Below are 288,358 nucleotides of genomic sequence, written 5' to 3'. Positions count from 1 at the left end.
CCATTTAATTCACTAATTCATTTGAAAATATATGAAAGTTATCATGCTTAGTATCATGGGTCTACAAAGATGAATCAGGTAAGAAGATTTGCCTTTAAGGATATTTCTATGAGCAGAGGTACTAAACTAGGAAGATTAGAGTCAATGAATATTCTTCAAAGTAGAAAAAAACGTTAAGTAGTCTATGAAAGACACAGTGCCAGGGTTTCCTGAGGGAAGGTGTTGCTTCCAGCAAGAGCTGAGGAAGAACAAACAGGACTAAAGTTGCTGAAGGCATCACCCGCCCAGGGCAGAAAAGGAAGGAGGGGAAATTGTCCTATGGAGAGTTCCATGGGTTGTGTTTGACCACTTGCATAAGAAAGTTTGCATAGCCTCGGGGCCAAAAGTTTGCATAGCCTCGGGGCCAAGCTGAGGTTTGGGATATGATTTTGAAGGTGTTAAAGGACAGCTGTGACCAAGAGCACGAGGGAATTTAAGAACTGAGAGTGGCTGCACGCCTTTAATCCCAGCACTTGGGAGGCAGAGGCAGGCAGATTTCTGAGTTCGAGACCAGCCTGGTCTACAGTGAGTTCCAGGACAGCCAGGGCTACACAGAGAAACCCTGTCTCAAAAAACAAAACAAAAAAACAAACAAACAAACAAACAAAGAACTAAGAGTGGGGTTTTGTCAGAGATCTTCATGCAAGTTCTTAGTGCTTCACACAAGCAAAAGAAGAGCCGAGCAGTAGTGTCACACACCTTTAATCCCAGTAGTTGGAAGGCAGAGGCAGGTGGATCTCTGAGTTCAAGGCCAGCCTGCTCTACCAAGTGAGTTCCAGGACAGCCAGGGCTACACAAAGAAACCCTGTCTTGAAAAACCCGAAACCAAACCAAAACCAAATCAAACAAAAGGAAGCATGCGTTTTGAAAATGGTACATCATTAACTCAGCTTTGTCTACCATGATGTTAAAATATTCCACCAACCCATGCCTGAGGGTCACCAAGGAAGTCCTGGCTGTACGTGCACAGTGCTTCATAGAGTGAGAGTAAAAGGTAACCACTGAGTTCATGCTGGTTTTCTTTTTTAAAAAGTTCAGGAAGGAAATGAATGAGGCTTAAAGCTGCATTACTTCAGTATAAGGACATTGAGGTATGTCTTAGCAATATCACTTCACCCTCATGACTACAGTGACTGACTCCAAAGAGGAGCTATGTGGAAGTAATACATGAACAAGTAAAAAAAGGAAAACAACACAGTACACAGGCTATGGATAAGTGTTATTGTCGTTGTCGTCTTTCTCTATGTTGACAGGCTTTCTCTATATAGCCCTGGCTGTCCTGGAACTCACTCTGTAGACCAGGCTAGCCTCAAAATTAGAGATGTGTCTACCTCTGTCTCTTAAACATTGGGATTAAAGTTGTGGAGCACCATGGCCATCTGTGCTTTGAATAAATCATAGCATATATTACCATTATGATTAAATACATATGATGTATCATTTAATTTTTCACATTAACACTATGCATTATAGTACTTCTATTTGTTGATAAACTTGGGCTCAGAATAATCAATAAGGCTTAAAAGAGGCATAATTGCAAATTGAAGTAGGACTTCGATTACAGTCTAGACCCTTTTGACCTTTTCCTTTCCCTTTAAACTGTGATATTTGCTGGGCAAGAGAGGCAAACGCTAGGCTGGCTCATTTCATGGGCTCTGATTGAAAGTCAAAGGCAAAGGTACATATGTGTGTTGGTTAAGAGTATTTAACCAGCATGCTGGGCATTTTCCAATGAACAAGAGGTGCTCAAAGGGTGTGGTGATGGAAGAATGAAGGGTGGGTGCCCCGGGCTCTTGGTTTTGCCTAACAATCCTGAGTCTGGTCCTAACTAGGACCAGAACAGTTCCCCTTCTGTGGGTGTCCCTGGCATACAACTTCATAAGTGAAGGCCAGGCCTGCAGAACTACATAGTGGTCAAGTACTGGTGCTAAAAGCCCAGAGGCAAAGCCACCACCAGCAACTCTGCCAAGAGCTTTGGTTGGTATCCATAAAGCTAGTTCTGCCATTTCTTGTGTATTAAAGACAGAGCAAGGGAGCCGCCTTTTCTTTGTTACCAACGCCTCAAAGTCTGCATGATAAATCGGTTCAAAGACACAAACTTAGAGGACATAAGGGCCCCCATTATCACAGACCAAACACCATCAGTGTTACAGGATTTATTTTCTTGTTCACAATCCCTGGTTGTCTCCTGTAGCAAGCACCATACGTCAAGCCCAAGGAACCTAGGCCAAGGGTCTTGGGCAGCAGAGAAGTGGGACTTACTTAAAATAACAACAAACATTTGATTTGGATTTGTGGTAAAAATAAATGAAGGTAAGAGAAATGACAATTATCTAGAAAACAAGTGTGTGCATTCTGCTTGTCTTTGGAGCTAGAGAGTAGCTGGGGTTTGGCGCCACTGTCTCTGAGAGCATCAACCAGATATTCTTTTAAGTCTCCAGATAGGGAGCAGGCCTTCTTGGCCAAGTATCAGTGGGTATGTGGCCTTCCTGAAACCGTGTGCATCATTGTGTGGGTTCCCCATACCACTGAGCATCGTTTTCCTACTAGAGATTCTAGGGATAACTGTGGATTCTGTGTGTAGCCTGTATGGAACCCACAGTCACCTTGAGAGAACCAAGAACTAAAAGTGCCTGTGGACTTGTGCCCCAGGGAAGACAGTCCTCAGTTCTTGATTCCTGAGAAGCAGCGCCCTTTGCTCCCACACTACCATGATCTGCTGTCACCTGCCTCAAACACGGCTTGAGGGCTCCGAGGCACAACTCTGGAATTGATATACAGCATTTCAGAAATTGGCAGCAGTTTCTCTGTGACTCTTCTGTGGCCACTTTGCCCCACCCTCCTTGGCTCTACTTTCATACATTCTGAGGTAGACATGAATACTCCTTTTCATTTAGTTTAGGTTCCATTGAGATTTCAGCAAGACCTTCTCAGACACAGAGCACAGGGAAATTCAGAGGCCTCTTAACTTTCAGAGTCCTTTTGAACTGAGGGAGCTTCTCTGCCCCCAGGAAAAGAATGCAGCAGTTCTGCAAGGAGCTCAGAGAGCTACATAATCCTGTTTTAACCAAAAGCATAGCCCTAGAGGTAAACAGCGGCTAGCTATCAGAGAGACCTCAGAGCTGCAGTGGCCTCCCAGCCCTGGGAGGTGTGACAGCAGCAGAATCCTAAGAAGTTAGCTGGCAACAGCACAAGTTTGCACACACACACACACACACACACACACACACACACACACACACACACACACACACGAAAAGCCAGGGAGAGAAGCCAAATTCAGAAGCCGGGAAAAGGAGGTTCAAAGGAGCCCTCAGAGAGCCTCTCTTGCTTCTCTGGAATAGATGCCCTAGGGTCCTTGGATGTAGACAGGGCTCAGTGGAGAGGTGGCGAGGGTTGAAGGCTTCGATCTACTGAAAGCCCAGATGCCCTGCCAAGCATCCTGCCTGTGCAGCTGCTTCACTTGAGATGAGAAGCGGAAACTATGGCCAATCAGAAAGCCTTAGGTCCGCACCATTTCTGTGACACCCACGTGTAAAGAAGAGCTCCAGGCACAGGGTCTTCTCTTCTCAGAAGGCAGACACCTGTGCTGCTGATCTCACTTCCTGAGCAAGGGAAGGACTCGGGAAAGCACCTTGCCCTGCCTCACCTCATCTTGCTTTTAAAACACATGGTTTTTGTTTGTTTTTGGTTTTTTTTGGGGGGGGGGTTGAGATATTGTACATGAGTATTTTATTTACATCATTAGTAACCCTCCATATCCCTCCAACTACTCCTAAAGTCCATGACCTCTTCTTTAACTATTGTAACACACACACACACACACACACACACACACTTACATAAATACAACCTACTGAGTCCACTTAGCGCTTTTCATATGTAGATGTATTTAGAGCTGACCACTTGAGACTGGAAGACCTAACAGGAGTATCATCCCTAAAAGAGGCTTCTTCCTCTCTCAGCAGCTGTCTCCCCCACCCCACACACACACACACACACACATCCCCCCCCCACACACACACACATCCCCCCACACACACACATCCCCCCACACACACACATCCCCTCCACACACACACACACATCCCACACACACACACACATCCCCCCCCCACACACACATCCCCCCACACACACACATCCCCCCCCCACACACACATCCCCCCCCACACACACACATCCCCCCCCCACACACACACATCTCCCCCTACACACACACACATCCCCACACACACACACCCACCATTGGGACTTCTGAGCTTTTCCCACAATCATTAGCATGTCAAGTGATGTTCTCATCACGCTGGTCTTGTTTGGGTCTCCACATTGTTGAGGTTCCACGGGTATAGTTTCCCTGGCATATATAGAAGACACTGCCTTACAACAAATTTCCTGGTCCTCTGACTTTTACAATCGTTCTGAACCCTCTTCCACAATGTTCCAGACAGAGCCTTAAGTATACTTGTGCATCAGAGATGTATTAACCAGTCTTGACCACCCCACATTTAGTTGTTTGCTGCATTCTTACCAGTTGTAGATTTCTATAGCAGTCTTCATCTACTGCCAAAGAACTTTTTTTCTTTAACAGTGCCCTGTGTTCTCAGGTTTTGTTTTTTTTTTTTTTTTTTTTTTTTTGAGGGGTACCAGTGGGAACCTTGGCACTAACTTCTATCATCCCTTCCATTGGCAAGTCCCCACAGGCATCAGAGGCCTGAAGCAAGCCAGTGAGACAAAAGCCAGAGCAGCCCAACCTCCTCAACCCCTCGAGAAGGCATAGCCAATACCACGAGGCTGCTTTTTCAAAAAAGCAGGAAATCTGTGTTTATAGGTGAAATGTTCTGTTTATAAAAGAGGAGCTATGTAGGACAAGCTTGGCCTGGGGCTACTGTCTGCTCCCCTTCCTCTGAGAAGGAAGCTCTCCCGGAGAGGGCTGTACTACACAACCCCAGCCCCTGCCTCAAAGCACACTGCTAACGCACCAGAGTCATACAGGGCACAGCCGGTGCTGCCATGCAGAACAGCTGGTGCTAGGGAGTGCTGAGGCTGGGTAAGTTATTTCCTTAAATCCACAAAGCCACAGACACCCTGATCTAAGCAGTAACTTGAGTCTTTCCATTTCGGGTTTGGACCAAGTTATCGTTTCCTTACCAGCTGTTGGAGAAATGGCCTGTCTTTGCCTCCTATGGCCATGTTGGGATAGTTGTAGTAGTCCTGAAGCACTTAGTGCTCCTCTGAACACAGATGACCATAGCAGCTCAGGTATGGCATGACTAAACAAGGTACCGGGGTCGCTATGAATCCTTGGGACTCCTATGACAGAGCCCTCTTGCCATATGTCTTGTGAAGTCCTAGAAGCACTCACTATTTTTATTCCCTCTAGTTCATTGCCTCTGCTGAGATGAAGCTGGGGAATGAAAATACTGAGAGGGCTCAGAGCCTCACCTGATGGCACAAGCCTGTTATCCCAGCACTTAGGAAAACTGAGGCCGGGTGAGTTCAAAGCCAGTCTGAACTAAATAGGGAGGCCCTATCTCTAAAAAGAAGAAAAGGAAGAGGAGGAGAAGGAAGAGAGAGGATCTCTCAAGACAACCCACTCTTAGGATTTACATATAGAGGCCTCATCTCTCTATCTCTTCATGGGGCCTCCCTTGGTCCCACAAATTCTGTGCTTTTTAAAATCTATGGCAAGATAGAATTTCTTTCCCACCCCCTTCTCTACCTCCATTTATCCCTTTTCAGGAAATTAGAGGAAAATATAACAGCTATCAAAGCTTTTCCCTGACAATACATAAATATCAGAAAGGTTGCTTTGCTCCCAAGATGATTGGTTGTGAACAGACTGAGCCCAAATCCCCCTTCACCAATACACTCTGGGCATCACTGATTAAAGCCCTGGGCACTTGTCTCCCACATAGCCTTCAGGCTCATGGTGTCTGCAATTGGTGAAGAAGTTGTCGGTATCCACATGCATCCAAGTACATCACCAAAGCGGCCGCCTGTCTCTACATGATCCTTGGGAGGCATATGCAATTTGGACTGAGCTGGATGTACCTTTGATCCCAGGACCCAGGAAGCAGAGGCAGGAGGATCAGGATTTCAAGGCCGTCCTTAGTTATATAGTGAGTTTGAGGGCAGCCTATGATATATGAGGCCCTGAAATAAGAGAATAAATAAGTAAATGTATAAAGAAATTTCTCTTTCAAAAAGAATATTTTTGAAAATACAAGAATAAAAATATGAGGGAGGATGATAGTGGTATTATTAATAAAATATTAACTGTGAGAAGAACCATAATTAATAATTAACCATTGATATCACTGCATATTCCAGCTTTGCTTTTGAGCACAGAAATACCATTCATGACTTTACTTTCTCAACTATTTGATTAGCTAGCCAATTAACAATCGTTCACCTCTGCCACAGTCTCTAAAAGTCATTTTGTAAGGATTACTAGAAATACCAGGTCTTGGCAGAGTATGTAGCTCATTCGTGTAATCACAGGACTTGAAAGCAGAAAAGAATTACCACTAGCTGGAGGCTGACCTGGTCTATGCCAATCTAGCCAAGGCTATATAAGAAGACACTATATCAAGTAAATAAATACAAAAAAATTAACAACAATGTATTGTGTATTTAAAAACCAGTAAGAAAGCAGGCTTTAAGTATTCCTGAAAAAACACTGTGGTCAGCATGGGAATTAATGAATGTTAGCTCGATTTTGCCATTCCACAATGATATGTTTAACCCATATTTCTTTCCTTTTTTTGGGGGGGGGGAGATATTTTCTTTATTTACATTTCAAATGTTATTCCCTTTCCTGGTTTTCCCTCCGAAAAACACCCTCCCATATCCCTTTCCCCCTCTCCCTGCTCCCCAACCCACCCACTTTCACTTCCTGGCCCTGGCATTTCGCCCACCCTGGGGCATAGAGCCTTCACAGGACCAAGGGCCTCTCCTCCCATTATTGTCCTACTAGGCCATCCTCTGCTGCATATGCAGCTGGAGCCATGAGTCCCACCATGTTTGCTCTTTGGTTGGTGTTAACTCATATTTTAAAGCATCCTGTTGTATACAACAAATATGTACAATTGAGCCCCTTCTTAGAATTGGGAACAAAACACCCATGGAAGGAGTTAAAGAGACAAAGTTTGGAGCTGAGACGAAAGGATGGACCATCTAGAGACTGCCATATCCAGGGATCCATCCCATAATCAGCTTCCAAACGCTGACACCATTACATACACTAGCAAGATTTTGCTGAAAGGACCCAGATATAGCTGTCTCTTGTGAGATCATGCCGGGGCCTAACAAACACAGACGTGGATGCTCACAGTCAGCTATTGGATGGATCACAGGACTCCCAATGGAGGAGCTAGAGAAAGCACCCAAGGAGCTAAAGGGATCTGCAACCCTATAGGTGGAACAACATTATGAACTAACCAGTACCCCAGAGCTCTTGACTCTAGCTGCATATGTATCAAAAGATGGCCTAGTCGGCCATCACTGGAAAGAGAGGCCCATTGGACTTGCAAACTTTATACGCCCCAGTACAGGGGAATGCCAGGGCCAAAAAAAAAAAAAAATGGGAATGGGTGGGTAGGGAAGTGGGGGGGGAGGGTATGGGGGACTTTTGGGATAGCATTGGAAATGTAATTGAGGAAAATATGTAATAAAAAATATATATATATAAAAATGTCAAAAAAAAGAAGTCACATGATGATATGCACTCACTGATAAGTGGATATTAGCCCAGAAACTTAGAATACCCGAGATATAATTTGCAAGAAGAGGGAAGACCAATGGGTGGATACTTCATTCCTCCTTAGAATAGGGAACAAAATACCCATGAAAGGAGTTACAGAGACAAAGTTTGGAGCTAAGATGAAAGGATGGACCATCCAGAGAGTACCCCATCTGGAGATCCATCCCATAATCAGCCACCAAACCCAGGCACTATTGCATATGCCAGAAAGATTTTGCTGAAGGGACCCTGCTAAAGCTGTCTCATATGAGGCTATGCCAGTGCCTGGCAAATACAGAAGTAGATGCTCACAGTCATCTATAGGATGCATCACAGGGTCCCCAATGGAGAAGCTAGAGAAAGCACCCATGGAGCTGAAGGGGTCTGCAACCCTATAGGTGGAACAACAATATGAACTACCAGTAGCCCCATAGCTCATGTCTCTAGCTGCTTATGTAGCAGCAGAAGATGGCCTAGTTCGGCCATCATTGGGATGAGAGACCCCTTGGTGTTGCCAACTTTATATGCCTCAGTACAGGGGAATGCCAGGGCCAAGAAGTGGGAATGGGTGGGTAGGGGAGCAGGGCAGAGGGAGGGTATAGGGAACTTTTGGGATAGCATTTGAAATGTATATAAAGAAAATATCTCCAACACCCGCAAGGGTCCACACGGGACTCCCCACGGGACCCTAAGACCTCTGGTGAGTGGATCACAGTGCCTGCCCCAATCCAATCGCGCGGAACTTGAGACTGCGGTACATAGGGAAGCAGGCTACCCGGGCCTGATCTGGGGCACAAGTCCCTTCCGCTCGACTCGAGACTCGAGCCCTGGGCTACCTTGCCAGCAGAGTCTTGCCCAACACCCGCAAGGGTCCACACGGGACTCCCCACGGGACCCTAAGACCTCTGGTGAGTGGAACACAGCGCCTGCCCCAATCCAATCGCGCGGAACTTGAGACTGCGGTACATAGGGAAGCAGGCTACCCGGGCCTGATCTGGGGCACAAACCCCTTCCACTCCACTCGAGCCCCGGCTACCTTGCCAGCTGAGTCTTGCCCAACACCCGCAAGGGTCCACACAGGACTCCCCACGGGACCCTAAGACCTCTGGTGAGTGGATCACAGTGCCTGCCCCAATCCAATCGCGCGGAACTCGAGACTGCGGTACATAGGGAAGCAGGCTACCCGGGCCTGATCTGGGGCACAAGTCCCTTCCGCTCGACTCGAGACTCGAGCCCCGGGCTACCTTGCCAGCAGAGTCTTGCCCAACACCCGCAAGGGTCCACACGGGACTCCCCACGGGACCCTAAGACCTCTGGTGAGTGGATCACAGTGCCTGCCCCAATCCAATCGCGCGGAACTCGAGACTGCGGTACATAGGGAAGCAGGCTACCCGGGCCTGATCTGGGGCACAAGTCCCTTCCGCTCGACTCGAGACTCGAGCCCTGGGCTACCTTGCCAGCAGAGTCTTGCCCAACACCCGCAAGGGCCCACACGGGACTCCCCACGGGACCCTAAGACCTCTGGTGAGTGGAACACAGCGCCTGCCCCAATCCAATCGCGCGGAACCTGAGACTGCGGTACATAGGGAAGCAGGCTACCTGGGCTTGATCTGGGGCACAAACCCCTTCCACTCCACTCGAGCCCCGGCTACCTTGCCAGCTGAGTCGCCTGACACCCGCAAGGGCCCACACAGGATTCCACACGTGATCCTAAGACCTCTAGTGAGTGGAACACAACTTCTGCCAGGAGTCTGGTTCGAACACCAGATATCTGGGTACCTGCCTTGCAAGAAGAGAGCTTGCCTGCAGAGAATACTCTGCCCACTGAAACTAAGGAGAGTGCTACCCTCCAGGTCTGCTCATAGAGGCTAACAGAGTCACCTGAAGAACAAGCTCTTAACAGTGACAACTAAAACAGCTAGCTTCAGAGATTACCAGATGGCGAAAGGCAAACGTAAGAATCCTACTAACAGAAATCAAGACCACTCACCATCATCAGAACGCAGCACTCCCACCCCACCTAGTCCTGGGCACCCCAACACAACCGAAAATCTAGACCCAGATTTAAAAACATTTCTCATGATGATGATAGAGGACATCAAGAAGGACTTTCATAAGTCACTTAAAGATTTACAGGAGAGCACTGCTAAAGAGTTACAGGCTCTTAAAGAAAAGCAGGAAAACACAGCCAAACAGGTGATGGAAATGAACAAAACCATACTAGAACTAAAAGGGGAAGTAGACACAATAAAGAAAACCCAAAGCGAGGCAACGCTGGAGATAGAAACCCTAGGAAAGAGATCTGGAACCATAGATGCGAGCATCAGCAACAGAATACAAGAAATGGAAGAGAGAATCTCAGGTGCAGAAGATTCCATAGAGAACATCGACACAACAGTCAAAGAAAATACAAAATGCAAAAGGATCCTAACTCAAAACATCCAGGTAATCCAGGACACAATGAGAAGACCAAACCTACGGATAATAGGAATTGATGAGAATGAAGATTTTCAACTTAAAGGGCCAGCTAATATCTTCAACAAAATAATAGAAGAAAACTTCCCAAACATAAAAAAAGAGATGCCCATGATCATACAAGAAGCATACAGAACTCCAAATAGACTGGACCAGAAAAGAAATTCCTCCCGACACATAATAATCAGAACAACAAATGCACTAAATAAAGATAGAATATTAAAAGCAGTAAGGGAGAAAGGTCAAGTAACATATAAAGGAAGGCCTATCAGAATTACACCAGACTTTTCACCAGAGACTATGAAAGCCAGAAGAGCCTGGACAGATGTTATACAGACACTAAGAGAACACAAATACCAGCCCAGGCTACTATACCCGGCCAAACTCTCAATTACCATAGATGGAGAAACCAAAGTATTCCACGACAAAACCAAGTTCACACAATATCTTTCCACGAATCCAGCCCTTCAAAGGATAATAACAGAAAAGAAGCAATACAAGGACGGAAATCACGCCCTAGAACAACCAAGAAAGTAATCATTCAACAAACCAAAAAGAAGACAGCCACAAGAACAGAATGCCAACTCTAACAACAAAAATAAAAGGGAGCAACAATTACTTTTCCTTAATATCTCTTAATATCAATGGACTCAATTCCCCAATAAAAAGACATAGACTAACAGACTGGCTACACAAACAGGACCCAACATTCTGCTGCTTACAGGAAACCCATCTCAGGGAAAAAGACAGACACTACCTCAGAGTGAAAGGCTGGAAAACAATTTTCCAAGCAAATGGACTGAAGAAACAAGCTGGAGTAGCCATTTTAATATCGGATAAAATCGACTTCCAACCCAAAGTTATCAAAAAAGACAAGGAGGGACACTTCATACTCATCAAAGGTAAAATCCTCCAAGAGGAACTCTCAATTCTGAATATCTACGCACCAAATGCCAGGGCAGCCACATTCATTAGAGACACTTTAGTAAAGCTCAAAGCATACATTGCACCTCACACAATAATAGTGGGAGACTTCAACACACCACTTTCTTCAAAGGACAGATCGTGGAAACAGAAACTAAACAGGGACACAGTGAAACTAACAGAAGTTATGAAACAAATGGACCTGACAGATATCTACAGAACATTTTATCCTAAAACAAAAGGATATACCTTCTTCTCAGCACCTCACGGGACCTTCTCCAAAATTGACCATATAATTGGTCACAAAACAGGCCTCAATAGATACAAAAATATTGAAATTGTCCCATGTATCCTATCAGACCACCATGGCCTAAGACTGATCTTCAATAACAACATAAATAATGGAAAGCCAACATTCACGTGGAAACTGAATAACACTCTTCTCAATGATACCTTGGTCAAGGAAGGAATAAAGAAAGAAATTAAAGACTTTTTAGAGTTTAATGAAAATGAAGCCACAACATACCCAAACCTATGGGACACAATGAAAGCATTTCTAAGAGGGAAACTCATAGCGCTGAGTGCCTCCAAGAAGAAACGGGAGACAGCACATACTAGCAGCTTGACAACACATCTAAAAGCCCTAGAAAAAAAGGAAGCAAATTCACCCAAGAGGAGTAGACGGCAGGAAATAATCAAACTCAGGGGTGAAATCAACCAAGTGGAAACAAGAAGAACTATTCAAAGAATTAACCAAACGAGGAGTTGGTTCTTTGAGAAAATCAACAAGATAGATAAACCCTTAGCTAGACTCACTAAAGGGCACAGGGACAAAATCCTAATTAACAAAATCAGAAATGAAAAGGGAGACATAACAACAGATCCTGAAGAAATCCAAAACACCATCAGATCCTTCTACAAAAGGCTATACTCAACAAAACTGGAAAACCTGGACGAAATGGACAAATTTCTGGACAGATACCAGGTACCAAAGTTGAATCAGGATCAAGTTGACCATCTAAACAGTCCCATATCACCTAAAGAAATAGAAGCAGTTATTAATAGTCTCCCAACCAAAAAAAGCCCAGGACCAGATGGGTTTAGTGCAGAGTTCTATCAGACCTTCAAAGAAGATCTAATTCCAATTCTGCACAAACTATTTCACAAAATAGAAGTAGAAGGTACTCTACCCAACTCATTTTATGAAGCCACTATTACTCTGATACCTAAACCACAGAAAGATCCAACAAAGATAGAGAACTTCAGACCAATTTCTCTTATGAATATCGATGCAAAAATCCTCAATAAAATTCTCGCTAACCGAATCCAAGAACACATTAAAGCAATCATCCATCCTGACCAAGTAGGTTTTATTCCAGGGATGCAGGGATGGTTTAATATACGAAAATCCATCAATGTAATCCATTATATAAACAAACTCAAAGACAAAAACCACATGATCATCTCGTTAGATGCAGAAAAAGCATTTGACAAGATCCAACACCCATTCATGATAAAAGTTTTGGAAAGATCAGGAATTCAAGGCCCATACCTAAACATGATAAAAGCAATCTACAGCAAACCAGTAGCCAACATCAAAGTAAATGGAGAGAAGCTGGAAGCAATCCCACTAAAATCAGGGACTAGACAAGGCTGCCCACTTTCTCCCTACCTTTTCAACATAGTACTTGAAGTATTAGCCAGAGCAATTCGACAACAAAAGGAGATCAAGGGGATACAAATTGGAAAAGAGGAAGTCAAAATATCACTTTTTGCAGATGATATGATAGTATATATAAGTGACCCTAAAAATTCTACCAGAGAACTCCTAAACCTGATAAACAGCTTCGGTGAAGTAGCTGGATATAAAATAAACTCAAACAAGTCAATGGCCTTTCTCTATACAAAGAATAAACAGGCTGAGAAAGAAATTAGGGAAACAACACCCTTCTCAACAGTCACAAATAATATAAAATATCTTGGCGTGACTCTAACTAAGGAGGTGAAAGATCTGTATGATAAAAACTTCAAATCTCTGAAGAAAGAAATTAAAGAAGATCTCAGAAGATGGAAAGATCTCCCATGCTCATGGATTGGCAGGATCAACATTGTAAAAATGGCTATCTTGCCAAAAGCAATCTACAGATTCAATGCAATCCCCATCAAAATTCCAACTCAATTCTTCAACGAATTGGAAGGAGCAATTTGCAAATTTGTCTGGAATAACAAAAAACCTAGGATAGCAAAAAGTCTTCTCAAGGATAAAAGAACTTCTGGCGGAATCACCATGCCAGACCTAAAGCTTTACTACAGAGCAATTGTGATAAAAACTGCATGGTACTGGTATAGAGACAGACAAGTAGACCAATGGAATAGAATTGAAGATCCAGAAATGAACCCACACACCTATGGTCACTTGATCTTCGACAAGGGAGCTAAAACCATCCAGTGGAAGAAAGACAGCATTTTCAACAATTGGTGCTGGCACAACTGGTTGTTATCGTGTAGAAGAATGCGAATCGATCCATACTTATCTCCTTGTACTAAGGTCAAATCTAAGTGGATCAAGGAACTTCACATAAAACCAGAGACACTGAAACTTATAGAGGAGAAAGTGGGGAAAAGCCTTGAAGATATGGGCACAGGGGAAAAATTCCTGAACAGAACAGCAATGGCTTGTGCTGTAAGATCGAGAATCGACAAATGGGACCTAATGAAACTCCAAAGTTTCTGCAAGGCAAAAGACACCGTCAATAAGACAAAAAGACCACCAACAGATTGGGAAAGGATCTTTACCTATCCTAAATCAGATAGGGGACTAATATCCAACATATATAAAGAACTCAAGAAGGTGGACTTCAGAAAATCAAATAACCCCATTAAAAAATGGGGCTCAGAACTGAACAAAGAATTCTCACCTGAGGAATACCGAATGGCAGAGAAGCACTTGAAAAAAATGTTCAACATCCTTAATCATCAGGGAAATGCAAATCAAAACAACCCTGAGATTCCACCTCACACCAGTCAGAATGGCTAAGATCAAAAATTCAGGTGACAGCAGATGCTGGTGAGGATGTGGAGAAAGAGGAACACTCCTCCATTGTTGGTGGGAGTGCAGGCTTGTACAACCACTCTGGAAATCAGTCTGGCGGTTCCTCAGAAAACTGGACATAGTACTACCGGAGGATCCAGCAATACCTCTCCTGGGCATATATCCAGAAGATGCCCCAACAGGTAAGAAGGACACATGCTCCACTATGTTCATAGCAGCCTTATTTATAATAGCCAGAAGCTGGAAAGAACCTAGATGCCCCTCAACAGAGGAATGGATACAGAAAATGTGGTACATCTACACAATGGAGTACTACTCAGCTATTAAAAAGAATGAATTTATGAAATTCCTAGCCAAATGGATGGACCTGGAGGGCATCATCCTGAGTGAGGTAACACATTCACAAAGAAACTCACACAATATGTATTCACTGATAAGTGGATATTAGCCCCAAACCTAGGATACCCAAGATATAAGATATAATTTGCTAAACACATGAAACTCAAGGAGAATGAAGACTGAAGTGTGGACACTATGCCCCTCCTTAGATTTGGGAACAAAACACCCATGGAAGGAGTTACAGAGACGGAGTTTGGAGCTGAGATGAAAGGATGGACCATGTAGAGACTGCCATAGCCAGGGATCCACCCCATAATCAGCATCCAAACGCTGACACCATTGCATACACTAGCAAGATTTTATTGAAAGGACGCAGATGTAGCTGTCTCTTGTGAGACTATGCCGGGGCCCAGCAAACACAGAAGTGGATGCTCACAGTCAGCTAATGGATGGATCATAGGGCTCCCAATGGAGGAGCTAGAGAAAGTAGCCAAGGAGCTAAAGGGATCTGCAACCTTATAGGTGGAACAACATTATGAGCTAACCAGTACCCCGGAGCTCTTGACTCTAGCTGCATATATATCAAAAGATGGCCTAGTCGGCCATCACTGGAAAGAGAGGCCCATTGGACTTGCAAACTTTATATGCCCCAGTACAGGGGAATACCAGGGCCAAAAAGGGGGAGTGGGTGGGCAGGGGAGTGGGGGTGGGTGGATATGGGGGACTTTTGGTATAGCATTGGAAATGTAAATGAGTTAAATACCTAATAAAAAATGGAAAAAAAAAAAGAAAATATCTAATAAATAAAAGAAGAAAAAGAAAACATACAAAAAATGAAATGCAAACAAAATCTTAACAAAAATGCAAAAAAAGCTCAGCAAAAAAGTTTGTTTGTACATGTATGTATATATGTGTATATATATGTGTGTGTGTGTGTAAAAAGTATAGATGTAGATATTTAAACTATGTGATGGAGATAGCAAATTCTCTTGAGCTTCAAGAAAATGGCAAGAGGAAAGTGATTGAGGGCAGGAAAAAATCAGGGAAGCTTCTTGGAGGTGATATTTGATCTAGAACCTGGGGAATGAGGACAACCTATTGAATCTTCAGCAGTAGAAACAATTCTGCCCCTAAACTAAGATGGAAAGCAAAGGGAACCAATCAAACAACAGGGAAAAAAGTAGATAATTCAATCAAGAGATTAGGAGAGGTTTAAATTCAACATCTATTAAAAATGATTTTATTATTATCTTAAAATTATGTGTAAATTTACATATTTATGTAGGCATATGCACGTGAGTGCAGGCACCTGTAAATTCAGAAGAGGGTGCCACATCTTCCAAAGCTAACATTACAGATAGTTGTAAACTGCCCAGTGTGGGTGCTGGGAGCCAAACATGGTTCTTCTGCAAGAGCGGTAAATGGTCTTAACCACTAACCCATCTCTCTAGCTCCTAAATTTAATACTTTTTGGAACTTAGCTCAAGCAAAATTGTTCTGCTGGTGGTGGTACTTGGCCTGGTGGCAAAGCACAAAGGAACCAGAAGGATAAGCAATAAACGACAACAGACTAAGATATAAAGTGAACGTTTATGTTCTTACTAGTTTTATACAAACATATGCACACATAGGAAAAGGTATAATAGTCCGTTTTAGCAGTATGAACCCGCTAAGATACTGTTATCTTGCTCCAGTTTCATGTGAAAGTCTCCTATCAAGCCCTTTGCTTGAAAATTTGGTCGGCAGTTGGTGGACCTACTTTGGTAGACTGTGAAACCTTTGGAATACGGGACCTGCTTGGGTCATGGGACGAGAGCCTTGAAGGTTAAGTCTACTTCTAACTGCCATCTGTTTCCTGATCTAGCGCAATGTAACAAGCTACATTGCCATTTTTCACTGCCCTGGACAGTTCCAGATCAGACTTACTAGGCTTCCTTGTATTTGAGCTTGTGGCAACACAGCACAGCACAACTACAGAAAATGCTGTTCACTTCGTGGTAACCAGGAAGACACAGAGACAGGAGGAGACCAGACTAGAATATCCCCAGCAAAGGCACACTTAATGACATAACTTTCTTCTTCCAAGCCCTATCTCCTGAAAATCTGTAGTAGCATGGACTAGGGTCAAGCCATCTGAACACATGGATCACTGGAGAAAATCCAAGAGTCAAACTGCAACTCACCTAACACAGTGGCTATCTAAGCCAACCACATAGTTATTTGGGGCAGTACCAAGCAATAACCAACTGCCCCTGGAACTCTTATGCATATTTATCCTCACTTCTGAAAATGCAAAGAAGGAAAACCCACCTTACTGAAGAGATTCTAGACTCTTCCTCATGAAGACAGTTGGATTCAACTCAAAAGTGTCATTGGACGCATTTGTTGGCCGCTGTCTATTGATTTCTAAGCAGCAAATTTCCCACCATGTCCTACAAATAATGCCATCAGCAATGAGACTATTGGATGCTTATGTCAATCAATCAGCTCACTGTTACAACAATGTCATTGTGTAGTTCGGTTGGTTAACATTATATCCACTGAACTGATAGGGAGCCCAAGGTTTAGGGGCATAAGCTGAACTTGACTGACTCAAGAACCACTGACTCTTCTCAAAAAAAAAAAAAAACTCTTTGCACTATTCCTAAAAGAAAACTCGTTTCAAAGGCAACCATTAGTTCCAAATATGCATTATAATGTTTGATATTTAAGCAAAAGGAAGAGGGCAACCACGCATGGCTTACTTCTTATCTTGCCTCATTACACAAGCAAATTAAAGTTCCCCACACACAGAATAGTGAGCCCCATTTTTTGGTTTTGTTTTTCTTAATCCCACAATGGAGTTTCTGGTCTACTAATCAACCTCATGTCTGGCTTTTCCTCTCCTGGAGTGTTCAGTCAGGAAGGTGAAACCTCTCTCAGAGGAATCTGTCTTGGGGCTCTAGGTTGTAGAGTCTGAGTGGGCCCAGCATCTCCGCCTGCCCCTTAACCTCTTAAGGCTGGGCTCTGTTCCATCCTGGTTCCTCTTCAGGAGGGCCTGCAGCTTGAGGAGGAAGAGAAGGCATGAGCAATTTCCTGCCTTATTTAATTCACTCGAAAAGGTACAGGCAGACTTCCCCCAGGCTCCTCCACAGCCTCTTCCTCCTGCTTTGAAACACCCTAATGATTTTTAAATAGAGGCTTTGCTCTTCAAAACTAACCCTTACCGAAACAGGCCTTTTCTTGTCTCCCTTTGTGCTGAAGAACAAGGCCAGAAGACAAAAGATCATCCAGGAGCAGAGGTCCCCTGTGTAGTGTGGTCAGAGCTACCTCCCTCCAAGCAGTGCAGGCTCCGAGCCAGGGAATGGCCATGCCTGGCTGCTAAGAAGGGCTTTGATGGGCTAGGGTTTTGCGTGCTCCTCTGTTTCATTCAGCAAGTCCTTAGATCTACATTATTTGTTTTGGTTCTCGTTTTAAGTTTTGAAAAAGTCTGCTTATATACTTAGACTTTTAAGACCAAATTATTATTCTAGGAATGGGTCCTGAGGCCTTGCGTGTGCTAGGTAGGTGCTATACCACTGAAATATATCCCTGGCCTGATTTCATAGTTCTAGTTCAAAATGTAACAGGGCAGGGATGGGCAGATGGCTGAGTAGGGTGAGGATCACTTGCTGCTCTTACAGAGGACTGAAGTTCACCTCTGTCGGACATCTCACAATGCCTGTAGCTTAGCTCTGTGGAATCCAACACTTTCTCTGGCTGCCATGACACCTACACTCACATGCACATATGAGCACACACAGACATGCATATAGACTCATAATAAAAAATAATGTTTAAAAACATAATTAAAATATGTTTAAAAGCAAAAATGTTTTGCTGAAAGGACCCAGATAGAGCTGTCTCTTGTGAGACTATGCCGGGGCCTAGCAAACACAGAAGTGGATGCTCACAGTCAGCTATTGGATGGATCACAGGGCCCCCAATGGAGGAGCTAGAGAAAGTAACCAAGGAGCTAAAGGGGTCTGCAACCTTATAGGTGGAACAACAATATGAACTAACCAGTAACCCCCCTGGAGCTCGTGTCTCCAGCTGCATATGAATCAGAAAATGGCCTAGTCGGCCATCAGTGGAAAGAGAGGCCCATTAGTCGTGCAAACTTTATATGCCCCAGTACAGGGAACGACCTGGCCAAGAAGTGGGAGTGGGTGGGTGGGGAAGCGTGTGGGGGACTTTTGGGATAGCATTGGAAATGTAAATGAAATAAATACCCAATAAAAAAAGCAAAAACAGCATAAATAAATATGTAAAGACATCTCACATTTGTGCCCTCACCTCCCCACTCCTTCCCTCCCATACATATGATGGCTTTTATTAATTTCTTATGTATCTTTCCACTTTGTTATGGAAAAAGCTTCCTTCTTTTCTTCTGGAACAAGCATTCTCATTGGGTTTGCTAATACTCTCAAGACAGGTGAATATCCGTTTTTGAAAGTGAAAGATTCTTAGTCTTTTGGATATAAATCACAAATATACATTATGCATACAGGACATAAACAGATGTTCATGGCATTAAAATTTCATGGCAAGGTAGGGATTAGGGGAAAAAATGTCTTAAGAGTCTTAGGAGAATGGTAAGGCAGGAAGGTGAACATCACTGGTACAGAAAGCAGCAGGCGGTACACCCTCTTCAGCACTTTTGTTCCCACTTTATGATATAGCCTAGGGACTTTCCATATCAATTCATATAGATTTACATCATCATTTTTATAGTGCCTAAGAATTCCACAGTCCAGGTGAACCATTATTTATTTAGCCATCCCTTTCGATGAATACTAGGGTTTATTCTAATCTTTGGCTGTTGCAGCAACATGGGAATCAGCCTTTTACATAACACTGAATGCATGCACAAGCAATGGGATTCTATGTCTAGGAGTAAATTATTTCCAAATATGATCACACATGACCACACCCCCTTTACTTGGACTCAAACCTCACCCATAGACCATGTAATAGGAAACAAAACTCCTTCAAATGCATATCCCTGATACTTCTGGAGGTCTGTGCATACTGGTTGTTGAGCCAGAGATATGGTGGACACTCATTTCTGGGATCTTCTTTGGGATATGCTGGGTCTGTAGTTTATGTGGTGTTGAAGAAGGGTAGTGAGGCCATTGGCTTAGTGGAGAGAGGACTATCTGACTGTTACAGGGAGGGGACTTGGCATTTTGGCATCCTATGGAACTTGACATGCTCTCCCCACAGTCTAGAAGCTCCCAGGAAAGCTGATTACAAACTAGCCATGACTTTCTAATGCACGGGAACAAAGGGCCCTGTGTAGGAGGCCACTCTACATGGCCCAGGCTGCCACATAATCAGCGTCTCTCCCCATCACCTCATGCTGCAGTCACACAGGAAAGGAAGTCGCTTTTCCCTGAACACTGGGGGACAGCAATGCCTCTCCCTTCCCGCGGCACAGGGAGGTAGGACCACAGCAGGTACACTGCTCTCCATGTGGCCCAGCTCCCTCCCATGATCTGGTTTGCAGTTAATTGCTAGCTCCTGACACGGTTAGGCCTAACTCCACAGCCAACTTGATGAAGATTTTATTTGATCCTTAAATTATTTAAGCCAACGTAATCATATTTGCTCTCAACAGAAATCTGCTGTATTCATGAGTTTGAAAGCAGCCTAATAAAGCCTCTAGGTGGCTCACTGCCACTTGGGACTCTGCTTGTACGCCCTGGTGGGGGCCTCCACCACAGTAGGAGGGGCAGTCCTCCTGCCTCTCCCTGGAGCTTGTTAACCAAGGTCAAATAAATCACGAAGCATAGAAATTTTATGCAGCAGTACAGTCATATCTGAGCTATTGCTGGGCAGGATTTTGACTTTGTAATTTATTCAAGACTTCCTCTCCTTCATTTCCCAGACAGCTCCCAGAGTGAACAGTCTCCCCGGCTTCATTCTGTAAGCAGCCCCGGACTCCCACCCAGCCCAGCTCACAGAGCACTTTTTGGTTGAATGAAGGAATTTAAATAAATAAACAAACATCTGCCATAAACATGACTCGAGAGATGGAGTGAGCCTGGCTCCTTCTCCCTCCTTTGCAGCTTCTGGAAGCGCAATCAAGCTGCCTGCCCTCAAGAAAGGTGATAGAAGTGTCAAACTACAGCGTGCAGCACTGTTCCATTTGCCCTGCCAACAGCATTAAAAATGGCAAGCTTCTCAGACAGAAATAAAGGGAGAATTGTTAGGGCTTTGGTATGTTAACTGACACAACACTTTTACTACCCACGCAGACCTGGCTGGCTGTACCTTCTCTGCCCCCACAGACCTCTGTTACTTCATTTGTGGTACCAACAATGGGAACAGATGTCAAGATCCAAGTGTTTCCTTCCTCTCACTGGAGTCCCTCACCCACCACCCACCCATGGTTGTTCTTCAACCTCCAACAAACAGATCTCTCTCATGCTCTCACCCACTCTCTATTTCGCTCTCATCTTTCCTTTTGTTCTCTGGCTCTTGCCCTCTGGCCCATTCTTCCCCATCCCTGACTGTTTCCAGTCAACACAGTTTCTCCCGTTTGTTCTTGAATGTCCATGATAGGTGTGATGGAGCTCAATAGGCCCTAAGTATTAGAAGAAATGACCAGGTCTGTGCACGCCTTTAATCCCAGCACCCGGAAGGCAGAGGCAGGTGGATTTCTGAGTTCGAGGCCAGCCTGGTCTACAAAGTGAGTTCCAGGACAGCCAGGGCTACACAGAGAAACCCTGTCTCAAAAAAAACAAACAAACAAAAACCCCAACTGTATGGTGTCTAGGTGTGGTCTAGGTGTACTATATCAATAGTACACTGAACACGAAAGGCTGAGGCAGAAGGATTGCCAGTTAGAGGCCACCCTGCAACATAGGAGAACTATGAGATTGTGTTTCTCAAAAATAAATGCCAGAAGCAACACCCACAAAGTCTCACCAACATGGCTGCCTCAACATGAGCCGAACAAGGATGAGAATAGATGTGTTAAAGTGAATGGGGGGAAGCTCAGGAGGCCTCAACCCTAGAAAAAGAACTACAGGCAATTGAGGAACGCCGAGATGGGGAGAAAGTCTTTCCCAGGGAAAGGTATGCCAGTTGGTTATCCAATACCAAACAGTCAGCAATGAAAACATATACACACAAGTGACATTATACAGACTGCCTAAATACATAAATGGCTAGATAAATATATAGGGAGATAGATAGATAGGTAGGTAGGTAGGTAGATAGATAGATAGATAGATAGATAGATAGATAGATAGATAGATAGATAGGATATAGAGATAGAGATAGAAATAGAGATGATAGAGATAGAGATAGAGATAGATTATAGACAGAGACAGAGTGAGATTGATCCATGAGTTTAATAGAGAATGGAGGAGCATATAGAAGGGTTTGGAGGGAGGAAAGGGAAGAGGGAAATGATGTAATTATAATCTCAATTTAAAAAAACAAAACAAAACAAGAACTGGTGTATGATTTGGTGAGGGAGTACTCTCTTAGCACACACAAGGCCCTGGGTTCCATCCCCAGTAACATATACACACACAAAGGAATTTGTGGGGACTGTGTAAAGATTTCCTCCCAAATGTTAAGGGTTAGACTGTGTCTTTGATGAGAGCTATATTCCCCCCTTTAGTCTTTTCTAAGTCGAGGGAATTCTGAATCTCAAGCTTCAACCTCCATATCCTCACCCCTGGTCTAGCTGGCAAGGCCCTATCTAATAAGCTGAATGAGATTGCCAGATGTGCAAAAGTCCTGAAAGAGAGGCCTATGACTAGCAGTGGATTTTATTTTTATGACTTATTGTTAATGTTACGAACTAAAGGATTTTCTTTGGGTTACAGAGCGAGGCTGGCTTTAGACACCTCTAGGCAATGTCACACAAACAGTCTCAGTATTGTCCCTGGTCAATGACAGCATAGGCTGACACTCTGAGAAGGAAAGGGCATGGTAGTTCTTGTGACCCTGGACCAGTTCTTTCTTCTTTCTCACTCATAATTCCAAAGAATAACTGTCTAAAGTACTATGAGGGAGGCATCCCGGAGATGAGTATGTTCTGGCCGGAATACTAACATATTATCCTAGCATGTCATGTCGCCTCGGGGTATTAAAGCCAAGGCAGAGTGCTCTCCTGAGTCCCTCCAATGCAATAGAAGTGGTTTATGGAAAGTCAAGATTGCATACAGTGCAGGCAGCCCCTGAGCCTTAGGGGCATGACTCATAGTGAGTCCTAGGATTTTGTTGTTACTTGTGGCCTATCTCTCAGAAATAAACTTGTTCATAAAAGTGTGTGTATACGTGCGTGTGTGTGTGTGTGCGTGTACGTGTGCGTGTGCGTGTGCGTGTGCGTGTGCGTGCGTGTGCGTGTGCGTGTGTGTGTGTGTGTGTGTGTGTGTGTGTGCTATCTTAGTAGACTCAGTTAGGAGGCAGTGCACAATGACCCTGCTTCATCACTTTATATATTATATTTAGAAAAACACATTAAAAGTATACAGGAACTCTAAATCAGCCTTATGAACACATACTGCAAACAAAAACTAATGGGAGGTAATAAGGTCAATTTGCAAAGAAAAGAAGTCTTATTTATTCCACAAACATATGCAATATGCAAGGTTCTATGAGCTGGAGTGGAAATGTGTATAAGATGGGAAGGCACAACCATAGTTATAATAATTAATAAACAACCTATTGACCACTGCCAGTCAATTCTACATAGAGAGTATGATTGGCAGACTTGCTTTGTATGACTGTCCTCTGTGGTAGTTTCTGTTCTCATCTGACAGTTGAAACAACTGGTATATAAAGAGGCTAAGTAATTTACCTAAAGACAAACACTTAAGCCAGAGTTTGTACCCACACAACCTGACTTCAGCACTGACATACTTAACCACTGCACTGGGGAGCTAAACAATCACTCTGTGCTGCAGAAATGATGAATGGGGTCCTTAAAATAATCTACAATAAGTAACTATGGGGAGAGAGAGGAGGTGGAGATTAGCCAGGAGGCAGAGGGATTGGAATCTCAGCCACGGCTCATGAAAGAGGTGGCATTTGTGCTCATCCTTAGTAACTGGCGGCTTTAAAATGCTGGGGCTGTCAGATGAGCTTTCCAGGTGGCAACAAGCAGTGCGGTGGGGATGGGGGGGAGGGTTGTAGAGGAAGAGTAAATTGTCCAGCAAGACAGTTAAGGGGAAATCCTGTGCAGGAGAAGAGGGGATTGTATGCTTTATATTCCAAGCATTCTAAGGTATGATTCTCTCACACAGGAGTATAGAATTGGCAGAATGTCAGAGCATATGCTGGGGTGCTAGCAGAAGTGACAAGGCTGGGAACACTTAGCAATGGGTGTTAAAGGAGGGAGTCACTCCTCTGACATGGCTTTCTCCTAGAAAGGCATAACTTTTAATAAGCTGATGCCGGACGCTGGCTAAATTCCTCTTTTGTTTGCTTTTGGTTCTTGATATGACGTCTTGCTATGTAATCTAGGCAGTTCTTAAACTCATGGCAATTCTCATGCTTCAGCCTCCAGAGTGCTGGGGTTCCAGTTCAATTTTCAAGGTGAGGTGTCACCAAGTTCCAAACAGAAACAACATGGCTTAGACAGTTCCTCAAGCTGACCAGGGACAAGTCCCTATGTCCTCTTTCTCTAGTCCCTGTGAACGTGTGCCCTGATGGAGAAGGCTAGAAGCTTTCTCCTTTAAGTGTAATGGCATGTCATATTGCTGAAAAGACCATATGTAAAGTAATGTAGCCTCTAATGGACTCTTTAGGGTAGTCCAAACCCCAGAGTTTCAGGAAGAATGATTTACACAAAGAAGAGCTACTATTTTGCAAGTCTCAAGAATTTTTAATAGAAGTGGAATTCGACAACTGGTCTACCTGGGCCTTGCCTGCAGCTCTGGCCTTGCCTCTGGGAAGATGCACATAGTGCTGAAGGTCTTAGTGATCATAAAACTCTAAAGTACAATGAGAGAAGAAGGACAACCTATGAGGTGATTGTCAGTGGGGAGCAGAGGAAGCCTAGAGTCAACATGTCAGGAGGAGATGAAGTCCTGAGTGAATGTGTATGTTTGCCATGGCACAGCCATAGTAAGGACCCAATGCCTCAGAAATACGTCAGCATGGCAAAGCCTTCCCCATACAGATCAGGCTCAGAATTGGCAAAGCCTTCCTTTGGTCTAAGGGAGAACATTGACAGTGTGTGCAAGTACAAATGTGTGCAAAAATACAGCAGCTGCAGCTTCCTCCTCTCTGATGCTTACAGCCTGAAGTTGCTGATGCGCAGAGACTGTCTACCCAGACCAGCAAACCCCTCCCACTGTGCTGTACATCATAAACTTGCTCAGGTTCTGGGTTTCTGGTAGTTGCTCCATTAGAGCACTGACAGCCCACCTGATCCTGGCTTTTCTGAACTTTCTGGACTGCGTCTGTCCTTTCTTCAGTCACTCACTCCCTCAGGCAGTTTTCCGTGACCACGCCACGAAGGCCAGGGCAGTGGCTCACACCAAGTTTGGGTTCTTCATTAGATTGAATGTCTAACGGGGGAGCAGATGGTACTCAGATCACATCAAGTGCTTCCACTTCCTCTGACTTCCTTTCCCTTGTCCTCATGGGAGTTCAGAGGGCTTTGTTTTGTTTTTGTGTTCTAACAAAGGAAACCAGACAAAGCAAAACATAGAAATCCCTGGCACAGGGTGTGTAAGCTGTGTGTAAGCAAGAGGGGAGGATGCTGTCCTTGCAGAAGGGCAGCTGGCAGGCTTCTCTGTTCTGCTTGGATCGGTGGCTAAGCAAAGGAATCAAACCAGCAAAGAGCAACAAGACTTCAGTTCTTGGGCACGAGACCGTATCAGGCAAATTAATTGGGCTTCTGCTCTCAGCCAAAACCTATCTCAGCGCAGAGCATGACGACATGAAAAAAGGCAGCATGCGCCAAGTTGCACATTCCATATTAAATTCTCCATCCTTGCTGGGGAAAATAAAGCTTTTTTTTTTTTTTTTTTTTAAAAAAAAACGCTCATTTGTCAGACATCTTGGGCATACTGAGGTGAGAGCGTTAAGAAATAGCAGAACTCAGAATAGCTTAGTATTGCGTGGGAAGGGTGATAAAAATCATGGCACTTTGAATTGTGACAGACATTGAAGTTGCGTTTTATCACTCTGTGAAAGCACGCCTTGGGAGATTCACTGTTTCTAACGTTCTTTCTCCATACCCCCATGTTTTCCTCACATGAATATGTACATTGTCACATATTTTACTTAAAATCTGATGTTTTTCCTCACCTTAGCCTGCCACAGATTCACACGAGCCTTGTTGCTCAGCGATGGCTGAGTCCTTGTCTCCAATCACTGTGCTAACTGTGATCGCTTGTTAAGGGACCAATACTACACCAATACTAAACCTCTCGATTTCAACTTATACCTGGGCCTTCTCCTTCAAACACCAGGGGCACTGGGAACATTTCAGAGTAAACCCTTCCCCCCAGTCTGGGACACAGAATTCCCTGGTATCATTTCTTGCCCCCACACACTTCTCAGAAGCCAAGCAATATAATCTACTAAGCTGCGAGGAAACTACCTCACATCTTACTCTCCCCCAGCAATGGCAACTTGAAGCAGCTTTTGTATCTTTGGCCTATGAAACAGCAGTTTTATATCAAACAGGTTGTTCCTCCAGCTGCAGCCATGTGCACAAACCCTACCAATTTTGGGCATTCCAGAGAAGAGGAGACTCCCCCGAGGGAGCCTCACTAGAGGCTCCCTGAGGTGGAGACTGCAGTTACCGCATGGAGAGAGATGTCGAGGATGGTGGGAAGATGACAAACACACACGAGCAGACATCAGAGCTCAAGAGGCCTCGGGTACCAACTGGAATCTGACTGGCTGTGAGGCAGTGCAGAAGATGATGGCAAGTTATCAGGGCTCATATCTTTGATGATACTGCCAACTCCCCGTGTTATTATTCCTAATCTCAGAGCGATCATTGGCTGCATTTCCCATGATGAATAAAGACTCCAAAGGGTGAATGACGAGTTTCCTTTGTTCCTTGTTGTTTGACATTTCTACCGGCCTGAATCTGCATCTCTACCTGTAGCTCCATACATGCTTCTGCCGCTTCTTCTTCAAATGCATCAATCCCCAGTCCTCCTAATTGCTTAAAACTGCCTAGTCAGGCCTGGACCACCGAATCCTTCTTAGGAAGACATCACAGTACAACCCACCCAGCTAGTCAAATGCTAAACTCATGAGTGATTCTTGTTATTTGACTTCTGACTAGTGAAGGAAACCCCTTAGACTTTAAACCAGCTAAATTGTATAGAGGCTCCTGCTAGCTAAGAACATGGCTTTCCCCACCCAGAAGTATGGACAGCAAAGAGAGCATGCAGTATTGATGTCAAAACTGTCTGCTTGATACTATCTTGCTCCTTAATTTTTTTTACTTTTTATTTTATGTTTTGTAAGCAGGGGTTGGGAACCTCCTGGGTTATGGGGTTTTTTTTTATGGGAAATATTTCAACCATATGGCTCAAATGCTCTCATAAATGTTGGAAATGAAAATGTGCATGCAGGCAGAAATTGTCACCTAAGTACCTTTGCAGGCCAACAGAGAAATCAGAGGTTTATCCTGCCTGGGATAGGGAGCCCGCTCCACCCCATCCGATGAGAATTGTTCCATGGAGGAGAGGCCTGGCTGAGGCACTGAAGCGGGAACAAGAGAGGGGAGCTCAAGGTAGTAAATGTGTCAATTTACTTGGCCTCCCTGCAATTTAGAAGCTGATTTCAAAGAAAAATTGCTTCAGGCTTTAGGCTCCTTCTGTTGCTACCAACTGTGGCCCATTTTTACAGCTGACTGGCCACCGTCTAAAACTGAGGATCTCTGGTAGTCCTGGTGGGCCTTGATGGATCTTCAGATGCCCGGAGCAGGAGTCATAAGCATAATTACATTTAATGGAGGCAGGTTGAGGCAGGCTACCCTCCGCGGTCACCACCACCTGCTTCCCCTAAGTCCCTGCAGTGGTTTGTTGATGCAGCTGTTTGTTGTGAATCCCAAGTCAACAGCTGACATGATTCAGTACAACTTCACACCCCTCCTGCCATCTCTCACACCCCGCACAGCCCGAGGCTGCTGAATGCTGCTGGCTTCCTGCTTCTGCCACTCACTCACATGACCTCTAAGGCTACTCCCCAAGGACTCCACACAGAAGGAAAAGAAACAGTCTTGAATTTGCTGGGAGTGACCAGAGGGGGCAAGAAATCTACCCCTTACACATCAATCAGAGCAGTTGCTTTTTTCTTCGCAGCCTAAATCTGGGTACTGCTGCTCATTTAGAACTTGCTTCGTGGATTGCCAGGGCGAGATTGGGGGATGAACGACCATCAGGCTGCTCTGTGGTGATAAAGAATACATTTATTCTGACCTAGTTTCCACAGTACTTCCTTAAAAAGATAACAGGGGTTGTTTGAAAGGTTAAGTCACTGATGCTCTGAGCCCTTAGTTTATGCTTTCTATCTCTATTAACATAACCTCAGTTGTTCAAAGGAATGCGTCTCCATCATGGCTTGGCTTGGGGCACTTGGAAGATGTCCTGCTTCTGCTCAAAGGGGTCCTGTTGTGAGGAAGTGGGTAATGGAGGAAGGGCCAGAGCGGCACTTCAGTCATCAGGGTCTTGCTGGGCCACCATAACATGTGAGAGATCAAAGGAAATGGAAGAGGCCACCAGTGGCTAGGGACCCTGAGACAAGGTGTGGCCTTAATGACCTTGCTCCCAGTTGTGCTTCACTCCTGGGCTCCTGGCCTGCTTCTTCTCCTTTTATGGAGAGGACAGTGTAGGCAAAGGGAGCTAACCTTCCCAGAGCAACCTCCGGGACTGTCTGCAGGCATGTGTGCACGAAGTTCTAGAAAGGTTACCCAGAAGTCTCAGCATCAAAAAGCATCCTTCCCAAAGAAACCAACTGTGACAGTTAAAAACAAAGCATCCTTCTCTTCTCATTGGTGCTGCAGGAACAGCTGTGGTTTCGGCTGGCTGGGGCCTGTGGCATGTGTTACCTGAGGGGAACAATAGACACTCTGTGGGCATTTCTGTTGGGGAAACATGAGCTGCGTGCCTGGTCTCGTTTTTTAAAATTTTTTCCAATAATTTATGTATTCACTTTACATCCTGGTCGCAGCCTTCCCTCCTCTCCTCCCAGTCCCCCTTGGGTACCACACCATCCTGGAACATCCAGTTCCAACAGGACTAAGCATATCCTCACGAAATGAGACCCAACCAGGGAGTCCAGTTAAGGGAAGGGGATCCAGTGATAGGCAGCAGAGTCAGAGACAGCCTCAGCTCTAATTGTTAGGAGACTCGCATGAAGACAAAGCTGAAAGTATGCTACAAATGTGTAGGAGGTCGAGGTATGAATGCTCTTTGTTGGTGGTTTAGTCTCTTTGAGCCCCCATGGGCCCAGGTTAGTTGACTCTGTAGGTCTTCTTGTGGTGTCCTTGACCCCTCTGGCTCCCTCACTTTTATCCATCACTCATCCACAAGACTCCCAGAGCTGTGCCTGATGTTTGGCTGTAGGTCTCTGCTTCTATTTCCATTGCTGCTGGATGAAGTCTCTCAGGAGACAGTTATGCTAGGTTCCTGTCTGCAAGCATACAAGAGTATCATTAATAGTGTCGGGGGTTGACTCTCTCACATGGGATGGGTCTCAAGTTGGGGCAGCCATTGGTTGACCACTCCCTCAGGATTCCTGATTTAAGCTTACAAAAAAGAAACATCAAAAAGTGCCTGCCCATTTTGCAGGTTAGTTTTACATCTTCCAAACACCCCGGGCTCCTGGTGTATGACACATATGGACCCAGCACATGATGAGGTAGATACATTGCTTTGCTCCCTAGAGTACGACTTGATGCAGAGCAGGCCAGACGAAGTAAGGTTTTCGCTTTCATTTAATTTTGAAATAGCCATATCACCCATGGTTTTGTTTTTAAAGTGAAAACTAAATACTGGCGTGTGTTGTGGTTTGAATGTAAATTGTATCCCATAGGTTTACATACTTGACCACTTGGTCCTCACCTAGTGGTTCTGTTTTGAGAGCTTGTAGGACCTTTGGAAGGTCAAGTCTAGTTAGAGAAAGTGCATTGCTAGAGCCTTGTTAGGTCTAAAACCTGACCTGCTTCCTGCTCTGTCCCTGTCTTCTGATCAGCTGAGATGCAGCTCACATCTCCTGTTGTTACAGAACCATCCACTATATCTAGCCCGTAAAACCAAGAGCCAGATTAAACCCTTTGTCCCTTAAAGTTATTTCTTTTAAGGAACTTGGTCACAGCAACAAGGGAAGGGATGGATACACTGTTGAGTCAAGGGTTCATTTCTTATTGTCTACCATCATCTTTCAGTCTCTTACAGAGATATATCTTCTGTGGACGTGGCAATTTAAGGTCCCTCTAAAAAGACCCACAAGTGTTACTACTTGGATGCTGCACAATCAAGTCTAATACTTCCTTCAAAAGGGAATTCCCTATAGACTAGGGAAGCCTTTGTGGTTAGATGGTCTGACTTGAATCATTCTACATTCCATCCACACAGATCACTGGACCAAGGATTACAAGTCCAACCTAACTGATAAATTTCCAATGGCCTTTGATAGTCTCTCTCTCTCCCTCTACCTCTCCCTCTCTCTGTGTCTGTTTCTCTGTCTGTCCTCCCTTTTTCCTTCTCTCTTTCACACACATACACAGAGATTGCATTTGTTTATATTGTGTGTGTGTGTACATGCAATCACATGGAGATCAGAGAACAACTTAGGATAATTGGCTCTCTCCTTCTACCTCGTAGGATGGAAGTGGAGGAACCAATTTAGGCTGTCATCGGTTTGGTCAGTTTGGTACCATACTCCTTTACCCACTGAGAAATCTTGCCAGTGGGGGGAAAAGATACATGAATTTGGTTTTTCAAGACAGGGTTTCTCTGTGTAGCCCTGGCTGTCTTGGAACTCATTCTATAGACTAGGCTGGCCTCAAACTCAGAGATCTGCTTGTCTCTGCCTCCACAGTGCTGCGATTAAAGGTGTGTGCCACCACACCAGGCAAGAACAGAGAATATTTAATTGACTTCATTCTCTCCCTAGTCGTGAATAAAAACAATTCCTATTGGCAGGTGAAATTACTTATGAATGGTCATGAACTAAACTTTGGACTTAAGAGCTTACTGGGGCAGTGGGCCAGCACAAGAAATCGCTGACTTTGGTAGTGAAGGAGACAGTGGCAGACAATAAAGGTATTTCATCTCAGTGGTGGTGCATGTGCCCCAGGCCCTCCTATATCTCTGGCAAATGCTTGCTAAGAGCTCCTACCCAACTCCGACTGATTGAGTCCTTCTGTTACAGCTGCTAATGGCCTGGATGTACAGTGCTGTCTGTCCTGGGACTCCCAGGAGCCTCTTGGCCCTCCTCATTCCTCCATCATAAACCTCATCATTCCCCTTTTATGTAACTGAGCTGGAAGCAGTCTTGGTTTCTTCCCTAACAACAAGCCTGGATAAAGTGACCCTGTGAGGATACTTGTTTCCCAGGGTCCCACAAGAAGGGCGATTACATTAGGAACGCACACAACTGTGGCCGTTCTACTTGATTAAAGGAAAGAAGACAAAAGCCCTGACCTATGAAGCAATCAGTAGACTCAGAAAAAGACATCCAGGCAGCCAAGCCAGTGCCATTTTTAATGATTGAGTAACCCAATTGCATCAGAGGGAAAGACAGGTGGCCAAATCCTCCCACCACAATGGCTGTCCATTTAGGAACCTGAGAACCTGGAAGAGTGCCAAGCACCAACCAGCTTACCCTGTGGGTACTGCAATAGACCTAGGATGGAGGTCGAAACCCTGGTTTGCCTCTCAGAACCGGAGGAAGCTGAAAGGGTAAATTCATATTCTACGTCAAGTGCCAGTCACTTACAGGTCTGTTTATCTTTTTCCTATTTGATTTACAGTGAGCATGTTCTAAGCCCAGAGAGAACACAGTGTTTTTATGAATATTAAGAAGTTTCTATGACATTAAATATTGTTCACAACTTATTTCATGTGGCTGGTAGGACAAAGATAGAACAGCCTATAGAATGTGAAAAGAGCTCTTTAATTATCCAGAATTCAACAGTCCAAATTCTTCAATTATTCCATTGTTCCACTTACTTTCGTAAGCATAAAAGATGATGTAAGAATTTGTCTTAATGTCAAAGTAGGTTATGTCTCATAAGCTGCCCATAGAGATCTCCTGAACAACGGCTCAGAGGATTGGTAGCATCTTGTATTATGTGAAAATCTTTGTTACACTCACTAAATGCTACTCTCTAAAGCATGGCTGTGGCTATGGTATTTCCAAAAGATTTGTGACAAGAGAGTTTGGTTAGTTCTCTTGGGAGCCAGTTCAACCATGAGACCTTTCGGACCATGTAGGAGTCTACAAAGTGTGTCCTTTTCTAAGAAGGAAGACCGAAAGGTCAGATGGGTTCAACTGCCCATGAACCAGACAAGAACCTCAAGCACTCAAAGGCGTTTGTGAGCAATATAGAGTAGACAACAAGGGATTGGGACAAGGAAGTGAAAACACATGATGTCACAGCCCACCTTGTCTTTCAAGGACTGGCTTTGGGCAAGTCCCAAGTCTCATTGACCTCAGCTGTGAAATGAGTACAATGAAAAATACATTGTATTAAAATATTTGTCTCAAACAACAACAACAACAAAACCCAACTCTTTTACTGCATTCTCTGCTACCATTTTGTAAGAGACCACTTGCCTGAGTCCAGGCAAGTTGCAGAGTCAAGTACTTTTGACTGAATCCCACGCTCTGTGCCAGTTTTTCCCCATGAGGATAATTCCATCTGGCCTAATATTCCTGCTTGTCTAGTTCCAGTGTACAAACACCTTTCCCAATACAGAAAGATCCTGAGGGTTCCACCCAATCCCCTTGATCTTAGCATTTAAAAATATACTCCATTCCAGTGGGAACCTACTGTCCAGATTTCAATTTAGATTGCCCCCAAAGTCTCCTCTATAGCTCAGATACCAGGATCCTTAGTCCCAGTCCAAGCCCAGGAGTTCTTCCAACTTCATCTGGAGATGAAGAAGTGGGAGGCACAACTTGGGGAAATGACAAGGTACTTCCTTCCTCCTGAGGTTACATGAGCCACCTTGTCACCACCACTCCCATGGCCCCAGAGGACAAGGTTCAAAGGTCAGAGAAATGGGGCAGACCACAGACAGCAGGTCTGATTCCAGCTCAACCCTTTGTTATGGATGTATGTAAAGCAACTGTAGTCAAGGTTTTAAAAAAAAGGAAAAGAAAAAAAAAAGAGTATTTCTAAGTGATCACCTTGTATGCTGGGTGACTGAAGTCATCCAAAAACATTAGCCTTCTTGTCTTAGAGTGGATATAGACAAAGGCCCCATTTCATAAGGTTGGCATACTAGTTTAATGGATAGTTCATGCTAAGTACCAGGCATGTAGAAAGTATTTCATAGCATGAAGCTTTAATAGCTTTTGTTGTGTCTCAAAGATCCAAATGTTCTTTATCCTCCAGCTTGAGCTCACAGTGTCAGTGAAACTAAGTTTACTAGGACCCTGGACCCTGTATCTCCCTTGGGAGTGTGGGTGTGCCATGGACTTTCTGGTTCAGGGTTGGCATGATGAGGTTCATTGACTGTGAGCCAGCAACTCTGTTTTTTTTTTTTTTTCACCCATGACTTCACCCAAAAGTCCCAAAGTATCACTTCTACCATTGTACAACGAAGTGAGAAATGAGTCACTTTTTGCCACTCTCCTAAAAATTCTGATAACTCTCATCACGCCCAGGTTCATTAGAGAAACCTAAAATAACTTTAAGGTGAAGTGTGGACATTGAAATGCTCACAAGCATAATCACAAAAGATGTTATAAAACCTGATCCAAAGCAGAGCAGCCAGGGACTCCGTGTGGCACCTGTGGATGGGCCAGCGGGACTGAAGGCACAGCCATGTGTCCTTCATACTGGCTGTCATTTGCAAGCTGGATTGTTTGATGAGACTCTCCAAGCCTAGATTCCTAGTTGAGGAGGAAGGGGCAAAAATTGTAGTAGCAATTTGTACAAGTCAATGCAGGTTATAACCTGTATTCTTTTCCAGTTTCTAAGACCAGATACCAGCCAGACCCAAAGCAACTTAGGAAGCAAAGACTGACTTTCTTGGGCTTGCAGTTGAAAAAGAGTAAAGTCCACCATGGGACAGAAGAATGTCATGTCAGTGGGATGAATGACAGTGATCAGCATTCTTGTATCCTTTTCCTTCAGTTCAGAACCACAGCCCATAGTGTCATTTTACTGTCATATCCATAATATCATAATATCACTACATTCAGAACAGGTTTTTCTCTTTTTTGAAAATGTATTTATTTATTCACTTTAAATCCCAATATTGGCCTCCCTTCTTCCCCCAGTACCCCCTCATGCAAGTTCTCCCCACAATCCATCTTCCCCTTCTCTTTTGAGAATGGGAAGCCCCCCTCTGGGTGTTACCCCCTACTAGTCTCCCTTCCCTGCACGTCAAGTCACTGTGAGACTAGCTGCTTCCTCCCCCACAGGCAGGCAGGCAGCAGGCTCAGGGATAGCCCCTACTCAGTTAGTTGTGGAGGACTTGCATGAAGACCAAGGTGATCATCTTCTGTATATGTGCAGGGGGCCTAGGTCCAGTCTGTGCTCACTCTTTGGTTGGTGGTTCAGTCTCTGGGAGCTCCTAAGGGTACAGATTGTTGACTCTATCGGTTTTCCTGTGGAGTCCCTGTCCTCTTTGGGTCTCCCAATCTTTCTTCCAACTCTTCTGTAAGATTCCCTGAGCTCGATCTAAAGTTTGGGTGTGAGTCTCTGCATCTCTGTCAGTTAGCTTCTGAGTGTAGTCTCTCAGAAGACAGTTATGCTAGGTTCCTGTCTGCAAGCACAAAAGGAGTATTAATTCTCATTAATAGTGTCAGGGATTGGTTCTTGCCCATGGGATGGATCTCTATTTGGGGCAGTCATTGGTTGGCCATTCCCTTAGTTTCTGCTCTATCGTTGTCCCTGTATATCTTGTAGGCAGGACACATTTGGAAGGTTTTGTGAGTGGGTTGCAGAAGAGGTATTTCATTCTCAATCAAGCCCTTCCAGAAATGTCCTTCCTGATAAGACAAGAGGTTTTTGATTTTTGGGTTTTTTTTTTTTTTCCCTAGGAGATTCAAAATTCAGTCAAGGCGACCACCAGTGTTAACAATTAGATAACCACCTTTGGTGGTCATGATGGAGACTATGCTTTGGACTTCTGCTATTCTTGCTGCAATGTCACTATGAGTTTCTCTCCCAGATCTGAGATCAGAGAGGAGAGCCTTTCCACCATCTGGTACCCCTCAATGTCAGCCATCCGTTCACCCTCTTTTAGGTCTGTCTCTGGCCCTTGGGAAAGTCCCATCCAACAGCAGAGCACACGTTTCCCAGTCACTCAATGGAGATGACTCAGCAGAGTCAATCTAGCAGGAGCTACTTTTACTAAAATTCTCCTGCCCATCCCATGCCCTTAGAGGATCTAAACTCTCGAGGAGTCTGGTGGAGATCATGGCTCACTGGTAGTTCTGGCCCTAATATCATATAAGCAGAGTTCTCTTCCATCATCCCCTTGGCTCCTCCAGCAACTCTCATATGGGGCTCCTCTCCTATCCTGTACCCTGTCATTCAAATCATTTTAATTTCCACTTGGTGTTCTCTTCCCTTTTCCCTACTGTTAACTGGTCAGGGGTTGACCAGTTAGCCTTAGGCTGTTTCAGCATCAATGCTGCCCCACCACTGACTGCCCGTGGGACTCATTACCCCTCTGATTAGGAGTCTCCATGTCTATAAAACGGGAATAGAGATTGCTCTGCCTTTATAGGGTCATTGTGAAGATGAAATGAACTTATGTACACAAAGCATTCAGAACAGTGTCCGTCCAGAATGCAGTCATGGCCCAGGTGTCACTGCTGCTGCTGCCATAGCCTCGGTGACATCTCATAACTTGTAGGGTTGTTGTTGTTGTTTTTTTCAAATGTTTCATCTCAGGAGAAAACAGAAAGTCTGTTCTCCCTTCAGGCGCAGGACACTCAGTTAACCCTTTGTCTCTGTCTCTATTGTCTCTATCTCTGCTTCTGTCTCCCTCTGTCTGTCTCAGTCTCTGTGTTCTTTTTTTCCCTCCCCCTACCTCTGCTGGTTTATTGTGATCCTAGAGTACTTAATCTCGTTCTCTCTCTCTCTCTCTCTCTCTCTCTCCCTACCTACCTCCCCCTATTCCTCTCTCATGCCCTAGCCTGTTTATTATGATCACACAGTAACTCTGTCCTTCTCTGGAACTGTTTACCTACATTTTAGTATATCCATCCACTGCATAAACCCACAGCACTAAAGAATATCTGTTCACCTTTACCACCACACTTAACTCCAAACAATGAGACCAAAGGAGGTGGGGAAAGCGGGAAGTTCTGTTCCTAACTCTCCCCAAATATGGGAGGCCCATAGGAGGCTTTGCTGTTAAACTCTTATTTAGCATCTGGGTAGAAGTTATGGGAACAATATTTCAAAGAACCACCCGGAGCCCTCTCCCGTCCTGACCCTCTTAACTCCCCATGTCCCACAAAGTCTGCCGAGAGCCAAGTCCAGCCTCATGTAATGTGCTAGTGAAAGACATGGGGCACAGTGTCTGAGCTGTGACCATATGTGTGTCCCCAGGGACAACTATGAGCCTTTGTCAGCCTTTCCCCACAGGCAAGACTCAGGATACTCCAGACATTTCCAAGCAGCTACACACCAGCCTCTGGGGAAAACCAAGTTCCTAAGATGACCCTTCCCTTTTTCTCTTCACCCAAGCTGTTCAGGGATGAAGAGGAGATTTTTATGTCTAGGAGTTGGAAACCAGGTACCCACATCAAAGGAAGACTCTTTAATTCTAGATCTAGCACTAGATCAAAAATGAGAATAATTAAAGCATAAGATGTAACTGTTAAGAAAGACGTTGTTAAAAAAAACAAAAAAACAACTTCTTTGCCAAGTGCTTAAACAGGTAGACTACATATTTAAAAAAAAAAAAATCTGATAATCTCAGTGTGAACTAACTTTTTTTTTTTTTAATGTTTAAGACTTAATGAAGTCAGGATTCAGGGACCACAGAGCAGGGGTTTACTGAGCTCTCTCAACTGTCAGTTGGATAATTATCTAGCAAAGAGCACGTGTAGGTGACTCCCTGCGATTCAACCTCTTTCCTGTTATGAAACAGAAGGTTATTAACCACACTTTGGCAGCGTCAGGAATGTCATTTTAATGCGAACAGTCCTTGCTTTTGTGACCTTCGTTTTCATCCCCCACAATAATTTAATTTTTTAAAAGTCTTATAAATGTACTCCACTCCACACAAATCTTTTCTAAGTGCTCCAGAGAACATGCCAAACTTATTTAAAAACAAAACAAAACAAAATAAAACAAATTTCTCTTTTGAAAGGTGGCTAGAGTCAAATGAACTTGGTCAAAACCCACAGAGAGTCTGACAGTTATATTCCAACAAGGTGAGTTGGGAATGTGAAGGGTCTTACACAAAATAATAGTTCTGGGGTTGGAGTGGGGAATCCCATTCCTACCAAACTTCCTGGTATATATATATATATATATATATATATATATATATATATATATATATAATCATGGCTTTAAGATGTCTAAGTAATGAAATGTTATCATTTCAGAGGAGAGAACTGTGGTTTTTCACCTGTACCTGGAAGAAATCAGAACAGCTGAATGCCGGGTTCAACCTTCCCTTATTCAGGCTGTTCCTTGTATTTGGAAACTATCACATTCAGTCCTTTTTCCTGACAGGATGCAACTTACCTTCCAGCAAAGACAATGCACATCATTATCCTAACTTGCCTGAAAGAGAGCTAAGCAGCAAAGTTGGGATCAGCCACAAAACCTGAAGTGGAGCACGGAGAGCACCTGGCTTGGTCCTGTCCCAAAGAAACCTTGTCTGAGTGTCAGATAGAGTTGGCCATGCTACCTGGCCAGGCAGGAGATACAGGATTTGCAACAGGATTTTCGGGGGGGGTGGGGGGGGAGACTCATTCACCCAGAAAGTTAACAGTCCACCTTGTCGAGAGCTCTCTAGCCTGCCTGAAGTGTAGTCAAATAGGGTACTCATTGTTTTGCTTTGACAACAGAAAACTACCTAGTATTGTTACTGCTACAGCCTGGGTTATGTGCCCCCAGTTGAAACAAGGCTGAGGTAGGCAGGTGCTCTCATGCTCACTTTGAAGGTAGGGGTGGAGGTGAGAGGAAGCCACTTAAGCAGGCCTGTTATCCCATACTCCTGTTCCCAGCTGGATGGCACTGTAGTTACAGAAGCCCCACTCTCCATGTAGAGAATGATGGTTAGCAAAATTGGGTGACCACTAAAGCAGCTGAGATGACACTCTTCTCACCTGGCCAATCACCTAGAACAGTGGTTCTCAACCTGTGGGTCCTGATGACCCCTTTGGGAGCATCAAATGACCTTTTCACAGGGGTCCCATATCAGACATCCTGCGTATCAGAGATTTACATTATGATTCATAACAGTAGCAATGCTTCAGTTGTGAAGTAGCAATGAAAATAATTGTATGGTTGGAGTTATCACAACATGAAGAGCTGTGTTAAAGGGACACAGCATCAGGAAGGTTGAGAACTGCTACTCTAGACTCTGCCTTAGGAACCTGGGCCCTGGTGTCTATGCCATCAATGTGGCAGGAGAAAGCAACAGAGAAGCAAGCATGAGCGAACAAACTGGTGACGCCATGTCTGGAGACGTCTACCTGTGAATCGGCATTAACTTGTTCAAGTGACTTCCTTACCCTAAGATTTTCAAGTCACTCACTTCCTGGAAAGTTACATATCTCTGCTACTTCCTCCTACCTCAAGACAAGCTAAGCTACCAAGTTCTCAGGACCCTTCTTTGGTCTAACACCTATACTTCAAAGTAGGAACTGCGTGTCATTTCCTCATGTTTTGCAGTGTTCCCACCCCATGACTGTCGAGTCTCTGACTATTACTCCTCCAAGACTGCAATGCCCTCATGAAAACTGACCCCCAAATTCTTCTGTCCTGAGGTCTTGGAATTCTTAGTTCAGACTTGAACATTTGACCCAGGTCAAGTCTGTAAGTTGCATTTCAAACGAATGGCATACAGGTTGAAGAGCCTTGGCATCCGTGCTTCTCAAGAGGAGCCTGAGTTTGTAATTAAGTGTGTATTCAGTCCGCTAGAGATGGAGACAATGTCTCAGCATGGTCAGAACAGAGCATCCTCTGAGCTGCCTGTATTCTTTGTGAGTGTTAAACCCACAGCTCTGGACAACACTGGCACCACCAAATCATATGGCTCCAACCCAGTCTTTTCCTGCTTCCTAGAGACCAGCCATGGACTACCATAAGACCCTCAACCCACTGGGTGACATGCTTGAACTGAGCACTGGATGCATGGCCAGAGGTCACTTGCAAGGATAATTACAGTTCTTCAAGCTATCTAATCAAATCAAAGTCAACCAACCAAGTACAACAAGCAGGTGCCAATCAGGGTAAGAGAACAGAACAGCAAAATTTTAATCTTGACAGGTGGTTACAGCTGTTATTTTACAATCTGACAGGCATATAACTTTGGCTCATGATCTCGATGGAAAGTTATTGGGTAAATGTTGTAACTGGGGTACATCTAACCTAGTTAGGCTCTCTGCCTTAATAACAGAATCAATTGTTCATGAGGATTTTAAATTTAGTCCTGCATAGTTTAGAGTTTGCTAAGTGTTATCTGTTTTCTCCTCAAAGGGTTTTCACAATTTGCTTATTAATGAAGAATAGTATTTGTCCAATTTGCTGTGTTCTCATTAATCCAAATAATTTTGCGGTTGATTGGCACGGATTTCCTAAAAAGAAAGCTGTATTTTCTACAAGTAAAAACAGTTATTACCTCTTCCTTTCAAGAACTGTATTTTCTTTCTTTTTATTGTTTCATCTGTTATTGAAAGGTTGAGTTGTTTTTTTTTGTTTTGTTTTGTTTTGTTTTTTGTTTTTTTCTGATCTTAAGCCAGTGAGAATGGACTTTGTGTAGGGTTTCTTTCCTTCATTCACAAGAAACCGGGTTTGTTTTGATTTCTGTGTTGTTAAGTGTCTTTTTTTTTTTAATCATAAGTGGGGTCTTTGTTGAATGTGTCTTTTTTTTAATCCTAGTTCTTGATCAAATGAATTATGTTGATGAGTTTCCTAATGTTGAAATGTGCTGTCATTTCAAAGATAAACCCTACTTGGTTTATTTATTTAATTAAGATGAATTAATTTTTAAATATATAAATGGATCTACTTTGCTAATGTTTCAATCAGGGTTTTCTAACTGTATTAATTGTTAACTGTGACAGATCAGTGGTTTGTGGTCCTCATGGTATGTTTTGTTTACTGTGGGATGTGCTCATAGGAGCCTCGCAGATGAGTGGAGAAACCGCAAGTTTTATACTGCGCTGTAAATGAAGCGATACAACTCCCAAATTATCCGTTTCCTAGTCATCCAAGCTTGTGACTAACACTAATGATCGTTCAAGTGTTTCTATAATTACCTCTTTTTAGTCAATGTTAGAATTCATGTTTACCTACAAAAATCATCCATTTTAAAATCTCAATCAGCAAATATATGGTAACGAAATTGAACATGGTATGTTTTTATATTTTGAGCTTTCTGACAGGATGTATCTCCATATATAAGTATATATATATATATATATATATATATATATATATATATATATCCTGACAGGATGTATCTCCATATATATAGTATATATATTACACATCCTGACAGGATATATCTCCATATATATATATATGGTAATATATATATATATATATATATATATATAATCTTCATTTTTATGCTGTTTTGTTAATTTCTTCCTTTTTTGTAAGTGTTGCCTTGGTAAAATTTATTAAAATGTCTTAAAATATGCTAATTATTTATTCTACTTTCTTTGGGGGAATGGTTACTTTAGTATTTGTGCTATAGCTTCTTGATACATAAGTGTAATCTACTTTAAAACACCTTCCTCATTAGGATATTTTAAGGCATGCAATATCCTCTCAGTATCATTTTACACACATCCCATTTTTCTAGTGCTCTGAGGATATTTTCATTCGTTCCAAAAGTTGCTTGTAATCTCAGTAGGATGTCCTTTGTCCCCAAATTATTTAGGCATCTATATTAAATGTCTACAAACCAAAAGTGAAAATAAAGACAACCTATTATCAAACGAACCTTAATGTAAATCAGCATTTTGCAAGATATTTGAATGGTCAATAAACTTCAAAGGAGGGCTGGAGAGATGGCTCAGCAGTACTGACTGCTCTTCCAGAGGAACTGAGTTCAAGTCCCAGGACCTACATGGTGGCTCACAAACCATCCATAATGGCATCCGATGCCCTCTTCTGGTGTGTCTGAAGACAGCTACAGTAAATATACATATATACGTAAAATAAATAATTCTTTGGAAAAAAAAACTTGGGAGAGGGATTGAATATGAAATACAAATTAAAAACTTAGTGGAATATCCCCTTCTTCACTCCTCCTTCCCCTGTCTTTCTGTTTCTTTCTATTACATATTATGTAAATAGTTTAAAATACAAATATTTATAAATAATGATTATATAAGACATTATATGAGACCCCATAGAATTCTTACTCTATTGAAAGAAACTGTTAGCCGAATAAACAGACAAATTTAACATATACACGCACATTTTGAATAGTTTGTGATTACTAATATGGTTGGAAGTTTTTCTACAATCACAATTTTGTTTTTCCCATGCATCCTATATTTCCCTTATTCCCCATTTATCAAATATTTATAGCTGTCTTAGTTATGGTTACTATTGCTGGGATGAAAAGAAATAGCACACCATGGCCAAAAGCAAGTTGTGGAGAAAAGGGTTTATTTTGCTTACACTTTCAGGTAACAGTCTATCACTGAGGGAAGTCAGGACAGGAACTCAAGCAGGGAAAGAACCTAGAGGCAGGAACTGACACAGAAGCCACGGGGGAGCGCTGCTTACTGGCTTGCTACCAGGACCACCAGGCCAGGGGTGGAGCCACTCACAATGGACTGGCCCTCGTCTGTAGATCATGAATTAAGAAAATGACTTACAGGCTTGCCCACAGCCCAGTCTCATACAGGCATTTTCTCAGTTGAGGTTCCAGCATCTCAGATGATGACTCTAGTCTGTGTCAAACTGACATTAAAAAAAAAAAAAGCCAGTACACCTGTCTATACTCAAATTTAAACGCATAGCTAAGCACATGCTATTCAATGAGTGTCTAGAATAGATTTATATTGCTATACACACACACACACACACCGAACAAATTATCTATTTGATACAACTTCAAATTAGCCCACTTGTTTCTTGCTCACCTTCTATTCTCTCCTAACCCAGAGCCATTATGTTGAGACCATCTGGGATTCTGTTTGTTCTCTTTTTCCGGGCCACAGAATTTGCAGAAGCAGGGGTAGTGAAAGTTGCTTACCCACTCTCTTGTTGTCCATATTTTAGGATCATTTTCTTTCTTGCTAGAGTGTTCTGCTGGGAGAGGGTGTGTGGGTGGCAATCTTCCCCATCTTTGTGTGACGGTAGTTTTATTTTGCCCTTCCACTTTTATGTGAGCTTGGGATAACATCACATGCTGGCTCCTTTGCAGCTGGGTTTTTTTTCCCCCTGCAGATGAAAAGCAGTGATTCCCCTAAGTCACTGGGGTGGGCAGGGTTGCCTTTTGTTTGTTTGGTGGTATACTTCTGCTTTTCATTAGATTTCTGTTCTGCAAATATTTGTTGAGTCCCCACCAGTGCCAGGTACAGTTCTGAGCACTGCAGACACAAGGTTATCTGAGACACAGGTGTTAACTGTGCCCCTGTCCCCCGCTTTCCTCCATTACTGGTCAGTGGCTACCTTCCTCAAGGATAGCCAGTGCCTAGGCTGGATAATAACAAATATTGTGATCCCACACTGAACTGAGGACAAAAACAAAACAACAACATCATCCAAATGAAAAAAAAAAGTTAGCTAGCTAAAAACTTAGTTCTGACTCTTATGCAACAGTGTGGGAAAAATGCCCAAAGACCGAAGCTGTAAAAATAAAGCTGCCTGCTATCTGGCCATTGGCCCACTGAGGGCACAGCTCCCTGTGTCTGGTCTCCTCTGATAACTGCTGTGACCCAGCCTTCACTGACAAGCACATCTGGCTCGCTATCACTTTCTGAATGATGCCATTTGGAAAGAGCAGAGGTGGTTCTCGGCAAAGCAATCCACGGAAGAAAGAAAACAGGACCAGGGATAGGAGGGAGCGCTTATTAAATTGTCTGTGGAAATATTTCAAAATGTACCTCCTCGATCCTTACTCCCACAGACTGAGATTTGACTCTTTGGGGGAACCTCAGAGACACATTTTGAAAACGTGCTTAAGGAAATTATCATATATGCATAATACATACACACACAACCAACTACTGATTTCATCTGACCTTTTTGTTTCATCAATGGAAAAACCATGGCCTGAAGGAAAAAATGATACACAGCTTGTGGTAGACGATGATGTTTGGAGTCCTAGACCACTTCTTGTGACACTGCCTCTGCTTGCCCTTAACTTTCATCCATATGGTAATCTCTATTACTGCTGCTGCCGCCGCCTCCGCCGCCGCCGCCGCCTCCGCCGCCGCCGCCGCCGCCGCCGCCACCACCACTCTGTCACTACCTTACTAGAGTTATCTTTCTACTTTTCATTAATCCTGTAAATCTGTCTGTCTTGTCTATCTTGTCTGTCTCTCAGTCTCTCTGCTCACTTTCCGTTCATGTTCCCAGCCTTCACAAACTAAGTCCCCGAATCCTAGGATCTGTCTCCATCCCCGGCTGCGCAGTGAGTCACTGGACACGTGACCTCCGTGCCTCCAACAACCCCTGATCCCCGCCTGATTCAGCCGTAGACTCACACGCTCTTTTTTTGTTGTTGTTGTTGTTGTTGTTTATTGTTGTTGTTTTTTGAGACAGGGTTTCTCTGTGTAGCCCTGGCTGTCCTGGAACTCACTTTGTAGACCAGGCTGGCCTTGAACTCAGAAATCTGCCTGTCTCTGCCTCCCAAGTGCTGGGATTAAAGGCGTGCTCCACCACGCCAGGCTGACTCACACGCTCTTAACTCCGTGTACCTGTTCCTCCTGTGGTCACTGATTAGCGCACCACTCCTCGAATCCCTATTTCAACAGTCCCCCCTCTTCGTCACTGATCTTTTCGCCCTATAACCTTTATGCACGTATAAAGCTACCCAGAACCACACTGTAGACACAGGCCACGTGTGTGGTCTTCTCTTTCTCAATGTGGTTGATTTCATGGTTCACCATTATGATGACTGTTTGGGAGGCTTCTCTTACTTTCCATGCCTTTCTCTTTTCATTAGGTTCACCTGGCACCAGCTGTCTCAAGGATAAACAAATACCTACCTACTCATTTTGTGACTTCCATCAGGATGCTTGAAGCTATGATAGAAACCCCAATGGTTTAACCAGGGCTCGGTTCAGCACATCAATTCATGTGGCCAGAACACCTGACAGAGTTTTGGTTTTACTTTGTTTTGTCTCTTCATTTTGAGACAAGGTCTCATTAGGTTTTCCAGGCTGACCTGAAACTCATTGTGTAGACCAGGCTAGCTTCAGACTCACTGAAATCCACGTGTGTATGTCTCATTGAGTGCTGGAATTAAAGGAGTCTACTGTTGTGGCCAGCCCTACCTGGCAGATGTATACGTCTTAAGGTGCCTACCTTTCTGCTCCATAGGAATATTTCCCCCTTTTTCTTAGACTCTATTCGCCGCTGGTTTAGTCTGGGTTCCCCTAAAAGCTATGCCTGAGACACGGGCTTACCAAAAGATAACATCTTTGTGAAATAATACCAGGGAGAACTGACGACCGAACCAGGCAGGGGCAGGAAGGGCTGCTCTTCCTGATGTCGGTGTCCAATCTGCTAGGACCACCTACAGCTCACATTTCTCACTTCGCTTCATTAGCAACACATGGTTCTTCAACACCAACTCACCTCCACCTCCGGGGAAATCCCGTGGGCCTTCTGGTCAGCAGCTGTGGAACGGCCACTGTCACCTTGCTAGGGAGCAAAGCGGTTATGTATCTATTGTAATCTATTTATTTTGAGAGAGAGTTGTATGATGTATACGAGGCTGGCCTTAGATTCATAACCCTCCTGCCTCCTGTTCTTAAACATTGGAATTACAGATATGCACTGCTACAGTCACCTAGCAGAACTGCTTCGAACCCTTGTAGAAGGGTTCAGTGCAACAACCCATTAAGGAGAGAGTGGCACAGAGAGAGGGTTTGAAATGGAGCAAAGAGATGGCCCTTACACCTAGCTAATCTTTTATGAACCCACTAACCCCAAATTTGAGTCTTTCAAGAATGCAATTTCAAGATGCCGGGAATTTTGTCACAAGCCTACAGACCTAGCACTTGGGAGGCAGAAGCGGGAGAACTGCAAGTTCAAGGCCAACCTGGACCTGTATGATGATAACCTGCCCCCAAAATCGAAACAAGTACAAGAGATTTCAGTCTCAGCCAGGATTTACATCCAGAGCAGGAGTGATCCAAGCTCTGATCCCCCTGCCCACCCTATTGATGATATATTAGAAGACATTGATAGTCACTGTCTCTATCACCATTCCCAATCTGGACTTAGCTAACCTAAGTTGCCTTCTTTATGCAGCCACACAGACACCTAGCCTTTACATGCCTTTCTCAGGCCAGGACTATTGAGTAGAGATTGGGCAAGACGGTACTGAACATCACTCCCACAGGTCCCCTAGGACAGACAGACCGCCCAGCCTGCAATGGCTGGCTAGCAACATCCCACATCCTTGCAATAACAGGAAAGTAGGCATGAGGAATTTCTGGACCAGGGATCCGAGATTTACACAGGAATGGAGGGAGAGGGCCAGAGGCCCTTTTATTAACTTTCAGGGTAGTGAGTGGCGATTTCTCCAGGACCTACTATGTGTACTAAGAGCAATATTGTTCTCCTTGTTTTTAAAGGGGCCACTTCGGAGCAGGGAGGTGCTTATGCAGGAGTTCAGTCAAACCAAGACCTGAAGCCTTCCTCTTCGCCCTTACCAGCTGGGTGCAGCTGCCTGCACCCAGCGTGGCTGTGACATGTGAAGAGAAGTCTCCTGACAGGGCTCCCTTCACTGTGATTAGGAATGGGAATACATTAGAAATCACCCGCATGGAGCAGCTGTCAGAGTTAGTGGCCATCCTACAACTTGCTACTAACTACTCCCTACCTTCTTCCTTCCTCATGCCCTCCAAGTCTTTCCACCCTGTTACGGGGTTGTCTTGGGTAAACTAATACCATGAGATTCCTTCAAGTCACTAGTAAACACACTCTTGCCTTCTCCAGCTTGTCCTGTCTTCCCGGGAGCTTCCCTGTCCACGGATGTCCCGAGTCAGCAACACAACACCCAAGTAGGTCACCTTTCCGCAGGGGCTGGACCAAGTCCATGAGGTGGCCGACTTGCAGCGGTGGCCTGAGCTGGGCTCAGGGCCAGCGAGAGAGGCTGTTGCCTCCCCAGCAGCCACAACCACAGTAATGACAGCGGGCAGGGTGCGGGCAGGACCCAAATTAGAGATGCGGGCTCTCTCATCAAGGGGAGGCAGGGAAAGCAGCCAAGTGCTGGAGCGCGCTGGACCTACTTGAAAGCATCGGACTGAGAAAAGGGATCCAGAGGGGGAAGCCCTAAATCTGGACTTGTTTAGAGAAGACAGCAGCCACAGCAAGGGCAAGCCGCTGCGAATTAGATTGGATCTCCAGAGCGTCCCCGCAAGGACGCTGTGCCAGCGAAGGCGTTGTGGGTATCCAGGCTCCTGCTGCTCTGCTGTTATTACTCCCGAGAGCGCCCACACCCAGGGTCTTAGCCTCCTCATTAAAGTATTCGTATATTTGATGGATCTCGGTGCCTTTGTCCTTCCTTCCCGCACTGCAGCCAGAAGAGTGCCCTAGTCAGTCTGGCAAGCCTAAGTCACTATAAGGGCTTGGTTTACCATTGGCTGTTTCTGGATACTGATAACATCAGCAGGGCCTACTTTACTAAAAGAAAAGCATGGGCAGGTGGCACAGGCTCCGCCATGTGCCTGGAATCTTGTCACTTCTACCATAGTTGGCTGTGAGACCATCATAGATCACTAAACTCTAAATGTCTCCATGCCTCCCCAAGGAAAGGCTGGGGATGGAGATGTTGCTCCAAACGGCCTTCCTCCTAGGCTGCCATGAGTATCTACGAAGGCCCAGGGCTGACTTGTGTTTTCATTTCTTTCTTTCTTTTTTTTTTTTTTTTTTTTTCGAGACAGGTTCTCTGTATAGTCCTGGCTGTCCTGGAACTCACTTTGTAGACCAGACTGGCCTCGAACTCAGAAATCTGCCTGTCTCTGCCTTGTGTTTTCAATCATTTCATTTTTTACTTGGAACTGTCTGAATCATCCCACTTTACAGATGGGGAAACTGAGGTTCCAAAAGCAACAACAGGCCCTTAGAAGATGACACAACAGCTTTCAGGAGCTGAGATCTGAAATCCAAACCATTTCTGTCTTGGGGAGGAGGAAGCATGCTCTGGTGACCTTTCAATGCCAGAGGCACAGAAAGCCAGAAAGACAAGTAGGCAGAGAGAGTTCCTTAGGCTGAGCTAGCCTGAGCCCCAGCCAGAAATGGATTCCAAGTAGGTTCTACTTCACTTTTACTTCTGTTTGGTATCTTGGAACTAAACCAGTGTCTGGAGCCAGAGTTCTTGTTGCAGGATTAAAGGCTGCGTCCAAATTAGGTGGGCAACAGAGCAGCTGCAGGTGGTCTTTTCTGTCCTTGGCTTCTCTGCTGTCCACACCCTGGCCACCTGCAAATAGCCATAGGAGAAAGTGGGGCACTTTGGGACTCAGAGCAAAGCAGAAATGGCAATGAGTTGCAGACACATCAAAGTCCTGCCCTTGGGCCCCTTTCAAGGCTCTGTTTCTGGACAGGAACCAACCAGAGCAGCAAAACTCGTGGAGCTCGGGTGCTGTGCGAGGCTGCGACCAACCCTGTTCTCTAAGCACTCGCAGCCTGCTTCTTCTCTCTCTTTACTTCTTGCTGCCCTGTGCCAAGCATTCAATTAACCACCCTGCTCCTGCCCTTCCCCAGGCAAATAGGTACCAGATGCACCACGTGGAATTCTGACAAAATGGGGAACAACAACTCCACTCAAATCAGCAGAGAAAACACAATTAGGCAAAGCAAACAGAGCTGAAGGAGTGGTAGGCAAGCCAAGTGTCCAGGAGCCCACCTGCAATGCGTTTCCAGGAGCCCCTCAGAAACCATACCCTTATAATGGGGGACAGATGGAAGCTCCCACCCAGAAAAGGGGGTCTCCCAGAGCATAGCTAATCAAGACAGACACTATGCCAGGGGCCGGAGGAGTAGGAAGAGAGGGATGTATTTGTGTTCCACCCTACGGTCTCCAGGAAGGATGTAGGGCCTGTGTGACTGCTGTAAAAACACAAGAACTCAGTGCCAAGAAGCAACCAGAAAATTGGCCCAGATCCTTCCTTATCTTGCAATCTAGGCCTCCAGCCTTAGTGTGTTGGGAGTTGCAGTCACTGAAGGGGGATATTCAGGGAGGGCCAGGTTTACAATACTTTTCTTTTAGAGGCTTGCTCAGATCCTGGGCTGAAAATAGCAACTATAGCCCTGGGCAGGGGCTCTCTCCATGGCTTCATGGAGCACCAAATAGGTCCTCGAGCAAACATCCAAAGCCCTAGGTGGTACGGTCCTGACACAGGGACTCCAGCAGCAGCTGTGCTGGAGGCCTCAGTCAGCCTCCACCAACACTTGCAGACACATGAGATTGGCACAGATGTCTCTTGCTCCGGAGAACAGCACAGTGCAGGGCCAGGAAGTAAGGCTTTGGGAATCAGAGAGTTTTAATCTCAAACTCCAGTTTGGCCAGTTAGATGGAAGTCATTGCATTTTTCTGAGATCTTTCTCCTGTAAAGCGTACATAATACACCTAAGCTACTGAGCATGGGTGATGCGGAGCACATGTGCACATAGTTAGGGCTTAATAAATGAGCTCATTGGAAGGACCTAACATCTTACAGAAATGGGGAAGTGGGGGGACGGGGGTAGGCAGGGGCCGGGGTGAATATAAAGAACAAATCTGTAGCAGAAAGGTGTAAGAAGATAAAAGAGCCACAGTTGGGGGAAAAAAACCAAAACAACAGCAGAGTGTCAACAAACTGACGTCATCCTCACCCTCTTATAAAAAGAGAAACAGGCTCTGCTAGTTTATTCGCAGGGGAAATGTTCTATTTTAAAAACAAACCAGCACCAAGTAACATCAAGTGTTCCACATCTACGCAGCTAACCCATCACCCTCGTTGCTTTTCTTCCCAAGACCAAAGTGGTGCGCCATACCTGGGCTGGGCTCCCCACATTCTTCACAAAATATGGGTCTGCCTTTCCTCTTTCCTACCCAACTACCCACCTTTTGCCACAGAAGGATTCCCAACTGGAAACCAGTGAGTGGATTCCAGCTGGAAAGGGATGTGAGGGTTCTCTCAGAAACTGTTTAATGGTGCAATCCAGGAGCTAGTCTTGAGAGCCCAAAAGCACCGTGAGGGGGCCACACCAGCTTACCAACATGTCTGGCGCCTCTGTGCCCCATGAATGCAGCACAGCACCGGCTGTTTGCCTTTCCCCAGAGCTGCGAGCCACGTGGCTGAAACCTAGGTAGACGGGACAGATGCTACATGGGCTTGTATTTGGAGATTTAACTTCACACTTAACAATGAATGGACACTTCCGATGTATGACCTTTAGGCTTGAAACCCAATTGTGAGCTGTCAGTCCAAGGCAAAGGATGCAGTCCAGTTACTGTCAGAGCTCTTTCTTCCCATACTGGGTCTAATCTGGGTGGCCTGTCTTGCTCAGAAGGTGTTGTGGAGGGAGCCTCTCCACAACTCCATGAATGATTCTGTCTTGTCCACGATTGTCCCCAGCGCCTGCCACAATGTCTGGCATCTCACAGGTCCTCAGTAAAAGTGTCCAACCTGACCTCTGTTCCATTCTGGGTTTTACTGGTGATTCCCACAGTCCTGAGACCAGACACATCACGAGAGAGATGAAATGGGCACTTCCCTTCATGGTACCAGGTACACAGCCAGTTGCTCAGCCTGCACCCTCCCTGCCCCACACTTTGTCTTCTGATCTAGGCTTGGACTCCCTGCTGAGCTCAAAGTGGCTTGGGCACCTACCTCTTCATAGAGCTATCTGCACTAAGGCAAAGAGTGCTTGCATCAGAAGTCTCTCCAGCTGAAACTGCCAAAGGAGGAATGTCTTTGTCCTTGAAAGTCACTAAATAACAGCCCCTTGTGTCTTAGTCGGGGTTTCTATTCCTGCACAAAACATCATGACTAAGAAACAAGTTGGGTAGGAAAGGGTTTATTCAGTTTACCCTTCCACATTGCTGTTCATCACCAAAAGAAGTCAGGACAGGAACTCATGCCAGGCAGGAACTTGGAGGCAGGAGCTGATAGAGAGGCTATGAAGGGGTGTTGCTTACTGGATTGCTTCCCCTGGCTTGCTCAGCCTGCTTTCTTATAGAACCCAGGACCACATCCCAGGGCTGGCACCACCCACAATGGGCCCTCCCACCCTTGATCACTTTTGAGAAAATGCCTTACAGCTGGATCTCATGGAGGCATTTCCTCAAGGGAGGCTCCTTCCTCTGTGATAACTCCATCTTATGTCAAGTTGACACACAAATCCACCCAAAACAACTGACCCCTTGTCAACTTGACACACAAAGGCATCACTATTAAGCCTCAATACTTACCTTTCTTTTTATTTGGGGGGGGGGTGGGTTTCGAGACAGGGTTTCTCTGTATAACCCTGGCTGTCCTGGAACTCAATTTGTAACCAGGCTGGCCTTGAACTCAGAAATTCGCCTGCCTCTGCCTCCCGAGTGCTGGGATTAAAGGTGTGCGCCACCATCATCCCCAAGATCTAAGTAACTTTAAAAGTCCCACAATCTTTACAAATTCTTACATATTAAATTTTCAATCGCTTTAGTATACCCAATCTCTTTTGAAATTTAAAGTCTTTTCACAATTTAAAGTCTTTTCACAATTCATAGTCTCTTAACTGTGGACTCTACTCAAACACTTTCTTACTTGAAGAGGGAAAAATATCAGGGCACAGTCACAATCAAAAGCAAAATCAAACCGACCAATGTCTGGGACTCACTCATAATCCTCTGGGCTCCTCCGAGGGCTTGGGCCACTTCTTCAGCTCTGCCCTTTGTAGCACACACCTGTCTTCTAGACTCCAGCTGCCTGTACTCCACTGCTGCTGCTGTTCTTGGTGGTCATCTCATGGTACTGGCATCTCCAAAACACTGCTGTCTTCTGCTCCAACTGGACTGCACTTCCACAAATAGCCTCCCATAGGTTCTTTTCATGGTGCCAAGCCTCAGCTTCTCTGCATGACCCCTTCAGTCCTGGGCCTTCAACTGCCACTGAGGCTGCACCTTCACCAATGGCCTCTCCTGGCCTCTCACAGTGGCAAGTATCAGCTGCTACCCTACATGTTTCACAACCAGTACCACCTACATTAGCAACTCTGGCTGACAACTCCAGGTACAATCGTGGCTGCCTCAGTAACACAGCTTCTCTGTGCTCTCAGGAAACACTTCCCAGAAGATTTCACCTTAGTGATGCTGGTCTCTTCTTAATCACTGCTAATTTCTTAGCTCCAGCTAACCAGCATCAATAGTCCCAGTAATGCAAAGGTTTTACTTTAGTAGTTCTGGTATCTTGTTACTCACCCTGATTCTTCAGCCACGGCTAAACAGAACTACAGAATCTTCATGATCAAAACAGCAATGGCCCTGATAAGAGTCTTTAATCCTCCCTCTGAAATTTCACAAGCCAGGCCTCCATCGCTTGCACTGTTCTCAACATTATCTTCCAAGCTCCCATAGAACATCCCTCAAAGCACTCAACATTCCAATGGCTCTTCTAGCTCAAAATTCCAAAGTCTTTCCACAGTTCTCCCAAAATATGGTTAGGCTGTCACAGGAATACCTAACTCCTTGTATCAGCCTGTCTTAGTCGGGGTTTGTATTCCTGCACAAAACATCATGACCAAGAAGCAAGTTGGGAAGGAAAGAGTTTATTCAGCTTACACCTCCACTTTACTGTTCATCACCAAAAGAAGTCAGGACTGGAACTCACACCAGGCAGGAACTTGGAAGCAGGAGCTGATGCAGAGGCATGGAGAGGGGCTGCTTACTGAATTGCTTCCCCTGACTTGATCAGCTTTCTTTCTTATAGAACCCAGGACTACCAGCCCATGGATGGCACCACTCACAATGAGCCCTCCCATCACTAATTGAGAAAATGCCTTACAGATGGATCTCATGGAGGCATTTCCTCAAGAGAGGCTCTTTCCTTTGTGATAACTCCGGCTTGTGTCAAGTTGACACACAAAACCAGCCAGTATACCTTGATTTGGTAGGGGAGGCAGAGGTCATGTGATGACAAAACAGATCAGAAAGCCAAATTAGCAATTCTGTGGGTTCACAGAATTGAGCCATTGTTTTCCAGCTGGTAACACTTTTTGGGGAAGGTTGTAGAACCTTTGTTGGGTTAGGGTGGAAGTACAACATTTTTATAGGATGGGAACACAAAGCAAGGAGGATAGGGGTGAGCTGTTGCATTGACTAATAGTATTTTGACATGAGGGGTTAAGCAAGAAAGTTAAGGTTGGTGACTGGGACTTCTCTGGGTCACCTGGTTTCAGAGTCTTTGAGTCAGCTTTGACAGCCAGGTCCCCTCCTGGACTCTGACCTGGAATTCAGAGTGATAAAGAACAAAGGGGTGGGCAAGCTGCACGTAGACAATTAAGTCAAGACAGGCAGGCACATTTATGACTTGTGTGCCTTGGTTTAGATAACAGGATAACGACATCTTCCCTCTTTACATCCTTCACTGGTTCACAGACGAACATGAAACATCTGAAGAAGCAGGACAGGAGTTGGGTTCCAGGGCCTGGGAACACGAACCCAGCTTTGATCCTGCCAGCAAAGTGGAACTTGTCCCTGAGATGGCTGGACTTAGGAAACTATTTCCTAATACCCTCAGGAGACAGAGTCTTGCTGAAGTGGGTCACTGGAGGCAGACCTTGAGTTTTTATAATCTTGGATCACTTACTTCTTAGTTCCCCTTTATTTCTGGAGAGCAGACACAATGTGACCAGCCAGCCATCTGCGTCTGCCACCATGCCTCCCCTCCCTGCTGCCATGTCTTCCCTGCCTTGATGGGCTGTGTCTCTGTAGAAATGTAAGCCAGAAGTAACTAAGACACTTAAACTCAGTTAGTAAAGTTCCCATCAAATGACCAGTGTAAGCACAGTGCCTGTAGAGTAAGTGGCAGCCCAGCAGAGGTACAGCGGGACTTCAGTGAGATTTGGTCCACCCTAACTTCTGCTTACTACTGCTTACACAGTCTGTAAGCATACCTACCCCTTTCTGACTACCATAGCTCCAAGCAATGCTGACTTTTAATGCCAGAAGTGAGTAAGCATCTAATAAGACCATCAAAGGTTAATCACTCTGCAACACAAAAGACTCCAACTATAACGGTCCTTAACTTGTTTATGTTATCCCACAAATGATCTCAGAAAGTCTTAAGTTTTCAACTTCAGGGCTGTCAGTTCTTCTACACAGCTAACCACACATATCCTGTGCCTTACACATCAAGAGTTCTGGGCAGCAGCCAAAGACTCCTTTAGTGAGTTTCCTCTGCTCCCGTGAAATGCAGGTGGTGAATGAAAAAAACCCAGAAACGGGCCTTTAGCCAATTCTCACCAGTTACTCAATTACACTGACCCACCCTGGACTCAGGCAAATCATCTGCTCCAGTTTCCCTGGATTCTTTTAGTTTTAATAGTCTAGATGTATTGAAACGTGGATCCAAACTCTCAGCTTTTTCTCTTAAACTTGATGTATATTAAAATTGTATTACAATTAGGTGGACCTGTTTTTGTCTTTGCCACTTGATAAGCTACTTGAATTTTGTAGGTAGACTCTCATCTGGAAGAGTATCAACACCTTCTCTTTAAATTTGCATGAACTGCAGTCCTGTTCTTCAAGACTCACTTAAAATTATTTTATCATTTGTGTTTCTCCTCCTCTTTACTTTCATGTCTTTAGTATTTGGTCTTTCTTGCACTGTGTTTATGCAATTTCTTTGGTCTATTTTCCGGTTTACTAATTCTCTCTTCCATTGGGTTTAATGTGCTAGTTAGCGAAGTTTTAACTTTGCACACGCTAGCTGGTTTTCAAAAGAAAGTCTGCACTACCCCCTTTTACAGGTTTCTATTTTCTACAGACCAAGCTGACTTGTGTATATTAAGCTTTAAGACGTTTAGCGTCTGTGACTGACCATTCCAGTCTTTTAAACCCGTTTATGTTTTTATAGCATTGGTTAGTGCTCACTCAAAATGACTAGCTTTCCTGTGGGCTTGATTCTCTGTTGCATACTGGTCATTATGCCTGAAACTGAAACATTGAAGAATAATTTGAAGCTAACGAAGGTGGCGTTACCTGTCTCAAGGGCTGGCTTTTGTTTGATCTTCCTAGGCACAGAGACTCAGGACCGGTCTGCCATATCTAAGTCCAAGTTTGCTACTTGAAAAGTTTTTAAACAGCCAGGTGAATCTAAGAGGCAACAGTTCAAGGAGGGCAGAAGAGCTGGCTGGTGGAGTTACTCATAGCCTAAATGATGCTTTCAGGATACAGAGGAGTGAGTGTCAGATTCCCACTGGAGCCACAATCCCTGCCTTGGATTTCTCTGCCTCTTCCCATGAGTTCACCAAAACTATAGTTCAGTCTTCACCAAACGCCCAAGGATAAGGGTTGATATAAGAGAATAATTTAGCTCTTTCTAGATATTGGTTACAGAATTATGTCTTATACAAAAGAGGGACAGAGAGAGAAATAAAAAATATGAACAGGAGAGAAAGTGTGTATGAGAGAATATACATTGGCCAGGCAGATCACTCAACTTTCCTGTATTCAGGCCTTCAGTGGGTGCTCACCTACACTGGGTGAGGCCATCTGCTTTGGTCAATCTACTAAGTCAAATATTAATCTTTTCTAGTAATATAACAGCCTTATAGATACATGTTGAAAGAATGCTTCAACGGCTCCCATATACCCACAGAAATCTAATTAACTATCATGAGTCCAATCCTTGTCAATTTGACATCCATAAATATATCCTCAAAGAACATACTGATTTCCAAATAAAGCCAGTTAGCAAGGCTACATAATTCCATTTAATACAACCATGCTTCATGTAATTTACAAAGTATTAACTCCGCCCACCAGGAAAGCCTTCAGATGATGTCTATTCTGTTAGTCTATAAATATTCTGGAATGAAAGTAACAATATTTATGCACCATATGTATTCATTACTCATCTCATTGCTGTGACAAAACACAGAACAACCTAAGGAAGACAGGAAGGGGTTAATTTTGACTCACAGAACAGTGCACATTGGGACAGGGGTGGAGGACACTGGGGACACTGGACACACAGTTGATAAATGATGATGCTCAGTCCAAAGTGAGAGTCAGCCTTCCATCAACCCAATCTAGATATCCCTCTTGGATGGGCTCAGAGGTTAGTCCCCGGGTTAATTCTAAATCCCGTCAGTATACCATTGCAAATATACTCCTGGTCAACTTGATACCCAAGTGCCACTTTTCAGACTTTTCAAAGTAGATGTATTTTATGTACATTGGTGTTTTGTCTGCATGTATGTCTGTGTGAGGGTGTCAGATCAACTGCAAGTGGAGTTACAGACAGGTGTGAGCTGCCATGTAGGTGCTGGGAACTGAACCTGGTCCTCTGGAAGAGCAGCTAGTAATAGCAGCAACTGGGCCATCTCTCTAACCCCCCACTGTTCAGTCTTTTATCTTTCATCACCACAGGCTTGTAGCCACCTTATAATACAAAATGCATTCAGTCTATCTTCAAGAAGACCCCCTAGTTTCTAACACTCCTAACATTAAAAGTCAAGACTCAAAGCAACCTCCCAATGATAATCTCCTTTAAAATAAAGACAAGGTATGTATTTCCAGTATACAATGACACAGAATAGATATTCCAATTCTATAAAGGGAGCCTGGGAGCATAGCAAGGCTATTGGACCAAAGCAAGGCTGAAACCCAGCTAGGAAAGCACCAACTGCTTCCACTCAATGTCTGGCATCTAGGGCTTGTCGGGTAGGCCTGCTTGTCCCCAGCTCTCCCACACATAATGCGCACAGCCCCTCTCCTAGGCTGGCTCTGTCCTGTGCCTCGGCTTTGTTCAGTGCATGACTGTTGTTTCTGTCATCCTGAGGTCTCCACTGCATTTTAAGCTTTACCTGCACAGCATTGTATACTGGCTTCTCAGGGCCTCCTTGCCAGGGATTCCAACTCTGCCATATTTTTTTCCTGCCTTAGCAAGTCTCTGGAACCAACAGGCAAGCTTCCATAATTCCCACAAGCTTACATCCTTCATGCCTGCACAACCATTGCCATGGGGATGATGCAGCCAAGTTCTGCAGCCAGCTCAGGATGGAGCTTGGCACTTTTAATGACAGTTGCATCAGCTTCTACGTGCTGACCCTGGGGAAAAGAATTTCCCTTGGTAGTTGATCTTTAGAAGCAAGGAATCCCTACAGTGGCATCCTTGGTGTAGGCTAGTGGTTGTCAACCTTCCTAATGCTGTGGCCCTTTAATACAGTCCCTCCTGTTAGGATGACCCCCAACCATAAAATTATCACATTGCCACTTCATAACTTTAATCTTGCTACTATTATGAATAGAAATGAAAATATATGACTCATAGGACATCTGATATGCGACTCCCAAGGGGGTCACAACCCACAGGTTGAGAACCACAGGTGTAGGCTCTATCCAATCATATGCCTTTGTGTTTTCCCAAGATAGAACCTTTCATGTTTCTTGCCTTAGATTCTTGCCCTTAGATCCTGTTGTCCCAGTCAGTGTAAAGTACCAAGGTGCCCTGTACTGATGTCTTTAAGAATTACAGCTGCTTTCAAACCTGCCTCATCTGCAAGCTTAAACTCCTTTATGTGCTTTTCCTCACAAAACTGCACATTTTATATAGGTTTCTCCTTTGCTATTTTCTTTCTGATACCAGGACTTGAACCTAGCACCTCATTCATGCTGGTCACAGGCTCTGCTCCCGAGCTCCATCCCTCAGCAGAGTGCTTCTCCTTTTGTACTCTCTCTCATTGTACACCTGGATGAAAACAGTGCCCAGTTGCCATGTCAGAGCCTGCAAGCTATCCTGTCTGAAGATTCCCTCCACCAAACAAAGTAGTCTGTCACCTTTAAATCCTGCCTCACTCAGGTTCTCGGGGCTTGGGAAGAATTCAGCTAGATTCTTTGCAAGAACATAATGACTGTCTCCTAGGTTTCCTGGCAGAGTCCTTGTTGTCCTATGAAACCACATGAGCAAGGCTTGTCTGTGTTTCTCCTGCTATTCTTATCTTCACAGTTCTGATCAGAAGGGCCCAGGAAGCTCTTCTTGCAGAACTTGTAAAAGCACAAGGGCTTTTGTAGCTCAAAACTGCAAACACTTTCACATTTTTACTGCAAAATAGTTCCAAAGGCCCAGGACGCATTTGTTCAACTTTTATCACAGCAACACCCCACTTCTCACTACGGATTCTCTGTATCCATTCCTTTTCTTGATGTTATAACAAAATGACTAAGAAAAGCAATTCTTTTTTGTTTGTTTGTTTGTTTTTCGAGACAGGGTTTCTCTGTATAGCCCTGGCTGTCCTGGAACTCACTTTGTAGACCAGGCTGGTCTCAAACTCAGAAATCTGCCTGCCTCTGCCTCAATTCTTAAGCCATAGTTATTTTGTCTCATAGTCCATCCTATAAAGGGTATAGTCTTAAGGTGGGAGTGACTATAGCAATGGGAGGTTGCTGGTCACATTGTGTCCATAGTCAGAAAACAGAAAGTAATTAATGTTGCTGTTCAATACACTCTCTTTTCCATTCAGTCTAGGATCCAAATGCATATCCTGGGTGCTACCCACAGTCAGGGAGGGTCTCACTCCAGTTAACATAACCTAGAGAGTCCTTCAGAGACAGACCCTGAGGCTTTCCTTCTTGAAGAGCCCACATCTTTTTTTTTTCCATTTTTTATTAGGTATTTAGCTCATTTACATTTCCAATGCTATACCAAAAGTCCCCCATACCCACCCACCCCCACTCCCCTGCCCACCCACTCCCCCTTTTTGGCCCTGGCGTTCCCCTGTACTGGGGCATATAAAGTTTGCAAGTCCAATGGGCCTCTCTTTCCAGTGATGGCCGACTAGGCCATCTTTTGATATATATGCAGCTAGAGTCAAGAGCTCCGGGGTACTGGTTAGCTCATAATGTTGTTCCACCTATAGGGTTGCAGATCCCTTTAGCTCCTTGGCTACTTTCTCTAGCTCCTCCATTGGGAGCCCTGTGATCCATCCATTAGCTGACTGTGAGCATCCACTTCTGTGTTTGCTAGGCCCCAGCATAGTCTCACAAGAGACAGCTACATCTGGGTCCTTTCAATAAAATCTTGCTAGTGTATGCAATGGTGTCAGCGTTTGGATGCTGATTATGGGGTGGATCCCTGGATATGGCAGTCTCTACATGGTCCATCCTTTCATCTCAGCTCCAAACTTTGTCTCTGTAACTCCTTCCATGGGTGTTTTGTTCCCAATTCTAAGGAGGGGCATAGTGTCCACACTTCAGTATTCATTCTTCTTGAGTTTCATGTGTTTAGAAAATTGTATCTTATATCTTGGGTATCCTAGGTTTGGGGCTAATATCCACTTATCAGTGAGTACATATTGTGTGAGTTTCTTTGTGAATGTGTTACCTCACTCAGGATGATGCCCTCCAGGTCCATCCATTTGGCTAGGAATTTCATAAATTCATTCTTTTTAATAGCTGAGTAGTACTCCATTGTGTAGATGTACCACATTTTCTGTATCCATTCCTCTGTTGAGGGGCATCTGGGTTCTTTCCAGCTTCTGGCTATTATAAATAAGGCTGCTATGAACATAGTGGAGCATGTGTCCTTCTTACCCGTTGGGGCATCTTCTGGATATATGCCCAGGAGAGGTATTGCTGGATCCTCCGGTAGTACTATGTCCAATTTTCTGAGGAACCGCCAGACTGATTTCCAGAGTGGTTGTACAAGCCTGCAATCCCACATCTTATCAAGATTACAATCAGCACCATAATTTGGAATATAAAATCAGCATATCTTATTTCGTATGACAAGTGAATAAAAACAAACACACATATATGAGTTAAAAAGAAGTACTCATAATAGCTATCTTAGGGTTTACTGCTGTGAAGAGTCACCATGACCAAGACAATTCTTATAAAGGAAAATATTTAATTGGGTTCAGCTTACAGTTCAGGGGTTTAGTCCATTATTGTCATGGAGGGAAGCATGGCAGCTGGCAGGTAGACACAGTTCTGGAGAAGGAACTGAGAGTTCTACATCTGAATCTGCAGGCAGCAGGAAGTGAGCTAGCTTGAGCTTCTGAGACCTTAATGCCCACTCCTTAGTGACATACTTCCTCTAACAAAGACACACCTACTCCAACAAGGCCACAACTCTTAGAAGTGACACTCCTTTTGGACCAAGATTTAAACACATGAGTTTATGGTGGCCATTCCTAGTCAAACCACCAATTGTCATACCAATTGTCATAATTTCTGTAACTGGCCACATGTTTATAACTGGTATTTGCAATTGTCTTCTGCTAGAAACTCTGTATTACCTTCAGCAAACACCTTAGCTGGTCCTTTGAACCAGACATTTAGTCCTGGAGAGTTGGGGAAATTAGCAATCCTGCTTAGATTGAGTTGTAGTTTATAATTGTGACATTAATCACGGGGCATCCAAATGCTAAGATGTCCTAAAGAATTCCCCGCTTTGCAGACAATTCTTTCCTTGCTTCTGTTATAGAGCAGAGCAGTGGCCCAGTTTTTCTTAGTGCATAGGATTGGTTGCTCCAGCCAGCACTGTAGCTCCTTTCTTTGTCTGGTGATTGAGGGGCACGAAGAGCCCTCAATAGCTGGGCAGAACACTAAGCTCCCAGTTCGATGGGCTCATTGGTGTGTCCTGTTAGAAGCACCCTTCTCTTTAGAACTAAGGCCTCTAGACCAAAAGAACATATTGTCATGAGAACAGAAAGGAAAAAAAAAAAGTTAGAACACTGGGTATAAAATGATGAGTCATGCCATTTCTACTCCCCCCTCCATTGAGTATAAAATGATGAGTCATGCCATTTCTATCCTCCTTTCCCTCCCAATTCCTGAACCCATCTCCTGACTGCAGGAGAAACAGCACCATATATTGGATATTGATTCAGAATGCCTGGAGCTTTCTAAAGAATCTTGCCCCCACCCCCACTCCCCCCCCCCCCCCCCCACTGCTGCAAAGCACTGTTACTCAGCTGCTACTGTGATGGAGTCTCCAAAGGGCTATTGCACCACTGTCCAGCCAGCTGCCTCTGGAGAACAAGAACACTGACTCTGGTTGGCTCCTTATGCTTTGTAGTCATGATTTTCTAGTTGATGTGGATTTTCAGTTTCTGCCGTAGAAAAGCTGGTCTAAAATGTCTAACTTGTCATTTTAGAATTTATTATATGGGGGCTGGAGAGATGACTCAGCAGGTAAGACTGCCTGCTGGTCTTCCAGAGGTCATGAGTTCAATTCCCAACCACCACATGGTACATTACAACCATCTATAATGAGCTCTGATGCCCTCTTCTGCTTTGCAGGTATGCATGCAGATAAAGCACTTATATACATAAAATAAACAAATAAATAAATCTTTTTAACAAAATAATTTATTATATGTTAATAAAATACCAATCTAGAAGAAAAGAAAGAAAAAACAATGTCCAAAACATTACCAGTAGAGATATCTAGTACTGAGACTCTAGTAAACATACTTACAGAAGTCTCTGTATATACCCACACATAAGTCAATCTCTTTCAGTAGAAACTTACTACTGGCTGACCTGTGATTTTACTAAACAATCATCTTTTGTGTGTTAATGTAGAAAGTAATTTCTAATGATCATAGAATAACACTAAGCGGACACCACCGAGTCCTTACTATGTTCATAGGCTTTCCTGCCCTTTAATATCTGTGACAACCTTGCAGAATGTATTTTATAGATCATGAAGCTTCCTAATAGATGTTATGAGTTGTGAATGTCTTAGAGATTCAGAAGTGAAGACGGAAAGACATTTTAAAATGTACCAGAATCACGACAGTTGTAAGTGGCAGATCCAGAGTGAAACGGGGGGAACCTGACTGCCAAGCCTGTGCTTACAAAACCATCCAAAGCATGGGATGCCGTTACACAGATGCACTTAGCTTATTAAACCAAGACCTCCTACTGCTGCGTAATTAAATTATTCACAGGGTATTTTTGCTATTATATAAAAATAACCTTAAAAACTCTTAGCTGCACATCAATATGTACTTGCTTATTTATCTCCTCAGAGAATATCCCAATGGCGAAAACTGTCATGTCAAGGGCATATGTGTGTACATATGCGTGTGTATACATGTATACATTTAAATTGAAACATTTGACACCTATTGTCAAAGTCCCCTGTAGACTGTCTCCTAATTCAGAATAATGCCACCTTGGCTTAGAAAATGCCCTTAGCATCCTTTCTAACTTTGAGTCTTGTCAGTATATTTTTTTCCCCTTTGATAACTCTGCACACTGGAAAATATTCTCACTGTTTGTATTTCTTTTCAAACTGTGCCAATGGAGCTGTTACTGTCTAGTGAGCTATCTGGATCTGTTGGCTGTGTTTCCTGTGTATAGTCCTAGAGCCTACTCCTTTTTTTTCTTTCTCCCTTGTCAGTTTGCTTCCAAGAAAGTCAGTATGGAGCTGCTATGTATCCATTCACAAAGGAGAGAAGTCTGCCCAGCTCCGTGTCATCTCTCTCCCAAGCCAGGTTTTCAGGTTCCCATGTGCTTGTCTAAATCTGCTCATTTCCTCTCATCTTTCTGATCAGCAAGTCTCCTGTCAAAGAGGCTGCATGGCTGCCAGTGTAATGGGATCCCACCCCCCATTTCAAGCATAAAGGGTCCACTCTGAGTGTGTGGGCTTTTAAACCTGTTACCCTGCTTCAGGTGAGTCACATAGTCCATAGAAAAGCTGGAAAATGGCAAAGGAATACCTCTTTTCCTATTGCTTGGTTCCCTTCTTTTATTTCTTGGCATTCTATTTAAAAATTTTTAATGTATTTATTTTATTTTATGTGTATGAGTGTTGTGGTGGTTTGAATATGCTTGGCCCAAGGAGTAGCACTCTTTAGAGGTGTGGCCTTGTTGGAACAAATGTGGCTTTGTTGGAAGTGTGCCATTGTGGGTGTTGGCTTTAAGACCCTCCTCTTAGCTGCCTGGAAGCCAGTCTTCTCCTGTTTGCCTTCAGAACAAGATGTAGAACTCTCTGCTCCTCCTGCACCATGCCTGCCTAGATGCTGCCATGCTCCTGCCTTGATAATGGACTGAATTTCTGAACCTGTAAGCCAGCCCCAAATGAATCTTGTCCTACTAAGAGTTGACTTGGCCATGGTGTCTGTTCACAGCAGTATAACCCTAACTACAATAGGTGTTTTGCCTACATTGTGAGCCACCATGTAGGTGCTGGAAACTGAGTCCAGGTCCTCTGCAAGATTTATGCTCTTAACCACTGAGCCAACTCTCCAGCCCTCATCATTTCTTAAATACTGTGAGAACAGTAACTCTTCAAAGCCCATCATCTCTCCTTCTCTCATACCTTTACCCCTTGTTATTTCTCTATTAACCCCCCCCCCACACACACACACACACTTACACCTTGCCTGTCACAAACTCTTCCTTTTAAACCTTCACTGTTTAAAGAGAAAAGGTGTTTTTGCCAAACTGATGGGCATGTATATCTTCCAAAGAGGTTAAGAGGATTAGAGGTGGTGGATTAATCAAGAGATTTCTTACCTTAGGAATGAAGTGAGATCAGCCAGCTAGCTCTTGGGCTAAGACTGCCACTGAAGCGATCCAAGCAGTATAATAGGACCAGAAAGTGTGAGAGATAAGACAACAGGTTTATAGTATCCTGAGCCCATCACCTAGTGTCCCATGTTCTTGACACGCTGGGAGATATTTAGTGAGGATGGCAGAGGAAGAGAGGGAAACTCCAGATCACTCTGAAACATTAATATGACAATATTAATTACTTAAGTCTAGGGAGAAGTGACTACAAAATATAGCTTAAACTTTATATTTCTTGACAATGAAATACTTCATTTTTAGATCTTCTACATTATATAATTTGGATAGTAGAAATATATCTGCGGTTTTTGCCTTTATTTATAGTTGAGCTGCTTTGCAGCTGTGGGTATTTTATTTGGTGATGATGCTCAGCGTGAGTGCGAAGGGCCTACAGAGAATATTATGAAATGTTTATGTTTCAAAAGTCTGAGCACTGAAAGTTCAACGTCTTTTAAATGTCCTTTAAAATGATTCAATAATAATGTTTGTTCAAATCATTTGATGTACCAGGTAGTATTGAGACTCCTATTGAGATAGTACTGGACTTTAATGATATTAAATGGGCATGCACAAAGGATCTTCTCATTATTCTGTGTCTTTTTACCATGTGTTTACATGTTCATGCTAATGTAAGACAGGCGAGACTTCTGTCCTCATTCACTGCTGGGCTGTGTTTGTAGCTGGGCTCCTTGTAATAAAAGACAGATTAGCAAGGGGGAAAAAAGCATACAAATATATTTAAATTTTACATGACACAGGAACCTTCAGAAATAAAGACCCAAAGAAAGAGGGAAAACTGTAAAACTGTATGAGTGTGCTTAGGCTTGATGAACAGAGGGCTACAATGCAGAGGTCCGCTTGGCTTCCTGGTGACAACGTGTGGGGTGGGGGATGGGAGTAGGGCGTGAAGGGTGGGGTTGCCACTTCAGAACCTTCTTGGTGTTACTGTGACTTAGGGAATGTACATTCCCTTAAAGTGACAGGAACACGGCTTTGGAATAAAGGCTTTATCATGATTTTATAAGTAAGGGAATTATTTAACGTCCTGTCTTGTGAGAGAATGAGAAAGTGAGAGTAAGTCTCCTGCTTCTGCTGTCCTCAGATTCCAAGGGACCATATTTAGGGACAGGATGTTCAGAATCTTATCAGAGCAGATGCTTGTATAAACAGACCTTTTTAAAAACAAAACTGGGTCACATGAAACTGCCACCTTACTTTTGCATCCAAAGCATTTTGAACATGGAGTTAAATTTTTTTTCAAAACTCTATAAAGAAAAAAAAAAGAATTTACTTAAATATTTCTATTTTTTAAACATCTAGGCTATCTTAATTTTTTTCTCTGTTACAGCACCATGATGAACATATTTTATATCTATATTTTTCTGAATAAATCCAAATGTGCAATAAGTTAATTGAGGAGTGAGCGCTACATTAAGATTCCCCTCACTTGTTGCCAAATTGCATTTGAGAAAAATTATTTCCATTCAAAGAACCATCAGTAGTGCTTCAGACGGCGCTCCTAGTGTTGCCACGTGGAGACATCACGACCAAGGCAACATACGAGAAAAGGCATTTAATTGGGGGCTTGCTTAGAGCTTCAGAGGGGACGGTTAGTCCTTGATCAGCATGGTGGGAAGCATGAGGGCAGACAGGCATGCTGCTGGAGCAGTAGCTAAGAGCTTGTATCTAATCAGCAAGCTGCAGACAGAGAGAGAGGGAGAGGGACAGGGACAGGGACAGGGACAGGGACAGGGAGAGGGACAGGGAGAGGGACAGGGAATGAATTGTGTAGGTATTTGAAACCTCCTCCAACAAGGCTGTACTTCCTAATCTTTCCCAGACAGTTCCACCAACTGAGGACCAAGCAGTCAAATATATGAGCTTATAAGAGCTGCTCTCATTCAGACCTCTATAGACATGAGATACAATATAAAGACCCTACAGAGGATCTTTCTAACCCTTAAATGTGTCTGCTAAGCAAGTGATACTTAACTCTGTGTATAGTTCAAGCTTGAAAAAAATCAACTTCAGTCCAACTTCCTTCGTATTACTGCAGTCTAAAAGCATCACCTGGCCTAGAGGTAACTGACACTTGAGAGTTGAGAATTTTTTAATATTACTTGTACATGTGTTAGCAGATCTATGTAAATACATCCCCATCTCCTCTGCAAAATCTTGCATATTTCCATTAATAATATTTACTGGCTGGTATCCAACATTAGAGCATAAAGGGCATGCTTATATCTTTAACAGCTGTTTGCCATTCTGTTGTGTAAACCGCCCCAGTGTTCGGAGAGAGCTTACCACTCTTTTGTTGAGTGTTCTTGGCATGAGCAAGGCCATGTCAAGAATGCTAAATTCTTGAAAGACCACACCCTTCTAAGACCCCTTACTGTGATTAGCTAACCCACCTCCTAGTGTATGTTATAAATACTCTGAGTACCCCAGCTGCTGGTGTGTCTCTATTCAAGTGCACAGCCCACCCAACCCTAGCTTCTCATTACTTGTGTCTGTCTTTCTTTATCACCTCGTACTTCCAAGTCAGGTTTCTAGGACCCAGTTAGGCAGCCACAGCAGTCCCACAGTTTACAAACCAATCACCCATCCACAGGCATCCACACAGGAAGATGCCTGTGAGTTCATGTTTGCTTACATGAAGGATATCAGTGCCGATCCCTGAAGTAGAGCTGTTGCTGCAAAAGATGTATGTCATCAATAACCTTGCTAGATATTGACAACAGTGCCGTGTAAACACTTCACTCCTTTATATACCAAACAGTCTCAAGGGGGCTTAGTTCCCACACACTCTCAGCCGATGGTAACTGGTTTTCCGGGGAGGTGAAGGAGACTGAATTTGTAGTGGTACTTTCTGACTTCCAGGGTGTGACTTTTACCATGCTAAGTCTCAGCTAGCAGTCTGAAGGTGCTCTGCCTGGTGTTGGGAAAGATTGTCACAGCCAGTGCTGTCACCCACAGACTGTCAGCAAATGCTGTAATCTTCAAGGGCCTGAGAGGGAGACACGAATACTGGGCAAGAGACTAAGCAGCCTTTCTCACACACAAGAATATCTCCTTCTCCAGAAGCTGCTTTTATTTTTAAAATATTTCCCCTTTTGTTGAAGGTTTGCTTATTTGTTATACAATCTTATTCTACTCAGATCACGACATTCTTCTATGATTAAGGTAGTGAATATATTCTTTGGCTTATTTGCATTTTGATTTAACTAATGATGGGCTTTGCCCCCAAGTGTTTACTCTGCTCCTTATGCCCTTCCGGTTGTGCGTGATGTTGTTAGGTCTTCTCTATGGAAGGTGACTTCTGCTCACAGGATTTCCTCTCGTGCTCCTATAGTTTTACTTCTTACCCCCAAAAATCCTTGCAACTTGTTCCCTCTGTGCTGGATATGGGGCAAAGCCAACTGTCGAATAGATCAAGGGGGATGTGTAGCCCGTGGTTCCCCAGGCTGCTAGATGCTCATGGAGCCTTTTGGGCCCTGGTTCCATAAAGAGAATTCTGAAGGTTCCTGTCTATTGGCTGCAACTAGAGTTTGCTTTTGTTTTTTGAGAATCTTTAATTGAGTACATATCCAGATGAACCGTTATCTTTAGGTAGTCAATGAAATATTCCTTATTTTCAATCCTGGGTGTCTTACATTAACACAGCCACTCCAGTGGTCAGTGTTCACATGGTATCCCTTTTATTGGTGTTAGTGTATAAATGGTATGCATTTTCCTTTTACTTTTAACCCTTGTCTTGTTTTATATTGAAAGTGTATTTCTTTTAACTGTTACACGGTCTCTTACTTTGTTTTATAACCAATTAAGTATGGAAAACAAACACTGTGTGGTTGGATTTATATTTATAGTGCTTCTACTTGTCAGATTTCTTCTTCCCTTCTCCATCATCTTTAGTGTCTTTTGGAGTAATTTGATTATTTTTATTATTCCATTTTATTTCTATTACTGATTTATTGGTAAGATGTCTTAAGATTTGTCTCTAAAGTTGCCTTAAGGTTTAACATATTGCTAAAATTTATCACAGTCTACTCAGGCAATTTGTTACACTGGCCAAACTGACCAGGATAGTTTAGAGGAGTAACATTTCCAGACAGCAAAAGTCTCACAATTATTGTGAAGTGTATACTTTCTTTTCCCTTAAAATCTTTAGTATTTCAGAAACTCTACTCTGTTCTTGCTTACATGGATCCTGGGAAGTCGGATGTAATTTTTACTTTTGCTTCTTTGTAGGTAAGATATTTTTATCCTCTGGTTTCTTTCTAGAGATTTGTCTTTTGTTGCCTGAAGTTCGAATATGGCATACCTAAGCGCCGTTTATTTATTTTTCTCCTCTTTTAAAAATGTATGTGCGTTCATTCTGCGTGTCACCGTCTGAGCGTCTGGTATCTGGTTTGGTATCTGACGTGAGCACGAGACGACTCAGCCTCAGCGGTCTCAATGATTTCCTCACTATTTCTTTGCTCAGGCTTCTCTTCCATGATGCACATGTTTCCCCTCTTGGCGGGGCACCACCGTTCTTGGATCTTCTGACCCACGCTTTTAGGATTCGTATGTTCTGGAAATTTCTAATACTGTTTCCTAAACCCCAGACATCCCTTAATCAGCAATCTCCAGTGTGCTGATGAGCCCACCAAAAGCATTCTTCGTTTCTGCTGTAGCTCTTTCTATCGTTAGCGTCCATTCTTTATTTTCTTAGGGTTTCCGTTTCTCTGATGTACACCGACCATATGGTCTTCCATGTTGCTGATTCTTTGCGTCAGAACTCACGCTTGTTTTCAATTCCCAGTCTGATAACCCAGCATCCTTGCGGATCTAACTTTTGGTTCTCACTCTGATTCTTCAAACTGCCCTTTTGGTTTTACTTCTTGTCTGCTTTGTGTGCAGTTATTGCAAACCAGATATGCTGTGCCCCGCCAAAGACACTCAGGCAATCGCGCCTGGGTCACACTGACAAGCTGTGAGGAGACAGGAGGAGCCCTGCATGTCATGGCTTCTCGGTGCTTTGGGGTTTGCATCTCACACGGCTTTTCGGGTGTTTTTTGCTCAGGTTGGAGAGTGTGGCTAATATAAACTGCCCTGGGTGACTTAGTCTCTGATAAAACCCCAGTAGGTTGAGCTCCTCCACCCAAACTGTTTCTCCCAAAGGCATTTTTAGTAAGACAGAAAGCTTTGGCTGCCTCATCTGCTTTCCCAGAAGCACGTGGGGATTATTTATTTATTTATTTATTTATTTATATTCACTATGAAAACCAGGTATGTTTCCCAAAGATAAAACTTAACAAAAGTATGCCTGTGGCTCACTCTTTGGGAGTGACTGGCTTTAAGACTGACTGATGGTCTTTGAAGTCAGTTCTCAGGCTCAGCCAACATTGAACTATCTGGCTATTGGTCATATGCAGCTCAGGTTTTCCCCTGGGGCTGAGTCCTGTAGAGATTTCTGCTGGTTGATGTCTGCTCGAGGATTTGCAACTCTCTGCATCTACCTGTCTCTGCTTTGTTTAGCCCTTGACCTTACACAGCCTGTAGATCTAGAGACACTAGAGGTTTTGTTTTGTTTTTGGATTTTCCGTCTTTTTCTTTTAAAAGTTTTTTTTTGAGAACTTCATATATGAATACTATATTTACGTTATTTCCCACTTCATCTCCTCCCTTTAACCACAACCACTTCATCTCAAATTCATTCTTTGTGTGTGTGTGTGTGTGTGTGTGTATGTGTGTGTGTGTGTGTGTGTGTGTGTGTGTGTGTACCCTGCTGAGTACATTTGGTGTTTACTCAAGTGTGCATGCATTTAGGAGTGAGCCCTGGGGATTAGATAACCCATCAGCGGGCTTATCCTTAAAAAGAACTGATTCTTGCTTCTTTTTAGCAGCCATTAATTGCCTATAGCTCTTCATCTAAGTGTAGGACTCTGAGATTTCTTGAGTCCATGTTGGCTTGTCGGCTGGGGTTGCCACATTTCAGGTCTTGTTTAGGTGGCTACACTGTTGAGATTTCGTGAGTGCAGCTTCCCTGTTATATACGGAAGGCACGACCTCATATAAGACGCCCTGGTCCCCTGGCTCTTTTACTCTTTCCTTCCTGCTTACTGTTAGAATGGAGTGACAGCTACCAAACTGTCTGCACACTGAACCAGACAACGTGGATGACATCAGAGATTTTTCTTTGCTTTTTCTTTTTCTTTCTTTCTTTTCTTTTCTTTTTTTTTTAATATTTCCTATCTTTAAAATTCACTGAGTCTTTCAGATCTGTAGATTTAAGTTTTTTTGTTTTTGTTTTTTTGTTTTTATTTCTTTGTCAAATTCAACAAATTTCTGGCTAATGTTTCCCATAATAACGTTTTTGCTCCAGCTTGCTGTCCTGGGATCACAGGTCCGCACATGCTTGCTGATTTAATGCTATTCCACAGCTTGTGGGTGCAGGCTCAGTTTTCATGTGTGCTTTCTCTTTCGAGCTAGGTTATCTGTGGCCCTGTGGCCTCAGGATTGCTCCTCCTTCTGTTTCCAGTGTGTAATCTCCTTTCAAGCCTGCTCTGCAACTTTCATTTCAGCTATTGGATTTTCATTACTTAAAAGCCGTTCCGTCTATCCTTCATTTCCTTCTTCATTATGTTTATGGTTTTATTTATTTCAATAAGCACAAAAGATTTAAAAGAACTGCTTAGCATCCCTTCTGATAATTCCTTCATCTTTTTCATTTCTTGATGATCTTTTAAAACTGAGCTTTAGCAAGAATAAAAAGACATGATCATCCAAAGAATCAAATTAATTCGAGAAAAACATTAAGTACCTGCCAGGAAATACTTAATTCTACTTAAAGGACTACAACAAACCAACTGCTCAACAACGTTAAATTTGCAACATCTGAGCTCCAATAAGATTATTATATATCCAAAAAAGTCAGGGAAACACACCTGTTAATAATAAGAATCAAATATCAAATTTGCCCCAATTCCAAGGCTTTGCCTTTCTCACATCTTAATGGTTTCGACAACCATTCTCTTCACTATGGGTATGGACAGTAGGTAAATAATATCTCAAGGATATAAGACAGAGAGTGACAGAGTAAGCATCCTCTTCTGGCCCACCTGTATGCTCACAGATGCACACCCTCATGTAGGTGCACATCCATCAGATACCCCCACAAACACACATACATATGCATAACCAGCCAGGCACATACACACACACACACACACACACACCAGAGGGACTCTTGCCAAAGGCCTTGCTTTTGAACTTTGCCATCTCTAGAACTTTGAGTCAATAAATGTATGTCTATTGTAAATTACCTAGTCTCAGAAATTCTGTTGCAGCATTTAGAAACATAATGTATTCTTAGAAACATCTACTCAGTATCATATCTAAATTATTTTATACCCAACAAAATGTGCATCCTATAGCCCTCCCATAACATCAAGCAAGGAATTTGAGGTGAAGGAAGATGGAACCTAAACACAGTAAATGGCTCAGCTTTGCTAAGGTCTTGTAGACACTATTATGCAGTATTTCCTTTTGTGAATAGAACTTAGGCTCTAACCATACACTCTAACTGAGCTGAGTTCCATCACCTGATGCCACTGAAACAACTTAGGGAGAACAGAATGTCACTGCCCATTTCTTTCCTTGACTATTGCCAAGAACAGAGGTTTTCAGAGAAGTCATGTTAATATAAACATCCCTGACTGTATCTCCAAATATCCCTAGTTATCCCAAATTTCTTAGAATCACCTAACCCCTGCCCTTCCCTGTCTTGTAACCAACTCTGGTAAGGGTATAGGATTTTGGAAGAAAAAAAAAAAAGACCTCAGCAGCAATTCTGAAAGCTATCCCCCACCCCCACCCCCAGCAAATGGCTCAGAGCCAACTGCCAATAGCTCACCCAGTTTTGATCTCTTTTCTACTGAAGAGAGAGAAATTGGGAAAACAGTATTTTCTAAGATGAAATAGTGGAATGAAAATAGATTATACATAATCACTTTAAGTGTTGGTATCAGCAGAACTGGAAAATATCCTCTGGCTAAATCCCATGGTGGAAATCCACTAATTTTGAAAGGATTAAGGCAACTGTGTAATTTGGGATGGGCAGATAAAGGAAGGAACCATTCTGATAGTTAAACTACTCCAGGGAAAGAAACTGAATTTTCAAGTCCTAGGCAATAATTGCAAGTAGAACTCAGTGTTTTAAAAGCTATACTATTGGGACTGTTTCTAAAGATAAAATTTACATTGCTATAATCTCTGCTTGCCAGCAATGTTAACATTTTATATTCAGATACATGGCTTATTACTGGTCGAAAGCTGTTGCACAGTCATCTCTCCATTTTGCCTTATCAAAAAAGAACCCAGGCCCGATTGGACCCAGTTGATACAATAATCCCCATGAAATATTTTTCCAAGTTTCATCACAGTGGCAAAACCCTGAGAATGATATTAATGTATTTAGCAGAGGACAGTGGCCTGGGAGGTCAGCTTTCCAGCTATGAGAAGCACCAAACTTTCTCATTCTATTGCTTGTGACTTTTCACCAGGTCAGCATTAACCGAAGAGATATGGAGTTGGCAAAAGGTACCGGTAAGAAAAAAATGTTAAAAGAGCATCGCTGAGCATTTTGTAACTGGTAGACCCTCAAAAAATGCAGGAAAGACTGTGTTGTGGGGCATATTTATGAATTCCAACACTCAGGAGGCTGGCTTGAGAGGACTGTGGGTTCAAGGTCAGCCTTATATAGCAAGACCTTATCTTCTCCGCAACACCACTCCCAAGAAGTTTGGGAAGAGGAGCTGGGACAAAAATTTACTTCATTTTATTCTAGTATCTTTAGTGCCTGGACCACAACAGGACACAGAGCAGAGTCCAGTATGTAATCCATGCATCCATCACCAATAGTCACAGCCTGAGGAGATGGGAAGCATGTGCTTTTACCCTGCACTGCAGAGGCAAAGCTGGGGAAGAATGGCCCATTGGAGGCTCAGTCCCCTTCTCTCCAGAGACACTATCTATCCCAAAAGTCTACACTCCACCTTTCTAACGAAACATGAGGCTTTATTGCTGCATCTGATCAGGCATGTTTGTGTGCCTCTCCCTCTATTTTGCCCTCTCTCTCCTCCCCTTTCTCCCTCTCCACTTCATCTTTATTTGTCTCTTTCTGCTTTTCTCTTCCCTGGTTTAACTGTCCAGAGTAAATATAGATGTGAGAGTGAACCATACTTACTCATTTCATGGTAGAGTTTCTGTATGGTCTATTGAGGTTTTTTTTGTTGTTGTTGTTGTTAAATTATTGTTTTATTTATGTATCTTACCTTTTCTCATGGACAGACTCTGACTTGTGGCAAATAAGACTGTCACTGACCATGTAAGACTGTCACTGATCATGTTGATAAGAGATGACTCTGTAACAAAAGCCACATGTTTTTCTTTATTTGTTTATCATATGTAAGTGTTTGTGTATGTGTGGGGACGTCATGCCACAGCTCATATGTAGAAGTCAGAGGACAGCTCATGAGTGTAGGTTCTTCCCTTCCACCAGGCGGGTCTGAAGGATTGAATGTAAGTCAGAATCCTTGCTGTCTAAGACATATCCCTGGCCAGTTTGCTGGACTTGGTCCTCTCTTGCCACCATGCATGTGACTCTCTGTGCCCTCTGGGATTGTCAGCCAATATCGGTCCACGAGGGCGATGGGTGGAGAGATGGTGAATGGGAGAGCAGGGGAGTGGGGTTGGAAGCCCCTGTGAGTACATACAGTGAATGACACTGGGACCAGCTGCAGGGAGGCAGATCAATGAGTTGATGTGTGGCTAAGAGCATTTGCTGCTTTTCTAGGGTAACTTGGTTCACTTCCTGGCACCCATATTCGTCGGCTCACAATGGCCTAGAACTCTAGCTCCATGGAATCTGACACCTTTTCTGGCATCTGTGGGTACCCGAATGTGCATGGTAGATATATACATAAGTAAAAATAATAGTGCATGAAATTTGCAGATAAATAAAGCTCTCTCCTCTCATCAAGGAAACTCCTCTGTGCAATGGATGGAGACCATTGCAGAAAACTACAAACCCATCAAAATACAAAGATTGGAGCCCTGAGATGAAATCTGAGATGAAATATCTACAATACAACTCCTGCACCTAAGCCTCGGGGATTGTATTGGAAGAGGAGGCAGAGGGAGTGTAAGAGCCAGAGGAACAGGAAGCTTGCCAGGAGACTGTGTCTCCTAGAAATATCGGAGAAACTATATCAAGTCTCATTAACATGGCTGCCAAAACATGACCTGAACAGGACCCCAACAGACACGCTAACGTGTATAGGGAAAAGCTCATGAGGCCACAATTCTACACAAAGAATTACAGACAGCTAAGGAATATTGAAAGCAGGAGAAATAGGCTTCCCCAGAGAAAAGCATATCCGTTGATTATTCAATACCAAGACCAAATTGTCAGCCCTTAAAATATATATACATATGTTTATGTATGTGTGTATACATTTCTATATAACAACAATTAATGAAAAAGAAGACATGAATTTGAAAAAGAGCAATTGGTGGAGAGTACAAGGGAGGGTTTGGAGAGCAGAAAGGGAAAATTATGCTTTTTAAAAGAAGTTGGCTTTAATGCAGCTGATCCTTTTAAAAATTCTAACTATAAATCCAGCAAAAAAAAATGGAAAGGAAAAGAAAAAATCCTACTTGTTCTGGTGATGGAAAAATGCATGCCGATTATAGAGAGAAGCTGACAGTTGAAAAGTGAATGGGAGAGTGAGTATCCCATTTATGTCCCTGTATCTTGAGATCAGCATGAGGCACACTTGGCAACACTTTCATGCCACCAAAATGTCCCTCCCAAAAGGCCATCAACTTACTGGCTGGAAGGAATGGGGTTCAGGGTTTCATGCAATAGTGGAACCCTGAAAGCACAGGCCCAGCGAAATCCTAGTTCTATGTACATAAGAATGTCGTGCAAGGCCTTATTTATAATAGGCAGAAGCTGGAAAGAACCCAGACGTCCCTCAACAGAGAAATGGATACAGAAAATGTGGTACATTTACACAATGGAGTACTACTCAGCTATTAAAAACAATGAATTTATGAAATTCCTAGGCAAACGGATGGACCTGGAGGGCATTATCCTGAGTGAGGTAACCCAATCACAAAAGAACTCACATGATATGTACTCACTGATAAGTGGATATTAGCCCAGAAACTTAGGATACCCAAGATATAAGATACAATTTGCAAAACACATGAAACTCAAGAAGAGCGAAGACCAAAGTGTGGACACTTTGCTCCTTCTTAGAATTGGGAACAAAACACCCATGTAAGGAGTTACAGAGACAAAGTTTGGAGCTGAGACAAAAGGATGGACCATCTAGAGATATCCAGGGATCCATCCCATAATCAGCCTCCAAACGCTGACACCATTGCATACACTAGCAAGATTTTGCTGAAAGGACCCAGATATAGCTGTCTCTTGTGAGACTATGCCGGGGCCTAGCAAACACAGAAGTGGATGCTCACATTCAGCTATTGGATGGGTCACAGGGCCCCCAATGGAGTAGCTAGAGAAAGTACCCAAGGAGCTAAAGGGATCTGCAACCCTATAGGTGGAACAACAATATGAACTAACCAGTACCCCCCAGAGCTCGTGTCTCTAGCTGCATATGTAGCAGAAGATGGCCTAGTCGGCTATCATTGGAAAGAGAGGACCATTGGTCCTGCAAACTTTATATGCCTCAGTACAGGGGAGCGCCAGGGCCAAGAATTGGGAGTGGGTGGGTAGGGGAGTTGTGGGCGGGGGAGGGTATGGGGGACTTTTGGGATAGTATTGGAAATGTAAATGAAGAAAATACCTAATTTTAAAAAAAGATCAAAAAAAAAGAATGTCATGCAAGTCTATGGCTGATAAATGAACTACGCATACTTGGAAGAAACTGGAAGCAGGTACCAGCTAAAAGTTAAAGAATTAAGTTAAAATTAGAAATACACAATTTGATCTAATTTTTATTGAGTACGCTCCTTAATTATCTAGCTCTTGATGTTAAAAGGAGATTGAAATCCTGCCCAAATTTGATGCCGAGATGATCATAGAGGCTGGCCATTAACCTGAGTCTGCTGCAACCTATTCTTGGCTTTTACTATGCCAGTTAGGAATCTTTTTTAGACATGTGTTAACTCACCTATTATTTATAGAGCTTGTTTTAATTGGGGTTTTATTTCCATGAAGAGACTCCATGACCAATTCAACTTTTATAAAGGAAATATTTAATTGGGGCTGGTTTAGAATTTCAGAGGTTTACTCCATCATCATTATGGCAGAAAGTATGGCAGCTTGCAGACAGACATGGTTCTAGAGGAGCTGAGAGTTCAAAGATAGATACACCCAGTTCTCAAGAGAGTTTGGCCTATGGGCACATCTAGAGGTGGGGGTCATCTTGATTGCCTTGATTAATGTGAAAAGACCCAGTGTAAAAGTGGAAGCCTCCATTCCTTGGATTAGGGACCTTGAACTATATAAGAATAGGAAAAGCTAGCTGAACATTAAGCACGCATACATTCCCTTGATTGGCAATATGCTATGACTAGCTGCTTCCAGCTTCAGCTGCTGTGATTTCTCTGTAATGATGGACTGTGTCCTAGAAGTGTAAGCTAAAATAACCTTTCTTTCTTGTCTTATCAGGATGTGAAGTGCTGAGAACAGACACCATGACCACAGCAATGCTTATAAGGGATACTATTTAGTTGGGGATGGCTTAGAGTTTCTAAGGTTCAGTCCATTATCATCATGGCAGGAAGCATGGAAGCATCCAGGTAGACAGTACTGGAGAAGGAGCTGAATTCTATATCTTGATTGAAAGACAGCCAGAAGGAGACTGACTTTGGAAGGCAAACAAGAGGATGGTCTCTCCCTCAGTAGGTGGAGCCTACACAAAGGATCCTCAAAGCTCACCCCCACAGTGACACACTTCCTCCAAGCCACACCTCTTAACAGCACCACTCCCTGGGCCAAGCATATTCAAACTACTACACTCCTTTAAGTTAAATTGGGTCAAGATAGTTTACCAAAGCAAAAGAAATGAAACAAGACAGAATTATAGATGAATCAAAGTCCTAAGTACTTAGAAGCTGTCTCCCCCTCACCCCCCCAATACTGGCCACTTCCTCCTGCTTGTATAGCTGCCAATATACCATGAAAATCACCTTTAATTGAAAGCTGAATTTTAATTTTCCAGTGCTGCAGGTAGCTAATCACAGAGAATGTTCCATAAGTCCTACAAGATGTTGCAGACTCCTGTCTCTTAATGCCTCTTGACTTACTCACCATTACAAACACAAATAAAAGAAATCACCCATCATGGGTGGCTTGAAGCTTATGGTAATCTCATGTCTTCATGGTCAAATCTACTAGAGCCCAATAAATAGCCAACTGCAATGAGCTTCAAAGGATAAGAAGCATTTTCCAGAGCTCTTTGCTCCAAAACCTTCAAGGGGCTCAATGTGACACAATCCCTTTAGAATCTGCCCTAAGAGACACATCCTACCTTAGGAACTTGCAGATTTAAAAAAAAAATTCATATGCCAGATGAATGCTGGATTACCCACTTTGTGGCTAGTGGGAGAAAAAGAGATAAACAAAAGGACTATGGTGTATGGTTGGTTTGAGATCAGTAAACTATCAGCTTTCCATTGCTGTCAGAGAACTGTAAGACAAACTATCCATGAAGAAAAAGCATTCATTTTACCTCATGGTTCTGGAGACATGGCCTTTTAGTAATTAGCCACATTGCTTCTGGGTCTGAGATGAGGCAGTGTGTCATAGTATAAGCACATGACAAACTATTCAATTGATACTCATGACTTGAGAAAAATGTGGAAATAGAAGGAGTGGCGTCTTGCTGTTCCCATGACGTCGAAGCCTCCAGTAATGTAGGTCTTCTCAGTAGGTGACTCTGCCTATAAATAGTGCCAAACAAGAGGCTAAACTTCCAATATGGTCCAAAGCATAGTATACATTTACACAAAGCTCTTTAAATCTGAAAATCTAGAAAGGAATTCTTTTAAGAAACACATGAAGTGTGCCTTTTCCTAAACTGATTCTTATTTTTTATGAAATGCTGTTCCAATGAGAGAGATCTCAGTGTCAGAATTTAGTTGTAAATGTAACCTTTATTCCTCACACGAAACTGTCATCTTGGAGGCTTACAGTTACATAAGCTCACCCCTTCCTGTCCCTTCTGAACTCTGGCTGGCTGATTCAGCTCAGTTGTTATGGCCCAAAACTGACTGATTCAATCTGACTTCTCTCAGCTTCAGTAATATGTCCTAACCTTCTGGCCCCTTCTCATTCTCTCTCTCTCTCTCTCTCTCTCTCTCTCTCTCTCTCTCTCTCTCTCACACACACACACACACTTGTCTCTTAAATAGCTTTTCTTTTTTGTGTTGTTCTCATGAGAATTGGGTGTATCTATCATTGACTCGTTCTGTCAAATCTTTCTCTGATTCATCACTTTGTCTGTCCTTCAATTAGATGACACTTTCAAGCATGGCTACTTCCTTCTACAAACTAATTTTACCTTAAAGGGCCCGTCTGTATCCCAGCCAAGGGAATTAAAGGCATGTGTCATGTCTACATTCCAGCAGGATCACATAGACCTAGGTCTTTGGATGTGATCCTTGCCAGAGCAGCCATGCTGCTGGATTAAAATTCCGCTATATCTCATGACTCCTGTGTAGTGAACAGGGCCTTAATTCTGCAACCTGCATGGCACACATTTGATTCTGAGCCATAGCCTCGCCTCGTTTCCTGAGGTTTAAGCTCTTTGTGTTCATGGGTATAGCTCTTTCCTGTGGACATATGTCTTTACAATTCTTTAAGCCAGAAGCAAGTTAGTGGAGAGTTTAAAAACCAGCTTTAGGGCTTAGGAGACGGCTCAGCAGCTAAAAGGACTTGCTGTCAAGCCAGATGGTCTGAGCACAAGTGTGAATGCATGCACATGCATGTATACAGACACACAAATCAGCGTCATACAATTTAAGTCCTCTATAGGTTATTGGTTATTTCAGCATGCTGGACGAACATTTCTTGTGTGTGGCATTAATGTGAAAAATAAGGTTATTGGGTAGGTAGCTAAGGTTAAAAACAAACAAAACCATGCCACAGTGGTGATGTTTGGTAAAGAGAGTTTTTGGTATGTACTACAGGCTATATTGAACATTTGTCTAATATGTGTATCATGATCTTCTTGGTGCAATTTAAATATTTCTAAAAATTCATTCTGATTGATCAGTTACATAAAAAGCATGTTAGCAATAGCTTTCTCCATTTTAAAGCAAAACTTAAGCCCTGTGCCTATTGATCCACCACCAAGTCTCTCTTTAGCTAGATTCAGTTACCAAAGTTCAACCCTGGGATGTGGCAAATATTCACTGGTTTCTATAAAGTGTATCCTTATAACTTCAAGACTCAAACAGTAGAGTGTGCCACTTAAGGACAGAGGATGTCTTAACTGTACTCCTGAAAATCCCCTGCTCTCCTAGCCCTGAATTTTAGGAGTTACCTGACTGTGACCAGAGGGTAGGGGAGTCCTTTTTATGTTGAGCTCTCAGGCTTGTCTCAAACTACAGTGGTTTGTGAAACCCAAACCAAAGCATAGAGATTTCCAGCTTTTCTGTCTTGGGATTGGTTTCCTGAGTCTCCAAAGAAGTAGTTTAGTTTTCAATTTTATCTTTTCAGTTTTTTCATAAGTATTAATGAATCAAAGTTATTATTGTTGTTGTTATTGTTATTATTATTTCTTCTGTACCATTGAGTCTTTTCTAATCCAAAGAATTCTGGGAGGTTATCATAGTGAGATTCCCAATGCTAAAGTAAAACAGACAAATAGCAAACAGCTGCCCGTGTTCCTGTTCAAAGCATTATCTCCTGGTGTGTGGGAGATGGTCAAATGCATAATGATCAGGCCACAACCGTCAGAGCCAGGAGACAGCAAGGGCCACCCTGGGTCTTAGCTCTTGGTCCTGTGTTCTCAGCAGATGTAGGAAAGTGTTACCTGGGCATATTCCTCATAGCCAGACACTGTGAGGTGGGCCTTGGTGGGGAGTGAGTGTGCTCTTTCCAGTGAAAGGACCCAGTCAGCACCGGCACTCTTCTGTGGAAATGAGCCCCTGGGGCTGCATGGAGAGGACACTTAACACACTGTCTTTGTCAGGGTTTCTATTCCTGTACAAACATCATGACCAAGAAGCAAGTTGGGGAGAAAAGGGTTTATTCGGCTTAAACTTCCATACTGCTGTTCATCACCAAAGGAAGTCAGGACTAGAACTCAAGCAGGTCAGGAAGCAGGAGCTGATGCAGAAGCCATGGAGGGATGTTCTTTACTGGCTTGCTTCCACTGGCTTGCTCAGCCTGCTCTCTTATAGAGCCCAAGACTACCAGCCCAGAGATGGTCCCACCCACAAGGGTCCTTTCCCCCTTGATCACTAATTGAGAAAATGCCTTACAGTTGGATCTCATGGAGGCATTTTCTCAACTGAAGCTCCTTTCTCTGTGATAACTCCAGCTCTGTCAAGTTGACACAAAACTAGCCAGTACACACACCAACTTTAAAAACCTTCCGCGGCTTCTCAAAATCTCTTCACGTGGAGATATTAACATTGGTATTAATTATGTGCTTAACTAACTCATTTCTCTAAGATTTATTGTGTGTTTGTGTGTGTACATGTGTGTGCACACACACATGAGTGCAGGCACCCATGAAGGCAAAAGAATAATAAAAAGATAGAAAGAAGTCATCAGACTTGAGCTGGGGTTACAGGTGGCTGTTAACATTCTGATATAAGTTCTGAGAATTAATCCTGTGTCCTCTGCAAGTGTATTATGTGTACTGGGTGGGTGGACCATGAGCGGGTCAATTCAGATGCAGGGCCATAAAAGGGGCTCCCATTATCCCCACCCCTTTGGTTCCGTTCTCTACAACAGACACACATTGAGGAGGGACAAAGTGTATTGGAGACAACACTATTGGCCCAGCAGAACCCAAGAAGAGCTGCCATTGGCTGACAGCGCCTTTTTGGATCTTGTTTTCTTCCTTTATTTTTTTTAAGATTCATTTATTTATGTATATGAGTACACACTGAAGCTGTACAGATAGTTGTGAGCCTTCATCTGGTTGTTGGGAATTGAATTTAGGACCTCTGCTCACTCTAGTCCGCCCCCACTCACTCAGTCCCTGCTTGCTCTGGCCCAAAGATTTAATATTATAAATAAATACACTGTAGCTGTCTTCAGACACACCAGAAGGAGGTCAGATCTCATTTATAGGTGGTTGTGAGCCACCATGTGGTTGCTGGAATTCGAACTCAGGACCTTCGGAAGAGCAGTCAGCACTCTTATCAGCTGAGCCATCTCACCAGCCCCCTTGATCTTGTTTCTTCTAGAAACTTGAGCTTGCCTGATGGCCATATTCCCCCCTACCCCCTACTCTCACACCCCACCCCTCACCCCCACACAGCTTCTCTTGCTTGCCCCAATGAGTCTGGAAAGTAGCCTGGGCACTTTTCAGTCGACCTCACATTCCTGCAAGGGGCGGGGGGCGGGGGGGGGACGCCTAGGCTCCACTCTTCTAAGTCTGTCCATTAGGTATTATATTTTAGCCCGGCAGCCTCATACTGTTTGACAGTCATGAATGTGGCTTCCATAATCTTGCTGACCAGTGTGTTGATGCTAGAGACAAGTTCACCGCCCCTAGAGGCGTCTCCCCACTCTTGTATGGCAGCTCCAACGCATCTGCATTATAGCCAAATTCCTCTTGAAACTCCAGGGACTTCTGACTGAGGTCAGCAAAAGCATCACCTAGCACATGCTGGGTCTGCAGCAGGCTGTAGAAGTGGGCTGTCAGTAGCCAATGCAGCTGCAGGACACTTTCGTACTTGTGCTCTGTCTCACACAGCAACTCAATCTGCAAGTCTAGCTCCAGATCCACAGTTGGGGAGCCTTGGCCAAATCTCCCTGATAACAGCTGCTTTGTGCACTTATATGTGTTGATGCCCCATTCTTGATGATGTCAAACCTTTCTCCAGGGATACCCTGGGCCACCTCATCACCAGGGCCAGAAGGGGAGGTGCTGTGAGATGGTTGGTGGCCAGACCTGTGGCTCTATCACCAGAATCCCCCATAGACACCAGACTAGTTTCATAGAGATTGGGTCCTGACACCATCACCTACTGGAGGTCCTGCCTCAGCCTATCGTCACCAGGAAGTGGCCCAGCTTCACCATTTCCGTGGAAGGGAAATGTGGCTGCTTTCCCTAGGATCCCGGTTGTCATGACTAGTGAAGGGACTGAAGTCAAGGTCTCCACCCTAGCACATAGCCATCCAAGCATGCCCTGCAATACTAGTCTTTCACATCCGTTGGCATTTCTTCCCCTCTTCCTTCCTCCATTTCATCCACCTGAATCCCTCTGGTCCTCCGCTGAGCCATCTCTCCAGTGCCTAAACTATTATGGTTCCTATCTTTTTACTTATATCATGCACAAAATTTAAAAGAAGTCCAGAACTCAAGATAAATACTGTTCAATATAATAGTTTTACATTTTAAAATGATAAGAAATGGTGAATATGTCAACATTTTAAATAAGGAAAACACTAGAAACCTGAAGCAAATGAAACATCAGTAATAGTTTGTTCACCATGGACACAAGATGTCTTTTCATAAAGTATGAAGAGGTAAAGTAATTGTCAGAACTGAATCAAACATGATTCAGATGTTGGAACAATCTGGTAGACTTCCGGATTCCTGTGATAAAATTATCAAGGGCTTATGGAAAAGGTAGAATCTCAGAAGAGAATAGAACATACAATCAAGAATAAGTGGTGATGTAATAAATTTTCCCAAAACAGCTATAGATAAAGATTGCCTTCCAAAGACTCAAGACTGTATCTACACAGCTCAGAAGAAAGTTCTGGGGCACTCGAATGGAGGTCCCTAGAACTTACTCAGTCCAAAGACAAACTACACAGTGAAAAGGTGTGTTAGAACACACACCAAAGAGCTGTGGGGCAGTATTAAATCATAGTTCACCAAGAAGAAAATATTTGAATAAGCAATTATTTGAAACTAATATTTGAGTAATGACTAAGAATTTTCAAAAATTACTGTTAGACGCCAAACAAAATAACCAATAAACTTAGCAATTAAAAAAAAAACAAAGCAAAAGAAAATCTAGATATTACCACAGTCAAACTATTGAAAACCAAAGACAAAGAAAATCTTACAAGCAGCCAGAGGGAGACACATTAAAAACGGAAAACAGAATAAAATCAGAGCCAATGCCTTAATATAAACCAGGTAAGCAAGAAGACAACAGAGTATCTTAAAGGGCTGAGAATAAAACCACAAAACAAACAAAAGAAAGCTGTCCAACCTGATGCTAAGTTAACACTTCTAAACAAAAGATGACCCTGTCAATTCACCACCAACAGATATAATAAAAAAATTTTAAGAGAATTGTTCCAGCTAAAGGGACATAAGTAAAATTTGTGTCTACACAAAGACCAGGACTAGAAATCAAAAAAATATGACTAAAATCTATTTTCTTATTTTTTAAAATCTCACTGAAAGAGAAGTATTTGAGACAAAGTAGCAACATGGTATCTACAGTACATGAAGAAGTAAAACGGACCAAAGCACAAACGAGGAGTGGAAAGAGTTGGAGCACGTGCTCACGAAGCCTGCAAACTGCCTGCAGAATGGCAATGTGCTTTTGGAAGGTAGATTCAGATGATGCACAAACCCACCAAAGTATTAAGCATGAATTGTAGGCTAACAGAATAGATGAAACAATCAAGACCCTTCGATTTGATTTGGGGGGTGGGGGGGTGGGAAAGAAACAAAGACCAGTGGCTTTTAACCTGATTGTATCTGTGAGCAGAATGACTCAAAGAGGTCAACCTCAACTGAAGAGAGACTCCCAGATGCAGCGTGGGCATTTTGGTTTGACTATTTTGCCCACATTCATGTGTAAGAGATGTCAGGGTGACAGTGGCAAGTGGTGGGGCATGGTGGGTGATCTTTAGGTCATGTAGACCATGCCCCCACAAACTCATAAATGATTGTCAGCAGAGGCTTGATTAATGATCATGGAGGAACCTGCTTGCCCATCTGCTTTCTCCCTCAGAGAGAAATGGTACAATGCTATGCCCTGAGGCTTTTCAACCTTAGAACTACCAGCCCAAAGAAACCTCTGTTTGTTATAGGTTAACATGCCTCAGGTATTCTCCTATGGCAAAACAGAATTACTAGGACAGAAAACTATATTGAAAGTGACAGTGTTGTTCTAAAGATACCTGAAAATTGAGAAGTGACTTTGGGAATAGATAATGTGTGAAACTTAGAAAAATTACTCCCCAGTGCCATGCCTATCTGCTTGCTGTCATGTTCCCTGAACTGATGGTCAGGAACTCACTCTCTGAAACCCCATGGAACTGTAAGAAGTTCTATAAGTTACCTTGGTCATGGTGTTTTGTCATGGAAGTAGAAAAGTCACTCAGACACCTGCTAACCTGCAGAAACATTATCAGGGATCCCATAGCCACCACACCAGACTAGATTCCAGAATGGGTGACAGCAACCAAAGAACAGATTATCCAGATCAGAGATGAGACCAGATATCTATGCTAAGAAACACTTCAACCATCCTAGATGCCTAGAGGCCAGCACAAACATGACCAACCAAGACAGTATGCCTTCCCACAAAGCCAGCAATCCTACTGCAGTAGGTCCTGAAAAAAAGCACTTTAGCTAAAGCACAAGACAAGGACTTCAAAATATCAATTATGAATATGTTTAAGGACCACGAGGAAGATGTGGATAAATGGCTTAATGAAGACCATGAAAACACAGTTGAATGAAACAAAAAGAACATTTCAAGGAAGCATAACTTAACAAAGAAATACAATCACAAAAATGAAGCATGTAGAACTGGAAATGAAAAACTTAGGGTATTAAACAAGAACCTCAGAGAGCAGCCTCACCAACAAATAAAAGGCATAGAAGAAAGAGTTTCAGGTCTTAAAACAAGTCAGAAGAAATGGATAGCTCAGTCAAAGATAATGTGAAATCTAAAATATTTCAGGTATTAAAACATCCAGGAAATCTGGGACACTGTGAAAAGACCAAAACCTAAGAATAATAGGGATAAAGGAAAGAAAAGAAGCCCAGGTCAAAGGCACAGAAAACACTTTAAACAAAATCAGAGGGAAAAAAATCCCCACTCTAAAGAAAAATATGCTATCAAAGTTCAAGAAGCATACAGAGTACCAAAGAGACAGGAGCAGAGAACAAACAAACCTCCCTATGACACATAATAATCAGAAATAAAGGATATGAAAAGCTGGAAGGGAAAAAGATCAAGTCATATATAAATGTATACCCTTTAGAATAATGCCTGACTTTTCAATGGAGACTCTGAAGGCCAGAAAGACCTAGATGGATGTTCTACAAAGTCTGACAGACTACAGATGTCAGGCTAAACTACAATACCCAGCAAAACTATCAATCACAGTTGACAAGAGAAGAAAAATATTCCATGATAAAACCAAATTTAAGCAATTTCTATTTAACTGTCCAGCTCTTACTGAAGGCACTAGAAGAAAAATATCAGTTTGAAAAGTTTAACTGAACCAAAGAGAACCCAAGGAATAAATAAAAGAACAGTAAATCAAAAGGAGGAGAGACCCAGACCACCACAACAAATAATAGGAATTAATAAACACTGTTCATTAATAACTCTCAGTGTTAATGGTCTCAATTCCCTAATGCAAAGACATAGAATAACAGATTGTACTAGAAAACAGGATCCATATTTCTGCTACAGTCAATAAACACACCTTACTAGTAAGGACAGACATCAGGGTAAAAGGGTAAAAAAAAAGATATTCCAAGCAAATGTATCCAAAAAAGCAAGCATGTGTCACCATTGTAATAATCCAACAAAATTGACTTAAAACTAAAACTAATCAGAGATAGGGAAAATCTCATGAAAACTGTTTGTGCTTTCAAAGGGAAAATTCTCCAAGAGGATATTATAATTCTAAACATTCATGTACCAAACACAAGGGCACCCAAGATTATAGAAGAAGTATTACTACTAAGGCTAAAATCATACATTGACCTCCACAAAATAATAGTGGATGATTTTTTTTTCATTTACATCATTTTATTTGGAAATGTTTGTAACAGTACAGTGAAACTAAAGGTCAGAGACAATGGCTGTCAGTTTAGGCATCATCCGTTTATTATAAAAGGGAGGCATGGAAGTTATTTACATGATGAAATAGTTCAGACATCAGTGGAATGGCAGCTTCACGTGACACCATTTCAACAGTGATTTCAGTTGACATACTTTCCAAGAATGTCACTATCTCTAAATAAGAAATAATCCTTGTCATCTAGAACTACTTTGGTGCCTCCATATTCTGGGAGAAGAACTTTATCTCCAACTTTCACACTGACAGGCTCAATCTCTCCACTCTTTCCTTTCCCTCCTGACCCCACAGCCACGACCGTTGCTTGCAACACTTTTCCTTGAGACTTTTCTGGAAGCATAATGCCACCTTTGGTTACAGTTTCGGCGGCACTCCTTTCAACCAATACTCTGTCAAAGAGCAGAAGAAACTTCCTAAAAGCTTGTCCAGCCATGACTCTCGCCTTCGCCGCCACCACCGCAGCTCCGGACTCTCGTGGATGATTTTAATACTTCACTCTTGCCAGTAGACAGGTCATCCAGGTAGACAGAAAAATGCTGGAGTCAAATATCATAAATCAAACAGACTCAACAGGCATCTACAGAGCATTCCGCTTAAACACTAGAGGATATATTTTCTTCTCAGCAGCCAAGAGAGCTTTCTCCAAAATTAATTACATTGTCCCCTTGCTAACAAAGAAGGTATTTTCAACTGAGACCTGCTGGCAAGGGTTTTCTCCAATGGAATGCCACTGGGTATATCAACCACACTCCAGGGCGGGCTCCATGCCCAGGAGTACTTGGCTGACACAAAACAAAATCTATGTTTTGTTTGTTTGTTTTTTTTTTTTCTTTTTGGTAGACTTTTTATTTTATTTTGGCATTTTTTGACTTACTGAGTTTTTGCTTATTTGTTCTGATTTTCATTGTGGGTTTTGTGGGAATTTTTTTAAGAGAGAGAATTAGTGTTGGGTGGGTAGAGAGGTGGGAGGTTCTGGGAGGAGTAGGGGAGGGGAAACCATGATCAAAATACACGGCATGAGTACTTTTTAGATAAAAAGTACTAAGTATTAAAAACATGAAAGACGGGGGTTGGCTAGATGGTTCAGTAGATAAGGTGCTTGGTGAGAAAGACGGATGACATGAGTTCAGCCCCTCTATCCCAGAGTGGAAACAAAGAGCAACTTCAGTTGTTCTCTGACCTTTGGATTCATACCATGCATGTGTGTGCCCACACATATTTGCCATAAGCACATAACAACAACAATTTTAAAAGGAAAAGAAAACAAGATGGCTATAGAAAACCTAGAATTTATTAGAGATTCCTTAAGTGAGTGACCAGAATGCTGCTAATAACATCTAATGGAGGGCTTGCTGATGAAAACTAGGACTGCCATGATGAGACCCGGAGTCAAGGCCATCAGTGCTCTTCAGTAGCTGAGAGCCTGGAGCTCTGTGTCCATGGCCTAAGGCTTTGTGAAGGGTGAACTACATAAGGGATGGTAGTAGATTTCTGCAGAGAATAGCAGAGTGTCTGTTTCTGCATGGCTACTTCTACCTCTGCTGATGTGAGGAAGAAAAACCATGACTTCGAGGCAGGTTTTATAATTAAAAAGGAAACAGAGTGTAAAGATTTGGGAAATTTGCAGCCTAGCCAGAAAAGTGTAACAACACATGTTTGGATGGAGAATGCTCAGAGAAATTTAAAGAAATCAGCAGAAAAAGAAAATAAGCAAGTGCCCAGAGCATCTCTCTTGAGTTCTCTTCTACCATAGTCCCAGAGCTGAAGGAGGAAAGGCTAGAGGTACTTTCATGGAGAGAACTCTCAGGCCCAAGGGCACACTGGGGATTCTGCTCTTTGCACCCCAGGGCAGCATTCACTGGCCATCCCAGCCAAAGCTTAAGCATCCCTAGATATGGTCCATACAGTGATCCCCAACACTGTTTCTATGGTGCTAATTCTACAGGCACACAGAATGACTGCAGACTCGGGTGTGACTCTTCAACCTGACTGCAGAGGCCCCTACAGAAACCCCAAGTGACTGTGTAAGATCTGTCACCAGCAAGAGCCACAGCAGGCAGTGCTTACCAGGCCAAAGTCCCCCCGGAGCTGTGGAGTGGAATTACATCCACAGGACCTCAGAAAGGTGGAGCTCCTGGCAACAGACAGAATTCAACTGGGAAAACCACAGGCACCAGAGGGAAACTCCATTTCAGGGGAACTGATGTGGGAGCTGAATCTAGTACAGCTGAAGGGGTGGGGCTGCCCAGTGATTTGGGGACTCCACTCTCCTGAGTATGTCTATGAAGGAGCACATAGAAGGGAAGATTATTCCAGAGCTTTGCAACTCACTGTCTGTGTTCTTGGTTTTCTACCCTTTTTAAGGTACCTATCTGTGTTATTTCACCCTTATAGAATATGTCCCTCACTGAATATTAAAGCAAATTCCCTTTCCTTCCCTCCCTTCTTTTTTCCCTTCCTTCCTGCAGATTCTCCTCCCTGTTTTTCTCTCCCTCTCTCTCCTTTCCTTCCTCCTTCTCCCCTATCTCTGTATATGTATATTATATGTATGATATGTGGTGTAGTGTGTGTGTGTGTGTGTGTGTGTGGTGTATACATGAGTGCACAGGTCTGCATACCTGTGTGCATTTAAGTGGAAGCTAAAGTAGACAATTGGATAGTTTCCTCTGTTGCATTCTACTTTTCTGTCTTGAGACAAACAAGACAGGATGACTGGTTTTGAGTTGCGGGTGAAAGGAGCTTGCCTTGGGTCCCAGGTGAGACGTGGCTTTGATTTAGGGCTTTTGAGTTGATTCAAGAATGATATAAGATTTTTAAAACAACTGGGATGGAATGATTTATTCTGCATGGTAAGAAGGGCGTTCGTTTGGAAGGCCAGAACAAAGCTATAGGTTATGCTCCCCAGAAGCACATGTGTGGCACACTTAATTCCTTAGTGTGGCTGTAGTAAGATGTGGGATCAGTAGGAGGTGTTTGGATTATGAGGGCAGAGTCTTCAAGGATGCATCAACGGCTGCATCCTGGGAATGGGTTTGCTATTGTGTCATGGGAGTTTCCTATCTTTTTATCTAATTCACTCACGTTGTTTTGCATATGCTATCATTGTGCTTTTGAATTTTCCAACCTTGAGACATATAAGAAAAAAATGCTTTATTATTATTAAAACTACACAGTGTTAACTATTCTAAATATATAAGCATCTAACCCTGGGGTTTTAAAATGAATGACACGAAGCTTCCAGACTAATATAGAATCACTTTATTTTAAACCCAAGCAAAATGGAACCAGGAGGCTATGAAAGAGGTGTCTGATTTCATGCTTCAGAACACGGACCATGGTTGGAGTTGTGTGAGGAGAATTCTGAGTGGTTGTGAGAAAACTCCAAGAAAACAAGAGAGCCTTATGAGCTTAGTTCCTGCAACACATGGCTTTGTTCCTGGAATGTGCTTTCCTGTCCTTCCCTGGTGTAGCCAATAGGAGTATGGTTTGCTTCCAGTTCCCCATTGCTACTTATTATTGTTATTCAGAAAGTATTTCCAAGGAAGGCTTGTTCTTATTGTATCCACCTTTAACTCAAATATGAACATTGCTCGTATGACCTTGCTTAACCATCAGAATACAAATTGTCTGATGCTCTAAATAAAGTTGGCTATCGCATCGGACTTTAGTCGGCTTCATTTTTGAGCTCCATTCGTCCAGGTCCCACTGTCCCTAGAGCAATAACACTCATGTAACTCATGTTTGTGACAGGACCATTACAGGGATTCTGAAAGCGCCAACAACTCAGACAAGCCGGTTCTCTGAGGGACATCTCCCTAGCAACAGTCACTATGACCAGTGAAGAACCTAGTCCTACAATCAGCTCTTATGGCCAAAGATGTTTACTTCAGAACAGTTTATGGGTGGAGAGGGGAAGATGGCTCAGTGTTTAAGAGCATTGCCTGCTCTTCCAGAAAACCCTAGTTTTGTTCCTAGAACCCATGTTGGGGAGCTCACAACTACAAGTAACTCCAGGGTATATGTGTAAGGGCTAACGTTACATTTTAAGTTTAAACTGCTGTGCTGACAAGAGCTATACAACATAAATGCCTCTAACCTGTAGGCCCCACTTGCCCAAGGAGAGATAACTTTCTGGAACACTGGGGGCTGTTGTTCATGTGAGATAACAAGCTACAGGTTTTCGCTTTTGTAATCATGCTTCATTGTGCCAGCTGCACAGGATGGGTTCCATCATACCTAGGTGGGAGGTACTTAGGCAGGAAATACATCATGATGCATGCTTGCTCCTGATTGGACAAAGTCAGGAAGTACCTAGCCTTGTGGGTTTGGCCTTTATAAGCAGCAGACTAATGAATTTCATGGCCATTCGCTGGGAATTTTGGATATGGACCCGGTCAGTGTCCATCATCCTGGCCAGCGTTTAATAAAGCTTGCTTCACATTTAATTTTAAAAAGTGTGCCGGGAGTGGTGGCGCATGCGTTTAATCCCAGCACTGGAGGCAGAGGCAGGCAGATTTCTGAGTTCGAGGCCAGCCTGGTCTACTAAGTAAGTTCCAGGACAGCCAGGGCTATACAGAGAAATCCTGTCTCGAAAAAACAAAAACAAAACAAAAACCAAAACAACAACAAGAAAAAAAGAGTATTAGCTGCTTTTTCAGACCCATGTTCAATTCCAGCATCCACATGGTAGTCCACAACTGTCCATAACTTCAATTTCAAGGGATGCAATACTCTCTTCTGACCTCCGCCAGCACCAGCATCAGGCACATATGCAGCACACAGACACACAAAAACACCCAAACACATAAAAATAAAGATAATTTAAGATAAAAAAATTGATTAAAAAAAAAGGTTTTCCTTGAAAAATCAAACCATGTTATTTAACCACAGGGTTGGGTAGGAGGAGTAAACAGAAGAGAAAAAAGACAGCTTATCTAGCTACTCCCTCTCTGAAGATACAGATGTTACCTTGTCTCCTCTGGGTTATCGTGGTCCACAGTGGTATGGAGATCCCAGATTGCAATCACCTGTTACTCTTGAACAAACTACGTTTTTGAGAGTCAGTGTCTGTTATCCAAAGAAGTCTCTGAAAGGAAAAACAGACACAATTGAAGCCTGAGACTGCAACAGTCCTCTCCGAGTAACTGATAGACAGAAGTCAGTAAGGATACAGGCGAAATCAACCACACATCACCAGTCTGACGGGTCTCCCAGTTGTGATTACACAGCAATGGCAAAGGGCTCATTTGCCTCCAATGCAACGGGACAGTTCCAAAGCAGACAACTTTGTGTTCTACAAACTTAGGAACTATAAAACTAGAGGCTGGAGGGATGGCTCAGTGGGTAAGAGCACTGGCTGCCCTTACAGACAAGCCAGATACAGTTCCTAGCAACCAACCATAACTCTTAATTCCAGAGGCCTCTTCTGCAGACACTAGGAACCCACAGGGTGCCAATACAGGCAAAACCCTCATTAAATAAAATAAAATAAACAAACCTTTAAAAAGTAATTATGAGAAAAGGGAAATTAATATATTCTGAATCCTTGAAGGGATTTTTTTTTTTAGAATACTTGGGATTTTAAAAGATTCTCAAGTTTTTTGAAAGTTTAACAGTAGCCTCATTAATAAACAAGGCTCAATGAAGAATTCTTAGAAAAAAATGTAAATGTTTTGAATTGAGTGATAGTAAAAATAAGTAATTTGTGAGATGTAGCTAAAGTGGATATGTGTGTGTGTGTGTGTGTGTGTGTGTGTGAGAGAGAGAGAGAGAGAGAGAGAGAGAGAGAGAGAGAGAGAGAGAGAAATGAAAAAAAAATTAATCAAAAGTTGTACCATAAGAAGCAAGGGAAAAATGTTTGCTTTGTTTTGCTTTTGTTGTTTTGTGGCATAAAGAATCAACCACAGGGCCATCTCTAGCTAGGCAAGCATCCTGCCCTTGAACCACGTCCTAAGCATGAGAAAAACAAGCTCACTCAAAGGGAACTAAAGGAAAGAAAGATGAGAGCAAAGATTAGTAAAGAATCAGTAACATTGGAAGAACAAAAGTAGAAGAATCCACTAATCTAAAACCTAGTTCTTTGAAAAGACCAGTAAAACTGATAAATGCCTATTCCACAAAACCCAGAAGGAAGTCACAGATCATCAACAATGGAAGCGAAGCAAGAACGTCTTACAAAATGACAGCCAATGGCTGAGTGTGGACACTATGTAGGAGACAAATCCAAAGCCCAGATAAAATGGTTAATGTCTTTCAAGATGATGAAAACCAGTCCCAGGGTTATGAAAAGTTTTTTTTATATAACATATAATAAATACAGAAACGAAATTGTTTTCTACAAATAAAACTACCAGACAGCTTTATAGTGAGCCCCTTTAATTAAAAAATAAAGAAATGAAATCTTTTGCTCTTCACAATGCATTTTGACCATGTTGTGTTTACACCAGGAATGCAGGTTTGGTTTAACACTGAAAACTAGTTGATGTTATCCCTCACATCGACAAAAATAAGGAAAATATTTTCCTCTTAAGTACAGAAAAAGCACTTGCCAAAATTAGACACTCATCCATGATAAAATGTTTTTAGCAACCGAAGAGCTTTTCAGTCTCAATGTGTGCAAGAAACAGCTTAGGAAGAGTCATGGGTAATAATGGACAGTCTCTCTCTTTCTCAGAGAGAAACAAGAGAAGGTTACCATGTTTGTAATTTCTGTTTAATGTTTTCCTGGAAGCTACAGCTAGTACAATGAGATAGGCAGGAAATGCATGGAGATATAAAAGAATAAGTAGCTTTTTTCATACATGTGTATGTGTGTGTATATATAGATGTGTGTATGTCTCTATGTGTGTGCATATATGTATATATGTGTGCATATGTATGTGTTTATATACATATGTGTGCACCTGTGTGCATATGTGTGTGTGCTACAGATGCATGATCATGCAAGTTTGCTCACAGCACATGGAGGCCAGAACAGGATGTCAAGAATCTGCCTTATTTCTTTGATATAAGGTTTCTCATTGAACCAGAAATTTGATATATTACCTGGATTGGCTGACCAGGAAGCTCCGAGGAACTCCTGTTTTGCAACCTTTAAGGCTAAGTTTACAGATATATGCAGCTATTCCCAGTTTGTGTGTGTGTGTGAGCATTGGAAATTTGAATTCAGGTTTTCAATAAGAACAGGTTTTCTTACACACTGAGCCATCTCATCCCCAAACAGTTTTTAGAATAGTATATGACCTTATGTATAGAAAATCTAAAGCAATTCTCAAAAGACACTACTAGAATTAAGAAGTGGGTATAGCAAGGTGACATGAACGAAATAAAAACACAAATGTTAGGTGTCCTCTGTGCTGGTTTGAATATGGATTCATGTGTTTGAATGTTTGGCCCATAGGGAGTGGCACTACTAGGAGGTGTGGCCCTGTTGGAATAGGTGTGGCCTATTGGGGGAAGTGTGCATTGTGGGAGTGGCCTTTGAGGTCTCCTATGCTCAAGGTGCACCTAGTGTGATGACTAGTCTCCCCCTTGCTGCCTGTGGATCAAGATGTAGAACTTTCAGCTCCTTCTTCAGCATCATGTCTACCTGCACCCTGCTATGCTTCACACCATGATGATAATGGACTAAACCACTGACACTGTAAGCCAGCCTCAATGAAATATCTCCTATATAAGAGTTACCTTCATCATTGTATCTCTTCACAGCAATGAAATCCTAACTAAGATATCCTAATATCCCAGAATTTTTTATAGCAATGGTAAGCTCATTCCAATTATTATAGGAAAATCCAAATTTTATAGACGATCTTAAACACTTGTGAATAATTATACCATAATTTGCTATATAGCTACAGTTCCCTAGTAGTAGGTTTTGGTCAACAAATATATGACACCAAATACAGTCTGCAAAATGACCTGGATAGTTAAGTCAAAGGTGACAAGATGAGGCTGGGGAAGAGCTGGAAGCAAGGTGACTGCCTGCCTGGCATGCACAAACTCCGTGTTTGACTCAGCACACCCCTCCCCACCCCACACCCCCCATATACACACATACACATTTAATTAAATAATAAGAATGAAAAAGGCACCAACATAATTCAATTTTTAAATAATATTTATCCTGACAAATAGTGTAGTAAAAATAGGATATCATTTATAAGGAAATGGTTCTGGGCTCTCTATCATACCATTTGTAAAAATCATCTTAAAATGAATTGTGTATCTATCTGAGCATAAAAATTAAGACCACATAAGTCAAAACATTTCTGGTTCTGAAGAATGAAGTTATTTCTTAGGACAAAGAATGCATATGCTATCAAAGAAAAAATATACTATTTTTTTTAAGACAGGAGGCTGACAGGATATGTGAGCTTAATAAACATATCTGACCAGAGTGTTTCCAGAAAAATATAAGATCTCTTCATATCAACAGGAAGATAACCAACCCAATTTTTATCTTTTAATTTTTCAATATTTTAGGGGTTTTTTTTTTGTACCTTACATTTGTGTATGTGTGTGCATTTGTGCATGCATAGAGCCCAGAAAAGAGCATCGGCTTTTGTGTGGTTGAAGTCACACGTATGGGTTCTGGGTCACAATCAGATAGCAAGGGTTCTTTCATTCATTCATTCATCTATCTATCTATCTATCTATCTATCTATCTATCTATCTATCTATTTATTTATTTCGAGACAGGGTTTCTCTGTGTAGCCCTGGCTGTCCTGGAACTCACTCTGTAGACCAGGCTGGCCTCGAACTCAGAAATCTGCCTGCCTCTGCCTCCCAAGTGCTGGGATTAAAGGCGTGAGCCACCACTGCCCAGCGATAGCAAGGGTTCTTAACTACCCTGTCATCTCTTCAGCCCTTAAATCTATTTTAAATTTTTCTATGTGCATGAATGTTTGCCTACCTGAATGTAGATGTATGTGCACTCTGTGTGTGCCTTGTGCCCAAAGAAGCCAGAAAAAGGCATTAGGTTTCTTGGAACTGAAGTTACAAATGGTTGTGAACCAATATGTGGGTGCTGAGAACTAAACCCAGGTCCTCTGTAAGAGCAGCAAGTGCTCTTAACCTCTGACCCATTTCTCCAGCCCAACGTTTTAAAGTTAACAGAAAAGTAATAACTATATGCTATTGTATTACACTTTTGTGTCTTCCTGTCCACCCAAACAATATTTTGGGGGGTTATTTTACAGGTATGATAAAATTTATTTTCAAAAGCACAAGTAGAGCTATTTTACCCATTGGATAACTGAAATTTAAATAGTGCCTTTGAATACAATGTATCTTCTAAAAATGAAGAAACCTTTTGCACATGGTAATTCCACCTGGCATGCTGATACACAAGGACCTTTTCATACAATTATAACAACACCTGGTTGATGGGAATCAAACTCAGGACCTCTGGAGGAACAGTCGGTGCTCTTAGTTCCTGAGCCATCTCTTCAGGACTCATACAATTATATATGTCATGTGGTGTATACACACCCCCCAATACACCCTACTCCCCTTTCTCCCTTATATTAGCCCTCAATGCCCCCTTAGACAATTTTATTTCTACTTTTATTATGTATCTATTCGAAAAACTAGGCCCAAAACAATTTAAAATTGTTATTACATTTTTGCTTATTTTGTGTGAGGGGCACACATGCCATGGTGGGAGGAAGCCCAGGGACCTGTTCTCTCCTTCCACCACGTGAGTTCCAGACATTGAACTTGAACACTCAGGTTATCAGACTTGGTGGCAGGCTTCTTTACCCACTGAGCCATTTCACTGTCCCCCAACTGTTTAAATGAGCAACTACTTCTTAAGAGAAAATATATAGACAACGTATATCAATAAGTACTTGGGAAGTCATTAAATATCATTAGCCATCACAGAAACCTCTACAAAGCTAGAAAATAATGAAGTTGGGTGGGTGGGAGGTTGGGGAAGAAGTGGCAATAGCAAGCCCTGTTGATCCCTCAGTCATTTCGGAGTTGGTGGTTCCATGTATAACCTGTCAAGTGTTGTCCGCATGACTTGTTAGAGCAAATCCTGGACATTTTCACAGAAGCAATGAAAAAAAAAAGTGTCTCCCAAAAGACAGAAGTCTGCATGGGCACCATAGCAGTGTCACCTCTCAGAGCACCACGCTGGTGTTGTCAGATCAATAGAAGAACAGAAAACACTCATTACGGACAGAAGGACACGGGTTGGCTATAGAGGAGGATGGCCAGGATTCACAAGACAATATCGACATGCATCTCAAAAACAAGCTGAGCCAAAGAAGCCAGACACAAAAGAGTGCATGCTATATGCTTCTCATTTGTACGACGCTCTAGGAGAGGCAGCCTTCATCCACGCTGACAGCACGCGCAGCTTGAGTGTCTGGAGCCATGGGTAGAGGAGACTGATGGCATAGGAACACAGAATACTTGGGATGGCAGAAATGTTTTGTCTCAGTTGTGAAGCAAGAAATGTCAAAGTTTGCACTCTAGCCAGGGGTGGGGCTGCAGCTCTGAGAGTGCCTTACCCTCTGACTTCCAATGTCTGCCGTATTAAATGCTGCTGCTACCAAGTCCTACATTATATGTTAGGAAGGCCGGACTAACGATAGATAAGGGACTAAAGACATGGCTTAGCTGTTAAGAGCATTTGTTCCATACGAAAATCTGAGTTCAGAGGCCAGCACCCATGTAGGACCATGAAGGACCCTTCGGCATCATGACTATAACTCCGAAGTAAAGGATCTGCCTTCCTCTTTAGCCCCACAGAATGCCCCCTAACACACACATGGGTGCACACAAATAAATAAATACACGAACTAAGTCTTTAAAAATATAAATGCTATCAAGGTATTGGCTAACAGTGAAGCCTCATGGGGGCTGTGGACAGTGTCAATCACTGTGTCTCCTGAATGAATGAGTGGGACAGTCTCTCAACCTTCCTCAAGCTGCAACCCTTAAATACAGTTCCTCATGTTGGGATGATCCCCAACCATAAAATTATTTTCATTGCTACTTCATGACTGAAATTTTGCTGCTGTTTTGAACTGCACAGTAAATATCTAATATGCAGGATATGTATTATTTGACCTCTGTGAAAGGGGCATTTGACCCCGAAGGGGGTACCACACACAGGTTTGAGAAGCACCTAAGAGAAAAAGAAGGCTATTCCCAGAGAAAGCATTAGACTGCACAGTCAAGATTTCAGAAGGTTAAGAGAGGAGGTGGTGATAGAGGGGGAGGGGGAGGGAGGGGAGGAGGAGGAAAGAGAGGGGGAAGAGGAGGAGGAAGAGGAGGGGTTTTGTGGAAAGCCAGAACATGTCTCATGGCTCTTACATCGAGCCTAGGCTATGAAGAACCTAGGCTATGTATGCATGTAGAATTTCTGACAGTGTCCTTTTTCATTAACGTCACTGGGCCAGGCAGACAGAGCTGTGGTCATTATGGCAAAATCTCTCCAGAGGATAGTTCTATTTCCCATGCCCCCACGACTCCACTGAGACACATTTCTAGCCGGGGCTGGTCTGCTAAGAGCTGCCCCCATTTCACTTGGAGTTCCTGGCAGAGCAGCTGGCCTTTCCCAGGACACTCAGACACATGTCCTTTGGGCCCATGTGCTTCTTGATTCCCAACAAAGAGGTGTACGCACATCTCAAACCAATTAATCAGCTTCTCAATGACAGCCTACAAAGACATTCTCAACATGGCTTGACTTAGCTCATGCAACTCTTGCTACATCCACACCCGTCAACGGGCTCATCTGTGACCCATCTGTTGATGAAGAATGGGTCCAACGTAGTGTGTCACATATGCCCGTGCATTCACTTCAGAGCTCAAGCTAGAGTCATGCTTTCAGCAGAGCTTCACAGGAGTATGTGCAACAAGCTTTGTTGGCTCTGCTGCTTCATTAAGGAGTCCATGCTTTGGCTCCCTAGAAAAATAACAACGGTTGTGCAATAGCAAAAAGGGGGGAAAAACACCACTACAAACAAAAAACAAAAGTCCATCCTGATAAGGAAACCTATGTGACAAGAAGGATCCTTAGCATTCTCAAGGCACAAAGGCTGCAGAAGATTGGTGAAGAGGGTTTGCCTTCCTTCAGCTGTAAGAACACACCAGACAATCCAGGGATGTTCTGGGGAGGGCAGTTCGGGGGGTTGGGGGGAGGAGTGTGTCAGGGTTTAACGCAGACAACTACTTTCGGGAGCCAGATCGATCCTAGATCCTGCATATCGGCCAGACCATTGTTTGCTATACTGAAGGCCACAGTATTGCTAGAATTCCCCAAAGTAACTCTTTGAGACCTAGGATAAGGATAGCCATGTATTGAGGTATATTTCCTGGTGGCCGTTTGTTTCACCACCCACCCCTGTGTGCCCGTGCTTAAAGAAAGTGGTGGACAGGTTCAGACTAGTGATACCAGGGGAGAAAGCAGGAGGGTCCTGGTTAGAGAGAAGTGTGGAGATGCAGAGAGTCGGAAGTCCTGCCCAGCATCTTGTGTCAAGAGAGCCTGGAATTTGTAAGTTCATGAGTGGACTGTGTGCTTTTGACATGGGGATGGGGCAGACGGTCACACCTTTACCAGTCACTGGTGTCATAGCCACTGGCTCACACTGAATGAGGCACACTTGGCATCGTGCCTCAACTCTCTCCGCTGAGAATGTTTGCTATAGGCCCCACTCAAACGGAAGGGCCTACTGGAGTTTCAGCTTTTAAGCATAGCAAGTACTTGGGAGTCTGTCTGTATAAGGCAAACGTTAACCAGCACAGAATCAACAGAGCCCTAATCTCATTTTCAAAAACTTGGGATTCTAACCTGACGTGAGCTGTGTGGTTTTAGAAAACTTGATTTCTTCATCTAGATCACGGAAACCACACATACAGCTTTCTAAAAATTTCCAAGAGCATCCAACGAGCACAGGCGTTGGGGGTGGGTGGAGGAGTGGTCTTTGCAAATGTCAAAGTGCCACACTTATCCAACAGGCTACTGCTCAGCGGGTGTATTCGGTGTCACACTCAGGGTGGGTGATGTTCAACCTGGCACTAAGACTGGGGACAGAAATGCATGTTCTCTATCAATGGAAGCACTAAGGCAATGCTGGGTCTGTCAATCATGGACCAGTCATTGCCCCTCAATGTGCGTTTCTAACTCCCCGCTCCCCTAGCTTCCAGTGACTACAGGAGTCAGTTGGAAGAGCCTCTTCCCCCACTGGTCAGCCTCTGCCTGAGGCAAGGCTGTTAGCACAGCGGTCATCCTCCAGCACAAGACTCCTGGCAGTAACCTGCTTGGTGGGTTATCAAATACTGCACTAAATAGATGTATTAATGAGTAAATACACCATCAAACAGAGTCTCCTGGCAGAGACTTTGTCCAGTATTCCACTTGAATATAATAATCATGATACTACCAAAAGCCATTTAACCATTGTTTTTGCTCTTAAAAATGTCTTAAGAAACACACACACACACACACACACACACACACACACACACACACACTTGACATCTCCCTTCATTTATTATGTTCTTGCAGCACAAAACTCAAAGAATGCACCAGTGTCCTGCCTATGCATCCAGGGTCTTGCCTAGTATCCTGGGTCCTGCCTGTGCGTCCTGGCTCTTGCCATCTGAGATCTGAAGAGCATCTCTCTGCCAGAAGGGTTAGCTCTTGGTGGTCTGCAGCTCCCATTCTGCCTATCTTGGGATTGCTCATGATTCAAGGAGGGAGGAAGCTGGGAACAAGCTGTGGCTGAAGGGGGCAGGATGCTGAGGGCGTGTTGGTTGGTCTGGGGTTGGATCCTCCTACCATGTGGCTCTCCACCCCCTCTGAGACAGTCCTGTAAAAGCAGAAAGAGGCAAATGAGTTTAATTACTCTGAAACCTATCCTAGGACACTTCAGAACCCCATGCAGGGAACTGAAACGCTACATGTTCTTTAAAGCTCAATGCCACTAATACAATTAACGTTTTCCCTTTCGCTGCCTGTGCCACATATTGTGGAAGCACTTACAGACCCAGGCATGGCACTAGTTAATTGAGTGAGGTAGCAGTCTGTTGGCATCATAGAAACGGTTGCTTCTGCTTTTGATACGCACTGGGATGGTGAAATACTAGAGAGTGAATCACACATGGAAGAGGCTTTCAATTCATTCATCCCCCTGCCTGAGGCAAATCACACAGGCTTCATATGAGTCGAATCAGACCTACTTGCAGATGAGCAAACACATTTGGAAAAGGAGGCCCGAATGTGGCCCTGGAGTATCTTGGACATCTGTTACTGGAGCACACTAGTGTAACTCGATCTGTCAGTTAACATCCCATCCATTCTCCTGGCTTCTGCTAACCCTGGCGGCATCCTAAATGCTAGCCCGGACAGGGGAGGAAATGCTTCCTATTCTTCTAATTCCATAAATGAAATCAAAGGCTGAGAGACAGAATCCTGGCCACTGGGGACATGCATGTCCCACACCTCCTTGGTTTCCCAGGAGTTGGGAGACTCCAGTTCAAGTTGCCTCAGAAGAAAGAATAGGAAGAGTGAGCATGAGGTCATTTTCCAGCCTACAACAAGGAACACTCATGCACAACGTTGTTTCTTCACGGTGCTGGGAATGGATCTCCAGACCTCCCATGTGCCAGGCAAAGAGTCCACCGAGTCTTTGATGCTGGCCCAGCCATCTCTCTCCTCTGTTCTCAGAGAGGTGGACATTTTGCTTATCTTGAGTGCACAGTTAGAAGTCTCCTGCTAGTGTTTCTCAGAGTGAGCTCAATTCATTGACTTCAAAGCCTCCTTCTCTTACTCTGTACCCACTTGAGAACCGAAAGGTATGAATGACACCTTTGGCATTTCTGTCTACAGCTCTCCCCAGATGTTTCCTATGGAGTATGGGACAGCTCTTCTAAGAAGAGCCATAAAGGACCGAGATACATTTCTTTCTGAACTAAAGGCACTGGCTTGAGAACTAAGTATGCAAATCTTGCCTTGTCAATCACTCCTCAGCTCTTCTCCCAAGGGAGCTGCATACAGAAGGACAGACACTTGATCTCGCAGAACTTAGGAATGTGGGGTTGGAGCATGTGGCCCATCCATAATGCCTGGCTAAGGACTTCCCTTCATCACACCCCAGCTTCATCTCAAAGTCTGGACAGTCTCTCTCATCCCTGCCTGTTATATGGCATAAAGCCACAGCCACCGTGCACTTCCATGGCATGGGGAGAGGGAGAGAGCATGTAGGACACCAGTCATTGGCATCTACCTCACGATCGGCGGCAGTGAGAGGACTTTGTTTACGATCTTTACCATTGCCCTGCCCATCCGTACTTCACACTTGTCAGCAGACACATTATTCTTCCTCAAGGGAGAAGGGCTACAAGTGACCGCAGGGAAGGGGGACGAGGTAGGTCATTTCCTCTCCTATCAAACACTGATTCTCTCCTTCTAAGTGTTAAAGTAGATATCCTGTACAGAAAAGTTCATCAAGTAGACGAACTTCCTTCCTTCAGTGAAACCTAAAAAGAAGGGTCAATTTGAGAAAGCCTCTGAAATGCCCAATTACTTAATTATAAAGATTTTATTTTCACATCTCAAAATATTTTCTATGAGAAGAAAATCTAACTTGTTGCAATCAGCTTGTGTACAGCCCTGCCAACTCCATATAAACCACAGATCTGAAACACAAGTGGTGAGTTAAATATTTTGAGATTTTTTTCTTCATTATAAATGAAGCTGACAGTGTGAACTAAGAAAATGGACACAGGAGTAGAGTGGCACTTATGGGATGGCATTACCCCAAGGCAAGTGACTCAGGGCAATTAGTGAGAAGAGTGGTTCCCAGGAGCTAGTTCAGAGCCAAGGCACTGTGTGAAATGAGTGCCTGAAGGAAGGAGCTCGCAGATGGTCATCACACTCCACTGCATCATCCGTTCAGAGCGCCCACCGACACACACGAACCCATCAAAGAGAACTTCACAAGATTGCTGACCCAAAAACATGAGGGGCTAACAGCATGGTTAGCAAAGGTGGCCACCCTCAGAGCTCCCAGGTCTACAGGTATTCTGCACAGGTTAACTCTCAAGTCCTCAAGACTGATGCATCTGGTGACTATCTGTTTACTGCTCTATTACCACACAAAGGATAGAACATACCTTGCAGGAAAAAGCGCCACGGTGCTGACAGAAAGAGCAAGCCTTTAGGGCTCATAGGGCATTCTGCATGAGGTAGCAAAACTTTGTAGGTGGACATTCTATCAACAAGAAAACAATTCCACTATGAGACACCACTCCTAAGGGCACAATTTCAGTTGCATAGGTAGAATGCTTAACCCAAATATTGAATACCTTTGTGGTATCTGGTTTCCCACCTCTCCTGCAATCTGTGTGTGTGTATATATGTGTATGTATATATATATATATATATATATATACACACACACACACACATATGCATACATACACGCACACACACATATATTTCTAATCAGATAGCACATTTGTGATTACCTTGAACAATCTGCTTCACAAGATCTATTTTTCAAACATTGTCACTGAATTGTCTCCAATCAGTGCATAAAGTCGTCTTGTAGGGAATGCACACAGGATGTGTCTGTTACACGTCTTCAATCAAAATGCACATTTCAGCAGGAAATTAAAGTCTTCTGGGCAATGAGCTCACAAACCGTATTCATGCTGAACATACCTCCTAATAGGAGAATGCTGTTGATGTCTCTCTGGAGCACTTCATTTGACTCTGTCTTATAAGTAATCCCGGAATTTGCTAGGAATGTAATTGTTTTCAGTGCTTGCAGCATCAGTACCCAGAAGCATGTCTAGGTCAATTTCATGACTGTCATAAATCTCTTCTGAGCAATGGGAGAACAGGCATTAGCCTTCTGGGTGGCAGAAATCTGGGTTTCAGCTGGTCATGAAGCCTTTACTCTCCATATGCACACGATGACTGAAGGGATCTGAGACTATAGGAGATGCTCCCCAGGAGGGCCATTCCCTTACGGAATTGCAGATGCACTTGGCGCAGAGTCTGAAAAGCATTCTTGGACAACTTGGGGTTACAAGGATTTTGGTTAAGCATTTAGATGGTATTGTGCAAAAGAGAAGAGGCAGCAGGAGAAACACTGCTCACGCACCCCATGAACCCTATATTCTTCAAGGAGGACCATGATGCTTGCAGGCCTGCTGAAATCAGCGTGTAATGGAGAGGCTGGGCTGCAGCGTGGAGCACGTGGTCTGGGGTCCGAGAGTCACTCGTCCTCTACCATTTGGAAAATTACTGTTTCTCTGCCGAAGCATCACTGCATTTCTGCATGGTGTGTGTGTGCATGCGTGCATGGGCACACTCAAATACACTTGTGCTCACACACGTGTGTGAAATTAGTGCATCCAGTACAGAAGAATTGGGGCATCTTTTTTGGGTGTCTTTTGTCTCTAGGCACCCAGCTGAGATTGCAGAGAGTCTGTACTGTGTGCTAGAAAGGCAGCCTTCCTTACTGACTTTGCCTTAAACAGTTCAAGTAAGATGAACTGTGCTCTTCAAAATTCAATTTCAAAAATAAATGCATATGTAATTTGTGTTTGTGAAGAAGGAGGGAATCAAAACACCAGTAAAAATAAATGCAATGTTTAAATTTACTGTCTACTGCTTTCCTTTGCATAGATTTCTTTGAAGAAAGAGACACTTTAAGAAATCCAATCCTTTACGAAACGATTCTCAGATTTTCAAAAGCTGCTAAAAATGGCTCAACCCTGATTCTGCTGAGGGAATGGTATCACAGACTCAGTATTTTTTCCTGTCTTGAAGACTGATCCGCCAGGTTCCTCTTCCTTACGGAGGTATAGACTGGACCCACCACACACAGATTCCATTAGAGTTTACTTCTTTTGAAATAGAAACCAGAAAATTCCCACTTTAAGACAAAGCAAGGTAGCATCCACCATCACTTGGATTTGGACCATGGACCTCAACACCTCACCCTCTGCCTCATCCTCCAGAGAGACTCAATGGTCTCAGGAGGTTTCAAGTTGGCACAAGTAGAAGAACAATGATGAAAATCCCTTCAGTTTTTCAAAATTATAAATGCCATTAAGCTTTACTATAAAATCCTAATAGAGTGTTTCTAATTTTAGTGTTAAATGAGGCTGGTCTATTCAGTAGATTATTTGCATAATTTTTTTAAAAAAAACCAGAGTTTTAGGGAAGTAAAACTGACTGATCTGAACCTTCAAATTTTAAACCCCTAGTAGCGTCTTACTAATAAGTCTGAACAAGGTAGAACTGTCCCAGCTGTCTCTTTTTAGCAGTTGAAGGGAAATATGGGAAGACTTTTGGGCAAATTCACAATGTTCATTCAGTTTTCCTCAAATTCTTCAAGTAGTCCTTCTTGGAGAGAAGGACGGTCATAGCAACTTCTAGAGTTGGTCCTGAAGTTGTAGACTGCTTCAGTTTTTGCTTTTCTCCTTTATGCTTTCTATTTCCTCTTTGACATTTATACAGTTTGAACTATCTGCTGTGAAATAGTTCTCACCCTAAAATATATTTTAAATTACCATATAATTAAAACTATGCTATTAAATTAAGTTATAGGCTAAACTGCAGTTTATGGGCTCACTTGTCCCAAATATAGTTGCTCAAGCATTTCTAATTCCTCATGTAGCAGTCTGTCAAGGGCACATAGGCAGCAGTGCACCATGGGAGGAGATGGGGACCCAGGTTCCTTCCACCTTATTGCTCCTCATCCCTTAAGTATCATAATCCTTGCCTGCTCAAAGCTGACTTAGCTCCACATCTGTTTCCACCACAGTTTACTGGTGAGACTTAGCCTTGTGATCTGAAGTAGCTGCAAAGGAGGATAGGAAATGTAGTTTCTGGTTGGATACTGATTTAAACGAAGCTATGAAAACACCTTACCATCATACAACTTCCTGTGTCCTCTAGGAATGTCTGGGTTTAGGAGGCAGACTATAATGCAGGCATCTGCACACTTTTTCCCCCTGTGAAGGACCACGTATGTGATAAGCAGTTTAGGCTTTGCACATTATATGGGAGCCTCTGTCAACTCAACTTTGCTGTCGGTGCAAAAGTAGACACACATTATACATAAATGATATAGCTGTTGCATTACCTCTCTGCTGTGTCATAACAAATTACCATGAATTTACAAGTTTATAACAACGCATTTTATCACAATTACCTGGGTTATGAGTCTAAGCATAGTTCAGTTTGTCTTTTTAGAATCTCATAAGTCAAAGTATCATCTACACCGTGTAGCCTACTTCCAGGCTCTTGGAGATCTTTGCAGGATTTCTTTCTGGCCATAGGGCTCTGGGTCTCAAGTCTTGCTGGCTACATTCTCAGTCACTTCTTGAGTCACCCATAGTCCCTTACCATATGCCCCTAACCCATGCTCTTTCCTAACAGGTTCAGTTGTCTCTAGAGTGAGTTGGGCAGCTAGAGATCCATTGTGGGAAGCCACATGTGCCGTTGCAGGGTGGGGCTGGCTACTGCTGGCCACCATGCATACATAGGCAGTAAAGTTTTTTGCCAAGACGAGGTTTTGAGAATTAACCAATCAGATGAGAGACAAGTTAACCAATCAGATGAGAGACAAGTTAACCAATCAGATGTAGGCATGCAAATGAGGTGGTAAGCATAATCCATGCATAACCAATCTGGGTGTGAGACACACCTCTCCTAGGCCTATATAAGCAGCACCAGTTCTGGGCTTGGGGTCTCTTCGCCTCTGCAATCAAGCTCTCCCAATAAACGTGTGCAGAAGGATCCTGTTGTAGCATCGTTCTGGCTGGTGAGTCTGGTGTGAGCAAGAATCCATATTCCAATGGTGTTCTATTAAGAAAGACATGATGAGCAGAGCCACACTGCACTGGCCCCTGATATAATAAATAGCGTAGATATCATTTAAGGCAAAATGAAATAAAAGTATCATGTACCCTGTGTGTATGTACAGCTGTGGATGTGCAACAGTGGCCTGCATGGGCAGAGGAAAACCTCAGGCGCTGGTCCCTGCCTTCCCTCTGGTTTGCAGCAGTCTCTCTGTTGTTTCCCACTGCCCACATTAAACAGGCCGGGCTGTGAGTTTCCAGGATGCACCAGTTTCCGTTTCCCATCTCTCTCACAGGCACACTGGGATCACAGGTGCTCACATTGTTTGTCTTGCTTTTATGCACATTCTGGAGACTTGAACTCAGATTAGCAGGTCTGAGCAGCAAGCACATCTCCCCACAGAGGCATCTCCCCAGCCTGAGGAAAAGATTTCTTAAAGCCAAAAGGACCATGTGGAAAGGTATTCACAAAAACAAACAAACAAACAAAACTATGTTTCTTATTCTAGTGCTATCAGGGACCGCAATAGTTAGTTAAAAGAAACTTAAGAAGTGATAGATTAGCATTACAGTAGAAAAGAAGGAGTTGCTGTTAGAACTCAAATTCAAAGAGAAAGTCTTTCATAAGGCTGTTGGTAATTTTGACATTAATTCAAGCTCACCTGGAGCCCTTTTAGTAGAAGGCCTATTTTCTCAGGGGCTGTAAAAAATACCACTAACACTTGCATGTGATCACGGGAATCAGAGTTTGACAAATGTTTAACACAAATTATCTCACTTAATCCTCAAAACCTTGTCATTATTTAGATTATTATTCCTATTAAGGAATTATGATTTGTATTAAGGCCAAGAGAAATGATCATTAGCAAATTGCAATTTGTTTAATATATGCACAGCAAACATGAACTAGGGTATGACTCGGGCACTGGCTGAGGGGCCAAGTCCATTACGTGCTATTTGGTGGATAATGGGACCCTTTGAAGGCAGGGAAACGGAATAATTAGTAGAATTAGTGTTTAATTGGCCCGGAATGAAGCCCGGGCTGAAGGAGAGTTGGACTGGATGCAGGGTCGTGTGAAGGCAAAGACGCTGGTGGCTTGGACATGGGAGAGACCTAGAAATACATTTATAATATATTAGGTCATAAAAAACAACGGCCCTTGGTGAGGGACTGACGCCTGTCTAGCTCACTAGCTGTAGCAGCTGTGCTAGTCTGTCCAGCACACTCTAGCCATATAGATTTGTTGGTTCTTAAATACACTAGTAAGTCTTTTCTAACCTCTGGGGTGTTTGCTGCACGGAGCAGACTGTTTGTCTGAATTTTTTTTTTTTCCCTATAATTCCATTCTGTCATTGTATCTTATCCAAGTCTCACTCCCCAGAGAATCCTTCCAGAAACCCATGATCCTTAGGTTTGGTTCCACATTGGAGTTTTTCTTAATAAAATCCAATTATACCTACCTCACCTCTGCCAATTTACTGCACGATTGTCCACTTTCTTGACCCATGCATTGTATTTCAAGTGAGTAGGGACTATGTTTGTTTTGCTCATCGTGGTCACATAGTGGCTAGGTATGCAGAATTCTTGGCAACATGTTATTTGGTGAATATTTATTAAGAAAATAAATATCTGACCTTCAAGGCCCTTATACTTACTGCTCTGTACACATCTGACTATCTTTAAAAAAAACATTTCTTCTTCGGTCTTGGAACTACTAACACAATATATTTCTAGTAGAAAACAGTGCTTCCTTTTTCAGTCTGTGGAAGGATACAAACTATGTAACTCCCAGTGAAGGCAAATGTTAAGGGTGGGAGGGAAGGGCTGAGAGAAAGGCTTGGGGAGTGAATTCTTAGGCATTGGTGGAAGGAGCAGAAACATTGAAATAACTGTTTGGGGAAACAATGTAGCAATATCCATCAGAGGCCTCGAAATAAATATAAACACATTTAAGGCATTTGTATATGTATTCACTTGTCTGAAAATATAGAAACCAAACCATTTATCACAACCAAATAAGCACTTCTAACCCTACTATTATCCTGCTACAGGAACATTGCAATAAAATGAGTCCTGATGACATTTCTGTCTATCTGTAGATCAGTGAGGCACTCAGCCCTCATCAGAAGAGCTTCTCTTTGCAGTAGACCAGAAGGAACAGACAGACCCACAGATGGACAGTGTGCAGAGAGGGAGAGACTTCACAGCTCTCAGTCCTAAAGGACTGAGTTTATCAAACTCCACTCAAGGCTCAGGGATCTGTGTGAAAGAGGAGGTGGAAAGACCATGAGAGCCAGGGCTGGTTCCCAGATACAACAGGACTGATGCACATATGAACTCATGGCAACTTTGACCACATGTATGGGATCTGCAGAGGTCAAGCCAGCCAAAACCCGAAGGTGGACAAGGGGAAGTGGATGCAAGTCCAACTCCAAGTTTGTTGTGCCTTTTTTGAATGTTTTTGGTTTTTTTTTTATTTGGTTGGTTGTGTTTTGTTTTGTTTTGTTTTGTTTTGTTTTGTTTTGAGACAGGGTTTCTCTGTGTAGCCCTGACTGTCCTGGAACTCACTTTGTAGACCAGGCTGGCCTCGAACTCAGAAATCCACCTGCCTCTGCCTCCCGAGTGCTGCGATTAAAGGTGTGTGCCACCACTGCCCAGCCCGAATGTGTTTTTTAAGAGAGAAAGAACATGAAGTTGACAGAGTGGGTGGGAGACCAAATCGCAGAGGAGTTGGGGGAAGAACATGACCAAAAAAGATTGTATGAAATCCTCAAAATAATAAATAAGAACATAAAAAGGGCGCTTCTAGGGTTTGAAATGGCAAAGTAGAACAGCTGGGTATTTTTGCCCCTAATGGAAAACTGTTGCTATTATAATAAAAATTAGCATTAAAGAGAAAAACAGAAAATAAATCTTCACACTTTTGCAGTAGCAATTCCACTTCCACAAATCTCTGGTAATAACACAGAGATATCTGGTCTAGCACTGTATGACAGCAGGTTCATTATTAACATTTTAAAAAGTGGAAATCATCTAAATGCCTAACAATAGAGGGAGGAGGTTTAACTTACTCAAATGATGGTTTATTCACTATAGATTAAAATTATGTTCTGGGTAATAAGGATATGAAAAATGCCCAAGTTATAATACGACATAAAAAATTAAACTATAGCATAACCTCAACTTGCTAGGAAAAGAAGAAAATGAATAAGAAAAAAAGTATGGCCAGGAAATTTAGGAAATGAAAAACCCACTAAAATGCTATTAATGGCCATTTCTGGATGACGAGACTCCACAGGTTCACACTGGTTCATTTGGATTTTTATGTACTTCCTAATTTAAAATAACCACGGAAGCAACATCATCTTTGCAGAAGGTATTTACTCCCCGTTCTAATGAGTAATTCTCTTTCTAGTAAACCATCAAGTGCTTCGGGATGAGAAAATGCTCTGAGAAATTTATCACCAGGCAATTCCACCACTGTGCATGGAGAATGAATGCCCTTAAAGAAACCTTCACGACTTAGCCCGCTAACAGTGATATAATACAGTCTTTCTGTGTTAACTTGACACAAGCTAGAGAAAAAGGAATCTTAATCAAGCAAATACCTCTGTGGAATGCTGCTTACTGGCCTGTAGGAAGTCTGTAGGACATGGTGGGCAGTGCCACCCCAGGGCAGGTGTTCCTGGGTTGGTAGAAGAAAGCAGGCCGAGACAGACATCGGGAGAACGTAAGCAGCAATCTTCCATGGCATCGATTCCTGCCCTGCCCTCCTTCAGTGATATTTCAATGTGGAAATGTAAGCTGAAATAAACCCTTTCTTCCCCAAGTTACTTTCTGATCATGTAGATTTATCACAGCAATAGAAGCACTAACTAAGACAGTAGTGAAATCATTTGTCTCAGTCAAGATAAAGGCACTTTGAAAGAAGAACCCTTAATTGAGAAAATAGCTCCATAAGGCTAGCCTATAGGCAAGATTGTAGAGCATTTTCTTATTAGTGATTAGTGTGGGAGGGCCCAGCTCACTGTGATTGGAGCCAGCCCTGGATAGGCAGTCTGAGTTGCATAAGAAAGGAGGCTGGGCAAGCTATAAGAGCTACCCAGTAAGCAGCATCCCTTAATGGCCTGTGCTTCAGTTCCTGTCCCGAGTACTTGCCCTGATTTCCCACAGTGATTGAGTGGGACTTCAGAGCTCCAAGCGGAGATAAACTCAGTTCTTTCCAAGTTGTTTCTGGTCATGGTCTTTTGTTGCAGCAATAGAAACCCTAACTAAGGCGTTGTTAAGGAAAAAGAAAATAAGAGTGATCTTTTCAGCCACAGAAAGAAATGTATCAGGTTATATTATAAGCCACACTGAGCTATACTACAACGGCAGCTGGGGCCTTAGAAACCCTTAGAATCAAGCAATTATGGACAATACCTGTATCACTTGCCTTCTGCAATAACCCCAACTTTCAATTCTATGCAACAACATTCTTCATTAACAGTACAGGTACTGTGGTGCATAGTGAGCTCTGATTGGGGGTGAGTGAGCACTGTAGTACCCAGGACCCTCTCATGAGAAATGTGCTCAACTGTAACTGCTCTGTTTGCTTAACTGCAGGACGTTCTGAAACCACATTCCTTCATATGAAGCAGCCTATGTCTGAGCCTGGAAACAAGGGAAGACATTTCATTAACACAAGTTTCAAGTGAGTTTTCCCTCTCAGGAAACCATGTATTTATGTAGAGTCACAGCTTAAAGTACCTTATAAAATAAAAACATTGTACGCTTGAGTTTAAATAATTCTCAGGTAGAAAATTTTTATTGACTGAAACCAGTGAACACATATATCCATAAAAGGAGGATGCATAAAGTTTTCGAGTGAAAATGTAAGATTCCCATGTCATACTCATTACAGGTCAATTTTCATTTGCAATCTGAAACACTGAGAAGTGCACTGTTAGTAATCTGCAGAGATATATGTAAACCTAGATGATTTTGAAGTCATTAACGTCAGGAACCTTCAGGGGGAGTCAAGGGGAGCGCAGTGGGATGAACTCACAGCAGTACTGGTACCATTTTAGATTTCTTTCTTGCACTATACTTCAAGCAAAAGAACACTGCAGGACAAATGCCAAAACATTTGACGGCCTGCGGCTGCTTCCCTAATTAATTACTGTAATGAGTAAGGTTTCATACTCTGCTAGGGCACCATCATACCTTCTGCCTACAGACCTTCCCTGATCCCTGAAAGCAATCTGACAGAAAAAACAGAGGCCCTTTGGTCTTGCAAACTTTCTATGCCCCAGTACAGGGGAACGTCAGAGCCAAGAAGCAGGAGTGGGAGGGTTGGGGAGCAGGGTGGGGTTAGGGTATAGGAGACTTTTGGAATAGCATTGAAATGTAAATGAAGAAAATATCTAATAAAATAATTGTTAAAGAGAGAGAAAAAAAGAAAAAACAGCATGGCATTCACTTCTTACTTCTTTCGTTTTTCTCAACAATTGCTCTTGGCTCCTGTGAGGCGAGAAGGCACACTCGAAACCCAGTGCTCCTATTGTGATCTCCCATCACTGCTATTTGTCTAAGATGCAATAAGTCATATTATCTGTAGCAATAGTGTCACCGAATCCTCTAGAAAATATACTTGGGCAGTCTCTCTTCAGTGCGAAAGAGTGAGGTGGCCGGAATGTGATGGCGAAGGAAGCCAGTCTTCCAGAACATCATGTGAGGGAGTCCAGCTGCGCTTGTATGGTCTCCAGCTATTTACAGAGACAAAATAAAGACAGCAGTGAGTGAGTGAGGGGAATAAACCGCATACAAAATGCTTAGAAACATGCAAACCAAAGGGAAACGGAGGCAGCAGGAACTCTGTGCAGTGAACCACGCTCAGCATAACACGGCACAACAGTAACAGTCAAGCTGCTTTTCTGGATGTGTAAAGACCTTAGGATTTAGGCATTTAATGTTTTAGTCGTTTAATGTTTTTACATTCACGAAGGAAGAAGTATTACTGTCTTAAGTGCACTTAGCTATTTTAGTAAATTGTCACTACACGGTAAGACTTTAACGTTTGGTAGTTAGTAAGATGCATTGGAAAGAAAAATGAAACACGCTCAAAGATAAATCTCTAAAATCTGTCAGCTTCCTTTTATCCTTGGGCTCAGCCATTTTTGTATGCCAGGTGGTCTACATGTAATTGGCCAGTGGCTGTGGGGAGCACACAGTGCCCGCTTAGTTCTATACAAAACACTAATCCTATCTCTCTCTTAGTTATTGTTTTCCTTCTGATTTAGTTTTCAGAGTCTCTTCATCTTGGTTTTGCCTCTTCCTACTGTGAAATATAAGTTGTTTATAGGAGTTTGAAGAATTTGGCCCTATCATTTGCCTATAGTAAGGCATTCAAAAATAAAAATTCATTAAAGCAAGGAAGCATCACACAATTTCTGCATCCTAGAAAACGTTGATAAACACAGACCTTGTTGTAGAAATCGAACAGCTCCTTGTGATTGAATTCCACGAGAACTTTCTCCACGTTCTGTAAAGAAACAAGGGAAGACATTCATTCGGCTGTACGAACGCAGTGCACCCTGCACTTCCCACTCTCCAGGTCGTCTGGGGATATGGGATTCTTAGAACTCACAAAATCACTGGGTAACATTCCATCTGAGCAAAAGCTTTCAACTCTACAAGGACATCTTTCTTGAAGTTGACTCCACAAAAGTTAATAAAATTTAAGCTAGCAAGAGAACAATTTAATTAACTTTTTTTTCAATACAGAGATAATACATGAGATTATATTTCATCTTTCTCAGCAGTCGATTTAAAATCGAGTAAATATCATTATGCAGCACTGGACATGGTGTATCTAATTGAACTCATCCAGCCACTAACGTCTTATACGGGCACAGCCTCTGCCTCTGAGCACTGCCCTGACAGTTACAATCTTAACGTGCTAAGATCCATACCTCCTTTAATGGACACTCAGCTAAAGCTAACAGTTAACACAACAATCTCAAAGCCAGGTCTCAGTCATCTTAGATGCATCTCACTGTGTGTTGGAGCAACTACTCTGGGTGCTGCAGATAAACGGCGTGTTTCTACTGACAGAGATCTAGTTAAGTGGATTCCCAACCAACTCAACTGTAAGTACCTAGCTGAAACAGCAAGCCACAGTGTTGCTAAGTACTTTACCCAAAGTTCCCCCGAAGAGGCAAAACCAACAGCAGAAAGTTAGGGATGTGGCACCCTTGCTGAGTCCACTGCTTTGACCACATGACATGGACTGAGCACCATGACTGAAGAGGTGGGAGGGAAGCTGTTGTAAACAGACATTAATTCTAGAACTTAACCTGGTTAATTTCACTGTATCAACTCAATTCTCAGCTTCTGTGTTGTTCTTGTAAAAAAGAAAAAAAAATCTGTTATGATGGTTTCCATTTTTTGTAACAAAGCCAAAATTTTCAAACCAAGTTATCTCCAGCTAACTCTTAGGTCAGTGGGCTGAATCAGAAACAGTGCCTCCCTCTTGATGAAGCCTAAGCACTAGGGGACCAACGTGCACAATTCTTTACCCACTTAAGCCTTAGAGAATGGCAAGCTTATCACCTGTGTAGCCTGGTCCCTTAGAAATGGTGTAAATCATGACAGTTGTAAACTGTATTAAAAAAAATGTGGCTGATTGGCCCACATCATTACACATGCAAAAGTCTAAGCAGCATAATGTAGTGGTACAATATTTTCCCTGAAGTTAGAAGGGGATTACTCTCTCAGTTCCATGTCAAAGCTAAGAGGGAATAAGTGGGAAACAACTATATAAAATAACTGATTCAGCTAACCCTAAACCCAGCACAAAAGGAGGTTGTATTTTGCTTTGCTCTGTTTTAAGGTGGTGTTTCCTAAAATGTTACACTAGGAGATGGAATAATGGAACACACTTATTAAAGGAATCATAGCTACTGTGACAGCATGTGGCAGACTAGAAAACACAAAGCGATCTTTCTTCTACAAAGGCACTGAACTAACAAAACACAGACCAGGATGTGTCTGTGAGAACCCTAGATACATAGTGACCACCAGTGGAATTGCTATAAAAAATATAAAAAATGACAAGTGAAGGTGCATGGGGAGATTGGAACCCCTGCATACCAGCAGTGAGACTTTAAAGTGCTGTAACCCCCACAGAAAATTTGCCTGAGATTCCACCTCACACTAGTCAGAATGGCTAGGATCAAAAACTTAGGTGACAGCAGATGCTGGCGAGGATGTGGAGAAAGAGGGACACTCTTCCATTGCTGGTGGGATTACAAGCTGGTACAACTACTCTGGAAATCAGTCTGGGGGTTCCTCAGAAAATTGGACATAGTACTACCAGAAGATTCAGCAATACCACTCCTGGGCATATATCCAAAAGATGCTCCAAGACGTAATAAGGACACGTGCTCCGCTATGTTCATAGCAACCTTATTTATAATAGCCAGAAGCTGGAAAGAACCCTGATGTCCCTCAACTGAGGAATGGATACAGAAAATGTGAAACATTTACACAATGGAGTACTACTAAGCTATTAAAAACAATGATTTTATGAAATTCTTAGACAAATGGATGGATCTGGAGGATATCATCCTGAGTGAGGTAACCCAATCACAAAAGAACACACATGATATGCACTCACTGAGAAGTGAATATTAGCCCAGAAGCTCAGAATACTCAAGATACAATTCACAAACCATATGAAACTCAAGAAGAAGGAAGACCAAAGTGTGGACACTTCGATCCTTCTTAGAAGGGGAAACAAAATACCCATGGAAGGAGTTATAGAGACAAAGTTTGGAGCAGAGACTGAAGGAATGACCATCCAGAGACTGCCCCACCTGGGGATCCATCCCATAAACAACCACCAAACTCAGACACTATTGTGGATGCCAACAAGAGCTTGCTGACAGGAACCTGATAAAGCTATCTCCTGAGGGGCTCTTCCAGTGCCTGACAAATAAGAAGTAGATGCTTACAGCCATCCATTGGATGGAGCACAGGATCCCCGATGAAGGAGTTAGAGAAAGTACCCAGGGAGCTGAAGGGGTTTGCAGCCCCATAGGATGAACAACAATGTGAACTAACCAGTACCCCCAGAGCTCCCTGGGACTAAACCACCAAGCAAAGGAAACACATGGTAGGACACATGGCTCTAGCTGCATATGTAGCAGAGGATGGCCTAGTCAGTCGTCAATGGGAAGAGAGGCCCTAGGTGAAGGTTCTATGCCCCAGTATAGGGGAATGCCAGGGCCAGGAAGTTGGGGAGTGGGGATGGGATGGGGTAGGGGATTTTTGGAGGGAAAACTAGGAAAGGGGATAACATTTTAAATGTAAAGAAAATATCTAAGGAAAGGAAAGGAAAGGAAAGGAAAGGAAAGGAAAGGAAAGGAAAGGAAAGGAAAGGAAAGGAAAGGAAAGGAAAGAAAAGAAAAGAAAAGAAAAGAAAAGAAAAGAAAAGAAAGTTTGCTTGAGGCTGGAGATGGCTCCGCAGCTCACAGCACCCACTAGAGGTGGTTCACAACTGCCTGAAACTCAAGCTCCACTAGACGATGGCTTCTCTCAGCCTCCAAGGAGACCTGCACTAAAGTGCACACCTCCGCAAATACAAAATCAAAAATAAAAATCTTAAAGGAAAAAGAGCATGAAGGTTCCTTAAAAATTAAAGGTAGAGACTGAAGAGATGGCTCGGCTGTTAACAATGACTACTGCTCTCACAGAGGACCCAGGTTTGGTTGTAGTAAAACAAAGATTTGTAAGGGTTTGGGGAATAGTGCTTTCTTTATAAAAATCTGTATGGAGACTCAGATGTGCAGGCGAAAGGATCTGTGTGTCATTTTACATCAAGATCACATGGAACAATAAATATTTGCCCTCTTGTTGTTTTCTCAGGTTTTTTGTTATTTAAACAAAAACAAATAAAAAGCAAAATTAAAACCCAGACCAATAGAGAGTCATTGAAAGCTAATGTAGGGCCTTCTATTCTATCTCCTTCTGAGATTAAAATAAAAATCTATTACCCATTCCACCCCCACCCCAATCCCCCCATGTAGCCCTGGACATCCTGGAACTCACTTTGTAGATGAGGCTTGCTTCAAGTTCAGAGCTCTACCGGCCTCTGCCTCCTGAGTGCTGAGATTAAAAGTGTGTGCCACCTCTGCCTGGCCAAAATTGTACTCTTAAAAGCAATGGGAATTACTGAAGACTTCAGGTCTAAGAGTGACACAATTCTATTTACAGTCAATAGCTCAATTTTGCTTTCCTTTGAAAACTGATTAGAACTGGCCAAACAGGCTGTGGACAAAGCAGCTATGAGGTTGCTGATTTAGTTCAGATAAGAAATGATGACTTGGAAGGAAACTATGCTCACCACTATACCATCAAATCCCAGCCCGAGCTACTATACCCAACAAAACTCTCATCAGCATAAATAGAGAAATAAAAATATTCCAGGACAAAGCCAAATTCAAACAGTATCTATCTACCAATCCAGCCCTACAGAGGATCCTAGAAGGAAAACTCCAACACAAGGAAGGTACCTACACCAAGGTATATTAAACATATAACAAAGATAAAAGGAGAGAACCACCGCACATAAAGAAAGCCACCTACAAAAACAAACATAACAGGAGCCAATAGTCATCTGACTTTAATCTCTCAATATTAATGGACTCAACTCCTCTATAAAAAGACATAAGCTAACAGACTGAATACACAAACAAGATCCAGCATTTTGCTGCATACAAGAAAAACACCTCAATAACAAAGGCAGACATTATTTCAGAGTAAAAGGATGGAAAAAGGTCTTCCAAGCAAATGGTCCCAAGAAACAAGTTGGAGTTGCCATCCTAATATCCAATAAAATAGACTTTCAACCAAATGTTATCAAGCATGATAAGGATGGACACTTCATATTCATAAAGGGGAAAATCCAGCAAGAGAAAGTCTCAATTCTGAACATTTATGCCCCAAATGCAAGAGCACCTACATTCATAAAAGAAACATTACTAAACCTCAAAACATACATTGAACCCCACACAATAATAGTGGGAGACTTCAACACCCCACTCTCACCAATGGACAGGTCATTGAAACAGAAACTAAACAGAGAGACAGTGAAACTAATACAGGTTATGAACCAAATGGATTTAATAGGTACCTACAGAACATTTCACCCTAAAACAAAAGAATACACATTCTTTCCAGCAAATCATGGTACATTCTCCAAAATCAACCATATAATTGGTCACAAAACAATCCTCAACCAATACAAGAAGATTAAAATAATCCCATGCATTCTATCAGATCATCATGACTTAAGGCTGGTCTTCAATAAGAGCAGAAACAACAGAAAACCCATATACACGTGGAAACTGAACAACTCTTTACTCAACTATAACTTGGTCAGGGAAAAAATAAAGAAATAAATTAAAGACTTCCTGGAATTTAATGAAAATGTTGATACATCATACCCACACATTATGGAATACAATGAAAGCAGTGCTAAGAGGAAAATTTATAGCACTAATTGCCCTGGTTAAAAACAAACAAACAAACAAACAAACAAAAACTGGAGAGATCTTATGTTAGCAACTTAACAGCACCCCTGAGAGCTCTAGAACAAAAAGAAGCAAACACACCCAAGAGGAGTAGATGACAAGAAATAGGGTCTTTATCAACCAACTAGAAACAAAGAGAGCAATACAAAGAATCAACAAAACCAAAAGCTGGTTCTTTGAGAGAATTAACAAGATAGATAAACCCCTAGGCAAACAAACTAAAGGGCCCAGAGGCAGTATCCAAATTAACAAAATCAGAAATGAAAAGGGAGACATAACAACAGAAATGGGGGAAATTCAAAATATCATCAGATCCTACTACAAAAGCCTATATTCAACAAAACTGGAAAATCTAGATGAAATGGATGGTTTTCTAGACAGATACCATATACCAAAGTTAAATCAAGAGCAGGTAAAATATTTAAACAGGCCCATATCCCATAAGGAAATAGAGGAAGTCATTTAAAAACCTCCTAACTTTAAAAAAAAAAAGAAACCCAGACAGATTTAGTACAGAATTCTACCAGATTGTCAAAGAAGACCTAATACCACTATTCCTCAAACTACTCCATAAAATAGAAACAGAAGAAGGGCTACCTAATTCATTCTATGAAGACACAATTAAATCTGATACATAAACCACACAAGGACCCAACCAAAAAGAGAACTTCTGACCAATCTCGCTTATGAATATTAATGCAAAAATACTCAATAAAATTCTTGCAAACCAAGTCCAAGAATGCATCAAAGCCATCATTCACCATGATCAAGTAGGTTTCATCCCAGAGATGCAAGATTGGCTCAATATACAAAAATCCATTAATGTAATCCATTATATAAATAAACTCAAAGAAAAAAAAATCACACGATCATCTCCTTAGATGCAGAAAAAGCATTTGACAAAATACAATATCCCTTCATGTTAAAAGTATTGGGGAGATCAGGAATTTGAGGCCCATATCTAAACATAATAAAAGCAATCTACTGCAAACCAGTAGCCAACATCAAACTAAATGGGCAGATACTTGAAGCAATCCCACTAAAATTGTGGACAAGACAAGAATGCTCACTCTCTCCATATCTATTCAATATAGGACTCGAAGTGCTAGCTAGAACAATAAGACAACAAAAAGAGATCAAGGGAATACAAACTGGCAAAGAAGAAATAAAGGTATCACTATTTGCATATGATATGATATGATAGTATACATAAACGACCACAAAAACTCTACCAAAGAACATCTCCAGCTGATAAACAATTTCAGCAAAATGTCCAAATATAAAATTAACTCATATAAGTCAGTAGCCTTCTTTTCTACAAAAGACAAACAGGCTGAGAAAGAAATTAGGGAAACAACTCCCTTCACAATAGCCATAAATAATATAAAATATCTTGGGGTAACTCTAACCAAACAAGTGAAAGACCTGTATGACAATAACTTCAAGTCTCTCAAGAAAGAAATCGAAGAAGATCTCAGAAAATGGAGAGATCTCCCATGCCCATAGATTGCAGAATTAACATAGTAAAAATGGCCTTCCTACCAAAGGCAATCTACAGATTCAATGCAATCCCCATCAATATCTCAACACAGTTCTTCAAAGACATGGAAAGAGCAATTCTCAAATTCATCTGGAAAAGCAAAACACCCAGAATAGTGAAAACAATTCTTAACAATAAAAGAACAGCTTGGGGAATCACCATCCCTGACCTCAAGCTTTGCTACAGAGCAATAGTGATAAAAATTGCATGGTACAGAGACAGACACATTGATCAATAAAATAGAATTGAAGACCCAGAAATAAAACTACACTTACACTTGATCCTTGAAAAAGAAGTAAAAAAATATACAACACAAAAAGGAAAGCATCTTCAATAAATGGTGCTGGTCTAACTGGCTGCCTGTATGGAGAAAAATGAAAATAGACCCATATTTGTCACCTTGCACAAAGCTCAAGTACAAGTGGATCAAGGACCTCAACATAAAACCAGATACACTGAATCTAATAGAAGTGAAGTGGGGAAAAGCCTTGAACTCGTTTGCACAGGGGAAACTTCCTAAATAGAACTTGAATGGCTCATGCTCTAAGATCAACAATTGATATATGGGACCTCATGAAACTGGAAAGCTTCTGTAAGGCAAAGGACATAATCAATAAGACAAATCGGCAACCTATATATTGGAAAAAAACTTCACTACCCCCACATGTGACAGAGGGCTAATACCCAAAATATATAAAGAACTCAAGAAGCTATCCCCCCAAGCCCCAAACAACCTAATCAAAAAATGGGGTATAGAACTAAACCGAGAATTCACAATAGAGGAATCTCAAATGGCTGAGAAGCACCTACAGAAATGTCCAAAGACCTTAGTCATTAGAGAAATGCAAATCAAAAGGACCCTGAGATTCTACCTTAGACCAATCAGAATGGCTAAGACTAAAACCTCAGGTGACAACACATGTTGGAAAGGATATGGAGAAAGAGGAACACTCTTCCCTTGCTGGTGGGTTTACTCTGGACATCAATCTGGAGGTTCCTTAGAAACATGGAAATAGATCTACCACTCTTGGGAATATACCTAAAAGATACCCCACCATGCCACAGGGGCACATGTTTCACTATGTTCATAGTGGCCTTATTTGTGATAGCCAGAAGCTGGAGACAACCCAGATGTCCCACAACAGAACAATTGATACAGAAAATGTGGTTCATTTACACAATGGAATACTACTCAGCTATTAAGAAGGAGGACATCCTGAGTTTTGCAGACAAATTGATGGAACTAGAAAATATCACCTTGAGTGAGGTAACTCAGACCCAAAAGGACACGCATGGTATGTACTCACTAATAAGTGGATATTAGCAAAAAAGAAAAAGAAAATACAGAATACCCAAGATACAGTCCACAGAACTCAAAAAGGTCAATAAACTGAAGGGCTCAAGTGAGGACTCTTCCGTCCCACTTGAGAAGGAAAAGAAAGCAACCACGGGGCGGGGGGAGCTGGGAGGGAAAGGGGACAAGTGGGGGGGGGGTGTAGAAGGGAACCTGATCTGGTATTGGGTGAGGAAAAGGACTGAAGCCCTGAGGGCCAGCAGAAAGAATGGAAACAGGCAACCTCAGGAGGTAGGAGGTTGGGGGTACTCTCCAGAATGTAGCAGAGACCTGGGAGGTGACAGACACTCAGGACTCAATGGGAGGGACCTTAGATGAAATGCCCAACAGTGGGGAGAGGGAACTTGAAGAGCCCACCTCAAGCAGAAAGGGTATCAAGTAAGGGATGGGGTTCCCATTCCACAGTCAAAACTCTGACCCATAATTGTTCCTGTCTGAAAGAACTGCAGGGATGGAAATGGAGAGGAGCCTGAAAAAAAAAAAAAAAAAAAGAAGGTCCAGAAATAGGCTCAAAGTGGGATACAGCTCAAGGGGAGGTCGCAAAGCCTGACACTATTACTGAGGCTAAGGAGCACTCACAAAAAGGGACCTATCATGACTGCCCCCCGAAAGACCCAACAAGCAGCTGAGTCAGATGCAGATATTTGCACCCAACCAGTGGACCAAAGCAGCTGACCCCTGTTGTTGAATTAGGGAAAGGAAGAAAGAAGCTTAGGAGGAGGGCAACCCTGTAGGAGTACCAGCAGTCTCAATTAACCTGGACACCCTAGATCTCTCAGACACTGGACCACCAACCAAGCAGTATACACCAGCTGATATGAGGCCCCCAACACACACACAGTAGAGGACTGCTGGGTTTGGGTTCAGTCAGAGAAGATGCACCTAACCCTCAAGAGACTGGAGACCCCAGGGTGTTTAAAGGTCTGATGGGGTGGGAGGTGGACATATCCTCATGGAGACAGGGGGTAGGGAGGAGGTATGAGATGTGGAAAAGACAGAGGGTGGGCCCGGAGGACAATATAATCTGGATTGTAAAAAAAGAAAAAAGAAAAAGAAAAGAAAAAAGGAGGAAAAGAAAAAAAAGAAAGATTAAATAAAAAGGAATATAAAAAAAAAGACGACTTGATCTGATAGAGTGACAGAGAAAAGTGTGTGTGTGCATGAGAGAGAGAAAGAGAAAGAGAGAGAGACTGTTTAAACATACAACAAATAGCACTCCATGATCAATCTGGGGTGGGGTTAGGAGGTCATAAGGGGTAGAAAGATGAAGAATAGCTGGCAGTTTGCTGGAAAGAGATGACAAAGGGACAGGACTGAGATTAGTAATATAAGGGCAGCAGATTCAGAAGGCATATCAAAAGGAAGGGCTCCGGAAGGCAGAGATCACCCAGAAGACAAGTAAGTAAGTGAGTCTGGAAAAGACAGCTAGGAGTCACTGACACTAAAAACTGAGCGGCGAGGCTGCCCTGTAAAAGCATTGGAACACAAGAATGTGTCTAGGTCTCGGGGTTTAGGGTAAGGAGGTTCTGGATAAATACCAAGTAACTCCAGTGTTATACATCCTCTCTACATGTTACTTTGAAGTGCGTTATTTATTACGATGAATTACTGGTTATTTATTACAACGAATCAGTAAGTCAGTATACAAACACTCAACCCGGGTGGCTTGCTTTAAAATATGCCTTCAACCTTCCATTTTCCTGTCACTAGTGTCACTGATGTCACTAACACTGTTAACTAGGCAGACAGAGACTGGAAGATTTTGTCTCTCCCTCTCCTGTCTTATACGTAAGATTACAGCTAAAAATCCATTTACAAAATTCACCATTTCTACCATCGGGGCTAACTGTGTACTTTAATACACCAAACTCAGATGGTTTGACCTGAAAACACAGCAAAATGAAAGTAAACAAGAGTTTCTCTGTCACTGTCTTGAGGAAGATCACCTTCTCTAACCCTCTTCCTTTGAAATCTGTAATCTTATCCACCAGGGCTGGGATAGTGCTGCTCGTGCCCATTAGCAAAATTCCCATGGAAATAGAATTTACTCAGATCTTCAGAAAGGTCTGACTTGATGAAAGATGACACTAAAAATATCTTCTGCTTTCCCATTAGTGAGGAACACAAATACATTTTGGAAAGAGAAATGCACCAATTTTGTCACAAATTATCTAGACAGAAATAATAAAAATAACCCAGATAAGAACTGATATGTATATTGCTTTGCTTTCAAACCTAAATTGAGTATCAAAATTAGAGTTGTTACAATTCTCCTTTCACTTAGGCGCAAGAGACAGGCTACCAGCTCTTGCTCTGTAGGGCCGAGGACACTCTGATGGTCCCTGGAGAGGCTTTCTTTTTGGGAGAGGAAACTAGGTAGAAAGCATGGAAATGATTTTCCACCCTACTGAATGAGCTCGCTACAAACATCATTAGGCATCATTGATTGTGTAAATATCTCTGTAGATTTTATGGCTATACTATATGTAACTCGAGATAACTGTAAAATATATTCCGGCATATTTACCATTAGGGACTTACTATTTTTATCAAGTATTATTGTTCAAAAAAGGATCAATATGATGTCAGATCTGAACAGAACGAAGAAGCTATGAACTCTATATGTACAACCATTGGCCATTTCTCTCACCCACAGCATTTGATCATTCAAGAATCTCTGAGCTACATGTGCATTATTGATATGAAGCAGCTTCATCTCCCAAGGCTTTTTGTTTGTTTGTTTGTTTGTCTTAAGACTTAAGGATACTGAAAAGTGTACCTGCATTGCCAAATGAAGCCTCTGGACTCAGGTAGTTAAAACACTAAGTGTTAGTTAGAAAGTGCCTTACCAGTAACCTTGCTTAATCTCCTAAGTGTCATGAAGAAACCTGCTCTATGAAGACAAAATAAAGCATACAAATGACAGAAAGGGACAGGTCATCGTCTATGCTCCGTCCCATGGGCGTGGCTTAAGGTGGATGCAGACTTTGATTTGAATGCCAAGATGGTTCAGAGGGGGGGAAAAATCCTCTTTCCATGAATATGCACAATGATTTCCACTTAACACAGAAATACATATGAACTAGGATGATGGTAAAATGGCCAATAAATATAGGTTGTGAAGTGTCTAGCTATTTTAAGTAAAAAGAAATATAATGTAAGGCTAAAGGCTTCACTTTCCCAAAAACATGCTGAAAAAAACTTTAATGAAATGTCTTATCTTTGATAATAAAAACAAAACAAATACAACAAAACAAGGCACTGTGAAATTTTCACAAACGCTACATAATATCATAAATTTAAAACTTTAATTTCAAACAAAGGACTAAACGTGTTAACTCAATGACGATATGAGATACAGAACGCAGCAACAGACACAGTCATCCTCACAGGGCATGGAGCTGACTTCTACTGTTTCCACAAAAATCATGGGAAAAACTGCCCAGTCCAGCAGTTTCCTAAAATCCCCAGCCATGACCCTGCTCCATGAGGAGGCATTCTGAGAACCTGAGCTCACGTCAAAGATGATGGAAGTTAAAAAACAAAACAAAACAAAACAAAAACAAAATTCTGCAACCAATACAGAGGATGCAAGCCACAGAAAGCTCTTCTCAAGGTTAAATCAACCAACCATATTACAACTTTTTAAAAAAGTCTTGGCAAGTGCTAATCTGCTTCAGAACACAATAGCATATAAACTGCAAAGCAAACTCTATGCTCATTAGTGTGGCCTTTGCCAAAATTTGTCCCACGTTGCTGAAAGACTCAATTTTAGGCACCATCTTGCATACAGATGGATGTGGTACCAAGGAAAGTACCAGCAGTGTTTCGCACTATCTTCTGGGTCTCATCTCTGTGATTCTAGGTGCTCTAGTAGCATCCCAACAGAATGTATGTGCACACATGCATATCCTCTCCTTCACACTTCAGCTGACACAAACTCATCTTCCTCTGGAAACACACTGACCACGGAGTCTATCAGAAAGAGGCTTTTGTGTAAAGGACGGCAATATTTTCAATTCGATTATAGTACTTGACTCTATTTAGAAAATATTGGACCTAGTAACATAGCCATTAACCTGTAACTATTGATTCTCAATAAATTTGGGGGGGGGGGGGAACGACTCTTGCCTTAAGCTGGTTAAAGCAGAAAATCTAGTGTTTTGCAATACTTAGCTGAAAAGAAAATGTAGTAGTTTGGCTGCCAACATGGTAACAAACCATTGTTGCCAGAAATCTTTAAGTAACACAAAAGTTGTAGAACAATGCATGTACATTTTCACTAAATTTAATTGAGAATCAATCTATCCTGGCTGTTTGACCTATGCTCTGCATAGCACTCTTCATTTTGGTTAGCATATATTTTACTCTCCTACAGATAAAGCTAAAGCATGTGTGACAGTCCTACCGGCAGATCTCTCTTCTTTAAGGTGGACAGTGCACTGCACATACACTTGGAGCCCATCAAAGTGTATCCTATGTAGTATTCATTGACTGCAATGTATTATGCGTGTGTCAATGTGTCATTATGATATTCAGTTTTGGTGTGGATATATTTAGCCACAGTTGCTGAATCTAATCAGCCAGATAAGAAGTTTTAAATATCATTACATGAAGCTCTTTAAATAGTGGCAGCTCGGAATGTATCAAATACTATAGGTGATACTTGATGTTTTCTGGAAAATGGAAAGTATTATACTCATAAGCACTCCTACTGAGGCGTTATCATTCGGAATAGCCGTATGACTTCCAAGAATGCTTCAGTATTTGGGTTGAGGGATTCTGGGTATGTGACAAATGCTAAGTCAGACTCATACTGTTTCCAGTATACAGTGTAAAAGACTTGGAGTTCAACAGCTAAATTTTGGAGTCTGTTCTCTTCTTAAGATCAGTATTGGCATTAGAAAAATCTGTGTGATACACTCGAACTTTCAAAAACTACCTCATATTTGTCCTAAATTAAATAACCTACTATAAACAACCATGTACAAAAACATATAGTTAAAGGATATACCAGCCCCTTCCTTCTCCCCCATCTTTCTGCCCAACTGATCTTTATCTTTAGTTTTCATTATGTCTTTCTGGGCTGATGAAACTCATCTCTTAAAATCTATAAGCATGAACCACTATGTCCAACTGATTTGATTCCTTAAAAGGAAAAATGTGCTGTTTAAGTCAGCTTCCAGGAAAGAGGACCAATGTGTCCCCTCCATCTCAAAATCGTGTTCCCATTTACACATGTCTGGTTAGAAGAATGAAAAAGATAGACTCAGCACTTGCTTCAGTTACAAAGTCACTCAGTCACCCACAAGCAGCTGACAATCCACCATTAACTGCAGTGGGACAGGATGGGACAGGAAGTACCAATTTCATTCCAAATATCTAGGAACTCAAATTCCTAAAGACAGTCAGGTATAAAAACAAAATATGACAGAAGACAGGATCAAAGCAGCAACTGTCCAGAGGCCACTTTAGCCTGTCACAGCACTGTTCAGGACATATTACGACCATAACTGAAATCCTTGTGAACTGTAATTGTAAAATCATCCTGGAATCAACTGAACTAATGATGCATAACCCACAAAAGTAAGTGGCTTGAACAAGCTGTGCATTTCTAATCCTCAGCCAAGAGCATCAACAGTGCTTTCAGTTCATGTTTAATACGTTAGTCTGTGGCAGTTACCGTGAGTTCAGCACCAACACCACCACCGGATAACTCCGTCTCCACCATGATACGCGAGACAACGATGGAATGTATGTTTTACAGGTGAGAATGGAGCAACGCTGAAGAATTCACCTTACTTTTTAATAGCAGTTTTATAGAAATTCTCATGTGTTATTCAACTCATTCATTCAGAGTGAGTAATTCAGTCACAAGGCTATGTTTCACAGTTAATTCTAGAATATTCTCGCCACCTCAAAGCAACTCCAGACCTCTTGCCACTGCCTGCTAGCACTGTTAATTACTCTGCTCTCCACCTTCAAGCCCTGGGCAGGAGTAATCTAGTCTTCATTGATTCGCCTATTCTGAAAACAATATAAAAATTTAATACAATCATGTATTTTATGACTAATTTTTATCTACTGTGTTTCTATGACATAGCCACATAGGATGTAATGCTAAGCAAAAAAAGTCCAATCAAGTAAATGAAATTGTTGGAATTGGATTATAATTCCAATTTAATATTTCACGTATGATATAAACATATACCTAAACACAGTACAGAACAAAAATGCTGACACAGTTTTATTTTCTTTGACAATTAAAATAAAATATGTAATAGCACATGAACATGACTCACAAACACATTTTATTTATTTTTAAAAATAATGTTAAGAAGTATTTTTCCTCCTCCTGGAAACCTGTTACTCATCTTTCAGACTCTAGAAATGTCACCTCCTCTGTGAAACCTTCTTTGAGTCTTCCCAACTCCCACCACCCTAGATGCCTGCTTAGTTCCTCGCACACAGTGAGAGTTCTGTGAGTTCTTGTTGTAATGTGCTACGATGGAAACTTTGACATCAAGGGAAGTATCATTCTCATATTCATATATATATGTGTGTGTGTGTGTGTGTATACACACACACACACACACGCACACGCACACGCACATTACCCAGTATCTAATGTAGAACATGGATACCATTGGTTTTTAATCTCCCAAAACATATTGAGGATTGAACATGGTGTCACAGTCTTATACTTCACCACTGAATTATATCCTACATTCCTGATATGAACAATTAATCCTAGAATTAATTATTATCTATAGATACTCCTAAGGCTTTTTGGTGGCTATTTCTAAAATTTTGTGTTCTGTAAATTCAAACAATGCTGAGGAAAACATTCTATAAAAAGTGTCTTAGTTAGGGTTTTATTGCTCTGAAGAGATACCATGAGCATGCAAAGGAAAACATTTAGTTGGGCTGGCTTACAGTTCAGAGGGTTAGTCCATTATCATCATGGCGGCACGCAGACAGACATGGTACTGGGAGGTAGCTGAGAGTTCTCCACATGGATCCGAAGGCAGCAGGAAGTACCTGTGAGCCACTAGGACTGATTTGAGCTTCTGAGGCCTCAAAGTCTATCCCTAGTGACATACCTCCTCCAACAAAGCCACACCTCCTCCAACACAGCCTTACCTCCTAATAGTGCCACCCCTTATGGGTCTATGGAGCCATTTTTATTCAAACTGCCACAGAAAGTGAAGTATAATTAATAATTTAAGTAATAACTGCAAGCATAATGCTTACTATGCACCAGCCACATTATGCTGGGTGCTTCATACCTATGAACTAATTGAATTCCCACATCAATGCCATGAACTATAATTATCGTCATTAGATGTGAGGAATCTGAAGCACAGAGAGATTAGTTTAGGCTACTTAAGTCCTCACAGCCAAGCAGGCTGACAGTCCGAGATCTAATCTGGTAGCAAGGCCCCAGAAGCCTACACTCTTAAACTGGTCTGCAATGTTTTGGATTTTGAGAGATACTATGGGAAGGAACAGCAACGTTGCGGGAGAAAGCTCAGACTAGAGTCCTAGGCACAGTGCTTTTCTGAGCTGTAGCCTTTTCTATTGTCAGGTCACTGTAAGAATAGCTCTGCCACCAGGCTTAGTGAGATTATTAGCATAACCCTGTAATATACTTAAGTACATACCTATAAGACACTAACATAACTAAGGCAGTAAACCTTTACTTAAACTGTGACGACATTGAGTCTCTTTTAGTTTTAGGTGATTTCACCTCAACTACCTTGAGTATTTTCATTTTCCTTATAATAAAGATGCTATTTTGAGTTTTCAGCATATATTCTTTTCAAAGTAATAAAACTAAGAGAAATAAAATTATGTGATCACGTAACTATATCTTTAATTTATTCCATATATGAAGTTATAGAGATGTAAAGAACAGTGAATTAGGTTTATGTTCGTCAGGTTAACGCTTATTAGTTAATAGCTTTTATCATTCTTGTTAGTAAACACCTCTCAGATTTTCAACCACATTTATATTAGCAATGTATTTTAAAAACACTGTTTAAAGAACAAACTCAACTTTGTCACTAACCCACACTGAAGACGCCTAGCTCTTCAGAACAAGTAGTCTTAAAATAAATATGAACAGCTAAGGAGCAGAGGCCTGTTACTCATATTCCAGACTCTTGAGATGTCACCTCCTCTGTGAAACCTTGTTTGAGACTTCCCAACTCCCACCACCCTAGACCCCTGCTTCGCTACTCTTCTGTTAGTTCTTGCTATGATGTACTGTAATGGAAGCTTTCATACCATGCACCAATCCCCTGGTCGGCAAGGCAGTATCACATATATTAATATCCAGTATCTAATGTAGAACACAGACATTATAGGTTAGTCTTCCCCCATTCCTCCTCCACTGGGGATTTCTAACCTGTAAAACCAACAAAAATGAAAGTTTTGGAGAAATTGTGTTATACTACCCAAACTGATTCAGTTTACTTTTTTTTTTTCCCCTTAATGTTTCTTCTGAAACCCAGGATTCAATAAAGCTAGGGCTGAATCCCATCATTTTTAGGAAGAACATTAAAAGAAAGTAGATTAATGCCATAATTATCTAAACTAGAGGTAACAGAGGTGCAGTAGAAAACGAAAAGAAATACATGCATTTAAGAAATAAGATCTGGAAAACTCAGTAGCTCTTTCAATGAGAAATGTGTGTGATACAAGGTGTTAAGAATGAAAGACAAGATATTTTATATTATTTGTGACTATTGAGAAGGGTGTTGTTTCCCTAATTTCTTTCTCAGCCTGTTTATTCTTTGTGTAGAGAAAGGCCATTGACTTGTTTGAGTTAATTTTATATCCTGCTACTTCACAGAAGCTGTTTATCAGTTTTAGGAGTTCTCTGGTGGAATTTTTAGGGTCACTGATATATACTATCATATCATCTGCAAAAAGTGATATTTTGACTTCCTCTTTTCCAATTTGTATCCCCTTGATCTCCTTTTGTTGTCGAATTGCTCTGGCTAGGACTTCAAGAACAATGTTGAATAGGTATGGAGAGAGTGGACAGCCTTGTCTAGTCCCTGATTTTAGTGGGATTGCTTCAAGCTTCTCACCATTTACTTTGATGTTGGCTACTGGTTTGCTGTAGATTGCTTTTATCATGGTTAGGTATGGGCCTTGAATTCATGATCTTTCCAAGACTTTTATCATGAATGGGTGTTGGATCTTGTCGAATGCTTTTTCTGCATCTAACGAGATGATCATGTGGTTTTTGTCTTTGAGTTTGTTTATATAATGGATTACGTTGATGGATTTCCGTATTAAACCATCCCTGCATCCCTGGAATAAAACCTACTTGGCCAGGATGGATGATTGCTTTAATGTGTTCTTGGATTCGGTTAGCGAGAATTTTATTGAGGATTTTTGCATCTATATTCATAAGGGAAATTGGTCTGAAGTTCTCTATCTTTGTTGGATCTTTCTGTGGTTTAGGTATCAGAGTAATTGTGGCTTCATAGAATGAGTTGGGTAGAGTTCCATCTACTTCTATTTTGTGGAATAGTTTATGCAGAACTGGAATTAGATCTTCTTTGAAGGTCTGGTAGAACTCTGCACTAAACCCATCTGGTCCTGGGCTTTTTTTGGCTGGGAGACTATTAATGACTGCTTCTATTTCTTTAGGGGATATGGGACTGTTTAGATCGTTAACTTGATCCTGATTTAACTTTGGTACCTGGTATCTGTCTAGAAATTTGTCCATTTCATCCAGGTTTTCCAGTTTTGTTGAGTATAGCCTTTTGTAGAAGGATCTGATGGTGTTTTGGATTTCTCCAGGATCTGTCTCCCTTTTCATTTCTGATTTTGTTAATTAGGATGTTGTCCCTGTGCCCTCTAGTGAGCCTAGCTAAGGGTTTATCTATCTTGTTGATTTTCTCAAAGAACCAACCCTGAGATTCCACCTCACACCAGTCAGAATGGCTAAGATCAAAAATTCAGGTGACAGCAGATGCTGGCGAGGATGTGGAGAAAGAGGAACACTCCTCCACTGTTGGTGGGATTGCAAGCTTGTACAACCACTCTGGAAATCAGTCTGGCGGTTCCTTAGAAAATTGGACATAGTACTACCGGAGGATCCAGCAATACCTCTTCTGGGCATATATCCAGAAGATGTCCCAACCGGTATGAAGGACACATGCTCCACTATGTTCATAGCAGCCTTGTTTATAATAGCCAGAAGCTGGAAAGAACCCAGATGCCCCTCAACAGAGGAATGGATACAGAAAATGTGGTACATTTATATAATGGAGTACTACTCAGCTATTAAAAAGAATGAATTTATGAAATTCCTAGGCAAACAGATGGACCTGGAGGGTATCATCCTGAGCAAGGTAACCCAATCACAAAGGAACTCGCACAATATGTACTCACTGATAAGTGGATACTAGCCCAAAACTTAGTATACCCAAGATATAAGATACAATTTGCCAAATGCATGAAACTCTAGAAGAATGAAGACCAAAGTGTGGACACTGTGCCCCTTCTTAGAATTGGGAACAAAACACCCATGGAAGGAGTTACAGAGACAAAGTTTGGAGCTGTGACAAAAGGATGGACCATCTAGAGACTGCCTTATCTAGGGATCCACCCCATAATCAGCTTCCAAACGCTGACACCACTGCATACACTAGCAAGATTTTGCTGAAAGGACCCAGATATAGCTCTCTTGTGAGACTAGGCAGGGGCCTAGCAAACACATAAGTGGATGCTCACAGTCAGCTATTGGATGGATCACAGGGCCCCCAATGGAGGAGCTAGAGAAAGTATCCAAGGAGCTAAAGAGATCTGCAACCCTGTAGGTGCAACAACATTATGAACTAACCAGTACCCCGGAGCTCTTGACTCTAGCTGCATATGTATCAAAAGATGGCCTAGTCGGCCATCACTGGAAAGAGAGGCCCATGGGACACACAAACTTTATATGCCCCAGTACAGGGGAACGCCAGGGCCAAAAAGTGGGAATGGGTTGGTAGGGAAGTGGGGGAGGAGGGTATGGGGAACTTTTGGGATAGCATTGGAAATGTCATTGAGGAAAATACGTAATAAAAAAAAAAGAATGAAAGACAAGCATCAGGCTGGGATACATGATGAGTAGACCCATTTGTTTAGATGAGTGTAAAGGAAGAAGGGTGGTGGGTGGGTTGTCTTAGGTTTCTATTGCTGTGATGAAACACATGACAAAAAAACACACTGGGGAGAAAAGAGTTTATTTGGTGTATACTTTCATAGCACTGTTTATCATCTAAGGATGTCAGGACAGGGACTCACACAGGGCAGGAACCTGAAGGCAGAGGCCATGGAGGGATGCTGCTTACTAGCTTGTTCATCATGTCTTTTTTCTTGCTCAGTCTTTTTTCTTATAGAACCCAGGACCACCAGCCCAGGAATGACAGCACCCACAATGAGTCAGGCCCTCCCTCTCAACCACTAACTAAGAAAATGCCCTAAAGGCTTGCTTACAGCTCAACCTTAGGAGGGCCTTGTCTTAACTGAGGTTCTTGCCTCTCAAATGACTTCAGCTTGTGTTAAGTTGAGGAAGCAAAATGCAGTGACGAAACAAAGAGCAGGAACTATGAGTTCACATTAATGCACGTTGATTTGGAAGTATCTTTGTATAATCAAGTAGAAAAGAATCCACAAACTATTTAATATATAAACTTTTCAGAGTTAGAGACCTGGGTCAAAGACATAAACTTGAAGGCATGAGGACAGGGGAGCAGTTAACCATTGGCGTTTAAGACTACAGGACAGTATGTGGAGATGATTGAGGATAAATGATGACGTCACAACCATTAAGGGAATGTCTCCATACAAACCAAAAAAGTGCTGTCATTGCTCCTGGAGAGTTCCAAGAGGAATGACTGGGACAGCAATGGCACACAATAATCCAGTGAAAACAAAGAGCAGTAAATTTTTATTCTAGACTCAGTGACAAGGTTGGATGTTACTGACAACAACAAAAGCTTGTCTGGTGGCATGGTAGGGAGAAGCCAAGCCCAGTATTCCCAGTGGGTATCAGAGGGCAAGGTCACTCAGTGACCAGGGGTTGATTCATTGTAACCCAGATGTCACATCAGAATGGCTGTTAGTTTTCTAACATAAAGGCTTACTGGATCACAGCCTCTCTCATTTATTACATCGTCTATGGTTGTACAGTGGCTATGGCTGCTCCTGTATTACAGACACAGGACTGAGTATTCAACAAGCCTGACCTATTTAGAATCTGGCTTTGCAGGGAGCTTTGCTAATCACTTTTGTCACGATGTCTTAGATCATTAGTTCTATTTCCCAGAGTGGCCTGGGCAGCACTGGCTGTGCTCACTGTGCTCACGCTGCCTGTAAGAAGGACGTGTTGCTCATCCCTCCTTCCTGAGAAAGTGGGATCTGCATCAACACTGTAACTGCTTATTTCAAAGTGAAAATGTCCGGCCTTCGCTGTCCTCTGACATGCCTCTGTTTTATAAGAAAGGCTGATAACAGTTCCAGAGGCTTGGGATGGACAGAACCCACCACCAGCCACTCATGTTTATGGGAATTTCACAGATGCTGGGAATGACTTGAGTAAACTTAATGAATGGATGTAATTTTAATATTGACATGCTCAAGAAAGAAAAGTGTGTTCCCAAGGTTTCTCTCTCTCTTTTTAATAGCTTATTAGTAATGGAGTTGTGGAGCTTTTCTCAAACCACTAGTGGTTAATCCCAAGTATTTTATTTCATGTATTCACATGACGTCAATAGAAATGTATTTGAGTTTTGGAAATTCAGTCAGAAGCCAGAGGTTGGCTGGGAAACATTCGGGCAGGCTGTTCTCCGTCTGCTTGTGACATGTGGCCTTGCTGGACTGACTCACAGCGTAACCGAGTCTTACGTTTGGTTTAATGCTCTGTGTCTGTTCCTGATTAGAGGGGCTAAGTGCTTTGCTAGCTTAGTCATTAATGTTAATGAGTTCTGTGACCCAGGCCAACTTAATAAAACTAACTTTAAAATACCCTCCTAAGAAGTTCTTGATGATAATTTTGAACTCAAAATTGTGCTGGAAAGTAAACAAAGGCATTTCCTACCTGAATGTGGGAAAATGCCAAGATGGTGAGAGCATTTATCCGGCATATTAGCCTGTGAATATGGGCCACATATGGCTGCTTCATCATCATAGGCTAATGGAAGAGAATGAAGACAGAACATTCCCTAAAAGGCTTGAGAACAGTGTAAATACAAGTTACTTCCAGCTGGGGGTGTAGCTCAGTTGGCAGAGTGTTTGCTAAGCATGCACAGCCTAGGACAGAAGTCCAGAACAGGAGGGGAACAGCGAAGATGATAAACAAGCTCCCTAGTGACCCCCCCTCCAATCTAGGCAAAAACCTGTCTAGTTCCAAAGTAGTAACAAGTGATACATACTTGTAAATCAGATCTGAGTAAACCAATGAAAACTGTAAGGTTGCTGGGATGTACTGTAATATCTGTAAAAAGTATTTGTGCCATGTAATTGGAAGAAGTCAATGGCTTTGTAAAAACAGAATGCTTGCACAGGTGTCTGAGCATATTTCATACACATGATCAGTTGTCACGTTTTGTCTGTTTGTTTTTGGAGAGAGGGTCTCTCTATGAAGCCCTGGCTGACGTGAAACTCACAGAGATCCACCTGCCTCTGCCTCCTGAGCACTGGGATTAAAGAGTTGGCCACTATGCCTGACCGGAACGGCTTTTTAAGTAGTATAATTTCTAGAGGGGAAAACGGCAACACACAAAATACTCAGGTTTAAGCAAGAGCATAGAGAGTTAGCCTCCTTTCTTGTTTTGTTTTGTTTTGTTTTGTTTTGTTCTTTTATTTCAGGTTAAAATCACAACTAGTTATTTTTAACTTCTCATGAGCATAGGCCACCAAAATAACAAAGTTATATTACTGTTTTTAAAATATTCATACATTAATGTCTGTAATAGACTGACTATAAAAATTCATTTCAGTGCTGACTAAATCCAGAAATTAAGCTATATAGTATTAACATTACAAACATTTTCCTTATCCTTTTAAACACAAGATGACATGTCTATTGCCCTGAATCTAGGCTTTAACTGAGACTTAAGAATATAACTTATTCATGGTGGGTTGTGTGACTATATGTTATTTTTTCACAGTATGATATTGCTTCAAACTCAGATTATAAGAATGTTTTATATTTAGAGGACACTTTTTTTTTTAAAGGGAGCTTTAGATATTCTACAAGATCTACCAGAAATGGTATCTCTCTGCATCAAACTCTAGAGCAGAAGAAAATATTTATCAAGCAAGGGGAGTGACACGTTAGCAATGGCACACAGCGTGTGGGCCTAACTGTCTTTAAAGGGAATGGCAATTTGGTCTTTATTACAAACATGAAACTCAGAAATGCACACACTTCCATTTTAAAATTAAGCTCGGACTTGTCCTTTCTATGCCTTGGAATTAATGGTTTCTTAGTCACTGATAAATGAGGTGACAGAAGAGTTGCAGAAAATAAAATCTTGGCATGCTAAGTGCTACCCTGAAGGTCACGGTAATGTGAGGTGCTGTGAAATGAAATGTCAAATTACAGACCTAGGATGTCGGGAAAGATGCCCTTACCAGATGAACTTTTCTAAACAGTAATTTTTGTAGTTACTAAAGAGAATGAACTAGAATATCAAGTAGAACCTTTGCTTTATACAGATATTCAAAATTTGACCTGAATTATATCAGGATAAATTTGTCGAAGAAGATTCTTTTTGTTCTCCAAGCAGTTCATCCTGTGACTTATTCATCAGGAGCCCTCTGTGGAGAACACACCCTGGGTGGGTCCTACAGCAGGACCACACTAGGGTCAGGCATGATTTTGACTAGAATTAGGCTCACTCTTTGGATAAACCTATCTCTCTCTAATTCTTCCCAAGAAGCGTGACTCCAATTCAAATACATCTTAATGTCTAATTAATATTAACTAAGAAAATTTTTCATGAACAAAATATGAACTAATGACTTTCTAAAATACCTATTGTGCATATAAGCAAAATTTTGCTTATATATTACTAAAGAGATTCTAAGCAACCACAGAAAATTTGAATCATGATAATATCAAACCAACAGTAAACAATTTTGAAATAATAAAAAAATATTTTTAGTTATGAGAACATCAAACCTATGAAACACTTCAATCTTTCCCTTTATATCTTAGCTCCATTGTTTTCAACTATTCTACTTTTTTAAAAAATGGGGAAATGTCCCTAATAATACTTACTTACATTAGCCATTTTAAATGTGAGGTTGAAAAATATCTGAGAGAAGAAGTGCCCAATACTGTGCAAATGGGCCCAACGTGCACCATCAATCACTACAGGCTGACTAACAAGGTCATAAAATCACTTTCATTTTGTGGCAGAAAACACAAAGAATAAAAAACTTATTTTAGAGTAAAACATTTCAGAACTCGAAGACGTGCCAGCCACCACTTAAGACAATAATCTAATTTACAGTTGGTACATTTATACATTTTATAATAATTGATGTACTTGAAAAAACCTGATGCTACGAGATCAGTAGCGAGACAGAGACATTCATTTCTCATCCCCTCTTAATACAGCAATGGAAGCTGCAGCAAGGACAGCTGAGCAACTAGAAGCAAGAGAGGATATTCAAACCATAAAGAAAAAAACATCACACCAACCATGTTCGCCGATCGTACAGTTCTCTAACAGAAGAATCTAAATACTTCTTGACCAAATGGTTAGAGCTTATAAAGGAATTCAGCACAGCTACAGAATACACAGAATACAGAAAGCAACAGCATTTTATACATCAATAATGAAGTTACCAAAAATGGAATTAAGAAAGCAAAACAGTTAAAATCTTTAGAAAAACAATAGCTAAGAAAATAAAAGGTATCTGCAGAAAAAAATGTAAAGCACATATGAATAAAATGATAGAGGGCACACATAAGAACAGGGAGGTATTTTATGCCCATGGGTCAGAAAACTATACAAAGCAATTTACAAAACTGATGTCTTTATAACATCAACAGCTTTCTACGGAAAAAGAAGGAAAGAATCCTAGAACTGAATGGGACCAAAAGAGACCCAGAAAAGTCAGAGTGATGCTGGAGAGAGAAGGAGGAAACTGTGGGGGGGGGGGGAGGGGGAGGGGGAGAGCGAGAGCCTAACATTAAAACAGCGGGAGATGAGGGGCACAGCAGTGCAAGAGAACGCAGAAATTAATCTACATTCATACTGCCACTGATTGTTGACAAAGACTTCAAAAATAGGAAGTCTCATCAGTAAATTTTGCTAGCCATGTTGGATATCCAGAAACATGAGTGTAGATTCCATCAGTTCAAAATCTACGACAATCATTTCAAAATTGTCACATCTCAAATTATGAAATTACCAAACAAAATCCTGCCAGACTTTAGCAACATTCCCAACAGGAACCTAAAGGCACAAAAGGAAGAAGAGATAAATAAAATTGTTATCAAATTAAGAAATTTTTACACAGTAAAGAAAAGAGCTATAAAAATAAGAGACAACAATAGGAGAAAATGCAAATTATTCATCAACAAGAGATTAATATTCAAAATATACACGAGGCTAAAAATCTGAACACCAGCAAAATAGGCAGTCGACCTGAAGCATGAGCTAAGGAATGAACGGGCACCAAAGGAGACAGGCAAACTGCTAACAAACACACGAATGTGCTCAGCTTCACTACTGCAAAAGAGTCTATCAAAACCACAACGGCACATCTTTTCACCACAGTTGGGATACTGATTCTATGTGTGCACAGATTTTTATAAATACATCTACATATTTTCACAATTTATGTATACACATATATGGAAAGAAAAAACCAAATGCTAGTGAGTGCACGGAGATCGGGGGGGGGGGGGGGAGAGGAAAGATGTTCAATGTGGAACAGGATTCCTCCTGGGTCTTAGTGCAATAGGGTAACTAGTGGATAAATTAATTTATGAGGTTCTTAAAAAGTGACTTGAAGAGTGCAAAATGAGCAACAAATAAAGATAAGTAATGACTGAGTAGACAGAAATTCTTATTATCCAGACCTGATTATTATACATTGCACACATGTGCTAAATTACCATGATGTATATACACCTTAGGTATGTGTAAATACTATGCATGAATTAAAAAAAAAACTGGCCCTAATTTTAATCTTTAATTCTTAAATACCATACTTAATTGCTAATGATGAAAGCTAGCTGTTAATAATGCCCGCTTAGGAAAAAGGCACACATATCTCCTCGATCTCCTCTAAGTCATCTTAGTTCTAATCATGAGTATTGCAATGGCCATTCTTCTGATTTATTTTCAAAGTTCAGCATAAATTTGTCTACACTGATAAAATTATACTAACTGATACTAGGCTCATCTGCCAGTGATGTGTGAAAATTTTAATATAATAGTATTTAAGTCAACTTTGAGTCAACTGTGAGCATAAACAACTGGACCCAAACAGAGCAAGGCGACAGGAAATATTAGTCAGAGTAACACAGCATCTAGAGGTGTAAAGTCTCCGCTCCGCTCCTCGGTTCAAATGTTTGTGTGAGAGTTTGATTTCCATCACTTGTAGTTGCGTGGCCTTTTATACAAAGTAATTAACCTTTCATTCCCAACCCTCCTTATCTTTAAAGCAAGAAGAATAGCAGTAAATTGCCTCGAATTTTGTGGTGAGGATAATACGCTATGTAAACAGTTTAGAATAGTAAATATTATACAGTAAGTACTCAAGGACTCTTAGCTAGCATAGAGATTAAACTGAAGGAAGCAGAGTAATTATTTCCAAAGACCCGACTGGTGGGTTGGCAGCACTAGACATTGAAGAGAGCTCTGTAAGATGCAGAACAGAGCTCCCAAGTCCACAGCATGGTGAGACTGGTGAGTACTTCTCTCTTGTGGGGTCACCTGCACAGCATCTTCTGGCAGCCAGCCAGTAGGGACAAAGCTTTCAGGTCAGTATCCATTTGACTTTTTCATGTTTACATCTTAAGTAATATCTTCTTAAGAAATGAATCTGGTTTAAGTAACCATCAAATTCTGGAGAATAACCAAGACCAGTGTTTGGAAGTCTGTGGGAACCCAGTGGCCAGTAACTCAAAAAGAGGTAACTCTTGTTGGTACTGGGTTTTTATTTGTCGCATGTGGTATCTAGTTGGGGTACTGCCCCCAATCCTCACAATGATTGTGACAGATGTAGAAGGCCTGCCTGTGCAAGATCAAACCAAACAGCAACCCGGAATGGAGTGGAGAGGGGAGAGAGCATGAAGTCCTATCCACAGGAGGCATTACTGGCCTTTGGCAGCTGCTAGGCAAGAGTCAGCTTCCTAACATGGCAGGCCAACCAAGCTAAGGATCAGGCTCCCCACCTATGAGTAATTAGGCAACACAAGGGGAGGGGGCTGTGGAGGGGAAACTACGAAGGGGGAAACATTTTAACCAATTTATAACACACACACACACACACACACACATTTCTGGGATTCTGAATATAACACACTGAGGACTCATTTCTTTGTTCACAAGTTCAGAACCAGAGATGAATGTAGAGAAAAGGGAGTGGACACTGGTTTGGATCAAAATTACCTAATTACATTAAGATAAGAAAGAAAAAACCAGACTCACGGACAAATGAAGCTGGATGCATAGTTGGGGTGTGGTGAGGTGGATCTAGGAGTTGGGGAAGTAGGGTGAATGTGATCAGAAGACACAGTCTGAAACTTACAAAGAAATAATGAAAAGACTATTTTAAGAAAGTTAAAAAAAAAAACAAAAAACAAACAAACAAAAACAGTCACAGTAAAACCACTCATTAAGCCTAAAGTAAGAAAACGAAGTTGGTAAGTGTGATAGCTACTCTTGATTATCAACTTGACCACATCTAGAATTAACTAAAACCCAAGAAGCAGGGTATACCTGTGAAAGGGTTTTCTTGATTGAAATGGAAAGACTAACTCTCCCTAAATCCTGATCTTTTGAGGTAGGTGGCGAGGCAAGACTCACCTTCAATCTGGGTCACAGCTTTGTGGCAGCCTGTATAAAGGACATGGAAGAAGGAAGTTCTTGCTCTTCGCCTGCTTGTGCTCACGCTCACGGGCAAGCACATTCCTTCACTGGCATTCCAGCCCACTTCCTTGGTATTCCAGCATATAGCTGGAATATAGATCGGAATCTAAGACCAGCTGAGACACCCAGCTTCATGGGCTGAACAACTACTAGATTCTTAGCCTGCATCTGGAGGCAGCCACTGTTGAACAGTCAGATCATAATCTGTAAGCCACTCTAAATAAGTCCCCTCTCTCTCCAGAATAGATTCATTCTATCAGCTCTGTTTCTCTAGAGAAACTTAACCAACACAGTAACCCGAAATAAAAGTCAGATAACAAAAAGTTAGTTGGGACTGGTGAAGCTTGGCTGATACACATAAAGGAACCAAGATATCTGCATGTACACTAGAGAGCGCAAAATCAAATGAGCAAAGAGAAGAAAATCGCCAGGAGTGTGTCATCTGGAGTCACCGCAGTAAAAGCCGCTATGGTGGCAACATGATTTGGGGCCACCTGCTGTATTGATCAATTTGAGAACAGAATTTTCCTAAATGCAGTAAGAAGGCACATGCACATCAAGTGTGCCTCCCAGACTGTAAGAGGCACTGCTGATGCCCACCAGAAAGACCTCCAAATATCCTAGCACGATCAGTTAACATCTTGAAAAGAAACAGCAATCACCATTAAGGTTTGCACATTTAGAACTCCATGGGTGGCACCTATGATTTCTAATTGCACCCAGGTTTTCTGTTCAATGAGCACTTTTGATCATTTTAATCAACTTCTTTTTAAATCAAAACTAGTCATACTGGCAAATGAGACAGCACTGAGAAATGTAATTCAGTGTGGTTGTTTTCTTTTAAAACCATGTCTTGGATGCAGGTGTGCTTTTAAAATAAAATTAACAAATTTTCAGGAGCTACTTTTTTTTTTTTAAAGTAGGAACTGATTGTACTAGAAAAAGGTAAAAATAAAATTATTAGTTATCACAAAGCAATACAGGAACAAAGACAAGCTCACTAACACATTTTCAAAAGGAGAGCATGTGGTTTCACAACTTTCCTTCATTTTAGAATACTTTAATGAAAAACATAATGACCACTTCATAAAGATTCTGAGATATGCAAATGAAACCTTTCCATATTCTCTTCTAAATATTAGCAAACTTTGCTTCAAAATATTATAAAAAAATGGGACAGTCAATCCCAGGGCCCAAGCTTTAATTGTAAGGTTTCTAAAATGTATTTTTTTTTTAAATTAGTTTTAAACAACTCTGTCTATTTAAGTAGTTTGTTTACTTATTCATGTAGGTTCAGCAACCATGACCACTAATAGAACATGTGATTTCCTCTGTTTACATATGTTTATTTTTGTTGGTCTGTGTGTCTGTGTGTATGTGTGTGTACATGTGAGGGAATGGTACATGTGTGGGCATTCCCATGCTATAGCACATATGTGTACATCAGAGGACATTTTGCAGGGGTAGGTTTCCCCTTTGCCATATGCCAGATTGAACTTATAGGCCATCGGGCTTGGTCTTCTTCAGATAAACATTTATAAAGACTTTTTTTTTCATATATGATAGTACACTGTTGCTGTCTTCAGGCACACCAGACGAGGGCATTGAATCCCACTGCAGATGGTTTTGCTGAGAATTGAACTCAGGACCTTTGGAAGAACAGTCAGTACTCTTAACCTCTGACCCATCTCTCCAGTCCCACTGGGTCTTGTTAGCTCAACATGTGATTTGATTTTTATTGAATCTTTCATAGACAAAGCAATGAAATCTTTCATAATTCCCATCAAAATAAACAATTCTTTTATATATTTTGGTACTGGGAAGTTAAAATTACAAATACAAGGCTGCAATGACATTTAACTTTTGAAAATAGCATACATATTTAGTAAAATGGGTCCCTGAATACTTAATATATCAAGATAGTTTATCTATTAATGATAAAGATACTCTGAAGCAATTTCTTCTTAAACAGAATGACCAATAAGAAATACTGTCCAATACATTTTGTTAAAATAATTAGATTCAACTTCTTTTCCTGGGGAAAAAAATGAAGTCATAATAGAAATGAATTCTGAATAATGACCTTCATAATAAGTATTACAAACAGCACATTTTTGTCATTTTCAAATATATTTATATAAGATTTCATTACGATGATTTCATCATCTTTTTGGCTTCTCAATTTCAAACTGTACTTTTACATTTTATTTTTAAAGACAATGGCTCACAGTAGAGACAAGGGCATAGTTACCTCTTCCCTTTCTCTTCAAAGTCAAAACAATGTAACTTTAAAAGGAAGTTGGATGTTGTGATGCACACCTTTAATCTCAGTGCTTAAGGAGACAGAGGCAGGTGGGTCTCTGAGTCTGTAAGGCCAGTCTGTCTACATAGTGAGACCCAGGACAACCAGGGCTATATAGTGAGACCCTGTGTTAAATTTAAAAAAGAAAGGAAGGAAGGAAGGAAGGAAGGAAGGAAGGAAGGAAGGAAGGAAGGAAGGAAGGAAGGAAGGGAGGGAGAAGAAATATAGCATATTAGGATATTAGGCCTGGGGTAGCTCAGTGTACTGGCTAGTTTTGTGTCAACTTGACACAGCTGGAGTTATCACAGAGAAAGGAGCTTAAGTTGAGGAAATGCCTCCATGAGATCCAACTGTAAGGCATTTTCTCAATTAGTGATCAAGGGGGTGGGACCATCTCTGGGCTGGTAGTCTCAGTTCTATGAGAGCACGCTGAGTAAGCCAGTAAGTAACATCCCTCCATGGCCTCTGCATCAGCTCCTGCTTCCTGACCTGCTTGAGTTCCAGTCCTGACTTCCGTGGTGATGAACAGCAGTATGGAAGTGTAAGCCGAATAAACCCTTTCCTCCCCAACTTGTTTCTTGGTCATAGTGTTTGTGCAGGAATAGAAACCCTGACTACGACACTCAGTAGAATCCTAACCAAACATGTACAAAGCCCTGGGTTCCGACCACATCACCACATAAGTCAGGCAAGGTAGTCCAATTCCTGCAATCCCAGCACTTGGGTGGAGGCAGAAGGATAAATTGAAGACCATACACTCAACTACATAGTAAGTAAAGCCAGTTTGAGACATAAGAGAAGCTAGCTCGGAAAAAAAAAAAAAAAAAAAAAAAAGATTGTTACTTCAAATGAGACAATTTGAAGAAATTCTGTAAACTGTGAATCAAAGGCGATTTGAAAACATTAGCTCATAATCAGATCATAGAAATCTGCAGCTACAACAAGCAAAGAAGGATCAGCTGTACAAATCCATGATTGATCAGTGAGAGTAGGTATCCATTATGTATTCAACCATGATTTCTGACAGCGGGGAGGTCCAGAATAGGAGCAGGACTACAGACAAGAAGACCTGGTAATAGCCAGCAAGAAAGGAACTCAAACCCTAGGGCAGTGGTCCACAGCAAAGGGCCCAACTCAGCCAGGTCTGCCCTCACACCGTAGTGTTGGATGAAGACTGTAAGGAGACTACAAAACCTAGGAAGTAAAGAAGGATTCTGATCTAGGTTAAAGGACAAAAAATCTCCAGGTATGAAATGGCTGCTCAGTGTAGTCCCTCAATTCCACACATAACATGAAGATCACAGAGCATGCGAGGAAAGCCCAGTAGGATTCCACAACACAAACACAACAAATTCAAGAAATAACCTGCAGGCTAGGTAAAAAAACCAAACCAAACAAAACGACAACAAACACCACCACAAAAAAGCCTTATTAAATAGAGACGTCAATCTCTGTAAACTTTTAAAGGAATAAAATGGATCGGTGCATTAAAAAAAATAAAAATAAAAACAAGGACGGACTGACTGCCCTCCTTCCCAGCACAGAAAGATGGTTCTTCCTCCCTCCCTCCCTCTTGACCCATTTTCCTTCTTTCACCATACACTCAATAAAATAAAGTAAATATAAATAAATAAATAAATAAATAAAACAAAGCAAACAAAAAACACAGCTCAAAATTTTAGAAATAGAAATGACAAAATTGCCAGACAGTGGTGGCACATGCCTTTAATAGTATATTTTCTCTGCACTTGGGAGGCAGAGGCAGGTGGATTTCTGAGTTCCAGGACAGCCTGGTCTACAAAGTGAGTTCCAGGACAGCCAGGGCTACACAGAGAAACCCTGTCTCAAAAAAAAAAAAAAAAAAAAAAAAAAAAAGAAAAGAAAAGAAAAAAGAAAAAAAAAAAAGAAAAGAGAAAAAGACAAGAAAAGAAATGACAAAATTATACCTAAAAACATGGGCTGAAAATTAAAGAACTCAGAGATCTAACTGCTGAGTGAGAAGATAAAGACAAGAGATTGTCTAGAACACACTGGAAAAAGACTAGTGGAGATTTAGAAGTTCGGAAGTTACCTAGGAAAGAGAAGGATAACTAGGAGGAAAAATAATCACAGAGAAAAAGAAAAGATCCCTTATCAAATGATAGCTCCAGGCCTTTCGTAAGGAGAGAGTGGTTCCCACGGCAGGCAGACTCTCAGCACCAGCGATCTCATCCAGCTGAAAAGCAAAGGTCACCTCAGGAAAAGCTGCCCAACCCAACCCTGGGAGCTTTGTTTTTCATCCTACATCCAAACTGTATCAAAGTGGATTCAATTCTTCTAACAACTATGTAATCACCTGTGAGGACTACTGCCCAGTTAGTTCAAGTCACAAAGAAACCAGATGCCTAAATAATTCCAGGAAACCTATCTCCTTCCTCAACTACTTAAAAACCAATTAATACTAAGCTGCCCTTTAACTCTGTTTGTCTTTTGACCCTTCAATCACATAGAGATTCAAGAAAAAGGTCATTAGATTTAATTTTTGAGGCAAAGAAAAATGCTAGCAATTTAAAAGATAATTATGTAGGAACCTGAAAATAACCACCCCACCCCACACCCCGTGAGGAACAGGCAAAAGGTAAAATAAACACATAGGAACTTAAGCAGACAAATTTCCTCTAGAATTTCAATTCCTTCAAAAAAACAGGGAATGCACTTATTCTCAGACCCCACAGTGAACCGGCCAGGTTGATAACTGCTGATTAACACACATGGAACTCTCTGAAAGGGAGGGAAACAGTGAACAACAGCCCTGGGTCACAAGGAGAAAAGCCGCCAGAAACCAGAAATTCATGGTCTGGAAAAATAAGGCTTTAAAAAACAGTACCTTAAGGAAAATGCAAGTAGGCAAATTTCCCCTTCACTTTTCATAAGCAAAATAAGAAAATCGTTAGATAAATAGAGAGCTATTTGGGAGTTAATTGAGAAGTTAAACAAAAATAGTTAAATCTTCATTTTTGAAAAACTCAAATATTTAGTGTCTACCATATACCTAACTAATTGGAGAGTAGAAGTATTCTGATATTACTACTTATAAAAATGTAGAGAATAACTTTTACCTTGCAGATAGTATATTTTCTCAAATGGTCATCAAGGGAAATTTTCCCGTGAAAAGCTTTCTGGTTAGACTACTAAGTAGTTCAGTTTCCTATATACTTTAAATAATCAACTTAATTATATGATTTAATTCTATAGTGGTCAATATAAAATCAGAAAAAAATACTAGAATGTATATGCATTTATCTAATTTTTCTATTTCTGGGGCTTTTATTTATGTAGAATTACATATATGCTATATTACATATATAATTAAGAAAATTATATATACTGTATTATGTATAATTATATACTGTATACTGTAGCCATTTTATATATATATATATATATTTTATATATAGCTAGTCCACTAAAATAAATTATACATAGAAGATGAATATGTCTGAATTTTAGTGCTATATAGTATAATTAAGGAAGACTAGAGTAAAGAAAATGTTTTTAGATAACACTAGATAATATTTCATAGACTTGGAATGGAGTTATTTCTTAAACAAAACAGAAAGTAGAAATAATAAAGAACAAGACTGAGAAATAAAACTTTAAAATTAGATCATATTTTAAAAGATAATTTATCTTCATCAGAAACACCTTAAAAGATAGTTAAAAGATAAAGCCAGAATGGGGAAATATAGAAACCACAACTCAAAGGAAGAAAACTGGTACAACTAACTCGACAATCAAACACTGCCATTATCTACGAAAGCAAATTCTGTGATCCAGTGATTTGTATCCAAGTATATACATACCAGATATGCATGCACATAAGTATCAATCACAGTACAAACTTATTTCCATTATGAAGAAATGCATGAATACATTGTGTTATAAATGAAACTTTCAAGTATGAACACACACAAACTAGTGTCATATAAAATATAGAGGAGTCTCCCCAATATGAAGGTAAAGTAAGAACTAAGAGACAAAGGAGGACATTTTCACTAATTTTGTTTCTAAAATGCATTAAAATAGGCAAAACTACTATACATCTTAAAAAGACTTACTGAAATGATTAGCGTACTTTTTATTGTGCATGTGTGTTTGCTTGTATGACTGTCTGTCTGCATACTACATCATATATGCACAAGCCCTTGGGGACCTGAAGAAGGCACAGGATCCTCTATAACTGGAGATACGCATAGTTGTAAGCTCCCATGCAGGTGCTGGGAACACCAAACACTGCGGAGCCATCTCTCCAGCCCCACTACTACACAACATTAGAACAGTCAATAGAGTTAGCTTTGGACAGCAGAAAACGACTAACATGACTACTGGCTGAGTCAGTAAGAGAGCAGGAGAGGATACAGGTGATGTTTCCTAACTTCAGCTCGAGAGAATGACATTGTATTTCTTTGTAAAGTATGCATTGTGTATTCCACTAAAATGATTGATACAAAGTAACTACCACCTCCTCCTGCTCCTCCTCCTCTTCCCACTTTAATGTAGACAGGATGTTTCTTTGTAGCCCATTCTGACCTTGAACTCCCAGTCCTCCAGATTCAGTCTCCTGAGTACTACAATTGTAGACTATAGCCAGGCCTCATCTTCTAAACTCATCATTAGCTACTAGATTGCTTACTTTTTACCATTTAGTGAACCCAACTGTAAAATTATTTTTGTTGCTGTTTCGTAACTCTAAATTTGCTGAATTGTACTGTAAATATTTGAATATGAAGTATATCTGATATGAGACCACAAAGGGGTCACAACCTACAGGTTGAGAACCACTGCTGTAGGGCATTTTCTTGATCAGTGCTTGATGGGGGTGGGGCAGCCTTCTGTGGGTGGTGCCATTCCTGGGCAGGTAGTTCTGGGTTCTGTAAGAAAACAGGCTGAGCAAGCTACAGGGAGCAAGCCAGTAAGCTGCACCCCTTTATGATCTCTATCAGCTCCTGCCTTCAGGTTCCTTCTGTACTTCACTGAGTTCCTGTCCTGACTCCCTTGGATGATGAACTAACTGGGATATAGAAGAGTAAGTCAGATAAATGTGTTCCTCACCAAGTTGCTTTGTCCCTGTTGTTTCATCACAGCCAACAGTAACTCTAAGAGAGGCACAATGGCCAAGGAAACTCTTATTTAAAACAGCATTTAATTAGGGGCTTGCTTAATGTTTCAGAAGCTTAGTCCATTATCATCATGGCAGAGAGCATGGAAGCAGGCAGATGTGGTGCTAGAGAAGGAACTGAGAGCTACATACTGATCCGCCAGGCAGAGTGTGGGAGAGACTGGACCCTGCATGGGCTTTAAAACCTCAAAGCCCACCTTCAATAACACACCTCCTCCAACAAGGCCACACCTCCTCCAACAAGGCCACACCTCCTCCAACAAGGCCACACCTCCTCCAACAAGGCCACACCTCCTAATACTTCTCCAACAGTGCCATTCTCCAATGACTAAGCATTCAGATACATGAGGCTTTGGGGGCCATTGTTATTTAAAGAACCACAGCTTTCTACAGATTCTCTGACCCTGACACGGAGTTCCGAGTTCCGAGCCTCAACGTCTCTTCATGAGGTCTTCAGTGCTGGAGCTTCTACTATAAACTTCACCAATGGCCTCTCCCGATGTCAAGCCTCAGCTCCTTGATACTTCCTACTTTTAAAACCAGTACTCCCTGGGAGACTCTTACACATTAGTTCAATTGCAGGCGCAAGGAGAAGCAATTCTCTATTCATGGTCCTCTTGGTACAGCTTCTGTGTGCTCCCCAGAGGAAACAGTTACCAGAAGCGTTTACCCGTTGACACTGTTCTCCAAGACACACATGCAGCAGAGGACTGCCTTGTCTGGTCTCAGAGGGAGAAGACGCACCTAGTCCTGTAGAGGCTTGATGTCCCAGGGAGGAGGGAGACCTCAGGGGGAGGCACCCTCTCAGCAGTGAAGAGGAGGGAAAACAAGGGGAAGAACTTGGCAAGGGGGCACCAGGAGAGGGAGCAGCATTCAGGATGTATAAATAAAATATTAATAAATAAAAAATAAATAAACTAGAAAAGCCTAAAAAAGTTTGGGTTTTACTGCTGTGAACAGACATCATGACCAAGGACAACATTTAGTTGGGGCTGGTGTACAGGTTCACAGGTTCAGTCCACTATCATCAAGGCAGGAACATGGGAGCATCCAGGCAGGCATGGTGCAAAAGGAGCTGAGAGTTCTACATCTTCATCTGAAAGCTGCTAGCAGAATATGGACTTCCAGACAGCTATGGTGATGGTCTTAAGCCCACACCCACAGTGACACACCTACTCCAATAAGGTCACATCTCCTATAGTGCCACTCCCTGGGCCAAGGGGGGAAAAAAAACAAAACAGCAACAACAACTACAACAACAAAATACTGATCCTTTAACCTTAGCTGACCAAACCAGAAACTCTCAATTTAAAATACCAAATGGCTCTGACAGTCTTGAAGGGGCTTCCCAAACCTCCCTCTGAAATGTCACTAACGGGGCCTCCTCCATTGTCTGCACTTGAAGGTTGGAGTTATCTTCCAAGTGCCCACAACAGTAGTTTATTAAGCCCTGAGCACTAAACAGAATTTCCAGACCAAAGTTCTAGGGATTTAGAATATTAGTGGTTATAAAACTAAAGTCCTCTATCCTTTTGGAATCTGAATTCTGGTGGAGGAGCTCACTACACAATAAACAAAGAAGAATATATAGCCTGTCTAATAACCCGTGTAGCTAGTTTGAAACCGAAGATTTGGAGAACTATTCCTTCATATGGAGCTCGGAGAAAGTGTCATAAATAAGCTGACATTTGATTGAAACCCCAAAATAGTGAGGGGGCACACAAGGATATCCAGGATTAAAACAACCCAAATGGAAGGAACTTCAATAGTCTCTAGGAGATGGTCTGCACGGTGTCTTCCAGAACATCAGGACAAGAGTGTAAATGGAATAACATAAGAAGGGCTGGGATAGTGAGGGAGGAAGAAGGACAGATCACACAAGGCCCTTGCCAGGACCAAGTACCGTTTGCAGACTGGAAGCCATCTGGGACACCCCCCCCCCCCCCAGGAAAAGTGAGGACTGTGTTTGCAGAGGAGGTAGACTAATGAACAAAACCCAGAAGCTAATAATTTGAGGCTAATATGTCTGCAAGGTCAGGACCCCTTTCAGGAGGTAAAAGCAACTCCCCAGCTGTCATAGCTGGAGAGGCTGGGCCAGGGCGGACACAGCTGCAGAAGCAGTGTCAGTGGAGGCAGAAGAAACGGAAAGTCTCACATGAGAATCAGAGGGAATAAGAGAGTCTTCATGGGATTAGTAGCGGGCAAGGGTGGACACTGTCACTGGATTGCTATGCCAGTCACTTATGCTAACTGACAGGTACCCATTTGAAACACCACCTGTTTCAAAACAAAACAACAAAACAAAAGGAGATAGATCACATTAAAAAAAGTTTCAATTCTGTAATTATTATTAAAGCAAAGACACACAGAAAAAATACTATTAGTTCACATGTGACTTCTCTAAGGTGAAAACCATCTAATGCATATACCTTTGATGAGGGGTAAAATATTGTAGAGCACTGGAATCGGAGGCACCATAGACTGCTTATGTGAATGCTTGAAATCAAATATAATTCAGTGTACAAATGGAGAAGCTACTGATGTGTCCAATAATGGTGCATTTCAATGAAGCAATTTGTGTGGAACTACATCCAGTTGTAAATAATTTACACAGAGATCAAGTTATGAATTATCCAGCAAACAGTCTTGAGTTCTGAAAACAGACCCAACAGGCCAATTTCACCTGTCGAGCACTGACTTTAAAGGGCTCTCTCAATTCCTCTCCTTGAGTCTAAATGGCAGCAGGACCCAGGAAGCAGCTGAACTGCAGCTTCTGGGCTGCTACAGAAGGAGTTCAGCAGCTCTAACTGGATCCTCAGAAACAAGCCAGGCAACTGCAGTCTCTGCAGGTCTGCAGACATTTCATCTTACTAGAAAATCTTCTCACAGCATACCTAACTAGACACAAAGCACCTTATGGACGTCTTCAAATAAAGAACTGTAAAATACTTATATAATTACACGCATGCCTCAAATACATGTATATATGTGTTCTTTTTCCATTTGTGAAATGCACCCGGCCTTCATCTTTTTTTTTTTTAAACAAGGCATGTTGATACTATAATAAAGAGTGTGAACTAATAATTACCCGCTGATCAGTTGATTAAAGCTGATCAGGTGATTAAAGAGAGAAAGGCTGACAACACGCCAGATTCTCTGCTGTGTACTGGATTACACTGTATTTGGTCCTTCTGGTACTGGAACCGGCCGCTACCATCAGTGTGAGGCTTCATTAGACTCTGGGTTCTAGGCCAAGTCTGTGGCTTCCTTAAGTAACTGCTCACCTGACCCTTCGGCAACTCAGGCTGGCCTGGGATCACAATCTTCCTGCTTCAGCCTCCTCATCCTTTTAGTGTCTTGAGGAACTTCCACCCAGGCTCCATAACTGTGCGCATTTACACTCCCAGTAGCAGTGTTTAAAAGCTCCTTTTTCTTCACATCTTTCCTGCATGTTCTTTTTTTGTTTCTGAGAAGCTTTAAGAGGAAGATAGTATCTCACTTTATTTTAAATTTGTTTTGTTTCTTTTTTTAAACTTTATTTCCCTTCTAGAACTATATTGTTGGTTTTATGTGTTCTTTCCTTTTTTGTTTTATTTTTTTGAAATAGGGTTTCTCTGTGTAGCCTTGCTCCCTCTGTAGACCAGATTGGCCTTGAACTCACAGAGATCTGCCTACTTTTGCCTCCCGAATGCTGAGATTAAAAGCATGCGACACCACTGCCCATTGCTTTGTTTCTTGAGATACAGTTTCTCACTGTAGCCCCAGCTAACCTGGTATTCACTATATATAGTCAAGGCTGACCTCAAACTCATGAAATCCTCCTGCCTCAGCTTCCTGAGTGTTGGGACTATGAGCATGAGCTCTCAACAGCTTCCAGCTGTGAGGATTCATGGCTGTTGCCTTCTTTTGATGTATTTATTGGTCATTTTATTTCTTCCAAGAAGTATTTATCCATATTATTTTGCCCATTTTTTAATTGGATGGCATTTTTGGTTAGAGATTATTTGGAACTGTTAAAATAAATTCTGGATATTAACATAGATGTTTTGTGTTGACATTTTCTTCCATTTTACAGACTGTGTGTTCACTCTGCTTTTCTGCTACACAGAATCCTTTGGTTTACTGTAGCAACAGTACTTAGAATTTCTTCATCTCCTGCAATGTTAAGGTTCAGAAATTCAGTACCTGAACCAACCAAAAGTTACCTCTGTTTTCTTCTAGTAGTTTTAAATCTTGCGTTTAGATTGTTGCTCCATTTTGAGGATGAGAGATAGGAGTCAAGTTTCAATTTTTCAAGTTTCAATTTTTCTGAATGTGTATCTCCAGTTTGCCTAGCATCCCTTGTTGATTTCCCAGTAAGCTTTAACTGCCAGCTTGATACAATCTAAAGTCAGCTGAGAGAGAAGCCTTGTCCAGCTTTAGCCATGGCTGTGGGTCAGCATCTTGATTGCTAACTGATATAAGATATCCCAGCCTATTGTGGGTGGCTCCTCCTCAGGTGGGCTTGGCTGTGTAAGAAATCTAGCTAAGTGTAAGCCAGCAAGCAGCACTTCTCCATGTTCTCTGCTTCAAGTTCCTACTGTCACTTCACTCACTGAGAGGGTGAACTGGAAGGATAAGCCTTTATATGAACCCTTTTCTGTCCAACTTGCTTTTGGCCAGTGTTTCTTCACAGCAACCTAAGAGATTAGAGGTTCTCGGGTATGCATGTGCTTCTGTAGAGATGACCCTGTGTGTGGGGAACTCTATTCTGACACAGTGCCTTCAGTCTGTCTTTGTGCCAACACCATGCTTGGGTTAGATAGCTCTGAGGTATATATTGAAGTTAGGCGTTAAGGTGGCTCCAATTGTGAATTTTTAGCTGAAGATTTCTTTGACTATTCAGGATCTTTTGTACTTCTATAACAATTTTAGGATTGTGTTTTCTAGTTCTGTGAAGGATACCATTGATATTTTAATGGGGACCAATGATCCGCTTTTTGTTACACAGTCAAATTATGAACAGAGGCCATCTGTTTATACCTATTAAAGAAATATGTTTCATAAAATAATTTTGCACGTTTGCACCTTTATGAGCTAACAGTAGTGCTTAACCTGACACACCTGACTTGCACTGATAAAATCAACTCCATCCGAGGAGTTAGAGTATCCGCAGATGCCAGGAAAGATAACTGGGCACAATTACAAGGTGAAAGCACGGAGCCACTGTTTTTCACAACCATCATCTTAGCTCCAATCAAGGTGCATTTAACAAATCTAAAAACATGTTTCCAGATGTCATCATCTCTTCATTTGAATACATTCATAGTCTCTGAAAATCAATATAACTCATGTTGTACAAAATTCAGGTCTGAAGATAGCAGCAGCCCAGAGTTCTAAAAGGACACTTTCCCTTGAACTTTTCATACCAAGATGAAAGGCTGTTTTCTGCAAGAAATGATGCTTCTAAGCAGGATATTACTTTAAAAAGAATTACTTATAACAACTGCAATAAAACATTAACAGGAAATTGTCACTCAGACAGTCCACACTGCTGGTGAGAGAAAAACCTGCTAGTAGTGACTGAGTCACATGGCAAAGAACATTATTGGGATTAACAGGTCAAAAGACAAGCCTGTCAGTGAACCTAAACTGGGCAATTGTGTGCTCTTTACTGATTCTCCTATAAAGCATCCTGAGCACTTTTAACTGGATTAAAAGATCCACCTCCTGAGAGAGCAGCTTAAACCCTCTCCAGGTTTTATTCAGTGCACCTCATACAAAGTATCCACCATGATACAAAGGTAAGTGGTGTTCTAATATTAACCTACAGTTTGTTATGAAGATAAAGAAATGTCTACGCTCCCAGGACAATGCTCTGAAATATCAACTTTATTTATACACAAAACCTATTTCTACTGATGAGAACATGAAAAATTCAAATTTATATTTTATCTGGGACAAACTGCCACTGAATGAGTCTAGCAAAGTGCAGAACCTCACAGAGGCAGGGCTGGGGTACAGTATCATGGGATAATAGTTAACGAAATAATCATTTCGATCATTTCCAAAAATGTCTGTTTAATGTGTCCAAGTGGTTGGACTAGCCATTTGGGTGATCTTAAACCATCTTGAAGACTCTGCATTTAGCCATGGAAGCACATTTCCTTCAAACAATGTAATTCTCACATGCTAGTAGCAATGTCTTGTATGAAATTGATTTTTAAGGATATGGCATATGTTTAAAAAAACTCAGTGATATTGTTTCTTTGATTAAGCAGATTAGGAATAACATAGCTTGTTTTTTTAACCCAAATCACAATTTTATACTAAATTTAAACCATAATTTTCAATGCGGACTGACAGATTAATGTTTTGCACTCAATTCAGTAAAATTTAGTGTGTGTGTGTGTGTGTGTGTGTGTGTGTGCATGCACTCACATGTGTGGATATCTTGGCTGTCTTTCCTTAGTTGCTCTCTAACTTGTTTTTTGAGAAAGGCTTTCTCACTCACCAGAAGTTTCTCACAGACTCGAGGCTTGTCAGAGAGACAAGGCTTGAAGTAGGCTAGGGCATTAGTTACTTTTATTGTTGTGATACAATACCCTTACCAAAAGTAACTTTGGAAAGGAAGAATTTACTTTAGCTTACAGTTCCAGAGGGATGAGACTCCACCACGGCAGGAGGTATGGCTGTGAATAGTAGATGTGGCAGAAGAAGCAAGAAACTGAGAGATGACATCTCAATGACACAAGAAACTGAGAGATGATATCTCAATGACACAAGAAACTGAGAGATGATATCTCAATGACTCACAGAAAGCAAAGAGAGCAAAGAGGAATCAGGATGAGGTTTAACTATGAGTGGTAAGGGGTTCACAAGGGCCCGCTGCCTCCTGCCTGACTAGCAGCAGCTAATGGCTGCAGAGGTTGCGGACAGGTGAGTGGAAGGGTGTAGTCAGTACTAAGTTGTCAGTGCTCCTGTCCATGCTACATTACATCATCAGTATATATACACATACCAAGTACAAGAGAACGAACGGGCTGGGTAGAGGAAGGGGATAGTGAGAGTGCATCATGACCATGCTCAAATATATTATTTACACTAGGTAAATGCCACAACAAAGCCCATCTTTACATGTAAATATATGCAAGTTAAAAAACCCTTAAAGACAACAACCTAGTAGCTCTAAGACAAATGCGTTAAAAGGACATACATTACAAAAGAGGTTTGTACACCTCCTAGAAGAGAGAAACAAACATGTGGAGCCTGTGGTCATGAGCTAGAGGCTCCAGGACCTCTCTGACTTGACTGCTGTGTTCACTGTAGGAAGGAGGCAGCCTGTGTTACACAGGAAGGACATGAATCACTGTAAGTGAGCTACTGCCACTGCTAGCATGAACCTGCATGTGAGCGCCCCAGTTGGAGGCCCACAGACACTCAGGTGAAATTTGTCTTAGAATTTCAGCACCTGCGGAGCCCCTGAGACTGTGTGCTCTGACAGATACAGCTAAGAAAGCTACGCAGAGAACACTAGCGGGAGGGGGAAGAGCACAGCGGGGTAGACTCCCTATCCCTGAATGCTCGGCAAGGCAGTGTTCTGTGCCACACTGCAATACTGTACCACAACGGGGAATGGTGCTGGCTCTTTCCTGAGTTTCAATGATGAAGACTGTGATAGATTATATTTACTTAATGTCAGCTATTCAGATAAACTGGATTCCAATGTTAGGAGATAGATGTTACAATTATGTATCTTATCAATTGATATTGAAATTTAATTTAAAAAGGCAAAACATCTAGCCAAGTTCCACAGATGGTGTCAGCGATGACCCCTGTTATTTTGGCCTTTCCCTGTGGTGCACAGAGTGCAGCACCACCCCCACTATGGGCACTATTAGCTAAGGCTTGAAACACCAGCAGGCTATGATAATGACCTGTAGCCAAGTCTCCTTGCTGCCGACTAGGAAACAGTACCCGGTCATTCCGAGGCAGCTGTGTGCTGCTTAAGGCTATTCTCCAAGCTAGTTGGCTCATTGTGGGAAATATAATATAGATAAAAGACCATTTTTTTCTCCAAGTCAAGGAGTTAAGTAAAATCAAGAAACAAAGATTATGTAAGTCTTTCAGCTTGACTTCTTATTTCCCCTCAACCTCAACAACTCAGCATTCCGTGGTTTACGAATGAAGGTATGGACCCCACAAGTTCATGTCCAGACCCTATCAATTAATATACTCAGTTGTCTATAATTCTTGTCAGATTCGACCACTACCAAATCACTTATCATTTGAATTTTAAAAACTCTATATGTATTTCAAAAGAAGCATATCATATGAATTCCAAAAAATAATAGTAAATAGTCTTAGTTAGGGTTTTACTGCTGTGAACAGACACCATGACCAAGGCAACTCTCATAAGGACAACATTTAATTGGGACTGGCTTACAGATTCAAAGGTTCGGTCCATTATCATCAAGGTGTGAGCATGGCAGCTTCCAGGCAGGCATGGTGCAGGAGGAGCTGAGAGTTCTGCTTCTTCATCTGAAGGCTGCTACCAGAATACCGACTTCCAGGCAGGTAGGACCAGGGTATCAAAGTCCACACCCACAGAGACACACCTATTCCAATAAGGCTACACCTCCTAATAGTTCCACTCCCTGGACCAAACATGTATAAACCATCACAATAGTAAGGATACATATCTAAAGTGTTACAAATAGTTGACCATTTGCAACATTTTAGTTATGTAATATTTTAGTTATGTAACTTTACTATAGAAAGAAAATATGAATAGAAAATAGTCAAGCTAGTTTATGTACAATGTTTTAAAATAATCCATTTATTCCCAGCAAGGTAAAATTTCAGTTGATAAGTAACCTAGCACTTACAAATTTAAGTATATTTACGGCTTAATACACTGAATTCTATACTTAAGAGTAGCAAAGTAAGCTTATGATCATATCTAAAATGTAAGACTAGATAAAGTTAATTATATTTTAAAGTTTCTTCTTTTCTTCACAAACTCTCCAAGTTAAGCTGAACTGTTTGTTTCCCATGTAATACAATTTAATTTTTATAATGATAGGCAAATACACATACACACAAAAAGCAAGTAATTGCAAACTTTCATTAGTGACTTTAAAAAGGAAACTAAATCAGATTGGAGGGCAAGGCGTTGGCAGCAAGCCTGAGGATTTAAGATCTGAGGTGAAGGGGGAGGGGGACGGGACTGGTGGGGAGGACTGGGGGCCAAGTGACTTCCGGACGTGACAGGACATTACGAGCCCCCAGCAGCTGTGGATGCAGGTACGAGACCTGCACGAGATCAATGCAGTGCTCCAGCATGGATAGAGAAGGGGCACAAGGGCCCTTTCCCCTAGCTGAGTCGCTGGTAGCAGGTCGCGGATACCAGGGAGAGAAAGTCCATTTTCTTTAGGTGTGGTCTCTGGTAGGTTGACTATACTTCAGTGGATAGCTTGCTCCATACTTGTATGCATGAGCAGCACTAACTCAGCTCAACTCAAGGGGTTATTTATTATTATTATTATTATTATTATTATTTTATTTTTAAGGAATGAAGTTGGAAGGGGTCATTGACCAAGAGGGGTTAGAGTAGGAGGGGATGGGCAGACTGCTGGACCCTAAGTTTCAGGAGCACTCCAGGGAATCAAGAAAGTCCCAGAAGAAGCTTAAGCCACATTCCTCACAGGACAGTCTACACTTTCAATTCAGGCAAACTGACCTCCCCCTGAACAATTAAAAAAATGGCTTTGAAAAAAAAAAAATCTATGAGAACCAAGAGTCATTTCCCATATAGCTCACAATGAACAGATCTCAACGGAAGAATTTCTGGATGTTGCATTAGAAGTGTAACCAATAAGAATGTCTGTAAGTAGGTTACGATGCTAAGTTTATACATGAAGTAACTGAGAAAGGTAAAAGAATTCACACAATTACATAAGAGAACCTGAGAGAAATACATGCTATCAGGAATGGAGCTGCAAGGGCTCTCATAAAAGCACAAATGAAAAGGACCTCTTGCTCCAAGAAAGCACAGTAATTGGAATGAAATTCTCACCAGACAAACAGAGAACAGAGAGAGCAGAAGTAAAATTAAAGATGTGTCGACAGGAAAGACCCAACCCTCCTGCAAAGGAAAAGGCTGATTTAAAAATCAGAGCTCTGTGGGACAGACAGTATGAAATGGTCTCGCATCTGTGTGGCTGGAAGCTGAGCAGAACAGAGGAGGAGGGGGAGGGAAAACGCTAAGGCAGGGCACTGAAAGCATTCTCCAGGCTGGTAGAAGACAGAGTTCAGCCCAAGTAGTCAGACTACTGAACACTTCCTCAGATCTGTAAGGCACAGCTCTGCATCTGATACCAGCACTGCCAAAGGATCCAGGGGGGAACCTTCTAAAATGGGGGAAAGTTTCTAAAATGACAGCTAAATCCATGGGCGTCGATGTAATTGAATCAGCATACCAGGAGGGCAGAAGAGATTCATACATTCTACTTCTAGAAAGGTATCTCTAACAGTAAAATAAAATAAGGTCAGAGTCAGGAAAACAGAAATGAGAATAGGTTGATAATAGAGAATAATTAGAAGTGCCAACAGAAATCCTTCAGGCTGAAGAGAGATGATGCTAGATAGCAATTAGAGCTATGAAAAAAAAAAGAAAAGAAAAAAAAAAGAAGCAAATGGGCCAAGAACACCAGCTAAAATGCCTTCACCCCTAACCAGGGATGAGAACCTAGTTTGCATCACATACTTGTAAACTAGCTTCTTTAAGTCACCAACACCTCCCTCCCCCCCTCATCTGCATCCCTCCACTGCAGGGACCAGGCCCTTCCTTCAGGGTGTTTACCAAGCACTCCAGTCTCTGCAGGGTTCTGAGAATGCCCTTTTCGCTTCCTAGAATACTCCACATAAGTCCCACACTTTCTGCCTCGCTCTGTCTGTGGCCACACTGGTGTTGCCTGAATTATGTTGAAAGAACCTAGTAGGGAAACCCCCACTCAGCTCCCGAATCGGCGTGCACCCAAGAATCACGAATAGAACACAACACCTTGATGTAACAACACGAGGTATTTTAATGGCAGAGCTCCGGGTCGAAACATATCTCACACAGGACACAGTGGATTTGATCACGAGGCTTGGAAGCTAGGGGTTTTTATAGAAAAGGAGTGGGGCTGGGGGAGGAATTGGCGCGGTTTCACATGATTGGTCCATTTAAACATCAGCAGCCTGTAACATTTAACTTAGGTCAGAGGGGTGGGAGATAGGGAGGCGATGGGCCTGCCCAGGCATGTCCTGATCTCTTCTGCTATGTTCTCAGCCCCAGGTTTCAAAGCTCACAAACAACTCTTTAGGCTATTTGACATACATTACATGAATCACAGGTTTCAAGTTTTATTTCCTTTCAATGTTAACTTTTCCCTAGACTGGGCTCCAAAAGCACCTGCAGTTTTCTCTTGTTCGAACTCCTAAAATTTCTAGTTATAAATTGAATACCAGACTCACCAACACATTCACAGTTACAGTCCCAGAGCTTGCTAGTGTCTTCAATGCCTGCTTTGGCGGTCAATAAATATTCTTAAACAAATGATATTTATTTAAATATCATTTTAATTAATTAGTGTCTTCAGATTGGTCTTGACTAGAGGATATAAAATATTCAATAATGTTTTCTCCTAATTTACTAGTCTATATTCATTTTCTTGTAATTGGTATTGTTTATCATGTCTTTCCCATCTTAAAATTATGTATATCTTCACAGGAATCAGATACTTCCTGTGTTAAAACGATATTTATTTATTTAAATAAAATGTCCAAAACATGAAAGTGGTCAATGCGGTTTTTCCCCTAGTTTCTTCTGTGTAGAGGTCAAAGTGGAAAACAGAAATAATTTCCTTTAAATTCAAGACTTGTGTTCCTTGATAAAATGTTAGAGCTCCTCATAAAATCCTGTCTATTTCATGACTACAGTAACCTCCAATGTAAGAAGCAAGCTGTCATTCAGCAAGTGAGCTCAGTGCCACCTGGGACATGAGGACCACAGCTAATGGGATGACAAGATCCTGTTTTTACCAAGTTGAGATTTTGAGATACATAATCTCTAAATTAAACTATTAAAACTTAATTTCAATAGTCAAAACTATTCTTAAGACTCACAGACTGCTTTCTCTTCAGCTCTTGGGAATATTTTTATAAGAATAGTTATAGGCTTAAGCTAGTTTTAACTGCAACTGCAGAGAATTGCATATCACAGTTTCTTAAGTATTCTCCTGTTTTCCTCTTGTCCCCGGGTCCCCCGGGTCCCCAGGGAGCATGGCCGGCATTTAATCCTCCTCTCCTCGCCCATCTCTGACGGATTACACACTTACCAGTGCTGCCCTCTGCGCCCAAGACTTCACCCACACCTGCTCCTGCTAACTAAAGAAAATACACACACCAAGGGCTCCAATCATCTTGCAAATCTGCAGTCCATGTTTGATTTTGTTCCTGGTTGTGTATTCCTGCCTATTTTTCTATCTTTCTATTTAAGAACTATTTTTTCCTCAAAGAAGAAAAAAATCTGGAAAGGAAAACAAAAGACATCAAAAGTCCACCTTTCTTTTCATCCTTCCCAGTCTGAAAATAAACATCATTGGCTAGAAGTGAACACAGCGCCCTCAACGTTCAGAGGGTGTCTCGAACGAGCTTACTAAATCAACAGTGCACGCGCAAAATTAGCATTTAAGAACGTTTCTACAAAAATAGGGAGGATTTAATAACTTCCAAACAGTTCATCGTGAACGTATGCCTATTCACGATCAAAAAATAAAAGTTACTCTGTTTTGCAAAATAAAATATTAGGAATTAGCACTGGAAACCTAACTTAAGATCCCCCCACCACATATATACACACTTTTTTGTTTTTTGAGACAAGGCATTCCTATCAAACAAAAGACAGATTGAGCTAGCACCATATAAGCCCAGGCTGGCCTCCAACTGGCTACCCTACCTCACTTTTTCCAAGGTTAGAATCATTGTAGCATTTCTAAGCAATCCTGAAAACACGTTTTAATCAGGATTCTATGGTTAACAACATAAACAAACATAAGTAAATAATATAACTACAAATGTCTTTAACAATATCAATATCTGGATAAGAAATACATTAATTTTTATATGTTTACATGCACGAATTCATGTTTTTTTTTTAATTCTGTACTTCTTTCCTTTCACATAAATTCTAAGATCACAAGCTAAGACATTCCGATCTACACAGATAATTTTCCCATCATTCCTTGATGCCCCCCAAAGCTTAGGGTTCTCTGATGTTCACTTCTTCCCCAGGAGAGCCCACAGAATGAGATATCAGCAATGCCAGCCCCCCTCTGTCAGTGGTAAAAGCACTCCCGGCTGCCTCGGCTTTTCAGTGCCCAGCTAAGCTCTCATATGCACTTTTTCTACCCCTGCAGAACACAGTACAACAAAATGCACTTGAGGAATCTAGTACCAACACTGCTGCCCACGACAGCAACAGCTCCTTAGGCCACGGTAACTATAAATGGCTCTGGATGTTGTATTACTTCTTATTAAACCCCTTTCGTGTGGTGTCTCCTGCTTAAGAACCAAAACTATCTCCAATTACTTATCATAGGAAACCTCCCTCTTGATGCCTACCTTCCAAAGTTAGCGTGATCTGGGTTCCTATTACATAAATATATTTAGCAAAAGTTCAAAAATGAATCTCAGTCCTTAGTAAAAAGCCAGATGATAATCTAAGTATTACTAAAGATTTAGCAGACTTTAAGAGTAAGATGGTGGTTCATTTCCCAGGTGAGACTTTCTTGGAGAAACCTAATTTTTCATTTGCAAGTGGTTATCAATGGGGCTAGCTGTGGGGCACATACCCCCTTCTCTCAGCTCTAGGACTTCATCTAGTACAGACCCATGTGGGCCTGGTGCATGTTGCCACAGCAGCTGTGAGTTCACATGTGTATCGCTTATGCTATGTTTAACAGGCTTTGTTCCTTAGGTGCCTTCCATTCCATCTGGCCCACACTCTTTCTGTCTCCTCTTATGTACAGTTCCTTGAGTCCTACGGGGAGGGATTTGATGGAGACGCTCCAGGTAAAGCTGAGTGTTCTACTCGCTCTTGCATAATGTGTGGTTGTGGGTCTCTGTATTTCGTACCATCAACTGCAGGAGGAAACTTCTCTGGTGATGGCCGAGCATGTTACTGATCTATGAGTATAGCAGAATGTCATTAGGAGCCATTTTATTGCTACATTGCTGCCCTATGCCCAGCAGTAGACGCCAACACACAACAAACTCAATGGCATCTCTGGAGGCTCTTTGTCTCACAATGTGTCTTTCGCTTATATATTATGGCTTCAGGTTCTGTGTTTTTATTGGATTCCTGTGTGAACCTGTCTGTCTGTGTGTCTCTCAGTCTGTATGTGTTTTTCCTGCTTTTTCTTTGGCTCTTTTTCTTCTGTTTGTTTGTTTTGTCCTATTCTGACTTGGTTTTGTTTTATCTTATTATTTTATTATTATTCCTTGCATACCTGTTTGTTTTCTAACTTCCTAACAAGAGACAGAAAGGGACTGGATCTGGATGGGAGGGGAGCTTATTAAACCAACTGGGAGGAATTGGGGAAGAAATAGCCATAATCAGAATATTGCATAATTTCTTTCTAAAAAAATCTATTTTCAATAAAAAAGAGAATAAGATAGTGGCTCAATAACAGAAAAGAGTCAGCTCATTTCAAATTCAAGGGGGTGGGAATCATGATTCAAAAGCATACCAATAAATCTAAAAAAGCACATCAATAAATGCTAAATGTATTTACAGTTGCTAGTCTATATTAGTTTTCTGGAGTTCTGTAAAACACTGCCATAGACTTGACTGCGTAAAAACTATGACCATCATGGTGAGGAGCACAGCTGCAGGCAGTCATGGTGCTGGAGTAAGAGCTGAGCACTTCCATCCCGTGACAACACTTAGTGTGAGACTGACTGTCAGACACAAACACATATACACACACACAGGGGGAGGGGGATGGGGAAGGGGAGGGGGAGGGAGAGGGAGAGAAGGAGAGAAGGAGAGAGACTGGGCCTGACACAGTCATTTGAAACCTCAAAGCCCTTGCCCAGCGACATACCTCCTCCAACAAAACCTCACCTCCTCATCCTTCCCAAACAATTCCACCAACTGGGGACTAAGTATTCAAACATATGAGTCTATGATGACCATTCTCATTTAAGCCACCACAGAGCTCTACCCTCATTTAATGTTAATTACCATGTTAGAGGCTTTTCTCAAAAAAAAAAAAAAATCATATTGTAAATTAGGGCTACAACTTGGTGGAAGCAGCTCAACCAGTCTCTAGGAGTTCATGTGCTGTTCCAGTCAAGTCAAACCCTACTGGAAGCTGCTGGAATTGCCTAAGGACAAATGACTCCCTGTGAGCTCCTTTTGCCACTTTTTAGCCACTTGAGATTAGAGCTAAGAATCTCACCTCCCATCCTACCAACTCTTCGTATTGTTCTGCCTCATCAAGAGACAGATCAGTAACTATGGTTCCATTTCCCCTACTTCTGGAAAATCTGTGACATAGCTGGCTCACAGAAACCCACACGCTTGTTTCTGAAGTTCCAAACACACGACTCCCTTCCTTGCTGCTGCTGCTTAGCAAGCTGGACTTGTTTCTTCACAAAAACTGGGTTCTGATGTCATTAGGAAGCATCCTTTAGAAGTTGTACAGGGTGAGGCTGCTTCTAATAGTGAGGATTTATAAACAATTTAATCTATACAGCAGTCAATGCTTTAAAACTCACTGTTAAGAGAGGCTGGTTTGCATGGTGGAACTGCAGTGGACTTTTTCTTTTTATACTTACTTTTAGAATTAAAAGTCCCTTTACAGAAATATTTATAAAGTTTTATTTTAAATGCTTAATGGCTGTTCCCTCAAAATTATGCTAAAAAACATCAGCTGACATCCATCTTCACCAAACACTTTACAGACATTTGTACTGAGAGTACAATTCCAGAACCACAGAGCTTACAAACAGAGCTTACAAACAGCTTAACAGCAGATCAGCACTCAGAAAGGGCACAGTTAACTGGAATTCACTTTAAAGAGTTCTATGCCGGACACAGGTCACATGCACTGGCAGCTGTTATGTTCGCTAAGCAGTTCTGGTAAAACAAAACAAAACAAACATGAATCTTAAAATCAACTGTAACATTAGGAAACCATTTTTTAAAACAGAAAGTAACATTAGTTTTCTATTTCTACCAAAAAACTCAATGAAACTTTCCAGTCAAGATAAACTTTATACATATACTGTTTCATGCAACTAGTTCCTTAACACAAATAAGTGAGTAATAAGTAAAGTACTTTCTAGAATTTACGGGAGCACAATAGGAAATACTACTAATTGAAGCATTGTAAAAGCCCAAGTTTTCTCTTTGATGTGAAATCTGATCAGTTTGCCAATCCATTTTGCAATTAAAAAAAAAAAAAACCTTATGCAAAGGTTAAAAATATTAATCAAAGGCAAAGCATTTCCTTACTAGCAAAAATATTTATTTTGTAGCCAAAAACATTATACCACCAAAATATTGAATACTAAGTTTTTGTAGGATTAAAGCAGTTAGCTTATCTAATTGGATAAAATTGTCTGTGTGGACATGGTCTGGACAGTTTTACTTCAGGACAATTGTTTCCTTTACATCAAAGTCTACACATGATAAGCCTTTTCCTTTCCCACGAACAGCATCATGAACAACTTTGCCACTTGTCCCTTTAGATTAAGATTGGTCCATGCTGTCACCTCAGCATTCAGACTGGAAGACTGCTAGTTGAAGATCAACCTCAGCTACATAACAAAATCTTGTTGTGAAATATAAAAGATGTAAAACATAAAAAAAAATTGCTCTCAAACCCTCACTCTTGTCTTTCAACAGTCATTTGCAAATTTTCTTCACACAAGAAAAACCTTATGTTAAAAACTATATGTAGCTGGGAGGAGTTATAAGATTTACAATGTAGGAAATTCTCAGAAATTTAATAAATATTTTAAAATAATGAATATACGCTGCTCTATAAAATAAATGCATAGGTAATTAAAATAGTGATTTCAAACAAAACACAAGAAAAAACATCAAAGTTTAAATTAAATAATTTCTTGTACAAAGTATTAGATATCATTTTCATGAATTTAAAATATCTTCCATTTTATAAAAGTTATATATAATAGAGATTAAGACAATATTATTTTCTATCATATTCTCTCAACTAAATAGGCCCAGTTAATCAATACTCTCATTTAAATAACCACAAGTACTTTGTTTAATAAACTTTTTCATATACTTAGTTCTTTATGAAATTCTCATACTATTAAATTTTTATTTCCTTATAGTCTATAGCTACACATTTGATATATACTTGCAGAATTAACCAAAATATAAAAATGAAGCTATTCCTCAAAACAAAAAGCAGTGAAAGTGTAATCATTAATGTACAAATGCCTCTTCTCTCTTAAGAAACTAGGCAAAATAAAAATGATGTTAACAACACAAACTACCAAGAAAGATGAGCGTCTATCTCTGCTCCTGGCATAGAGGGCTGCAGTGAAGACCTTCATGATTTAACCAGCCCATCCCAGTAGCTGGTGGTTACTAAGAATTAGGCATAAGGATGTCTCCTCATTAGCTTTTATACAGTGCTGTTACAAGAAAGTTCCTGTCTAAATGATCATGATAAAAGTTTGCTACATGATGCTTGGATTATGAAGTGGCTGATTGGTGTAAGAGAGTGGCATGGATTTCATGCGCACATTTGCATTTGCTATGTGTACTGAGGCCTGAGGTCTTGAGGCCATAATTTAACCACTGATGAGAAACTGAAAATGCAAAATGTTAATCTGAGTTTCACAGAATGCAGCGCCATCTTAACACTGAGTACCTGTTATTGCCTTCTTCTGAAACCACAGTGTGAAAAGGCAACTTTGCAGTAAATTCAGTTGCTTGCATTAATTCTCTACATTTGTTTATTTACTTTGTAAGGGTGAAAGGCATGGCCCACCACATGCACATGGAGGTCAGAGATCAGCTTTTGGAAGCCATTTCTCTCCAGTCACAAGGGTCTCAGGGACTGAATCTGGGGAGGACTGCTTCCCAATGGACTCTGACTTATTATTCTGTGCTAAACTCAAAGCTCTGCTAATGACATTTGCTTTTTATGGTTTATTTTCCACAGAATACATATGGATTTTTTTAAAGCAAATTCTATTTTCAGGGAAAGTTCCCCTGAAATTTCCAGAAATGTTCTTCCTCCTCTTAAAATGCAGCCAAACCCCACTAATTTCTACATTATTCTAGCAAAGGAAAAGGATGATATATGTGTCTATATCTAACCAAGGGAAAGGTGGACTATACTGTGCAATTTTATGGATATTTGATAGAGTCTCTAAGATGGCTGGTTCAAACTTGTAACAAAGTGCAGCGAACACTATGAACGCTCACACTATACAATCCCAAACACAAATTAAATGGAAACCTCCTGTTGGTTCAAACCCATGTTCATCAATGAGCTATTTAAAAAAAAAAAAAAACAAATAAAATTAGGTATGATGACACTGTTTTAAGCTTTGTTTCTAACCTGCACTTTGACTTTTAGATACCATCATATAAATATGTAATTTAGCAAAGGAGGAAGAAGAATCAAGGGAGGTGGGGTGTAAGGTGTCTCAGGGTAATAGGAAACAATAGAAATCACAGGAAGAAAATATAAAACATAGCACCAAGGATACAAAATAAATACCAAGTAGACGTTAGAGGATATCCAAACTAAATAAAAAATGTACAAGTTTCAAAATATCTAGCTTAGTTTAATTAAAAAAAATCTTGTATTTTGTATTTTCCAAGGCATAAAAATTATACAAATCTACATATGATATATGGCTATATGAATAGGCATTGTGTGGTAGTTTGAATATGCTTGGCCCAGAGAGTGGCACTACTTGGAGGTGTGGCCTTATTACAGTAGATGTAGCCTTGTTGGATTAGGTGTGTCACTGTGAGGTTAAGAACCTCATCCTACCTGCCTAGAAGCCAGTCTTCTTCTATTTGCCTTTGGAACAAGATGTAGAACTCTCAGCATCTCCAGTGACACGTCTACCTGGATGCTGCCATGCTCCAACCATGATGATAATAGACTGAACCTCTGAACCTGTAAGCCAGCCCCAACTAAATGTTGTTCTTGTAAGAGTTGGCTTGGTCATGGTGTCTGTTCACAGTAGTAAAACCCTGACTAAGACAATGTGCATGTGTTTATATGAGAAGTTTTAGCAAAGCCCATAGGTAAAAGACTAGAAAAGTTATGAAACCAAGTGCTGGAACGAGTCCTCCAGGTAAAGAATGATTACTGTACTGCTTTGAGATGCAGGCAGAACTTCAGTAGCAGCAGATGCGACCATAGATAGTAGAGCTAATTAACATTTAATGTACTTCTCTGCTCCAACAATTAAACGGAGAAGGACTGCAGGGCATTGCTTTATATTACTGAGGTAATCATATAATGGTCAAGAGTGTGGAAATAAAATTTCCATGAAGCATTCTCTTTGATTTCATTTGTCTGAGGTATGTTTTCACTCATGACTCCTTCCTCTCTTTCATATAAATTTAAATTTTATGCTGTAGATTTTAATGCTCGCAGAGAGAGTAGCAAGTTTTGGACAAACCAGATGCCATGATCATCTAGGAAATCTATGCTTAATGAAATAAAAAGACCTGCTGGAGCTCAACAGCCATTTTATTACTGTCTGATTTAGCAGCATCTAGCAGAGATGGCAAGTTTTATCACACACCTTTAACTACCAAATTCACAAAACAAACAGAAGGTTTGCCATGGGGGGTGGGGAGTGATCAGACTGCATCCTGTAGTTACTCTTCCAGTAAAACAGCATGTGCTGTCTGAAATTGCTATGGGATCCTGGGAGCTCATTGCAAGAATGAGTTCTAGTTGATCATCTTTTTCAATATCATATACCATGACCTCCACAGTAAATAAAAGATTTACATGCAGACATCCATTATAAAAAATTAAAATAAATAACATTTAGTAACATTAAAATAAATGTACAATGATGATAAACTTCACAACTTTATAATGGCATTGCATTGTTCTTAGCATATAAATAGCTTTCTGTTTGCAGTGAACTGAGCGCACTCTATTAGTTTCAGTGACTACAGAAGGAGTACTTGTGTGCTCCAGTTCCTCATCGCCTAGAACATAAATCAGAGAGGGAACGAACACAAGTATTAGGTGCTTCCTCCTTCCAAGAGGCAGGCGTTCTTCTAAATATTCAGCACTATCAGGAACCAGATCTAAAAGAAAAAATAGTCAAAGAACATACAGAAAAGTAGGGATAGTCAAGCAAGTGTGAGTTTGAAAATAATGATATAATTCCATATAGGTAAGGATACAGTGTGTATGACTCACATGACCTTCCAGAAGAGTGGAATGCAGTAGAGGATGGGAGAGAACCTGACCGGGTAGCTAAGAATTTCTGTGCCACACCCACTTCAGCAATTTGTAACCCTCTTTCAGTGAAGTAAATTCCCCAGGTGTCTTCCTGTGTGAATGCGACATGCAGTACAGATAGTGTGAGTATGTAACTTAAAGGTGGCCCCCCACCCCCCACCCAAGGCTCAGGGAACACTGTAGAAGAGGCAGGAAGTATGTATGATCCAGAAGATAAGGCGAAGGGATGTGGAATAGCAGCCTCTAGACTTAACACAACCACTGCAATCAGAAACTCACACCTTCACACCTCTGCAGTGGGACCCGTGAGCAATCATGGATAGGTTAGAGGTGTTTTCTGCGGAACTCTCAGCTATTGACAGATCTTGAGAAATGGCAATCATTGTTCAATTGTGTACCCACTGCTGAGTACAGCAAGCTCTGACAGGCAGCTCCAAACTGATGGTCACACAGACACTGGTTAAACTCAGTAGGTCATAAAACAAAATAACAAATATGAATATAAGAAAAATATTTATAGAAAAATTGAGAGTAGCTAGAGTAGTAGGGTGAAGGGTTGAGAGTACTCACTATGTATATATATACATGTGGGAAATTGCCAAAGAACAACTGTAACTAAGAATTTGGAAATGTAAAAAAAAGTGTAAAAACTGCATTGCTGATATACTAAAAAAAATTGCTAATATAAAACAAAACGTAGCTAATGTGTTTTAAACAGCGTTCTTCACTCTACACTTCCTCCTCTCAAGCAAGCTGGGTTGATAAGATTTTTCTTCTGGAGGGCAGCAACGAACTTTGCTGAGGTTAACTTTTAATGCTACGGGTGGAGGTTTAAAAAACACGTCAAAATTATGTGTGGCTTTAAAAAGTTTATAAAAATTATCAATCCTTGTATATGGGGGTGGGGTGGGGGACAGAAGAGAGACAGCCATGAAGGAGGGGGGCACAATGAACAGAAGAGATCCTCTTTATGTCTTCAGCTGTCAGTCATCCCTAGAAATAACCCCAAGGGATAGCCACGCTCTGAGATGAACAGAGTACACATCAGGGCTTCATACCACAGATCAATAACCTAGGCGAGTCATGTGCTTCTGCATCTGAGCTGGATTCTACCCAAGAGGTCACCTGCCTTTTCCAGTGCAAACGATGGCCTGCATTACTCTTCACTGCGCTCTCAGAAAGGAGAAGAAAACAGAGTTCTTCAACAAAGTCCCTATCTCTGTAAAAGTCAAACTCAACTAAGTATAACTCTTACATTACTGCAATTTAAATTTACATTTATTTGTTTATTTGCATGTGTGTGTGTCTCTGTGCCACACTGCATGTGGAGGTCAGGGGACAATTGTGGGAGTCAGTTCTTACCTTTAATAGCAAGTATCCCAGGGATCAAACTCAGGTCAACAGGCTGGGTGGCAAGCATCTTTATCCACTGAGCATTTTCACTGCCCTATTTTTATACATTTACCTAATGTTATATGAATCATAGTATATTGGAAAGTGAAAAAAAAAACACCACTCCATGTGTTAATGTCTTACTAAGTCTTCAAAGCACACAACCCTCAGATAGTTGTAAATGAATAAGCTTAACTTTATAGTTTCATCAAAATCCGAGGATTCTGTGACCATGAAATAGATTAACTGATATGATGGCACCACATAAAACAATTAATCCCAGCACTTGGGAGGCAGAGGCAGGCAGATTTCTGAGTTTGAGGCCAGCCTGGTCTACAGAGTGAGTTCCAGGACAGCCAGGGCTACACAGACAAACCCTGTCTCGAAAAAAAAGAAGAGAAGAGAAGAGAAGAGAAGAGAAGAGAAGAGAAGAGAAGAGAAGAGAAGAGAAGAGAAGAGAAGAGAAAAAAGGTCTTATAGTAAATAGTAAAAAGGATATTTAGTTGACAGAAAGACTATGTTTTCTTGATTACAGACTTCTGATATAAGCCCTGGAATACACCCGATAAAAGAAAAATACTACAGTGGTCTGAAAGAGACTCCTCTCATTGGCCTATGGCTCGTATTTGAGCACTTGGTCCTCAGTTGGTGGAACAGTTGGGGGTGGGAGGCAAATTAGAAGGCATGGCTTTGTTGGAGGAGGTGTGGCACTGGGGTACATTTGTCTCAAGATGTGAGATGCTGACCCAGCACCATGGCTGCCTGCCTGCTGCCATGCTGCCCTTGAGGATGGTCATGGACTCAGCTCCTGCAACTGTAAGCCCCAATCTTCCATAAGCTGCCTTACTCATGGTGTTTTATCACAGCAACAGAAAAATAACCAAGACCATTATCAGATTATTTTATGCAAACACCATTACAAAATACCATTCATTCACTCTTTCCAGTTCTCTCTCCTATTCTGTCTTCACCTCCCTCATTCTGTCTTGTTCTCTCTCTGTCTGCCTGTCTGCCTGTCTGCCTCTATCTCTCCCTCATATCCCCACTCCGAGATGGTCTTTCACCCTTCCCCTTCCCCCAATAAACACTAGAAAAAAAAAAAAAAAAGAAATTCATTCATATAAAAACTTCTCAGCTTTAATATTTCTCACATGAAAAGGATAACTTAATTTTAGGTGGTCTTCAATGTCGTATTTTCTAAATAAATTTGGATATTAGTAACATGTGATACCCATCTATGAAGATAAAGATGTATCATTTAAAAGTTAGTTCTTTTCCAAACAGATCGTGACAAGACATTCACAAGCACATATTTAGCATTTTAGTGACTAACAGAGTGTTAGTAGGATGTTTAAATAGAAGCATACACTGTCTATTTCCATAAACATAATGTTTTTTTTTTTTCTTAAAAGGGAGCAGACTAATGCCTCGACACCTATGACTCCTAAGTACCACATGGCACACTTACTCTAATCAACAAGGCACAGGTAGCGGATCTGGCTACTGAATTTTTATATTAGAAAGTAATGACTACAGCTCTGTGAGTCTAAGACTACTTGTTCATCAGTTTTTTCACAACTGACAACAAGGTAGTTTTAGTGGCATATATGTCCTTCCAATAAATATCAATAGAATTACTCTGACTTCTGTGAATATGAATAGCTTAAAAATACCCCTCTGTACTAGATACTGTTAATAAAACCATGGGTAACAGCCACTCTTTGTGGCTTTGTACAATGATCCTGCTCTGTCTGAGTGACTGTCACTGAGATACACTTCCATAACAATACAGAGATTCAGGTTCAGAACGATCTGCGCATTTATATTTCCTAACACTGAGTCAGACATCTCCTCACCCCACAGTCCACAGGTCATCACAGGGCTTTTAAAGGGAAATACTAACCAGCGACAGAGAAACGAAATGACACAGCCTGAATGACACAGCCTGAACCTGCACTTGCAGCTGCATTAGTCCAGCTACCCCCAAATGTCCCCAAAGCCACATGGTCACGACGGATCCTACAGCAGCCAGAAAACTGCAAGATGCTTTCTTCTGCTAGAAAAATCCTTCAATCCAAAACCCCTGCATTAAACAGATTCCAACCTTTAGTTATATGAAAGCCTTCCCTTTATAAAACAACTTAAGATAGAAACAAATGTATAAAAATATAATGAAAAATGAGTTGTGTTTTAAATGTCTATTTTGTTTTGGCTGAAAAAAATTCGAACCCACTTCCCCATATAGCCAATGAGATGAGTAGTAATATTTCTAAACTATTTTATAAAAGAGAACATTGCCTTAACTAACTACAGAACACATCTGAACTCTTTAATTCTTTGAAACTGTGGCTACCTGAGAACAAACAAAGAGACAGTTTATTATTACACTATTCGTAGGAATGTCTCCTACATCTAGGCATTGTGAGGAACTTTCTATATTTATTCCATTTCATGTTCATAAGCTCTTTATAAGGAACCTGTTATTATCTTCGTGTTACAGGCAAAGAATCAGGCTTCGGAAAATCAAGTGACCTTTTACAGGTCTCACAGATGAAAAATGACGACGTTGTCACACGCAGGTCCTTAGGACTTCCAGGCCCACGCTGCCCACCACCCTGCTGCAGTGCTAAGCTTCAAAACACCGACTGCCCTGCCCGGAGCCCGGACCACCCATCCTTCCACAGAGTCCTGTTAGCAGGAACCAGCCCGGTGGGATTTACACTGGGTATAAATGACTCAGTCCTGACAGACACCCTTCTGCCTTCAAGAAGGGAGCAACTTGAATGAATGTAATTACAGCTAAGAGTCAGAGAAACAGCAAGCAGGGCAGCTGGATGTGAAAAGCAGAGAAGCCAGACTGCAGAGAACATCTACACTCCCCCCTAGTCAATGTGAGTCTGATGTCACTGGCTTCCTTCTCCAGTCCTGGTGCTCAGAACTAAACAGGACAAAGAGGTGGGTTTTATTTATTTTGTGTATTTTTTAATACCACCCATACCTCTCTATTGGCAGAAATCACAGTCACTTAGTCATATTCATCGGAAATATACATAATAAGAATGATACAGTTAGGTATTCATACATGCTTGAATCAGAAGCACTGAGCAGGCTAGAGAAGGAAGACAGTGAGATCAGGACAAGCCTAGACTACACAGTGAGACCAGGATTAAAAAGGAAAGAGCTCTGCGCTCCTTGGGATGACTTATGAGAGAAGTCAAAGAGAGGCAGAGATGGACAATTAGTCCAATGATGCAGAGAAAGAACAGCGGGGCTTCAACCAGGGGTTCTGTCCGGAGTGGGCTGGGTCCAGCTCTTGTGTCTGCATAGCTATTTGCATCAGAAATTTACATGCTTATTATATTTACATATTTTCACTCATGAAGCTTGACAGAAAACCACAATATTGCACTGTCAAAACTACTACAGTTACACAGGAGTATAAAATACAGAAATGTAGTTAATATGTTTTGCTCGCATAATGTTTCTGATAGGTTTAATATGATTTTTAAGTTAGTTTATGGTAGGCCTTCGGAATTAATACTCACAAGGAGCCTCACCAACAAGATTCCCTGCAATCTCGGGGCTCTCCCACGAGTCTACACTTTCGCCCACACAGGTGCACTACAAGAATGAACAGCAATGGGGGAGCAGATCTCAGTTTCACATTAGAGATGAGGAGCAAAGACAAGCAAAGGGATAAAGAATGAGGCTGAGCCTGGAATCTACGATGGTGGCCTGCCTACAAGACACGCTGATGCAACCGGGTCACAAAAGCAGTGAAAGTAAGCAATCAAGAGCTGAGTGGATTTAAGGCCCACTCTATGAGATGGGACCCATGCCAGACACTGCCCGGGTGGCCAAGAACCTGAGACTAGATAGGCCATAGACCCAAGGGAAAATGAAATATTACTGTCCTGTTAGGAAAATAGCAATAAAATGACTGTACCGACATTCTACTACACTCACAGATCAGTATATTGCTCAGCCATCAACAGAGAATTAAACAGAACCAAGAGGTGGGTTTTATTTTTGTTTGTTTGTTTATTTTTATTGGCAACCCATTCCTCCTGTGATGGGAACAAATACAGAAACCTAGAGCTGGACAATGTGCAAAGGATGAGAGACCATGGAACACTCAGTCCTAAATAAAATGTCTCCATCAAATCCCTCCCTTCAGGGCTCAGAGAACTCTGCAGACAAGGAAGCAGAAGAGATGGAAGACACCAAGAAAGTATGACATTCTAGACACAAGAGGACTGGCTCATAAAAACCCAGGGATATATGTATGGCACAGGGGTTGCACAGGTCTAAGCCAGATGGGTCCGAGGGTTGAGAGGAAAGCAGGCACAGCCCCCATCCCTAACCCACTATTTTCAGTTGATAACTTCGCACAAAGGAAAAATTAGTTTTTCTGCAACACAATCTCATGGGGTATACAAGCCTCACGTAAGGACAGGCCCCCTGCCCCGCAGTAGATAGTTAACATAAAACAAACTCAATGGTAATTTTGAAGACACTTTAGTTTCACTATGCTTTGACTGGGCATTGAAAAAAATTAGCAGAGGAAGCTAATGGCAATAATAATAAATATAATTCTGTACTAAAATATATACATTAATTAGCATGATCCCCATTTATAAGCTTTTATTTTCATTTATGAAATTTGAAAATTATGATGTTTCAGCTCCGTATCAAAATTATTAAAGCAATAGAGCAAGGCAACATATACAGGGTTATATCTACATTTGAAATAAAAATATTAAGTATTTAATTAAAGTTCTAAATTATATTAAGTATTTAGCTATAGCAAAATGTTTAAAAGTTTTGGCTTTTTAAAACACAATGATATGACTTAAATATCCTTCTATTTCTAACTAGTCTTCTACATATGTACATATAGACAATGTGGCTAGCCCAAACAGAGTCCATTGGAGTCTTCTTCATTCTCATCTTTCTGAGTTAGTTCTTCATCTTTAAGTTCATTTTTTTTGTCCAGGTACAGTTTTATTCAGATATGAGACACACATGCACACAGCATACACACACATAACTAAGTCCTAAAATGTTAGCAATCATGTATTATGATCTCAAATCTAGATGATTTGTATCGTAAAGACACAAGCAGTATGGGCTGCTGACAAAGAAAACCATCCAACCTGGTACACACAGAGAAGCAACAGGCTGGGTCACAGAAGCCAATTCTAGCAACAGAAACAGTGTCGGGCACAGCTGGTCTCAAACTGCTGTAAGCAGTAGCTTCTCTCCACAGCCCTCTCAGCCCCATCCTGATATGCAGGCTTCTTGGACTTCACGTGATGCAGGAGGCTGTCTGATTTTAGTCACACTCACCCAACTCAAGGCAAGTCCTGTGCTGAGAGCTGAGCCCTGACTGCTGAGGTGCAGCTGACAGGCCATCCTCCGAGATGGTTGCTACTGCACTGCCAATGCCAGCAAGCCCCTTCCATGGCCACTAGAGGAGGGCCTTCTATGTTCGCTTATTGTTTCTTTGCATCACAATTTCTGTAAAATGAATAAAAAATTCTTGCTAGCACCTATAAAAGTCACACAGTCCGGGTATTTTATTTACAAGCTGTAAGCCTAGACTGGGCAGATTTTAGCGCTTTTCTGACTTGCACCTCAGCCATGTGTCCCTTGTCACTTGATGTTTCTCCTGGCCACGTGCTCGTGGTCCATCTCCTCCTGTGGTGACTTCCTCCTCTCTGTGTCCTTCCATCTTCTTCTTTGGTCCCTCCTGAGACCCTTCCATTGATCCTCCAGTCCCACCTTTCTCCCTCTACTGCCCAATCACAGACTCTAGCTTTTTATTGACCAGTTAAATTGGGGAGGCAGGTTCCCCTGGCATTACTTGGTGTCTGTGAGATCTGCTTGTCACGGGTGACCAGACTGGAGTCCATATTCAGCATTTGAATATACAGCAGCACCAGATCAACTTACTACAATCCCTTTAGGTGATATCTCATGCAAAGATGTCTGCCATTGGTGATGTTTCGTCATGTGCCCAAAATACTGTTGAAAGAGTTTGAAGAGGGGCTTATCTGCCTCAGTTTGGCTTCTTAGGGACTAAATGACTTAGAACAAACCCTAATACATAAGGAACCCTCAATAAATTGGCTTAGGTAATTATGTTGCTATATGACTGACAGCATCATCTTCATTAAAGTCAGATGTAAGAAAGATATTACCAATACCACACACTGATGAATTAAGCCTTATGGGTCTTAATTCTAATTAAGTAGAAAAACGATTCTTGAACATTTACTCCAATTCCTTTCCCCTCAATTTATCCTGCCTGGAGAACATACATTAAGCTGATGGTTTTAATAAAGTTGGGAGAAAATCCAATCAAACTGTGGACTGTCTAAGTTAGACCATGGCAGGTCACAGATAGAGCAGTTTCCCACACTGACTCTTCTGTGTTTCCTTCCAGTACAGCAACTGCAAAGCCATCCTGTTCTGACTGACAGTGATGGAGTAGCTCTCCTCCGAAGATTTCTGCTCAGACAATTCTTTACACATTTGGAAGGAAAAACCTGTCACTTGGCTCCTGCAGTAACAAACTGTTTCTGTGACTGCAGAGTAAAGACTACTGTTATTCTTTTGAGAATTCGACCTAAGCCACGTGTTTATAGTTTTAGGAAGAAAAGAAAAACAGTAGAAGATATAAAGGAAGCATTTGAGAAGAAAATTTTGCTTACAATATACAAATGTTTTGATTAAAATACAAGTGTATGTAATCTAGCAAGTTTACCAATAAAATGTTTTTTAAATAGAAAACACAGAGCTCAATTTACCTCAATATGTTTTTCTCTCAACTCAGCTGGACACAGACTGCACTCACCTCTACATTTCTGTTGTGCATTTGAGCTAAAATACACAAGGAGCATATTCCCACATAATGGAAACAGATGAGGTAACGAGGGTATCATTTAATCCACTTTGTAGGACAAGGCTGGATCCTGGCACTCATTTTTGACATAGCCACATGAGGATAGGGTGCTGGGAGTTATTTAGTTAATCGATGAACAAAGAAGTCGTGTAATTAACATGAAAGTTACTTCTAAACATTGAAATATCTTCAGAATTCAACACTAACACTGTCAACTGGTTAGTCGGGATTGACAACTTGACAAAATATGGAATCACGGTGGTAATGAATGAGCCTCTGGGTGTGTCTGTAAGGGATTATCTAGACTGGTTAAATGAGATGGGAAGACCCGCTCTAACTGTGGGCAGCACCCACATGGGCTGCAGAGTGAGAAGGAACAAAAGAGAGGAAGTAAGCTGGACTCCATACTAGCCACACGCTGCCCACTGAGAGCCGGAGCAATGTGACCAGCTGCGTGGAGCTCTACCACCAGCGTCTCCTGACCCTATGAACTGTGTGTGAGCAAAAATAAACACTTTCTTCCTCAAGCTGATTTTGAGAGACATTTTGTCACAATAAAGAGACAAATAAGTAATATACACATTTATAAAATATGGCCATAGGATCTGCACGTACATGTAAACATACAAATATATTTAAATGCATATTATTATTTTAAATACTGTAAAAATGACAATTCTATACAAAGTGTTGCTGCAACCAGCTCTTTTGTATCCTCTTTAGCTGGTTTTAGCTGTAATCCAGCTATCAAGTACACCATAGTTAGAAATGTTTTGGAACATTTTATTTCCTATAACACGAATAGCTGAGAGAGGTCTAAAACATTTAGAAGAAAACAACTTCTTAGATTTCCTTTGAGCACATGTGCTCTTAAAAGGTTTTATAGTTGCTTCAATTTTATTTTTTATATTTTTAGAAACTTGATTCATTTGTCCGTTTTAACTTCATACTGAAAGAAATACTCAGAAACTCTGATAAGGGCAAGGACAGGAACTGCTAAACTAAACTGAGAGAATGAGGGGACAATTTAATGAACTGCCTCGTGAGCTCCTCCTAAGTACCTGGGTCTATTCTGTAAATGCTAATATTAAAAAAATAGACAGAAAAATAAAGAATGAAAAAAAAAAAAAGACTAAAAAAGTGAAGCAGAGACAGACACCAAATCGTATTACTCTGATGTTCCCTGATCTACGGAGCTCAGGGCGAGCATTCTGCTCTCAATTACTCTGGGCGAGTTGACTAGCTGATGGCTGGATTTCCTTAAGCACATTTAAATGTCAGTGTGACAGGTCAAACAGAACAGCATTTAAACTGCAAGAAAGAAACCACCAAGATGACCCAAACAGTTGGAACCCGGAGCACAGAACCAGCCTGTTCAACATGTTGTTTTCTTCAACAGTGCTTGATGGCAGAGTGAAGCTGGTTAGACTTCTGAGACCAAGTTCTTACTGATGGGTACAGCAAGACAGGTGGGTTTAAAAGAAAATAATAATAAAATGACAAATCAGAATAAGAAGAGACAAGATGCCGGTGCTGTCAGGATGGTGCTTACCATAGAAGCATGAGTACCCCAGTACCCACATAAAAGCTAGCTCTGGATTTAAGGCCAGCACTGAAGGTGTAGAGGGGTGGTGGCAGAGGCCCAGCTGATCACTGGAGGTAACTAGCCAACCAGTTTAACTGACTAGATGAGCTCCAACAGTTAAAGTCTGTTCCAAAAAGTAAGCTGGAGAAAAACTGAGAGAGACCTAATATTCACCTCTGACCACCACTAACAGCCATACACAGAGCAAGGGAGGGCAGGAAGAAGGGAGGGAGAGAGAATAGAAGAAAGGCAAAGAAGGAGACAGACAAAGGAAGTAACTAAAGAGGGTGTGCCTGTGTTATTATTTCCCAGCAGGCAAATTTCTGATAAATAAAAGGTATTTTATTTATTGCTTAGGGATCAGTGCTAGAGCTAAGTGGCCTTGAGCTACCCCGCCCCTTGGTTATACTGTACTCTCTGACAGGTCCATGAACTGAAGCGGATGATAACCCCTCCTTACCCTGCTCCCACACTAACTCAGCCACTCCCACACACTGTGAAAGCCAAGACACAAAGTGGAGCCTGAGAAGGCTAAAGAATAGGCTGCTTAAACATACCTCTGTTTTCAAGTTTTTCCTGTATGATACACAGGCCCCCTTTTCAATCAGTATCTTAAAAGGAATACAAACAGCAAACAAGGATATGTAGCTGGTCGTTTAGAAGTAGGACCCAGTGTCCCATTAAATGTCCCACAGTCTTCAGCCCTTCTCTGTCCCAGCACCTAGGACCTCAGCATACACTGGGCTTGATTCAAACTGAAAGGAGAAACTTAAACCCCACTTTCTCAAGGCACTCCCATATTGGGACTATTGTGTGGCCTGTTTAATTGAGATAATACAGAAACCCAGGAGCACAGAGCTCCAGTAAATCATAAAGAAACTTTCATTTTATCTCCTTTTCTATACTTAGCAATGAAACCTGTACATCCTTTTGGAACATGTCGGCATGCCTAACCTTTCATTAGGAAATCTTTGTATGTCACTGCAGTCAATTTCCCAAAATTCATTTCAGGAAACCCGATGTCCTATTTTGTACAATTAGGAAGTTAAGGCCAAAGAGGCCATCCAACTTACCCACAGTCACAAAGATAGTAAGGCCAGGATTAAAAGCAACTGATCTCAAAGCGTCCACCCATTACATCACATTGCCTTCACAATCATAAACATCACATGGCTCCTCTATTACCATTTTTATATAAAATCCTCTGGCTAAAAGCCCATAGAGGTTTTCTCCCTCATACTATTAAAAACAGTTCAGCCACTGCGAGCGATCCTCTAACTCTAACAGTGCGTAACAGTGGCTCCGACTCAAGCTGCTTCCTTCGGTAAATAACGCTTCTCTCCACAGCTTCGGGAAAAGCTGGTGTGGCTTCAAGCACAGTGCTCATGTCCCAATTACACGTGGTCAGGACACATGGGACTCCACCCCTGAAGTTAGTGAGTGTTAAATGATGTCATTAACGTTGAAAGCTGCTGGACAGGGAAGTGCAACACTGAAAGGTGTTGTGTGGCTAGGACACAGGGCCAGCATCTGTATCGGTGGCACTGAGTCAACCCCAACACAGGAACCACGAGAAAAAGAAATGGAAAGAACTGATGTCATGGGAAGACTGAATTTTGTGGATGATTAAGTACCTTAAATAAACCGAGGCCATTTTACATATAATCTATGGAATTTCCATATAATTTAAGGTATCTGTAGCTATGTATGAATGCTAATATAATGAAAGTCTTATATATCTGCTCTATTGTGCTGTTTGGGGAAGACGAGGAGGAGCAGGAGATGACTAAACTTGCTCAGCCCAGATATAATATTTTTTAAATAGTTTTATATAATTTCAGTTGGATCTGCTGATGTAGAACCTATGGTCAAAGAGACCAGCTGTATTAAAATATTTTAAAACACCATGGAGTAGTTTATGAAAAACTCATTATCCCAAAATTAATAAAGGGGAAAATGGAACTAAAGAAAGGATTTTCCAACTGCACTCTATTCCAGAGGCCTGGGACCTAAACGAACAACAAATTAGTGACTTAGCTGGAACAGGACATTTTAGAATGCACTGCAAGCAACAAAGCAGCGGCAATTGTAAATAATGTATAATACTGTGACCAGCATAGCATCGTGACTTTCTGTAAAACTAAATATACAGCATTCTAATGAAAATGCTCGTCTATACATATAAGTGCAAGTGTACAGAGATGACCTAAGAGCTTCTAAGCATATACAACAGACTAATTACTAACCTTCACTTAAAAACTTTTATTACTGACTTCCCAAAACACAGAGAAGTCACAAATGTAAACTGCATTGTCTACTTCCCAGTGGGCCTTCACCAAGCCTCAGCAATAATTCATTCAATGTCATGAGAAATAACAGAGGCTTCCCCAGTTTGTAGTTTCTACTTAAAAGTGACACGTACCTGAAGAACTTGTCACACTGGCCTATCTTGTGACTCTAGGATGCTGCTCCCTTACCCCAGACACACCTGTCAATAGCTACTTGTTAGCTTTCTTTTGTGTGCAAGCTTTTCAGAGCCAATCACACTTCTGTATTCTTTGTGATTTTATGGCCCATTTTTAGTTTTAATGGTTACCAAATGGACCTACAAACACAGTTAGCAAAGTTCTTTCTTGGCTTTAGTGGATCACAGTAACTCTTAGTTAAAATGTGGGTCCTACTACTGTCCCACCATACATGAAAACCATGAATAATTCAAAAGATACCAACCCCAATGGGAAGCAGAGGCTAGACTTCACTCTACGTCTGTCTGTCTGTCTGGTTCTGAAGCCCTCGGTGCCCCACACTGACCTCCTTAGTGCCTCTACTTCTCCCTTTTTCCCTTGATAATGGGCAATATTTCCAAGACTGTATCTCCACTACTTCTCTACAGATAAGTCTTCAGTAAGCTCATCTGCCATGCAATTTCAACATAATCTCACTGGCAAAATTCCACAATCTGTATGCCGACTATTAGATATTCACAGGAGTACTGTTATTTTCAAGTTCCCAAAGGATATATTCAACTGGACAACCTAATACTATCTTCAAACAGGACAGGTTTTTAAAATTCTTTGTAGGTTTAATTTGACATATGAATGGTCTGTGTGTTATGTTCAGAGAGAGAGAGAGAGATAAACAAGAAAATAGGGAGAAAGAGGGAAAGACAGAGGGAAGGGACACCAGACAGACATACTGACAAAGACAGACTCAATTCATCCAATTCGTTTGAAGCTCCTTTAGTTCTGACATCCTACACTCTTTTCCCTTCCATTCACTGCAAAATTACTATCTAGTCCAAACATGTTTACCTCAAGAAATGTCTTGTAGATCTGAATTTTCTACCTCATTTGTACTCCTATCTTATCCCTGGTACTACTTCATTCTTAAGGCTCACCATCACAGACTCACATTCCAATGATCTAACTTTATCCAGTCATAGGCCAATGTCTATCACATCAAAACCACATGGTTTGCGATTCCTTTCTAATTCCGACCCCTGCGTGCCTCCTGCTGTCATTGAGCTGTACCCCTGGCCTTCACCGGTTGTCTAAACTTCTGCTCTTTCCCTTCAGTGTGGAACACCAGCTTTTCCCTCCTCATCTACCCAAACTCGTCAGCGCTCACTTCCTCTGTATTCCCTGAACCCAGCCCACTACCGTCAGGGTCATGAGTGCTTTCAAACAAAAGAGTTCGGACTAAGCAAGGGCAGGAGATCCAGGTTCTAGGCCCAGCTCTTACATGACCCAGCAGTGTGACTGCACTACTTACCTTGTGCTGCTGACAGAAGCATCTAAGAAGAAAGGGTTTACCTGGGCCTATGTCCAGAGCTACAGAGGCCATTATGCTGGAAAAGGCACAGAGACAAGAAAAACGTGGAGAAAGGAAAGTCCTGGGAACAGTTAGGGAAGGCATGGAGACTGTAGTCCCTAAGCAGCACACTGCAAAATCCATCAAAGCAGTGGCAGCCCTGCCCTCTTGCCCCAACCAATGGCTATAGTGAAATGTCCCCGCAGAAGCTGTCAAAAATGAAGGTTCCTGTCAAAATGATGGTACCACATTCCTCAGCCTCCAGCCCTCACGGGAACTATCCATTGTGGCACATTGCCTTTCCCTTGTAAGCAGGAGCAGCCTCTCAGAAGCTGTCTACGGTGGTGGTGGTGGTGGTGGTGGTGGTGGTGGTGGTGGTGGTGGTGGTGGTGGTGGAGGAGGAGGAGGTGGTGGTGGCACCTTTCCTGCCACAGCCAACACAGCCTTGGTGAAAACCTCAGCAGGAGCTGTCCCACAGGAACTATCCACAGTGACAGCACTTCCTCTCCAGCCTCCCTCACAGGCCCACAGAGATGACACCTCAGCCAAAGATACCTGCAGCCAAGAAGGACTAACTTCCCACCCTAACCCATGGGCCTGATACAGGGTAAAGGGGGTTTTAAAAAGCCACCAATCCCTGAGCTCCTCAAGTTCAGTATTTGAAATCCCACCAATCCCTCAATCTGGAAATCTCTGCCCTGAAAAGCTCCACCCCATAAGAAACCCTATATAAGCCCTTCCCTTTGTTCAATTCCCTGCTGCCTACTCCCAGGAGCAGAGGGCAGCTCTACCTGGCTTCATCCCTCCATACCCTGGACCCTCCAATAAATCTCCTTCATGAGATTTGCTGCCTGGCGGGACTGGCTCTCATGGAGTCAAGCAGCAATGGGAGAAGAAAGGAAGAAGGGGAGCAGGGCTGAGGCTCCTGAGCTCCTCAGCTCAGCTGGGGATCCCCTCCCCTGGGAGCTACAACACCTCTGCTGAGGCTGCTTCCTCTCAGAGCTGTGTGGTTCCTGGGCTGCATGTCTCAGGATGCCCTTCCATGGGACACTGTCCCACCTCAGAGCTGTAGGTTCCTGAGTTTCTGTACCTCAGGATGCCCTTCCACTGGGATACTTCTCCCCTCAGAGCTGTATGGTTCCTGGGCTTCTGAGTCCCAGGATGCCCTTCCATCCAAGCCGAAACACTTATAGTTAGGAAAAGCATGGGGGCAGTTAGCAAAGGCATGAGACAGGTAGGAAAGGCAAGGCAGGAGTAGGAAGCTGGTTGATCACATTTTCATTGACATAGAAGAAGCATACAAAGAGAACAGGAAGTGGGGCAAAGACAAAACACCTTAAAGCTCACTTTCGGTGATATATTTCCTCCAGCAGTGTCCTGTCTCTCAAAAGTCTCCAAAGCCCCTCAAACAGTGCCATAACTCAACTGGGGACTAAGTGTTCAAATATGTGAGTCTATGGTGGCTCACAGATACTCAAACAAACAAAAATATAACTCCAAGCAAAGGCTGAAACAGCAAATAATCCACACTTCTGTCTCCTCAATAAAATGAGCTGTTGAATTCTACTATCTCTAAAATCACTTAGGTATGAAATACTTTACTTTCCAAAACAATTATTGCCTTAAAGTTTTCTTACTTAATTATATAAGTAGGGATTTATATAAGTGAAATATTTGCTAAATTACATATGTAAGTACAAATAATTAACAAATATTCTAAGAAAGAAAGTCATATGTCTTATGCATTTGTGAACTCAGTAAAGCATAGTAGAGCTACTGTCTTTCAGCTTTTTTATTTTGGATATGGGATTGTAAATCTGAATAGATAAACATGGGGCCAGAAGTCTGCTGTGTAACATTTTCAAATATACTTATTTGTTATTCCTATAATAAAGACTGCCTGCAATCTGCAAATGTCTGGTTCAGGTGTAGTATAGAATAGCAGGCAGCTCCTGCAACCAAAGAACTAAAGTGAACCATATTACCCTTTCTAGTCATTTGGAATAAAAGATGTTTATACCAACAGAGTCCAAGAACTGCTTTCATGAGCAAGAGCTCACCATTCCAAGAATATAACATGGCATCAAATGTTTTGTTAAAAATCATTTTATCAAACCAGTGTTATTTACAGCTACTAGGTCAAGCATAATAAACTGCAAAGGCCTTATACAGACTACAAAGAAAGCTGCCAAAGTGGTTATGTTTCCTGGTACAATAGGTTTTAAGTTTCTCTCAGGAAAAGGAAAACTTTTTTCACAGTCAGAAACTAAAACAGGGACGGTAATCATCCACAGTACAGTTATATGCCAATTTTTAAAATGTATGAATTCTCGCAGTATGCCATACATATATGCTTGTACATGTATGGTCATATACAAGATAAATTTCTAGTATTCTCACTAATAGTTTGTAATGTTTTACTTAACATGATAGTTTTATAATAATTATGTAACCTATTCAAATACTTACATAATAACCCATGTTTTAAGTGTTTTAAGGCTTGAATCTTATAATTAATCACAGAACCTTAGGAGAACAGGATTTTAAATGCTAAGTCTAACACAATGTCTCTTACACAATGGAGCACAATGAATAAATGCTGTCTTCTTGATCTTATGGAAAGATAACTCACTGCCAAGTCCTGCATGGCCATGTGGAAGGGACAGAGTGTCACAGTTCCTGCCCCTGGAGCAGAGCTAACAGGGCAGGGCCTGGGCCTCCACAAGTGTTGACAGTTGCTAGGCATGAGGCTTATTTGTATATTTTATTTTATGTTCCTCTTTCAAGAGATGCTCCCCCAGCCAAGGTTAATGACTCCATGAAAATTAGAAGCAGCCTGAGTCTGGGAGGCGAGCATGTGTCTGATGTTCCTCAGCAAAAGTGGTGAACACTGTGACCTTCAGGACAGCCCTTAAGGCTGTGGGAAAGAACTCTGAAAACACAAGTTCAGGAATATATAATTTCTCGACTATGCAAAATATAAGGATGTAATATGAATTATATGAGGGACCTAAAAGAAATAAGGCAGCTGCACTATGGGCCAGCTTGTCAGAAAGGTATTAAGAAAGGAGGTAAAGAAATTTGAGGAGTGGTGACTGCAGGGCAAAATCCCACCCAGCTAAGTATATTGCTTGTGCAGGCAGAGTTCAAGGTCAGTCTGGGACAGAGCAAGTTTAGGCACAGACATGATAGGAATGGTGATCTCAGAGCAAGATCCTACACAGCTAGCTTATTGTCTGTTCTTACAAAGGCAGGGAGATTTTTTAATTCATTTGCTATGTTTTTTTAAAAAAATGAACTTGCTGCCTCTTCTTAAGAAGCAAGGGGCTAAGGTCATAAAATGCTGATTCATGGGATAATCAAAAGGGAACCTGGGTAAATGACTGAATTGATTGCTATGCAAAGAAAAGATTGGGCTTTGATCTGCAAGAGCTGAGCTGTCTGGAGATCTCAGGAAAGCTGTCTTGAGCAGAAGGCAGAGCAGTCAGCTTGTACCCAGGATTCTTACAGGGCTCTCAAACACCTCTTCCTCAGGAATCCCTCTCCAAGCTGAGGCTGGTCCTTGGCAACTCACAATGAAGCACACCCTAATTTTCCTCCATCATCCCTTTTAGCAACTGGCTTATTCTCATCTCACTCACCTTCTTTTATCTCTAATTTTTCTACCACACAGCACTATGTGTAAGTGTTAAGAAGACAGAACCATGAAAATTAAAAGTTTTATCAGCATAAGCTTTCAACTATAATGTATGTTCTTCCAAACCCTGCTGTTTGTTTGTGACAGAATCTCACTATGTGTCCCATGCTCACCTTCAACTCCCATCCTCCACCTGAGAGTCTAGAGAGCTGGGATTATAGGCCAGAGCCTCAGAACCTTGCTATCTTTTAGATTATGGCAGATAATGACATTACTTGACTTAAAAATACTAAAGATGAGTGTATTTTTATTCATTCATCTATAAAAAGTATCTATTTAGCACCCTGTGTGTGAACACACTCATAAGAGAACAATGCACAGAGGCAATTCAAAGGACATGGTCACTTTGCTCTGAAGGAGGTTTAGAGGCAGGGAAAGACTTTAAGGATAGGAACAAAGGCTCAGCAGATGTGATCCAGGTGAAAGGGTAAAAAACACCAGACAATACAGAATACACAAAGGAGAAAGCAGGATGCTTGGGAACCTCTGAGAAATTCTATATGAAAGGAGCCCTTCACAGGGCTCAGGGGAAGTGGGATTAAAGTACGGACAGATAGGTCGAGATCCAACACATTCAGCCTCATATCAAATAATGGGGTACAATTAAAACGTTCTAAGAAGCAAAATGTCATGTCAGAACTTCATGCTAGAAAAAAACAATGTTGACAGGTTGTAAAGGGCAGATTTACAGGGCAAGAGAGTAAGTTAGGAGCTGAAGGGAGATCAGTGGGATGGAGCTGACAGGAGCCCGGCTAAAGCATGAGGCCTTGGAGAGTCACGGGAAGAGCAGCAAAGGTGCTACCAACATACTGTAGTCAGTGATGGAAAGATCTATGTCTAAAAAGAAGAAGCGACTGCCTATGTTTTGTCCACTTGGACTACTTTACATGAACATCTCTAGGTGTTTAAAGCTATCTTAGGTGTTTAAAGCTATCTAAAAAGATTCTCTACAATATTTAAACTTAAAAACTTTGTTCCCCAAAAAACTTACAAGAAATCTGTCTGTTCCAGCATAAAACATCTCCTTTAACCGACCTACATGATGCCAAGGCAACAATTCTTTTTACCATGTGCAAAAGGGTTTAATGAATAAATTCTACCTCACAATTATAAGTATGCTAATATTGCCTTGGGGAAATCATTCTACTTTTGGATAGCCCCCAATTTATAAAAATAAGGATTAAAATGCTTCGTTGGAGACAAGAAAGGAAAGTAAAATGCTTTAAAAGTACACTAGGTCCCAGTAAAGCTGTCTTGGTCATAAATAGTAGCAAAAATAATAGAGGTAAGCATACTTGTTACCTTGAGGTCTGGCTCTGATTATTAATTATTAATAGCTTTTTTTCAGGTCACAAAATGCAAAGAGTATATGCCTAGTATCCACTACATGCATAGAACAGCACTACAGGAATAATGCATGTGGTGATTTAAAACATCAATCAATACCCACCCAGATTATCACACACCACAGGTATAACTATGGAGAATGAAAATGGCAAATACACTTCCAATCAAATAGTGGCTTCAGTTTCACAGTATTCTGTTCACTGCTTAGTTCATTTAAATTGCATTTAAAGTCCTTAAACTTTTTACATTTGCTATATAACTGAAATATCATAGCAGTTTTATAATAGGCAGAAGCTGGAAAGAACCCAGATGTCCTTCAACAAAAGAATAGATACAGAAAATGTGGTACATTTACACAATGGAATACTACTCAGCTTTTAAAAACGACTTCATGAAATTTGCAAGCAAATGGATAGAACTAGAAAATATCATCCTGAGTGAGGTAACTCAGTCAAAAAAGAACACACATGGTATGCACTCACTGATAAGTGGATATTAGCCCAAAAGCTCAGAATACCTAAGATACAACTCACAAACCATATGAAGCTCAAGAAGAAGGAAGACCAAAGTATGGATGCTTCAGTCCTTCTTAGAAGGAGGAATAAAATACTCAAGGGAAGTAGATGGTGAAAGGGACTTGGGAGAAAGAGAGAAGGGGGGAAGGTAGGGCAGGATCAGGTATGGGAGGAGGCAGGGATGATATACAAGAGGGTCAGGAAATTGAACAGAGGTGTGTAGCAATGGGGGATGGGGAAGCGGGGGTAGCCACCAGAAAGCCCCAGGAAAACAAGAGGCTCCCAGGACCCAACGGGGATGACATTAGCTGAAATGCCCAACAAAGGGGAGGGAGAATCTGTGAGACCATATCCAGAGGTTAGGCAAGGCCCTTGGTTGCAGGATGGGCCACCCACTCATCTCCAAATTTTTAACCCAGAATGGCTCCTGTTTAAAGGAAATACAAGCACAAAGTCTGGAGCAGAGACTGAAGGAAAGGCCATCTAGAGACTACCTCACCTGGGGAATCCATCCCATATACAGACACCAAACTCAGACACTATTGCTGATGCCAAGAAGTGCTTGCTGACAGGAGCCTGATATAGCTGTCTCCTGAGAGGCTCTACCAGAGCCTGACAAATACAGAGGCAGATACTCTCAGCCAACCATTGGACTAAGCAGGGGGACCCCAATATTGGAGTTGGCGAAAGGACTGAAGAAGCTTAAGGGTTTGCAACCCCATAGGAAGAACAACAATATCAACCAACCAGATCACCTCTCCCCGCCCCCTCCCCAGATTGCCCAGGGACTAAACCACCAACCAAAGCATTCACATAGAGGGACCCACGGCTCCAGCCACGCATGTAGCAGAGGATGGCCTTGTCAATGGGAAGAGAGGCCCTTGGTCCTGTGAAGGCTTCATGCCTTAGTGTAGGAAAATGCCAGGGCAGTGAGGCAGGAGTGGGTAGGTGGGTGAGTAGGGAAGCACCCTCATAGAAGGGGGGTGGGGGGGGGGGAGAGGAACCAGGAAAGGAGATAACATTTGAAATGTAAATAAATAAAATATCAAAAAAAAACCAAAAAACAAAAACCTTCAGTCTCAATCAGTCAATCGGTCTCTGAAAGCACAGCTTCTTGCCAGGAGTTCTCCTTCATAAAACTCATCTAAATACTCACTGCAGTCTCTCCCATACTTTGGTGTCTAGTTTTATCTACTTAATAGACAGAGGAAGGGAACAAGGGATTAAGAAAAGAAAACAACTGGGCATGGTGGCGCACGCCTTTAATCCCAGCACTTGGGAGGCAGAGGCAGGTGGATTTCTGAGTTCAAGGCCAGCCTGGTCTACAAAGAGAGTTCCAGGACAGCCAGGGCTACCCAAAGAAACCCTGTCTCAAAAAAAAAAACAAAAAAAAACAAAAAAAAGAAAGAAAGAAAGAAAAGAAGAGAAGAGAAGAGAAGAGAAGAGAAGAGAAGAGAAGAGAAGAGAAGAGAAGAGAAGAGAAGAGAAAAGAAAAGGGGTCAACAACCTGGTGTTTGCGGTCCTTAAGCACTTGGAATCACCTGCACACTCATTACTATTCATGAGGAGCTAGTGTTTTGGATACTATATTAGGTATCCTTGATCCACCAGCCCTCCATCCTCAGTCTGCAAATGGCTTCAGACCAAGGCACACTCACTAGACATGTAAGCATCTACATATTTTTTGAACCAATGTTGGGTGGTATGAACTAACAATGAGGACAGCGCACTCCTGAGCTGACTGGATCCATTCAAACAGTGTCCTGCCTGAGTTACTATATTGTACATGGTATAAGTTAGCTACACTATACAAAGATTTCAATAAATAGATAAATATTCTTGATCTTTGTTTATGACAATCTATAGGAGGATAAAACAATCTATTCACACAGTAGATTTATTTAAATAAAAGCAATAACAGAGGCAAAATAAACACATTTATGGACAATTAAGCTAAGTTTCAACCTTATTGCATTTAATACCTTCTTCCCATCTCTCAGACTTCTTTCTCGGTCATTTCTCATTCACTTTTTTTAAAAGATTTTATTTATTTTATGTATATGAGTATACTGTAGCTGTCTTCAGATACACCAGAAGAAGGCATCAGATCCCATTACAGATGGTTGTGAGCCACCATGTGGTTGCTGGGAATTTGAACTTGGGACCTCTGGAGGAGCGGTCAGTGCTCTTAACCAGTGAGCCATCTCTCCAGCCCCTCACTCACTTCTTAAAGCCTCTTTCAAATGTGATCTTCCCTCTGTAGCCTCATCTGTGGCTACACAAACCTCCTGTACCTGTGAGCCCAGCTTTTACTTTGAGGAAACTTTCACAATTCCTTACTGCTTGTAAGCATCAAATATTTAGGGCACCATTTTCGATGCTAGCCACATTTCTCACTGGGATACATGGCAACCAAGTCTTTTTCCTACTTGTCCAGCTGTCCAAAACAGGAATATTAATATCCATTTATATCCACTTGGCACACACCTCAAAACTCTGATGAGCTGGGAGAGGAAGGACCTGACAATGACTTCTGTTATGCTCAAGGATGGCTGTCTCTGATGGGATGATGTTGAAGTGAAGACTTAAGTGACCCTGTGGGCACCTAAGGGGAAGGCACTCTAAATAGGGAACAGAAAAGCCCACACCATGAGGCAGGAACACTGTTGGAACGGTTAGGAAGAACAAGGCAAGCTCTATAATTTCGCAGAGTGAGCAGGTTGGCTAACCATATTAATCTGAAGTCAAGCAAGCACAGTGGAAGATGGCATTGCCTCTCATGGGTATAATAAGTCACTTGTGCTTTAAATTATAAGGGAAGTCCTTAAAATAAAGAAAAAATATAACAAGATAAACTACATTCTAAAAATTATGTTATTGTCTGAAAAAAACATAGCCGAGGAAAAAGGTAACAGCAAGAAAGCTAGAGGCACAGAGGACAGATTGGTGTCAAATGAGAATGATTAGCCAGGGAGAAAGACAATTTCTGGATTTAATTAATGAACATGGTGACCTAGACCTTTTATTCCCTGAAACATGATCTTACCACCTGTTACTTGTCAAATGTGACAAAAATGTTTGTCAGCAAAATAGGACCTCAGAGAGAGAAAAAAAAACCTGTTGCTTCATTAGAAGGGTCTTTACAAAACATGCATTATTAATTTAAACGTGGCTCATCAAATCTGTCAGGTCATGAAATTGTAAGTATAAAGATAACGAATTAATCTCCCCATTCTCCCACTGAAAATAAACTGGAGAAATTTGACAAAATATAACTGAAAATAAACCGTTTAAACGTTTCCTTGAAGAGACCCAGAGAACTGACACTGCATTCCTCTTTAACCTCTTCCTCAAATGGCCAAGTAAAGAAAGATGCAAGCTGCTCAGACTTGTCCCTAAAAACAGGGGCACAGGTGTGCGAGGGGCCTGAGTGGCCCATAAGCTCAGGTAGGCGGAGCTTGAGGCCAGCCTGGGCCAAAAAGTGAGTTTGGGGCTTGATTACATTATGAAACTATCCGGGATGGGGCTGGGGGAGGGGTGGGGGGGCGCAGGGGGGAGGAGTAAAGGCAGTATCTTAGATTTCCCTGTTGTTGTGGTAAAATTTGCCTAACAACAGCAACTTAAGAGAAGAAGGGTTTATTTTAGCTCATACTTCAAGGTAGAGTCCAGCACAGCGGGAAGTCAGTGCAGCAAGCCTGGGAAAAGCTGGCCTCATCCCATCCACAGTCAGCAAGCAGAGCGAGGAGTGCAGGCTGCAGCTCACTCCCCTTTCTCCACTTTCACAGTGCAGGATCCCACAGGGAAGAGTGCAATGGTCTCCCCTCAAATAATATCATTTCCTACAGGCATGGCCACAGGCCCGGCTCCTTGTGATCTCACCAAGCTGACAATGTTGACTTACTATCATGAGTGAGTTCTCTTACTAGCGAGTAACATATGATAAATGTCAAAGCCGCAATGGCACCTCGCCAAGACATCAAAACAACTAAAAGTAAAGGGTTACCACTACCAAGTTCTAGAAGGAATGCAGAATAGTCACAACCTTTACAAGTTGCTGTGCAGCTACTTTAAAATTACACACACACACACACACACACACATATATATATACACACACATATATGTACACACACATACATATATATGTATATGCATGCATGTACGTGTATATGTGTGTGCACATGAACATGTGTGTGCATGAGTGTGTGTATAAGCTGAAAAAAATGAAATTCTTTACCTCTCCCTATCAACATGCTCTTTGAAACACAACTGATTATTTCCCATCAACAATTGAAATCTAGGTCCCTCCTCCTTAAGCTGGCCCCTTTACATTAACCTACAGAATGCAGTAAAAATATGTGCACATCCTTGCTTTCTTTTCAAGAGGCCTTCTGTCCTCTGAACCAAGTGAACAAGCCCACATTAAGTCACTAAATGAGGAGAAAGATGAGGCAGGGCACCCTTTACCCACTGAAGAACATCACCTGAGCTAACACTACCGAGGCCCACGGGAGTAGTCCAGCCACACAAACTACCCTGTTCACCACAGACTGGAGCAGTTATGGTGGCTAACGCCTTAAACCTCTCATTTGGATGCTTTATTATAGCAGCAGCTAACTGTTGGCACCAGACACATAATCCTGCAATACTTTAAAACTGAAATGTAGGACTTTGGAATAGGAGTCCAGGCATTTGAAAAAGGATGATCAAACTATTAGCAAAAGCTATAAAATGGTAGCAAAACTGTTCATTGATGCTGAAAACAATACAAACAAAGGATATAAAGTAACAAAATGATTGGCAAATTACATTGCAAGTATAACTCAGAAGGTAACGTTTTACTACTTAGTGAATATTTGCATCTGCCTGAGATGTCCAGGCAAAAAGCTGAGAGGCCACAGGTAGCTTCTAGCTCTCTACACACAGTAATGCAATAGAGCAAAATGAAATAAGTAAAGAAAATCCAACTGATGGTAAGCAAATTATAGAGGAAGGAAGGAAGGAAGGAAGGAAGGAAGGAAGGAAGGAAGGAAGGACGGACGGACGAAAGAAAGAAAGAAAGGAAGAAAGAAAGGAAGAAAGAAAGAAAGAGAGAGCAGGGCATGAGCTGGGAGACACAACGGCCTCAGCTCTACTCTTAATGAAATGGCAAAAAGGCACTCTCTGGCCCAAGGACACAGTAAACCTTTGTTAATAGCTCTAAACAAGTAGAGAGGCTCGTCCTAAGATCCATTAAAGCAAAGGTGTTCTTCACTCTTAAAGGAAGTTGTCCCAAGGCAGTCTGCCACACACAAACTCAGTCTAGACAAAGGAATGTGCCCCAAAACAAGGCTAGGTATGGCTTCTGGCAAATTTAGATGGGGCTAGATTAATGGAATGGTCCACAACATTTTAAGAGAGTTATACTGGTCAAAATGAGCACAATCTGACTAAAAGGGCCTAAAATTATTCAAAATTCAAACAGGCCTCTATGGCAACCACTTGCAGATGTGAGAGTGTTGCTCACAGGGTGAGTCTACTTTCTAATCCCATCTTCAGAAGTGGTTACAGGTGACAATGGAGGAGGAAGACTGACCCAAAAGGGAGTTAGTTCAGAGCTTTGGAGAATACATTCCATCACAAATGAACTGACATAGCAAAGGTCTGACCCAAGAGCATTCGCTGTTACTAGGATTATAAATACAATGCATAACCTAGGATTATAAATACAATACATAATCTAGTAATAACTATCCGAAAGGACTTCAAATTAGCTTTCAAACACGGCGTCAAATCCCTCCTGTTCTTCTTGAAAAGTAAAGTCTACTGAGGTTAATCCTGTCCCTGGGACGTCAACAAACATTCAGGTATATAGAAAGAAATAATCTCTCTAAATACTACATCTCTAGAACAAAAGAAGCCTGTCCCCAAGAGCAATGCTCTGACTTCAGGAAGACAATCTTGAGTTTCAAGTTTACTGCTCCAGCTGTAAGTGCTGCTGAACTCTTGGAAGGATAGAGAAGCGATGTAAATATCTGCAGCTGTTACGGCATGACATGAGATATCTGCCCACCCCACCCAACACACATGCACACACGCATGCACACACGCGCTCATGTGCTGAACACATCCTCTGTCACTAATAGCATTCGGGGGAGGGGGTTGGAAAGTTTAGGAGGTGAGACCTACGTTACCAGGTCGAGAGGAAGCAGGTCACTAGGGGCATGGCTTTTGAGGGGTTTGCAGGTCCCCTCCTCTCATCTGCTTCCTGGTCACCATGACGTGGGAAACTTCTGTTGTATACTCCCAGTGCCATCTTTTCTGCCTCTCTATGCTCTCAGAACTGATGGAGATGAGGACTAGGAACTGAAACTTTTGAAATCATGAGAAAAAAAACCTATCCTTTCTCTTTTAATTTGTTCATTTTGGTACTTGTGCTAGGGCTATTAAAATGCTAACTACAGCATATAAATGGCAGATACACTGTGGTCGCCCAACTGCAAAGCAGCTCTCTTCTCCTAAGTGACTTCACATCAGCTCTCATCATCACAGCAGCTGCCATCAAATGACAGTCCAGACAACTGTGAGTGTAAGACAACCTTGGAGGTTGCTTTAGCCAACTCAATTTGATGGGCAATGGAGTCGCAGTATTGGACCTAGGCTTCAAGAGGCTTTGTACTATATTCTGAGTCCTCAGGGAAGCCTGTGAGGTGGCCATTCTGTCCAAATTTCCAGCTGGGGAACTGAGCTTCAGTGGGCTAAGCGATCACAAGGTTCTCCAGATGCTGTGCTATTGCACTGGCGATGCCTCCAACCCTGGGGTGTTTCTGACTGTACATCAGTGCCGTCATCAGCCAACCTTGTCCTCTGTCAACTTTCAAAGATGTATTGATCCAATGCCACTTTTTTAACTAGATGGCGGTGATCATTCCACTCACACTCTTTATTTTCTATTAAAACTGTAGGGCCAGATGGGTGGCACAGCTCTCTCAGAACAATGAGCTGTTTACTAACAAAATCTAAGGCCTCTCTGAGAACACTTTACAGCATTGGTAACACCAAGAAAACAAACCAAGAATAATCTCCAGTTGTACCTTTTTAATGCAATAAATCAAATTTTATAATTGTTCTCAAACACTTTAGGACTTTATTAGAATTACTGGCTTCAAGATTTGTTTTGGTACAAATGAATGTGAGGTTTTAATGGCCAAAAAGGAAAGAACAGCATGGTGGTTCATGCTATTAATATAAATAAAGGTAATGTCATACTATGCAAGCACTGATGAAAAACTTCTAACGGTGGGAGTCGTGAGAAGCAGCCACCGCTTCTCATGTGCATGCGTACGTATATGTGTATGTGTATGTGTATGTGTATGTGTATGTGTATGTGTATGTAGATGTAGATGTAGATGTAGATGTAGATGTAGATGTAGATGTAGATGTAGATGTGTGGAACCCATTAAAATAACTTGGCTGGCAAACAACTGAATCTGAATCAATACATTTGCAAGGAAAATAAGAAAGAATAGAATTCTTAACATCAGGAGATGGCTACAGTAGACTCGCGTCCCCCCTACAGCAGTTGGTATATTATTAACCTGCCACCTCCACTGTCTCACTGTTTCCTTTTCTTTCACTAGTCACAGAGGCTGCCTGTTTATCTGTATGATTTCTACAAAGAATTCTCATTGCTCAAAGCAGAGTGCCAATGAGCTTCCATGAAAGAAGCTCCTTCAGGCTCCGATGCTATAGCAATTGATGAGAGCTAACAGGGAGGGCGTGCCTTAAAGAACACGGGAGTAATGCTTAACGAATGTCACAAAATAAGAAACATCAGGTTTTGGCTATGTAAATAAATGAAAAAGAAGGACAAGGCCCTATAACACAAGTCATTCACTAATACAGTAGAGTAACAAAATAGGCAAGGGAACTTAATTATGATGTGCATACATGAACACAAGTGTACACTAAAACCAGAACTAAAACACCAAAAAACTGCAGACAATTCAGTTTAGCAGGCCTTGAATAGGTGTGAACCTGAGAGTAGGCATGAGATGAAACATACAACTCTTCGCTGGTCGGTAGACGCCAAGGTCTCATGTGTTTCCAGGGTCTCAAGAATGCAAAGGACAACTCCAATGCTAAAAGTCACACGTGTACTCTTGAGTGCCTAACTAAGGACAGAGCAAACTGTTGCGACAACTGCTGAGGAGCAACAGTGTGGCGGAGGCAGTTTCTTAGGGTAAAGGAAGATGCTTGTCTAGAAGGGAACAGTCTCCTCTAAGTAAGACCATCATTGTCGGCAAGGCTGCCAATAGCTCAGGAGATGCAGAGCCTCCATGAACTTTGCTGATCTACGCCCAGCAAGCCCTGCACAGTCTTTGCCAGTCCCTACGCCGGAGTTCTCTGACTAACACTGCAAGAAGTCCATCATACGGAAAGCCCTCACAGGAGTGAGTGGAACGCGTCTCAGCCCAGTCCTGTATCGGGGCATGGTCTCACTCCTCCAGCTGGCAGATGGGAATAAATCACCTGTCCTCAGGGGAGCTTCAAGGCTATCCAAGTGTTTAAGAGTGAGACAGTACCAGAAAGAATGTAAGAATAGGATTCATTGAACAAATCAGGTATCTTACTGAAGACAGGAAACAAAGTGATGACCATGGAAACAGAGTACCTACTTTATTAACTCATAAATTATTTTCAATCCTCTGGGACAATAAACGAAGTGACCCACTTATCAATCTGGAAGGTCCAATGAGAAACTAAGCTCACACAGAACAAAGGCTGGTGCATAGTAACTGATGAACTAACGTGGGAGCGTCAGGCAAAAGAAAGAAGGCCAACCCAAAAGAAAGAAGGTGACAGTGCCAAGAGGGGAGTGACACACTGAAGTAGCTCAGGTGCCTGCAAATGTGCAAATACCATTAGTTAATCTGGTGTTTTCTCTGCCTCAAATGGTCTCAGACCACACTTACCAACTTTGATGGGTTTCTCTCTTTTCCTTCTTTCTCTGAAAGTTACATTAGAACTCAACACTGGCCTACCTTTATCTTACTTTTCCTCTTTTCACAAATGTATTTTTAATACTTTAAATTATGTATATTTGAGTATGTGCATGTGAGTGCAAGTGCCCTTAGAGGCCAGGGGTGTCCCACTCCCCTGGAGCTGGAGTTAGAGACGACTGTGAGCGCTTTGACATGGGGTACTGGGAACTGAGCCCAGGTCTCCAGCAAGAGCAGTTATGTGGTCTCTACCAGCACCACCACAGCCCAGTGTGATCTCTACCAGCCCGTACTCTCCCTTCTTCACTGTCTGCTCTCCTCTCAGTCTTGGCGAGGTTTATTTCTTGACATAAATTTTCTTACATCAAATGTCCATCTTTCAGAGATTACTACTTTCTTGGTGTTTTAACCCATCTCTCTAAAACACATAGGACTCAGTAATATTTTATCTACAAAGAAATGCACAACATAAAAGAGACACCTAAGTGCACTGCGCTATGAAAACAGCCCCTATTATTACGGATCATTATTATGCAGAACTAAAGATCTTGAGTGGGTGGCTATTATGGAGCTTTTGCATAACTAGAAGCACAATATCCTCTGGCAAAGCTAAGACATCTACAAATTGTCCTATTCACCTGTCTGCAGCAAAAAGGCTCAGTGAGACTGTACCAGGTACATACCTACATTTTTCACATTTTCTTGTACTTTAGAATCAAAAGAGGTAAACGCACACAAAGGATTCAAAGTAGAAGGGGGAAAAATCCTGCCATTTAAATGGGGATTAAAAACATAACCACCACTCACATCAGGAAAAAGAACCTTAGGCTTTTAAAATAAGACTATGCTAGACCCTGGGGAAACCACAGACTGGGAACACATGTTTGCCCAAATCTTCAAGACTCTGAAACAAAACATCAGGTGTGGGCTGCAGAGAAGTGGATAGCACAGAAGTCCACAGAATATGGCAGCAAACTACTGGCAGACCAGATGAAACCTAGAAAAGACAGAGCCTATCATCAGGCACCAAGCAATGGAGTAGGAAGGGAGGGTCCCCTCAGCGAGGCTTTAAGCAAGAGAAAACAGGAAGGCCTCAACAGGCCCCACAAATGTATAATTTTGTATGCTGGAAAAATACACTGCATTGAATGGGAGAGTTACAATCTACACAAGCCAGTACCAGAGAGGGGGTCCTCATCACTGCAGAGCTCAGATAGCTGGAGCTGTGGTGGGAAATCTCCATAAGACAGGGCTTACAGTCAAACTTTTCAGGTAGAGAGGGCAGAAGTCCCTGAACTTTTTTTTTAAATTGGGTATTTATTTCTTTTACATTTCCAATGCTATCCCAAAAGTCCCCCACACGTTCCCCCACCCACTCCCCTACCCACCCACCCCCACTTCTTGGCCCTGGTGTTCCCCTGTACTTAGGCATATAAAGTTTGCACGACCAATGGGCCTCTCTTTCCACTGATGGCCTACTAGGCCATCTTCTGATTCATATGCAGCTAGAGACAGGAGCTCTGGGGGGGTATTGGTTAGTTCATATTGTTGTTCCACCTATAGGATTGCAGATCCCTTCAGCTCTTTGGGTATTTTCTCTAGCTCCTCCATTGGGGGCCCTGTACTCCATCCAATAGTTGACTGTGAGCATACCAAGACACAATGCCTCCCTTTCTGCAGCCCAAGAGAGCAGCCACCCAAGGATCAGTGGGGCCAAGGAACTAGCCCATGCTGTCTTGGATGAGGACCCACGAGCACAGGTCTGTATGAGAGGAAGTGCATGCCATGCTACAGAGAAAATGAAGGCACGTGCATTTGGGAACAACCGTGACCCCTACGAAGAACAAACCCAGGAATCCAGGGTGTACAGAGCTCAGATAGAAACTAACAGGAACTACTCGATGAAATCACCAACAAGACTTTTCAGAAACACAGAAAGCTATGAGCCACACAAGTACAGGAGACACTTGGGATCCCACGTAGAAGTAAATGTCCAGATCTCCCCATAACATTTCAATTTAAAGGACTATAGTATAGAATGTGGAAATAAAACTTAGGGATGAGGGGGCACCAACTTGCAAAATCAAGTTCATAAAAACCACATCAAACATTTTAGAAGAAATCATGAAAGACAGAGAAACATGGAATGATACTTTTAAAGCCCCAAGAATAAATTTTGCTAACCAAAATTACTATATCCAACTAACTTATCCTTTAAAAATAGTGAAGAAATAAAGATCTTCTAAAATAAACAACCTAAAAAAAATATTGGAGAAAATTCTTAAAGGCATCTTACCATCAGATATAGAAGAAAGGGTTCAGTAGAGAAAACTTTCAGGCTGAGCCATGTTCCCCTGGTCCTTCCTGTTCACCTCTATCAGCCATTCCTTCTAGCCCATCTCCTTTCCTTTGGTACTCCCCACCTGACCAACACAAGAACTCTCTACCAGGGACCCCACAACCACCACACTTGGCTAAGACCCAGGTAGGCACCTGTAACATTCTTGCCACCATTCTGGTCTCTCCAGACTACTTTAGGCCCTGCTGCCTCATGTTAGCCTAAGCCCTTCTCCAGCTCACCTCATCCCCTTGGGACTCAGCCTTTTGGTGCAGACTTAAGGTCCTTAGTCCCTCAAGTTCTTCTGCCAGTCCTTTCAGCCATCGCCTCTAACCCATACCCATCCTTGTGACTCCATCTAACCAACAGAACCACTTTCTTCCAGGGAATCCAAGCTGACAGACACACTCTGGCTCAGACCCAGAATGGTCAATGGCAACCAAAAGACCTCACCCAACAAGAGCCAGATACCTCAGATATCTTTACCCAGATGCCTAGATTCCAGTGTAAAAACACAAACAAAGGAAGCCAGCCTACTGCAACAGGCCATGAGAAAAGCCATTTAGCTGAAGCACTACAAAACAGCAATTATGTATGCTCAAGAGCCATTAGGGGAAATGTAAATAAATGTCTTCATGAAAACATAAACAGCCGAATGAAATAATGGAAAATACTTCAAGACATGAAATAGAATTTAACAAAGAAATAGAATCAGACATACACACACACAGAGAGAGAGAGAGAGAGAGAGAGAGAGAGAGAGAACTAGAAATGAAAAACTCATAAAGTAAAACAAAAACCTCAAAGGTAAGTCCCATTAACAGGTTTCAACACAAAAGACAGAATTCCAGGTCTTGAAGATGAAGTAAAAGAAATGAATAGCTCAGCCAAAGAAAATATTAAATCTTAAAAAACAAAACAAAAAGGGACAAAACATCTAGAAAAACTAGGACACTATGAAAAGACCAAATCTAAGAATAGCATGCATATAGGAAGGAGAAAAACCGAAATAAAAGAACAGAAAGCATTTTAATAAAACTTCCACAATACAAGGAAAGAGATGTGTATCACGGTCTAAGATGCATACAGAACACAAATAAATAGGATCATGAAAGAAACTCTCCAAGACACATGAGAATCCAAACACTTAACGTACAAACAAACAAAAGATATTAAAAGCTGCAAGATAATGAGGTAACCCAATCACAAAAGAAGTTATTGGATATGCACTCACTGATAAGTGGATATTAGCCCAGAAACATAGAACACCCAAGATACAACTTACAAAACACAAGACAATCAAGAAGAGGGAAGACCAACGGGTGGATACTTCATTCCTCCTTAGAATAGGGAACAAAATACCCATAAAAGGAGTTACAGAGACAAAGTTTGGAGCTAAGACGAAAGGATGGACTATCCAGAGACTACCCCACCCGGGGATCCATCCCATAATCAGCCACCAAACCCAGTCACTATTGCATATGCCAGCAAGATTTTGCTGAAGGGACCCTGGTATAGCTGTCTTGTATGAGGCTATGCCAGTACCTGGCAAACACAGAAGTGGATGCTCACAGTCAGCTATTGGATAGATCACAGGGCCCCCAATGGAGGAGCTAGAGAAAGTACCCAAGGAGCTGGGGGGATCTGCAACCTATAGGTGGAACAATATGAACTAACCAGTACCTCCCGGAGCTCTTGTCTCTAGCTGCATATATATCAAAAGATGGCCTAGTCAGCCATCATTGGGAAGAGAGGCCCCTAGGTCTTGCAAACTTTATATGCCCCAGTACAGGGGAACACCAGGGCCAAGAAGTGGGAATGGGTGGGTAGGGGATCAGGGTTGGGGGAGGGTATAGGGAACTTTCAGGATAGCATTTGAAATGTATATAAAGAAAATATCTAATAAAAAATATTATTAAAAAACAAAGCTGCAAGCAGGAAAAACAAAATAACAAAGGTTGATGTGGTGAGGAAACCCTGTGAGGTCTTAACTCCACACAAAGGACTACAGGCAACTGAGGACTGCAGAGAGCTGGGGCAACAGTATTCCCAGCCAAGAGCACACCAGCTGGTTGTCTAATACCAAAGGGCCATCCCTGAAAACAAATGCATGTAAGTAATATTATACAAACTGAGCAGGCTGCACTTGTGTATTTAGGAATGTGTGTGTGTGTGTGTGTATTATGTAAAAATTAATTTTAAAAACGGCCAAAAACTTGAAAGAGAGCAAGAGTCTATGGCAGGGTGTGGAGAGGGGGAAGGAAAAGGGAAAATGATGAAATTATATTAAAGTCTCAGAAAATTATTTTTAAAATTTTAAAGCTGCAAGGGAAAAAGACCAAGTCACATATAAAGACTGACTCATTAGACTAGCATGTGACTCTCCAATATGACTCATTAGACTAGCATGTGACTCTCCAATATGACTCATTAGACTAGCATGTGACTCTCCAATATGACTCATTAGACTAGCATGTGACTCTCCAATATGACTCATTAGAGTAGCATGTGACTCTCCAATATGACTCATTAGACTAGCATGTGACTCTCCAATATGACTCATTAGACTCATGTGACTCTCCAATATGACTCATTAGACTAGCATGTGACTCTCCAATATGACTCATTAGACTAGCATGTGACTCTCCAATATGACTCATTAGAGTAGCATGTGACTCTCCAATATGACTCATTAGACTAGCATGTGACTCTCCAATATGACTCATTAGACTAGCATGTGACTCTCCAATATGACTCATTAGACTAGCATGTGACTCTCCAATATGACTCATTAGAGTAGCATGTGACTCTCCAATGGAGACTCTGCAAGCCAAAACAGCCTTATCTGATGACCTGCAAGCTCTGACAAAGTACTATGCACAGCAAATCTATCAATCATAATCAACAAAAACATTTCACAATAAAAACAATTTCAGACCACCAATCCAGCTCTAAAGAAAGCATTAGAAGGAAAACTTTTTGTCTGAAGAGAAGGTTAACTATACCAAGTACATTCAAAGGGATACAAAAAAACAATCAAGACACTAGTTAATCAAAACTGGAGGAACACAAGACAAGAATCAAAAATTACTCAAAATTACTCCTCATTAATAACTCATAAATAGTAATATTCTCTATTCTCCAATAAACAAAACATAGACTGATAAACCAGATTATAAAACAGAATCCATCTTTCTGCTACATCCAAGAAACACACCTCACCATCAAGGGAAAAACATCACTTTAGGGTAAAGGATGGAAAAAGATATTCTAAACAAATAGATCCATGGAGCAAGCTGGTATAGCTATTTAAATATTTTAATATCTGATAAAATATACTTCAAACCAAAACTAAAGAGAAAACAATTAGAACACTACTTTTTTTAAAAAAAGCGGACCAACATGATATTACTTCTAAACATTTATGCACAAAGCACAAGGGCACTGAAGTTCATTTAAAAAAGAAATAAAAAAACCTACTATAATTAAAATCACATATTGAACCTTACATAGTTACAGTGGTGTTGACTTCAATACTCTACTATTACCAACAGATGGATCATCCAGACAAAAACTAAACATGGAAATGCTGGAGTGAAATACCATTACAAATCAAACATCCTAACAGACATCCATTGAACATTCCACCCTAGCTTCTTCTCAGTGTCTAATGGAACTTTCTCCAAAGCTGACCATATATGAGCACAGAGCAAGTCTCAACAAATATAAGAAAACTGGAATAACACACTGTATCCTATCTGACCACCATGGATTAAAGCTAGATATCAACAGCAATAGGAACAGCAGAAAGTAGACTAACTCACTACTGAGTGAAAAGCAAGACAGAAATCAAGAAAGAGATTTAAAACTTGTTGAGGGCTGGTGAGATGGCTCAGTGGGTAAGAGCACCCGACTGCTCTTCCGAAGGTCCAGAGTTCAAATCCCAGCAACCACATGGTGGCTCACAACCATCTGTAACAAGATCTGATGTCCTCTTCTGGAGTGTCTGAAGACAGCTGCAGTATACTTACATATAATAAATAAATAAATCTTTAAAAAAAAAAAAAAAAAAAAAAAAACTTGTTGAAACTGAATGGAAATGACAGCATAACATACCCAAACCTACAGGATACAATGATGGTGGTTCTAAGAGGCAAATCAGTACAGACATCTAAAAACTGGAGATGGCGTAGTAATCACTTACCAACACCACTCAAAGCTCTAAGACAACCAGAAGAAATAACAACTAAGAAGAGTAGATAGGACAAAGTAACCAAACTCAAGGCTGAAATCAATGAAATAAAAACAAAAACAATACAATGATTGGTGAAATGAACAGTTGGTTCATTAAGAAAATCAGCAAGACAGACAAACCTCTAGCCAAATGAACCAAAACACAGAGAGAAGATCCACATTAATAAGGAATGAAAAGAAAAACATTAAAATAGACACGAAGAAATTTAAAGAATCATAAGAACATATTTTAAAAATCTGTATTCCAAACAAACTAGAAAACCTAAAAGAAATGGATGAATTCCTTGATATATGTGACCTACCACAGCTGAATCAATATAAAATGAACAATTTAAAAAAATCCATAACTCGTAGTGAAATTGAAGTAGTAATTAAAAATCTCCCGGCAAATAAAAGCCAGACCAGATGGATTTAGTGCAGAATTCTACTAGGTCCTCAAAGAATTAACAGCAATATTCCTCATACTGTTCTATCAAATAGAAACCGAAGGAACATTTCCTAATTCTTGTTATGAGCCCAGTATTACCCTGATACCAAAGGCATACAAAGACACAACAAAAGAAGAAAATTATAGATCAATATTCCTTATGAACACAGATGAAAATATCGTCAAAATGCTGGCAGACCAAATCCAGGAACACATCAAACTGATTATCTACCATGATCAAGTTGAAATTCAGGGTGGCTCAAAAGCACACTGACATTTCACTGAAAAAAATAGAATTTAGATGCTTTTTCTTTCTTTCTTTCTTTCTTTTTTTTTTTTTTTTTCTCGAGACAGAGTTTCTCTGTATAGCCCTGGCTGTCCTGGAACTCACTTTGTAGACCAGGCTGGCCTCGAACTCAGAAATCCGCCTGCCTCTGCCTCCCGAGTGCTGGGATTAAAGGCGTGTACCACTGTGCCCGGCTTTTTTTTTTTTTTTTTTTTTTTTGGAAATGTTTTCACTACAGATACAAAAAAGCTATGAAAGGCAAAGCCATTCCTAATTTGCTCAACTACAGTAATCACTTTTTTGGTATATTTATGTTAATATAATAGATAATACAAATGTATAACATATATATACATATATAATAAAAGGGAATTCAGCAGGGATTAAACATCAGAAATTAATTCTTTTCCACATCTGATTTATGCTCCAAACATGATTAAGAATAAGAAAGTATTCTTTAATGTGATTTATGCTAATAAAGATGTGATATAGCATACCTTAAAATATATATAGAATGTTCACACCTACATTTAAAGACATCTTAGAAAAATCTGTAGGTGCAACTAATTAAATCACTACTATACAGTAGAATACCTTTAAGGGGATCCCAGTATTTTAAATTGCCATAACAAGAGTTCAGGATTTAACTGAGATATATAACCTAAATAAATCAGAATGTATATTTTCTCCTTAAGTAACATAGTCTGTTTAAAGGCTTCATGCAATGACACATAATATTATCCTTATACCAAGATGTGCTTAAAAAAAGAAAAGTAGGTTCAATTGAAATATGGTCCATACATAAACATGGATACACTCACTCTGCAGAAGTAAACTAGTATCTCTTAATGACAAAATTATCACCTCCCCGAACTAAATCACATAAAAAGAAAACTGGAAACCTAGAATATAGTTCTTAAGAAGAAAATGAACAACAAAACCTTGGATTTTTAAATAACATTCAACATCAAAAAATATGTGTGATCTTCCAGCATGCATCACTGAGTCACGTAAGGAGGAAAGGAGCCCCGTACCTGCCCAACAGCACTGCAGAACTCTGAAATAAAATGGTCTGGCTTCAAACTCTAGAGGTGCAGGCTGCTAGCCTTATGACCTGGGGAAATGACTTAACCTCTCTGAACTTCCCTATCCCTATCTATCCAAAAACTTACAATCATGACTGAAAGAGAACCTGTAGACATCCGAACCTGGCAACATCTAGCGTCATGGACAGAGCAAACACACGAAAGCGGTGGGAGGTAGCTGGGTGGTAGAGCACATGCCTAGCACTTACAGGCCCTGAGTTCTCTTCCCTGCATGGTTAGAAAACACTATGAACAGTCAAAAAATGAAGCTCATTTTCTCGCTCTAACAAAATATGTCATTCAGCTGGAAATATGAAGATGTCTACCTCAGGAGCCAGCAATGAAGTGGTCTATATTCATTCAAAATCATAATTAGTTATCCATAAATGCCTTCTGCACCCGAAGTAAAGTCCAGCTTAGCATTATGAGAAATGAAAGTCTGCTGTGAAAGTAATTTTGGTTGTGGGTAAAGAATGAAACATGATTTTAATTTCTACTTTAATAAAATAGGACTCTGTTGAGTAACAAACAGATGATGAAACTTAAGTGTATATTTTAAGTATGTTAGTATGTTTAGAATATTCAAAGTATTGATGATATTCAATATTACCAACACTTGTTACTAATGACATTGTATTCTTCACAATTTTTTTTTAATTCAACAGACTATAATAAGCCTGGAAGTAGTTTAAACTATCACCCAACAGAGTCATTCAGCTATCTTTGGGATTATTTTATTTCATTTTCTTATAAAGAAATAAATATAACTGACAGAATGCATAAGAAAAGTCAACCATGCAGAAGGCTTTTAATGAATTACATTTTGGCAAATGATCACAGACAAATTAACAAAAGCTGACTCATGCTGATCTCATTTATTTGTTCCATACATATCTGATTAATTGGCATTAATTCTGTTGATGGAAACAGAAGAACTCTATTGTTATGTACAGATTAGAAATGTAAACACTTAGCATTTCCCACAACTACTGGGAATGTTATGTTAAATAACATTGTGAATGCCAGAAATGGTTCGGCAGGCGAAGTGCTCTACTGCCCCCTAATGAAACAAACCAAGCCAAACCAAAACAAGAAAACTCATTTTAAAGTATCTGTGAACCAGAAAAAAATCATCTTACTTTGCAAAATGCAGTCAGAAATACAAAGGATACTAGCTGAAAATCACTAGACTATAGATCTGTCCAAAAGCTACAATCATCCATTTTTCACGATAAAATTAGTAGCAAAACAGGAAAGCCTTGAGACAGAAATATTCTTAGGGCAAAGATAACACAGCCAAACAGTGTTATCGAGTGTGGTAACAAAGGAAAACGTCACTGCGAGCTACACGTTTGTGCCATGTTGAAAGCTGTCACCAGGAAAACCAGTTCCTTAGAAACTACTCTGTGTTTTCAGCTCGGTGCTCTAAAGTAAACACTGTCCAGATAGTCTCTAATTTACACTGAGTCCAATCCTCTCGGGATCTCAACGCATGGACATTTTCTGGGTAACTAGGTCATACAATACATATTTAAAAAGAATTCCTCCCTACAGGTCGCTATTTTAAATAATTTGATAATTTCGTGGTTCCGTTCACAATGCTCTAAGCAGTCCTGATTTCTAATATTTTAACAGCAGCTTCCCTTCAATAAGTCTGGGTTTCAAAACCTGCTCCATCGCCTTGCCTTTTCACTTCCAGCCGATCAACACTCCCCAAATTCTCATTTAAAAACCCAGGAGACCGAGAGAGAACACAGTATAGTTTGTAGTCTCTGATAACAGAAGTAGCCTAAATATTAACACCAAGCAACCACATGAAGTAGGATTTTAAAAATGAAGTCATGATAACAAGAAAATGTAAAGAAAAGATTCAACTCCAGGCAGAGCTCAGCAGCCAGCGGAGGAGTCAGTGTGGCCGTCAACTGTCCCCTGAGCTCAGCATCCCTTGGTCACAGCATGTCCCTGCCCTGGTTGACAATGGCTTTACTTTTCATTGTGTGTTACTGCCTAGGAAACATTAGCTAGGTCGAAGTCCTAGCACACAGCGGCACAGGGGAGGGACAATGTAAAGAAGAGACGCAGTGTGCACACAGAAGTGCTGCTCTCCTCTGTCTACTGTGAATGACACTGGTGCTCCAGCTCTGCGTGTTATGAGGCTAAATAACACTCACATGCAATAAGATCCGATCAAAACCTCAAAAGAGCAAACGATGGAGGACCGTAAATGTCCCTGAGCCCGTATCACAAATGAGCCGTATTTTCATATCTGCACTGACTTCCTGGGTAACATGAATTTTTTAAAAAGACTGCTCTGCTAGAAGCTTTAGGTCTTCCTGTCCATTGCCTAACAAGAAAACAGACACATAGGCATAAAGGCATGTTTGTGTGCCTGTGTGAGAGAGCTGGGGGCTGAAGCATCCCAAAGTAAAGTGCCATGGAAGCCCTGGTGCCCAAAGCTTATCTAACTTGGTTTAACCCTCACATACTGCTGCAGCTACCTGGAGGTAACGTGCAGAAGCCACAGAGAAACTGACAGCACAGAGCTACTTAAACACGCACATGTTCAGGCCTGTGAGCCCCAGTCTACTCCAGCGCGTTCCAGACCGTTCTCCTAACTAAAGGTTGTCAGGAGGGAGAAGGACATTCCAGGCTGTCCTTGTGCTCATGGGTTCCCAGTAAGCATAAATATTAAAAGTATACCAAGGGGGGAATAAAAAGAGATGACATAGGAAAGAGAATAGAAATTGACAATATCTCCATTAGCAAATTATGTTAGTAAGAAACTTTGGCCTGAAGCAAATGGATTGATCGACTGATTGATTAGTTGTTTTAGCTTCCCACAGTGTGATGATGATGATGGTGGTGGTGGTGGTGGTAATAGTGGTGGCGGTGGTACCAGTGCTCACTGAGAATTTACCACACTGGCCTAAGTGCTTTATACACAAAAGGCATGTAATCTTCAGAGAAACCCTACAATATACACACTACGTGCTACACGGAGAGATTAGTTACATGCCCGAATTACATCACCTAAGCTGCAGCACTAACAATACACTTCTCAGTTTGACACTTCACTAGTTAAGTTTATATTGTTTGTTTTCCAGTGAAAAATGTGTGAAATGAAATGATTTTGGAACACTGCATTAAGCTAATTTATTATGTATAAGGCTTAAATCACATCAGTCTTTTGTGGTTATATAACCTGGGCTGCCCACTGGCCCAGCTCTTGAAAAAGACAGAAATGCCTATGACATAATAACTATTGTGAACACGCTATCAAAGTACATTCGATCCCATGATAAACACGGCTACTGGAAGAGCACATTCCCCACTGTCACTCTCCGTCCTCACATCTCCCACAGCACCCCACGCCCAGCTCTACCTAAACATCTCAACATGGTACAAAGTCTCACCTCTTTAGAGGGTGCATTTGCTCTCCGTCTTCTATCTTAAAAGGGTAGTTACAGTATAGAGTATGATAGGTACCTCTCACTGTGTCAGAAATCCATGTCCCTCTGAGCCACACTGGGAAGCCTTCCATGGCTCTTCTTCACCTCTGGTAATTATGTTCAAGTTCAAGTCTGAAACTGATGCTGAAGGAGAAACTGCCCTATGATGTAAAACTGGTGCAAAACCTACCTTACAAGAGGATGGATTTACACACATGAACACACTACTCCCCAAAATATAATTCAGATTATCCGACTGTCCCAGGCATTGGCTGGACAACAAACGTACCCTTCCCTTTAAGCATGCAGCCTACAGCTTAACATACACACACACACACACACACACACACACATACACACACTCACGCATGAGGGGATGGGGACATCAAAAACAGTGACTTCATAGGGACTTCACTGAATTTCACATTGCAAAACAAGCTGTTGTAACTGGTTTACATTTTAAATCTGGACTCCTTTGTTGATGAGGCAAGAGACTTACCAAACAAAATACCTCATTTCCCCAGGGCGCAGTTTCTTACCTTGGCGTCTTCCTTGCTCACTCCCAGTTGCAGCACGGCCTGGGGAGACTGCAGCTTTGCTTGAGCAGAGTGGGCCATTTGCAGGTTAAGCTGCCATCCCACTGTCTCTAGCTACAAAAGACAAATGGGGACTGGGTTAAGATGGGACGGAAGAAGAAAACAGTCAACTTCAGGTACATTTGCACTCTGTAGGAATCAACACAAATAGCGCAGACTAAATGGAAAGTCAATTTCAGGGTCCTTTAACCTGAAATCTCTGTAAACTTTCCCTCTAGACTCAGTAGATAAGCCTCTTGTCATACTTGTCAAATCCAACACTGAAAGTGGTCTCTAAACAGACTATTCTAAACGATAAAAATGCTAGCAATCAAGTACACAAAAACAGCTGACTGCAGGTTGAATTTTGGGGTCTTTTTTTGGGGGGGGGGGTTGGGGGTGGCAAAGGATGTTTCCCAAACCCATCGTGTAGCCAGGATGGTGTTCACCTCCTGATCTTCCCACCCCACCTCCCAAGTACTACACTTAGTGACATGCGCCACCATATCTAGCTGAGCCAATGGCTTTTAAAACCTTGCCATTTAGATAGCATTTTAGAAACCTGCTTTATTTATTTATTTGTTTATTTATTTATTTTCTACATCAGGACCAAAATTCCCCCTCCCTACTTTCTTCCTAGTCTCTCCCCACCACCTCCACTCTTTCACCCTATTCCCCCATCCACTCTTCCTGATTCTCTTTGGAAAAGGGCAGCCCTCCCATGGATTTCAACCAGCCATGACATATCAAGTTGCAATAAGAGTAGGCACCTCCTGTCCTGTTAATGCTAGTTGAGGCAACCCAGTAGGAGGAACGGGTTCCAACCGCAGGCAACAGAGTCAGAGACAGCTCCTGCTCCCGTGTTAGGAGTCCTACAAGACGACCAAGCTGCACACTGTAATACATGTACCGAGGGCCTAGGTTAGCTCCATGCAGGCTGCCTGGATATGGGTTCAGTCTGTGTGAGCCCAGGTTAGTTGATTTCCTTGTGGTCCTTGTCCCATCTGGCTCCCACAATCCTCCCCTCCACCACCTCCTCTTCTCAAGGACTACATGAGTTCTGCCTAATATCTGGCTGTGGGTCTCTTGCATCTGAGAAACTCAGAGTTTAAAAAAAAATAGAAAATTTCAACTAGTAAATAACATATTCTGTTTACTGACTTCCTATCGTTCAAAAATCTTTGTGTTATACAAAGAAGGCTTTCTTTCCCTTATCCTCCCTTCCTTCCTTTTTTCTTTTGGAAAAAAAAAAGAGAGAGAAGAAAACCCAAGTGTGTGGTTCACACCATGAGGCAGAGTCAATAAGCAGAGATCCAGGCAAGAAGCCGCTGACCTGTCAGCTTGCCTGTGGAACCAGAGAGGTTATTATACTTTCCAAAGTGCGTTAACTTACTACGGCTCCCAATTATGGTAGAAACTAATTGTTTCCTTTGACTCTACTAACACAAGAGTACAAGCGAATCAGACAGGACAAAATGAGGAGAGAAAGACTATGGCAGTGTAGGCTCCCTTGAAAACACACACAGCATACACAGAGCTTTATGAGACTAGGCTCAGCAGTATGATCATGTGGTTTTAGAGTCAGTTCCCTACAAATCTCCAGTTTCAAGCTTTGTGGAGTACAGTAGTTACAAGCCTCTGACAAGGCAGCCTTCCTGATGACTTAGCCAAACCACCTTTGCTGCACGGAGTCGGAATGCCAGCCTCCTGACGCTTACGACTGGACCACAATACTGGTCCCTTAGCTTGAAAGCGTGTTGAACAGACACAGCAGTGGCTCGAGGCCAAGCCGGAAAGGATGCAATGAGAGCATCATCGGCACCTGAGGATGTGCGAGAAAAGATGCACTGCTGCTTCTCCCAGCTCATCAGGGGTTAGAGGGCATGCCCACAGCCGTTACCAGGTAAGAACTCACTTGGAAGGTGTCCACAGAGGATTCTTAACATTGGCTGCTACCACTCATTGGAACAGTCTCTGGGACGGCGTCTAACATGAGCCCGACACTGCTTTCAACAGTCTTGAGAAGGTCGACATATCATGTCCTTCTAGGTAGTTGCAAGGATCTGTGTTTCTTGACCTTATTGGCTGACTGTCCATGCCACAGACGAATGCACGCCTGGGTGCTGCCTAACGCTGGCGTAAGGCAACCACCACTCAACTTGAACATCCTCCTTTGGTTCACACGTAAGGCATTGCTCCCTCATCCCTGGCTAAAGCAGAGTCGAACTCCATTTGCCCGAACCTCCTTAACATGTATTGAAACAGAAAACACATATGATAGTGTTGGTGATATTTTAAAGAACTATAAGTACAAGGCATTTTAGTTGCCTAGCTTTTTCTGTATCTCTCATGTACTCACCAAAGTACTTAACCTGGTTTGGACTCACATTACCCATCTCTCTGCAAACTACCACAGATTGTTTCTAACCAAGACCCTACCTTCTCTCTACCCCAATCTCAAGTCTCCGTTTTCCTTCTCCAACTGTGTGTCCCAGGATACACTATGCTAGTTGATTGGCTGTTCTTTGGCTCCTATGTTACTTCTGTGTCACTTTCATGTTCTCTCCTTCTCTTCCCTCTGTAGTTGGATACTTTGCTTCTCGGGACACTGTTTCTTTCTCTATTAATATTTAATCAGCACATTGTAATAATCTGCCTGCACCTCTTCTCAGGGTTGACTGTAATCTCCATCATGGTGAAGCAAGAATAAATCACCTCCATATCTCCGTAACCTGCAACAGCCCTGACAGGGATTCTTCTCAAATAAATAAACAATCAATCACATTATGTATTCTTCTGCTTTAAAGAAGGAATGTTCACACTAAAATGGATGGCAAGAGAGGGGGCAAAAACTCAGTCATATTTCTAACTAGATATAGCTTTTTAACAAGTCAAAATTATTATAAATTATAGAACTGGCATTTGCTTGGTTGGTATCTCTGTCTCTGTCTCTCCTCTCCCCTCTCTCCTCTCTCCACCCCTACACTGAGGAGGGAGTTAAATTTGCTATCTATAGACCAAAGCATGCCTAGTAGATACTTTTTATGAAGAATAAGCACTACCCCATATCTGCCACTTGCTTTAATGACAGTCAAGAATGTGAAGTGTGGGCTTATTTTCAAGTTGGCATTAATTAAGCAAGTGACTTCCCTAAGCTTCAATTCACTCATCAGTCAGCACAATGGGAAAACCACACCCCACTGTCAGTAATGTGTGAAGAGTTAGATGCTGTACCTTAATGCCATTGCCTGGCCGAACTTTTACAAACTTGTGCTGCTTCCAATATGTCTGCCTGTTCCTAAGTGGTATGCACCCATTCACAGAACCGTTCTGCATCGCTTCCTGTGCTAAAACTATATATTATGATTAGGAAAAATGCAACTTACAATTTAAATCATTAGTGCAGGAAACTTTTATGCATTTGACTTTGAAGTATTTAAACACAAGATTTTTTAAACTGATATATTTGTGATGTTTATTATGCATACTTATGTAGGAAAATTATTAAAAGGAAATGAGTCATTTTACAAAAAAGTACAACTTTACTTCGAAGTTACTAACTGGGGTTCAGCCATGCGATAACTGAAAGGTACAGATATTCTCTTTTAACACTGCACACACACACACTTACAATTGCATCCGATTTTGGACGGCTCTCCTCCATCCTCTCCCCAAGTAAGACAATCTATTACAAGTATCTGTGGTATTGACCAGTGTTGAGACATGGCTCAAGAATCGAGGTGTGTGAGGGGAATTCTGAATGCTTGTGAGGACCTATTTCTTCAAAAACTTGGGAGTTTGTTCTTGGCACGTGCTTCCATGCCCCTCTCAGGCAGAGCAGATAGGAGTAACTGTGCTTTAGGTTATTCATAACAACTGGCTATTGTTATTTGTTTCTATGCCGCTATGGAAAAGCATGTCTTGCCACGTGCAGCTCGTCCTTGTGATTATAGACTCAGATGAACTCTATTCCTTTTATTTTCTGTGTGCTTTGCCTGCATGTCTGTGCACCTCATGTGTACTTTGTACCTACAGAGAGGTTATAAGGCATTCACTCCCTTGGGAATGGAGGTACAAATGGTTGTGGATCTGGGAACTGTACCTAGGCCCTCTGCAAGAGCAACAAGTGCTATTAATCACTGAGTCACCTCTCCAGCCCCTTCAAGTGACCTTTCCTAACCCTCAGAGTATAAAGTGTCTGATGCTCTGAATAAAGTTGACTAGTGCAGTGCGTGAGACTTCAGTCCACCTCATTTTTAGACTCCATTCTCCCAGGTCCCACCACCATCAACAGCAGTAAACGGAACAGACGTGGGCAAGTCAGACAGGTAAAGCCAGAGAACCCATGAGCTGTGTTCATAGTCCATGGGCAACAGAAGTCAAGCAATCTATTGCTGCTCACCCTGCTGCACTGTGATACACGCAGTACTTAACTGTTTGGAGACTACTGCCTGCTGTCTAGGGGCCTAAGCAAACGGCTGAGGATGCTTTCGTCATCTGACACACTCACACCCTCGCACACGGAGTTTCACAGAAAAACAGTCAGTATCCTGAAACATTGAAGGACAAGACTTCAGAAAGAGTAACTATACTTATTAAAGAGCACGGGCACATAAACAAAGAAAGAGGGGAAAGGGCCTCTCTCTTCAGTGAACCTGGGAGACAAAGAAAATTAAAAAACATTGTAAGACACGTACTTTTACTATCTACAATTCACAGACTACAAAGTAAAACAGGAAATAATTTGTCAGTCAAGGTGAAAAGCAAGTGACTTCCTTCTATGAGGATTAAAACCTTGAAGTCCAAAGTCTCACCAGAACAAAAACTTAAGAGGAACTGAGTTAAGTTGGAGTCATCACTGGATGTGATACAAAAGTCAAGAATGGATTCAGGATGTGACTCGGTTGGTAGAGTGCTTGCCTGACCAGCACAAGGCCCTGGGTTCCCCTAAGAAACCTTAACCTGGTGAGGCAGTGCATTCCTGAAATCCAAGTATTCGGGAGGAGAAGCAGGAGGCCCAAGGACATCCTCAACTACCCAATGAGAGTCTGATACAAGCCTGGACTGAAGATCCTGTCTCAAAAAGAAAAAGTGGTATTATAGATGTGGCTACTTTGTTGCATGTGTGACAGTAGGTGGCAGAGAAGAGAAAGGCTGTTATGTTGATGCTCAGTGTTCCTGACCTAGGAACCTATGAATACTTAGTAGCCTAACATCCCCTGAAAAACAACAACAACAACAACAACAACAAAACAGAGCCTGAGATAGCCACCAGCAGGCAGGCCTGGACAAGTTCCAGGATGGGAAGTAAACTAGAGACTAGAAGAACCCCAACTTGGACCTTTACCCAGGGAGGGGGTGTACCTGAGACAGAAGGCCCCCTAAAGGGGCCCCTCGGGTAGGCCAGGTGAGGAGCGAGTCCTAGATGACCACCAGACCAGCACCGTAGGGCCCTGACAGAGAGCTGGCCTGAGAAGAACACCAGTGCAGTACTGCCAACCTGAGGAGGGCACACCATGCTTGGGATAACCCTTCGCAGAGGTTACTATGAGGAGCAAGTTAGTGGTGGAGAAATAGAGAAAAAGTAACAGAGGATGTGAGCACAAGCAAGAGAGGCAGAAGTGGAGACTAGAGGGTAGGGAGGTGATGTGAGCAGCTGGTGATGCCTCCTCAGACCACGGAAGGATTCTGGCTTGTGCTGCTACCCGCAGCTACATCTGGGTCCTTGGCCCTGCAGCAGCAGGGGTCTCTTACCACCGAAGGCCAGGCAGATGTCTCTGGGCTGGGCTACCACCTGGTAACATATCTGAGGGCTGTGAAGAACTGGCCCCACCTCTCACCTGCGCATCATGGAAGAGCTGGCCCTACAGGGATGAGAACGGGAGGAGCTGCCCTTCTGTTGGGCAGCTGCAGAAAGGGGGCTCTGCCCATTGCAGGAGCTGAGGGTAAGTCAGCCTTGAGGATGTGAGTGTGGGAGAGTTGGCCATACCACTTGTTTCCCACATAGTGGCATGGATGAGGAACAAATCTCCCCCTTCCTCTTCCTCTTCTTCCTCTTCTTCCTCTTCCTCTTCTTCCTCCTCCTCTTCCTCCTCTTCTTCCTCTTCTTCCTCCTCCTCGTCCTCCTCTTCTTCTTTCCCCTCCTCCTCTTCCTCCTCTTCTTCCTCCTCCTCTTCCTCCTCTTCCTCCTCCTCTTCCTCTTCTTTCCCCTCCTCTTCCTCCTCTTCTTCTTCTTCCTCCTCCTCCTCTTCCTCTTCCTCTGTCCCTCACTGGCTGCTGTCACAGGAGACCTGGTCCTGGTGTCATGAGAGCAGGAGAGCTGGCCCTGCCCTTTACCGGCTGCAAGTGGGCCCTGCAACTTGCCTAAGCAACACAGTAGAGCTGACCCTGGTGATGCAGGCACAGGCAAGCAGTTAGGGCATGAGTGTGGGAGAGCTGGCCTCACCACCTGTCTGACATATGGTGACATGGGCAAGAGACAGATTCTCCCAGGACCCCACCCCCACCCCTGAGGTCATCAGAACAGGAGAACAGGCTCTGAACCTCACCTAGGCAACACAGTAGAGCTGGCCCTGGAGGTGAACATTGTAGGAGAGCTGGCCCTGCCTCTGTTGGCAAGGGAAAGATCCCCTCCCTCTCCTTCCTTTTGCCCTTGCCACAGGTGGCAAGTGGGAGAGTTGGCCCTGATGGTCATGAGAGCATGGTAGAGCTGACCCAGGGTGTGAGAATTGCAGGTGAGCCAGCCCTGCCTCGTCTATGGTATAGCAGTGTAGGCAAGGGAGAGATGCCTTTCCCCCACTCCTGGTTCTTAAAACCCACAGCAGGCAGAGAGCTGGTCCTAGAGTCAGGAGATCAGGAGAGCTGGCCCAGCCAACCAACTGGTGCAGCACTCAGGAGAGAGGGCCCAGCACCTTACCCGGGCAGTGCAGTAGAGCTGACCCTAGAGGTGGTGGTGGCAGGTGAGCCAGCCCTGAGAGCTAGACCTGCCTCTTGTCTGCTGGGTGATGGTGCTGATGAGGGAAATGCTCCCTACTCCACTCCCTCATTTTACCATCTCTAGCAGACTGGAAAGCTGGCCCTGGGGTCTAAGCCAGAGAACCAGCCATGTCCATCACCAACTGAGCGAGCCCTGCACCTCACCTGGGCAGCAGGGTAGAGCTGGCTCTGGTGCAGGTGAGTCAGCCCCCAGGGGGCATAAGGACTTGAAAGATACCTCTCGGGCTGGAGAGATGGCTCAGCGGTTAAGAGCACTGACTGCTCTTCCGAAGGTCCTGAGTTCAAATCCCAGCAACCACATGGTGGCTCACAACCACCTGTAATGAGATCTGATGCCCTCTTCTGGTGTGTCTGAAGTCAGCTACAGTGTACTTAAGATATAATAAATAATAAATAAATCTTTAAATAAAAAAAAAAAAAGAAAGATACCTCTCGGGCCCAGATCCAGGGCTTTAAATTGACCCATCCTAACATCTACCCCATCGATGAACTGCAGGAGTGCACAAAGGAGCTGGCCCTATAGATCCAAGACTACAGGATCTCTCTGACACGGGGTATCCACAGAATATCCAAAAAGGAGTTCCAGTGAAATTCCAGTATTGATAGAGTAGCAGAAGTCAGAGGCCTCATACCAGACCAAGGAGTCCTTGCAATGGACATTTGCAAGCAAAGAAGCATAGACAGAAGAGAACTCTGGGGACACACTGGAACACACTCTAGCTCCCACAGCCAGATTTCTTTTCTGACCCAAACCTAGGAACGCTTGTCAATGGTTTATGTACAAGATGGCTACAAGATCCTTTTATACTAAACTAATAAAAAAATTCACAGCCAAAATTAGATTATGAAAAAAACAATAGAAAACTACAAATTAAGGACTATCCCACAAAATAAATTACATGTATATATCAAACACACGAATGTCTTAAAAGAGAAACTAAAAGATGGAACCTTTTACAATGGTTGGAACATGTTATTTGCTGAATCTAAAAAGAGCATTGGTGATACAAATATGATATGAACAAGAGCCATTCTCTCTGCTAAGGTGAAAGTCTCATGGTTCACTAATTAGTCCTCTGAGACCCATAACACGAAGCAAATATAGCTATCATCAATATTTTAATTACATGCAACACAACAAAATTTAGTGTAGAGCTCTGCCTTAAGTTAGCTAAGCTATAGTATCTGTTCAAAATAAAACTCTGTCCTGTGTATACTCTACATTTGTACATTAAAATGCTCAGGAATCTTGTTGTATTATTTATATTCAAATTTAAAACTTAGGGTCTTAGTTTGCTTCCTGTGTTGTGGTGAAGACACTATGACCACAGGCAACTTCCTGGGGGCGGGGGGGGAGCTTATTTAGCGTATAGTTCATGGTCTATCATCTAGGGTAGTCAGGGCAGGAACCTGAAGGCAGGAGCTAAGCAGAGGCCATGGAGGAGTGATGGCATTGGTTTGCTTCTCATGGCCTGTTCACCCTATCTATAGTCTCATTTAATCTAGGAACACCAGCCCAGGATTGATACCATATAATCATTAATCAAGAAAACAGCCCAGGGCTGGTGAGATGGCTCAGCAGTTAAGAGCACTGACTGCTCTTCCAAAGGTCCTGAGTTCAAATCCCAGCAACCACATGGTGGCTCAGAACCATCCATAATGAAATCTGATGCCCTCTTCTGGAGTGTCTGAAGACAGCTACAATGTACTTAATAAATAAATAAATAAATAAATAAATAAATAAATAGTTTAATTAAAAAGAAAAAGAAAACAGCCCAAAGATTTGCCTACATGCAATCTGATCAAGACATTTTCTCAACTGAGGCTCCCTCCTCCCAGATGACTCTAGTTTGTGTCAAGCTGACAAAACACTATCCTATCAGGGTCTAGATTTAAATGTCAGCAAAATAAATTTAAAAGATGGAGAATAAACCACTGATAGTTTAAATATTTTTTAATGCATTCCAGAAATAAATACAATACCCCCTAAGCATCTAACAAATATTGTTTTTTACTTGAAAATATTACTAGTTAGTTGATAAATGACTTTCTTTTGTCTCCTATGTCCATGTCAAGTTTTAACTTATAATTACTCTGTAAAACACAATTCTGAACATGTTCCAAGTTAACAAAAACGACTATAATAGCCGGGCGTGGTGGCGCACACCTTTAATTCCAGCACTTGAGAGGCAGAGGCAGGCGGATTTCTGAGTTTGAGGCCAGCCTGGTCTACAAAGTGAGTTCCAGGACAGCCAGGGCTACACAGAGAAACCCTGTCTCGAAAAAAAAATGACTATAATATTAACTCTATAAAGCTAAAAAAAATAATAATAACTATGGCTGGAGAGATGGCTCAGTCAGTAAAGCACCTGCCATACAAGCATGGCAATCAGGTCCCAGCACCTGTAAAATGCAGGGCAGAGAAAGAGGCGGGCAGATCCCGGGAGCTCACCGGCCAGCCAGTCTAGCCAATCGGGCTATGGGCTCAGTGAAAGACTGTCTCTCAAAACATACAGTAAAGAGTGATCTCTCTCTCTCTCTCTCTCTCTCTCTCTCTCTCTCTCACACACACACACACACACACACACACACACACTTGAGCACATACAAATAAGTCAGAAGCTAAACACACAAGTAAATAGACAAGCAACTAAATTTTAACTAGGATGTCTCTAAAAATAGAAGTATTAAAATGTTTTGGATGAGAGAAAGTCATGCCACACAACTAGCATATAAAAGAAGGCTGCATGGGCTATATTAACATCAGACAATTCAAACGTCAGGTAAAAAATTGTACCTTAAGGTCGCTTACTAAAAAGGCATAGTAGTCACACATTGGAGGGGACAGTGACGTAATTCTGAAAGAGAGCACAGCCTTCATGCTGACAGTGAGGCTGATGGATCTCCTAATACTCTGTTCAATGAGGGAAAAGATAATGTAAAAGGCAGAAATTAGGATTTTCCTGTATCTAGGTTTTTATATATTATAAAATGCAGCAAATCACATCAGCTGACTTTTCAGGTGACATCTTCAGAAACGAAGGCCCCCAGTGCTGGAGTGCGGGACAACCTCCTCAGGCACCGCATTTCCCTGGTCAGTCAGTCAGGTCTGGACCCTAGCTCATTCTTCCTTCTTCCCTGCTGCTGGACAGCTCACCTAACGCTAACTATCAGTTTCTTCACTTTGGGTGAAAAATGAGGTAATCTGATTCAACCACTAAACTGAGCTTTGTGGGCACAAGCTATTTATTTGTAAAAGCATTGGCAATGCATATAAAATCAAACAGGAATTAACAATAAATACTGCCCTCCAGCCCTCCCTTTCAGGTCACAATCACTGCCAATTCCTATTATTATTATTATTATTTTAAATCTTTATTTCATGTGCATTGGCGTTCTGCCTGCATGTGTGTCTATGTGAGGATGTCAGAGCCTCTGGAACTGGAGTTACAGACAGTTGTGGGCTGCCATGCAGGTGCTGAGAATTGAACCCAGGTCCTCTGGAAGAACAGCCAGTGTTCTTAACTGCTGAGCCATCTCTCCAGCCCAGTCAATTACTTTTACAATAATTCTCTTAAGGGTCTTTTTAAGCCTAAGAACTTACAGACATTTAATTTGCTTCCATGTCTGCCTAGCTGATTTCAGGGCAGGTCTTTCCCATTTGTCCAAAAGTGTAATAAACCTCTAATCTCTCTCTTCAAAAGCAGTTTAGGTGGGAATTGTGCCCCTTCTTACAGATTGAGTTCCATGACACAGTTCTGGAGCTGGCTTTACATGACTTCTCTTATGGCCACTGTGACCCCATCCTCTGAGGCCCACATCACAGACAAAACCAAACCCTGCCTTACTCTTTCAGTGTGTCAGTACAGGCTCTCATTTCTACTATATCACTCATTTCTCTTCTTAATACATCTGCTACTTTTGTTTTTATAAAATCACATAGCTGTTTATTTTCAAATATGTTCTATCAAGTTGTCTCTTATTTAAAGCCAGAGTTGATTTTACATTCTGTTGTCAGAATGATATAAGTAATGACTGCTACATTATCAAGTAATTTAATGCATGTCATTCCCTGCTTTGTATATGATAGGTTCCTAATGACAAGTGTGTGTACAACTAAAAACAGAAAGAACGAAGGTAAGTGTCATTCTCATTGCCCTCAGAAGCAAACCAAACCAAACCAACAGCTGGCGTTAGACAATCTGTACTGACCAGCATATTATATGTGATTTTTCTTAAATACTTTGTTCTAGTTAGGCTGCTGCTGCTGTGATCAATACCATGACCGAAAGCAACGTATGGAGGTTACAGCCTCTCCTGGAGGGAAGTCAAGGTAAGAAATGGCAGGCACTTGAGCAGAGAGCATGGACGAGCACTGCTTACTGACGTGCTCCATCCGCCCTGGTCGCTGCCTTCCTTACAGCTCAGGCTCACCTGCCCAAGGACAGCATTATCCGCTCGCCCTCCTATATCAGTGAGCAGCTAAGACAATGCTCCCACATTCCTGTCATAGGCCGAGCTGATGGAGGCAATTCTTTGGCTGAAGTTCCTCCTCCAAGATGACACTTAGCTCATGTAAAATTGACAGCAGAAGCTAACTATAAAAATTATCTATATGAGTATGAATTTTAAGCAACAAGCAAAAAAAAAAAAAAAAAAAAAAACCTGGTCCTGAGTAAAGAGTATTAATTTAATGCTCATGCGAATGTCTATGAAATGGCACTTTCACCTCAGTCTTCTGTCCACTTTTTAAACAGCTGTAGAAACAATGCCTTAGCCGTAGCTGCTGTGCAAAGCCAGTGAGCGATGCTCTCCACACTTAACATCCCAACTCCAGGAAGCACAGGCGGTCCCATTTCAAAACACCAGCTAGTCAGCTGGTAACGGAATGCTGCATCCCGCACACTGTAAGAATTGTAGCAGTGCTGAGGGCAAGCATATGGAAATCAAATGTCAGTAAATAAGTCAGGAGCCATCTGTGCAAATAACCTCACACAGTGACATCGCCAAGTCTCTTCAACACAGTGAAAAAGACATTAGGTGATGAATGTGGCAGCTATCTACCAAGTAAATGGAGAGGGGGAATGACAGACAGACAGACAGAGACAGACAAAGAGACAGAGAGAACAAGCAAGCATTATAACACTAACATTCACCCCAGAGACAATGAAATGTGAGCCATTGTAGAGTCAGTTTAAAACCACAGGCCTCTCACAAATGCCCTGAACATGCCTAACAATCCAGTGACTTCTTTTATAGATGCTACAGATGTGTCGATGTGCATATCCGATGACAAGCTGGTCAGAACCACTCACCGCTCCTGGATGCTCTAACTCTGGCATTATCCCAGTGGTGTGACTATTCTAAAACTTACTCAGCTAGCATTCAATAATGACATATTGTGCCCTAGGTACTAGTGTAGGCTTGCAGTTTAACATTGTAAAGAAAAAACGAAAATACCTAATTTCCTGAAGTTAACATTCAAGCAGGTAAAAGATACATTAATGATTAATAAGTAAGCAATACTGTGTGGTAAGAATAAAATAAAAGAAGGTTAGAAATGGTGGACAAAAGCGCAATTTTAAAGCACGTAGCCCGGAAAACAGTGAGAACATACAAGCCTTAAGACCTGAGCTCCATCTTCAGAAGCCACATAAAAAGCCTGAGATGTGGCACAACCTTTAACCCCAGCACTGCTACACGGGAGGTAAGACCCATAAGATGGGAGGTGGAGAGGCAGAATAGGCAGGGGACTCTGCAGTGGAGCAGCAGAAACAAGAGAATTTTGGACTAAAAAAGTCTCAAAGGAGCATTCTGGTGGGAGCTTAGAAGACAAGAATGTGTACAGTGGAGGGAGGCCTGGTTTCTGAGAGTCCAGGGAGAGCAAGGGCTCCATCAGGGACTGGCATTTGTGTGATGTTCTAACAGAGAATCTAGCTGCAACCTTCCCTGAGCACTTGAGTGAGGCTGGGTTTAAAAGCAATGAACTACTCAGTTTGGTGGAGGAGATTTGAAGACAGGGTAACCCTCAGGCTGGGGCACAGTCAGCACTCGCTGCTCTCAGCCAGGTCTGTAGTGAGACCAGAGTAAGAAGCTTGGTGAGGAGAGGTGTGTGACTTCAATCCAAGCAGACAAGAAAGGATTTGTAGCAGTTACAGAGACTCGTGCGAGGGAAGAGGAACCTGGCACTTTACACCAGGACAACACTTGTGGAAAATGCACAAGTTAAAAGTGCAAATTCACTTGAAAGTGAAAGCTGGGTATGTTTCTGAACTTCCATCATTCTTAAAAGCCTCGATTTCTTGTTTGTTTGTTTGTTTGTTTGTTTGTTTAAAAAGTCTTGCTATATGTTGCCCAGATTTGTCCAGGACTCACTAATACAGCCCATGCCATCCTTGAACTCAGGAGACCTTCCTAAGTGACTGTCTCCCTCCACAGACCATACAGTGCAGACCTCTGGAAAGACAACCCACTGAGCAGTGAGTGTCCAGAGGTCAGCAGAACATGCTGCCTTCTGCAAAAGTCCAAAGGAAAGCAACTGAACCAGTGATCTACTTTCAGCCCTCTGCTTCTCATGTTACCAAACCAAGTCTTAAGAGGTAGAAATGCATATAATAAACATCACAACTTGGGGAGATGCCCTAACTATATTTTCAGGCTTAGACACAGGAGTCAGCACAGCCTCACTTTCAAGGTAACAAAGAAATGTGTGCTTCTTGACCTACAGATTTATCCTATAATGAGACGTCTCTCCAAATTCAAGTTTGAGACATTGGTAAGAGACATCAATGACTTTCACATTGCTACTGCTCTGTGTCAAAAATATATAAATAGTCCAAGTTTGAGGACAGTGAAAAGTCATTCAGCTAATGATCTCAAATTGGCAATGCTGAAAAAACAACAGCTGTATTTAGCAAGCGCACATCTTGGCGCACGATGACATCACCGGGGTAAGCTTGCTAACAGCACAGTTCTCTGGCATTAGCAAAATCTTTATTCAATTTGTTAATGGTTCTGCTCCCAGCAAATTACTTAGAAGAGAATACATCTCCAAATAAAGTTGATTAAAGGTCTCTTAAATTAAAACCCTTTAAATTGACTGCTGTATCAACAGCAAAATCCATCACCTTTTTGTTCCCTAGAAAAATTTCCATCTCTCTCAAGCTAAAGGAACTCTTCCTATACTCTCACTTTTAAAGAGAAAATATCCAGAATTTAGTATTCTAACAAGATTCAAGAGTCGTAACATAAATGAAACACACACACACATACACACAATGCACACACACAAAATACACACATACTCAGAGTTTATAAAATACAAGAAAAATTAAAGTGAAAAAAACACTAGGAAACAAAAAATACAATTCACACCTCTTCACTGAAGTGTTCTTTTCTCACCAATAAGTAGAAATATTACTCTCTATAAGAAAAGCAAAAAAAAAAAGAAAAGAAAAGAAAAAAGAAAAAAAGAAAAGCAGACAGACTGAATTTTAAAATAGCACAATTGGTGACTTAACCATTCCTTAAGGATCTGCTATCTTCCAGAGACCACTACAACAGTTAAGCTACAACAAAGAGCAAAGCAGACAAACTGTTCTGTCCTTGTGGAGTTTGTAGGATGGGAGCAAACAGGGAAAATATAAAGTAGTATGGTACAAATAAGCTAAGCATCGATAGAAGGGTCTTCCAGTTATGAGGGTTTACGATAAATGCCACCTTTAAACATAGATCTGACGATGGTAAAGAAGGCAGCCATATGGATGCCCAGTCCACAGAAGAGACCCCGAGGCAGAGATCAGAGGAAGTCAGAGAGGGCCAGGTGAGGGGTACCCAGCAGTGAAGGCTGAGTGAGGCTACAGGTCACACAGGCAACTGTAAGAAATGGATTCTATCATAAGAAACACAGAAGGCCACTCAAGGATTTCTGAGAGAAAAGGAACAGGGTAAGACAACCACATCACTGTTGGGATTCTGAGCTAGTAAAGGCTGAGAAGTAGTTCATGCTACATTAAACTCCTTACAGACAGCCTTTAATCCCAGCACTCGGGAGGCAGAGGCAGGTAGATTTCTGAGTTCAAGACCAGCCTGGTCTACAGAGTAAGTTCTAGGACAGCCAGGGCTACACAGAGAAACCCTGTCTCAAAAAAGAAAAAAAAAAATTATGTTTGTAACCAGTTGTGATGCTCTTAACCTTGGCCAGAGAAGCAGTGGGCAGAGGTCAGTATAGCAGCAAAATGCTTAAAGTAAGAGACTGCGTGCTCACCCATAAATGGAACATTTATATCAATTCCTCCATCCCAAGGCTCAGGGAACATCACAGAGGTGAGCTAAGAACCAGGGGACAGCAAGGAGTGCTGTGAAATACTGTCTTTTGGACATGATGTGACTACTGTGCTCATCAATACCAATCAGCTGTGGTCAACTGCACAAGGCCTACAGAAGAGCAAGCCAGCAAGCTGCAGCCTGGGTGAGGAAGGGGGTCACAAGGCCCTATCCCTAGCTGACGAGCTATTTGTAGCTGTTGGCTGGTGTAGGGATGCGGCCAGTAAGTAGGTTCCCTATATGCATGGCCCCATAGTTAGCTGGACTCAGTGGGGTTCTTTTTCTTTAATTGAAAAACATGAAGTTGGAAGGAAGTCATGTTGGACTAAGAGAGAGAAAAGAGGGTTGCTAAGATCAAAATGCACTTTATATATGTATATAATTCTCAACAAATAAACAAAAATACCCTAAACAAAAACAGGTACTCGACAATGAAATAAACAATTGGCTGTTATAGTTAATACAATAAATCTTGTAATGGCTTAAAGGGAGTTATTTTAGTGTTTAGAAATATTACTGTCTTAGAAAACCTTGACCATATATTTTTAAATGCAGGTAAAACATATACAAAGACTATAAAATTTCATCACGCAACACAATGGCTATATATTTTGAATAAACCTGTATGTAAATGGAGACAAGAATAAGAGGAAGCTGTGCTTTACAAAAAGAAAATCACATTGAGCACACTGTGGACTTTCAAAACAAACGGGTTAAACTTAAAAACTCTCAATACATAAATCCTCTTAAAAAGAGAAATCAATGCACAAGCCACTTTAGGAAGGGTTATGATTGGCTTTCCAGACATTTTCCATTGCCTTAGTTTTTAAAGGTATTTTAGAAAAAACATACAAAAACACAATTTAAGAACAATGCCTCAAAAAGAAAAGTTTCAGAAACAAAGTTATTACTGGCAAAAACATTTGACACAACAGTTTTTACTTTTAATATGGTTCGAAAATATTAAGGAATTCTAAATAAAAATGTAATGAATACAATTAAGAATAATGCTCATTTTCTGTGGTTTATACTGAAGTATCATGATCACATAGCATTGGGACAATGTCCAAAAGCCCTGCTGACAGACAGCTCTGATAAGGATGCAAAGCCGGATGTGCAGCATAATGCCCGTCTTCAGGAGACTAAGACAGTGCTTTGAAAAGTGAAGAGACAGAACTGAAAACTCCCCGCAGTAAAGCGCTGGAAAAGGCGATTATGACGGTTTCTCAGTACTCTAGCCAACCTCCCAGACCCAAATAATAAAGACATAAAGAGCTGTTTTCCCACTATACCTTTCAACTACTTCTCAATTTACCTCTGAGAGGGACACCAAACTCACACAATGGGAAGATGCAGGCTTCTTATCAAATGCTGCTGGAAGCTGGCTATGCATAAGAACACAAACTGGGCTCTTACAGCATATGCAAAAATTCATTCTAAGTCATTTAGATACTTAAATACCAGGTATCATGAATGTTACCTGGGAAGAGCTCTTCTGCAATGCTCTGGCGTAGAGTTTAGGATATAAAACCAAAAGCGAAGGTCACAGATCAAAAAGTAACTGTGACTGTGCTAATCTCAAAGTCCTTGAACAGCAAGGTGCAAAACAGAAAAACATCATATTATCTAATAAGTATTCAAAAAAAAATGAAAGAATCCAAACAAGGATCTACAAAAAACAATCCAGTTTTTAAAATGGGTGGAGCTGGGCTGGAGACAAGACTCAGCAGCTGAGAGCACTCGCTGCTTTTCCAGAGGACCTGAGTTGGGTTTCCAATATCCACATCAAACTGCTCAAAGCACCCATCACTCCAGCTCCAGGACACCTGACACCCTCTTCTGGACCCCCCTGGCTTCGACACTCAAGTGCACAGGCCCAGACACACACACACACACACACACACACACACACACACACTCATGTGTATACACACACATGAACACAAAGTTTAAAAATAAAAATGGAGAATTAAAAAAACAAAACAAAACAAAACAAAACAAAAAAAAAAACAGAACCTACCAACAGGCATGGCAAAAGTGTTCAGCATCACGTAACAAGAATATGTGAAACTAAACCGGGGAGGAATGTCACCTCAAAATGTTAGAAAGCTGTTGTCTTAGTGAGGGCTTCATTGCTATGAAGAGACACTATGACCAAGGCAACTCTTATAAAGGACAGCATTTAATTGGGGCTGGCTGACAGTTCCAGATGTTCAGTCCATTACTATCATGGTAGGAAGCGTGGCAGCCTACAGGCAGACTTGGTGCTGGATAAACCAAGAATTCTACATCTTGATAGGAAGACAGCCAAGAGGAAACGGAAACTCTCTTCCGCAGGCAGCCAAGAGACTAGAATTCTATACTGGGTGGAGCTTAAGCATAGGAGACCTCAAAGCCCACCCCCACAGTGACACACTTCCTACTCTAACAAGGCCATACTTCCTAATAGTACCATTCCCTATGGGCCAAGCATTCAAACACATGAGACTATGAGGGCCAAACCTATTCAAACCACCACAGCTGTTATCAAGAAGACAAGAGGGGCAAGAGAGACAGCTCAGTGGTTAGAAAGACTAGCTGTTCTCCCACAGGACCCCAGCTGGATTGCCACCACCCACAACCATCTGTAACTCCAGTCAAAGGGGATCTGACACCCTCTTCTGGACTCCTGTAGGTACCAGGCACACAATTAGTACACAAGCATACATCCAGGGAAAACACCCATAACACATAAAATAAATGAAGATTTAAAGTTAAAAAGAAAAGACAATAGCTGGCAAGAGAACAGACAGAAGGGACCCCTCACGCTGACACTACAAATGTACATTGGTTCATCCATTACTGAAAACAGCAGGGGTGTGCCTCAACAGTGAAAACTGCCACTGATGGATTCTGGGAGCTGGAGTCACTGTTATCAGCCCGGTAGCCACTACTGAACGCACCAACCTCCAGAAGAAAGATCCAAACCCACAGCCACACAGACAGCTCTGGTGAAACTCAGCGGCTCACAAAGCAAAATGTATAGGTAATGTAGACATATGTGTGTAAGGACAGCTCTGTGGGAAGGCAGGAGAATCTGAGGAGAATAGGCAAACAAGGGAAGATGTGACAAAGAGCGGTCACTATGCAGTATGCACACATACGGAACTGTCAAAGACAAATTTAGTAAAGGCAAAAGCGACTTGAAAATAGAACTACCATATGTGCCAGGGATCCCAGCTAAGTAAATATCCAAAAGAAATGAAGCTAGCATCTTGAAGACACCCGCATGCCCATGTCCTCTGCAGCACTGTTCACAATGCCAAGACACACTAACAACCTAAGTGTCTTCTAGTGGATGAATGAGTAAGACTATAGAATCACAGTGGAATATTATTCAATCATTAAAAAGATAACTTGGGAACTGAAGAGAAGGATCAGTGGTTCAGCACTTCAGACCCATATGAAGACTCAAAAACAACTGTAACTCATGTTCCAGGTTCCCCAACGCCCTCTTCTGACCTCTGCTGACACCAGTCCTACACATGGTACATATATATATATATATATACACACACACATACACATACACGTTGGCAAGACACAATCAACTCTTTCCAGTTTCTTCCAGGCTTCCCAACCTTATTCTCTCAGAGGCGGTTTTATTATGTTACTTCCATGTCCTGGATGTCCTCAACTTGTGACCCTCCTCCCTCAGACTCCCAAGCTGGTAGGATAACACAGGTCATAATACCCAACCCTCAAGTTTCTTTTTTCCATTTTGCATATTTCCTGACTGCAACTGGCTATTTTGATTCTTAAGCAGCATCTAAACTTATCACTTCCTAGGAGGAGAGAAGAAGACTCCTTCTGAAGGTAGCTGCTCAGCAACACTGAGAACTACCTCCCAGCTAGAGCCTCACACAGGCGAGCCGCACAGACCCGCCTGGCTGGATGTTCCAGAAGCAGACACTGCAACTCAGAAGAAAATCACAAGCAAAACTATAATAATATGGAGAAGATTTTCCAAATAGAGATGTTTAAAAGAATAAAGTTCAGGGAAACAAAATGGAAGACTAAAATATGCACAGGAGGGAAGAAAACAAAGAAACGGAAAGGATGAAGAGCCAGGAAAAACTCAGAGGACAGAAGAACGGCCAGACAAGGAGGAGAGGACAGAAGGACGGCCAGACAAGGAGGAGAACTCAGCTGGAAACCACAGGGAACATTTGCTAGACACTGGGGGGTAATATTTAGTGTGAGACAGTGTTTTCTCCCCAAACTGGGAACACGTCAATCAAGAAGACAAGAAAATAAGGCAAAGGAGGGCTGGGGAGATGGCTGAGTCAGTAAAGGGATTGCTAAGCTAGCATGAAGACCCAGTTCAGATGCCCAGCATCCATGGAGACACTGGGTACATCTGTAACTTCCACAGCAGCAAGACAGAGACAGGTGGGCACAGGGGCTCACTGGCCATCCCAGTCTACTTGAATCAGTGAGTTCCAGGTCCTACAGAGAGACTCCTCCCAAAACAAAAGGTGTGTGTCGGGAGTGGAGGTGGGGAGAGATTGAGGGAAACACCCAACATGACCCTCTGACATTCACACACACACACACACACACACACACACACACACGCATATGGATCACATAAAAACAAAATGGTGGGGGAGCTGTGTAGACTGTAGGGAAAGGTCTCTATTCACCAATATTGAAAATATCTATGCAAAAATGTATTTGAAAGAAATCTATTTTTAAAAAGCTCCTATCCCTAATTAGTGACTACCACACTTACCACAGGACAGGTCATTATACATAAAGAAGTCATGTCATGGAGAGCCTGCTCACACTCATGAGGCCTTGGGCTCAATCACCATTATCACAAAAACAGTATTTCTGAAGAATTAATTGTACTATTTCTAGTATCTAACAATAAACAATCGGGACCAATGTTTTAAAAATAGCATATTTATAACAGCTTTAAAAACAGAATAAAATACTTAGCTAAAGAATAACAAAATATGCACAGGCTCTGTGATAAAAATAAAGAACACTGCCAAAAGAAATCAAAGAAAAGATTAATAAATGGAAAAATGTATACCATACTGCTAAGAATTTCTTCCTGCACCAACTCGTCATTAAATCAAACACAATCTTAATCAATACGCCAGCAGTACTATTCGCAGATAACAAAAGTCAATTTCCCAAGTGTGTATGTAAGTGTAAGAAACTAGAACATCCGAAAAAACATGAAAGTGAGAACAAAGCCATAAAGCTCACACTAATTTCTGATTGTGTGTGTGTGTGTGTGTGTGTGTGTGTGTGTGTGTGTGTGTGTAGGGGCCTACAGAGGCAAGCAGAGGAATGTCATTCCAGGGGGCTTAAAGGCTTCTGTGAACTACCTGGCATGACTACTGAAAGTAGAACCTGGGTCCTTTGTAACGGCAGCAAGCACTCTTTACTGTAAGCAATTTCTCCACATCCACTCACACTCATTGGGTGTGTGTGGGAAGGTGTGTGGGTGTGGGTGGGTGTGGCTGGGTGTTTGTGTGGGTGTGTGCAGATCACTCTCTATGTAGCCCTGGATATCCTGGAACTCACTACGTAGATCAGGCCAGCCTCAAATTCACAGAGATCCAAATGTCTCTGCCTCCTGAGCCTTGTGATTAAAGGCTTGAGCCACGCCTGGCCTTCTTATTACAAAGCTCCAGCAATTAAGGCAGGGGAATGCTAGGATAGACAAAAAGGCCAAAGGATCACAGAATTCACAAAAACACTTAGACAATACATGAAAGGACTTTGACAAAGGGTAAGGACAAAGTGGAGACAAAAGGATAAATGTCCATAACAACTGTAGTGACAATGCTGGCACTTGGCACGATGAACAGAAAACCATGGACCTCAGCCTGCACCATGCACCTTAACCAAAGCCCCGTTCAAAACGGATGTCAGACTTACATGCAAACGTCAACACTGTATAAAACACCGACGAGGAAGAGAAGAGAAACCATCTCAATACTCATCTGTCTATAAACTCCTAGGCACAAAACTAAGCATGGTCTCGAGACCAGCCCGAAGGATACACGGAGCACCAACATAGGATACACGGAGCACCAACATAGGATACACGGAGCACCAACATAGGATACACGGAGCACCAACATAGGATACACAGAGCACCAACATAATTAAAGCGTGAGCTGTGTGGAGCAGGCCATTGTGGAAAACAGGAAGGCAGCTACAGACCGGCAGAGACACTGTCCAATCACAGATGGCATCACATCAAGAACTAGAACTTCAATTGGAATTCAATTCCAAGCTAAAGGAAGGCAAGCAAGAACCCTCTCTACAGAATAACTGAAAAAATTAAAAAACGCACTTCTATAGGATATATGCCTGGAATACAGTGAAAGCTGTATCTGTCTAATCTAGTATGGAGTACAGTTAAGCAAAATATCCAGACACTTTACCACAGGATACATATGCACAAGTACATAAAAACAATATCAAAACTGTGTACTGAGGGAAAGTAAGCTGAAAACACAAACTAGCACCACAAACCTAATGCAACAGTTTTAATTTAAAAAAAAAAAAAAAAAGCCCCTGGCAATCCTAAGCACTGCAGTGTGTAACTGCTGAACCCAGCGTATTCCTGCTAACGCTGAGCAACACGGCTCCTTTGGAGATGCTCCTGGAGGCAAAGGAGCTGCTCCCAGCTCGAGAGCCCGGATGTACCATAAATAGGAGGGTAAAACCATTAGCCAGATATCAGCAAATCAAACCAGCGGCATATTAAAAGGATGATGCACAAGATTTACCCCGGGAACACAAAACTGTTTGCACATCAGAAGATCAAAGTAACACAGAGACTGTGCTGGGAAAGGCACTGTCTGCCTGACCATGCCTGCTCTGTGAGACCATGCCTGCTCTGTGAGACCATGGCTGCTCTGTGAGGCCCGGTCAGCAGAGCGCCTTGTGACGCTGACTTTACTGCTCTGCCGGTGTGAGCACCCACAGTGCAAGGGGCTCTGCTAGACAGGAATGCATCCACAAAACCAAGCAAGAATAGGACGCAGTACGTGTAACAGTAAGTCTCACCCAGGAGTACAAAGAGATCACTGAAACAGGGCATAAGGGTACTACTGCCTCATTCCTACTCTTGAATTACAGAGGCATATTTTAAACAGTCAAAATTAAATCATGTTGTGGTAACAAATATTAATATATAGAAAAGACTGAACGGGAATATTCAACATGACTTTTCACCTTATTTTACCTCTTAACAAAAATATTATCATTGGTAAGACTGGGTGCTATAATGTTTTTGAGAAAGATGTTTGGGACAGCATGACCTGTACCTTGTGAGGGCCCAGGATTCTCTGGCGGAACTTCTCAACTGTCTCCTGACCCATAGCCGACCAAGCACTGGCAAAGGCTTCCGCTTTGTCTTTCCTAAGATGAATCATCTCTAGTTGCTGCTGCAGTGCTGCTGGCTTCACGTTGTGATACACTGCCTGCCAAAGACAGGGAGTACAAACACTCTCAGGTCACATGAAGACTTGACTACAAACAATACATGCATATTTAAAGCAAACTAAGTAGTGTGTGTGTGTGTGTATGTGTGTGTCTGTGTCTGTGTCTGTGTGTCTGTGTGTCTGTCTGTCTATTTACTTGCGAGTGAGAGTGCATGAGTGTAAGTTATGGGCCCATGAAGGCCAGAGGCATTGCATTCCTGAGGCTAGCACATTACAGTGCTTTTAAGCAGCCCGAAGCAGATGCTGGAAGCTGAATCTCACTTCTCTGCAAGAGCAGTAAGTGCTCTTAACTGCTGAGCTATCTATATCTCCAGCCTCAGCACTAAAACTATTTAAATCAAAAAGACTTCACGGAACTCTCGCACGCATTTTCAACGGTTCTATTAATATACGAAGCCAACAGCTAAAGTCCATAGTCAGTAGGGCCTCACTTGCTCAGGCCAAATGTTTCATTTTGCCTGTGGTTTAAATAACACCAAAACTACTTAGGAAAGTTTTATTCCATTCATTTCATTTAATTACTTTAAAGTTTACAATGGTCTCAGCAAACAAACTTTCCCCAAGGAATCCTTAAAACTACCTTTTATCTACCAACTGAAGTTACACATAATAAAAAAGTTAAATAATTTTAACAATGTATCTGTTGTTCCCTACCCAAGTTGAGAACGACTTTCCCACAAACCCCTGTGCTGTTCTGTCCAACTGTCGTTTTCTCTACTGAAGGAAGGTTCACCGAGCTGAAGCACAGTCATCGTTAGGCTCCACATTAAGGTCTGAATGTCAAGTGTCCTTCCCAGGTTCATAAGCATGAGCACTAAGTCCCAGCTGGCCGCACTCTCTTTGGAAGATGTAGAACCTTTTAACACAGGGCCTATCTAGAGCAGGACTTTATGGGTCACAGCCTGCCCCTAATTAGGCCTGAGCTCTCTGCTTCCTAACTGTTGATGCAATACAACCAGTAGCTGCATGTTCCCATCGCCCCAGTCACAAGTCAATCCCATCTCCACGCTTTGCAAAATGTACTGTGCCCCTTAAAATCTCATCAACCAAAATAAACCTTTCCTACTGTGGGTCATGTGATTGGTCACAATAACAACAAATAACAGAGAAAAATGGTATATGGAGTGTGGCTGTTACTGTGATAAACCTGACCCTGGGGATTATAGGCCTTTGTAATTAGCATATGAGAGGACTATAACCACAGGCTAGAAGAGATCCAGAAAGCTCTAGGGAGAACGAGATGTTGACTCTGATAGAAATGCTGGCAGGCAAAGTGACACTCAAAAGGTTTCAGAAAGGAATAAGGACGATCAGAAATGGAATTAGAAGTCATTCATGTGACATTCTGACAAACCGTGTGACTACACTATTCACGTGTCCTGAAATTTTGAGTGAAGCCAAATTAAAAAATAATGGGCTGGGGGCTGAAGAGAAGGCACTGGCTGCTCTTCCAGAGGACCTAGATTCAGTTCCCACCACCCACGTGGCAGCTCCCAACTGTCTGTAACTCTAGTTCCATACCCTTTTCTGGACTCTGAGGGCACCAGACACACACAAGGTACACAGACAGATGCAGGCAGTATGCAGACAGACCCATAAACATAAAAGATAAAGGATAATGTGTTTGGTGGAGGAACTGTCAGGGCAGTACAGTCTGTAGCATGGTTACTGCTCACTGCTTTTAACCAGGTTTTGGAAGGTAAAAAGTAAAGAGATTAAAAAATGAAAAGAAAAAAGCTGGAACACAGAACTAAAGACAGGGCAGGCACAGTGGATGCAGGCACAGAGGTACTGATTGCTAAGGAGAGGAATGAGACTAAGGAAGAAAACCTGGCACTTTACACTTCCCATTGGAACAATAGGAATGAAGCACTTGGAACAAGATGCTACCCCCTGAAGCCTCTAGGGCAGAAAACACAGAGTGCCTACACAGACACAGTTCCAGGGCTAACAGCTGGAAAATGGTTGCCTGGGTTACTGCTCTCCCACACAAACGATGCTGCAGCTATGATAAACGGGTGCTCAGCTACATCTCAACCCTGCAGGAGAAACTGAGAGCAGCATCCATACAGTGCTGGTTCTGTAGCTAAGCAGAATGCAGGAGTTATAGCATTATGGAGACTTGCAGGTACCAGAAAACTAATGAGGTCAGACCGTGTGTAGTGGTGAGAGTCCCTAAATGGAGTGCCTGACTGGGCTGTTCATGTAGTTGCAAAGATGAACCCAAAGGTGCAATAGAGACAGCAGCATTTGACTACCAGAAATGCATGGCATCCACTGAGAAAAGCTGCAGGTGCCAAGTGAGGCCAGGCCAAGACAGAGACCCATTGTGCCACAGGGCCACCTCATCATGCCATGTTAGCTCCAGATGCTAGGCACAAAACTGCAAAACCTGACTTTCCCTGATGTGTGCTGATCTCTCCATGGCATGTCACCTTTTAAAATGGGAACTGTTTGTTTGCTTGTTTGTTTGTTTGTTTTACAAGAGTTCATAGCTAAAAAACTGCTCTGAGTTTCCGAAAGGGTTTGGTCTTTGGACCTTTGAAAAGCGTTAGAACTTAAAGCTGTGGAGATGTCTGAATTTAGACTAAATTCTTATTTCATTATGAGATACAAAGAGAATGTGGAGGCAAAGGGTAGAATGTTATGGCTTCAGTATGAAGTGTTCCCCATTAGGCTAGTGTGCTTAAAGGCTTAGTCCCTAGCTAGTGGCTGTTTGGAGAGGCTATGGAGAGGAAATGGCTCCTTCTGGGTCCCTGGAGAGCAGGCCATATTCGTTAGAGCCCAGTTCCAACTGCAGGGCAAGCTCTGCAGTTCTTGATCTGCAGAAATATGAGTGGAATGGCTTAAACTCCTGCATCACGGACAGGAGCTGCTCCCTCATCTTCTCATCCCTCCTCCCTGGAATCAGACTGTAAGACAAAATAAATCCTTCTAAAGCTGTTCCTTCAGGTAATCTCTCGTGGTAACAAATTCCATCTATAGCCTCCATAAGGTGGCAGCAGCTGCCTAACAGCTTGTCCTAATGGTATCTGTTCTCTACAAGGCCCATGAAACCACAGTACTATTGAATCTTTCATTTTACAAGTATCCTATTTAATAAACTGATAGGAATTTTCTAAAATACTATTTTAAGCTCAGCTATGTTAAGCTAAGCTTATAAAAGTGGTAAAAAAATAAATAAATAAGCCGGGCGGTGGTGGCGCACTCCTTTAATCCCAGCATTCGGGAGGCAGAGGCAGGTGGATTTCTGAGTTCGAGGCCAGCCTGGTCTACAAAGTGAGTTCCAGGACAGCCAGAGCTATACAAAGAAACCCTGTCTTGAAAAAAAAAAAAAAAAAAAACATTTCGTAAAAATAAAATAAAATAAGATTCTGGCCCACGATACATTCCAGGTCCTAGTGATGGAAACAAGCTGATGTGTGTGAAATAATGAAAGACTACCAACATGCCCTACTGGAATGACCAAAACACACAAATAAGGGAAGGAAATCTAAGCAATATGTGCTGTAGTGACAGGACTTATGGGCATGAAAATCGTGGAATGAATCTGAGAAGAAATGGTATAGGAAGGAAACTCAAGAGTTAAAAAAAAAAATGCCATTGTTTCTTTTCTGAATCATCCTGATCAAGTGCATGCCACCCAATCACCTGCTCAACTTCTTAAAGGGAAAGTGTTCACTTTTCCAATCATGCCAAGAAACAAAGAGTTAAAACCAGAGGAAGGCCCAATTCAGTGGGACATCTTTAACTACTACTATATCATATTTACTTTTGCAGAATGAAGTGCTATGGAAAGAAGCCAGGCATTCTAAAATGGTTCAGGATACTGAAACTCTTGATTAAAATATTCTGATACATTTTATCTTATATAGATATATAGAAAGCCACAGGTATTAAAGTCATGAAAATATACAGTCAACAGGAAATTTGAGGCAATAAAAATACCTGTTCCAAAACAAATGATATTGTCTCCAGAACCAGGTGAAGTTCTTGTTTCTCTAGAGAGAATGCAGCCTGAAGTTTTTCTTCCTCTTCTTCACTGAAACTGCTCTCGGCCTACAAACACAGCACTCGGTCAGCACAGAACACACACTCAGAAGACTCCCTTCCTCATGTAGGAAAAGGGAAGGCCGCCGTGAAAGGAAAGTGGTGTGCTTATACTCTACATTATGACGTGCATTCCAGACAACTGTAGAAATTAAACAATCCTTTTGTGGGGGCGTGCCTGATCACTGGGGCGCTGGGCTGAAGAATGGGTAGCTTTTTGCTTTAGTTTTAGACCATCTTAGACACTTATACTTTATATTCCTGGTTTACATATGGTTTTCTTAATTCCTCATTTCATCTCAAAATTAGCAGTCACTTTTTGAAATTTGTGACATAGATGATGAGTCAGGAGGAGTAACGGTTCTAGGCACAGTCTGTGGCATGTCTCATCTTGCAGGTCAGCAGTCTGCATTGGGAAAAGCTGAGGGAAGTCGCAGGCTTCTGTTGCTGTGGCACCAACACTCCCCACCTGACCTCCACTAGTCTGTCTTGCTCTTTCTCGTGTGCGTGGTCAAGAACCCAGACAGCTGGCTCTACAGAGAGGCGCACAGCAGTTACATCCACGGGTTTCATGTGGTGGCCTAAAATCTCTCCTGTGGGGGCAAACACAGGGTTCTTCATTAGGTGAGTTGGAACCACTGGTTTTGAAGGTCAGAAGCCACAAACATGTTTCTAAGTTCTCAGCAACAGAAGCCTGCGACTTCCCTCAGCTTTTCCCAATGCAGACTGCTGACCTGCAAGATGAGACATGCCACAGACTGTGCCTAGAACCGTTACTCCTCCTGACTCATCATCTATGTCACAAATTTACCATAGGCAGGAACTGGGAGGTCCTATGCTGCTTTGCATTTTTCACGTAAAAGAAAAGAATTAACTCCAAGAGTGGGCATTGCATACCAAGTGTATACCGAGCAGTGTATCAGGGAAGGGAACTCTACAGATGAGGAAGGCACGGGTCTCAGGGCGACAGACAGAAAGGCTGGTGAGGGAGGTCAGGGATTTGGTCGTTTTCTGATTGTGAACTAAGTGCTTGCAGGGCAGTGCTAATGTGAGCTGAGGACCAAACGTTCTGGAGCCACAGAGAAGAGAATTACACTGAGCTTGCGAATGGGGCCACAACATTCTTACAACTCGGTGATAGCCCTTCAGGGAAGCATTCGGAAGCAAGGACAAGAACGCATGCACAACGCAGAGTTGAAAAAGGCCTAGCAAAGCGCAGTAAGCGTGCACCGTCCAGTGACATTGCAAGTGCGAAGGAGGGAGACCGGAGACCACTGTCATTGTCTAACGGCTCTCACACAGTGTTAAGGATTCTGAAGTTTTCTCCACGTGGTAAGGGACAGTCACTGATGTCTCTACATGCTGTGGAAATATGATCAACACTTTAAAAAGAGAAAAATCATTTAGAAACATTACTGCAATGCTATCATTTCCTAACGATCAAGCAGGGGCTGGAAAGATGGCTTGGTGGTTAAGAGTTCTTGCTGCTCTTGCAAAAGATGTTCTGTTCCCAGCAACCCGTAAGGCGGGTCCACAACCGTCTCTAACTCCAGTGCCAGGGGATTCAGTGCACTCTTCTGGCCTCCAGGGTCACCAAGAAAACATGTGGTGCACATACACACATGCAACAAAACACTCGGACACATTGTTTTTAAAAAAATAAAAATACATAAATGTAAAAAAAAATGTCGGGGGCTGGTGAGATGGCTCAGTGGGTAAGAGCACTCGACTGCTCTTCCGAAGGTCCGGAGTTCAAATCCCAGCAACCACATGGTGGCTCACAACCATCTGTAACAAGATCTGACGCCCTCTTCTGGAGTGTCTGAAGACAGCTACAGTGTACTTAATCAATAAATAAATCTTTTAAAAAATTGTCAAAGTTCAGGATGTGATTGCTAAAAAAAAAAAAAAAGTCAAAACCAAAAGGATGGTGAGCAACAGCCAGGAAACAAGAGGATCTGAAACAAGACAATGTGAAGAATTTGGATCTGAGAGACAATTCAGGGGAAAAGACCATGGGTCTGGAGCTGTCTCCTGGCCAATAAAGAAAGGGAAGGGAAGGGTCTTGGATATAACTGAATGTTTGCGCCTAGAAACACGCAGAATACTCAGTATGTGCTCCATAAACACGGTCATTGCAGTTTTACAACCCAATAAAGAACACTAAGTTAAACTGGTTGGCAAATAATGAATTAATTCATTACCAAGCAGCCGCACAAACACTTGAAATAAAAGCAAGAAGAAAAATCAGATATTGAATCCTGTGTGAGAAGAAATACTGACCGAATTATTTTTAAGATTTATTATTTATATATGTATGCATATGTGCCTGCTTAAGTTTATATATACTATATTATATGCATGTAAGAACCCAAGAAAGCTGGAAGAAAGTATCAGATCCCTAGAACTGGAGTTATAGGTAGTTAAGAGCCACTGGGTGGGTGCTGGAAACCAAATACAAGTCCTTTGCAAGACTAGTATGTGCTCTTTTTTGGCAGGGGAGAATGGGGGTTCGAGGCAGGGTTTCTCTGTGTAGCCCTGGCTGTCCTGAACCAAACTCTGAGATCCTCCTGCCTCTGCCTCCCAAGTGCTGAGATTAAAGGCGTGCACCAGAAAGCTGAGCGTGGTGGCACAAGCCTTTAATCCCAGCACTCGGGAGGCAGAGGCAGGCAGATTTCTGAGTTCAAGGCCAGCCTGGTCGACAAAGTGAGTTCCAGGACAGCCAGGGCTATACAGAGAAACCCTGTCTCGAAAAAAAAAAAAAAAAAGGCATGCACCAGAACTGCCTGGCTTCGGTATGTGCTCTTCACCATCTCTCCAGCCTGAACTACCATTACCAGGAAGACTGAAACCAGCATTTCCCTAAAGCATGTTCCATAGAGCTTTATATATCAAGGTAAAGCAATTCCCAAGTCAACCCCTCCAGTGTATGACCCAAATATTCCCAGGCAAAACATTCTACAAAGCTCCATTTTTTTTTAAGTTAATTAGAGAATACAAAGTCTTCCAAGCTTCTGACAAGAGTACACCATCAAACTTCCACAGATCTAGAGTTCCCAAGAATCCCCCAGTGGACAGTATTTCTCACAATTCTCCATATACTACCGTAATGTCTCAGGGAATCAGAGGGGTCACAAGCCACAGGAACACAGAAATGCAAACCTTCAGGTGGAGCTTTTGAAGAATCCGGCTGAGAAGTCGTGGGAATCTCCCCGTGTCTATTGCATTTATCAGCGGCACCGCTTTCTTCATGCTAAATGTGTAAGCAAAGTTTCAGAAAGAGTTTTAAGTGTATTTGCCACTGCCATCTGTACATTTTTATTTCAACTACTCTGGTAGCTGTGTCCTCTTAGTGAGATAAAGTGATGTGAAGGACACTCAGGCAATCAGTGAGCATCCCCCAAGAGCGCCTCTCCCCAAAGCACTCCTGTTAAGAAGTACGTCTGACAAGTTTTTCTCTTCCCAAGCAAATCACTTGCGGAGGTCTGTACCCTGTCAGGGAGCGGCAGAGCTTTAGCAGTGGGCATGCAAGCTACCATGTAATCCACACTAGAACTCTGCAAGAAAGAAAGCAGCAAATGAGGGCACTGCATCAAAACCAGAAAGGATAATGGTGGCAAGTATCCGTGAGGGAAGTGGGGAAGACAATACATAATTATTTGGAATGCACAGTTAGCTGAAAACCTGGGTCGAATGGAATAACCAACTTCAAACAGTGCATATACTGAATATGCCTTCGTGGTGTGAATTCCCCCAGGACATGGGCTTGAAGATAAGAAGTGGGTGTCAGATCCAGGAAAAGAAGGAAAAACTTTACAATACCAACTGTCTTCTTCCCAATGTAGGAGTGTTGTATTCAACGTTTAATATTTGCCTGCATACATGAATATTTCTTCTGCCTCCACAGACTGAGTCAGTTTTTTTCTGAAATAATTTTGTTTTAATGGGCAAAATCTGAGCAAGATGTGGTAGGACGGCCAATAGAGGCAGCTTGTTGTAAGGGGATCTTGGGTCCACAAGTTTGAGGCTAGCCTAAGCACCCTGGTAAGAACTGCTACACAAAAAAAAAAAAAAAAAAAAAAAAAAAAAAAAAAACCCAAACTTTACAACTGGGCTTTACATCACCAGACCCAGCCAGTCTTACCTAACTCACCCCAAAGATAAAAACTATATAAATGGCAACACTATCAGTAGCATTTAAAACCTGTCACTTGTAATAACCATTTTCAAATTGTGTATTTAAGCATAACTGTGCATATACTGAATATACCAAAACTAGCTAAATAAGTCACTAATGCCTGAACTATCAGACCTTAGTTTCAAAACGCGTGTTGTTTGTTAATCGCCCCTACCAGAGTGAGCCTTTCTCACCATCATCTGAAATAACTAAAACCGGAAGTCTCTTCCCAAGAGAGTGGGCAGAATTCAGGTGGCATCTAGCAACTTCTACCTGCACTTCAAAGTCTATCGTCACTAACTCCGACGCAGGAGGGGCCAACCCTGCAAGCTTCAAGAGGAATCACTCCAGAGTGGAAGCACGCCTCCTCCAAGCCCCGCCCACGCCCACTCCTTCGCCACGCCACGCCCACGCCCTACTCTGCGCCCTGGGAAGTTCCTCCGCAGCCTCACTCCGACTCCCGAGGCTGGCCGGCCGCACCACAGCAGCAGGCGGCGGCAACACCGCTGCTCCCTCCCCAACATGCTACCCCCGCATGGCCGGGCGCTCAGCCTGACCGCTACCTGGGGCTCTCGGGCAGGATCAGCGCTGCGGACGCCGCCATCCTTGAAGCTCCCTCGCCCGCGCGACTGTCAGCTGTGCACAGTCCAGCCAATCACGGCGCGCCTGACGGAAACCCGGAAGGGCCAAGTCTCGCCGCCGGGCAGGTTTGAGACCTCGAGATGCTGTGCGTTTAATTTCCGAAGGCTTGTGCGTGGTCCGGAAAGGAAGAAAGAGATCCCGGTGCTCCTTTCTACCATTCTGACCGTGTGAAACCGAGGCTGTACATACATTTTTTTATTCCTATAACTGCATCCCTGGCTAGGTGTGTGTATGTGTGCATTTTATGTATGTTTATACATGGTTGTGCATCTATGCACATGTAGTACTTGATGCATTTACATTTTTTTTTCAAGTTTAGCGAAGGGTTTAAGCAAAATGCTAAGTGTCTGCGGACAGAGAAATGTGCCAAAGAGCATACCTTATCAGAAGAGATTATGCTGCCAACTCCTGTGCTACTGAGTTCCCCCCCAACCACCCCCGTCCACATTCCCAGAGTTTTCTACAGAGCAGAGTTCTGGCCTTGGACATATTGGTCCAATTCCTTCCACAGTTGGATTCATTGAGTGCCTACTGTTTACTTAGCATGGAACCAGGCACTGGAGATCCAAACAGGCAAAATATCAAAAAATCCTGCTCTCTACATTTTTATCAGCAATTAAAATAGATAAGTATTCCTTGAGACTCTTTTTGGGGTCCACCATAGCACAGAAGGGATATATATCACTACAAAGTGTATAGTTGTTTCCCACAAGAGAGAAAGGAGACCATGCATTTTCACAAACACCGTCATCTGCCTTGGGGGGTGGGGGGGACACAGTGAAGTGAGTTAAGGGCTAGGAGCTACAGCTCATTGGGTTGATAGATATGAAAGCTTGCTTCCTACGTCGGCAGGGTTGAGGGTGTTTCCACAGAAGACAGAGTGAGCAAAGGTTGTGGAATGGAAGAACGATTTGTCTGGGGTGCCAAAGACAGTCTGGAAGTAATGTTAGAAGCAAATACTATGAGAGGCTTTGGCCCTGTGCACTTATCTGTAGATAAATGGGCAGCCACTCGAAGTTACAGGGCTTGTTCGTTTATCTTTAAGATTACGGTTAGAAAGATGGTCCGATTGGAAAGAGATAATAAGGAAAACCGTACAGGAAGTTACTGAAATAAATCTCTGCAGCCAAGTCCCGCGAGAGTGAAAGGCATTGAAAATGAAGACAGCCAGGGGATTAGAGTTACATTTCAATAGTAGACGGTTCAAGAGCTGGCAAAAGATCGAATTTAATTTTCCTCCCTAATTATGTTTTACTTAAATTATTATTTAAATTAGTTTGGCATTCTTGGAGCAACCGAACAACACTGTAACTGAGAGAAGCCAGATTGCAAATTAAAAGTGAATAATCCCCACATGGATAATTGAGTCAATTATACAGTATGTTGAACACATACAAATACATTTAGCTCCACAACACTCTGCACACTTCCCCAATTTATGCATATCTGAAAAAGATTGTGTGTGAGCCTACATAATTGTGGGTGTGTGGTCCAAACATAGACTGCCTTACCTGGCATAATAACTTTAGAGAGGATCCAATTTCTCCTCAGCCTTTAAAACATTCTCCTTGTGTCTTGATTCATTGCTGAAGTCAAGTCGCTAATTAACTAAAAATTGTTTCAAACCCCTTGTGAATGTCAGCCCTTCCGTGGCTGTCTTCCGTGGCTGGAGCTTTAGTAAAGGAGACGCAAATCCGGACTCAGTGTAACCTCACACACCTCCCTGTGCCTGACAAGAAATGTGGAGAGGATGATGTCTGCTTCCCTGGGCCGTGGTGAGGACTAAGGTATGTGATCTTTGAGAGACACTCTTCTAAAAATAATACAAAGCACAGACCTCCAGAGTTCTGCCCAAAGAGAGTCCCTGCCAGTCAAAATTGTCTGTCACACCAATTCTTTCCATAAATGACTGATTACTTGCTGGTATGAGGTGATGCTGTGCATAATTTCACCCCTAGGCTGTCTTCACACTGTCTTGGTGTATGGGCGCATATGTCCATGAGAAAGTCCTTCAAGTTGTCTACTTGTGACCCCTTGCTTCGGCACAGGGACCGACTGGAGTCAGGATTCCATAGCCACCCTTTACTCATGCCCTCTCAAGTAGTCAGGCCAGCATCAGGATGGATGCAGAAAGATGCAGATAGATACCCAGCTCTCCTAAATGGAGCAAAGTTTTTCCCATTTCTTTTTTTTTTTAAGATTTATTTATTTATTTATGTATTTATTTATTTATTGTATGTGAGTACACTGTAGCTGTACAGATGGTTGTGAGCCTTCATGTGATTGTTGAGAATTGAATTTTTTAGGACCTCTGCTTGCTCTGGTCACATTCCCTGCTTGCTCCAGCCTAAAGATTTAAAAAAAAAAAAAAACAGATTTATTTATATGTTGCTGCTATCTTCAGACACACCAGAGAAGAGGGCATCAGATCCATTACAGATAGTTGTGAGCCATCATGTGGTTGCTGAAAATTGAACTCAGGACCTCTGGAAGAGCTGAGCCATCTCTCCAGCCCCCCCCCTTTTTATTTATTATTATACAATAATGATAAATTGGGCATCAGATATCACTGTGGGTGGTTGTGAGCCACCACGTGGTTGCTGGGATTTGAACTCAGGACCTTCAGAAGAGCAGTCAGTGCTCTTAACCGCTAAGCTATCTTGCCAGCCAGGTTTTCCATTTTTCTACTTCAAGTCTACCATTTCTACATTCTGTGTTATCCACAGTTCTCTGGAAAACAAGCACTGTTTCCTACACACTAGTGTCTTGTTAGAGGTAATTTCAGAGACGTGGGAATGAGAGCAGAAGAGAAGAAATAAAGAAGTAAAATAGAAAGCAATGTTATCCAATTGTGTGATGGCTAATGCTGTCAACTTGACAGAATCTAAACTTCAGGGACAAGCCTTATGCCCTGCCCTAGCCTTCCTCCATGACCCCCCTCTGTGCCCCACCCCTCCTATGTCTGTGTGAGGACCGAGGTATATTAAGGTGGGAATATCCAACCTTCATGGGCAGTGCCATTCCTTGGGCAAGGGTCCTGTGCTGAATGAAAAGGAGAATGCAAACTCGGCGACAGCGTCTGCCACTCCTGACTGTAGACACAGTGTGACTAAGCCACATGATGCTCCTGCCACCATGCCTTTCTGGCCTTAATGAACTTCCCCTGGAGGAAGCCACAATAAACCCTTTGTACTTTAAGTTGCTTTGATCCACCATTTTGGTACAGCAACGAGGAAAGTACCTAATACAAACCAGACCAAAAAATAAAACGAGAACCTCAAATACTTCTGACACTTCTGTCTGGTCGGGACAGAACCACAGACAAGAATCAGAACTGCTCACTTTCAGAATCCCTGCCCTAAAATTCTCCAGCCAGTTTTTCTTTCTTCGTCCTTCCCTCTCTCCCTCCCTCCCTTCATTCCTTCCTTCCTTCCTTCCTTCCTTCCTTCCTTCCTTCCTTCCTTCCTTTCTTCTTTCCTCCCTTTCTTTCTTTCTTGTTTGTTTTTCAAGACAGTGTTTCTCTGTGTAGCCCTGGCAGTCCTGGAACTCACTCTATAGACCAGGCTGGCCTTGATCTCACAGAAATCCACCTGCCTCTGCCTCCCGAGTACTGGGATCAAAGGCGTGCAACACCACACCTGTCTGCCCAACCAGTTTCTATCTCCAGTTATAAAAGAAATGTAACACTACCCCCATCTTTCCTAGGAACCTGCCCTTCCTTCTCCTATGAACCTGGTCCTGTCTGGAGTCCCTTCTTTTACAAAGTCTCTTCTGAGGGCCCCTTTGTGCACTCACACTCTCTCCAGTAGGCATGACTTATATTTTTGGTATAAAAATATAAGTAAAGTAGGCTAATTTCTTCCAGAAATCTCCTCCAACCCTAAGTGAACTCTGGACACACCAAGAAGCCACTCCAAATCCAGCCTTCAGCCTCCTAGCCCCAAACACAAATGATTATCTTCAGAAGTCAATCAGCACGTGCTCACAACCCCAACAATATTGTCACTGGACGCCACTGGACGCTGAGACTTCTACTGACCCACAGGCTCCAGTGAAACAAAGTGAGGAGTGGAGAGATTGATGCCGACCTTGGAAAAATGGAGCAGAGACCATCTGCATCACCTCTTGTTTACAAAAAAAAAGGAAAGAGTCTCAGAAGTTTTTATGAGGCAATAGGTAAAAGATTCTAATGTTAGAAGAGGTCTCCTACCCACCCACCCCACCCCCATTTTTCTTGAAGGATTTGTGGACAGAGGCTGGCTTCAGGCCCAACTTTCTGTGTCCCCATTAACCACTCCAATTTTGCAAGTGAAAAAATGATGGGAAAATGAAGGAGGAAGAATCACAAGTGTCCCTCCCTGAGCAAAAAGTACCAAAAGGAAGAGGCTGTGATGGATTAGGCTGAGGGAAGGAGATGGGCTATCAGGGCTTTGGAAAGACTCCTCCTTCCTCGTGAGGCACAGCTCTTAGGAGCTACTAAGAAAGGAAAGAGAGAAAATTCATACACACACAGTTGTTGAAGCAAAAGTCAGACTCCAATAATTTTATACATACAAATACATACATGCATGCATGCATACAGACCTACAGACAGACATATACACATTCACATACTGAATAGATGGGACAAAGTTCCAACAAGCAGGCTCTAAGCATTTCACACATACACACATATAAACATATATACATGCACATATACATATAAACATGCTTGGTAGGTAGATGGAACAAAGTCCCAATAACTTTTTTCTTCCATACCTTATATATCCCTCCCAGTAAAATCTTTCAAACAGTATAAAATTACAATGTCACTGTATTCTATTTTTCTTCAGGTGAATGACTATGAAAAAAACAGTATGTTCCCCAACACCTTTATAAGAAATAGCATTACATAGTACAGGTAAAGAAAACAAATTATTCCCAAGAACCCGTATATATTTGTAACTAAGCAACCTGTTAAGATTAACTAAGTGTGAGCAAGCAAGGGAGTTTCTCAGCCAGTTTCTCTTACTGACAAGCAGCAATTCGCAGTTACAAAGAAAGGATTAATTATTTTTGTTTTTTGGTTTTTTTTTTTCTTTTTTTTTTTTCTTCTTTTTTTTCAAGACAGTGTTTCTCTGTATAGTCCTGGCTGTCCTGGATCTCACTTTGTGGACCAGGCTGGCCTCGAACTCAGAAATCCGCCTGCCTCTACCTCCCAAGTGCTGGGATTAAAGGCGTGCGCCACCACACCCGGCTAGGATTAATTATTTTATTATTTATCTTTAAAAGTAATCTTATTAAGAATCTTAAAGGAATCACAAATCTAGGGGCCTGGAGAGATAGCTCAGCGGTTAAGAGCACTGACTGCTCTTCCTGAGGTACTGAGTTCAATTCCCAGCAACCACATGGTGACTCACAACCATCTGTAATGGGATCTGATGCCCTCTTCTGGTGTGTCTGAAGATAGCTACAGTGTACTCATACATAAAATAAATAAAAATCTTTAAATAAAAAAAAAGAATCACAAATCTAAACTTTTATATAAAAATCAGTCATATCTATTTTAAATCCTCAGAATTCCTATCTACTTATCAGCAATTTTTAATTAATCATATCAGGAAGCTGAGGGCAAAAATGGGTATAAGAAATCAATCATCACCAGCCAGCCTCAGTGAGGGTCACGTCAGCCAGTGATGCCATTGTTCTTGTTCCCTGACCAGAAAGGGTCCCTAGCTTAACTAATAAGAGTGTACCTTTCTGAACTTTAAATTTTTCCCTAACATTTTCTACATCAGAGTCAATAGCAGAAACATCTTAACCTAGCATAACTAACAATTTTATTTTTCCAAAATTTCCAATGTTTTCTAAGGGTCATGGTCATTGCTGACAATCTATATTTCCAAGTCCTTTCCTAGGGTGGTGACTGAATCACCAGGAATGCTCCAGCGGCATTGTCTGAAAGAGATCAAGCATTAGTACTGTGAGTGCCAGAAAGGGCCTGTGAGCCCAGTGAAGGTCTGGAAGCCTCCTGAGAGTTTCCGCACAATTCTTAGATGAAGAGAGATTCGAGGGAAACAAGCAGAACAGAACTCCACAAGAGCACAAAGTCCTCAGAACATGCAGCCCTGAGGCAAACCCACCCTGGCTGTGCTAGCCGGTGGCCACATTCTAAAGCCATTTGTCATTCTTCCTGCACAGCCCTCAGCAACTTTGTCAGGTGCGTGAAGCCAAGGACCAGTGTGGCAGAATCTGCTCCACATGGCTCATCCTAGACCGAGGACAAACACAAACCTCCTATAGAGCATCTCTCAGAAGCCAGTCTTTAATGTCCTCCTTCCATCCTAACACTGAGTGCCCCCTGCCCCCGACACCAACACTCCGTCATAGCTGGCAGCCCTGTTTTAGCTGTAGTTGGCACTTAGCTCATAGGTGTGGGAGACTCGATTGGGATTGTAAGCAAAGAACACTTTTGTAGGTTGTAAACATGTCACTGTGCAGTCCAGAATCTCTCCCCAGACTCTAAAGGGCATAATGTTTTTAGACTGTGCATTTTGGCTCATGAGTTGGTTGTATAAATATTCCTGTTTGGGTGAGATGCTTGAGAAATAAGGACTGCTTGAACACAGCCTGCTCTCTGAGGATTTGCATAATGTGTGTCGATGTGCAAAGAAGACCAAATGCCTAGAAAAGGAAAAGAAAAAGAATAGGGTCAAAGCCACAGACTATGTTTGCCAGTCCAAACCTCATCTGCGTTCACTTACCGTCATCATATACATGGTAGGGTCGAAGGCAGGATACAAACCTTAATTAAAATGAAGAACAAATATACTCTGTGATACAAAAATTGATCTCCTTCTGATCTATGCTCCAGCTGGAAGTTGAAAAAAAATGTGGAATTTTCACCTCTCTCCATTTTTCATTTGCACCTAGTTTCCTCAATTCCACCTCCCAGAGGCCACTGCCGTTTACAGGGCTGATGTTCGCACATAGGATGTGTGAAAACCTGACTGGTTTCTTCAGTAATTTTCACCTATGAACGCCATTTGAAAGGGATTAGATGGTGCTTCCCACGTAGACGTGATAGAGTGCTTTTTATCCACTAACTGGTGAAGAAAATGGAAACTAGTAAATGTCACTAGCAGCCATCAGGAAAGCTAACAGCTGTAGTGGAGAAAAGCTTTGCTTGATACGCTATGAAAAGAGCCACAGCAGAGTTGGATGTTACATGTGCACCCCGAGTGTCTGAAATGGCGCTGGGAAGGGAAGGTGCTCAAAAGAAGCCTGGGGTACCCCCAGTTTGGACAGGAGTGGAACTGGAAGTCAATGGTTAGCCAAGGAAGAATCATGGAAAAATCCTTGGAGAACAAGGGTCTCCGAGGGCTGATACAGGTCATGGCTGAGGCTAGAGTGGTCCAGGGGCTACTCTTTCAATGCTGTTGATTGAACAGTAAACAGAAACAGTAAGACAGGGGGGAAAGTTACACCTTATTATTCCATGCAATAAACAGGGAGTTGGCAAATGTAAAAATAGAGGAAGTGTTACATTGTAACCACGGGACAAAGGGCTTCGCTCAACACCTCTGTTTCTTTGTTAGTGTTCTGAACCCCTACAAACACTCTAACCCCTTTTCTCTATGCTAATCAGCAATGAAAGCACGAAATAGGGAGAGTAGCATCCCCCACCTCCGACCCACCCCACCCCCACTCACCACCACCCCGCTGACTCAGGAGGAATCAGAGATACAGCAGCTAAGGGTAGATCTGCAACCTGGGGCATCCTCTTGGGGCTTAAATACAGACTGGCAAAGTGAGCAAATCCTCTGTTAGCAAAAGCTGAACCGAGGAAGGTAAAACCTGAACCCACCAATAAACACAATATCAGATTCCCTTTAAGCTTTTATTAAAAGTAAGTAGAATTCAATACTGAAACATCCACCTGACATTCTAAATGGAAAGACACATTGATTTTACGCAAATATGCCAAAGAACCAGGAAAGCTTTGGCATAATATCAAAGAGAGTGGAGCCCTGGCAGACCTGCCCAGGTAAGACAAGAAGGGAGGAAGAGGCACCATGGCAACTGTGCGGACATCCTACAGAAAGCTCCTAACGTAAGTTGACAGTGTGCAAAGATACACATGCACACATCACACACAAACCGTGAGAATGCCAGAGGCGTGCTCAGAAAAAAACCGAGTGTGGAAATTAACAATGGTCAAGAGCAAAAGGAAAACTCGATAAAACAAAATTAGTGTGAAGAACAAAGCCAAAGAAGCCGAAAACCACAAAACTGCCCAGCGCCTGTCCCACGGTTAGAGACTACCGAAACAGAGCAGACAGACCTTTAAACACACAACCTATTGCTACACAGGAGATGCCGTGACTGATAGACAGAAGTATCTGTAGTCATCACCAGAGGGGTGAGTTCAGGGACCTTGTTCTCTTTGATAAGATTATCAATAATTTCTGCTTTGTATCTTGAATTCCCAGTAGGGAGCCATTATACAAAAATAGTGAAGGGGGGGTGGCTAAATACTTTTTCCTAAACATTAGGTATTAAAATATGTGACATATCTACTACAAATATTGACTGTGTAAAATTATGATTTTTGCCCATTTATCTACGAGTGGTGTTTGTAAGGCATTGTAAAAATCAAGATAACCTCTCCATCATCCATTCTGGAGAACTGGGAACTGAGTATATTTTTGTTGTTTTGTTTTTTCAAGACAGAATTTCTCTGTGTAGCCCTGGCTGTCCTAGAACTTGCTTTGTAGACCAGATTGGCCTTGAAGTTGTATAGATCCACCTTCCTCTGCCTCCAGACTGCTGGGACTAAAGGTGTGTGCCATCACACCTGTCTCTAAAAATCACTTTAGAAAAATGATTTATTTTTATTATTTTGAATTATGTATCTGTATTTGTGTCTGTGTATGTGTGTCTGTGTGTATGTGTCTATGTTTATATGTGTGTCTGTGTACATGCCTGTGTATGCGTGTATGACTTTGTATTTGTATGTGTATTATGTATGTGTGTATGTGTCTATCTGTGTATGTGTCAATGTATGTGTCTGTGTATGTCCATGTCTGTGTATATGTGTCTGTGTGTATGTGGTTTGTCTGTGTGTCTGTGTAGATGTGCTTGTGTATGTGTGTATGTGTCTGTGTGTGTATATGTATATGTGTTTGTATGTATGTGTTTGTGTGTCTCTGTGTGTATATGTCTCTGTGTGTGCATATGTCTACGTCTATGTGTTTGTATGTGTATGTGTATATGTATGGGAGAGAAGGTGTCCACAGAAGTCAGAGGAGTCAGATCCTCTTTAAGCTGAAGTTACAAGAAGTTGTAGCTGCCTGACATGGATGTTAGGGATCAAATTCTAGTTCTCAGAAAAAAACAGTATGTACTCTTCACCACTGAGCTCTTTCCAGCCTCCTAATGCCATCCTTCTGGTGCCTTATACGGGGTAGTAATTCATTAAACGTTATCAAAATTTACTTAAGACTTTTTTGTGTTAAAGGAAAATCTGAATTATTAATACAACTGCATTTGAAAAGAAGCCAAACACATATCTTCAATGTAGCCACCCATATTTTATTTACAGAGGATCTTTAAAAGGCTTTCTCTTCGCTGTTTGCTTAGATTAGTAAATTGACAAGCTGGGCTCAGTTATGTTCCTTCGGGATCAGAGCCAGCACAGCACTACTGAAGTTAAGTGGTAGGTCTAACAAGCCAAGCAGGCAGGAGGGGTTCAATGTGCCTCGTGAGAACTGGGAGCTACTACACAGGATTTTCAGGGCTGCCCAGCCTCCTCACTGATCAAGCATGACGTGCTTGGCCTCCTAGCCTTGCGGTGTCTCCTTTGAGATAGGCTCTCCCAGCAGTTCTCACAAGCTCACGTGATGTGAATAGCAACTGAGTAAAGAAACCACATTGTCAAGATTCCAGAGGCCAATATAGTTCTGTTTCTACAATGGCAACCACCTAGTCACTTTCTTCTCTGAACTGCAAAAGGGTTTATCATACATAGGACTGCGTTTCATCACAATCCAACTGTCCAAACGGTGTATGTCCATCCTTATACATCCCTCAATGGCCTCAGAATGCCAGGTACCATGCAGTGCCTGACACAAAAACGTAACCCAAGACTTAACGTGCAAGTCTATGAAAGGGACCGAGAAGAAGCAGCCTTTTTCCATCCCGGGGAGGGGCTGGAGGTCTGTCTGTATGATTCTTGGCTTGTTGCTTTTATTAGCTACTCTGACACCTGACAGCTTAGCTTTGTCAGCTCAGCTTGCTCAGGGACACAGACAATTGACAGCAGAGGACACAGCAGATGAGCCACCGTCTCTCACGAGCGGGATGTGTCGTTAAGAACATGGAAAGGTAGCAGTCTGAACACAGTAGCACTCACATGGCCGCTGAGGAGCAAGTCTGTCTGACTAGACAGAGGGAGACATTGTCACCTGACAGCCCGAGAACCAGACGGCGTCCAGCCGAACCCCTAGTCCACTTTATTTACTAACTTTATTTTTCTTCTCGATGTGTCCTTTGTATAAAATTTCAGTTCCGAGGGTAAAAAGAATCCCAAACTCAAATGACAATTACTGTGTTGAAAAAAAACTGTCAAAATGTTGAGAAATAAAATAATGTAAATAAGCTTTTGAGAAAATATTTTATTGCAAATGTGTTGAAAAACTCTCAGCATCATCACATTCCAATAATCTTTTAAAATATTTTTTTCTGATTTTTTTGTAGATAGCACTAGCCTTAAATACACATGGATACATATACAAAAGGTTTAAGTTACCCTCTATAGTGTACAGGAAGTAATGCCTCTCTCATACACTATAGGCTATGAAACAAAACACCCAGGGCCAAGTGTAAGCTACCTCTTTTCCAGTTGTTGGTCCCATGGAGTCCTCCCCGACCCCGACACACACTAGACATTACAGGCGAATTCCAGTGTTCTTGGTTACTCTTCAGAGCTTGACGGTGTGACCCCATTGCTGAGGAGCCGTACATTTGGATCATAGGTCATGAAGAAATCAAGCAGGTGCAGACATGGAATCTTCATCCCTCCTGCCTGTCTTTTGTAGTGCTGGAAGGGGCTTGCTATACACTCTACTCGGGGAGAGAAGGTATCCACAGTCCCACCCAGCTGTGAGCTCAGTTAGAATAGAGAGAGGGGATTTGATCATAACATTATTGTATGCATGTAGGAAAATCTCAAACCACAAATTTAAATAAAATAACTTTCACAGCGGTGGGAAAGAAAACAAGTCTGGTTTAAAACTGAAGTACATATAAATGGCCAGCAGGGGGAGACAAAACCATGCATGTTTTTTTCTTTTTCTTTTTCCTATAGTTTTTAAGGAAGTGGATTATTAAAAATTAGTGCAAAGAACCCTACTCCTTCTAGAATCTATACTAAAAATTATGCAAACCGTATTATTTAATGCCGCTCTGCTGCTGAGTACTGTATGGGCAAAATCAGAGGCAAATTAGGGTTCTCAGTCTGAAACCACACAATGAAAAGCAACCCTCCTTTTTTCTTTCTTATATTCTCTCCCCCCCCTCCCTCCCCCTTCCCCTCCCCCTTCCCCCCTTTCTCCCTTTCTCTGAGTTTGCTAGCAGAAACCATCCCAAAGCAAGGTAAGTTCTATTATATTCCAGATGAAATGTTCTTCAACTGAGTATGTGAGAACCTTACCCATTTCTAAATCAGGAAACACTGGTTACCTGTGCGCTGTAAGGACTCAGAAGACCCTCTTCTTTTTGGTCTTAGGTTTGTCGCAGGAGCAAGTTGTAGAAATTAGGAGAAAATTAATTTCATGCAATTACCCATAAGTGTCTGTTCACTTTATGAGCAGGATAGATACTATCTTGCTCTTATTTAATCGGATCCAACTCTGACCAGCCCAAGGAGGAAGGAATTTACTAAGGGTCCCTGGTCTTTACTATCTATTCAATAATTTAATTAAAAATTTAAAAAACAGTCATTAAGGAAAAATAAAAAGAATATGTTTTGTACAGCTAAGTTTACACATTGAAAAACGGGTAAAATATGTGAGTCCTAAAAAACAGAACTGTCTGAAATTTATATTAGAAAAAGAAAGAATAAGATTATTTTGAAGTGAGCCCATTATTTCAAACATCTCTATATAAAGCTGATATTCCTCCTCCTCCTCCTCCTCCACCACCATCACCTTCCCCAGTCATAAATTACCAAGAACAACTCCTGAGCTGACTTTGTGAGGGAGGGGAGGGAGGGAGGGAGGGGAAAGTCGGTGGGAGAGGGCAGAGAAGAGACATCGGAGAATGAGGAAGAAGAGAAGAGATGAGGGGAGGAGGGGGGAAGAGGGGGGAGAGGGGAGGGGAGCAGATGAGAGAAAGAGAGACACGTCTTGTGGACTAGATGACTTTATCGGTATGTCTCAACAAATCTCATTTAAGGATGAAATTCTTACCTGAAGCAAAGCCTTCTAGAGAAGAAAGGGAGAAAAAGTCACCCTAACCACTTTTATGACATCAAAACCCATTTCCCAAAAGATCAGTAGAGTTGCTTTTCCCACTCCTCTCGTCAAGCCCAGCTAACCACAGTGGACATGAGAAACAAACTCAGTCAGAGATGAAAAGCAGGCAGCTGGCCCAGAACTCAGAGAAGTGTGTGCCCTGTTTGTGCCTGTTTGTGTTTGTAGTCTTTACAGCACACTCCTGGGTATTTGAAGATCAGCTAATGGAGATGACGGTGATTCGGAAATGCCAAGCATTCGTGGAAGGCCTTCACCAGCATGGCTTCTGCAGCCAAAGGCCAAGAAAGGGGCAGCTAGCCCTACAAGACAGAACACTTCTGGACCCTGGACCCTCAATTCTAGCCAAGGGCAATAGGTCAAGACTGTCCTCTCTCCCACCCCAGCTGAGTGGGACTGTGGGGACCCTCTACCCTGGTCTCACTGTGCCAGGTTTCCTCAATAGGACAGGTCCGTACCAAGACAGCTTAAACACCTGAAGAGAAACCAGACTATTGGTGGAGAGAGGAACAAATCAAATGGCAGGTTGTTTCTCTGCAGAAACCACAGGGCCCAGGGGGAAGTGTCCAAAACATGTTCTGAGTGGGAGGGGAAAGGGATACGCTGAACCTATAACAAAGATATCCCCCAGAACGGAAGGGGAAAGCCAACGATGTCCATCAGACAGACACTCTCTCCGTATTCAAGCCCCACGCCAATGATTAGATTTTCTTATCAAAGAAAGACTGGCTGTTTTCTCCTGAGATCAAACCCAGGAGAGGTTGCCTGTGCCTCACCCTGTGACACGGCAAGGTGAGCCGGACTCTGATCACATAGAGATGGAAGAGGAGGACACAGAGACTCGTGTGTTAGGAAGAAATAGTTGTCCCTGTCTGCAGAGGACAGATTCCCCTGGCAGAGAACCACAGCCCACAAAAGAACCTTCTACAACTAATAAGCTCTGGAAATGTGTAAGGTACATGGCAAACACAGATAAAATCTGCTGTATGTCTGAATGTTTGCAGTGAATACTGTTATATAAAATAGGCTCATTTAGCTCAGGGACCCCGGTTGAGAAGCTGGCGGAAGGACTAGAGGAGTGTGGAGGGGGGTGGTTGTAACCCCATAGGAAGAACAACATTGGCTGACCGGACCACCCAGAGCTCCCAGGAACTAGACCACCAACTAAGGAGCGTATAGGGAGGGATTCATGACTCCAGATACATACGTAGCAGGGGAGATCCTTGCCTGACATCAACAGGAGGCAAGGCCCTTGGTCCTGGGGAGGTTGGATGCACCAGTCTAGGGGGATGCTTCAGCGGTGGGATGGGAGAGGGTGGATGTGGGATGGGAGGTTTCTGGAGGCGTAATTGGGAAGTGAGATGTCATTTGAGATGTAAACAAATGGAAAGATTGCAGGGCCGGGCAGTGGTGGTGTACACCTTTAATCCCAGCACTTGGGAGGCAGAGGAAGGCGAATTTCTGAGTTTGAGGCCAGCCTGGTCTACAGAGTGAGCTCCAGGACAGCCAGGGCTACAGAGAAACTCTGTCTCGAAAAACAAAAACCAAACAAACAAACAAACAAACAAACAAAATGAATGGAAAGATTAATTTTTAAAACTCCCCAAAATAAAATAAAATAGGCTTACTTACAACTGCTCAGAAACACATAGTTGTAAATCTAATGATGCATGCCAGCCAACATTTTTTTTGCCCCAAACTACAAAGAGATGATGGGGATGTGGAGGAAATATGATTTAGTACTCTGTAAGGCTGCCTAAACTCTTTCAGACCATGTACATTCTACAATGCATGTAGAAAGGCAAGTGACTAGAAATAACACATTAAAAAAAATAAAATAAACAAAACAATCAGGGTCTCACTATGTACTCCTGGCTGGCCTAGAACTCAAAAAGATCCAATTGCCTCTGTTTCCCCTACAGGTGTTTACCATCACATCCAGAAAAAGCAAACAAACAACTTTTAAAGAGGAAAACCAAGTGAGAAGACTGGCTCTACCTATCTTTATGTTTCAGACATGGCAGTGCACTAAGGCATGGTTGTGCATGAAGCCATGGGGAAGATAAGACACTTAGGTATCTGGGGCTTGTTTGTAAGCTTGGATTTTCCACAGCCTACTTTATTAAGGGTTCTTCAACACTATAACCTCCCTTCTAACCCACTCCACACCAGGGGTAGTGGAAAGGAAAGGTTAATAGGACAAAGGGGAGGGGGTGTGGACCTGTTTAGAAATCGTTCTTTGGAGTGATTCCAGTCTTCATTGTCAGGATATCAGCAGCTCAGTTCACAGGAATCAGCAGTGCCAGCTCAATCCACTCACAAACACCATTCACGAATCAGGAATGGCAATTCGCCCAGAAGAAATGGAGAGGCTCGGCCATTCGGCCCTCGTCCGAGAAAGCTGCCAGAGGCCACTGGAGTATCACGAGAAGTTCCTTGGTGTGTTTCTTTCTATGAAACTGGAATATCATGAGTTTTTTTGGTGTGTTTCTCTCGATGAAGTCCGAACAAGCGATGAAGGCAAGGCGAACCAATACCACAGAATCATCAGAAAAGACCAGTGTCAGCAAAACCCAACGAAGGCCAGCAGAGGAGCAGAGAAAGAGAAAGGAAGGAAGGAGGGAGGGGGGAGGGAGGGAGGGAGAGAGAGAGGGAGGGAGGGAGAGAGAGAGGGAGGGAGGGAGGGAGGGAGGGAGGGAGGGAGGGAAGGAAAGAAAGAAAGAAAGAAAGAAAGAAAGAAAGAAAGAAAGAAAGAAAGAAAGAAAGAAAGAAAGAAAGAAAGAAAGAAAGAAAGAAAACAGGGAAGGAATCTACAGAGTCCTGACTCTCAGGATAGAAGATGAATACAAGTTGTTTGAGACCTTGGACAGGGCACCCCAGGACCCAGACTGGTGGCTCAAGGCCTTTCCCCGGGCCGGGATTGAGATGGCAGGGATGGGGAGGACCACCAACCAGCCCACCCCACCCGCCATGTGGAGCTCAGAGCCCAAGCCTCCCCGGTGTCTGTGCACCAATATCTGATGTTGAGGGAAGCTTGGGATGGGACAGGCACCACAATACCAGGCTCCTAGAACAAGGGATCCTGTGGAAGTGCCAATGGGCTTGGAATACTCCCCTCCTGCCTGTGAAGAAACCTGGGGCCCAAGTCTAAGGAGGACTAAGGAGGGGATTAAATGCTTCTTGGAGGAGCTGGGAGGATTGAGACACATAGCCTCGGTCAAGAAGGTCTAAATCTGCAAGAGAAAAGTAAGTTATCTGGGCTGCCTGCTGAAAGACAGCCAGCACTGGCTCTCCTATGTTCGAAAGGAGACCATGCTGCACAGCCCCCTCTGCAGAGCCCCAAGCAGGCACGGGAATTTCTAAGTACAGCTGGATTCTGCTGGCTACAGATCCCAAGCTCCCCATGCCTTGGAGAGCATTGTTTGCTAGCCCCTGGATTGATGATGTCTGACCAACGCCCGAATGACTCATTATCAGACTCTGTTGCTAAACTCAGATCGGGTGACCTTCATGTCACCAGTGGCCCTCAACCCAGCCACTCTGCTACCCGGCCCTGACCTCAATTCACCAACTCACGATTGCCAACAGATTCTAGCTGAGGACCAGGGATGGCAAAAGGACCTGTCAATCCCTGATGCTGAGGCAACCTGATTCACTGATGGCAGCAGCTACCTGGTAGAGGGAAAGGGCAAGGTGGGAGCCGCCATTGTGGACAGGTGCAAGGTGGTCTGGGCAGAACCACTTCCTCTGGGAATGTCAGCCAAAAAGGCAGAGCTGATGGCTCTGACCAAAGCCTTGGCCCTGGGAGCAGGCAAAAAGATCAACATCTACATGGATAGCCTTTGCCACAGCCCACATCCATGAGGCTATATAGCAAGACAGAGGACTGCTCACATCAGAGGGAAAAGAAATAAACAAGCAGGAAATTGGATCATCTTGGATCTGATGAAGCCAGCAACTATGAGTATTATTCATTAACCAAGACATCAGAAGGGAAGAGACTCAGTGTCCTGGGGCAATAACCAGGCAGATCAAGTGGCTCAAGAAGTGGCTATGCAGGAGCCTACCCTGGTTATGGGCCTGCAAGAAATACCTCCTGGAAAATGGGACTGGACTAAGAGATGGTATCACTTAAAATATATAGAAGAGACCAGATCCAAGATGGTGGCCAGCAGGAGGCTGATGAAGGACAACCCTCCATATGATAAGGGAGCCTTCAGAATTGAAATCAACTTTCCAGCAGAGTATCCATTCAAACCACCCAAGATCACACTTAAAACAAAGATCTACCACCCTAACATCGATGAGAAGGGGCAGGTGTGTCTGCCAGTCATTAGTGCTGAAAACTGGAAGCCAGCCACCAAGACTGACCAAGTAATCCAGTCCCTCATAGCACTGGTGAATGACCCCCCAGCCTGAGCACCCACTCCGGGCTGACCTAGCTGAAGAATACTCTAAGGACCGTAAAAAATTCTGTAAGAATGCTGAAGAGTTTACAAAGAAATATGGGGAAAAGCGACCTGTGGACTAAAATCTGCCATGAGTGATTCCAGCAAGTTTGAGCAGAGACCCCCAGCAGTGCATTCAGACACCCCGAAAAGCAGGACTCTGTGGAAATTAACACGTGCCACCAACTGGCGTCCGCTTGAGGCAGTTACTAACTTTCTACAGTTTTCTTAATCAAAAGTGGTCTAGGTAACCTGTAAAGAAGGATTAAAAAATTCAGATGTTCTAAAAAAGAAAAAAATATATATATAGAAGAAAGGACTCAGATTGCTAGCCACCCTACCAACTATCACCAAGAGAAGGTAGGACAATGGCGCACACAACAAGGGAGAACTATGCTCCCCAGAAAGCAAGCAAAAAATGTACTAGGCCAAATCTACTGATGGACTCATTTAGGGGATAAAAAGCTTGTCATTTTTAAAGCTTGTCATCTCAGTTAAGAGACCTAATATATATACCTCAGGTTCTGGGCCAGAAAGAGAGTAAAACAGTGTAAAGTATGCCAGCAAGTAAATGCTTATGCAGCCAAGAGTAAACAGGGCAAAAGACCTAGGGGAGAACAGCCTAGAGTTTATTGATAGGTCGCTTTTACAGAAGTTAAGCCAGGAAAATATGATTACAAATACCTTTTAGTGTTTGTATATGTTTTCCCTGGGTGGGTTGAGACATTCCCCAGCAAGCAGGAAACAGCTACTGTGGTAGCTAAGAAGATATTAGAAGAAAAATTTCCAGAGGTTCGGAGTGCCCAAGGTAGTTGGATGGGACAATGGTCCTGCCTGCCTTTGTCTCTTAAGGTAAGTCAGGGATTGGCAGAGATATTGGGGACTATTAGGAAACCCCATTGTGTGTACCATCCCCAGAGCTCAGGGCAGATAAAGAAAATAAACAGAACCCCTACAAGAGACCTTGACTAAATTGACCTTGGAGACTGGCATGGACTGCTTGGTGCCCTTCGCCTTGGACCTGAACACCCCCTGATGTGAGCCCAGGCAGTTACTCCATCCACTTTAATCATTTTAACCTGACCCCTTTTGAGATCCTGCATGGGACACCCGCTCCCTTGACCCTAGCTTTTGATCCCGGCAGAGTGACTTTTCAGGCTGAAAAGGATCTTACGACTCAATTGCAAGCTTTTCAGATCAGCCACCAGGAATTGTGGCCTAACCTTGTGCAGGTACCCCAGAGGTTCCACACAAGTACCAAGTTGGAGATTGGGTATGTAAGGTACAAATTTAAGTTTGACCGCCTGGACCAAGTTGGAGCCTAGAAAGAAAAATAGTTGGGCCCTAAAACAGCATAGCCTGTTCTTGGAGCTTGGCTGACTACAGCCTGGTCCGAGAACTGGCTGACCACAGAACACATGATTATCCAAGCCGGTTCAGCGACTCTGTTCCAGGAATTAAGTTAGATCAATAACTTGAAAACAATCTTGTGAAACTAGGTGTTTCTCTTTGTGACTTTCCATTCCTCTTGTGACTCTTCACTGGTATTTTTGGTATTTTCATAAGATGTCCTCCCTACCCCCCTGGATTGTGGTTTTCTCCTTTAAATACCCCTTAGCCCAGCAATTCTTTGTCGAACTCCTCTACCCCTGCATAGGATACAAGTCGACCCCAGTGCACTGGACCCTGTCAATAAACCTCGTGCAATTACAACAAGGACAGTCTCTTGTGGGTTCCTGGGCGTCGCAACATCCTGAGTATGGGGCTCCCCACCACGGAGTCTTTCAGGTATATGCTAAGAGACATTGTGCTGAACACTGGAAGCAAAGTGGAGAGGGCCATTCCTGGTGTTGTTGAGCACCCCGACCTCCATTAAAGCAGATGGAGTAACTGCCTGGGCTCACATCAGAGCAGCACCTGCCCTGATGCCAACTAGATAGCAGCCAGACACCTGAGCAACTCCTTTCGCAAGGCCAGAGAAACCAGAGGCTATGGTGTATCTTCCAGCTCTGAGCCTCAGCAGCCCCCACAACCCTACAAGGGTGACTTGGCAGGTGCTTTCAACCACTGGGGATGTGGCTTGGTCCACTACCCACATTGTATCTGGTGGCTGGACCCTGACTTTGATCTCTGTGACTTAGTGGTGGACCTTGACTTCTGGGGTGTCATTGGCCTGGAGACACAGGGAGAGGGATTGCCTGAATGTGGGGGACAAGGGACTTGTAAATCTAAACTGTGTCCTAGAAGTGGCCTTGGAGGGTGGGGCTTAGGATGCTGACACCAAAATTGTAGAGTGTCCTGCAAGAAACCCCCATATATGTGTGTCCCTGAGATGGGAGAAGCCAGCAACAGGCCCATCAGTGTTAGGGGGCCAACCATTTCTTCTATGCTACCTGGGGGTATGAAACATCAGGAAGCACATACTGGAGACCATTCCAGGGATAGTTAAAGATTCATTGGCCAAGGTGAGAGAAGAGTTAGCCAAGCAGAAGAGACAGAGAAAACAGAGTCAGGGCTATTTGAGTCTTGGCTTAACTCCTCCCTCTGGTTTACTACCTTGATTTCTGCATTGCTAGGAACCCTGATCATTTTGTTCCTGCTTCTGACTTTGGACCCTTACATTCTAAATTGTTTAGTTGCTTTTATTAAAGCCTGCATAGGTGATGGTACAATTGAAGGTCCTGAGACAAAAATATCAAGAGCTAAGTACAGAGGACCAGGGGTATGAGCTGCATAACAATCCACAATAGCTTCAAGATTGAAGCATGCCCAAAGAAAAGGGGGGAATGAAAAGGTCAGCTCAGGAACTTCCAGAAGGTCATGGAACATTTGCCCCTCCAGAAGGGAGAGGCTAACATTCCTCAGACCACAGAGCAGGGAACCGACCTGTGGGTGGGGACACATTCCTCAGGATGGACTGGTGCACTGTACCACCATTCATATAGTGCCTAGTTGCTGATGCTCTATTTTGCCCCTGGAAACCATATGAAAACTCACCGAATGGGTGCTGGGGGGTGGGGGGGGGTCACTGCCTCTCCTTCGGATTTGGGACAACCCCAGTGCACTGGAACAATAAATTTCTCTTGCTTTTTGCATTGATCCCAGCTCCACATGGTTCACTCAGGGAGTACCCAGTAAGCTAAGGCTCCTGGAGTCTTACAACTTCTGGCCTACATTTGTGTGTGTGTGTGTGTGTGTGTGTGTGTGTGTGTGTGTGTGTGCCTGTGCTTGCTTACATACACACACACACACACACACACACACACACACACACACACACACACACACACACAAACACCTGCATCAATGCACATGCATTCACACACACACACACACACACACACACTCATGAAAAAAATAATTTAATGAAACTGCAATGCCAAGGACTGGCCTTAGCCTGGGGAGGTGTTCTGAGGAAAGGGTACCTGGGAGTGGCGAGACAAAACAACTCAAAGTCAAAACGTGGGTCCTAGCTGGTGGCCTATGCTCTGCTGGAGACAGCTTCCAGCCTGGCTCTGCTTTCTCATCTGCTTTCTCTCTCTCTCTCTCTCTGACTTACTTTCTTGATTTCTGTGGTGATCTATAGACACACACACATGCACACACACCCCCAACGTTCTGCTGGATACAGTTCTCCAAGCAGTGCTCTATCTCTATTCTAAAAAATTCTCTGGATAGCTCATCTCCTGCAGATCATAAGCCCAGTCTTTTATTTTACATATTCAGTCATGTATTCTAGGTTTCCTTTTGATCATCCTATGAATCAGCATCCTAGGACCCCAGGCCCTTAATTCTTAAGAGACAGTAAAAACACATTTCCTTTTAACATTGTAAAAGAATTCAGAGATCTGCCTCTGTAAAGCTAAGCTAGCTGGGTGGGACCCCGTCCTGAAATTACCATAATTTCTACCACACCGGGGCCTACCCTTGCTATGTCCCAGGCTGACTTTGAACTCAGAAATCTGCCTGCCTTTGTATCTTTCTGACCAGCTGCTTTTGTTCCTTTAAATTTGTGAAGCCCCTCATATAATTAATATTGCATCCTTATTTTTTGCATAGTTGAGAATTATATATTTTTAAACTCATGTTTTTGGAGTACTTTTCCATAGGCTTAAGGGCTGTCCTGAAGGTCCCAGAATTTATCACTTTGCTGAGACATTAGCCACACCTTAGCTTCCTGGACTCCTGCTGTCTGATTATCAAGGAGTCACTGACATTAATAGGGAGGACATTCCTTAAAGGAGGAATGTAAAATATGTACATTATAATACAAACAAGCCTTATGCTCCTTGCAGAGGTCAACATTCTTGGAGGCTCATGACTGCAGATCCTGTCCTAGGGGCAGAAACCATGTCATTCTGTCCCTACCACGGCCATGCCAGGCCCAGCACTGCAAAATATAATCACATTTTTTTTTCAAAGCAAATATAAGCAGCCGGATGTGGTGGCACATGACTTTAATCCTAGCACTTGAGAGGCAGATGCAGGTGGATTTCTGAGTTCGAGGCCAGCCTGGTCTACAAAGTGAGATCCAGGACAGCCAGGGCTATACAGAGAAACCCTGTCTGGAAACACCCCCCCCCCAAAAAAAAAACAAAAAAACAAAAACAAAAACAAAAAACAAAAAAAAAATCTAAAGCAAGTATAAGCATTAGATCGTAAAGAGTATGCCACTTATCCAACATGGGATGTGACGTCACTTCCCTTCCTTTTACTATGGGAACAGTAGTATATGTAGGAAAGCTAAGAAGCTGAGGAGAATTTTCTAGATTGAACTCTAAATTTGTGAAAGTTCGAAGGCCATTTACTTAAGTTAGAATGTGTAGAACTTTGTCTAAAACACCCTAGCAAACGTCATTTCCTGTTTCCCGGCACTACAGAGCCGGAAGGAAAGAGGAACTGGATGAGGAAAAAGGGCTATGAAGATTCTATTAGTTATGTTACACAAGAATATGAGCTAATCGGAAGCACAGGTGGCCTGGCAAATCACTGACTATGGAGTGAACCCGCTTGCAAGGCTACTGCGCTGTGTACCTCTGGGGAGCAAACATCACTGGCACTGGCCTGCGTAAAAGGAACTCCTGGACTTACAGAGTAAATGGTGAACAGCCCAGGATTGAAGGCTTGCTCATACATATGTTTAAACGTTTCTAAGACACTACAGAGACACTACACATCCAAGTAGGTACTTGCTCCCTTCTCAGGAAAGCAAATAGACCTGTAAATCTAAAGGTTAAATGGTGCCTCTCTGACGATCATCCCAAAGTAACTAACTATATTGGCCTTGGGGCTGGGAAGGAGAACAGGTCATATCAAACACTATGTGGATATTCTTCTACTATTACCAACTAGAGTCCCACAACACTGTCAAGCAGATGGGTGAGGTACGCCATTCCAGTTCAAAATCTTTGCATAAATGGGCACAGGGTGACTTGTCTAAATCCTTTAGCATACACCAGCTTATATTCAAATGACCTGCATGAATTCTTTTTTCCTATTACTATACATATTCATGAGACACACCATCAGCATACAATGATAGCCAAGCAGAGAAGAGAAAAATCCCATTACACCAAGGAGACAATTTCCTTGGTTAATGCAATCAGACCATGGAACTGCATTCCCTGTTAATCTGAATTCATATCAAGTAGCTAGTAAGCTTTACTCAGTCCGTGATCAAAATTAGATACTTACAAAATGAATTTCTGTCAAGTCACAAAAATTTATTTTTGCAAAAATTACTTAGTGCAGGAGGCTTTTCAAAAACCCATTTAGTGCGAATTCAATCAAGATGAATGAGATAAACCTGATTTCTAATCGTATTTCATAAACCTGATTCTTAAAGTCATATTTTACAAACCTGATTTCTAAAATTGCATTGAACCATGTTTTACTAGGCTCTGTGTAAATAGCAGGCAATGTCTGCTGAGGAATTGTTCTTCTTTTATTTTTGGATTTACTGGGAAAGCTGCAAATATAACTTGCTAATACACTTACTTATCAAGACAGATCAGTTAAGGCCAAATTACCTTGCTGCTTAACAGAGACTGGCAAGAGGAAATAGAATAGTGTCACTTTGTTTTTAGTATGACATATGATGGTGGGGACTGGCGACAGAAGGAGGGTTTTCCACACTCACCAGGAGGCTCACCAAGGAAGCTGCTTTGAGGAAACACTGCCTGGGCCGCAGTTCTGAAGTGCTGATTTGGAGGAGTAGGAGCAGGCTCAGAAAGGAATGTTATTAAAAGTACCTGCATGTGATTATGGGCTGGCCAACTTAGCATGGTGTGTTACAAGGGCAAGTGTTATGATCAGGGGTAAGCTTGGGGTATACTTAGCATAGCTGGTAGAGGGTGTGCAAACATGCACAGAGCCTTGGGTTCTGTCTCTAGCATGGCATAGTAATACACACTTTTAATACCAGCTCTCAGGAGGTGGAGGCAGAAGAATCTGAAGGTTGGGGTCGTCCTCTGCTAAGCAGGGAGTCCTAGGTCTGCCTGGGCTTCATAAAATTCTATCTCGAACAATATCAGGGTTGCTAGCTTTTTCATGAATGCTCCCTCGGTCCAGCTTATTTAATTGGGGCTACATTAACTCAGTTGTAAAGGCAGGATGAAAAGAACCAAAAATGAAAATGGTTTGGTTTAAGTGCACAAAACTCCATGAAGGTAGAGAGAAGGTGGATTTTGGTTGATACTGAAAAGGTCAGCATAGGAACTTTGGGGAGGTCATGAAACACACACATACATACACACACACACTCTCTCTCTCTCTAGAGAGAGAGAGAAAGAGAGAGACTAATTAGCATTTCTTAGACCACAGGGTGGTGGGGACAGTTCATTCCTTGCTCACCTTCAGACAAGGGAAGTCCTTGTCACCTCATTGCCTAAAGACCAGTTTAAAGGGTGCACTGTTCTGCCAATCATATTGTGCCTAGTTGCTGATGCTCTATTCTGCCCCTGGAAACCATATAAAAACTCGCTGAACTGGTGCTGGGGGTCGCTGCCTCTCCTTTGGGTCTGGGACGACCTCAGTTCACTGGAACAATAAATTCCTCTTGCTTTTTCCATCGATCCTGGCTCGACGTGGTTCACCCAGGGGGCTCCCTGGAGTCTTACAGTGCTGTCTCTGGCATCTAGATCAATGGCTGGCACAGAACAACTTCTGGGTGTTTCTCGACCTATCCATCCTTCCCATGAGCTGAAACAGTGCACACTAAATAAGTCATCACGGAGTACAGCAGGTTCACTATTCAGAAAATGGATAAGTGAAAGGGACCGCCATCCTTTTAGCCTCAGTGAGCTTCCAAAAGATGTGACTTGTGTGATTTCACTCACCTTTCTCTCAGGACCGTGAGGGCTGATGGTCACAAAATGAGAGACACTTGGCATAGTGTTTGGCTTAGGGCATAGATACTCCAAAAAGGTGACTTGAGAATTTTGGGTGCAGTTCAGTGATAAACATTTACTGTGAATGCACAAAGCCCTGGGTTCAACAGGCAGCCACAAAAGTAACTGGAATCCAGAAAAGCGGGTAAACTGTGGGAAACAGAGCAGGGAACCTACATTCTCCTGTTATGTGTCAGGAGTCCCATGGGCACAGTAAAATCTTTGGGATTTTCATGTCAAAACATGGAGGAAAAAAGAAACCCTGAAAACCCAGCTTTCAACACTTCACATTTATTTAAAACAGAATTCTTGGTGGTTTAAAATAGTACCAAGTCACTAAGTCCCACTGTTTAAATACTTCCTTGCATTACATATCTACTGTAACTTAAAGAAGTGCTTTTCATACATGGCCCCCAGGCCTGTGACATCAATATCATCTGGGAAATCGTTTCAAATGTAAATTGAGTCACAGTACAGACCTTAAGTTAGTAACTGAGGATTTGCGAGCCCCCCAGACAATGAACATAAAAGAAACTCTGACTCAAAATGGGGAAAATTAGTACATTTGGTGTTGGAGAGATGGTTCAGTTATTTAAAGCACATACTGCTCTTGAAAAGTTTGGTGGTTCCCAGCACTGATTTCAAGTGGTTCATAAAAGCCAGTAACGCAAGCTCTGAAGAACCCAACATCGCAGGCCTCTGCAGGCACCTGCACTGATGTACGTAAGTTCACAAAAGATATACACACACACACATACACACACACACACACACTTGCACATGAGCACAAAGAAATGAGTACATAGAAGGCCGAATTCAACTTTCCAGATACCTGCTACCATATGTTAGAACACAGCCAGCCACGTCATGCTTTCTGTCAGCTGCCCATCCATACATCCAACTAGTAAACATACAAGCCACTCTGGGTATCACTGAAGGCTAACTTCCTTAAAGAACAAACAAAAAACAAACCCTGAAATACTGATCCAGTAAGGAAATGGGTTAGTCACAGACTTTTAGCATATTCAAGTCTTTGCTTCTCAATTTAGTAAACTATATACAATTTAGTACAATATGAATGTTTGGTAATAAAAATATTGTAATTACCAAATTTAAGTTGAACATTAAAATATAAAAAAATAAGACTAAAGATATACAGTACAAAGAACAAGTTGGCTTTTCTTAGTAATATGTGACATTCTAAGAAAAACATACATTTGGTTGTATGTTCTAGGTAACAGCTTTTCAGATGCAGAGTTCTGCAAACCTTAAAATTACGGTGTTCTCGACCAGACACCCTGAGAAGGGAGAGGTGTAGCTTCAAGGCAGAGTTGAGAGTGCTGCTAATGAGGAAGCCTGAGTGTCCACTCTTGCAGCCTGTGGTCACCAGCTGAGGAAGCTGAGAGGGTCTATACAATGATTGTCTGGTCTACAGCCATCTGTTGCACCAACACGTATCCAAGAGAAAGAAGTTTGACTTAAAAGTGTACATATATAAAATATATTCTCTATAGGGCCATACATTCATTCATGAATGTTTGTTGGTATGTATGTATGCATGCATGCATGTAGAAGGAATAGAAGCCAGGCATGATGTACTATACCTAAATTAATACAACTTGGGAAGCTAAGGCAAGAGAATTGCCATAAGTTCAAGGCCAGCCTGAGCTACAGAATAAGACCCTGTTTCAAAACAAACAAATGCACACCCTCACACACAAAGCACACGCAGGCAGAGAGAAAGGGGAGCAGGGGGGAGGAGGGGAGAGGAGAGGCGAGAGGGGAGAGGGGAGAGGGGAGAGGGGAGAGGGGAGAGGGGAGAGGGGAGAGAGGAGAGGGGTGAATCTAGCCGTGAATCTATGCATAACATCTCCTAGTCAGGAACACTAAATGGCAGGGTGTTGATGACCTCGCCAGACTCGGTGACGATGGCATCATAGACCCAGCGGCGGTTGCAGCGGCACTCCGGCCCACACTTGTTGGAGTTGCACTTGGGGCACGGGTAGAAGCATCCCAGGCAGTTCTTCTCCAGGCAGTCACACAGGTCCACGTCGTTACAGATCAGCCTGCCGCTTTTGTCGTACTTCTTCATCACCCTGCAAAGAAGGAGCCGCTGTGAGCGAGCTAGCCTGCTATCCTCCCCGTGAGAAGAGGATGCACAGCATGTCAGGAGCATGGACCCACTCTCAGCGACGTTATCAGAAAGAGTCTGCTGTGTGAACCGGCGGTGGTAAGCTGGGATGGTCAGCCAGGGAGTGCAGCCAGGACTGTGGCTGAGAACAACTTGGTTGTCCAGCATTTCTGGAGCATCTAACCATCCGTCTAAAAGCACTGAACAGCTGGCTGATGCTTCCCCATAACACAGTTCTACATTTTCCTCTAAAATATCAGCATGTTGAAGGTATTTTCCTGTTAGGGAGGGGGTCCCTGCAACACCGTAGCCAGCAGAATGTAATGAGGCAAGAGGGGAGTCTGGTTCAACACAGCTCAGTAGTCAGTGTTGGTTCAAACTTCTAGAGTCTAACATTAGACAATTTTAGGTGTATTTAAGTAAATTACAAGTTTCCCAGTATAACATGATCTCATATGTACAATAAAGCTTAAGGCATAATTACTTCAAAATTCTTTTCAAAGCATGTTACCTCTTCCGTGAAGATGGATTCTACAGAGACACTGCCTGTGCGTGGGTCTGGAGGAGGCTCTAGAGTGGTCTCTGTCATACAGGTGGTACAAAGGTCACAAGGCTATAAACCATCCCCAGTCCTGTTTGTAAGGGTGGGGGAAGGTGTGGCCTGGCCCTACAGAATCAGTCCTGCTTGTGGGAACAGGAATCAGGTATGGCCTGGCCATACAGATAGTGAAGAGGTCACCAAGCTATTAACCACACCCACCCTTGGAATTCTGGATGGAAACCAGGTCCTTCCACTGAGGAGAGAACTCTGCATGTTAAACATTCTTGGTTTCCCTAGAGCTTATCCGTGAGCACAGGGGCTTCGTGCACTTCACATTTTTTTCTACTGATTTTGTACTCCTCCTCCCTCTTAAAAGCACTCTAGCAAAAACTACTACCTTTCTTAATGACTCAAGATGAGGCCCATCAGTTACTATACCATAATCATTAAAGGAGGAGGGACTATTGGCAAAGGTTCCAGGTGCCGCCTCTTCTGTTTCTTTAGGACTACGTTACCCCTAGTGTGGATGGAGAACAACAGAGGCAGGAGTCTGCACTGTAAGAACCCACTGAAGGCTACGTGTTCAGTGCCAGAGGGGCAGCATCTCGGTCTTTAGAACCCCATGCTTTCTCTGTCCAACTCTACAGCAGCCCCACGAGTGAAAGGACTTTAACAAGAACTTTACCACACACTCAAAACAAAACACTTTCATTAAATCCTTCAAAAGCAGATCTGCTTATAAGCCTTGGGAGCAGCTTGTATCGCTTATCACCATGACTCCAAAGGCTAGCACTGCACTCTGAGGTCACAGTGGGGACTTCTGCAACCTTTGTGCCCAACCATAACCCCTCCTCTCTCCTGTTCAGTTGAAATAGCACATTTCCTTCCTTTCCCCCTTTCCTAGAAAAGTAAGGAAGGGGGAGGAACTGCCTGTTTTACAGGAGATTCCTCTAGGTTCCTCCCAGTGACCTAGCAACAACTGATGTCATTACTGTGCGCCAGGTGTTAGCTGTGTCTAATAGGACAGACACTTGCTCCTGCTTTCTCTCTGTTCCCAGCATCCTCTCCCCCTTTCTGTCCTCTACGAGACCCTCTTTTCTGACCTCACGGCTCTGCCCTGTCTGCCTCTACCCCTTCTCTGGGCCCTCACACCTCTCCCTTACCCAGCAAACACCCTTTATATCAGATCTGTTGCATGGAGTAATTACTCAGGGGCATACCTTGCCACATATTTCATAACAGCCTTGTAATCAGACATTATCAGGAATGCCTTCTAATTAAGACATTATTAACGTATTTGAATTTATCAAACTTCTCCCTATGGTATGCTCTTATATTGATATATATGATTTATATATATATATATATATATGATTTTTAAAGTATATATATATGATTAGATATATATGGTTTTAAAAAATTATGCATAAATGGGACTGGAGAGAAAGCTCAGTGGTTAATTAAGAGCGCATACTGTTCTTCTACAGCACTTGAGTTCAGTCCCCAGCATCCACCTAGGATGGCTCACAATCACCTGTAACTCTAGTTTCAGGGAGATCTGAAACTCTATGGGCACTTGCATTCATATATTCACAAAATTAAAAACAATACATATTAATCATTTTTGTTTGGTAGTTTAAAAAAATACAAATATTGTATTGTACTGTCACTTCTCCTTAATGAGAATTCACTAGATTTTATTTTTAAAGCAATTATATAAGATCAGCATAACTATATACCATATTTTATGCATAAAAATGAGGGAGGGGAAATTATAATCAGGATATGCAGTATGAGAAAAAAATCTATTTTTACAGACTCTAGTGCTGGGACTAAAGGCACACGCCACCACTACCCAGCACTTTTCCTTTTTGTTTGTTTGTTTGTTTGTTTGTTTGTTTGTTTGTTTTTCCAGAGAGGGTTTCTCTGTGTAGCCCTGGTTGTCCTGAAACTTGCTCTGTAGCGGAGGCTGGCCTTGAACTCAGAGATCTGCCTGTCTCTGCCTCGTGAGTACTGAGATTAAAGACATCGCCCAGCTGAGGAAAGAATCTATTTTCAATAAAAGAAATTTAAAAAAAAATACCATCCTAGCGATGGCTTATGCCATCACCTTCGAAATACTTGAAAATCTCAAATTTTCAAAATAGAAGTGCTTAGCTTTCACTCCTCCTGTTTCATATAAATCATTTAAAGTGTGTGTGTGTGTGTGTGTGTGTAGACCCCTCCCAAAAGCCAGAAAAATGGTGCCAGATTCCCTAAATTCCCTAAATTTCCAGGCAGCTATGAGCTGCTCAAGCTAGGTGCTAGGTACCATCTCAGGTGCTCTAAAAGAGCAGGAAGTGCTCCCCACTGCTGAACCATTCTTCCTTCCAGCTCCCTACCTTGTAATTTCTTTCCTTGCCCAGCTGAAGTGGGACGCTAGGGCCTTGTGCATGCAGGCAAGTGCTCCATTGCTGAGCTACATCTCCAGGTATTTTATATCCCAGGGCATTAGCAGTGGTTGCAGTTAGGTACTTACTCAATATCCCAAATCCATTCCTACAATTATATAATTTTTCCGTTTAATGATACTTCTTTGTTATATTTAGTCAACTCTTCTACTAAAAGCATTGTTTTAGTAGTACAAAACCCTGTTTTAAAAGGTGATTTTTTTTTGTTTTTTGTTTTTTTAAAGATTTATTTATTATTTTATGTAAATACACTGTAGCTGTCTTCACACACTCCAGAAGAGGGAGTCAGATCTCATTACGGATGGTTGTGAGCCACCATGTGGTTGCTGGGATTTGAACTCTGGACCTTCGGAAGAGCAGTCGGGTGCTCTTACCCACTGAGCCATCTCACCAGCCCTAAAAGGTGATTTTTAATTTGAGATTTAGATACCTCCCCACCCCCATTCCCCACAGTTTTCCTAAGTAAGCCACGCAGTCTTTGAACTTGGGATCTCTCTGCCTCAGCATTCAAGTGCTGGCGATCCAGGAATGTGCCAGCACACCCTGCTCTCAGCAAGTGTAAGGATGCTAACATCCAGACCTATGGGGTCGTGTACTATAGAAGAAAACTGAAAGCATGGAGATGTAACCTTCAATTACTTTGCTTTAAGAATCAAGGAGAATGCGTGCAATCTGCCCATTGCATAATTTATCCCAACAATGAAATACATGAAGATCTTACTTGTACTTCACAGAAAAGTACTCATTCATCTTTGACATCCGCGCTTTCTTTTTCTGCTGCCTTGTCTCGGGGTTAAAATCTGCCACCTGAGGTCCAGGGTTTTGAAATGCCAAGCACTTTAGCTGCCGTTCTATCTGTTGCTGTGAAATGAACAAAGTGTCTTAGTAGTTGTGTTCATTCTTTCATAATCGACTGCCCCGACTCATCAAAATAGCGATTTCTGAAATCAGGCTATTCTTGCTAAAGATGGAGCATAAAGGGCATATAACAAAAATGTGGAAAAACTTCAAGAGGGAACAAAACACTTGCTTACCTGCGAGTCACCAGCCAACCTTGCAAACCTGACAAAGCAAACTCCAGCTTTTCTTGGGCATAAGGACAGAGCAGTAATGGTACTCCCCCAACACTGAAGAAACCCATACTAGGTGTGATTTGAATAGGCTTGGCAGAGGGAGGCGCACTATTAGGAGGTGTGGCCTTGGAGTAGGTGTGTCACTGTGGGTGTGGGCTTAAGACCCTCATCCTAGCTGCCTGGAAGATAGTCTTCTACTAGCATCCATCAGATGAACATGTAGAACTCTCAGCTTCTCCTGCACCATGCCTGCTTGGATGCTGCCATGCTCCCACCATTGATGATAATGGACTAAACCTCTGAGCCTGTAAGCCAGCCCCAATTAAATGTTGTCCTTACAAGAGTTGCCTTGGTCATGGTGTCTGTTCACAGCGGTAAAACCCTAAGACATGATGTCAAAACCACAAGAAGCCACAACACGCACCATCCTCCTTGCCCAATTCGGACTTATGAAATGGGTCTCAGAACCATGTCCTGCCCTGGGTTGCACACACCATCAGGTTGCAACAGAGATAGTGGCACGGAGAGTTTCCTCTCGATCAAAGCCAGATTTGAGCAAGAGAAATCTTGCTAGGACAACTTTGTGGAGTGTTAGAGGAGATTTTCAAAAGTCTTTGTTTAGGGGATGTTTTGTATTTACAAACAAAATGGGGCCTGACTGTGAAGACAAAAAACCAGATACTTCAATCAGCATGGTGACTCGGGACTGGAGAGAGCCCAGTGGTTAGAGCCCTGGCTGTTCTTGCAGAGAATGGGGTTCTATTGCCAGCACTCACATGGTGTCTCAAAGCCACCTGTTACTCCAGTTTTAAGGGTCCCAATAGCCTCCTCTAGCCTTTGCCGGTACCAGGCATGTGCACATGAGATACAGACACACACACCCAGGCAGGCATGGATCTACGCATAAAAATAAAAATGTGACTTTTTACTTTTGCTATCATTGCTTCTTTCTTTGAGACATGTCCCACACTATAGTAGGCTAGCTTAGAATTCACTGTGTCGCCAAGGCTGGCCTTGAACTTGTGGCAATCCTGCACCTTAGTGCTGAGGCTATCTATACCTGTAACCTACAGCCAGCGTGAGGACATTCCCTAAGCATGTAATAGACATATCATAGGAAAAGAAACATTCTTCTGAAAGATTTTAGGAGAAAACACTGTGGGTAGCCTCAAAGTTCACAGGCTAGATTCCACTGGAAATTCAATTCCTAGAAACAAAAGGGACGCTTCCAATGTAATAAGCTTTCTTCATCGCAGCGAGTTTAATAGTAGTCCAGGTGCCTATCTAGAATAATATCAGCATTTCTGTAAAGTTTCATGTAATGGGGTACATTAGTTTGTTTTCCAGACCTACCCTATGCAACAGCTCTACACTTGGGTATGTATAGCTATGAAAAGTGTAAAACCCAGCACTCTCAATTCCTGTTCGCTTCCATATCAAGAAACGAGGAATGAACACAGCAGATGAGCCTGCTGCTGTTCTTGGTTCTACTCACTGTAAATTAGGTAAACTGCATGAATTCTTCTCTGAGCCCTACCGGCTCATTCTTTGTTAAATAGGGCTAAGAGTATCCTGTGATAAGACTTGGGTGAATCAATCCACACAAAGTATTTAGAACAAAATGCAGATGTGTTAACTAAATAGAGACAGACACTTTGACTAGATTCTTTTCAAGTACTCTACTGTGAGGCCAAGACCTAGTGTTACACAGAACCCTGGGCTAAGACAGAGGGAAGAGGAAATTTGTCAGACAATCCCAGCAGCTGGACAGCAAAGTCCTTTCTTGAGAAGTCCCGAGACCACCTGACCTTCGGTCGTGTCCACAAACACCTCAGACACCCGATGTTAGAAACTCATCGAATCACAGAATCATTAAATCTGTGTGCTATACCAGTTGCTTCTGTCCAATCTGACTGCTTTTCTCTGGAAACAAGTGGTTAGTGAGCTCCTGTTGAGTGGAGTTGTTCTTCTGTGATGGTTCAGTCATTTTGGCAACTATAAAAAAAAATGGAAAGAAATGAAGCACAACAATGTCACCCATGCCAGTATGCCACCCTAGGGCTGCCTTTTGATCTCTGTCCTGCTCTTCTCACATCCAAAGCCTCACCCCATGAGAAAGGCTGGCTCCCTCTCCCCAGTCACTCTTAACCCCCTGCGTCCTCCTCCCCTCACTGCTCTAATGACACTTTTCTCTTCCAGGTGGCATCTTTTACCAACCTTAGGATCAAAGATGGCTCTGGAGTGGGCGAAGCTGCAGAGCACCCTCTTGTTTAAAAAGGGGGTGAATAATTCACGCCTCCCCCTTTGCGCTGACTCTCTGGAGATCTGGGGGGTGGGAAAGTAAGATCTTCAAACACAATCCATCCCCAGTAATTGTGAATTATCCTCTTCCGTTCTACCTGAGAGGACAGGACTCCAAATTTGATCAAGGACACTACCAAATGCAAGTGTCCTTGTTACATACAGAGAAAGGTATTTGCAAACTCAGAACTCACTGTCCTTCACACATCCTACCGCCCAGCACCCCTAAGTACCCCAACTTTCCCAGTACTTTTCTAGTCGTATATCCAACCCATTAAGAACTCTTTCACCTTTTGCTTCAACTGAGTTCAAACTGAGTTCTAGTTGTTGCTGGGTTGTTTTGTTTGTTTACAATATCCTTAAACAGTCTTCCTTGCATGTTTAAAAACTGCCTCTATGTCTGTCAACAGATGAACAGTTAATGAGGTGTACATATACACAATAGTATTATCAGCCCCAAGGAAAAATGTCATTATGGGTGAAACTGAAGAACCCAGAAAGTCAAATATCCCAAGTTCTCTTATAGATAAGTAAAGAGGAGGAGGAGAAGCAGGAGGAAGGTGAAGCCAGGATGTGCACATGGATGACAAGATATCAGGATCAGGGAAGAGAGCCAGAGGAGAGGCAGTAGAGAAGAAGAGAAAAAGGCAGAAGAGTTAATTATGTAAGTATCTCGAGAAACCCCACAGTGAAGCCTATTCATTTTACTGTTAAAATATGATTATAATCTGTGTAGTTATAAAACTCTCTGTTCCCAATCCCACTTTAGGACATGACGAAGAAATATCAGAGAGAAAAATGAGATACATATTTTCCCCATCCAATCTGGTTGGCTCATCTTAGACCTGTTCCCCATACTTTCTTTCCATCCGCATTCATTGAACACATTCTGACCACCTTTACGTCCCTAAATTCGATTCCTCACTGCTTCTGTCCCACATCCCTGGCGTGATCAGGGAAGGGCCCTCACAGCTGTCTCTAACAAGATGCCCAGGCTCACCTGAACACACAGCACATGAGCCAAAGCCACCTGACTTCTCTGCTACCTCTGGCTGCTGGTGCACATCCTCTGCTACCTCTGGCTGCTGGTGCACATCTCACTTAACTGAAGCTTCACACTTACAGCCCTGGGGTTCTCTCCAGCCCAAAATGTTTTCCTGATTCACTAAGAATCTTTTCTCTTGGGGGCACTATTAAGTGCTTCCTCAAAAGAATATCCAAATGAAATCCCAAGCCCTCTATTTTCTTTATAACAAATACCCTTCTTAAAGGAAATTAAAAGAGAGAGAGAGAGAAAGAGAGAGAGAGAGAGAGAGAGAGAGAGAGAGAGAGAGAGAGAGAGATGTCTCTACCGGCAAGAGCTTTTCCTGAAGCACTATGGGATTCAAAAGGTCCAGGGATAATTAATTTCTTAAGAACTTATGAAATATAAGTCCCCACAAATACTTTAGGGGGGCAAAGTTGCTCTTTTGTGTTCCTATTTTCATTTTTGTTGCTGGGATAAAATACTCTAACAGAAGCAACTTAGGGGAGAAGGCTTTTTTTTTTTTTTTTTTTTTTAATCACAGGTTCATGTTAGATACTAGCAGGGAAATTAGCTGCAGGAGCTTGAGATGTTGTATCACCAATTTAAAAAAAAAGCAAACAGGAATTAATTACACATGTTTGTACTCATCTTGCTTTTTCTCTTCTTTTACAGTTCAGAATCCCTTGCCAATGGAATGGTGTCACCCATAGTGGGCAGCCTTCTCACCTCAGTGAACACGATCGAGATAATCCTCCACAAATCCGCTCACAAGCCAACTTGACCTAGGTTTTTCTCACATTCTCTCACCAGGTGATACTAGAGGGTGTTAAGTAATGATTAAAGCTATTTACATTCATTACATGCTTCAGATAAATAAAAATGGAATTATAATTTCACCAGCCACTAAATTGTAACTGGATATCATTATGAGCCCCAAACATACGTTTCATGAAAGTACTAAAATGGTCAGAACTCACTTTTCCCCCTTGTTTGATTTTTTCTAAGGTAGAAAGTTCCTAACCAGGCAGTACAGGGTGGTCTTTGAATACAAGTAAGTAAACTGTATTTATTTCCACTAACTTCTAACTGAAACTCTGCCTGCCAATGCAGTTCCCGACACACATACAAGCAATAAAAGCCTTTCCCAAGAACCTGCAGTCACCATTCCCACCATCAGGGCTACACAAATTAAAAGGTCCCAGCTTAGCATTGTCCCAGCTATGGAAGAAGCTCATTTCCAAGCAGAAGGCTGGACACCCAGCAGATCTTGAGTCATATATTTGATTAAAAGCACACGAAATCAGTTTAACCCACACTGCATTTTGCCCTAGCATCGTGTCAGATTAATCGTAAAAGATCTAAAACATGAGCCAAGTCAAAGAAAGGACTTGTCTAGACGCCTAATGTACTCCTGAAGCCGATCCAGATCTAGAGCCCTCAGAGGATGGTGTGGTCTCAGTATAGGAACGAGAACAGGTTTGCCAGAGCAGAGCTCACCTGCTTCCTTAAGCTCCTTGGGCAGAGCAGCTGACAGTTTACTGCAGAGAATACTGACTTCCTGCAGGGAACATGGTGCCTCCACATCCTGATCTGAGTTCTTGTATTCAACCTAAACAGGAGGCTGGGGTCGCTCTAGAGGCAAGCTTGTTTGGACACCATTGTCCCTCTCTAAGTCAGCTCAGTTTTGTTTGCTTGCTTGCTCAAGTCAGGTTCTCACTATGTAGCTCTGGCTTAGCTAGGCTGGCCTTGAACTCACAGACACAGCTAATTCTGCCTCCCTAGCACTGCACTCAAAGACATGTGCTACCAGGGCCAGTTTTTAAAGGCACTTTCTTATTTGGTTAGGTCTTTATCTTTGAAGTCTGCTTACACTTCTCTTTACCCACGGGAAGCCAAAGCTCACAAAACAGTCAGTGCTCAGTAATAGCCTGTGAATAGCCAGGTGTGGTGCACATGCCTTAAATATGAGCCCTCAGAGGTAGGTAGATCTCTACAAGTTCAAGGCTAATCTAGTTATCACTTTGAGTTCCAGGCCAGTCTAGACACAATAGTGATGCCTGTCTAAAACAGATACACACACACTATGAATCTTGTGTTTACTGAACCTGTTACATGCTAAGCACATCCTTCTACTAACATTCCACATAAAGTCCTTCATTAAAATTTCACTACACTGCTAAGCAGTGGTGACGCATGCCTTTAATCCCAGTACTTAGAGAAGCCTGGAAGGAAACCAGAAAGTCACACTGAGGTCACTTGAGGAGTCCACCTCCTTCCAGGTAGAGAGTACAAGAGGAAGAGACTCTTGTCTTAAGCACATGTGCCAGAGGTATATTATATATTTATATGTAAAATGCATGTAATAAATATTATACATTATAAGTATATTATATATAAATGCATATATATATGTACATATATATATATATATGTGTGTGTGTGTGTGTGTGTGTGTGTGTGTATGTATGTATATTGGTTTTTTTCGAGACAGGGTTTCTCTGTATAGTCCTGACTGTCCTGGAACTCACACTGTAGACCAGGCTGGCCTCGAACTCAGAAATCCGCCTGCCTCTGCCTCCCAAGTGCTGGGCTTAAAGGCATGTGCCACCACCTATTAAATATACTTAATTGTAATAAAATATCTAAATATATTGAATTTATTCATAATTCAGTCCGTTACAATCGATTTTATCCATTTAAATCATCTTTTTTAGAAAGCTGCATTAGAATGCTACTACTATATTTCTCTGACACTGATCACCATCTCTTCCGTTGAGCATTAGATGAAGTAGTGGCTTATTTGTGAGTCGGGATGGCTAAATTATCGACGGAGGATAAGCAGTGTTTGCTTTTAAACCCTGACAAGTTTCACACTCTGCCGAAGCCTCGGGGCCTCCTATCACTGAGGAAAGAGACCAAGTCAGACCTTCGTCTTGTACAGGCCAAGCGAGCTTCCGACAAAACAAGCTACACTTGAAACCCCGGGCTCTTTAGGGTCCCTTGGTGTATCAGTTACTTTCCTTGTTCCTGGGTTGGAACACCCTGAGAAAAGTGACTGAAAGGAGAAAGGGCTTATTTTTGCTTACAATTCACAGGGATACCGCCCACCATAGCAGGAACCGGAGACAGCTGATCACCTGTATCCACGTCAGGAAGCAGAGAACGACGACAGGAAGTAGGGCTAGGTCATGAAACCTCAAGGCCCACCCACCACTGACCCACTTCCTCCCACAAGGCCCCGAGAACTAAAGGGTCCACAACCCTTCCCTACAGCCCTGTGGGGATGCGAGTTGTCTAAACTTCACACACACGAGCCTACGGGGACATTTTACAGCAAGCCCACCTGGCATGTGGAGTTGGTTTTATGAAGGCTGATTGTATCCTGTATAAGAAAGAATGAGGGCCAGGCAGTGGTGGCGCATGCCTTTAATCCCTGCACTCGGGGGGGGGGGGGGGGGGGCAGAGGCAGGCAGATTTCTGAGTTCGAGGCCAGCCTGAACAAAGTGAGTTCCAGGACAGCCAGGGCTACACAGAGAAAGCCTGTCTCGGAAAAAAAACAAAACGAAAGAAAGGAAGGAAAGAAAGAAAAAAAAAGAAAGGATTGCTTCACTCTGTTGCTAACGCGCCTGCAAATCATTAAAGCAGGAAAAATGTTTGGCTTAAACTCGCCCCAGACTTAGCCTCTGTTTTCACTCAGTATCAGACAAAGCCATATACTCAGAGATATTTCTTTGTAAGATTTCCCCCGTAAGCTCTTTAGAAGAAATGTACGCACATTCATACAAACGAGGCGAACTTATCCTTCACCTCTTTCTGGCACTAGCCTCAGTTCCTGTACTTACTAAAAATACCAGGTCACTCCGGGAACTGACGGGTATCTGGCTCCAATAAATGCATTTTTTAGAAAGGGCAGGGCAGGTGGTCAGTTATCTGACTCCCTTGCTGATGCCTCTCAAATGAGGGGGCTGTATTCAAAGCCACAAAACTGCTTATCTATCTCTTTTTAAAAGAATAGCAAAAAGAATCCATTATCATGTGTTCGTAAGGATTAAAAATACCGAGCTGGGCTTGTGCCCATAATCTCAGGATTTAAGAGTCAAAGTAGGAAGTCTGTTTTGAGTTTAAAGCCAGCCTACAATATAGTACATACTACACAGAAATACTGCATAGTACAGTTAGTTCCTAACCAGCCTGGGATACAGTGAGAAACCCTCTCAAAGGAAACTAAAAGAAAACAAACCAAAACACTAAGCTACTCTAAACTAACAATAACCTTTTGAGCCTGTTGTTAAATAAGTAATGTCATGTGTTTAGAAACAACTGTAGTTAGAGATACTTTTTCCTACAGACAGACAGACAGACAGACAGACACACACACACACACACACACACACACACGAGAGAGAGAGAGAGAGAGAGAGAGAGAGAGAGAGAGAGAGAGAGAGAGAGAGATTCTATGGCTCAATATGAGAACACACCCATCTATTTAAAAGTATTCAAAAATGTGCTTAGCAAAGAATCTGGCAATCAAGAGAATAAAATACTTCTGCATACTTAACTGTGTTTTCAGCATTCTTGCATCTGATCCACACCCCACCCTCACCCCCACCACCGAGTGTTGGTCTGGGTCAGTAACAGGTCACCAGCTGCATGGGCCTTATTTATGAAGTAGATCTCTCTCATTCTGCCCTCAGTGCAGAATTCAGTGCAGATTTTAAGGATCATGAAGGACAGACACCTGTTTGCCATGCCCCACGGACAGGAGAGAAAGAGAACCACTCATCTCAGTACTTAAGCATGGTGGGTCCTCCTCCCAGACCCCAACAGCCGTTTAGTGTTTATTTCTCAGTTTTGACTTTGTCTTGGTCCCCACTGTAATAGAGGGACTTGGGTTGTCATCCACTCTTAACTCTAACACGTTAACTGGGCAGCTGAGTCAGCACACCGTGCCTGGCTCATGTGTTCTCTCCTGCCTCCGATTTAACCCACATTGCTAGTAGAGCCCTGTTCAAATGACCTGCCAGGCTGATTGCTCCCGCTCCTTTAGCAGTGAATGCCAACAGAGCCAACGTGGTCATCTGTAGAGGGAAGCACACATACCTTTCAGGAGGATGAAAAGAAGATCAGGACACAGGAAAGAGACAGAAACCGGGTTCCTTTGTTTCCTTTGTTTTGCTAAGAAACCATAGAACCCTCAAGGGAAAAATTATAAAGTCTCCCAAGTGTTCCTACAATTTAATGCTTGTGTAACCATGGCTCAGGAGGAGGAAAGGTGGAGGGGGGCTGGGAAGGGGGCCTGGAGGGAGTTGGGAGGAGGGGGAAGCAGCACAAGGTGTAAATGTCCCTTCAATCTCTCAGTGCAGGCCAGTTCTAAAGTTGTACAAGTGAGAGGATGATATTATAACATATTCTCTTCCAACTTCAATTCAAAACAAGTAGGTCTTGGCTCTAGAGCCCCATCTTGCATCTTGGCTTCAAGTGTTTAATATTAACATCTAATTACTCTTTGGCTATTTTATACCTCTCTCTCTCACTCTCTCTCTCTCTCTCTCTCAGTGTAAATACTGCAGTCCGTACATATTTCTAATGAAAAAAAAATTGTCCCAAGAGAAAACTAACCCATGTTTATGACTGTGTCTAAGAAATTCGTTAATCCCTAAATTCCCACCCTCTGAACATTGTCTTCTGCCACCAGGACCCCAGTATTATGTTGTGAGTCATTAAAACCACTTCCCTAGCAGCTGGAACCCAGCCCTGTTTATTTATGAATTAGGGTAAAACCTACAATCTCACTCCTAATTACTTTTAGTGCAAGGAAAGAAAACAAAAGTATTGGCTCTATGAGCTTGCAGTCGTCCGGCAATGGTGTAAAACCTTAAGCTGGTTCCAGAGTGAGCTGTATTTGACCTGAGCTTCCTATTAACACAGCGATACACTCCCGAGTAACAGTGTGCAGAATCAGAAGCGCGTTCTACTTTGCGAGTTAAGGACTGATGAAACTAGATTTTTCCAGAGTCAGTCCGGCCCCAAAGCATGACCTTTGGCTAAGTGTGGCTTCATTCTTGTATAGTCAGCAGCAGGTCTGTTTTGCCGATCTTACGAGAGGACTCAAAATCGACAGGGAAAAGTCAAACGTGATTGGCTGAGCTCAAAAGCAGTGAAGTGTTTCAGACTAGGCAGAGGAAACAACCCTAAAGGGAAAGAATGGCGGACAAGGAGAAGTAGCAAACCCAGAGTCTGATTAAAAGGTTAAGGTGCCCCCCAAAGTAGCAATGCACCACCACTGTATAGAAGTCCCTAGGCACGCAAAGTAATTATCCTGTATTTTTCTAAGCTTTTGTTGTTGTTGTTGTTGTTTGGTTTTGGTTTTTCGAGACAGGGTTTCTCTGTGTAGCCCTGGCTGTCCTGGAACTCACTCTGTAGACCAGGCTGACCTGGAACTCAGAAATCCACCTGCCTCTGCCTCCCAAGTGCTGGGATTAAAGGTATGCACCACCACTGCCTGGCTTTTCTAAGCTTTTAAAGCATACTCTAACACAAATTTGAAGACTGTCAACTGGCAAAATGTCTTCACTAGTTCTGTATCTTGTTGCTGTGACAAAATGCCTGGTGCTCTACTTGCTTTCCCGTGGCTGTGAGGAAATACACTGACCTAAAGCAACTTGGAGGACGAGAGGGTTTCTTTGGCTCACATTTCCGGTCCATCCATAAGGGAAGCCAGAGCAGAAATTTGCAGAAACCTCAGGGGAATCTACTCCGTGGCTCATTCCCAGGCCCAAGCCTGGCTTGCTCTCCTAAGTAGCTCAGACCATGGGCTGAGAAAAGGAAAATGTCACACACAGTGAGTGGGCTGTGCCCTCCTAAGTCAGTCCGGACAATCAAGACAGCCATGCACAGACAGGTCCACAGCCCAACGTAATAAAACAATCAGTCAGGTGAAACATTTTCAGGTGATTCTAGGCTGTGAGGTTCGCAGTTGACGCTAACGAGGACTTTGCAACTGAAGGAAAGAAAGATTTGTGTTGCAATATTGTTTGAGGGGATAGATTCCATGATGGCAGAGAATGCCTGGGCCTAGGAGTGGGAGGTTTCTACTCACACTTCACACACTGGCTGGGGATAGAAAGTAAATAGGATGTGAAAGAAACCTGTGAAACCTCAAGACCCCCCCCCCCCCCCCCAGTGATCAACTTCCTCCCACCAACTAAGGAGGTGTTAAAACACATTTACCTGTGAAGGACATTTCACGTGGAAATCACTGTGACCTAGCAGTGTTTCCCCTAAGCATCACAATCTGACCTTCAGAGAGAGAATAGCGTTTTTTAAGTACATCATTAACTTCCCTGCATCTGGAATCCATTTCCTTCCATATAACTTTAACTAAGTAGATAGACTTCTTGTCGGGTTTCCTCAGGCCTGTCAGTCAGTTGAATGTAATCCAAAACTGTCTTTTCAAATGAAGGATTCACACTTTAAACCTCTCTTTGATTTTCTTATTAATTCCCAGAGAGCAAAAACCTTAATGCTTATGAATTCTACTAATTTATTATACCAGCTTATAACTATCTCTATATTAATTTTTGACATGTACTATACTTAAAACAACTTTAACCTCTTGTTTATAGTTGCAAAACGCTGGAGTACATAAACAGGAGAATGGGTAATTAAACTATGGTATAGCTACATACATATGACAAGCATGAAGTGATATGAAAAAAGAATAAAAAGGATTCTTTTTTTTAATTAGGTATTTTCTTCATTTACATTTCCAATGCTATCCCCAAAGTCCCCCCATACCCTCCCCCACCACTCCCCTACCCACCCACTCCCACTTCTTGGCCCTGGTGTTCCCCTGTACTAGGGCATATAAAGTTTGCAAGACCGATGGGCCTCTCTTTCCAATTATGGCCAACTAGGCCATCTTCTGCTACATATGCAGCTAGAGACATGAGCTCTGGGGGTACTGGTTAGTTCATAGTGTTGTTCCACCTATAGGGTTGCAGATCCCTTCAGCTCCTTGGGTTCTTTCTCTAGCTCCTCCATTGGGGGCCCTGTGTTCCATCCAATAGTTGACGGTGAGCATCCACTTCTGTGTTTGCTAGGCCACGGGAATAGCCTCACAAGAGATCGCTATATCTGGGTCCTTTCAGCAAAATCTTGCTAGTGTACTCAATGATGTCAGTATTTGGAGGCTGATTATGGGGTGGATCTCCGGGTATGGCAGTCTCTAGATGGTCCATCCTTTCGTTTCAGCTCCAAACTTTGTCTCTGTAACTCCTTCCATAGGTGTTTTGTTCCCAATTTTAATGAAATAACATGGGGTGAGGCAGCTCTTCTGCTCAGGTACATGCTATATAATAATCAGCACACACCCACACAAACACCTACAAGCACCACACACTTATACACCCACCCAGAAATATATGCATGTATGGTACACATAGTAAATTTTAAAAGTAACATTTGAAGACTGTTAACTGTACTCAACTTATAGTAAATTTCCTCATCAATCAGCCCATCAGAGCTTTAAGATATGATGACTCCCAAATGCAGGCTTGCCTGCTTGAGCAGCTTAGAGGTAGAACACTTGCCTAATATGTATCAGTCCTTAGGGTAGGCCACTAGGAGTTTGAGGGGGAGGAGAGGGGGAAGGGGGAGGGGCAGACAAAGGAGGAGAGGGAGACAAAGGGGGAGACAAATGGGGAGGGGGAGGGGGAAGGGGGAGGAGGGGGAAGGGGGAGGGAAGAGAAAGACACAAGGAACCCAGTGAACGTCAAATCTGAGGATATTGTAGACTGTCAAGTTTTCCTCATTTGCCATCATGGGGAATTACAGTTGCATGCTGCTGCCGTTGCTGATTATCAGAAAGAAATATCATGCCAAGCGTCATTAATCTTAAAAAATATCAAGATAAAAATTCGAGAGCCAGGTGGTGGTGGTGCACGCCTTTAATCCCAGCACTTAGGAGGCAGAAGCAGGCAGATTTCTGAGTTTGAGGCCGGCCTGGTCTACACAGTGAGTTCCAGGACAGCCAGGGCTACACAGAGAAACCATGTGTTAAAAAAAAAAAAACAAAAAATAAAAATAAAAAAAAAAATCGAAAGTTGTTTCCTACTGGGTGTGTATGCAAAACATTAGAAATAGTTGGACATGGTGGTGCAGGAGGATGTCTGTGAGTTTGAGTTTGAATTTGAGGCCAGCCTGGTCTACACAACAAGGTCCGGGACAGCTAGGACTACATAAAGACCCTGTTTCAAAAATCTAAAAAAGCAAGCAAACAAACAAACACATTAGAAATAGTATCTAAAACCTTTAAAAAGGAACTAAAAACCATAAGTTAAACAATTGTAAGTCAGGATTGTGTATATTATCCTAATTTAAGACAAATAAAATATAAGAAGATTCCTGTTCTAGCCAAATAATTTTAACAAACTCAATACTCAATTCATTGTGAGTGTAATTGCAAAGCCACCTGCTTTTCGAGGCATGAGCGTCTAAGAAGCCCCTGCAGCACAGTCTGCTTTTATCTTCCCAAGTGTTCTAGCATCTCCCTCAGCAGCAGCTACTGAATAAGTCAACCCGTTCTTGGAGAGGCCCCCATGAGAACCACCAGTATCGCCTAGGATCCCTCACTTTAGGCTTGCTGTAGCTATTGTTTGATTAAGGTACTGTGAAATGGTAAAGACTCGTGCATTTGAAAGGACCCATTTTCTGGTGGGAACTGCTATGAGGATCCATAAGTGTGTGAGGGTAAGCGAAACCCGCAGTGTCAGTATCACTGGAGGCCATTAAGATAGTCAGTCCTTGCTGCTCTTTGAAGCCTTCCCTTAGCAAGTAGTAATTCCTTTGTTCAGGTCATAATTCCTTTGTTCGAGGAGCTCTCAGATCTGCTTTGAGGAGTTATGTGACCAAGTGAGTACACGACATCCACCACAAACGTTAGAAGCACTGTTGAGCCAGAAGAAAGACGAAAGGGACTGTGAGCTCCCCCCAGAAGAAGAGAAACCAAAAAAGTGTCAAAACGCATCCAAAAGAGCTTCTAAGGGAAGGGTGGAGTGGGTAGAAAAGGCATTGGCTGTTGGAGGAGGGGCTTGCTCCAAGCAAGAACTAAATATAAGAAGTCTACAGGTTTACAGAACGGCTACCTGTGGAAAGCCTTTTGGGGTATTGCTTGGCAGGACTCTGACATTGGCTAAGGACAAAGAAGTGGGCTTCAGACAAGACTCTGACTTTGGCCAAGGACAAGGAAGTAAGCTCAGGCAGGAAACTAACTTTAGGCTGTGATACAGAAGTAGGGCAAGGCAGAGATTTTAGTCTTAGGGTGGAACTAGGCCTCAGGCAAGATTTTTGGGCTTGGACAAAAGGAAGTGGGCTCAAGTATTTCGATCATTATAAGCCCTTTGTAACAACTATCAGGAGTAATTACGGGACTGATTGCTGCTTTGTTAGTAGTTCCTTATCGTACTGCTGCGTTGTTCCTTATGGTATTGCTTGCCCAAAATACTTGCATGTAATTAAAGTGGTATTAAAAAGTGGGTTGGAAAATAAAAGTTTGCCTTCAGTCTCAGAATTGACTGGGGTCACACTACAATGTTGTCTAACTGTCTTTTTTCTTTTTAATCCTTACTCCCGAGCTCGAGAACCTGTTGACTGACTGAGCGGGCTTGGTCAGTTACCCTGGGTTGAAAGCCAAGGGTAGCCTTTGTGTGATGACGTAGACTCCAAGAAGTGCCATTCGCAATGACAAAAAAAAAAAAAATAATCTGTGGCTGGCCACAAGGCGGACAGGATAAGGCCACCAAGAGGGAACAAGCAGAAGTGTATACATTCGGGACCTCCAGCAGTTCCCTATTGGGAATTCCTCACACGGTTTTACAGAGTTTCCAACCTGAATAGAGTACTGTAAGTGACTATGACAGGCAGGCTAACAGGTTTGTTTTTGGTTTAGTTTTAAGATATATTTATTTTATGTATGTGAGTACATTGTCCCTGTTTTCCAGTTGCACCAGCAGAGGGCATCGGATCCCATTATGGATAATTGTGAGCCACCATGTGGTTGCTGGGAATTGAACTCAGGACCTGTAGAAGAGCAGTCGGTGCTCTTAACTGTTGAGCCATCTTTTCAGTCTCCTAACAGCTTTTTTTTTTAAATGTAGTTTTTTTGTTATACTACACTTTTATTTTCTGTTTACTATTTTAGCAAATACTCTGCAAATACCGTATTACTAGTTGATTTACCAATATCACGGCACCCTTATAACTGCATGGAATATTTCCCAGTCCCAAGACACAGCTGTATTTGCTGGAACCTCACTTTGGTCCTATCACTCTCTCTTCCACTGATCCCTTCTGTTGCTTGTTCAACGTATAAACTATAGCTATCTGGTACATTTTTTTAAAAAGGCTTTGTTTTCTATTTTAGATATCTTTTTTAAAAAAATACATGTGAGTGTTTTGCCCGCATGGGTGTCTGTGCACCATGTGCATGCATGCCTGCGGCATGCAGAAGTCAGAAGAGGGAAGCAGGTTCCCCGGAATGGGGGCTGTGGATGGTTGTGAACGTCCACGTGTCTGTGCTAGGAACTGAACTTCAGGTCCTCTGCTCCTAACTGCTGAGCCACCTCTCCAGCCCTCTAACAAAAGCTTTAACGTAGGCCTCCTCCTTAGCAAATGTATTGTAAAGATGAAGATCTTTGCAAATCTTCGACTACAACAAGAAGTTTTATGTTAATGGATAAATTGTAAAATTGAAAAGAAAGTAAAAGACAATAAATGACTTTATCAAGAAAACGTGTGATATTGTAAACATCTGATGTTGTGTGAGTAAGAACGACCCCCGTGGGCTCAGATGTTTGAATGCTTGGTTATCAGTGAGTACCACTACTAGGGAGGAATTATAAGGAGTCACCTTGTTGGAGTAGGTGTGATCATGTTGGATGAAGTGTGTCACTGGAGGTGGGCTTTGAGGATTTTTTTTTTAAGATTTATTTATTTATTATATATAAGTACACTGTAGCTGTCTTCAGACACACCAGAAGAGGGCGTCAGATCTCATTACAGATGGTTGTAAGCCACCATGTGGTTGCTGGGATTTGAACTCTGGACCTCTGAAAGAGCAATCAGTGCTCTTAACCTCTGAGCCATCTCGCGGACCCGGGCTTTGAGAATTTTAAAAGCCCAAGCCAGGCCCAAAAGCATTCTCTCTTCCTGCTGCCTGTGGACCCAGATGTAGAACTCTTAGCTGCTTCTCCAACACCCTCTCAGCCTGTATCCTGCCATAATAACAGTGGACTAAACTTCTAAAACTGTAAGCCAGCTCCAACTAAATGCTTTCCTTTACAAGAGTTGTTATGGAGCCGGGCGTGGTGGCGCACGCCTTTAATCCCAGCACTCGGGAGGCAGAGGCAAACGGGGATTTCTGAGTTCGAGGCCAGCCTCGTCTACAAAGTGAGTTCCAGGACACCCAGGGCTACACAGAGAAACCCTGTCTCAAAAAACCAAAAAAAAAAAAAAAAAAAAGAATTGTCATGGTCATGGTGTTTCAACAGAACACTGACTAAGACAATAATTAAAATGGTGTTATATAGGTTTATATGTAAAAGCTAATATAAGTTTATAGGTAAATACTTTATTGATAAGAAAGAAGATATGAGAATGTGGAGGATTTTAAATCTTTTCTTTTTGACACAGTTTGTTAGGTTTTTTTTTTCTAGGAATTTAATCACGCCTTTTAATTTGCTAACTTATTGTCCCTCGCTTGCCTATGATATCACTGTGCTGTCATTTGTGTCTGCAGCATCTATAGTCACCATTTTTTTTTTACCCATCACACCATTTATTTATGCTTTATTTCAGACATTTTCCATTCTAAAGAGAATGAACTTCTTGGCTCTCGTCCTTTTTTATATTTCTATGTTCCACGTCTTATACATCTACAAACGTTCGTAGTATTTTCATATTATGCTGTACGTCTGATGCTCCGCTCTCATAAGATATAGCCTTAGTTCATTGGTTCTCATCCCTCAGCTCCCTAGCAAAACTACAAAAATAACCATTGCGAGGCCTTGCCTCTGCCAGCCCTACTCTCCGCTCTCAACATTTCTCTCTTGTATGTATAAAATAAACATGTCCAACAGATCCAACAGATGGTGCAAAAGCCCTAGTCCAGGAAAGAGATTTCTTTCAAGGGTAGGAGTAGAACTAAGACTCTCTCTCTCTCTCTCTCTCTCTCTCTCTCTCTCTTTTTTTTTTTTTTTTTTTGGTTTTTTGAGACAGGGTTTCTCTGTGTAGTCTTGGCTGCCCTGGAACTCACTTTGTAGACCAGGCTGGCCTCAAATTCAGAAATCTGCCTGCCTCTGCCTCCCAAGTGGAACTAAGACTCTTGTGCATTAATACTAAAGTATCTTTAAGGTAAAACAGACCCCTCGCTATCTCAAGAATTCTACACGAAGGAAGGGTATGCTTCTATGTGACCAGGTATATATCAACGTGCACACAGTTAAGCAATGTCCGTCCCTGACAGGTAAGGTCCATTTGCCTGTTAGTCTTCAGTCAGAGAGGAGACATTCCAAAACGAATACAGAGCGAGAGCAATAAAGCCAGAGGAGGCTTCAGAGTAAGGTATCTGCATGGTGGAGTAACAGGAGCAAACCAGAAAATGAAACATTTCAAGGTGAGCTACTATCCCATCTCGGTCAGAATGACTTAGTGTCATAAAATTAAATGACCAATGGGGGCAAGGATGCATTAAAAGATGAACATTACATACCACTGGTGGAAATATAAAGTGATGTAGTCACAATATAAGTCAATATGGAACTACCATATGTCTCAGCTATACCACAGTTTGATATATTGCCCCACAGACTAAGTCAACATACTGCAGAAATACTTACACAGTCATGCTTATGCTACACAATCTGTAACAGCCAGGGACCAGAACCGGCTTAGATGTCCATCAGCATATGGAATCTTTTTCAGCCATAAAGAAAGATGTGATCATTATATTTGCTAGAAAATATATGGAAATGAAGATAGAAAAGCATATACAATGCAAAAGAAATCATTAGATGCTTTTAAAGAAAACCATCAAATCTGCTTGAAATCCACCCATAAAATTCAACAGTAATGCTTTTCAAACTTTTGACAGTAGACAATAAATTAGGATTTATGATATACTAGGTTTTTTTTTTAAGTTTTATTTATTATTATATCTAAGTACACTGTAGCTGTCTCCAGATGCACCAGAAGAGGGCATCAGATCTCATTACAGATGGTTGTGAGCCACCATGTGGTTGCTGGGATTTGAACTCAGGACCTTCGGAAGAGCAGTTGGTGCTCTTAACCACTGAGCCATCTCTCCAGCCCTGAGTTTCTTGATTTGCAATCTTGGCACCATTTAAATCCATTTTATGGTTGAATGTGACTTATTGCAACTATACAAAACTCAGCATTCAAGCTTTCTTGAGTGACACAGCATGCCCATAGGTTATATTTAGAGGTGAGGTTTATTTTTATCAGCAAAAGCATCCTTACGCTGCTTTCTTCATAGACTGTAATTTTTAAATGCAACTCTAAGCCATTACATAAAGTAATTTGATAGCATCAGGTCAGAAGTCCCACAAAATTGATCTAAATAATGTATATACAACAACCTGTTTAAACACAGTTACATAACATTTCTTTTTAGGAGAGACAGGTCCATGGATAAGAGCGCTTGTTGCTTTTGCAGAGGATATGAGTTCAGTTCCCAGCATGCCTTGGTGGTTTGTAACCCTCTGTCACTCCAGTAATTGTAGATCTGATGTCTTCTGATGACCTCAGGCACTGCATATATGTACATATAAAATAAAATAAATAACTCTAAAGACAAATAATTACTTTCAATACAAATACAAACCTAAAAACTATTCTTAGGCTGGGTGGTGGTGGCGCACCACTTTAATCCCAGCACTTGGGAGGCAGAGGCAGGCGGATTTCTGAGTTCGAGGCCAGCCTGGTCTACAAAGTGAGTTCCAGGTCAGCCAGGGCTACACAGAGAAACCCTGTTTACTACTTGACATCATCTATTTCTGACCAAGAGAAGATGTGTGAATTAAAAACTCTCAGATGCAGCGTCCCAACCTACAATACTATCGAGTTTGTCGTGTCTTGTTTTCTTTTGTTTTTGTGCTTTGTTTTGGTTTTCGAGACAGTTTCTCTGTGTATCCCTGGCTTTACCAGGCTTGTCTCAAGAAAGCAGACTAACTCCAAAGGTCGGTGGATTGGGCAGTAGGTAGAATGAGTCCTGTGGGGCTGGCAAAATGGCTCAAGCAGTTAAGAGCACTGACTGCTCTTCCGAAGGTCCATCCAGAATGAGATCTAACGCCCTCTACTGCGGCTGTCTGAAGACAGACACAGTGTACTTACATATAATAAATAAATGAATCTAAAAGAAAGAAAGAAAGAGTCCTGAATTCCGTGTCCCCTTCTCTGCTGGCGCTGACACATTAAGCCCGTGATTTCACTTGTAATAAAGTCAGGGCATTTGTATTAAACCGCCTTGAATATCTAGCTACTGACTGTCAGTGCCAGA

At 42.3% G+C, this 288,358-nt stretch overlaps 2 protein-coding genes, 1 long non-coding RNA gene and 4 pseudogenes across 10 annotated transcripts; 3 read left to right on the top strand and 4 right to left on the bottom strand.

Annotated features, from left to right (window-relative positions):
* Positions 80,398 to 81,187, bottom strand: Gm8468 (predicted gene 8468; annotated as a pseudogene).
* Positions 85,089 to 85,624, bottom strand: Hspe1-rs1 (heat shock protein 1 (chaperonin 10), related sequence 1; annotated as a pseudogene).
* Positions 109,768 to 238,944, bottom strand: Commd10 (COMM domain containing 10). 7 transcript variants are annotated; one of them, XM_006526224.4, is made up of 8 exons: positions 238,835 to 238,944; positions 237,257 to 237,347; positions 233,993 to 234,103; positions 229,868 to 230,023; positions 207,174 to 207,284; positions 138,142 to 138,236; positions 111,452 to 111,511; positions 109,768 to 110,735 (listed from the first exon to the last, which is right to left on the bottom strand). In XM_006526224.4, the coding sequence occupies exons 1-8, from the start codon at positions 238,873 to 238,875 to the stop codon at positions 110,636 to 110,638; spliced, it is 765 nt and encodes a 254-aa protein (XP_006526287.1). In that variant the 5' UTR covers positions 238,876 to 238,944; the 3' UTR covers positions 109,768 to 110,635. The 7 variants fall into 7 exon arrangements, with proteins under 7 accessions (XP_006526287.1, XP_006526288.1, NP_848464.1 ...); XM_006526225.4 differs by lacking the exon at positions 229,868 to 230,023 and having other exon boundaries at positions 238,835 to 238,943; NM_178377.4 differs by lacking the exon at positions 138,142 to 138,236 and having other exon boundaries at positions 238,835 to 238,887.
* Gm22791 lies at positions 212,282 to 212,426 on the top strand (annotated as a pseudogene).
* A 107-nt stretch (positions 238,945 to 239,051) lies between the features above and the next one.
* On the top strand, positions 239,052 to 246,423 carry Gm49974. Its single transcript, XR_003952611.1, has 2 exons — positions 239,052 to 240,700; positions 244,800 to 246,423. It is a non-coding gene; the product is annotated as a predicted gene, 49974 (long non-coding RNA).
* A 9,023-nt stretch (positions 246,424 to 255,446) lies between these two features.
* Positions 255,447 to 255,998, top strand: Gm3744 (annotated as a pseudogene).
* Positions 255,999 to 263,540: 7,542 nt separating this feature from the next.
* On the bottom strand, positions 263,541 to 275,951 carry Arl14epl (ADP-ribosylation factor-like 14 effector protein-like). 2 transcript variants are annotated; one of them, NM_001033446.2, is made up of 5 exons: positions 275,871 to 275,948; positions 271,674 to 271,781; positions 271,348 to 271,451; positions 269,105 to 269,244; positions 263,541 to 265,357 (listed from the first exon to the last, which is right to left on the bottom strand). In NM_001033446.2, exons 3-5 carry the CDS (start codon positions 271,441 to 271,443, stop codon positions 265,135 to 265,137), a joined length of 459 nt encoding a protein of 152 aa, NP_001028618.1. In that variant the 5' UTR covers positions 271,444 to 271,451; positions 271,674 to 271,781; positions 275,871 to 275,948; the 3' UTR covers positions 263,541 to 265,134. The 2 variants fall into 2 exon arrangements, with proteins under 2 accessions (NP_001028618.1, XP_006526129.1); XM_006526066.2 differs by having other exon boundaries at positions 265,026 to 265,357; positions 275,922 to 275,951.
* Positions 275,952 to 288,358: the final 12,407 nt, after the last annotated feature.

This window comes from Mus musculus, chromosome 18 (genome assembly GCF_000001635.26).
Source record: "Mus musculus strain C57BL/6J chromosome 18, GRCm38.p6 C57BL/6J".
NCBI lineage: Eukaryota > Metazoa > Chordata > Mammalia > Rodentia > Muridae > Mus > Mus musculus.
This window is presented reverse-complemented; position numbering and strand designations above follow the sequence as displayed.

Excerpts from the sequence above, each read along its gene's own strand:
- Commd10 (XM_006526224.4), bottom strand. The coding sequence starts at position 238,875 with ATGGCGGCGTCCGCAGCGCTGATCCTGCCCGAGAGCCCCAG. Across the intron at positions 230,024-233,992 it reads TATCATTTGTTTTGGAACAG|GCAGTGTATCACAACGTGAA; the intron begins GTATTTTTATTG and ends TGTCTTTGGCAG. Across the intron at positions 111,512-138,141 it reads GCATCCAGCTTCATTTGTCC|AACGTGGAGAAAGTTCTCGT; the intron begins GTGAGTCTGGTT and ends GTTTCTTTACAG.
- Arl14epl (XM_006526066.2), bottom strand. The coding sequence starts at position 271,443 with ATGACTGAACCATCACAGAAGAACAACTCCACTCAACAGGAGCTCACT. Across the intron at positions 269,245-271,347 it reads AGATTGGACAGAAGCAACTG|CAACAGATAGAACGGCAGCT; the intron begins GTATAGCACACA and ends TTCATTTCACAG. Across the intron at positions 265,358-269,104 it reads TACTTTTCTGTGAAGTACAA|GGTGATGAAGAAGTACGACA; the intron begins GTAAGATCTTCA and ends CCTTCTTTGCAG.